We start from the raw sequence: 233056 nt of genomic DNA, 5'->3' as shown, positions 1-233056 counted from the left end.
TTACTTGAGTATAGGGTTCTAGATTAATCTTATGGAAATGAGCAAAAGCAAGGATTCCAGACCACTCAATAGAATCCAATAACATCGGGTTCCGAACCACTCAACGGGACCAAAATATCAAGTGGTTTCTCGTAATCTACCCATACCTATCATATGTATAATCAATGCCTACATCATGGAGATGATACGCTGGGCAAATCAGATACTCGGATAAGTTGTGAAGCTCCGTGGGAACCCCTGGAGTCCACCCATAGTCAACTTAAAGAAATTGAAATAGCGAGCTGTGTAGGTAATTGGTACGAAACTGAGTTTGCTATTTTCATGCTACTGAAGGTGCATGGTCTTGCGCAAATCGTTTCAACCCCTCCCGAAGGTACTATGTTGGAGGAGGGGAATGGTCGGAAGGTAGGGGTATCCTAGATCTCGATGCGCATCGTTATTGGCAAGAGTCAGGGACTGGAAATAGTCAGGAAAAGACCGAGGACAGGGGTGGTGCGAGTACAAAGCTTGTATTGCTTTGAGCCCAAGAGGCATGGTCAGTGAAGCACAAGTTGTGTGTTTGAGTTCAGAAAACTGCTGAATTAGGCCAGCAGCCAGCTCCTTTTTCTTTTAGGAAAATTATCCTCGTCTTTGTTCAAGTCTTGGGTATACTTTACTGTGTTTTGTTTGGCCGGATTCTCTTATTGTTGAATTTGTAGTATCATAAAACGGAGATCTTTCAAATTTCCGACCGTTTTGTTCACACGTTGCTATTTTGAAGTATCAGAAATTTCAGTTTGACCAATATTTGAACAATATTTGGTTACCCAAATTTTGTACCTCGAGAAAGTTGCCACCATTCTCCGGATAAATCTTGTAAACTAAAAACCACAAGCCGTTGTATTGGTACCAACTGTTTTGGAACAATCAGTTAGATCTCAAGTGCTCGCTCGTGAAAAATGATGTGGAGGAAGTTTTGTATTTGGGCTAGACATGAACCGAGTCCATCAGGCTTCTAACAAGTTGGGCCAGTCAATGAGAAGCGAGCCCATTTGTATTATGGTGGCCTGCTGCCGACTGTTTTTGGAGTAAACAAAAGAAATTGTGGTGGTGGTGGTGGTGGAAGCTTGGTAATAATGGAGGACGGAAGAAGATGAGGGAGGGCCATGTTAGTCAGCATGTTACCATGCCGTGTGTTGACATTCGAAATTTAATAGACAACGCCGGGCATGCCCATTGCCCATGTTGCCCCTATTTTCGGCAAAAATGTTTTAAAATACACCTTAATTTATACTACAAATACTTCCACTATCTTTATGTTTCAATTTGATTGCCCCTACCACATGTGAGTCCTCATAGGTCCCAGTGAAAGCATTCCAATCAGGAATCACTTACCAGAGTTGTGAATGGTCAACATGTTTGCGTACTTGAAACTGAGATTCTGAGAGGTGGTAATGAGCTGTGAAAGTTAAAACATGAGAGGGAATGAATTGGTATGAGAGAGATTGCACTCAATCAATCTAGCTAATTTTCAAATTTTTAGGCATTAAATTACGGATTGTAATGTGGAATCCAAATATTGGTTTATCACTTCGTGTGTATGGGTACATTTTAGACATGCAAAATCGAACCCAACTGTTTGCATGGAAGAAGAACATCCTAAAACCCAACTGTTGTTCTCTTGCTACATAAATTTGGTACAAGGAAAACTCCACTCCACTTCTACTGTACGCCACCATCTATGAAGATTGGAGATAACCCTTGACTAAGGGCAATAGGAGCTTTATAAACGCGTCGTTTCATGATGTAGTGTCTTGAGAATAAATGGCTGGTGAGAGTATGATTAAAGCTCTTTTAATTAGGTTGCATTGTAATTTGTAACTACAAGCTGCTTTCTTTAGTTTTAGAATAATGCTAGTTAAACTAAATTTTAGAAATTAAAAGACATGAAAGTTGATGGTTGATTTATTATTTAAGCGTTAATAAACGTGCTAATTCCTATTAGTGACACATAATTTAGATTGCAAATTTAATCTCCTTAGCATTATCCTTAGTTTTAATTATCTCTTGTATCAAATGAGTACATATCCCCCTATTTACAAAGCTCCAAATGTATCTTTAAGGTAGTCAATTAAGTAAATTATAATCAATCTAAGAAGAGGATGAGTTTTCTCCTCCTTGAAATCAAGTGTGAGACTTAGTCATGTTGAATCCATGATTAGCGACGTCGAACGAATTTGCTATCCTTGGTCAAGTGATTCCCAAGTTATCTCCCTGGTCCTTTGGTTCTCATTTGCGTCATTTCATGTGCACAAGCAAATGTTGTAGTTGCCTATTAGATCTAAAATCAAACTCGGAACTTCAGGTGTAAAGAATGAAAACTCTTTCCAACTCTTTTTTTTTTTTTTTTTTTGTTGATCCAAAGATATTATTTACTCTAAGGGAGAGAGTAATAACGTGACTCAAAGAAAATCAAACATAAAACAACTTATTTACAAATAAAAAAAGAAACTATTAGAATATAGTACTAAATGATTATTATTTTTTTTCCTTCGTATAAACGATATTGAAAAAAAGGAAATCAAAGTCAAAATTTCTGAGTGTGAATAAATTGTTTTTCACAACCGAATTGCAAATAATTAATCGCTAACCCTCTATTTAATCCAACCACAAGCTCACATTTTTGTCACAACCACCGCTTCTTTTCTGTCTGTTTCTCACACACAAACCCATCACTCAGCGACGCGTGCCTCGAGATCATGAAAAATGAAAATTAAAAATTCAATAAATAAAATTTCTACACAAAATACCAAGAAACCTGCACAAGATGATGAAAATCTCCCACCCAAATAAAAAGGAGACATAGAAGCACACAGAAGCTTTCTATTTCTGCCCTTCTTCTTCCTCTCCCCATTTTTCACCTTTCTTCCTCTCTCTCTCTCTCTCTCTCTCTCTCTCTCTCTAAACACTGTCAGCCATGTTTGAAGAATCTGTGACATCCCTGCCTTCTATTTGGGCTTCCATGAACAGCTGGTTCACTCCAACTGTCCTCTTCCTCCTCCTCAATGTCATGATTGGCACCATCGCCATTGCTTCAAACTTAGGCTCCACCCAGAAACACCAGGACCCGCAGCAGCACGAGAACCACCACCAAGGCGGAGGCCTCGCCAGATCTCCATCTATGCTGCAGAGGCTCAAATCCATCAACCTCTACCAGTACAGATCCCCGGAGCCACACGCCACCACTTTCGAGCAACACCCAGAAACTACCGAGGCCACACATTACGCTTTTAACCACACCCACGAGCTCGAACAGCCCCAATTGACCAGATCCCCTTCTCTGCTGCAGCGGCTCAAGTCCATCAATTTCTACCCATCTCAGCCCACCGCCGCCGCTGCCCCTCCGCACAAAACCCATGAGCCGGAATCCCACTTCGAGCAAGCTCCCGAGCACGACGAGTTCCCAGATGACGACCGTTTTGAAGAACACGAACACCCAGAACCAGAAACTCCAGATTTTTTAGAAGCAGGGGATAAACAGAGCAGTCTGGAGGAGGTTTTCAGTCAGCTGAAGCCGTTGCTGGACCACCATGTGAGCCGGACCAAGTCGGACACCAAGCCGGCGTCCGGCGAGGTGCCTGCCAAGCTCCCGAAGAAGATGAAGAAATCTGCGAGCTCCAAGTCTGCTTTCGCTCACTTTCCAGAGGATGATGTCGCCGAGATTCGCCGGCCGGCGACGATGAGGGAGAGGAAGGTGGCGAAGGCGGCGGAGGACGACGACGAGGTGGATGCGAAGGCGGATGATTTCATCAACAGGTTCAAGAACCAGCTGAAGTTGCAGCGGTTGGATTCGATCATAAGGTACAAGGACATGATTACTAGAGGGAGTGATAAGTGAAGGGAAAATTTTAATTATTTTCTCGGATTGGGTGGTTTTTTTAATTTTGGTTAATTTTGGGGGTCGAATGGATGCAATGTAGATCTGCTCACTTCTCTTCTGCTTTGTGTTTGTACTATTTGTTCAAATATTTGCCCTTTATGACGTCATCTGGTTCCACCGTAGCGTTACCATATAACATTGTGGGAAGACTTCATTTTCCGCGATTTGAGGGTATTTGGTAAAATCTTATTTGCAGCAGTGTAGAGCTTGTAAGGCTCAGATTAATTCGCAGTTGGTAACTGTGATTTATATGTAAGAAGAAATGACGGAGTCTAAAGTATTTTCCATTCAAATTTGGTGATGAAAATATTTGTTTTCGACAATCCAGCCTACCAAGTATTTTGAACAATCTTCAACCGTTTGATTTTTAAAATCAATGCTTAATCTTCGTTCATTTTCCAGACTGTTGACTAATTTGGCGTTATTTAAAAAAAAATTTGGTTGAAAATATCTGGTTAGTTTTCTAACCTTCTACTACGTTGTAGCCCATGTGGGTTTTGGGGCGTGGTGGAAGGAGAGGTAGCTGGCATTTGGTATGGTATTGACTATAAAAAAAATTCACAACTTGAACAGTTCTGATTGTTGTATGGAATATGTTGCTCGAGTTGTTAAGAACGTCACACAAAGCTTTGTGTTAATCATCTTTCCCTTACCAGATTGTATCATAAAATTAGTTTTGATAATTTTATTACACTTTATTCACTTCTCTTTACATTCAATAAGATATTTACTCACACTTTTAAAATAGTACAAGCAGTGCTACAATAAGGTGACATAACTGTGACGAGACTATCCATAATTACGTATTAAACTCATCGTAAATATATATCATCTTTGCTAACCTGGGGCAGCCTTCAACAATGTGGGGACAAACACCAATAAACTAGCAAAAATATTGCCTCTATTAAAAAATGACACAAATAATAGTACGAATGCATAGTAAATAAGTAATACATATCTTCGTCTTGGTTTTTCCAAAATTAAGATAATATGTGGATATATAATTTGCTAGGGTTTACTACCAAATTGAGGATTTTAATGATGATGTACCTTATACTTAATCACTTTTAGCGACAATAGGTCCAAATTATCGGAAGAGGATATTCTTCAAATTCACTTTATGGGATCTTAAGGATTTTCATATCCTAACCGTTTATCGTATATCGTGTGGTCAGTTTTCGTCAGATACTATTTATGTTTAATTTTAAATAAAAAAATAAATGATTTTTGACCACACGATGAATAGTTAAGATGTGGTAATCTCTAGGATCTCCACAAAATGGATCCGGATGGGATCTAATTCCCAAATTATCCTTTCTCATCTCCTTTTTTACTATTAATCTCTATTGTTAATCACTAGATTACTATTCGAGATGTGTTGAACTAATAACGCACTCACAACATAGCTACGATATGGTCAACAATAATTATGTATCAAATTCGAAAACGATATACATTTGTAATGATGATGCTATAATTTGTGTGGTCGAACTCGAGGCCTCTTCTCGTTAAATATCTACAACTACAGTGTAAAGTTTAATAGTTGTTGGGGGGATTGTGAGGAATTTGATACTTGGAAATTAAACAAAATAAAAGGAGGATGATGATGCTATAATTGCTGTGGAAGCAAAGCAATGTCACATGTAGATCTTGTAGCTCACTACAATAATTGAATAATTGTAATTTGGAACACATAGATGCCTTTGAGTCTTCAACTCAAACAACTTTTGCAAGTGGTTTTTATCGAGGTCTACTAAGATGCTCAACTTGATGATTAATTATTTGATTGAATAGCCAAATTGTTTAAATACTTAATCAAAACCATAAAATTAAAAATTAATATAAAAAAGTAAATATTTTATTTACCTAAAAGATGATAGCTTGTTTAGAAGTCCTATTAAAATGAGTGAAATTTTGTAAAAGTATTTTCGAAACTAATTCTTCGTAAAATACCAATAAATTTTTAAACACTTAAAATATTATTTTGTCAAAAAAAATATGATTAATCTTGGAAGGGCATTTCCGATTCTTAGTTATAAGTTGCTACCTTGTGTGAAACAAGGGCGTGGTATTTTTTCGAGTAAGCAAAAGCTGTGGGAATATTATATGCGTTGCTGCCTGATTGATTGCCTCTTCGTTGAAAATGAAAAGTTTCTGCCTTGAGTCAGTCTGATGGCAGTGTCGGATTCAATTTATCACTGCAGTATGTATGTGTTGTATGGAAAATGACATAACGCTTCCACAAGCATGCATCTTTCTCACACAGCATAATGTTAAATATTATTACCAAAGCAAATCATATGATGATATTTATTTTAAATCGCGCACGTAAAATTCCATGATTAATCTTAAACATAATCATTTCGATATTTATGTCGTTGATAATGTATATACATTTAACTTGAGTGTGTAACCGAAGATATTTTTTCTTAGACGCAAGGAACGTCTCTCAGAAATAAATATCTACAGAAGAGAACGGTTTAGGGATAATCCAAAGGGGATATTATTTGATAGGGTTTGACAAATGCACATTTTACGTTGAATAAACATCATGTCTACAAGAAAAAATGGATTAATATGGACCGTTCAATGTTCGTAACATGGTGATGTGAGGGGATTGGTGAAAGGTGAAGTGGTGTTGCTTTTTATGCCTTGTCCTGTTCTTGTGCTACGCATATGGAACCAAATGGTTGTGTTTTCTTGCGTGCATTTCAACCCTAGCTTAAGTCCTCGTTGCAGACTCGAAAACAAAGGATTCTTGTGGATGCGTTTCAACCGTAACTTATTCCTCGTGTGGACTTTTTAAGTCATGCGTGAAAAATATGGTTCATTTTTAGTAGTACAAATTATTAAGTGGTTAAAATTTTTATCTATTTAATTCGTAGTGAAAGGAAAAAAAATAATATTTCATCAACTGAATCGCAACATTTTATTTTTTGTGCTATTCAGTAGTCTAGACACAGACCATTGAAGAAAAATTGGAATAATAGAGTAATTACAGCATCTCCAACGGTGCTGTGAATAACCAACAGTTAAAACAAAATGTTGTAAAAGATTTTCTTCGTAACAAAATAAACAATTGCTCTCTAAATTTTAAAAAACAACTATTCACATGCTAAATAATAAAACTCCATGGTGAACCATTGAGTAAGAAGAAAATATTGTTTTAAAAACGAACAGGTCGAGTTTGAATAGTTAATAATAGAATAAATTTTAAAATAGAAAAGAAGATATTATTTTCAACCTGGGATAGAGCTCAGAAAAGCTGAGACACAGCTAAGGAAACAACAACCCTAGAGGGGGTTGGGAACCTAAAGAGAGGGGAGCGTGAATAGGGAAGAGGAAATGACATTGCGGCTAACCCCAAGCCAAAGCTAGGGATCGGCAGCTAGGGTTGGTTCTTCTGTTTATCGCACCACTTGGACACTGACCAGTATTTTTGCAAACAAATAATGTATTAACTTGATAGTTCAATATAGTCACAAAAACCCAAAAAAGACTTACGTAGAAATACTTTGCCTACATCTCTTCATCTAGAAAAGCTCCGATGCGTCTCTAATAAATGAATGTGACTTTTGTATTTTAGGACCGAATCTTAGTGAAAACCATCTGTTAGTGTCAATCATACCAAATTTTTTGTCGACAAAGGAGGTGATTTGTAAGATTTACTAACTAGATTTGGCCAATATTTTAAAGGTAGTTTTAACGAAACACTTTCAGTACTATTCATTTTTAACGAAAAATCACATTTTTACTTTTTCTATTACTATTCACTTACAGTTTTATTTGTCATTTTTTTTTAAAACTAAAATTTTTAATGATTTTTCGTTAGTTTAAAAAAAAAAAGAAAAAAGAAAAAAAATCATATGCCAAATTGTTACTCATCCCAAATGACCTTTTGTTCTAGTGTAGAGAGACCAAAATTCCCCTTTAAAAAACCAATTAAAACTTGGAATTGACAGGGGAAAAGTAAAACAAAAGTAAAGAAGCGCGACTGCGTTTGATTTTGTACAGTACATAACCGTCATTTATTGCTATATCACAGTCAATCATACACCATTGATTACCAACATCAGTCCTGCGTGGGGGCATTTACGATCCTGACACGTCTCACCTTTATAGCCAAACCACAACAAGATAAACAGAACAAACGACCCGACGATTCCATTTCAAAAGGGACTTTTTCCACCACCGCCGCCACCACCACATCCGCAATGGTCCCGCATTTACACATTTCACCAAACAGTCCGAAACATTCCGAAAAGAAAGTCAACATTTCGTCGAACACTTCGAATCATTAGCAGAAGAGGAAAGGCAGTGGGTGAGTGAACTTTAGAGAGAGAGGCAGAGAGAGAGAGAGATGGTGTGGATGGCAACTCAGCAGCTTGCAATCAGAGGGAAGAGACGGCGGATATGGGGTGGGGCGCTTCTGTGTTGGGTGTTGTTAATGCTGGTTACTCCCAAGATTTCTCACTCTCCCAAACACCATCTCTACGCTGACATGCGCAATTTTGTGGGTAAAATTTCTCATCGTGCTCTCATCTTCTTACTGAAATTTATGTTTTTGATGATTTTATGATCTGGGTTTTTTACAGGAGTGCCTAATACCTTGAATGTGATCACAAATTTCCCATTTTTGGTTGTTGGCGTTCTGGGTTTTGTGCTCTGCGTGCAAGGGGGGCTTTTTAACATCAGGTTTTTTGCACTCTCTGGATTATATAGTACTTCATGCACTGATTTTGTTTGCTGCATTGATTTCAATGGAGTTTTGATTTTTTGGTTGGTGTTGTTTGGAAACTGGTTTTAGTTTGCCGGGTGAGGTTTGGGGTTGGGCACTATTCTATGCTGGAATGGCAGGGCTGGCATTTGGGTCTGCTTATTATCATTTGAAGCCTGATGATAGTAGAGTAACTTGGGACACCTTGCCGGTTAGTATTTCAATCCGTCTCAAGAGCTCTTGGTTTTAGCCATTAATTAGTGACATTTTCCCTGGTTATTTGTTTGTTGAGACGATTGAGAGTTTCAGTAAACATAAGTTTTTATTTTGATGACTTAATTGTAAGTTTGTTACATTGTTCCCTGAAATGTACCCCGAGTTGAAGGTTTGTCCATGAATGTCGAAAATAGTGTATGTTGTCCTTAATCTTGAACCTGTGTTGCGCCATTGACCCCTTTCGTCAAAGACCGTGAAGGAAGGAAAGTAAAATCAATTATTAAGGTCCATGATTTTGTCGTTAACAAAGTGTCTGGATCCTAGTCATGCACAATCTGTTTCTCTTTGTTTATTTTAATTGTTGAAGACAGATTCTGAATTGCAGATGATGATTGCATACTCCTCTCTTTTCTCTAGTTTTATGGTGGAGAGAGTAGGAGAGCGGATTGGTTTGAGCTGTCTGTTTGCACTCCTTTTCATTGCTTTTCTTAGCATTGCATATGACAGGTTAGTGTTATGCTTCAAGTTTCGTGTTTTCCCCTCTATGTTCTTGTGCTAAACTCTTATAGTGGATATATGGATGAGTTTCTTTGCAGAACGTATAATGATATCAGGTTGTACATGATGTTCCAGTTGATTCCATGTATAGCAATTCCAGCAATGTCATTTGTGTTCCCACCTAAATATACTCACTCAAGATATTGGCTCTGGGCCGCTGGTACGCCATATTCATTAATCTTTATTTCTTGAGTAAAAATAGTATGATTTTTAATTAGTCTATTTACCCCCCTGCACAATTAAATACAGTACAAAGCAATGGTTTTTACTATTACGTTTTGAACCTTTTCTTTTGCGAAAGTAGCTTGTTAGAATATCGTAGCAAGCATGTACAGGGGGAAATATTTTTCTTTTCCCCCTTTTTTCTGGGTAAAGGAAATTTTCCACCTAGATATAAAAGTAACTTTCACAATGGATAGTCTGGATTTCAAATGTAAAAGTTTGACATTTAATGTATCGTTTAAGCATTCCACCAATGAACATTCCTATCTGCAAAGCATAAAAGCAATTCTTTACAGGGGTTTACCTTCTCGCCAAATTTGAATCAGTTGCCTGATGGCAAAATCTACCATGCAAATCGTTTCATTATCAGTGGACACTCGTTGGAGCATTTGTGTTTAGTGATGGTCCCTGTTCTGCTCAGTATCATGCTCATGAATAGAAACATTAAATGTCAAAGGTACTATAGTTTTTTGGATCTCAGTGAAATTTTCGTTATATTATGATCTGCGTGAAATGAAAGGTTAAATTGTTTGGCAAATTTTCCTGTTTTGAAGTGTTGATTTCTCGTTATAGTATGTTCTGGATCACATTTCTTTCTCTTACATATTAGTGGGCTTGATAACAGAATAGGCGCCTTTAAAGAATGTTCATGAAAGAGGCAAGGCAGAAGTGATGTCATTGTCTGTGCAGCGTCCGAGCAGATGCTCGAAAATTCTGTAAATGCGGAGTCATTAGAGGTAAAGAGTGATCTATTGTACTCCCAAGTTTCAGTAAAAACATGTCTCTGCCATTGAGCAATTAGATTAATCAATTTCAGTTGAATGAATTTATTCTCCGAGTGCAAACTAATAAGTATATTAGTCAATCGTGTGCCTTCCCCTTCCTTCTTCCCTTTAATGAACTTTTCACTCCTGGTGGCTGTGACGTGGTGACCGTCCATTGGCCGCCAGAATATAGGGAAAACCAAAAGAGGTTAAGAGGGCGTAGTTTAGCTGGACTTTGACTCACTTGATTACAGAAGTTAGAACCTCTTTTGTAACTGCACTGCGATGACAGCTTACCGGTTACTAATGATATAAACCCGACATTTTAGTACGGTTATTATCTGCAGGGCAGATATATTCGTCGTCTGGGTTAACTATAGACAGGCCAATGAAGATTACACCATGAATTTTGTTCGAGTTCGAGTTTTCTCTTCTATATTGCTGATAATGTGGGTTTATTTTCTTCAGTAAAGTATCAGAGGGAATAATTGAAGTTACAGATATCACCTTTATAGCACATGTATGGCACAAATTCCTTCACATGTATATTATGGTTCTTTTGGACAATTGTGCTTAGTCATATGCATACATGTGCATCAAAGAACAAATGCATGTTTTTCTATCATATGATCCTTGTTCTAGCATTCATATAATAACAACAACAAAGCCTCATCTCATTAATTTGGATCAATTATATGAATTCTAAAACGTCATTGCGCTCGGTTTTGCACCAACTCTTTTGTTAGCTCCATGTACTCCATGTCTTTTTCTCTGAGCCTTTGTCTCAAAATTGCATGTTAAAGCTTTCATATGAACATTTAGTTTTTAGAGAAACTGTAATATTTTTCATATTTTATAATTATTGTTTATGCACTGGATGAAAGCAGCCCAAACCAACGCATTCCCATTTCAACCCAAAAATCCAAAGTTGGTGGGCCCATCAGCATGAAACTTCGCCTTCCCTTGACAAAGCCCAAACTGAAAGAGAACGATTATACACCTCAAAACGAACTGATATTCTAATCTACTCTAATTTACGGGACAAAATTCAAACTAGGGAGCAAGTGAGCTGAGACAATGTCCTGGTTAACTACCCTAACCTGCATTTATCAACCATTTTGTTGCTTAATCAAAATAAAATTAGGGTTAAGTCAATTTCAACTTCAACTTCAACCATTTTTTAAATGGAAATCTTGCACGTGTGGTGGATGGTCTTGGGTTCAAAGTCCTCCCTCGTCTTCCGAACTTCTCTTTAGTATAACTTAAAGTAGTAAAATCGTTTGCATTTAAAAAATTGAGAATCTTAATGATCTAATCATCAATAAGAATTACATGGCTCTCGATATTGAATTTCCATCGACCCTCGACTACATACAACGTCACATTTAAATCCGGCAATGCTTAAAAAACGTAACCTCGAAAACTTCTTTTAGATAAGGCGGCTTTAGAAACGAGATCTCGATTTCCGGGAGGTGATACAACCGGTCGATCCGCAAACACAGCCGGGTTCAAAAAGCTATAAGAAACTTGACCATGGAAGTTTGGTGGGCACTAGGTTTATTGTCACACTCATATTAAGAAAAACATTAAGAGATAATGAATTTTTAATGAAAAAATGAGAGGATCTTGCAACCTCGAGAGCAGCAGCATTGTAAATTGACTGACTTAGAAGTCAAGTGAATGCAACCACTGAGCCACACTGACTCTGATTAGTTGACTAATTACCATCAAACTCATGATTAGATTAAAAATATTGTTAATCTCTTACCTAAAGTGGAGGTGCTTTAAATTTAATGAGCCTTGCTTTCCTTGTCTCACATACTTCCTAACATAAAAAACAAAATAAAAGTTCATTTTTCACCAACCAAGAAAAAAAAAATCTAATTTAATGTTGAAATACTATAATTTTCTGTTTATGCACACGTCTGATTTTTAGTGTGCGTTTAGATTGATATTGGTCGTTCATAGTTATGAGTAAAGATGGAACTTTAGTGTTTGAAGATTCTCAAGTTGCTGCTTAGCTTCTGCTTCGTGAGATGCTGAATCAAATGCTTCATCTAGAGTTCTCGTATAAGCATGAATAGTTATGATTATCCCACATGTAAATGTTGCTAATAATCCACCATTAAATATTCAAATTTGTTTTCTTTTCTTACTTTCAGATTACAAATCAATTCTGCGCGTAAGAAATATTCGGCGCTCATTAAAGCGTGATTTTGTGGTTTCTTACCACCTACCCTAAGTATGTTCATGAAAATATAGCAATTGCCTGCCATTATGTCACATTTTTAAGGAAGGTAAGGCCTCAAAAAATATGAAGGAAAAATAGAAACCTAACAATAAAATGGAAATTTAAAAGAAGGTTTGGAATTGGACTTGGACCCCACATTTCTCACAATTCACTCCATCACATGTGGACCATGCAAACTAGATCACATCTCAATCCAAATTAGTAAGCTTAATTTTGGAAATTAATTATTGGAGGCTTAACCAATACGGAGTGGCCACTTCGTAGTTGGAAACGAATTCTAAACTCATATTTCATACAGCATGTTTTGAATTTGATTCTTGATACTTGTGAATCACATGATAATGAACATGTGGTTCTCTTTTTAAAAAAGGAAAAAAGAAATTTGGAGGCTTTAGTTGGTAAGCTTTGTGGAAGTGATTAGTGATTACTAATATTTACAGGTGTAGAAATTTACAGGAAGGATCCATCTTGACATTGTGTGAGGTGGAAGCACCCCCCCACCTTTTTTTGGGTCCTCCATTTTCTTCCCGTTCTCATCCTTCTCACTCCTCCATCTTCTTCTCTCTCTAAAACCTCACAGTTTCCACAACAATCCAGGACCCTCTCTCTCAAATCCAAATCCAACCCATTTCTCACCATGACAGACCGAGTCTACCCATCTTCCAAACCCACCACCAACGGCGCCGCCGCCGTACCCGGCGCCGCAACAACCACGGGTACCGCAGCCAACCCACCAAGCACCAAACCCCAACTCAGACAACCCTACCGCCCGAAACCCCAGTACCAACACCGCCGCCACCGCCGGAGCAACCGCAATTTATGCTGTTGCTGCTGCTTCTGGTCATTCCTTATCCTCATAGCCCTCGCACTCCTCGCCGCAATAGCCGGCGCCGCGGTCTACATCCTCTACCGCCCCCACCGCCCCGAGTTCACCCTCACCTCCGTCCGCATTGCGAAGCTCAACCTCACCACCACCCCCGACTTTTCCACCTCGCACCTCGCCACCCTCTTCAACCTCACCCTCTCCTCCAAAAACCCCAACAACCACCTCACCTTCTCCTACCAGCCGTTCAATCTGTTCCTCTCCACCACCAGAGACGTCCAAATCGCAAACGGGTCGATCCCGGCGTTCACCAGCGGCACAAAGAACAGCACCTTCTTCCGCCCCGTCCTGTCGACGTCGCAGGATCTCGACGTCGAGTCGGTGAAGTCGCTGAGATCGGATCTGAAGAAGCAGAGCGGGGTGGCGCTGAAGCTGCAGATGGACACCAAAGTGAAGGTGTCGATGGGGAAGCTGAGTACCAAGAAGGTGGGGATTAGGGTTACGTGTCAAGGAATCAAAGGGGTTGTACCAAAAGGTAAGTCACCGTCGGTGGCTGCCGTTTCCAACTCCAAGTGCAAGGTTGATCTTCGGATCAGGATCTGGAAATGGACCTTTTAATTAATTTCCTTTCATATTTTTTATTGCATTTTTTTACTTTAATCATGGGTTTTTCGAGCGGGGATTTATAAACTTTTGAGAAGGAGGATTAAAATGATCAAAAAAATGGTGATCACAAGAAAAATTAAGTAGGATTTAAGTGCAAATTTGGGGGTTTAAATTTGAATCCTTCTCTTTATATATATATATATATATATATACTTTGGTGATTGTAAGTGATGAATTTTTTTTTTTTTTATGGCAATTAATTCTCCTATTACTTTCTATTTTCTGCTACGTTATTATTATTATTGTTGATTAATTTGTCTGTGTAATTTGTCTTCCAATTGTGGTGGCACTTGGCCGAGTGTAATAAGTCACTCCGCCCTGCATGGTTTTCAGAGAAGGCCAATGAACAGAGCATCACTAGAATGCCCTAATTAAAACAAAACACTGGTATTCAGCTCGGTTACACGGTAGAATTTCTCTCCGTTACACGGTGAAATTTCTCGTAATTAGGCGTAATTGGTTAAGTGCATCCAAGAAAAAAAGAACCGAAAATACAAGCTCTTTTATGATATAATGATTCTCCTTGTGCACTCTTCCTTTTGTTTTGGTGCCTTTGTTCGTCTTCGTTCCTCTCTCATGTTCTTTGATTTGGAATCCTAATGCCAGAAATAAAGAAATGAGTGCAGATGAAGAATGAGTGCGGAAATCACTTTCCCTGTTTTTGTGTATCCTATCATGTAATGTTGAGAACAAAATACCTAGAAAATGCTTTTTGTTGGGTAAAATTCTGAATTGTGTGTGCATTCGGGTAGAAAAAGTAGAAGTAGTGTTATTCACACGCTTCATACATTTTCTCAAACCGTTAAATCTAATAAATTGAAAAATAAATATGTAAACAACACCACTCAAAAGGAAAAACACAAAACTTTCATAAATGTCTAGTGATCCAATGAAAAAAGAGGGGTGGTGAATTTAGTGGCTGTCTTTACTAATTACGATGAACTTTAAACACAGAATCACACAGACATGTATATTTATATATATATATATATATGTATGTATGTATGTATGTATATATACACACACATAGGATTTGGATTCTCTCTTGAGCAAAGCACACGTGCCGTTGAATTTTGATCAAACGGCTATAATTATTATAACTTCTAGAAAATCTCCTGTTTGTAGTCGTTTGATCAAAATTCAACGATCCGTGTGTTTTGCTAAGAAGACTCAGCCTCCTAAGCTAAGAAGAGTATCCAAATCCACATACACACACATGTAAGTACATATTGAACTGTTTTGATTGAGTCCTTCACTTGAAAACTGTGAGTTTGGAGGTCCAGAGTTATTATATAATAAAACCCCTAGTTGTTAGGGTTTGGCATTCAATAAGCTCACGCCGCTCTCACCGAGTCGCTGGCTTTTGTGGTACTGCAAATCTAAGGGGCACCACATCTTTCGGTGAAAAAGATATTATTGTTTACCTGCAAATGTGTCTTTGTTTAATGAAGAAAAACTAACATGGCACATCGTGCTCTAGTGCTGCAAATCTAATGTACACCTTCTCTTCTACCTTCAAACAAATAAACACAGGGAAGGGAGTGGTAAGCGACCGCAGCACCCTCGGGTGGGAGCAGATTTTGATCGTTCATGTTTTATGAGTTTTACACAATGATAATTATCTTCTTGTTACGTTAGAGCACACAATGTAAGCAGTAAAATAAGTGAAACAAAAAAAGGGAAAAGAAATAGACATTAAAAATGGAACTTTAACAAAAAAATTCTGGTATTGTTCATTTTAGTCAATCATGATACTATTTATTTTACCCTTTATTTTATCGTTATCGTTAAAACTTAAAATTTTGAAATTCTTTTAATTAATTTTCTCGTTAAAAAAGTAAAATGCTAAAGTAAATTGTATATTAATTGCCCTATTGGGGGACTTGTAAGTGCAAGGCATGATGGCGATAGGCAATAGATGGGATTAAATTCGGGTGCACGTGGTTTGTGGTGTGTCTTTGTTGGTCTGGGTATGCAGGGGCAGTTGGAATATCAGTCAGAAGCTTTTTTACTCTTTAGGCTTAGTCCCCCTTTTCTTTTTACTAAACACACTGCTTGCCGTCGTTTTACGTTTGGCACCTTAACAAAACATCTAGGATACGGATGGCACGAGGCTTAGAAACACCTAGTAAATCGTCTTGTAAGAAAAAACCTAACACGAACACAAACGTCATGAAAGACGGTAAGCTTCAATTCGAGGTTGCGTACTAGAGTTCCATTGTTCGCTCGACTTTGAGTTAATAATGAAAATAATAATAGCATATGTTAGAAAGTTTGTTTCTCTAAACACATGACTGATCCTTTCGAATATGATCATGAAACAAGATATGATCACGAAAGGAGAAGTATCCACGCTTTTACTTTTTGTGGGTAATAATAAGAATAATAATATGATTACATTTTGGTGAGTATACTTGATCTGCAAGTGTAAACGTGATTACTACAATCATGGTGGGGTCTACTGAAAAAGATTAAACCGTAGCGGCCGGCGGAGTGCTAACCCCATTAAATTTCCTGAGATTACCTTGTAATTAGGATGCCTCAAAAGTGCCAACCCATTAAATATTCCCCTTCCAAAAAAATGGAAGGGATCCGGAATTCATCAAGTTTGAGAATTCGAGCTGTTGAAATTTGACTCAACGGTTACAAACAGATGCCTATTTTAAAAGTTATAATAACTTTAACCGTTTGATCAAATTTCAATGGTCTGAATCTCTGAATTTGGTAGATTAGGAGGAATGGATCCGGTAAGGATCCCTTTCCCCAAAAAATATTTAAAAACTGACAATTCTTTGACTGTCAGCTACTGGGGCTGGGCCACGCCAATACAAAGACGCCAAATTGGGCCGGGCAGGATCCCATGGGCATTTGATACTGGTGGGTCCATACTCCCGCGATTTGGATTTAGATCTTATTAAAAGGGATAACAGAAAATTTAGATCATATTTAATTAATTTTTTATTCCAGTTGGCAAAGGAGTGGACACGTACCTGTCATGTCATCATTTAACAAAAAAATTGATAGAAAATTTAACAGAGGTCTGACATTGCAACGAATTCATAAGTTAGGGTATGACATTGCAATGTTTGAAACATGAGGTATATGAGATTGTAGTTCGACACATAATTGAGATGGTTTTGTGTAATTTACCCTTGTTTATGTTGTAGATACGTTATCTAAGACATGAGCGATTATTTGTATTCAATAATGTATTAGCATGGTGGTTAATTTTATGTCTGATTAACGAGATATGTTACATTTAAAACAATTGAATCATAATGATTCAGGGTTTTTTCCTTTAAAGTGGATAAGATATTTACATGCCAAGTATGGCTCGTATTAGTCTATCTACGAGATCATAGACAAATATATTAGAGTAAACAAACAATTCCACTGTAAGTTTTTTAAGATTTAGAATCACGCAACATGGGTTGAAATCACTCAATTCAAAAGACTATTTATTTTTGAAATTTATTGAGACAAGAGATGACATATCCATGAATAATACTCATAATTAATTCCTTAATCAACAATACTCGTAAAGCAAAAGACACCCCCCACACTCATGGTTGTAATAAGTAGACTAGACACAATTATAGTATAACGAAAATGGAAACAAATTAAGTAGTCTCTTTCAATACTCACTGGCAGTGGCCACCAGCCTCCCTTGCAGCTCATAGTCATAGTCCACCTCCATAAACGTGTTATTGCAAAAACAAAAACAAAAAACCATCACCCACAAATTAACCCCTACTTATTATACATATTTTACCCCACTTACACGTTAGGAAAAAACTTGGGTAGTAGTGTTGATTACGTTATCTGGATGTTTCGCATTAGAATATAGAACTATCATGTACATCAATTTCACACAATGCTATATCAAATAGTTGTTCTGTTAGAACATGGGTATGATTGTGAATGTCATAAACTAATTATAATATTTCGAAATCTACGTAATAGACATAAATGTTAAAATTTAAACCTATACAACGATAATAAATATGATAATTAATATTACCACTACTTGAGAGCGTTGAGATAAATACGCTTGTATTGGAACAGTCTTTTTTGGGTGAACTTTGGAAGAGTCTTTTGAGGGAAGCAAAATCGACAAGGGGAGTCAACTACTTATCGTTTACCCAACGTCTTTTTAATCCCGTCTCAACGGCTAGTTACTGGCGGTAATTACCGATATTGTAAGTGCCCCTCTTCTGTTTCTCCCTTTCTTTTATTTCTTCTTCCGCAACTTTCTCCAGAATCTGAGGGAAAATAAACGGAAAATGTTGCAGACGCAGAAGAATTTTCATTTTCTCTCACCCTCCCTTTTCTCACTCTTCTTCTTCTTCTTCTTCTCTCTTTCTCTCTCTAACCCAGAAACCACCGCCCTGCTGGCATTCAAATCCTCCGCCGACACCTTCAATTCGCTCTCCTCCTGGGTCGCCTCCTCCGACCCCTGCTCCGGCTCTTGGTTTGGCGTCACTTGCGACCCGGCGAAACGCCGAGTCACCCGAATCGTTCTGGAGAACCTCAACCTGACCGGTTCGGCTCAGCAACTCACCCAACTCGCCCACCTCAAGCTCCTCAGCCTCAACCGCAACCGCCTCTCCTCCTCCCTCAACCTCTCCGCGTGGCACAACCTCAACCACCTGTACCTCTCGCGCAACCGCTTCGAAGGATCCCTTCCTGCCGGAATATCCCGCCTCCGCCACCTCAGGCGGCTCGACTTATCGCACAACCAATTCTCGGGCGAAATCCCACTGACCGAGTTGGCTCAGCTGCCTCACTTGCTAACTCTCCGCCTGGAGTCCAACTCGTTCACCGGCATCCTCGCCTCCGCGCACTCGATTTCTGCGTCGATTTCGGACTTCAATGTTTCGCACAACAACATCTCGGGGAAAATTCCAACGTTTCTGTCCAAATTCGGCGCGACGTCGTTCGCCGGAAACGAGCATCTCTGCGGCAACCCATTGCCATACAAATGCTCCGATCCAACGGCCGCTAACTTTTCCGTACAAACCCGGAACCGACACGATAGCGTTTTGAGTAACGCCTCGCTGCTCGCGATCAGTATCGTCGGCGCAGCTGTTACGCTGTTAGTGATAATAGTGGCCGCCACGTGGTATCGGCTCACCAAATGTCGCGGGACCCACAGCGAGACAGCCAACGGACACGGTTACGTGAGCAAGCATTACGGGCCCGGAGAGTTAACGAAGAAGAAAAGTACAACTGGAGTCCAATTGGCCCAGTGTGCCCAGTCTAATGTGAACGGGCCTGTAGGTGGGCCCAGAGAAAGCGAAGACATGGTTGTATTGGAAGGGTACCGGGGCTCCGACAAAGTGGGGGATCTGCTGAAGGCATCGGCGGAGATGCTGGGTAAGGGGAGCGTGGGTACCACTTTCAAAGTCGTGACGGACGGCGGACACAAGGTGGTGGTGAAGAGGGTGAGGGAGAGGAGAAATGGCGGGAAGGAAATCGATGGGTTTTTGAAGCAGATTGGCGGGCTGAGGCACCCCAACATCGCCGCCCTCAGAGCCTACCACAATTCCAACCACGAGCTGCTTTTGGTCTACGATTTATTCCCCGAGGGAAGCTTGCATTCCGCGCTGCATGGAAACCGAGGACCCGGAAGAACGCCGCTTGCTTGGGCCGCAAGATTGAAGCTTGCTGCGGGGTCTGCAGAGGGACTGGCCTTCCTCCACGGCTGCAGCAAATCCAAGCTCTTTCACGGAAACCTCACTTCGTCGAACATATTGGTGGATCGAACGGGAAACGCCTGCCTGGCAGACGTCGGCCTCCAGCAGCTCCTCCCTGCTCCGTTTTCATCATCAACAAGTGCATACAGAGCTCCTGAATTGATGGGGTCCCATAATAAAACTCCGAGAAAGTTCACGCAGAAATGCGATGTTTATAGCTTTGGGGTGGTTCTGTTGGAGATTTTGACGGGGAGGATGGCGGCGGAAGAAGGAGAGACGAATTTGGTGGAGTGGGTTAAGACCGCGGTGCAGAAAGAGTGCAATACTTGGGAAGTGTTGGATTTTGAGCTGTTGGGGGATAGAGCGATGGAGGGCGAAATGTGGGCTCTTTTGGAGGTGGGGTTGCTCTGTGTTACTCCGTTGCCTAAAGATCGCCCGACGATCGGTGTTGTGCATCGGATGATTGAAAATATTCGGAACAAGGCTGTTAGAGAAGATGGTGCCAAGTTTATTTTAGATGAGCTCACTTCTGATTCTTCTTCACCTTCACATTCACATTCTGCAAGCACTTAATGATTTCATTTCCAAAAGCTTCATTGTGCTTAATTTAATTCATACTGTGTTAAATGTTTTGTACTCTCATAAGCATTGCATTGAATCATTTGAATAAAAAGACGTTTGATTGTTTTAAATTTCTAACAAGAAGAGCCGAACTCAAGACCTGCTGACCTTTAATTAGTTGTATCACAAAGTCAACGAGTTACAAGATGACTGACATTACGACAATTAGATATGAAAATAAATTTCAAATCTTTGCAGGTGCAAAACGTAAAAGACAATATCTTCTCTGTGGATCCGTGTTAATTACATTTCTAAACATAAACCGGGTCGAAGAACTCTATAGAAAGGCATAAGATGCAAGGTCTTGCCGCTTCCTTTCCTTTTTCTATGGTGATGAACATATTGTCACTAGAGTTCTTTGAAGAAGAATGAGAGTAATGCTTGAGGAAATTTTATCGAATCCATGATTTACCAGAAGGAGATAAAAATGGTCTTAACCAAGACCTCACAAGCCGAGCCCCTTACTCCACCCATCCCCACCGATCCCCTTACTCCATCATGCTCACCGGAAAGAGGCTAACCACGATGTACTTGTTGATAGTATACTTGCCTCCGCATCAGATTGCTCCTCTAGCCATGCCAGCAGCACCTCAAGGTCAATAGAGTTTGTCAAATACTGTTCCGATTAGTTAGACTAATCAGTTGTATTAAGTTTAATTAAATTTGTTTAGCTTGTATACATAGAGCTGAGTCTAGCCAAAGTATGTATCGAACGAGCTCATTTGTTTCGATTCACAAAAGACAGTTCTTTATCAATGGAAGTCTTCGTCAATTCTTTCATGGTATTAGAGCACGTACTTGAAGGTTCTCCTTCGTTTTTAATTTTTTCTTCTTTCTGATGTACCAAAAACAGTTACACACAAATCTAAACTGAATTGTAGCAAAAATAACAGTGCAGGATAATCTCATTCCTCCTTTACAATTTCTAACTCCTTAATCCTGAATTGGGTTGTAATCTTGTTCTACCAAATCTTCATCCCTGAAAAAATTCAAACAAATGCCGATAATTAGCAAAACAAAATTAAAACTTAAAAATTCATCAATGGCGGTTAAGTTGGCAATTTTTACTTCAAGTGGGAATTTTCTTCCTAGAGGACAACCCCATTTCCCGGTTCTTGATATCAAACACATTGCTCTGTTCTTGATAAAAACGAGTTCTTCAACAACATTGCTGTGTTCTTTGAACAAATTACCAATCTTTGTTCAAGTGGGAATTTTTTATCCTACTTAAAAAAAATCAATGCCTCTGGTTTAAAACTTAAAAGTTTTGAAATTTTATCGAAAAGTTTCGGTCAGGGCTTAAAAACACATCGCTCAGTTCTTGATGAAACAAAGTTATTCAACAACATTGCTGTGTTCTTGAACGAATTGCCTAATTTTATTTAATTGGGTATTTATATTCCTACTTAACAAACCAATTTGAATGGCAAGAACTCAAAAGTTGCGAAATTTTATCGAAAAGTTTCAGTCAGACCTTATATCAAACACATTGCTCTGTTCTTCGTGAGGCTGCGGAACAACTCCTCCACCAACATGGCCTTGTTCTTCTTGTTCTTGAAAAACGTTCTTCTGCACCAGATGAAACTGCGTCTGATCGTACACATTTCCCGCACCCACATTGTACTTAAAGTCCCCCAGACACTGCGCCATCGGCATAACATTGCCGCCGCCGCGGCACAATTCGAGTTGGTAGCGCACGCGGTCGAGTTCAGCCTGGTGCTTGTTGATGGACCAGAGCAGCGAGCGGACGACGGCGTGGCAGCCGCCAACAGGGTCTTTGGCGCGGTGGTCGGCTTCGACGAAGATGGTGGACATGGCGGGGGTTCGGAGGTGGGGAGGGAGGTCGGTGACGAGTTTGGCGAGTCTACTGACGCCGAACAGTTTGAGTGCGTTGTGGAAGTTTGTGGGGTGGTTGGAGGGGAAGTAGGGGGCCAAGGGGCAGTCCTCTGGGCATTTTTTGCGCTGGTGTTTACAAGCGGCGCAACTTCTGGACTTCGTCATTGGGATTTTTTTAGGCTATTTTATCGGTTTGACAAGTGCTTGGAGAATTTTGAGGGAGGGAAGAGAAATTTCAGTAGAGAGAGAGAGAGAGAGAGAGAGAGAGAGAGTAGGGTTTGTTGGTGTTGGGATTTTGGGAGAAAATCCAGGGACGTGGAGTTAGTTATAGCCTACGTGGAGCGTGGTTGTGGCATTTTTTGAATTATGAGACCCCAAAAAACTAAAAGAAACTAATAAAAAAAGTTTGATAACTTTGAATTTTAATGATAAGGATAAAATAAAGGGTAAATGAATAGTACTAGAATTGATTTTTTAATGTAAAAATGTAGTTTTTTGTTAAAATGAACAGTACCGTGTTAAAACTCCCAAAAACTAATGAAGTTGGAGAATGGAAGTTCATTTCTTGAATTTTTGTTAGTGCATTTTTTAATTTTGTTTTTCGGGTAGGTCCAGAAAAGTTCTCTAAATTAAATTATGCATTTATTTATTTATGCTGATTGTTTGAACTTGATCTCACCAAATCGAGGTAAGACTAGTGTTATAAATACAGTCAGTCGTGAAATGAGAACACTAAATCATGATTCAGATTTACAGTTTGACAACATAAATATCTTATACCTTTGAAAAGGGTGCAAAATAACATTTTCGAACCAATATATAAACAAGAATTTTGGAAGCAATCCTTAAAGATGAGGATTATTTTGCTCCAACTGAAATCAAGGCTCTCACCACCCTCAAAGTGCCAATCAAAATTAAGTTACCATACCCCTCTAACAACACCACCAACATTATTGTCCTTGGGCACAAATAACCACACCATCAAAAACCTCAGGAAAAAGCATCACATTCACAACATCTTAATCTCATCTCAGCTCATCCAACAGAGTGTACAGCTTCCCAAACTAGGTTCTTCGGAACCGGTCTAGCTAGATCGCGAGCCTGCAACGCTGCCGTGCGCAGCGTCCTAACGGTGAGTTCATTGGCCTTGTAGAATGACACACTTGTGAAAGGCAGGTTGTGCTTCTCACAGAGTGCCTTGATAAGGGGGGCCACTTTCCTGACGTTGCCCCGAGTCAACCGCGGAAACATATGGTGCTCGATCTGAAACTGCAATCCGCCGTGGAACCAGTCCATCCACGACGGGCAGACTATATTGAGCGAACCATTCGTCTGGTTTTCACACCAATCGTTCGCCGTTGGCATACCAACGTATACCCTTGAAGAGAAATGGTTCAAGCAGAACTGAACATGTAGGATTCCAGTGACAGAAAAGCTTGCCACAACGAACATTACTCTCTCCCTCCAATTGTGCAGGTAAGAAATCAGCAGAGCATACCAAATCCAAAACACCAAAAGCCCCAAAATTTCTTCAATTCTATTATTTACCCTCAATCTTTTGGAAGATAACAGTAAAAATGACTGAGCAAAAAGGTTAATCCTAGCAAAACACATGACGGTAAAAAGTCCAGTACTGGTAACTAACCAAGAAGCTGGTACAAGCATCGAAACTCATCTTCCTGTCGTAGTAATAAGAGGTGAGGGAGGTGAACAGTTTTGAATTCACAGCGAAAAAGGGCATGTGCTGGAGATCCGGATCGAGTTCGAGGCTGTTGACAGCAATGTGATGGGCGTTGTGGTTGCGCTTCCACCACGCAATGCTGATGCCGGCAAGGCAGTTTCCGGTGAGGATCTGGGCGAATCTGTTGACCCTTTTGCTGCCGATGATCTGGTAGTGACCAGAATCGTGGCCGTGCCACCCGCTTTGAATCCAGAGAAAACCCATCAATCCACCGGAACCCAGATGAACCCAACAGCTATCAGAGCACAAGACGCTGTAGACGCTCAGAGTAAACAGCATTGCCACCAGAAACAGAGAGAAATGGACGCCGTGTCCCCTGTTTTCGAAAAGCCCCATTTTCGTAAACTCGTTGACGAGCTTCCTGTAATCTTTGGAAACTTCGGAAACAGAACTTCCTGTAATCTTTGGAAACTTCGGAAACAGAATAGCTTTCGAGCTGGAATCCGGTGGAGAACTGGTCGAGGTGCTGCCACGCCGACCCGGGGTGGTAAGCGACGAACGCGTCCGTGACGTCTTGGCCGGCGAGGCTGAGCAACGGGAGCTCGCCGCCGGGATGGTGGTTGGCCCAATCGGAGACGTTGTAGATCTTGCCCTGTATTGAGATCCATAGATCTCCAGGCTTTGTGGGTGCTGAGTTTATCCTGGGAAATGTACTTCTTTGACTCTGCCCCCATTGGAGTGATATGAGAGGAAAAAGCAGAGGTTTTTCGATTCGAATTCTTCACTTCCCCACTGAACTCTTCCTTTCGGGGTTTTCCCAAAGGAAGAGACTTTTCTATGGATCGATGATTTCTGCATGTTGGGGTTTAAATCTTTTGTTTATCAGATGAAACGGAAATGTCAAATTAACTACGTAACGTTACATAAGATAATCCAAATGTGTCGATCGTGCAACATTGACGTTCTGTTTCATGTAACTCAGAATTCAGTGGATTTTGTCCACAAAATATACGAGTGTATCTTATGAAGGTTGGATATAATATGCTACCTGGATATGCCAAAGTATGTGAGAAAACATCTTCATCCTCCATTGGTGCAAAATCTAGTCATAACAATAGAGGGATCTTGCAATCTCTCGGGCACACCATCATGTAATTTTACTCAGTGAATCATGTTCTAATACGGATATCATTTTATATATATTACTAATTCATAATATAAATAGCGGTGTTGAGTCCTATATAGGACTCGATTGTTTGACTGTAACATTGAAAAGAAATCTAAGATAATGCTTACATTCCTCCTTTGGGAATGAGCTTAGGAGCGGGTTCGATTCCAATTGGTTCGAATGCCAAGAGAGTCCAGAACCACTGCAAATAGACGGGAAAGGAAAGTGAGAGTCCAATCTCCTAGTGGGTAAAGTATGAGTTTTTGCTCATGCGTTCTAAGTTCAAACTCTTTAAATTATTGTAATAGTTTCGAAATCTTTTCACATCTCCTAATAACAGCAAACTTAAAAAAAAAAGAAAATAAAAAAAAAGAAAGAAAAACAGAGGGGAGAAATAAAAAGAAGAAAGAAGGGAAGATAAGGATCTTTGCCCTGGTTTTATGGAATCCAGTTTACCAAAAAAAGAAAAAAGAAAAAACTCAAAACCCATCAGAGAGGGTAAAAATCAAAAATAGACAAGGGATGTTCTCCAGTGCCTTTTGAGTTATTACTCCTACACTGACTCATTGCATTTTTTAACTCGTCTACATTCCCAGTTATTATAACTACGGAGATACACAAATTATAACTCAATGCAGCAGCATAATACGGTACCCGAACAAAAAGGCCGCTGAGAGTAAAATTTTAGGGTAAATTACACAAATCTACCTCAACTATGGGTTGAACCACAATCTCATACCTCATATTTTAAACACTGCAATGTCATACCCGAACAAAAAGGCTGCTGAGAGTAAAATTTTACTATATGAACATTGACACTAATAAATAGATGCCCGCGACTCATCAACCTGTCCCGTTCTAAGATCCAACAGGAGCAATACCTGTTGACTTGGCCGCAGCAGTTGCGGCAGCGGCAGCGGCGGATGCAGCCGCAGCGGCGGATGCAGCTGCGTTAGGGGTGGAGGGTGGCACTGCCTTAGACTGCGAGTTGCTCTTCGCTGCAACTACTTGCTGGTACGGTTGCTGCTGTTGCTGGGAGCTTACTTGTGCAAGCAAGGATTTGATCTGAGTTCCAGTGAGTGTTTCCTCCTCCAGTAAAGCATTAGCAAGGGCGTAATGTTCCTTGCTGTGTTCGGTGAGGATGGCTTTTGCATTGTCGTATGCCCTTTCCAATAAGTACTTCACTTCTTCTTCGATGAGCAGCCTGGTTTCTGTGCTCATGCTCTTACCATTGTCGTCGTAATTGTGACTGACGAGCCCAACTTGTTTGCTCATGCCGTACTTCGTAACCATTGCTCTAGCAAGCGAAGTTGCTTGCTGGAGATCATTTGATGCACCGGAAGTAACTTCACTTTCTCCAAAAATGAGCTCTTCTGCAACACGCCCCCCCATACAAACATCAAGCCGTGCTAGCATCTGTTTCCGGGAGACACTTGTCTGGTCCTTGTCGGGCAGCTGCATAACCATGCCAAGCGCCATACCCCTAGGAACTATTGTTGCCTTGTGAACTGGATGAGCACCATCAGTGTGGATTGCTACAAGTGCATGGCCACCCTCATGGAAAGCTGTTACCTTTCTTGACTCATCAGATATAACAGCTGACTTGCGTTCGCTTCCCATCATAATTTTGTCTTTTGCATATTCAAGATCAGCCATGTTCACTGCTTTAGCACCGTCCATGGCAGCTTTCAGAGCAGCAATGTTGATCAAGTTCGCAAGATCAGCTCCGGAGAACCCCGGAGTTCCTCTGGCAATAATACTCAAATCGACGTCACTGGCCTTCAGAACCTGTCAAAAGAACATCTTGATTAGTCTTGGAGTGACTTCTAGTTCTAAAGAATCTGCTGCATCAATCTAAAATACAACTTACAATGCAATTCTTGGTGGTGTCTAACAAAATCTATCATAAAAAGAATACCTTCGACATGTGGGCTTCCATAATCTGCCTTCGCCCTTCAACATCAGGATTAGGGACAACAATGTGCCGATCAAACCGTCCAGGTCTCACCAATGCCTTGTCCAGAGATTCTGGGAAATTAGTAGCAGCAATGACAATAATCCCTTCATTTTGTTTAAAACCATCAAGTTCGACAAGTAACTGATTGAGGGTCATCTTCATGTACTTCTGATCCATTGGGTTTCGGCTTCCTCCTATTACGTCTATCTCATCAATGAATATTATACAAGGTGACTGCTTCTTTGCAGCCGAGAAAAGATCCCTTACCCTTCGAGCCCCTACACCAACAAACATCTCTTCAAACTCACTGCCGCTGCATGAAAAGAAAGGTACCCCGGCTTCTCCGGCAATGGCTCTTGCTAACATGGTTTTCCCAGTGCCAGGTGGACCAACAAGCAAGACACCTTTTGGGAGCTTGCCACCTAGACGAGTGAAACGCTGCACCGAGGGAAATCGCATTAAGGCGCATGCCCCACAATTAGAATAAATTAAAAAAAGAAGATAAAAAGAGTGCAAGCATGGGAAACAAATGGCAACAATCACGATGGATTTGGAATATCAGCCCATCTCCAGCTAAACTATAGTTAGTACACCACAAGATCAAGGTAATCAAGATTGTACTCTCCAATTGATTTAAAGGAACACAATGCAACGAGGGGAAATTTTTTCGAGTGGACTGAGACCATTTCAAGCCCTTTGCGCTAAAAGTTTACTTCCAAAATCACCACCTTATGTTGGATGAAATAGCAATTATATTTCCCCCATTCCAGAAATCAGGGGGTATAGGGTGATGACTAAAAGGTCTTCATATTCCATATTCTTCTATACATAAGGTTGATGCATTTACCTTAGGATCTCGAAGATAGTGAACAATTTCCTCTAACTCAGATTTAGCCTCATCAACACCCTTTACATCACTAAATTTTGTGCTTGATTCTGTGATAGGTTGAACCTCCTCATTTAGTCCGAGTCCTGAAATGTGGAAATGGAAAATTAAAAGGACAAACTTTCATCATTTTTAGAAAGCATCTTAATCAATTGGCAGAAGAGTCTAAAGCACCAAGAGATAGTAATACCTTTGCTTATTCCTTTATCCTCAATGAGTGCTCCTATACCAGATATCAAAAGAAAGGCCAGTGCGATAGAGCGAATTGTACGCCACAGCTGCTCTTTAAACTGACCACCTTCTGTAGCCACCATATGAATAGGAGCATTTGCAGTTCCAAGAATACCTTCTTTCGTAGTTTTTCCAAAATTCTTGAGAACTGAGAAGCCGGCAATGCTTTCTTCTTCCCTTGCAGAGTTAGCAACACCTACAGAATTTGTAGAGGATAGCTCAAATTTATAAGCCAGGTCAAGGTGAAAAAAACTAAAAAAGTATTTACTAAGCGTAACATTGTTCGCAGAAAATTCAACAGAAGTTCAGGATCCCTATAACACAAGAAAAAGGGAATTTAATTATAAAAATGTAGGGTACTAAAAAACCGTCATCCAATTAAACTTTTATAAACCCTACTTCAACCATAAGCTTAGCACAAATTAGACATGTCTACAAGATAAAGATGAACTAGGGTGTAATTTTGTAGAAACAATTAAAAAAGAAACATAACCGTGTTCCGTTACCCACCTCTCTGCAATGTCTTGAGTAAACCACTGTCATCCAGCCTGCCAACTCTTACTAATGCTTTCACATATTCAGAAAGTGCTGAAGGGTTAGAATGTAATGAAGGTTGACTTTCAAATGCTCTTATCACTGCTTCATAGTCACTCCGATGGTAAAGTTCTTTTAGATAGGAAATTTCACTAGCTTCATCGGTATCGCGTACTCTACGGCTGAAATTGGCAACATAACTGGACTTGAATCTTTCTTGAGTACTTAAAAACTTATTCCCTGCATAAGGTTTAAAAGAAAGCAATCATTTCTATAAGTGAAGATAATGGAGAAGAGTATTCTGTCTTTCACTTAAAGCCTAAACAATGAAGTACCTAAAGGAACAAATTGACAAGATAATAAACAAGAAACATATTTCTTTGCAAGTTTGAAATGAAGAACAAAAGATATATAAAAATCAAATTTTGAATACGTCATACCTCCGGCACCTCCTCCTAACCTGTTGGTAGGATGATAAGTTCTGGTAACCACTTTTGTCAGTTGTCCCAACTCTGATCGATGCCTTGAAACCTGTTAAGAAAGAACATGGAGTTAAAAATAACCCAAAGAAACAACAGAAGTATGTCTAAGAACGCAATTAAAATTTAAATGGTTCCATCCTTTTGCTCGTTGAGATAGAAAACTAAAATGTAATTGGAAAACAACCTCGAGTACAGCATTCATTAAGGCATCGACTGCAAGTTCTCAACAGTGAAAAGGGAGGGACTTGGATTGTATACCCACTTTCCTCCTTCCAACAAAAACATCAAACTCCTTTCTTTTATGACCAAAAGAGGTGACCCAAGTTCCAACCCTTAAAATACAACTACACATGGTCCTATTGAAAAGAAACAACGCAACCTCGACCAATCATAATCGGCCTTTGGACCACCTAAAAGGAGCTTTCAACTAACTCTCCGTTCATTTGCGGATACAAGCAACAAACTAAGAGGAAACGAAAATTCAGATAACATCCGATTTTCCTAACGGGCTCAAAAGGTCCATCTCCAATTGGGTTCCCAATTGGTACGGATTTTAACATCTAAATTACAAATTTCCAAAGTCTTCGCAATGTAAGCATCATGTAAACCCATAAAACTCAAAGCGAAACAAACCCCTATACCGCAACACCGCAAATATGAACAACATGGTTACAGAAATTAACCTAACGACCAAATTCCTAAGCAATCAAAATACAGGAATTAAGGTTTTCGAGATCAAGTTAAAAGAAACATACTATTTCACTGGGAAAACAATTCTATCGCATATAAAAAGCTGAAAACTGCATAAATTCATAGACTTGGAACCCCAGCTGAGAGATTCAACCGACCTGAGTGATCAGGCGCCTCAAAGCCATCTCTTGCTGGAAGACCAACAATGTCTGATTGTTTCTCGCACTAAATCCACCGCGCCTTTCTCTCTCTAACTCAAAACTCCGGAGGCTTTGATGGGTCGGTCCGTAAGCTCGCGGTTGCGTTTGGATGGCGAGAAAATGAGAAGGAAAACGGGGGAAAGACCGGGGCTTTGGAAGATAGAGGTTTGAGGAGAGAGATTACTGGAGTCCTAGCCTCCTTGGAGCATGATTACAGGTGAAACGTCCATATTGCCCTCGGAGGGATGGATATCTACAGCCCCGTTTTACACTTGGAGGGGTGGATATTTGGGTGGAGGGATGGACTCATGGACATTTTGTGAGTTCCATGGAGGGACACCGAACCTTTCGCCTGAAATTCATAGTCCGTTCGTACTTGTCACCCGACAAGCACGTGATCACTCTCGCTCGTGGCTCACTTGCTAGCCCCATGGCAAAGATGAACAGAAAAATAAAAGAAATGTAGAAGGGCCTTATTACATAGAACTAGAAAAATGGTAGAAATGGTCCATTTTATACCTTGGTGAATCTTTGAAGCTTTATAATAGAATCTCTTTCAATGATTAATTATTTCTTTCGGACCTTATATGGGCTTGTATTTTTTTTTATGTAGTAATTTTTTTTTGTGTTAACTTTTCTTAAGTTAATTTTTGGATGTGTTATTTTAATTTTTTTATGAACCTGTTTGCATCCGATTTTACACTATCGGCCCGAACAATCGAGGCCGTTGAATGAGCAGAATTTTAGATCATTGAAGGACAAAATGGTTGAAATAATTTTTAATTATTATTGAGAAATAATATTGTGATTTTAATCATGATATTATCTCTTAGTAATATATTAAATTATTTAAACCTCATATTTGTCTAAATCCCAATTAATTTGAATGATGGTGGACTATTGGGATATGCACGGCGTCAGATAATGAAGCAGGCAGAACAATCCAATTTAATTTGGATTTGTTAGCAGTGTACCGTGTGGATTAGAGCAACTCGGCTTGGATTCTGATCACGTGGAATAGCATGGGATTTGCAAGGCTTGGATAATGGTGAGATAGGAGACCTAAGTAGGCTAGGTTGTTTATGGATGTTGTCAGATGAATTGGATTGATGATGGACTTGGCATGCATGCCGTGTGAAAGGCTATCAATTATATATATATATATATATATATAGATAATTGGTGGTTGCCGTATAAGCCTGCATGCCATGTGAAATAGTGAAAGGCAAACTATATATATATATATATATGTATATGTATATGTATATACATATATATAATTGGTGGTTGTTTAGATGAACGTTATTTGTTCAAATCCAAGCTTGCAGATTATTTTGGGATTCGATGTGATAAGACTAAACACAAAAATTGAATTTGGTTGCATTTTTTACTAAGTTCAGAGTCTTGGGTGTAGTAAGGCTTATCCAAGGATTAAGTCAGTGGAAGAGTTTTAATAGCTTGGGAGTCTTTATCAGCTTATCAACCAACGCATACTCATCCCTATAAATACAAGACGCCATGCAATATTTCAGGGGACCGCCAATTCAACACACAATTGCTCTGCGCAAAACCTCTCAAACATCTTGAGATTTTTTATTTTCTTTTTCCCGCCGACACATCTTCAGTTTGGATAAACAGCACTGTGAAGGCAACCGGCGAACACTTTCAATTTGGATAAACAGCATTGTCACCGTAGAATCAGCCGATTGATGAGCACCTTCAATTTGGATAAACAGCATTGCGTCGAGGCCGATTGGTTACCTATCCAAGTCTCAGTCGAGAAGGGTTTCCAAATCCTTATTGGCAGAGGTCATCTTATTAGCCTTCTCGTCGAAGTAAGGTGTTACGAGTTACGACATTCGGCGTATTGAACGCCGAGTGATTTTATGATTGGATACTCACAAGTGAGTTTCAGAGTTCGGCATTCTGACTGTCGAACCACATTTACCATCAAGACATACATCACCTTTGAATACTTGTGTCCATACAATCTGTTGTTGATTCGACGTGCTTATACTCTCACGAATATAATCACTGTGACCGAATCCGGCGCCGACGATTTATGAACTTCGCAGAACTAGCAGCCTTGTCTTCAAGCTCGAGAATCCAAAGGTCGAGATTTGTTCCTTCTTCGGCCGTAGTCGCAAGATAAAGAAGTCAGCAACACGTTCAACGCAACATCAATAAATTTTACTCATCGGCCGATGAGTTGGAACGCCCCGCATTCAACCGAATGACGTAGTTAGCTTATTAGAAGCTCGGCCTACGCGCCACGTAGGCTTTGTAATTTTTAGGGTCAACATTTTGGCACGCTCGGTAAGATCCAGTGCTAAAACTACGAAGTTCATATGATATATCAAGATTCCAATCTGGCTCCACGTAGCCGATTGTACGAGCTCTTAGAGGAATTGAAAAAACACAATGAGAAACGAAAAAGATCTTTGGAAGTGGGAAAAATTCTTCGTGGCCATACAGAGATGCAAAAGTCATTCACTTACATGTTGAGAATAAAAACTCCTATTACCCTGCAAAAGCAATGGGTAAATGAAGACAGGACTCAATTTAATACCTGGCTAGATGGAAAAACCTAGGCCACCTATTTTTTCGATCGAGATTGAAAGTGTGGTAGGCCTAGAAGAAAATGTTCAAATCTCTGAGCCAAAAATTGACTCAGAAAATGATTCGTCAGATGAGTGTTCCAATGACGAACAAGGCCTATACATAGCTTCAGACGAAAAAACCACATCAATTGATATGGTAATTAAAGACATGGTCTTAGGTGCCAAAACCATGACAATCGATATGGTTATTGGCAATAAAGCCGGTATGGAGCAATCTCGTTCGGCTCAGTTATTTGAGTTAAAGGCTGAAATTAACAAAGTAATTATGCCTGGGGGGCATAATGATTGTTCAACACATTCGGCGGTTGATAAAAAATCTTTCGTCAAGCCAAACACATTTGGAGGTGTTATTTTATTCGACCTTGAGAAAACTCAAAGTGAAATTTTTGATATAAAAAGATCCTGACTTGGGATAAAGCATCGTTGGCCTCCTCCTGATTATGGTATGGCCACTTTTATTTTCGTCTAAAAAATAATAATAATAAAAATAATAAGGAGAAAGGATCAATAAATTATTTTCTTAACCATCTAGCTATTTGAGCAGATGGTGCAAAAGAAAATAGGGGGCAACGATCGATCCATATTTCGTACCTCGTACAAAAATGTCATTGCCAAAGGAATGGAAGATGGAAGCTTTTGGGGGGAGAAAAAAAAAAAAAAAAAACCTTGGTGCAGTGTGCAGTCGGCCGTAGGCCGATGCATATGATTATGCATAAGGATTCGGCCAAGATAAACCATTAGGCCGAAGTCGAGGGTAGGTTGAGAAAGCGGAGAAAATTTTTAAAAAGTGGATGTCATGATTCCACTTTCCCTGGACGTCATGATTCCATTTTCCCTAACATGGTTCCACTTCCCCTTTATTTTATAATAGTTGAAAGGTGACCACTGGGTTGGTAAAGCAAAAAGATTTGATGTGACTCAAATATGGTACTATCATGACCTATATATATATAAGTCTTGGTTTTAACAAAGTCATTTGGAAAAGGCCACCTTTATTAGATGGTAGGCCTTCACGTGGTTCCAATATTTCCATAGGGTTTTATATATAGCTTGCTTCAGAGTGTGATGTGATTTCTGGACAAGAATGGCAGTAGGCTTCACCCTATGGCCATACGGTTGCAGGAAGGGAATCATGGTTTGCTTCCAAGTTATGTCAGAATACCATTGGGGAAGAGACAAAAGTTTTTATTAAAGGCTGAGCTCGGCCAACTCATCAAGGTATACTTTCCAAGTAATATATATGCCCATCAAACATATATAGCTAATTGCATGTTCCTCGGCCACTATAAGACCCCCTAATGTCCTTGGCCACAATGTTGTTCCTCAGCCACTTTTATTAGTTATGTCCGTACACATGCTAGCCAAGGTGGTTGGTCAATGACGATACTCAGCAAATTGCCGAGCTAGGCATGAGGCTTGTTTATTTTTAAGCCTTGCCAAGGAAGGATATTTGATGACTAATTTCCTTAACCATTCAGCTTACGAGTCGAAGCTCAAGGAATTTGGGGGGCAATGTTTGGACCCGATTTTACACTATCGGCCCGAACAATCGAGGTCGTTGAATGAGCAGAATTTTGGACCATTGAAGGACAAAATGGTTGAAATAATTTTTAATTATTATTGAGAAATAATATTGTGATTTTAATCATGATATTATCTCTTAGTAATATATTAAATTATTTAAACCTCATATTTGTCTAAATCCCAATTAATTTGAATGATGGTGGACTATTGGGATATGCACGGTGTCAGATAATGAAGCAGGCAGAACAGTCCAATTTAATTTGGATTTTTTAGCAGTGTTCCGTTTGGATTAGAGTAACTCGGCTTGGATTCTGATCACGTGGCATAGCATGGGATTTGCAAGGCTTGGATAATGGTGAGATAGGAGACCTAAGTAGGCTAGGTTGTTTATGGATGTTGTTAGATGAATTGGATTGATGATGGACTTGGCCTGCATGCCGTGTGAAAGGCTATCAATTATATATATATATAGATAATTAGTGGTTGCCGTATAAGTCTGCATGCCATGTGAAATAGTGAAAGGCAAACTATATATATATATATATATGTATGTATGTATGTATGTATGTATGTATGTATATACATACATATATATATATATATAATTCGTGGTTGTTTAGATGAACATTATTTGTTCAAATTCAAGCCTGCAGATTATTTTGGGATTCGATGTGATAAGACTAAACACAAGAATCGAATTTGGTTGCATTTTTGACTAAGTTCAGAGTCTTGGGTGTAGTAAAGCTTATCCGAGGATCAAGTCAGTGGAAGAGTTTTAATAGCTTAGGAGTCTTTATCAACTTATCAACCAGCGCGTACTCGTCCCTATAAATACAAGACATCGTGCAATATTTCAAGGGACCGCCAATTCAACACACAATTGCTCTGCGCAAAACCTCTTAAACATCTTGAGATTTTTTATTTTCTTTTTCCCGTCGACACATCTTTAGTTTGGATAAACAGCACTGTGAAGGCAATCAGCGAACACTTTCAGTTTGGATAAACAACACTGTCGCCATAGAATCAGCCGAACGAAGAGCACCTTCAGTTTGAATAAACAGCATTGCGTTGAGGTTTACTGGTTACCTATCCAAGTCTTGGTCGATAGGGTTTCCGAATCCTTATTGGCAGAGGTCATCTTATTAGCATTCTCGTCGAAGTAAGGTGTTACGAGTTACGACATTCGGCGTATTGAGTGCCGAGTGATTTTATGATTGGATACTTACAAGTGAGTTTCAGAGTTCAGCATTCTGACGGCCGAACCACATTTACCATCAAGACATACATCACCTTTGAATACTTATGTCCGTACAGTCTAGTGTTGATTTGACGTGCTTATACTTTCACGAATATAATCACTGTGACCGAATCCGGCGCCGACGATTTGTGAACTTAGCAGAACTAGCAGCCTTGTCTTCAGGCTTGAGAATCCAAAGGCCGAGATTTGTTCTTTCCTCGTCCGCAGTCGCAAGATAAAGAAGTCAGCAACGCGCTCAACGCAACATCAACAAATTTTACTCCTCGGCCGACGAGTTGACATGCCCCGCATTCAACCGAACGACGTAGTTAGGTTATTAGTTACTCGGCCTGCGCGCCACGTAGGCTTTGTAATTTTTAGGGTCAATAGAACCTTTTAACCTAAAAAGTTCAAATTTGGACAAATTAGATTTCATCACTTATGAACCTTTTGTTGGATTAGATTTTCTTATCTCAATCTCATATGTTGATAGATACAAACCCACACTCCGCACTCTAATTTTTTTTCCACGTACAACACAACAATTTACCTAACACAAATTGGTAAACTAGTATCATACAATTTTGAAAAAAAATTTATTTAAAATTTTCACCCACCAATACCCAAGAACGTTAAATCGATTTGAAATTTGAATTCTTATGAAATTTAAAACAATCATTAATTAACCAAATTGCAAGAAAAATATGTAAGAAAAAAGAATATAAAAATGACAAAAATAGAGTATAAGTGTATTTGTAAGTAGATAGAGAGTAATAGAATTTTGCTCACATGGGTTGCTACTTCTTTTTTTTATGGGACCCACTGTTTTTTGGGGCTAGATGTAGCCCAATTTTATTTTACCCAAAAAAGAAAAGGAATCTAGCCCTATTTTCTGACTTATTGGGGATGAAATTTTTCACTAAGCCTTGAAATGTAGTAGCCTCGAACATTGAGTAGGCTTTTCTGGTTATGGACTAGTTTGTATTTCGGGTCAGTCGAGCCCATTTTGGAGAATGGATAAGAGGGATATTCCTCCGCCTGCTGCTTTTGATTCTTCTCCTTCCTCCCCTAAATCCCCCAAGACACCAAAACACAGTCTTCACTCTTTCTTTCATCACTTATTTCCTGCACTCTCTGCTGATCCTGTTACAGTAAGAACTCACTCTAATATTTCTTCTTCTTTTTTTATTTATCTGCTGAATTAAGTCTTGTATTTAGTCTGTGTGTTTCCCTGAATTTTAAGCTGGTTTAATTTTGTTCTTTATCCGAAGAGAAAGCGTAAGAGTTTAAATTTTTTACAACTGTGTTGGGTGTCTAAAGAAATCTGCTTTCTGTGTGAATATTTTCTGCGAAAGATTATTGGGTGTTTGCTTCATTGGAAATATGTTCTTTGTTTTGCTGTTATGAAATCACTACATGAAACTTACTAAGGATTTAAATGGACGGACTTTTTAATGTCGCGGCATGCACCCAAGTTCGAATCCTTCTCCCGTAGATTAGAGGAGTTTAGAATATATATCATCTTGTCTGAAAAAAACAAACGAAGGATTTGAACATTTTGGATCGTTCTTTGCAGGTATTTGTGAGTAAGGGGAAGCAAAAATTGATGGCACATTTGCTTTCAACTTCCTGCTCTCTAAAATTCTCCTCTGGTGGTAAACCCTACACCAAACCATTGATCCAACACTCGATCGCATTTCCTTCCTCTTTAACTTTTCAGACTTCCAAAACCCCATTTGGGAGGATCATCCTGCAAGGGGAGAGGTCACAGAGTGGTACTTGCACGGTGCGTGCAACCACACTCTCTGCAAGTAGGGAAGCCCCAAATGAACCGAGCTACGGCGTTAATGAGAGTTCAGGCGGAGCTTCCAAACCACAGCGGGTGATGGTCGTCGGTGGAGATGGCTACTGTGGTTGGGCCACAGCCCTTCACCTATCCAAGAAAGGTTATGAGGTTGCCATTGTTGATAGCCTTGTGCGCCGTCTCTTTGACCACCAGCTCGGTCTTGGTTCCCTGACTCCAATCGCCTCTATCCATGATCGTATCCGTTGTTGGAAAGCTCTCACTGGAAAGTCCATTGAACTCTACATTGGTGATGTTTGTGATTTCGAGTTCTTGTCAGAAGCCTTCAAGTCGTTTGAGCCTGATTCTGTTGTTCATTTCGGGGAACAGCGGTCTGCCCCTTACTCCATGATTGATCGGTCAAGAGCAGTATTCACGCAGAATAACAACGTGATTGGAACTCTGAATGTTCTCTTTGCTATAAAAGAGTTCAGAGAAGAGTGTCATCTCGTGAAGCTCGGGACCATGGGAGAATATGGGACTCCAAACATTGACATTGAGGAGGGTTTCATTACAATTACTCATAACGGGAGAACAGATACTTTGCCCTACCCGAAGCAAGCGAGCTCTTTCTACCATTTGAGCAAGGTTCATGATTCGAATAATATAGCCTTCACTTGCAAGGCTTGGGGGATTAGAGCCACTGATCTAAATCAAGGAGTGGTATATGGAGTGAGAACCGATGAAACTGAGATGCATGAAGAACTCAATAACAGGTTTGATTATGATGGAGTTTTTGGAACTGCATTAAACCGGTTCTGCGTGCAGGCTGCTGTCGGTCATCCGCTTACCGTGTATGGCAAAGGGGGTCAGGTAAAATCCTTCAATACAAAGCTTTCTTTTCGAGTGCATCAAAGAAGTCGCATTGCATTACTTCCCAATTCCCATGTACTAATATGTATGAATTTTGATCTTCCAGACCAGGGGATATCTTGACATAAGAGACACAGTTCAGTGTGTTGAAATTGCCATCGCAAACCCAGCAAAGGCCGGGGAGTTTAGGGTCTTCAATCAATTTACTGAGCAGTTTTCCGTCAATCAACTTGCGGCACTTGTTACAAAAGCTGGAGAGAAGCTCGGAATTGATGTGCAAACCACCTCTGTCCCAAACCCTAGAGTTGAAGCTGAGGAGCACTACTACAATGCTAAACACACTAAACTTATTGAGTTGGGACTGAAACCGCACCTTCTTTCGGACTCTCTTTTGGATTCATTGCTCAATTTTGCTATTAAGTACAAGGATCGCGTCGACACAAAGCAGATAATGCCCAGTGTATCTTGGAGAAAAATCGGGGCTAAGCCGAAGACTGTCACAGCATAGTTGAGTGGTTTAGTGTATATGTGATTAGTAGTTGTATACGTACTGAGGACGTTATCGATCTGTATCACCTCTGTTGTTAGTTAGTAGGTTACTTTTGCTACTACTTGTCAATGATTGCTCGTTGCAGTCAGTTTCAATTCCTAACAAATAATAAAATTTTGATGTTTAAAATTTCGATGTTTAGAAAGATTTACAACTTACGACAATGAGGCTAAGATCACAATCGTGAATCGAGAGATTTATCGGCTCTTGTGCTAGATGGTGACTGCTTAGACAGATCCATGTCCTGGTGAAAATCTTCCCTGATGAAGTCCAACACGATCGAAACCAGCTCGTTTTGGTGTAAAGTGTATTCGTGATCAGCTCCTTCCACGATCGATACTTTGTGATTAGGTATAATCTTATCAAACTCAAAAGCATCTTCAAAAGGAACAATTTTGTCATGTGATCCATGAACTGTCAAAACCCTGCAGATAATGCAAAATGTAATCAACCGAATTTTTATGGATAATCATTAGCAGAAGATTGGAGAAGTAATCTATGAGGCAAATTGCAATCACTGACCTGCAATTTTGATTAATCGATTGGCAGGCTGCACGCATATCAGTTGTTAGACGCTCTATCAAACTTTCTTCGGTGACACGATACTGAAATGTACCTATTAACAAGTAGATACGCAGTTGCAAACTTTATATAGACAAATGGGTTTGTAAACGAAGGACTTGTAAATTCCACACTGTTGAAAGAACGACTATGATAAGACAGCTGTGTTTATGGAAAATAAGAATAACTGCATATGATAGCTTACCTCTTCTGTACTTAACGTCAATAAATCCATCTCGCTTGATTCTTTGTCGAAAATCTTTACCTAAGCGACCTTCCATGCCTCTTTCCAGATCAAATCGGCCAGAAATATTTACAACCGCACGAACATCACTGTATTTTGCAGCATACAAGATCACTGCATTCCCCCCTGCAAGAAACATGTCAGCAGTAACTTCAAACATCGTTCCGTTCCTCCTTTTGTTTCTCAAGTTACGCTTTGGTTCTAAAAGAGCAAAATTATAGACAGACCTTTACTGTGACCAACAACTGCAGTTACTACATAATCCTTCCCACGAAAGTATTGAACTACAGCGCGTATATCATCAGCTTCTCTTCGATAGTGACCATATCGAAACAAACCTTCACTTTCCCTAGGAGGTATGAATAAATATAAACTTCTTATAACTACCTATGTTGTCCCAACGAGGTATGGCATAACAATCAGCAAACAGCTTACCCGTTTCCAGCGAAGTCAAAGCGGAAAGCGCTTATACCACCGTTTTCTAACACAGCGGCAATGTTCACCATAGGAATGCGTTCCTAGAGATAACACAAAAAGACTGTAAATTCAATCATCTATCCCACCATCTTCGAACAGATGACATTTAGTGCACAAACAACATAATACACACGCTTACGCTCGCGAAGGTAACAAAAAACAGATAGATTCCGATTGGTTACAACCTGCTCTTAATCAAGTGACTAATGAATAAATGTTTCAAATTTCTGGATCTTTCAGTCATACAATTGACAAAGACATAGTTTGTTTGTCGTAGCCAATAACAACCTTTGATGAGTGGATGCCATGGCACACCACAACGAGATCCTTCGAACCCCTCTCATGTAATATCCCAACAAGCTTCTCCCCATGCTTGTTTTCTACAACAATCCTGCGCTGTTGAATAACTGCCGGACGGAATTCGAAAAGATTTTCTTCAAAATTTATGCAGTCAATACATGTTAAAGGAACACATTGAACCTGTTACGAACATAATTACGCTAGAACATATCGACAACCAGACAATAAAACCGAACATAAATTAGTATATTATGGAGATTAAAATGAAATTAGTTTCGAACCCAAGATCAAAAAACTTACAGAGACACCCTTTGATCACTCAAAAGACAATAAATTTGAGAATTTTATGAACTGGGTTTGCGAAAAGATTGGTTCCTTTTAGCATCTATGGCCAGGAAATTTTGGAAAATCTCTGCAAAGAGAAGGAACTAAAATTCTGGGAAGGAAAATTTATCAGATTTACCTGGTTGCTTCTGAGTCGGAGTCGGGCGAGTCACCGACATGGATTAGAGAGTTGGACTGAGGAAACTCTATGGCGCCAGGCGGAGGACGATTCAGATTTCGGACCGACTATCGAGAAGTGCGACGACAATCTTTATGCAAAGGGGACCTAACTCAGTGCAACTAAAAATAACGTTTTGATGATTAACAGAACTACCTAACTTTTAAATTGAAAGACTTTTTCTCAGCTTGGTAAAAAGTATAACTATTGTACGTTAAAATGATGTCAAGTAGAAACTTAGCAATACCATTTTTCTCAAAAAATATGAGACGACACTCACGATTTTTAATCGGTTTGCCAACTTCTTAGAATTAATAATGAAAAGTTGGAATAAAAATTGAGAAAAATTCAGGAATCCATTATTGTTTATTGTACAAACAACCATCAGAGAGGATGAAAAATCAAAAATAGGCAAAGGGATGTTCTCCCGTGCCTTCTAATTATTACTCCTACACTGACTCATCGCATTTCAGACTCTTCTAAATTCCCAGCCAATCTGACTACGGAGTGGCAGCAGCGTAATACGGTACCCGAACAGAGAGCCTGGTGACGGTAAAACTTTACTAACATTGACACGGATAAATACATGCCCGCGACTCATCAACCTGGCCCGTGCTAGGATCCGACGGGTGCAATACCTGTAGACTTGGCTGCGGCAGTTGCGGCAGCTGCAGCAGCGGATGCAGCGGCTGCGGCAGAAGCAGCCGCGTTGGGGGTGGAGGGCGGTACTGGCTTAGACTGTGAGTCGCTCTTCGCTGCAACTACTTGTTGGTGCGGTTGCTGCTGCTGCTGCTGCTGCTGTTGGGAGTTTACTTGTGCAAGCAAGGACTTTATCTGAGTTCCGGTGAGTGTTTCCTTCTCTATTAAAGCATTAGCAAGGGCATGGTGTTCCTTGCTGTGTTCGGTGAGGATGGTTTTTGCATTGTTGTATGCCCTTTCCAATAAGTACTTCACTTCTTCTTCGATGAGCAACCTAGTTTCTGTGCTCATGCTCCTACCGTTGTCATCGTAATCATGACTGACGAGCCCAACTTGTTTGCTCATACCGTACTTTGTAACCATTGCTCTAGCCACCGAAGTTGCTTTCCAGAGATCATTTGATGCACCAGAAGTAACTTCACTTTCTCCAAAGATGAGCTCTTCTGCAACACGCCCCCCCATACAAACATCGAGCTCTGCAAGCATCTGTTTCCGTGAGACACTTGTCTGGTCCATCTCGGGCAGCAGGGCAACCATGCCAAGCGCCATACCCCTAGGAACTATTGTTGCCTTGTGAACTGGAAGAGCACCATCGGTGTGGATTGCTACAAGTGCATGCCCACCCTCATGGAAAGCTGTTAGCTTTCTTGACTCATCAGATATAACAGCTGACTTGCGTTCGCTTCCCATCATAATCTTGTCTTTTGCATATTCAAGATCAGCCATATTCACTGCTTTAGAACCGTCCATGGCAGCCTTCAGAGCAGCAACGTTGATCAAGTTCGCAAGATCAGCTCCGGAGAACCCCGGAGTTCCTCTAGCAATAATACTCAAATCTACGTCATTGGCCTTCAGAACCTGTCAAAGAACATCTTGATTAGTCTTGGAGTGACTTCTAGTTCTAAAGAATCTGCTGCATCAATCTAAAATACAACTTACAAAACAAAGTCGTATAATCTAAAATACAACTTACAGAACAAAGTCATATCACGTAAGATATATAAAAGAAGAACAAAAACAACGACAGCCAAAATATGCCCATACACCATAAGGCCCAAACATATTATGTTCCGTTTGATGTGTAATGGAAGAAGCCATTGCAGAAGATGGTTGTGACCAAAGACCCTTCCAATTCAAGGTGGAGTTACAAAAAACCATCATAAAAGGATTACCTTCGACATGTGGGCTTCCATAATCTGCCTTCGCCCTTCAACATCAGGATTTGGAACAACAATATGCCGATCAAACCGTCCAGGTCTCACCAATGCCTTGTCCAGAGACTCTGGGAAATTAGTAGCAGCAATGACAATAATTCCTTCATTTTGTTTAAAACCATCAAGTTCAACAAGTAACTGATTAAGGGTCATTTTCATGTACTGCATATCCTTTGGGTTTCGGCTTCCTCCTATTGCGTCTATCTCATCAATGAATATTATACAAGGTGACCGCTTCTTTGCAGCCGAGAAAAGATCCCTCACCCTTCGAGCCCCAACACCAACATACATCTCTTCAAACTCACTGCCGCTGCATGAAAAGAAAGGAACCCCTGCTTCTCCAGCAATGGCTCTTGCTAACATGGTTTTTCCTGTGCCAGGTGGACCAACAAGCAAAACACCTTTTGGGAGCTTGCCACCTAGACGAGTAAAACGCTGCACCAAGGGAAATTGCATTAAGGGGCATGCCCTACAATTACAAAAAGATAAAGAGAGTGCAAGCATGGGACACAAATGGCACTGCTAAGGATGGATTTGGCATATCATCCATCTCCAGCTAAACCAAAGTTAGTTCTCCACAAGATCAAGGTACTCAAGATTGTATTCTTGGATTGATTTAAAGGAACACAATGCAAATGAGGGGAAATTTTGTTGAGTGAATCAAGACCTTTTCAAGCCCTTTGCGCTAATAGGTCACCTCCAAAATCATCACCTTATTTTGGATTAAATAGCAATGATATTGCCCCCATCCCAGAAATCAGGGGGCATAGGGTGATAGTAAAAGGTCTTCATATTACATATTCTTCTATACATAATGTTGATACAACCTTAGGATCCCGAAGATAGTGAACAATTTCCTCTAACTCGGATTTAGCCTCATCAACACCCTTAACATCGCTAAATTTTGTGTTTGATTCCATGCTAGGTTGAACCTCCTCATTTAGTCCGAGTCCTGAAATGTGGAAATGGAAAATTAGAAGGAAAACATTCATCATTTAGAATGCATGTTAATCAATGGGCAGGGGAGTCTAAAGCACCAGGAGATTGTAATACCTTTGCTTATTCCTTTATCCTCAATGAGTGCTCCAATGCCAGATATCATAAGAAAGGCCAGTGCAATTGTGCGAATTGTACGCCACAGCTGCTCTTTAAACTGACCTCCTTCTGTAGCCACCATATGAATAGGAGCACTTGCAGTTCCAAGAATACCTTCGTTTGTTGATTTTCCAAAATTCCTGAGAACTGAGAAGCCGGCAATGCTTTCTTCCTCCCTTGCAGAGTTAGCAACACCTACAAAACTTGTAGAATAGAGCTCAAATTTACAAGTCAGGTCAAGGTGAAAAAACTATAAAAAATATGTAGTAAGCATAACATTATTCGTACAGAAAATACAACAGAAGTTCAGGATCCCTATATCACAAAAAGAAAGGGAATTTAATTGTAATAAAGCAGGGTACTAAAACACAATCATCCAATTCACTTTTATAAACTCTACTTCATACATAAGCTTAGCACACTCTAGACAAGTCTACAAGATAAAGATGAAATATGGTATAATTTTGGTATAAACAATTACAAAGGAAACATAACCATGTTCCATTACCCACCTCTCTGCAATGTCTTGAGTAACTCACTCTCGTCCAGCCTGCCAACTCTTACCAATGCTTTCACATATTCAGAAAGTGCTGAAGGGTTAGGATGTAATGATGGTTGACTTTCAAATGCTCTTATCACTGCTTCATAATCACTCCGATTGTAAAGTTCTTTCAGATAGGAAATTTCACTAGCTTCATCGGTATCGCGTACTCTACGAGCGAAATTGCCAACATAGCTCGACTTGAACCTTTCTTGAGCACTTAAAAACTTGTTCCCTGCATAAGGTTTAAAAGTAAGCGATCATTTCTATAAGTGAAGATAATGGAGATGAGTATTCTGTCTTTCATTTAAAGCCTAAACAATGAGGTACCTAAAGGAACAAATTGACAAGATAATAAACAAGAAACATAATTCTTTGGGAGTTTGAAATGAACGAAAAAAATATATACAAATCAAAACATTTTTAATTTGTGATACCTCCGGCACCTCCTCCGAACCTGTTGGTCGGATGATAAGTTCTGGCAACCACTTTTGTCAGCTGTCCCAACTCTGATCGATGCCTTGAAACCTGTTGAAGAAATAACATGGAGTTAAAAAGAGCCCAAAGAAACAACAGTAAGTATGTCTAAGAAGGCAATTAAAATTTAAATTGGTTGCATCCTTTTGCTCATTGAGATAGGAAATTAAAACTTAATTGGAAAAACAAACTCGAGCACAGCATTCATTAAGGCATTGATTGCAAGTTCTCAACGATGGAAAGGGAGGGATTTTGATAATAGTATGTCTAAACCAACAAAAATATCACACTTCTTCATTCTTTTAAGACCAAAAGAGGTGACCCAACCCTTAAAATACGACTACACACACTCCTGTCGAAAAGAAACAACGCAACCTCGACCGCTCATAATCCGCCTTTGAACCGCCTAGAAGGACCTTTCAAATAACTCTCCGTTCATTTGCTGATACAAGAAACAAACTAAGACAAAACGAAAAATTCAGATAACACCAAATTTTCGTAATGAGCTCAAAAGGTCCATCTCACATTGGGTTCCCAATTGGTACATAGTTTAACATCTAAATTATTAGTTTCCAACGTCTTGACAATGTAAGCATCTCCTTGGTGTAAACCCATAAAACTCGAACCGAAACAAACCCGTATACCGCAACACCGCAAATATGAACAACATGGTTACAGAAACTAACCTAACGACCAAATTCCTAAGCAATCAAAATACAGGAATTAAGGTTTTCGAGATCAAGTTAAAGAAACATACTATTTCACTGGGAAAACAATTCTATCGCATATAAAAAGCTGAAAACTGCATAAATTCACAGACTTGGAACCCCAGCTGAGAGATTCAACCGACCTGAGTGATCAGGCGCCTCAAAGCCATCTCTTGCTCGAAGGCCAAAAATGTCTGATTGTTCCTCTCTCTAAATCCACCGCGCCTTTTTCTCTCTAACTCAAAACTCCGGAGGCGTTGCTGGGTCGGTCCGTAAGCACGCGGTGGTGTTTTGATGGCGAGAAAATGAGAAGGAAAACGGGGGAAAGCGCGGAGCTTTGGAAGATAGAGGTTTCCGGAGAGAGAGAGATTACGAAGGTCCCAGGAGCATGCTTAGAGATAGACTGTCCATCTTGTCCTCGGTGGGACGGATATCTAGATCCCCATTTTACCCTTGGAGGTATGGAAAGTATTCCTACAAAAAAAACATTGTCTACGAAGTATATCAGAATAGGGATTCCAGTTAAGTCACATAATGAGTTAATTATTATAATAATTCATTATTTATAATAGCCGAATATGAGGACTCTCAATTTAACAAACAAGAAGCTCAAGAAGTGCAACTGGGTTAAGTTGATCATTTTATTCTCACTTCACATACGCAAAACGAGCTTAGGACAAAGTATTTATAAGTAATTAAAAGTACTTGTCTTTTAACACTATACATTATGAGAGTCTAGAATCCAGAACGTCACAGGCCAATCTACATTAGGTTATTTTTGTGACTTGTGAATTGTAATTGTGATTGACAGTGACACTACATGTTATCTCATAGGGTGATTGAACTGACGGCCCAATATAAATGGGTCAATTGCGTCGACCCAACTCAAATCATCAGTCATCAAGTAACCAGCGGCCAAGGCCCAAGGGGAAGGAAAAGGAAGAAAAGTACCCACAACAGTGGCCTTGTGTATGTCTCGCTTGTTCTACGACATACTAATATCAAACTTTTAGGATTCGTTTGAAATTGTTCGTGTACCAAGCATTTTCAAAGTGCTTTTTCGAAGAAACACTTGAGAAGTACTTCATGAGTGGGTGCTTTTCCAAAAAGAACATATTTACCATGCATAAGTATTATCAAGCTTTTCTATTAAACTTAGTCGTAGCATGAACATGATCGAGGCTAACTAGGTGGGGTTTCTACGTTGCTTTTATTTTCTCAGTCACAGCCTCGGGATTGAAACGAACACGAGAGAGCTATGGAGCAGCTGCACTGCACATTGTGCACAAAGCATCTACTTTTTGCGTTGAACATCCACATATAATTCAGATATGGCATATTCAGAAAGAAAAAGCTTTGATATATATGATATGAACACATCAATGTTCAGTGATGCAGTACTGTACTCTCGAATCTTTCTCTCAGCGTCTTCATAGGCTTTAATTATTATCATTTCTGAGACATCAAATAGTTTGTCTGGTCACAAATTCTGAAACAAATTCGTGTGCATGTGTGCGTTCATTTATAGGTTGTGATTACGGATATATACAGTTAAAAGTTGAGTACTTAATCACTTAATGCAATCAGCTACGCGGGTTTTGTTAGTTGATAACATTTGCACTCAAGTTTGAATTTGCCTCTAATAAATTAAAGTAATTTGGAATAGAGTAATTCACCGATTTATTCTTGAAAATTTGTAACCCGTTTCAATTTTTACTTTGAACTTTTATTTTAACCAATTACTTCCAAAACGTTTTACCATTTACTTTGTACTATTAATTTTTCTACATCGTATCCATGTCTCTGTTAATTTTTGTCATGCGGCAAGCACGTGATCATCTTGTTAGTAGCTCACTTGCTAGCCCCCATGGCAAATATGGACGGAAAAATAAAAGAGATGTAAGGAAATTTAGGAGTAAGGAGAGATTTAGCTATTTATAAGTTCAATGAGGTATTGCTCAAAATAAAAAGTTCATAATAAAAATTGACATAGTTATACAAACGGTGAATCAGAGAAATACGCTTTAAAATATAAAAGTCTGTTTGAAAGTGATTCTTAAAACTTGATTTGTTAAAGAAAAAAAAAACTCAAAATCGAAAATCATTTTTAAAAAATGTGCATGTGCTTCTTGAACAAACACTCTAAGTGTTTTATTGAAGACAAACATAGAAGGTGTTTCCTTCGGAATGCATTTCAAAGTGTTTTTTTAATACAAAAACGATTTTAACTTTTTGTTTTCTCAAAGATGATCAAATACACTTTTGACGATCTTAAACACTTTTGCTTATTTTAAATGAGCTTTCAATCGTGATCAGAATCTTAAATCATCTTGAGCAAAAATAATCTCACGTATCATTGTAGACCACCACATCACACTAAAATCAATTATTTGCTCGAAGTTGGAATATATCATTGTCGGTGGCTTGTAACCATACTGATTGCAAAGTAAAATATAAAAAAGCAGAAAACTATTATAAAAAGACCAAATATTCAAAATAATAAAGCAAGAAAAAAGAATAGTGCAAGATTGGAGCACCATTCAAACAGCCTATTAACCAGAATATTCAAGAATTCCTCAGACATGGTAAGTTTGCAACTGCTGTCTTTCTCTCTCTACAGGGAAGGAAAATTAATGACTACATGCTGAAAATGACCAAACTAACCTTGCCACGATGTTTGGTTCTGATCATTCTGCTGTCCATTGTTATAAGCAGCTGGAGAAGAAGAAGAAGTACTCACATGGTGGTGATGGTCGAGCCCCACCATATTAATACTGAATAAATCACCATGGCCGCCATGTGATGCTGCTGCTGATGAAAATGGCGCTCTAAGTCCCAAGAAATCTCTCGTCAAACCCTCGTTGTTGTTGTTGTTGTTGTCAGTACCTCTCGGTTTATTATAATTATTTGGAGGATTATTATTATTAATCTCGACGAAATTACCGTCGACCATAATTCCATTGAAAGCCTGCTGCTGCTGCTGATGATGATGATCTCCAAACGACGACGACGAGACTTGATGATGATCATGACCAAAACCATGGGAGCTACTCATCATCATCATATCATGGAAGAGTGAAGATTTACTCTCATTGTTTCCAAATCCATCATCCAATAGTATTGCTTGGTCACGCGAAGTTTCGTTGGAAATGTGAGCTTGGTGAGCTTGGTGGGATTGGTGGGTGGGTGGTTTGAGTAAATATGGGGAAGGGGAGGATTTGCTGATGGTCGCACCCATTTCCGATGCCTTCTGAAGCAAGGCAGTGGCTGACATGTGAGGGGAAGCGGTGTTTTGTTGAAGTTGGAAGTTATCAGGGAGTAGGGCAGTAGAAGAGCTGCTAGGGTTAGGGTTTTGGCCAAAAGAATAATATTGCTGGAATGAAGAAGTGGAGAATAATGGCGAGGCGGAGAGGTTCATAGTAGGGAGGCTGGCCGCTTCGCCGCCTTCTGGCAAGAATGAAAGCCACGGAGGAAGGAGCTGCTGCTGATGCTGATCCTGTTCTCTCTTGACAGCTGATTGAGCTTGGAGGCCATGGCTATGGAGTTGGGGGAGTGAGGAGAGAAGTGGGTTTATTGAGGCTGGCATTACCGATCTGGCAGCTGCAGAGCTTGTATTGTTCTCTTGTGCTAAAGCATCACAAAAGGCTCTGTGTGTGATGAAACTGTCCCTCCTGTGTGCAGAGTTACCCCATCATAAAAATAAAAAAAAACCACAAGAAAACAAAAAGAGCAAGGAAAAACCAACCATAAAAAAGTAACCTAAACAGTGTTGTCCTCTTTCTCTCTCTCTCTCTCTCTCTCTCTCTCTCTCTCTCTCTCATATGGACCTTTTTGTATTTTCGTTCTTTTTGTTTTTTGAAGACAAAAGACAGTAGCAGATGTGTGTAAGCGTGAAACACATTAAAGGTTCTTACACTAATCGCTTTATATATGTAACCCAACACAACTCATCAAAAGCTAATTACCATATGATTTTCTCTCTCCTCATTTCACAAAGGTTGTGCAGGATCAAGGTTATGGATTGTTCGGTACTAACTATTAATCTACAGTATTTGGTACTCATGAACATGTGACTCATAATTCATATGACAATGTATATCAATTGATACCCGACCAATTAATAACTCACGTATGGATATTAATTCTAAAGTATATTAATCCTAAGTTGTTGATTCTTAAAAACTAGTTAATGTAGTTATAATCTTTCTCTGGTAGTGCTATATTAATAATTAATTACCTATAATGCTCTTACCTAGAGAAAAGGGTTCCACAATCACATCTATACTCCCTTGTGCCACAGACTTTGGAGTGAGCTTTCCAGTCCGACTGAACTGCATACCGCTTTGAGCATTTCTCACACTTCCACTTTTTCTCACCGTGCTTTCTAGAGAAGTGCTTCTTGATCCCAGTCAAGTCCCCAAGAGCCCTTGATGGGTCATGGTGGACACATGTTGGTTCCGGGCACAGATACACCTTCTTCCTCACCTCCTTGCCCGTCCTTTGCTTTAGCTTCCATGGCAGATTGTGCCCTCTTCTATGAAGCTGAAGGTTTTGCTCTCTTTGAAACCCTTTGTTGCAGATCTCACACACGAATCTATTCGTTGCCATCAGTGATTTTGGAGACAAGGCTATTACTTCAGCATCCGGGTCTGCTCAAAATTAAAATTTTAATATATAAAACCAAAATTAAACAAGAAAAACCAATTAAATTAACATGCATGATATGTAAGTATATAGAAGGATGTGATTTTCTCACACCCTTTAATCCTCTTGTACACTCATGTTTATTCATAGTTGGTATTTGAATTACACAAGTCTCAAGGGACATGAATAAACAGGATGTGCAGAAAGATGTGTAGAAGGGAGAAAATAGGTGTGCAGAAGTCATATCATTTCTCTGTGTCGATGTTGGTTATTAATTAATTTTGATTTGGTGAGACCTGGGTTGCCTGGGAGATTTCTCTTCTTCTTTGGCGGTGGCGGTGCTTGCTGCTGCTGAATTTGTGCTGCGGATGGGGGATGAGGGTAGACTGTGCCAGCAGATGATGACTCATTTCTGATGCTTGAGTTAGAAGCACTTAAATCACCAGAAGCACAAGTCAGATTTGACATATTCTCATCCAGCATCAAACCTTTATTCATCATTAAAACACCCTTTACTTTAAATTATAGGATAGGATGACACCAATTGTTTGTATACAGTTTCATGAACGAATTGAGCAACAGATCTCAACTTTCACATCTGTGACAGGATTTAGATCTGACTGCAAACCCTAGTTCAGAAAAGAATTATATATATGTAAAAGAATGTGTACAGATGAATTCAGCTTCACACAAATCCCACCAATATTCTGTTTTCCCTAGCTAGCCTTCATGATTTATCTTCTCTCTACCTTCAAACCCTTCAAGAAAATTCAACCAGTAATCAAAAGACAGAATTAATAAGAAAAAAAAGGAGCTACATATAAATTAAGTTTAAAGGAAAATAAGAATCATGAACTTTTCCAGTAGCTAGCTAGCATAGAATACTAGCACCAACCTTTCTCTTGATTAAATTTATGTCTGCAAGAGCCACTTCGGTTTGCTGGTGAGAGTGGAGTTGCAGACAAACACCAAGAAAAATTCAAGAAAAAACCCTATGATAATTTGGAACAAGTAATTTTGTGTCATAAACAGAAAGCTTAATTGTAAGACATGTGTATGTCTTGCATGAGAGAGAGAGAAAGAGAAGGAGAGAGAGAGAGAGAGAGAGAGAGGGAGGGATGAGAAGGGATTCCCTTTGGAGCTCTCCACCCATCCACCACCACAGCCCAACCACAGGCTTGTTCTGACGTGCACTTTCTGTCTTTTCCTTTGTTCTCTTCCCAGTCCCTCAAATTACTTGTTTAATAATTTAATTTTATCCATCTTTTTAAAATCAATATTTGAACATACAAAACTGACGCTTTAACAATACACATGTATGATTTCACCTATATATTCAAAATGTTTCAGGCTGCCAACTAGCTAACTAAGATGTCAATTTTGTGTGTACAAATAACGTCACCATTACAAATTAAATTGCATTTTGTAAGCTTTTTAAGTTTCTTTTTATTCAAATAACCCCACCTTTCCCTTCCCATGAAAAGTAGAAATAAAGCAACCAAGTGAAAAGAGAGCTAGATTTCACACAGCACACTAGAGAGAGAGAGAGAGAGAGAGAGAGAGAGAGAGAGAGATGATAAGAAGTTGATTATGCCCTTTAACATCATGGGTAAAAGAGAAAGGAAAAATAATGCAAAACCTTTATAACTTTGATTTGTGCATCTGCAGCCACATCATTTAAATATATTAGGATGATTGGCTATTCATTCGAGCAGAGACATGCTTGTGGGAAAACAGTCCTCATTCTTATACTATCCCCCTAACCTATTATTATTTTAGTAATCCAATTCCAATATTAAAATATTATTTATAGCTTATTGCTAGCTAGTTTTATTCTGACATTTTCTTGGCCTGCAAAATGAATAGGGCAACAAATTAAGAAGGGGTATATGTTGGCCGGTCCCAAGTGCTTGCACAACACAACCCACCAGTCGTTTAATAGTTTATTTTGTGTGTGCGCGCGCGCAGCTCAGTAATATACATGTAGATGGCTAGCTAGATAACTCGTACGTTGCTATTATGTTTTCTAATCTAATATTAGGAGTGATAGGAATAGGATGATTGTGCAAATAGATTTGGGCTGACTCTAGTCGTTCCTGCTTTGTTAGTTTCACAAACATAAATAACTGGTATGTTTGTATCATGATCTATAGTTAATAATACTATGAGTGTTAAGATTATCGTACACACAAATATGAACCGATTCTAGTTGTCCCTACTTTGTTGGTTCCATAAACATGAATGACTCGTATATTAAGATTCTACTTTATAATTTACAATGTTAAGAATTCTAAGATCTTACGTAGAATAGATACATGTAGATTAATTCGAATCCTGTTGCTTTGTTAGTTCCACAAACATGAATGTAGATACATGTAGATTAACAATTTTAAGGTCAGATAGTGTCGACGTCACATTTTCCTTGGACACAGAGTTAATATAAGAACACTTTATTAGAAAGAGGAAGAAGAACAAGCTTCAAACGAATAGATATTTCTTCATTTCATGTGGGAACATACAAATTTGGATTTACAGAGTAAATTAAGATAAGTTTGTTTGCATTCATTTGTCAGTTTCAACTTCACTGTCCACTTTTTGGTAGGGGTCTTCCTTCAAGATTCTCTACATGTAATCCTGTCCCTCCTGCAGCTCTGCTGGTTTCAATTCAGACAAATAACGCGCTTCAGTTTTTACTGTTTTTGTTGGGAAAAAATGGGAAAAATTCCGAATTGGGTTTTTATCACATGGGTCGGGTTGGAGGTCAGCCTAGTAAACTTGGTGCTAAGACTTAATGGCCCTCTTAGTTCATCCAAGTTAAAAGTCCATGAAGGAAACAAATTCAAATGGGCCTTATCAATCATGGGTTAGCTTATACTTGGGCTTTGATGCCTAAGTTATGTCATGTGTATGGATTAGTTTTTGAGAGAGCGTTATTGACTCCTACTGTTTATTATTCACGTGTTAGTAGGAATAATCGATATAGTTGATATGTCATGTACAACCGACATATGATGTTTAATGAACTTTACAGTATTAAATAGTCTATCAATGTGACATCTCACTGAGAAATTACTCATATCTACGTGCACAAGCTTTTTTTTCAAGAAAGAAAGGACCACAAGCTTTCGCAAAATGCACGGTTTGTGAATGGCCAACTTGCATTTTCTTTCACGCAAATGACACACAAATTTAAACAATCTTACAAAAGTGAAACACCATCTTGTGCCTCTTTTGACTAAAATCTTCTTCTTAACTGGAAATGTCAAAGTTTTAACCGAATTGATAAACTTGTCCTCCAATCCAATGTATCCAAGACATAACTTATATTAAATGAGTATGTCGTTCTAACAACGTTTTCGTTTCATGTAAGTCTTGTTCCGATTCAATCTCTCCTTTAGTTTTTGTTTCTCTTAATTATTAAACTCTGCAGCTCTGACTCGGCATGGGACTCTAACGATGAAAGATGGGCAGCAAATGATAATAAAAAAAGCATTGCTCATCAGAGGTCAGAGCATACGTGGCAAAACAAAATTCATACTTATCAATCAATCCTGGGGTGCATGCATCCCACCTCCAAAGCGCTCGTCGATACTTCCGGAAGGTGCAGCGCGTCTTCCGTTTTCTCCAGCATCTAATAAACAGAAACAAAGAAGCAATCTTTAATTAATCATCTGATTAATCTGTTTAATCAACAATAAAGCTTTGATCTTTTGGGGAAATTGGGATTTGGGTTTAATTTAATCTCTTTGATTCATTGATTAATATATGTATTAGATGGGTAACCGGCCCCCTCAATTTCCCACCATTTCCATCTTCTTCCATTTTCCGCAGGGATAGATAGAGGAGGGGTTTCCCGCAGAGAATGAGCAAAGATGACGACGACCCAGAAGCGAAAACGTCGAAGTCACAGCCGCCGGATTGGCTGACCAACTTCCACCGTGATCTGATGGCCGGGGCGGTGATGGGCAGCGTCGTGCACACGATTGTGGCCCCAATCGAGAGAGCCAAGCTTTTGCTGCAGACCCAGGAGAGCAACCTGGCCATTCTCGGCGGTGGACGGACGAAGTTCAAGGGGATGGTGGATTGCATCGCCCGGACGGTCAGGGAAGAAGGCATCCTGTCTCTTTGGAGAGGCAATGGGAGCAGCGTCCTCCGATACTACCCTTCGGTCGCTCTCAATTTCTCCCTCAAGGTAATGTTCTTTCAGTTCTTTGATTTCTTCTGCTTTCAATATTTGGATGATTGTGTTCTGGGTTTTGGTCCCTTTGGATTGTTCTCTTAAAGGGTTGGATTTTTCTCTTAATTAGTTGGGAACTGTTTGTTGCCAATGGGTTTGATTTATCGTTGGATTGGTTAGAATCTAACCCAGTTTTAGTATGAAAAAGCGAAAAGAACAGTAAAGATGAAAGAAATAGTGTTCTTATTGGAACATTTTAAAGTTCTGTATGCAAGATTACATTTGGATTCATTTACCTTTGGCTCCATTCACTAGTATGTTACGATGAAGTACTTCGGAAACCCGTTGATATTTCATGATGACCGGTAATGCAGCTTGTTTTCGGGCTGTATGAACTTGAATAGGCTTTGTTTGCAGTTATAGGGAACAAGATTTTATTCATGAAGTTCATTAGGTGAGTGATTGAGCTTGTTAGCAAATGCAGCGTTCAAATATCTGGTTTTTTCTCAAAAGAATCCATATTGTTGCAGCGCTTCCTTTGTATACTTTACTGCTAGTTATTAGGTGGAATTTTTAAGTGGAGAAAGAAAGGAGGAGCGAGAAAAGGGGAGAACCTGATTCCGTGATTGTTATAAGCGTGTGCCTGCTAAGCAACCACTAAACCATTGCCGAGGTACTTTTTGTTGGGTTTGGAATATTACACTATGGTTTCGTTTGTTTTATGAGATAATGTTTGGAGACATCTGATTGAGAGTAAGCAGAGTGTAGATGTGGGATTTTGTTCACTAAGCATGGATGCTTCCGTTGTCTTTCTGGTTCACCTACTATAAGGATGATCTTTAGGTCACTGTTTAGCATGGTTTAATTAGTTCTGGGATCAGAATCAGCATGTCAACATTGATAGTGAAAATAATAATGGTGGAATTTCATTCCAAGAACTGAACAGCTGGTTGAACTAGTAACTGACACTCTGCAGAGTGAGCTAGATGGAACTAAAATGCACGGACCTTACAAAACCATTTGAGCGACACAGTTAAAATATTTTGAGATGCTAACACATCCATATTGGATGATGAGCAGAATGTGGGTTGTTGACAAGGATTGTACCGGGCCTTTGTTGGTAGAAATTTAATCGTCAAAACAGGTTTAGAGGAAAAAGAAAGTAGATTTTGGTTGCATTAGTTTTCAAAAGAGGAAAGAAAAGTAGAATTTTAGGTTGCATTAGTTTATAAGGAAATTAGAGAGATTGACAATAACAGGGAGGTGAAGATAGCATTGAAGAAAGAGATATCAAGGCACTAGGCCTTTTGAAAAATGTTAAAAATCATATCATGTTGACCATGCAGCCAGTGTTTGTAAGCGTCTGAAAAGGGTTGTCAACAATAACCAAGATTTATAGCAGAAAGCCTAAAAATGTGGGATTCTCTTTGATGCAGTAAATAAGAATACAAGGAAGCTGACCCCCCCCCCCCCCAAAGAAGTGGTCTCAACTTATGACACTGTAAGTGCTGCGATCTTGGATTGGAGTTTGCCGTTCCTTGTTTAGCCTGAAAAGGGAAATTAGAAAAGGAAAGTATGTCTGAAATGTAACCCAAAGAAATCATGAAGTTTAGAAGCTTAACCACACTAAACCCATCTGTCTGGATTTCTTGACCCACGTCCCCAATGCCATAGTATCTGTCTTGGTAATATTATTGTCATATGTAAAGCGAGGAAAGCAGAAAGTTCTGACACAATTGATTATAGGAGAGTAACATAGATTAAGCATTATGCCCTGATCAGATGGTATAAGTAGCATAAGTAGATATGAAAGATGTGGTTATCTTTGGATTAGTCAGTCAAGTACCTACTTGTTAAAGATTATATTTTATCCAAATATTCATTTAAATGAGTTATTTTAAATCAAAGTCGATGAATAAAGCTGCCCAACAACATTTTGAATTTAACACAATAAAGTTGATGTCTGCCGTTCTAGTTGTTACTTGCTACGGCGGTTGATGGAATAGTTCTTAAGATTTCATTATGATATCCCAGTGCATTATCCATATAACTAATTTCTGTAACAGGACCTTTATAGGAACGTATTAAGAAGTGGACACTCTCAAGATGGTCATTTTTTGGCTGGTCCATCTGCAAATTTCATGGCTGGAGCTGCTGCTGGTTGTACAACATTGATCATAATATACCCGCTTGATATTGCACATACCCGCCTGGCTGCTGACATTGGAAGAACTGAAATCCGTCAATTTCGAGGAATATACCATTTCTTGTCTACCATTCGCCAAAAGGACGGGATTCAAGGGGTTTACAGAGGGCTTCCAGCCTCCTTACAGGGAATGGTCATTCACCGGGGGCTTTACTTTGGAGGCTTTGATACGATGAAGGAAATTTTATCAGAAGACTCTCAACGTGATTTGCCATTGTGGCAGCGTTGGGCAGTGGCTCAGGCAGTCACAACCTCAGCTGGGTTGTTGTCATATCCACTTGATACAGTTCGGAGGCGGATGATGATGCAGTCTGGACTGGAACAGCGGATGTACAATAACACTTTGGACTGCTGGAGGAAGATATATAGGAGAGAAGGGGTGACTTCATTTTATCGTGGTGCAGTTTCGAATGTGTTTAGGAGTACCGGCGCTGCTGCCATCTTGGTTTTGTACGATGAGGTCAAGAAGTTCATGAATTGGGGTGGTTTATAGCACGAAACCACTTTTCCCGTCGCTTCACTCTTAACAAAAGATTAGAGATTAGGACTAGAACGACAGCAAAATGGGAAACTACAGCAGGAAATATTTTGTAGAGTGCAGATGAGTTCGATATTGTCATTTTTTAACACGCAGTGATGACATTCATCTTTGCCACCTAAGCTTTTTGAGGCTCTGGCAATTTACTCACTGATTTTTTTTGTTTTTTTTTTTGTTGAAAAAATAGAAGGGTGGGAATGTTGGCAAACGTCTAGATCCGAAAGTATTTTGACATCATCAACTTTTCTTGTTGTTGCCTTCTCACATTTTTATTGCGAATATCCATAAAGACAATCAGCATATGCTCTACTTGATGCCTCATGGCCGTCGTACATGAGCGTTTAATCTCATATTGAGATTCCGACTCATTAACGGTTTTTGTACATGAGCGTTTAATCTCACAATGAGATCCAAACTCATTAACGATTTTCAATGACTAGCAGTTATTCATTAAGTAAAACTCACAAGCTCGAACTTTTTGTGCTCATTTCCTTGTGATTCCCTTGCAATGAGTGTACTTCCTTTTGATGTTTAATGAAATCAGATGAAAGATTTCGATAAATTATTAAAATGATAATTAAGAACTAATTAGTAGGTAATGCCTGATGTTGGCGTCACCACTCACTAAACTATCTGGTGGAGGCTTTACCTTTGGGTGAGTATACAGTATGAAGCTTGCTCAGTGGGCCTCTCCAAAACAGATTTTCTGTTTATTTTGATATTATTTGACTTTGAATCAGAATTTTATATCACCAATTCATTTATTTTATGCATCTTTAACTTCTTTTAAAAAATCGTCACTTATTACTACGGTCTAAATGTATTCTTCTTCATTTATGAGAAATCTTAAATTCGATTCTTGCCAAAGGCAAATTTGAACCACATTCATTGATAGCTCATTATGAGGCTTAACTCATCTCCTAGATAATATTGTTTGTTAAAAAAAAAAAAATTTAGTACATCGATATTTTTACACTAGATTGAGGGTTTAGGAAATGAAGTCGAAACATAAAGAAAAAAAACTTATATACAGGCACCCAATTGATTTCAAAGTAAACTTTAGAGTCACACTACCACATTTTGTTTAGGTTCATATATGATTATCGTTAATTATATTCAGTGTGAAAGTTATCATAGTTATAGAGACGCACCGAAGTTTTTTTGAGTGCAAGTATGACATCACAATTACAAAAAAATGAAAGGCAATTAGCATAAATTATCAATTTTGGACATTGGTTACATAAATGATCGGTGTTCATTATTTCGTCATTTTATCATCATTACGTGTTATTATATCATCGTTGAATCATCAATATACAATTAATATATCGTTATTGCTAAAAATAATTATTCAAGTAACTGGAATTTTAAAAATTAATCATTCCTGCTAATTGTCGAAAAATGAATCATAAAACTAAAGTGTTGCACTAAACTGGCTTTTGCCACTTTAAACTAGGGCAAAGTGTAACGTAATACCCTACCAACAAGGAACCATCAGTGTATGTTGCCCAATAATTCCATTAAAAACTTAGGAAAACTAACGAAATGTCCAAAAAAAAAATTCCTTTTAATGAAAAGCCTTTTTTAAAGATATAGTAATAGTACCATGAAAATGTTTAAATATGATTTTTCGTTAAAAGTAAATAGTACCGAAAATATTTTGTTAAAACTCTCTAAAAACTTATGTTTATAATTTTTTTTCTCTCATATATTTCAAGAAATGCTATGGAGAATTTTTTAAAAGTGAAATTCTACATACTAGCAACCTCTTTTTTTTTTTTCACAATATTTTTAAATTTTGACATAAAAATTGACGACAAAGAGTTGAGGGTTCCCTAGCGTTCAAATTTATAAAGGGAATCACAAGGGAGATTCTTGTGACGTGAGGCTCTAAGATTCTACACGGAGGGGGGTCCAGCCATGCCAATGGAGTCAATCAAACCCACTGCATGTCTGCCACGTAGTATCAACGATTAAAAGAAGGAATAAAAGGTGGACACGCACTCTTGGACTGTGGCAATTGTGGGTTTTGTGGTAGCTAATGGCGCTGCTCTCATCACCGTCACTAATACTACTTGTCTTTTCCAAGGACAAAGGAGAAACGGGGTCCCAGGTGGGTTGATGTGACGTGGAGTTGGGTTTCTAACCCTTAATTTATCAACCGTTCAACATCTCATCATTCTTTCCTAAATTTGGAAAAGATTGACGAGGCTCCCGTGGTAACCACAAGCTCATCATCAAATTAGAATCAATTATGTTGCTTAATTATGATAATCACACGCACTTTTTGGTAATATTTTCTTGTGTTGGTGTGTTGTTAATGATTCAGAGCATCTCTAATAGGGAGATGGAAGTTTTATATTTGCCATCTCATTTTATATTTCTGAGAGCTTTATATACAAGTGTTACTCTAATAGGAGTATGTAAATTTGATATTTTATTTTATTTTCTTTCTTTGGTTGGTGGATTCACCGTCAAGTAAAGGAAGATGTGAACTTAAATTTTTGTTTATATTTTCAGTCTAAGATGGAGATTTTACATTTCAAATTCTTTTGCATCCCTTATGGAGATGCTCTTAAAACAGGTATTGATGCATCTTTTACGTATTTTCAGAATGTGCTCTCATTATCGAAATGTGAATAATGGCAATTGAAGCGATATCTTAAGTCAATCATGTCTCATCATTGTTTTAGGGTGGTGCTATCTTACACACGCATGATTTTACTTTTTACACACCTTCTTGTTGATTTATGATATTTGATCTTCTTAAATTCATTCAATCTGATATTCAAAAATTATAAAAGATGTATATAAAGTAAAAACAAGTGAGTATATAGCATCATATTTATTTTAACATAGCAGTGCATGATTCATTTAGAGTATTATCATTAGTGATATTTATAGGGAATTGTTATTGACACTCCAAACTTTCTATATTTAGAAAGAAAAATACACTTATGAGGAGTGTAAAATGAGATTTTTAAAGTGCTAATAACACTTATCTATTTATATTGTATAAAAGTCTCTCTCTTTGCCTTGTAAGGAGAGAGAAAATATCATTTTGCCTTGGTTTTCACTATAAAGCAGTTCTACCCCTTCGAGCAATAATTGCTCAGGTAATTGGGCAATAGGCAATTATTGCTTTAGCGATAGTGATTGACTGAGTGCATCTTCATCCCTTTAAATGTATCGTCTAAGCAATTGGTATTAAAAAAAATTATTTTCTCTATTTGATTGACGATGACAAGTGGGAATCAATGGCAAGCTAGGGCGATGAGGAGTCCCTAGAAGAGGAACAATGGCGGGCTACGGCGAATTTGGATATTTATTGTGGCTGACGTCAACATGTCATCAGATCTAACTCGAGCACACGCGGTTGGGCAAGAATTGCCAAACTAGGTAGTCCGACACAATTGAGCTCACCAATTGCCTGACTTTTTCATCTAGGTTGTGATACTCTTTTTTTTTTTTTTTGGGGCAATAATTTGCAATTGGGTATTCGGAGGAACTGCTCTTAAAGAATTCTCAAAATAGCTCTAAATTCAATGTCGGTACAAAATCACATTGTAAAAGGGAATATTAAGAGAATACGCATTATAAACTAATGTAACAATATGCTAAGCAAAATACAAACAATTTTTTTTTCTTCTAATAATGTGTACTCTCTTTGTATGCAATCGTAGATGTAGCTGCTAGATTGACGAATTCACTCATCTTAATCTCTTACGATGCTTTCAAGAAGTTGGGTTCGTAACAAAATGTAAAAAAATCACGATTGTGTGATATCTACTTGCAACTATTATAATCTAAATTTAAATGCAATTTTATAGCATATAATTGCATGGTAACAAAGGATTCGGTACGTATGCTGAGCTAAATAGGTATTTATTATGATGTGTGCAGTGATGGTGAAATGGGTTGTCGGGTGGTTGAAGAAGCAACCACGCCATATGACACCGCCAAATTGAACACGGCCTCGTGCATGGTGACAAACTATCATTTGTCCTTGCCTTCGATCTCAGGTGAAATTTAGCTGTCTTTTTTTTCTTCTCTTTTCTCGAACAAGCGATATTTTAGAAGCGAAAGAATTGAACTAAAATACCAGTTTACGCTTCAATACTTTTAATGAACTGAACAACATGCGTTTTAATGTTACTTTTCCGGTTAAAGATATATTTCTTTTACTTGTTTTATCAAAATTAACATTAACTTTCCCAAGTATGTTTCATTTAGTCTTAATTAGAACAATATTTTCCCCTCTGGTTCGAGTTTGAATCTTCTTATTACAGTTTAGGTGAATCATCCAGTTACTCAAAAAGAAAAACACAAATTTCCCTAAAATTATAATTTAAAATACTGATTGCCAGAGCCTATTGTCACACTCTACAAGTAGTATAAAAATCTCTTGGTTAAGATCATGACATTGATGCCCAAAACAACAACAACTACTACGACCAGTCGTCTAGATCCTACAACTTTTCACTTGGGAACAAAAGAATATACTAAAATTCAACGGCCAGGATTGCTCAATAATCGCAAGTGAGGACCCATAAACCAAATATAAAATCTCTTGAATTAATTAACCTCCTTTTTTATCTTAAGTAAAAAAACGACAAAATTTACAATCTATAATGTTAAGAAACGACAACAATGATACAATCACATTCCATTGCCAGAGAACCCAGGACCTCAGAGTTCAGAGAGCTATGAGCTAGACAGAGATCGTGAGAGCTACATACCTAACCAGGAAGTCCACACATCGGACGGTCCTGATGCTCCAATAATTGCTAATTTATCATCAAAAGACCCCACACTGTGGGACCAGGCTACTGGCTAGAGAGAGACTGTTTAGAATCCAGATCGAAGTCGTTGAACGTGGATCAGAAGCGATCGATGTACGTAATTTAGTAAACATCTCCCGTATACGACACTGAAAGCGAGATTATATCAACTTCCTTCCGAAGGACATTATTATAACGTTATTTTAAACTAATCACGTTCGTCCATCATAACATATTTGCGTGAATACTGTCACATCGAGATCTTGTGCATCTTGTGCTGCATCCTACTACAAATCTTGAAAACAAGCTCTCTATTTCTCCTAATTTTGGAAAAATATTGACAATAATAATTAGCACATGTTCATGGCCAACAATTACAATAATAAAACTATAAAACAGAGACTGATAGAGATGGATATTTTAATTTTTGTTTTTGTTTTTTTTTTACGTAGTGGGAGGAGTAGTCATACCCAGAGGGCACCGACTTGGACGAGTTTAGGGACGAGGTGGCCGCTGAGGTGGAGGGCGACGAGGGACTCGAGGCCGCCGACGCACGTGCCTCCGATGAAGACGGCGGGCGGAGTATTACAAGCCTGTTGTTGTTCTTGGTCGTCGTGGGGGAGAGCAGCGATCTCGTCATCGTCCAATTCGATGACGGTGGGGTGGACGCCAAGAGTGGCGAGGAGCTTCTTCATGACATGGCACATGCAGCAGGAGTTTCGGCTGAAGATGATGACGGGGTGCTCGGAGATGAGGCGGCGGATGCGGGTCTCAGCGGACTCGGCGACGTCGATGGAGAGGGTGGAAGAAGAATGGTTTGGGGGAGGGGGAGGGGGTGGGGAGGGCGGGGTCGGGGCGGGGGATAGGCCGAGGTTGACGACGTCGTTGGAGCAACGCCGTAGGCCTTGCATCGCCGGGGAATCCAGAGGAATATGAGCGGTGGTGAATTGAGGGAGAAATGGAGAGAGGTGGTGAGGAAATATGATGTCAACGGGGGGCAAGGGGAAAATTGAGGTGGGAAGGGTAAGTGGTGGGTGTGAGAGAGGGGGGTTTTATAAATATAAAAGGAGAGATAGAGGGGTGGGGGAGGAGGTGTGCTTGCTTACATCACAAAGTACTGTGTTACATAGGTTCTTTGGGATCGAAGGTTGTGAACATTTTCACACCCACGCGCTCATCTACACTTCTATTATTTCTATTCCAATTCACTATTTCGTTTAAGTCTTAATTTTCATTTCATAATCTTAATTTATAAATAAAATATTTAAATGAAGAAGCATTTTAACGTTGTTTTGATATAGTTGCCATGATGATGTTCTCCTATTATTGATCATGACATTCGCATATTTATTTTGTTTTATTCATAACCAAGGGTAAGAAACAATCCTATCAATCCATCGGGTGGGCATCAAACTATAAGTTCTCAGATAGAAGGAGTGTCTCAAAACTCTAACAGCATGCTTGTTGAAAAATAACGATTCATAAAAGATACTGTATTATTAATTAAACGCACTACAAATGCAGCTAAACGATTTTTCATAAGCATAATTGTTACTACTTATGACCAAACCGAACTCCAAACCACCTCATGTTTAGTTGGGCTTGAAAGAGATTGAACATGACTCGAAAAATTAACCGAAAAGAGGAAGAGTGAATGAATGATTGGAAGGCTTTCGTGCACGAGGTTAGAAAGCGCGTGGGAATCTTTAAACGAAAAAATACGGTAGCTCGGAAATACTGGATATTTGCCGGTGGAATGCGTGGGAGCAGTCACATGGGGGGGGGGGGGTAATCAGATGGTCATCGTAGTAAATGACGGTGACGTCACATTGACTTCGACGTGGAACGGTAAAGATTGAACCTTGACGTAACAAAGAGCTAAAGCCCCTCCCTTCCCTTCCCGGCAGGGCCCTACCCTAGCGATAAAAGGGCCGGGTCAGCCGACGTGGACTAATGTGAGCGAGAGGGTAGTGGGGCGGGACCCGCTCCCCCCATGACATAATCATCGGATCCAGACCGCACTTTCCTCGTCATCGTGACGTTCCCCTGCGGACACGTGGCGTTGTCTTTTAATTTCCTTCGGGCATGGAGATTGTGGGCTTTGTTGAGATAGCCGGGCAGGGCCCATGCTACTTTTGGGTTGCATGGTCCCGGCCAATGGTGGGGATCCACGTGGTGTGTCCGTATGGTAAAGCTAATGCGGGGGTGGCTATGTTGTGGAACAGGGGACCCACCCATAAATGAATTGTGAGATCTTGGAGTTGTGAAAGGTGCACCGTTGATGGTGGTAACTATGGTGTCTGCCATATGGTCTTCAAGATTGAGTTAAGGGATGCATCCCAAGTTGCAAGGGCCCACTCTCTCTTTTCTTAATCCCTAAACGCAAGTTCGACCAAGAAGATCCGACTTTTCTAGGGCGGTTTGTGAAAAAATATAATACATTAAAGTTATTAGTTATATAAAGTATAAATTAAGTGTTTGAGAGATTCTTTATCACTTTAGTTTTAAGAGAGACATTTTGATATAGCCGTCTTGTTTTTAAATGTCATAGACTAAACATTTATTTCTTTTATAAATTTTATTTCATTAGAAGTCTATTCATGTTAGCATTCTTTTTTTTTTCTCCTATTTTTATGTATCTCTTATTATGATGATTTAAGATTTTTTTTATTTTTATTAAAATATTTATTTTAGTAAATTAAATAGAATGTAACAAAACTCATCTACGTTTGATTATAATGGTCTATTTAGCTTCTTGGTACATTTGAATTTTTGTTACGTTTGTTTTCAAAACATAAATTTTATTACTTTTTGTCCTAATAACGAGGAATTACTTTAATTAATTACTTTTTTTATTTAAGAGAAAGAGTCGTTAACAATGCAAAAGTTTATATTACTTTAATTAATCATTTTTTTATATAGAAAGAGTCATTAATCTACTGACAATAGCCTTTTTGTTAATTCAAAATTATATGATTTATCGTTATTATTTAGCATTATCTACAATAATAAAGATTTATCTCCGATCAACTAAAATTGTTCTAGAGACTTATCTACCAAAAAACAAGACTATCTAGAGCATTGTGTATGAATCAAACATATTTTTAAACATTCCAAAAAGATGAATATTCATTTTAATATAGTTTATAATTGGGTATGTTTTAATTCGGGGTTGGTACGTTTTCGTTTGACATTGGTACATTTTCATTTGGCGTGGGCATACATTTAGATTTGAAAATTTTAAAGTTTTAGACTTAAATATAGTTGAAATTATTTAAAATATATAGCAGATATTTAAATGTAAATTAATTTCAATTAATCTGAAGTAGTTCAATCTGAGTATCCTAATCAAATGTTTCAAAAGCTTAATCAAAAACTCAAAAAGTATAAATGTTTAGTCTACAAAAGTCTAAAATAAGGCATCCAATTCTAATTTTCTCGAAGTAGATTCCCCTCTCAACTAGGTGAGTAACAATGATTTTCTTTAATAAGGATTTGGATCCCATCCGAATTCAAATTGTAATGACTTTAAGAATCCTCACATCTTAATCGTTTATCGTGCATCTTGCGGCCATAAATCATTTTGAATTTTATTATTTAAAATTAAACACAAATAATATCTAACGAAAACTAACCACACAATGTACGATGAACGGACATGATGCGAAGATTTCTAGGTCCCTACAAATAGGATCCGGAGATGATCCTCATCCTTTCAATAAGTCAGATACAGAAAATGAACGGTTCAAAGAATTGAGTAAATAATATTTTTGCTTATTTGTCAATTGAATGGATATAAAACTAGACTACCCAATATTCTGAATTATTGAAGACTTAACCGAGTAGCAAATCACCTTAAAAGTCAAGTTATAACAAGGAATTCAGCTTCTCTCTTTTCATCTGTTGTAAGATTTTCTCTTAATAAAACAAAGGAGAATTCAACTCTTCTTGGGTTATTCGCAATGAAATTTTCTCCAAATAAAACAAGGGGCTCCATGTAATTAATTATATAAATAATGTCACATTGAAACCAAAATTACAAAGGATGGAAACCAACCATTGACTATTCTAATGGAGTTTTCCTATAGAGAAGTGTCATTGACATTCCAAAAATTTCATTCTACACTCTTCACAAGTGTATTTTTCTTTTCAAATATAGAAAGTTTGGAGTGCAGAATACGATTTTTGGAGTGCCAATAACAATTCACTTCCTATATATACCTTAAAAGATATATTTTGGTAAAAGATAATTAAGATTACAGGTTAATAAATATTTGGCCATGTGATTAAGAGGCTTGAAGAGAAATATATGTTCGGGTGTGGTTCACAAAATCTTTTACGGAATGATTCTTAATGATGCATGCATGGCAGCATGGGGTTCATCAACTAGACATAAATATTTAGGGATACGATTTTCACATTGTTATTCTATGACATGGTATGATATGTAGTCGAGGACATAAAAACAAATAAAAAAAATATAAATACGCAGACGAAAGCAACTACCAAACTTTTACACTAGGAGAAGGAGAAGTGAGAATAAAATTGTTGTAATGAATTATGGATGTTTACCTGTAATTGGAGAGATAAAAGTTAGTAAAAATATGTACTTTTAAACTGTTAATATTGAAATGATAGCGTTATTGGATTAAATTGTTAGTTATTAAATAAAAAAGAGATCGATGGAGATTGAACATTGACCAAAATTCTTAACTGAGAAGCAAATCACCTTAAAAGTCAAGTTATAACAAGTAATACAACTTCTCTCTTTTCATCTGTTGTAAGATTTTCTCTGAATAAGACAAAGGAGAATTCAACTCTTCTCGGTTATTCGCGATGAAATTTTCTCTGAATAAAACAAGGGGCTTCATGTAATTAATTATATAAATAATGTCACATTGAAACCAAAATTACAAAGGATGGAAACCAACCATTGACATAATTAAGATTACAGGTTAAGAAGTACTTGGCCATGTGATTAAGAGGCTTGAAGAGAAATAAATGTTCGGGTGTGGTTCACAAAATCTTTTATGGAATGATTCTTAATGATGCATGCATGGCAGCATGGGGTTCATCAACTAGACATAAATATTTAGGGATACGATTTTCACACTGTTATTCTATTATTGACATGGTATAATATATAGCCGAGTACATAAAAACAAACAAAAAAATATAAATACGTAAACCAATGCAACTACTGAACTTTTATACTAGGAGGAGGAGGAGGAGGAGAAGTGAGAATAAAATTGTTGTACTGAATTATGGATATTTACCTGTAACCGGAGAGAGAAAAGTTAGTAAAAATATGTACTTTTAAACTGTTCATATTGAAATGATAGCGTTATTGAATTAAATTGTTAATTATTAAATAAAAAAAGATCGATGAAGATTGAACATTGACCAAAATTCTTACATTTGATGAACTAACTTTCGGTAATTTATATACTCGCACTTAAAATCCAATTAATAATTAAGATGGAACATGTGTCAACTTGGGAGCTTAAAGAATCGATCGACACTGGGATAGATAACGTAAGATCCAAATAAAACTTTTCGTTGCTGGCAAAATGAACAGCCAACGAGTGAAAACTCTAACTCATGACGAAAATACAAGGGTAATTTTCTTGATGAGACTTGTGAGAAGGCATGCATTGGCAATAAGATGTTGAAACTTATTTAGTTTTCCCCCATTAATCGAGAGATTTTTTACTATGTTTAGAACAAGATTTGGTACATTACGTGTCTTTCTGTAAGTTGTAAGATACTTGTGTTAAAAATTAACAACTTAAAAAATAAAACTTTCCTCCACTTTTATAATGACACGTAATGTATCACTCATGTTCATAAAACAATAATTTCTCCCATTAATCAGTGTACTACTCCATTTGCATTGAAATATGAGACATCCATTTCTTACCCAAATTTGTTTTTAACTTCCTCAACACATATAGAGTGGTGTTATTAACACAACTTTTATTACTTTTTATATACCCTTCTCAATTTATGATCCTCAGATCGAATGAATTGAAGATGGTATAATAACAAAAATTAACAAAAACGTATAAAAGATAAAATTGAATGTATGGATAGTAGCACTGTACACATACGTTCCCATTTCATGAGTAGGCAGTTTGCCCTTTTCAAAGTCAAAACACATGCAACCTAATTAGCCTAATAAAACGTCTACAATATTATGTCAAGTTGAAAAATATCGCTTATATAGGAAAATATTTCTTTTGATCGTGACATAGAAGATCTTATATATGATTACAATATTTTGTAGTGGCGAGTGGAAAAGTGTCTAAACCTAACTTCATTTAATATGAAAATGAAGCTATATATATACATTATATATATATATTGGGTATCAAATTAATAAGGCATGCATGCTCCCATTGGCCTCGATATATATATCTTCTTTAGGGTGAAATTTTTTTATTGTGATCAGAATACGATTGGTATATCACGTGTTTTTATATAAGTGGTTGAAAATTATACTTTTTAACTTATAAACTTTTTTACACACATATCGCACAATTTGTACAGTGATACGTGATGTACCACCCCGTTTTCTGTTCACATTGAAAAATCTTTCCTTTAGGTAAAGTGTATGGTGTACTATATAGTGACAGATATATCTTTTTTTAGTCATGGCACGAGTGAGAAATTGAAAACGCAACTAACAACGTTAAATTCACTGTGTGGCTAGGATTGTGATAAACGAGATAGAGAAAGCAGTTGCAACAACAATTTCATGAAAGAATCTCCCATCTTCTAATCAAATTATACTCGTCTTGTTTACTAATTAAACTTTCACGGTTCATTGCTTGCCTGTTTGAAACCACAGAAGATTTCACAAAGAAAGCAATATTAATATTGGATTTTACAGTGCAATGGGAATTGCAGCGTACGTAGTGGACCAAAAGGAAAAAAAAGAATTAGGGTTTATTGCTTTTTTGGATATTGGAAGAAAGAGTGCTGGCACTCGTGGTGCCCATGCTTAGAAGAAGGTCAAATCTGAAAAGCCATGATCCATCGATCCATCATCATCCTCCCATTTACATTATATACAAGTTGAAGTCGTCATCGTTGCCATCAGCAATTCAGACAAGCTCATCAGATCAGAGGGATCGATCTGAAAATTTAATTGTCAAAATGGACCAAATCTTAAATCCATTTTCCAGTGAGAGATGCTTCGATTGGTCTCCAATGTGTCCAAGAAAAAGTAAAGTTTGTGGTACTAGTTGATGGTAACAGAACCGGCAAAAACTGGTAGGCATAGCAGAGGCTGACCTAAGGCAAAGGGTTCCTTGCCTCTCAGTTTTTCTCTTTAATAATTAGTCAATTCATTGCATGCATAATTTATTTATTTCTATAGAACCAAAAAAAAAAAAACACTAGTTGTGAATAATACATGAACTTCGAATTCGCGTGTGTGTGTGTTTTACCTTATCAACTAATGTTTTTCGCAGTGAATTATTGTACCTATAGTATGTTATATACAATAAATCATAAATTCATAAACAATATAAGATTGGTGAGCAGAAGGAGAAGACTAAAACTCGTTTGAGAAGTATTTTAAATTATTAAAAACGTTTTTTTTTTTAAAAAAATTTCTAATCAGAATTTTGGACACCTATGCATGCGGTTATCAAATGTTGATACGTTGTGAGATTCACTTTCAGATATGTATATAATTGTCAAATGTTAATATGTTGTGAAATTCCATTATTTAAGAATCCAAAGTAGTCATAGGAGGAAAAGGTGGAAAAACAAAGAAAAGCATTGTTGGAGACCCAGAAATCGTGTAGAATATTACTAATAGTGGACCACGTTCATTACCTCCGTGGTGTGGTATTAGAAAAGCCATGACGACACATCCCTCTCTCTCTCTCTCTCTCTCTCTCTCTCTCTCTCTCTCTCTCTGAGATGGAAGTGTTTAGTGTGCACAAGTTGACACAACATCGGTGTGGGCTCCTTCGAAAGCAGGGGAAAAGCTCGTCTTCTTAACCAATTAAATACGCAATGGTTGGTTTGCTTCATATTGCTAATGATGCTAACAATCACTATTAGTGGTATATAATTCATCATTCATTCTTGATGCAAATATATATATATATATATATATGTGTGTGTGTGTGTGTGTGTGTGTAGAGAGAGAGAGAGAGAGAGAGAGGGGGAGAGAGAGAGAGAGAGGTCCGCTCTTGTCAGCCTCAGTGTTTTACTTTACTCTTCGACCTTTGTTTACCATCCAAAGCCAAATTGCATATAATTCGAATCACGCTAACCACTAATAAATCGATTAATTAATTAATTAATTAAATTAGTTTATTAAAGAAGCAAAGGTTGGAACTTGAAATTGCAAGTTTCATATGGCAGCTCCGTTGATCCTTGTTAATTTAGTCCTTATGCGCACGTGATGTGTATTGTTTTTGGTCATTGTTTGGATTATTTCTTTTGGATTCTTCCTCTGGTCTTAAGTCTTCAACCATCTGTCATTAATTTTGTTTTAGAAGATACGAAACGGGATTGCAGTACAAGAACTATAAGAATGTGAAGTTAAAAGAGTTTCATATCGGTAAAAGATAAAATATTATAAGGGTTAATAAGAAGTCGGCTGCTTTTCGTATCTAATTGATTTTATAGTGAAATCTCAACTTTCTTTATGGTATCAGAGTAAGTTAGCCCACGTGTGAAATTCAACCGCTACACGTGCTTCACGTCACACAATTTGTGTTGTCCATGGTATGACTTGAAAATTCGCCACACGTGAGGGGCACGTGAGGATGTGAAAGTAACAAAGTCTCACATTGGTAAAAGAAAAAAACTTGCAAGGGCTTATAAAGCGTTGAATTACTCCTCATATTGCCCAGTGATTTTATGGTACAACCCTAAATTTCTTCAAGCACAATCATCACCTTATTCTTCATGTCGTCGACGCCGTATTTAAAAAAAATTATAGAGTCCAACGGTGCTACATAAATAACTTAGTCATCTAGATAGCTCCGTCCATGGGCCAAGGGGTCATCGGAGGCTTTCCCAAGCGTCATTTCCAGCTGCCTCGCCGTTGACCCATGGTGAATCTGCTGGTATTATACATATTGTTAATCACAGTTTGTCACATATACAAAAAGTCAATAAATCTATAGAAAAATAGTACCACAACATATGTTAAACTGCAATATATTTACCTCCTAAAACATTGTTACTGAATACAAAGAGCTAAGTATTTTTCTTGGCAATATTAACATATGGAGGTTTTTTTTTTAGCTCACGTGGATCATGCGCATGCATTGACGACGCATGACCCAAGCGAGCAATGTTGATGACATACACCACAATATAACAACAAAACATCAACACCTCTTTACAACGCTTTACTAAAGACCTGTGAATTCAGATACAGACCCAAAGCTCAAGACTGATAGAAGCCCAATTTTCAAGGGACATGGGACAAAGAATATGGTGATCCACTATCTATATGGTGGGCTAATCACATATGTTGCTATTTTGGGTGATACAGAACATATTCTAAAATCTCATCGAACTTTAGTGTTTTGGTCCATCCGGAGAACATGTGAAGTCTCCTCATTGTCCTCGCTCAGAGTTCTTAGTTGAAGTTTTCACATTAGATAATTAAGAAGTTGTATATAAGAAGTTGGACTACTTTCGTTTACTTTTGGGTTTTGATGTGTAACTTCACTTTTGTACTTGGTATCACATAAAATTTGCGCATGTGTCAAGTTCAATCACCACATATTCTCCACGTCAACCAATTAACACTATCTACATATTGGGCTTACATTTTTGCATACATGAGGAAGTTTAACATAAAAGAACTAAGAAATCTTGCCACGGCTTATTTGGAGATGGACAACTCTTATATTATCAATTAGTTTTAGGTAGGACTTTAACTTTATTTGTAACAAGATTTCTTAAATTTGGTTTAGGGGATGATGGTGTTGTGATTGTGTCCGAATGACAGTGTTTTGGTGTTTAAAAGTTATGCATGTTGAGTTTATAGTTATTGATTGATTAAGTTATAGGTTGAACACAAAAAACTACTTAATTTTATACACCAATCGTTGTATAAACAAGAAACATTGCCCTTGTCAATTAGCATAATCCAATAAGCTTTGAAATAGTTAGTTTGAGCACAAATGAACACATCAACATTATACAAGATAGGGATCCTCTCTAGATCCCTTCCATCTGGATTCTTTAATTTTGGACATGGAGAGAGATGAAGAAGAGAGAAGAAGATGAACATGAGAAGGTGAACATGAAAGAAGATGAACAAAAGAATGTTAACAGGAGAAGGTGAAAATGAAAGGTGAACACGAGAAGGTGAAGGTGAAAGTTAACATGGAATTAGTTCATGACTGTTCAAGTTTCGGTTAAACTGACAAAAATAAAAGATCCGAAAAATCTGGATGGAAGAAATCTGAAAAAAATCCTATTCCCATGATATACACCACAGCTATTGGGCCGTGTCCCTCAACACAACCCAAAACATAGAGAAGGTTCTAGAGCTTTGAGGTTTTGGGCATTTGTGAGAAACTTCTTACAAACTTGAGAGAAGATAACAAGCCCCACCTCTCTCTAGAACTTTCCTTTCCACCGCCTTAAAAGTAACATGTTCTCTCTCCTCCACATCGCAAAGAAGGAACACTCTCCAAAATATCCCGAAAAGCTCTCAAATTTCACTACAAAGCTCAAATTTAGCAACGCAAATTCCTGGAATCGCATCAAATCCAGAAATCCAATTCTCAAAATCCTCTTCCACATGTAAAAATCCAGTCTTTTGGTGCTGAGATTCCTGCTAATAGCTAATTTGGGGAAACCAATAACCATGGATGGAGTGTTGGTGAAAGAGGAGGAGGTTGTGACATGCACCGTCGGCTCATCGTCTTCGTCGTCCTCAAGCTTCTCGCCGCAGCCAATAGAGGGGCTGCACGAGGTGGGTCCGCCGCCGTTTCTCACGAAGACGTTTGAAATGGTGGAGGATCCTTCCACGGACGCCATTGTTTCCTGGAGCAAAGCTCGCAACAGCTTCGTTGTGTGGGACTATCACAAGTTCTCCGCCACTCTTCTTCCTCGATACTTCAAGCACAGTAACTTCTCCAGCTTCATTCGTCAGCTCAATACATATGTAAGTACTGAAAAAAAGCATGAGTTTTCTTGGATCGTTCTTCATGTTATGCTGAAATTGCAGACGGGTTCTTTGTGTTTTTGGAAAATTTTCTGTGTTTTTGCTTGCTTAGTACTGTAATTCTTTTGGGTTTAGTGTAGGAAATTAGGAATTAATCAGAATCGTATGTACGATTACTGTTTTTAACTTTGTTACGCAATTCCCTTTCTTCTGTTGGTCATGAATCATGGTTTCATTTTATTAAATCCTTAGTTGGGATTGCGGATTACATCCTTGTTCAGGAAATTTCAAGGCTTGCTCATCAACTGAATGCATGCAGGGTTTCAGAAAGGTTGATCCGGACCGATGGGAATTCGCAAACGAGGGTTTTCTAGGAGGGCAGAGGCATTTGCTGAAGACCATTAAGAGGAGGAGACATGTCTCGCAGAATATGCAACAAGAAGCCGGAGGAGGAGCTTGTGTTGAATTGGGGCAGTATGGAGTGGAAACCGAGCTTGAAAGACTGAAAAGAGACCGAAACATTTTGATGACGGAGATTGTGAAGTTGAGGCAGCAACAACAAATTTCAAGGGAGCAAGTCATGGCAATGGAGGGCCGGTTGCTGACCACGGAGAAAAAACAGCAGCAGATGATGACTTTCCTTGCTAAAGCACTCAATAATCCATCTTTTCTCCAAAACCTTGCTGAGAAGAATGCCAAGAATAGGGCACTGCACGGTATTGGTAGAAAGCGGAGACTGGCTGCTAGTCCCAGTCTGGAGAGTCTGCAAGAAGCGCCTAGAATCGACGTTGTGGACTACTCTGCAAGCCAGGATCAGGGAGAGTTGGCAACTATGGAACCAGATATTGAGAACTTTTTCTCAACTGCTGCATTGGACAATGAATCAAGCAGTGGTTTCAAAGACCCCAAACCGAGCTTAGTAACCACAAGTACTGGTGGAGGCAACTTGGATTCTGTTGATGAGACCATATGGGAGGAGCTGTGGAGTGATGACCTCATTGGTGGCAACCCGGAGGAGGAAGCTGCTGCGGTGGGCGAGGAATCAGAAGTCGACGTTGAGGTGGAGGATTTGGTTGCAGAGCCTGCAGATTGGGGTGAGGACTTGCAAGACCTTGTTGATCAAATGGGTTATCTAATCCGGCCCAAGCCGTGATGACGGTAACAAAAGTGTCTGATGATGATGAAGTGCAATGTGTGCTGAGTTGGTCCCCTGCAACTCCATTCCTATATCTATATATTGGTATATTGATTCAAGAACTCTGCTTTTCATTAGCTAATCGCTATGTATGTTTGTTAATTTGTTGCAAGTGATGAATAATGCAATGATTTGTGATTTGCAGAAGGGAGTGGTGAATGTTGCAAAGGGGCCAACTCAAATGCTGCTGTTTCTTTGTATCCTTTGATGATTGCGTTCAATGAATGCTACTTGTACTTTCTAAATGTGTGCGTCTTTGTATCCACTGGTCTTGATTTCCTGTTTCTTCTTTCGTGCATTGCAGGCGGAGGAGGAGCCGTCGGACACCTGTGAAGGGTTTCGGTACTTTTGATGTAGCTTCAGATCGACGTAGCCAGTGTAGATAGCAGTTAGCAGTTAAGTTAGTTAAGTCAGTTAGCTGTTGAGAGTGGCTGCTTGTGTATCTACTTATCACAAACACCAGTTATGCAGATGTAATAATAGTGTCTTGTTCTTGAAGCTCAATTTTGTAACTATAATTTTTATGAAATATAACTCCTTATTTATAAGTAAAGTTGATGACTTTATAGTCACAGATGTATTTGTTCAACCAAAGAGTTACAGAGAGGCTAAAACCCTGTGGTTTTGGCGAGTTCTCTCTTTATATTTTAGTTTTAAGAACACCATCCATAATGTGAAGGCTTTTATTGTCCGACACCAATTAAGAAATAGAATGTCAAACTGTGAATCTGGTTGCAAGGGGTTTATAGCTCATGTAGTTGCTAACGTTTATACCAGCATTTGAAGTTCTGTGTTTGAATTCTGCACCATTCGAAGTTCTTTGTTCTCAGTTTCAAACATGGTGCCAAGCTTAGAGTCGTTAAGCGGATATTATCATCCTTGCACTATAATTAGTCTTCCTAATCAAAATTTTTTCAGTCAATTTAGATTTTGGTAATGTAAAAATTTATGCTATATCTACTTTGGATGCTGAACTACATGCTGTTATTCATGCTGTATCTTTAGCTTGGGATAGGTTGGCCTTCCTTATGGATTGAATGTGACTTCTCACTGGTTATTCATCTTCTTTCTTCATCCTCACCTTCCTTGACATCTATTCCTTGGAGGTTTTTGGTCAATTGGCATAAGAGTTTTACTATCTTCCATGCATGTTCAGATTTCTCATATTTTTAGAGAGGGTAATCAAGTTGCTGATTGTTTGGCCAATTATGGTGTTCATCACCCTGGTGTCCATTGGTGGGATTCATGCTCTCCTTGTGCTGCAGCTGCTTATTCTCACAACCTTTCTAAGCTTCATTGTTATAGGTTTTGCTGAAAGAGATTTTGAATTGTTGTTATGAATTCTTTAATGGTCTGGATTTGGCCTCATGTCCCCCTTGACATATTGTATTTTTCTTGTTTATCAATAAATTCTCCTTAAAGTTGCTTCCCATGATAGCAATACTCGAACGGGACGGATTTTGTGGCCAAATTATATAAAAAAAAAATGTAAAAGTTTATGCAATGATTTTAAACTCAAATCATGAGTGCTTATTATGCAGAAAAGCTAATTAAGTATTAATCAATTCCATACTCTTTTGTTTTTACAAGTGAAGAGGATCAGATTCCTGGTTTACAATCACATGATCAAGCATACCTCCTCCTATATGCTTCAACTTACAATACAAATATACACGTAGAATTTTATATCTACTCATACTTGCTCAACAAAGACGTCTACTAGACAGCAAAAACAACAAACCCATACGCCAACCAAAACAACAGTACTCAGCAGAACAAAACTATAGTGAACAAAAACCACACAAACAGCTATTAGAACAAAAACCACACAAACAGCTTATATGTTTGGTTCCAAAATACAAGCCTTTAAAAACAGTGTTGGGGCCTTTGCCTTTTTGACCTAGAGACAGCATGATTGGAGATGTTACCATAAAAAAAAAAAAAAAAAAAAAAGAATGTTTATGCTTTTTGTCAACTTCAAAACAGTATAATTGCTATTTAGTACTATAGTTTAGTAGTATATATTTTTAGTTGTAAATGAGAGATCTTAGGTTCAATTCTCGTCAAAAGTTTATTTAAGCCACATTATTGTTAAGTTCACCCCTCCTCTTTAGTGTAGATAATATCGTTAGTTAAAAAAAAAGAAAAAACCATAATTTTTTTCGCCACCCTAAATACAAGAAATAAAAAGTACAAAAAGCATTGGCTGAGGATGATTGGCACCAACAATTCCACGATTGAAATCATTCATAGGAAGACCCCCCAACCCCCTCACTATTTTCCATCACCAATCTATTAAACCTAACCCAAAGCTCTGACATTTGATGATGAAGAGCTTGGAAGAAGAGGAGACCCTTCAGAAAATTGGCGGGGATGGAAGTGTTGTTTGCTACCAGTGTTTGGTTGATATCCACAATCTTCACAGGGTTGGCAATATTGGGAGGAATTTTGGGGTACTTGTATGGGCCCTACTGGGGGGTGAGAAGGGTACCTGGCCCACCAACTATCCCCTTGCTAGGACACCTTCCCTTGCTGGCAAAGTATGGTCCTGATGTATTCTCAGTTCTTGCCGAACAGTACGGCCCTATTTTCAGGTCAGTAGCATATTTGTGTGTACAAGTAACTCTCTTATCCGAGACCAAATGTTTAGGTTTTCTAGTTCTAGCTTTCTAGGGGACCGCCCGGGTGGGGCACTCAAACCTTGCATATATACATATATATATATGCCAAGCTGGTTCTTGGTTCGGTGTATATGGATTAGGACATATGGCTAGGGTAGCAAGCACGCCCCTTGAACACAAGTTCATTTATACCCTTGGTCCATTTTCGTAGATTAAAGTAGTTTAAAATATAGTTTTGTATACAAAAAAAAATGACAAATTGAGGCCATAGCTAGTTTAAGGGCTGATTTGGTATTGATGTGCTTTGAAAAAAAACTGCTTTCTGCTGTGCTGTGAAAATAAGCTCATTTTTAATGTTTCACGTTTTTAGTTTTTTTCCATCCAAAACTGTGAAAATAAGCTGTTTTTAAGTGTTTACTAAACATATTTTTGAGCTCAGCTTTTTTTTATATCCAATTTTTATAAAAGCACCTCAGTACCAAACCAGTACTAAGTCTCTTCTTGCATGGTTGAAGGGTGCTAAATAGAGTTTATTCTCATAACAAACTCTGCATTTCGGTAATGGCATTTGGTTTTTGGATTACAATTTGGACAGGTTTCATATGGGCAGGCAACCATTGATTATTGTAGCAGATGCTGAGCTTTGTAGAGAAGTTGGAATAAAGAAATTCAAAGACATTCCGAACAGAAGCATTCCAGCTCCCATCTCAGCCTCCCCTCTTCATCAAAAGGGTCTTTTTTTCACTAGGTATTATTGGAGAAAAACTTGCCTACATCCGTTTCACGAATCGGATCATGAATATAGCAAATTTGATACTCTTTAATGTAACGGTTGCATGAAAGTCTTTCCGGTTGTTAAGTGAAAGTCTAAGTGCACAATCTATCGGTTAAAAGTATTTTATAGCTCGTTTGATAACTATCTTGCTTTTAGTTTTTTTGTAAGGAATAGAGGAGAAATACAAGGAAGAAAAATGGGATGAGCAAATGTGGAGGAGGAGGCACCTAAATTTATTCAATTAATTATATCGAGTACATCAAATTGAACTTACCAAAAACAAAATACTCATCAAAGATGCCCAAAATTAATTGACTCTAATGGAATTTGAGCATCCTGCAGGGATGCAAGATGGTCGACAATGCGAAACACTATATTATCGGTGTATCAGCCATCACACCTCGCCAGCCTTGTGCCTACCATGCAGTCCTTCATTGAATCTGCAACTGAGAAACTGCACTCCTCCAAAGAAGAAGAGATTACGTTTTCTACCCTTTCCCTCGGATTAGCTACTGATGTACTAGGGCAAGCTGCATTTGGTGTCAACTTTGGCCTTTCTAATACACATTCGATCGGCAAATCAATCAAAAAGATTGACGGAGAAGACAACGACGATGAAGTCTCGGACTTTATCAACCAACATATTTATTCCACAACGCAGCTTAAGATGGACTTCTCAGGTTCCTTATCTATCATACTCGGTTTACTAGTCCCCATACTCCAGGAGCCATTTCGGCAGATTTTGAAGAGAATTCCGGGCACTATGGACTGGAAAGTTGAGCGTACTAACCGGAAGTTGAGTGGCCGGGTTGACGATATTGTGGCGAAGAGAATGAAAGACCGTGAGCGAGGCTCGAAGGACTTGTTGTCGGTAATTATGAATGCAATGGAATCAGAGGCGGTTTCGAAGAATTTCTTCACTCCTGACTACATTAGTGCAGTTACTTACGAGCATCTCCTTGCTGGATCAGCCACCACAGCATTCACATTGTCTTCAATTGTCTACTTGGTTGCTGGACATCCAGAAGTCGAAAAAAAGTTGCTGGCAGAGATTGATGGATTTGGACCGCCTGATCAGATGCCAACTGCTCATGATCTTCAACACAAGTTTCCTTACATTGATCAGGCAAGTCTTCTGAATTTTCAATGTTGACATGTGTAAAATCTTTGAAATTTCAAATGCCTAACCAAATGCTTCTATTTATCTGCTCTTGTTTACTTGTTAATCAATTATCCTCTTTTGGGAAGACCAATTTGCCAATGGATTTTGGTTTATCTGTCGGTTTTTCAAATGCAGGTGATTAAAGAGGCAATGAGGTTTTACATGGTTTCCCCATTAGTTGCGAGAGAAACATCTCGAGACGTCGAAATAGGCGGTTATCTTCTACCAAAGGTCATCTTCCCTTCTACTTCAACATACCTTAAATTTATAAGCTATCCAATCCAATACAATCTTAGGCTCCAAACGAGTCCTGACTTTTCGTGTGCAAACTCTAAATTTACGGTTTGTATACTTACGGGATTTATTTTTTGATTGGCAGGGGACTTGGGTGTGGTTAGCACTCGGGGTTTTAGCAAAAGATCCAAAGAACTTCTCGGAGCCAGACAAGTTCAGGCCAGAGAGGTTTGATCCAAATTGCCAAGAATTGAAACAAAGGCATCCTTACGCTTTTATACCATTTGGAATCGGACCTCGATCCTGCATTGGTCAGAAATTTGCCCTACAAGAACTAAAGCTCTCACTGATTCACTTATACCGGAAATATGTGTTCCGGCACTCTCCCGACATGGAGAAACCTCTTGAGCTTGAGTACGGCATTGTTCTCAACTTCAAGAATGGTGTCAAGCTTAGGGTCATAAGGAGGACATGATGATCATGCGCTGATTGAATCTACTGGAGATTGGTTGCATGAAAGGATTATGTGAAATCTTCAGTTCTGTAATGTTCTTGAAATCGATCATAAATTTCTGAGGCTGAATTTTTTTAGTTATGTTATGAAAATAATTAATGTGAACATCTCTACTGTAACGGAGTTTTTGAGAGCAGCTGATCCTCTCAAGACTAAATTTTAACTCGTAGTTAAAATATAAACAATAGCTTTGCAGCATGTTAACAACAAAGTTGGTAACATGTTAATTTATTAAGAAATATCATAGTAATATATTTTGTAATATATTTACTGAATATGGTTTAAGTCAAATCCTACTAAATGTGGGGTACTGTCTTCTAACCATTGTTGTAGGGTTAATTAGTTGACCTAGGCTTGTATGTATTGCACTGTATAGTTTGTCAATGGTAATAGACGAAAAGCATTCAATCTTATCACTTGTCATGGCCTTCCAATCTAGCCATTTGAATATTCAACTATTTTAACATGGTATCCAGAGCATGAACCAGGATCCTCGCCAGATCTGTTCCCTAGGATCACGCAATCGTGTCCGTTTATCGTATACCGTACGATCATAAATCATTTAAAATTTAAAATTTAAAATTCAAATATAAATAGTACTCAACGAAAACTGACCGTACGATATATGATAAACGGACAAGATTGCATGATCCCTAGGATCCCTAGAGAATCATAGGTCCTGGTGCCCGATAAATTTTTTTATTGTGATAGAAATACAGATGGTACATTACGTGTTTTTATGTAAGTGGTGAGATTTTTTTTTTAAGGTATTAATTTTTTAACACACATATTCTACTATTTGTGTAATGATACGTAGCGTACCACCTCATATGCTGATCACATTGAAAAAATCTCCCTTGATGCCCCACTGCCTACTTTTTCAACTTTGATTGTATTCTCAAACATCATGTCAGACACAGTACTTGAAACACCAACCATTTATCAAATCCAGAAGTCCATCGCATCTCACACAACAATAAATGTCATCGACGGAAAATTTTTCAATCGCTGCTGCTGTTCAAAGTCGACCAAACCATTCCTCCTACAATTCCAAGAATCTTCATTGTGAATTTTGTGATAACGACGGACATACAGTTGACAACTGTAGGACTCAAAAATATCACTACAAATTATGTGATAAAAGGGGCCACACTGAAGACAGATGCAAATTTAAAATGGAACAATGGTTCCTAATAATAGGGGAAAGCAAGGCAGCAACCATAGTAACAAATCACACCAGCACGGGTCCCAGCCTTCACCGAACCCATTGCACGGACTCTCAGCAGAGCAGCTTCAACGATTGACCCACTTTGTGTCCATAATGAATTTAAATCATACCTCTGGTAATAGGAGTAGGATTATCTTTCCTCCTAGCTATATCTTTTTTCTCTTTTCTCTCACACATTGTTTTTTATCTTATTATCTCTATAAAAAAAATCAATATAAAATGTTAATGTAGCTTAACCGTGATCGTTTAAATAGAAGGGAATGAAATGAGAGAGAGATCAGGAGAGAATCCTCCTCTTGGTAATAACAATATTTATGCAAATGCAGCAGGTTTGTCTTCATTTACTGTTGCCTCCGTTAAATCTGTATTTACTCAACCTTGGATTTTGGACAGTGGGGCTACCAATCACATCACTTTAGATTCTTCACTTTTCACCGAAACCAAATCTTAACAAATTTCCACCGTTAAATTACCCACCTCTTTGGCTACAATTACTTCCACTAACATCATACCATTCAATTCAGATATTACATTAGACAACGTTCTATGAGTTCCCTCTTTTCACTTAAATCTCATGTATGCTAGCCAAGTCACTGACTCTCTAAATTGTTGTGCCATTTTTTTTCCACTTTCTGTGTCTTGTAGGACTTGGCTACAGGGAAAATAATTGGATCAGGTAAACAACGTGGTGGTCTTTATTACATGTCGCCGTTGCAACGAACACATCTCTTCTGTCAAGTTTCCCATCCCTCAAATTTATGGCATATGCGACTTGGACATCCTTTATCAACTCGTCTCAAATTAGTACTTCCCTCGTTGTCTCAAATAATGTTTCTTTTGATAATAATTGTACTATTTGTCCCATAGCCAAACAAACCAAACTTCCATTTCCTTTAAGTTCTATATCAACTCATGCACCATTTGATTTGTTATACTGTGATATTTGGGATCCTCATAAAGTTCCTACACATTCAGTGTCTCGTTTTTTTCTCACCATTGTCTATGATTTTACTAGGTGCACAAGGGTTTTTTTGATGCAACATAAATTCGAAACTCAATACCTTTTAAAATCGTTTGTTACTTTTGTTGATAACTCAATTTCATGCGAAAATCAAAACAATAAGGGTTGATAATGGGTCTAAATTTTTATCCATGAAAGATTTTTTCCAAAGCAAAGGCATTGAATATCAACACACAAGTGTCTACACTCCACAACAAAATGGAGTTGTCGAACGTAAGCATTGTCGCATTCTCACTGTTGCATGTAGCATACATTTCCAATCTCAGGTACCCCTTTCATTATGTGGCGATTGTGTCTTCATTGTTGTCTATCTCATTAACCGATTACCATCTCCTTTGTTATCCAACAAATCCCCTTTTGAGTTGTTATATAACTGTCCGTCCTCTTTTTATTTTTGTAGGAAATTGTCCCAAGGTTTAGTTGACAGTGACCGTTAGATCGATATTTCTTTTGTATGAAGGCAGAGTCTAGAACAAAGAATAATTAACAAATTGTAGTTGGTTTCGGTTTTAGAGGGATTAGGTTTTCATGTCCCCCTTTTTTTTCACACATATATATATATTATCATTTTTCTTGTATTTTTTATCTTTTTATCTTTTATTTTTTCACACATATATATATATATTATCATTTTTCTTGTATTTTTTATCTTTTTTTCTTGTATTATGAGAGGTTAGGTTTATGTTCTGACTAAGAGTACCATTTTTTCGATATCAATAAAATTTCTCTCGTACCGTCGAAATTTTCTAAAACATAAAAATAAAAAAATAACAAAAGACATAACAAATAATAGCAATTCCAAATCTCACACGTGTCCCCCTGCGGCAAGAAAACCAGCAGCATGATTTGCCTTCCTGAAGATAACTTGGAATGTATATAAAAATTTCTGAAAATATAACTTTAGCCCCTGAAACTCAAGTTTCTTTACAAAAAACCCGGCATAGTCTTTTTACCTGAATAAAACCCAATGACTAGGCTCCACATAAGCAAATTCATTAATTATGTTTGCCTTTACACATTTTTCATTTTTAGATGCCTAAAATACCCCTAATTACGGTTTTAATGTATACATTTAATTCTATGCAAATTTGAAGGAAGGGATTAATGAAAAAAAATGCATTAATGTTTAAAATCATTGCATATTAATATATCATAACAAATTGTATATTATTCCTTCTGGCAAAAAAAAAAAAAAAAAAAAAAAACACCACTAATGTTATACTTTCCTTAAGATTTCGTAATTGTTTTTCAAATTTGCTTAAAATTAGACAATTTTAATTTAATCTTGTTATTTTCTTACCAAATGAAAATATGAAAGGGCACTATAAAATCTGCCCAGTAATAATACATGCAAAATAATTTACTTATAAAATAAAAGAAATGTTATTTGATTCAAAATAATTTTATCTATATTTTATATAATAATATAGGTGAATCATTGCACACATATATTAGTAGTAAAATGTGCCCAATATATATGTAATAATGCATGCAAATAATTCACCTACAAATAAAGGAAATTTGGTTAAAAATAATATATCTACTACCTTCAATTTTCCCTTTTTTTTTTTTTTTTTTTTTTTTTTTTGAATTTTTACAAACATAATGTACCTACAACATAATTTACCTATTGTTTATTCTTATAAAAAAAAATTAATGTATCTACTGTTTTATTTTAATGGTGATAATTTGTCTTGGTTTGGTTTTTACGAAATAATTTAGGCACTGTTAACTTGACCAAAACAATCTAACTACTATTTTAATTTACCTACAAAATAAATTCTATTTGATTCAAAATTAATTTACTTATATTTTACATATAAATATAGATGAATTATTTTTAACACACATATATAATAACAAATAAAAAATGTCTAATGTATGTAATAATCTATGTAAAATAATTTACCTACAACATAAAATATTAATTGGTTTGTTATTTTATCAAACAATTTATTTGATGCAAAATAACTAATTGTACAAAGGATTTTCTTTTTTCATACGAAAAAATGTGCCATAATTGTTTATGAATATGGATAAATTAATATTATATATATATATATGTTTCTAATATTTATGATACAAGAAAGGTAAAATTTCCATATGGGGTTAATTGCTAATCATAATTAGGGTGAGTAATAATATTTATTGACATAATTAGGGTTTTGTGGCATAAGTTGTAAATATGTTGTAATAATTGGTTATATATTTGTCTACATGGTATTCTATTTGAATTTCGGGTTTTATTTAAATGTTTAATATTATGTGGGTTTTTGTTTGGAAAATAGAAGTTTCAAGGGTCTTTCTCTAAAGAACCCTATAAATTTTGAGGGATGTATTTGGTTGCATTGAAAATAATTTTAAGTATCAAATATCTTAATGGATAAAGTGTTGAATTTTATTAATGCCGGATTTGAAATTTTCATTCTCCTAAATTATACATAGTTTCAAATCATTTCCCTTCTTCTTAAATTAAAAAATAAAAAATAAATAAATTGAAGACAATATTAAGAGAGAAGAATCTCATCACTGCTGGTATAAGGATTTCAAGACAAATGAGTTATGGACAATAATTTCTGCACTCATAAATTTTTGAATTTTTAATATATGTGAAACAGTAATGTGATATTACTATTTCACTTAAATTATATCACGTAAAACAAGAGTTTTGTACCATATTTTATGGCGGATCTTTTAAAAAAAATTAAGACATCAACTTTGTCGTCTGCCAAACATCCATACACCGAACCAGATGACCAACTTACTCTAATACCAAGAAAAAAAATTAAGTGCTTTTATATTGTTTGGACTTGGGGCCATGGATGCATTAATTGGTGGAAATAATATTCTTTACAAGTAAGAAAACTCATACTAATTAACATGGAGAACCTCTATTTCTTGATTATGGCATTGTTCTTAAATTACAAAAAATGGTGTCAAGCTTAGATCGTAGAGCAGGCTTTCACTCAATTAAAAAAAAAAATAGTAATAATAATCTGAAAATTGTGTTCGGCAGCTCACCGCTGTCATCCTTCGCAATATACCGATGGACAGCCACCGAAAACTCTCAATTTGTTCAGCCACCCAATACCGAATGGCTCGCAAACGGACTTCTTTCCTTCCAAATTTTCATGCTAATATTATACGACTTTCGACGTTTCAATTCTCCACGTTATTCTGGGTGGGAATCTTCAATCCTTTCGGTTTTTCCATCTCAAACTTTGGGTGGTGGACAATAGACGAAGGATGGTTGCTTATGTCAGTGGAGACGCCTGTCATGTTTTCGGTTTAGTAGGGTGTGGCCCTGTGGGTGAACATGAATTTCTGCCGTTGATTACATAGTGGAACTTTTGAGATCACCATCCACCATGAATTTTTTTATGACATGACAGCAACAATGTCTGTGGAGAGAATAAACAAATATTGCTGGTTCTATGAAGACGAATTAGAGAGAGGAATCTCAACGCCGCCGGTGGTATTGCGAATAGAGATGCGGAATATCTTCCAACATTGAAAGGAGAAATATTAGTAAACTAATCGCTTGTTTACTTAAAAATCACTCATTACGAGTACACGACAATTGGATTCCCAATTTTCAGGAATGTAATAATTTGTAAAGCACAACAGAAAAAACAATCATCTAGACAGCAACATGGATCAACCAATGACTGCTCAGCAGGTTGCTTCCGGTGAGCAGTGGGACACCCCAAAATATTCCACCACCAGTCTATATATTAAATCCTGAGCTCCTTCGAAGAATTAGATTCAATAGACTGAGAGAAAATGATAGGCAGCACTGAACTGTTGTTTACCATCTTCATGGTGTTGATAGTACTGGGAGGACTTTTGGGGTATTTATATGGGCCCTACTGGGGAGTAAGAAGGGTACCTGGCCCTCCAACTCTCCCTCTGGTAGGACACATTCCCTTGATGGCAAAGTATGGTCCTGATATATTCTCAGTTCTTGCTAAAGAGTATGGCCCTGTTTTCAGGTTAGTAGCTATTATGCATGTGGATATTTGATTATGCGTAATTTGTCTTTTTTTTTATCCTAATTTTCTCAAAGAAATTTGACAACAAGCGCAGGACTACGTACATGGTTAGGTCAGTTAGACATGACAGTGTATTAAGGGATGGTTTGGTATTGTTGTGCTTTGAAAAAAAACTGATTCTGCTGTGCTGTGAGAATAAACAGCTGTGAAATAAAGCAGCAGAGTGTTTGTTAAAACTTTTTTGTACAGTCTTTTTGAAAAAAAAAACAGTAATAGATAGTGTTTTTTGGTAAACTTTTTGTAACACAGATGTGAAAAAAAGCCGTTTTTCAAAGCTGGGTTTTGCAGCTTTCTTGTTGTTGGCCTTTTTTTTTCACCCAAAATTGGGGTGAAAAAAAGCTTGAAGCTGATGTTTTACCAAACACAAAAACAGCTCCCAGCTTTTTTTGATACCAGCTTTTTTCAGAATCACCTCAGTACCAAACCAGGTCTAATTCTCTTGTACCCAAGTTTGAATCTCCACTCTTCATACATTAATAAAGTAATTTAGGATATCGCTTTGTTAAAGAAAAACGATTACTCTGAGACTTCAAATTAGTGCCATTTAGGTCAAGTGATCCACCGTTTTCTGAGTTATCTGCATGCTAGGTGTGAAAGGCAAGCTTAGCAACTGTTTGTGACTTCTTTTGATGTGGACTTTAGATCGTGCAAAAGTTACTCTTGTCGCTTCCTTTTTCGCTTCCCCTTTAGTATGGTTGGAACTTGGAATGAAGGATGTTAGTTAAACATTAGATCTCGTGATAAATCAAACGTTTCAGTTATGTAACTTTAATTTAAAATACGCTAAGATAAATCGTCCACGCATGCGCATAACATAGCTCTTAAGTTTTTGGTTGCACATATCCTGGCAGGTTTCATATCGGTAGACAACCACTCATAATTGTAGCAGATGCAGAGCTTTGTAGGGAAGTTGGAATAAAGAAATTCAAAGACATTAAAAACAGAAGCATTCCACCTCCTCTTGCAGCTTCCCCTCTTCATCAGAAGGGTCTCTTTTTAACCAGGTATATATTTTATATGTTATATAGGTATAAAGAGGCATAGGATATCTACCGTTTTAAAGTTATTGTAGATGTAGATTAGGTCAATTGATGAGGATATTGTGTTCACCTATCTTGCACTCAAGTTCGAATCACTCCTTATGTTGATTAGAGTAACGTAGAATATCTGATGGAATTTGAGCATCCTGCAGGGATACGAGATGGGTGACGATGCGAAACACTATATTATCAGTGTATCAACCTTCACACTTAGCCAACCTTGTGCCTACAATGCAGTCATTTGTTGAATGTGCAACTGAAAAACTTGGCTCCATGGCGAAAGTAGAAGAAGATATTACCTTTTCCGCCATCTCCCTTCGATTGGCCACAGATGTAATAGGACAAGCTGCATTTGGTGTCAACTTTGGCCTTTCTAAACCACAATCCTTCGGCGAATCAGTCAAAAAGATTGATGGCAAAGACAATAATGACGATGAAATCTCAGACTTTATCAACCAACACATATATTCCACAACACAGGTTAAGATGGATTTTTCGGGTTCCTTATCCATCATACTAGGACTACTTGTCCCCATACTTCAGTGGCCATTTTGGCAGATGTTGAAGAGAATTCCTGGCACTATGGACGGGAAAATAGAACATAATAACAGGCATTTGACTAGCCGGCTTGGTGCAGTTGTGGAAAAGAGAATGAAAGACAGCAGACAAGGTTCAAAGGACTTCTTGTCAGTTATACTGAATGCAAGGGAGTCAGGGAGGCTTTCGAAGAATGTTTTCACAACAGATTACATTAGTGCACTTGCTTATGAGCATCTCCTTGCCGGGTCGGCCACCACGGCATTCACTTTGTCTTCAGCTGTCTACTTGGTTGCTGGACATCCAGAAGTAGAAAAAAAGTTGCTGGCAGAGATCGATGGATTTGGACCGCCTGATCAGATGCCAACTGCAAGTGATCTTCAACACAAATTTCCTTATCTTGATCAGGCAAGGCTTCTCAAATTTCGATGTTGCATTTGAGGAATCTTCCTCATTAGTTGGCTTATCTGTTGCTTTTTCGAATGCAGGTTATTAAAGAGGCAATGAGGTTTTACATGGTTTCCCCATTAGTTGCTAGAGAAACATCTCGAGAAGTCGAAATAGGCGGTTATCTTTTACCAAAGGTATTGCTCTACTTCTGCTAGGATCTCTTTGCAGAAATGTCTTTTTGTCTGGACTGAAAGTGGTTTGTATATATTATAAACCTTATGGGATTAGTTCCTTTTTGTTTTTGAGATGCAGGGGACTTGGGTTTGGTTAGCCCTCGGAGTTTTAGCGAAAGATCAAAAGAACTTCCCAGAGCCAGAAAAGTTCAGGCCAGAGAGGTTTGATCCAAGCTGCAAAGAAGAGAAACAAAGGCATCCTTATGCTTTTATACCGTTTGGACTTGGGCCTCGATCCTGCATCGGTCAGAAATTTGCCATACAAGAAATAAAGCTTGCACTGATTCACTTATACCGGAAGTATGTGTTCCGGCACTCTCCATATATGGAGTCACCTCTGGAGCTTGAGTTTGGCATTGTTCTCAAGTTCAAGAATGGTATCAAGCTTCAGGTCATAAAGCGGAAATGATGCAACATGTCCTTCCACGTGCCTGATCAGACCTTACTCATCATTTGCTTAAGAAGGCAACTGAAGATTAGTAACTTTTAACTTATATGAAAATGTATTAGACGTCTTCGCTGTAGATTTTGTGAAATAAATCATCAAGTTGAAGCTAAATTTGCTAGTGATCAATGCATTGCAAGAAAGCTGGCAATGAGTTCAATGACCCATCTCATTCAAAATAAGCAAATATTCGACTCCACATGTTCATAAATTAACTATGTTACAAATGAAGACTGAACTCTTCTATTCCTCGCACACACTTAAATTACACATTCTAAATAGCAGGGAGCAACTAGATGTTGATCTTCTAAATCAAAATGAACTTAATTCACCTGATTGTATGAACAAGGCGCCCCCTTCACCTCAGTTTCACAGAGTTCTTTTCCAATCGCATTGGCATGCAAAGCGGCTTAGAGAAGTTGGCTGAAGATAGCTCAGAACCAGCACTACTTTTTGAATCCCCATTAGAGAATACCCCAGACCTCTTGAGAAATTGAAACTCGTCCATGGATTGCCTTTGAGTTCTTTGAGACAGATAACTATGTGGTTTCTGCTTCGCCTTAGTTGACTCAGTCAGGTTCATGTAACTAGGCTTATAGTTGCAGCTGTCATCTGTTCTGTCCGATGCCAATCCGGTGTTCCCAGAAACCGGCGTTGTGGATGTGCACAGTGAAGACGAGGCAGAGCTCTCATCATACCATAATTCTGAACTGGGGCTTGAAGACGAGCGAGTGGCTTGCCCAACGTGAGGAGGCTTTGCAGAAATCCTAGTGGTGACATTGTTCTTCCTGACTTTGACTGAGCATGGTTCTGAAGATTTCGAATGTTGTTTGCCCACCAAAGGGTCTGCTCTACTCTTTGGAGGTGGTGTGATCTCAGAAGAGTCGTCATGTGACTCTTCCATCAGCCTAGTCTCCCACGGCTTCGCTGACATCCAACGCTCTAACCAACTCCATCCCCAACTATTCTTTTCAAATTCATTGTTCTTATTGAGAGAGTACACTGAGGATCTGGTACGAGAATTTGAATTCAAATCTGGGGCTGATTTCCATTGCTGAGAAGAGAAAAAAGAAACACAATCTTGCTCATATCAGTAATGTGAAGAGAAAGGTACTTAATTTAACAGACAAACTACAAGGAGGCTCCCGATGAAGCCAAGTTCTGTGTTTTATTACCTTCTGAGCAAGAGCATAAGCAATTGCTCTCTCCCTCTTGAATGCTCCTTCCTGCCTCATTTGAATCTTTGCTTTAACATCATCTATTGTTCCCTTGCTATCACACCACCCCTCCTGCAATTTTTTTTTCTATCTATTTTCAGTAATTATAACAAAAACATAAGTTCGAAAAAGCCGATTCAAACCAAGAACACTTTCTTCTGTCACTTATCAAATGAAAGCAAAGATCATTAAGAGCTTAAAGTACCTCAGCATCTTTTAATAGATCAGCCTGGGTGCGGCGTTCATTGATCATGTTCTGCACAGCTTGTCCCTCCATAGACATTCGCACACGACGAGCTCTCACACGAGCCTGAACTCGAACGAGAGCTTGCATGCACCTCAGTGTCACTGCAGCCTGCTTCCTCACTTGTCGGCCTCGAACCAGAGCTTGCAGCCTCACTATTCCTCTCAAGGCCTTCAAAGCCCTTCTCGCCTGCACATAAGTTTGCCCAGAATAAAACAACAACAACAAAAGCTTCAAACTTTCATCAATAGAAGCCAAATCCTTGAAATTAAGCTCAATGGGCAGCTAGGCATGTTATCAAACAGATTAAGACAGAAGGATTGAGCAACTTCAACACTAACTATGTGCTTATTTCAAAAGCTCTACTAGTCAAAAGCTACAACTTTAACAGAAAAGCACTTTCTGACATCAACAAGTAGGTTGTTCAAATCCAAACACAAAGATCTATGGCCAACGATTCCATCAAATAAAATTGAAAAGTCATTTATTTTTTTCTTACCAAGAATCCTCGGAAAGCAGTTTGGATTCTGATAGCAGCCCATTCCTGCCTCACAACCCTGAAATCCTTCGGCGGAGCTCGAACCACCGCAGCCACCGCGGCATTATACGCATCGGCCCCTCTCGGCGAATCCGACCCCTCCGAACCCGTCCCGTAATTCCCTTTGAAACCCTTCCACGAAGACCCCAAATCCCCTGAAGAACTCCTCCACAGTTTCCACTTCTTGCTCTTCCCACTCACCTTCTCCTATCAAACCCAGATAAAAAAAAGTTCAGAAAGTTCAGAACAAAAAAATAAAAAACAAAAGCTCGAAGTTTTGATAAAGATCGAAGCTTTACCGGGTCTTTCTTGTCTGGTTTTTTCATCCCGATCAGCGCTTTGACCCATTTTCCAGAAGCACCCATTTGAGCAAAATATTTTGCTTCAGCAGAAACACAAGCAAAAACAGAGGTTTGCAGTGGATTTATGAAACTTTCGAGTGGATTAATGAAACTTCCAGGTGCATTAATGAAACTTCCGGGTGGAATTATCAAACTCAAAGCTTTTGGGACGTGGGTGATTTGCTTTGTTTCGTGGGAGAATGGGGAGGGTTTTGTTTTGTGGTTCCAAAAACCACACAGAGCCGTTCGATATTTGAAATTCAAAACACCACGGGACAAACTGGGAAGAAAATGCGCTCGATTCTCTGGGGTCAGGTGCAGTTTTTACCCCTGTTGTGGGAGAAAATTACGAAGTTGCACCCCCACTAGGGCCTCTGCTTTCTCTGGGGAAATATGATCGGAGGCCACGACGGCACGACTCAGATGGTTAACTGTGTTTGTGGGACCACCTGTAGCTAATGAGATTGGGCCACGTGGGAGTGGGCCCATGTGCTGATGAATTATATTTGGTTTTGTGGTTTTCACCAACCAACTTATTAATCCAAGAACTAAAAATGGACGAGCAAAGTGAAGTTTGAATGATTTACTACTAAAAATAGGAGAACAGAGCTTTGCTGGCGTCATTTGAAAATGTTCTTAAGTTCTTTGCAAGGGGGTGGTTTCAAAAAATGATTTTAGAAATATTATCCCAGACTCCTAATTATTTGTTATCAATAATTCGAATTCAAAATAACATATAGTCGTGAACGATTGTTTGATTTGATGGCATTTGATTGGGCACATTACTTGTCTTTGAAAATGATTTGAATTAAAAAAATGACATGTCACAGTACGTTTTGGCTGCATCAGAAGCTAAAGTCATCATATGAAATGACTTGGCTTTGAAGCTTGAAATTATACGATGTAGGGAGGGGTATTTGGTTTACTAACTCTATTAAAATGTATAATGTTGATTATGTTGAAGTATTTAGATTAACCATTAAAAAAAAAAGGCTTTTTTAGCTACGAAAAAACTCATTTATCCTTGAGAAATGCTAAAGGACGTCTTTCAAAAGCGAAATTCTTTATTAACTCTTTGACATCTCACTGTCTAACGTCAATTTTTTCTATGAACTATATGACACATTATAATTTAACGTTAATTCTTATACCAACATTATAAAATATTGTACAAAAACATGAGACGTTGCTCAGACGCAATACCAAACAGATCGCAATTGTTATTGATGGCCATCAACCGTTTATGAAACTCGGCAAGTGCAATGAAGAGCATTCGGGAAAAAAAGAAGCATTAGTTTAAAGAAAGAGTAATGTTAGAGAGATTAAATTTACAAACTAAATGATGCGTCATTAATAATTAATATACACGTATATCAACTATTTAAATAATAATACAATGATCAACTTGCACGTAATTTAGTTGATAAAACTAATTTTCCTAGCTTACTATTAAAGAAAAGTGCTTTTTGATATTCATTTGACTGTACAACTTCAATTTCGAGATTACCAAACAAATACCAACCGAACCTGACTGGACCGGGACCGGACCATTTATGTTTTTGTCAGAGGTTGACATCGAGGTTCGACACCTTTGTCTCTGCTTCCTTCGTACCAAGATTTCGCATTTCCAAATCTTTTCCTAATTTTCTGAATAAATTAATCATCTTTCAGGAAAAAGGTTCTTCCTTGTTCTTCAACAAGAAATTCCACATTGGATTCCTTCTTTTCTGTTTTAATTTTTTAAACAATTCCTTCTATTTTTTGGGAATTAATTTCTGATTTTTGTGTTTTGGAATAAATACATGGAGATGGAGTTAGTATGATCATCTACCTAATTTTGTGTCTTCTGCGTCCAAATAAATAAGCGGGTAGCTGAGTCTGTCATTGAATCATCATGTCTTCTGCATAAAACTCAGAGAAAGAGAGATGAGGAATCTGATTTCACAATGTTCATAAATATATAATGACACGAAACATCGTTATCGCGTGGCATTATTGGTTTCTAATGTCAAAGTGAAGTGTTGTATCGACTTTCTATATCTACTTGTCATAATATAAGTAAACATGATATATTCTTAAGTGTTTTTTTGCTTATATTATAACACATATGTATCGGCTCGTGTTTCGGATACTAAAAAATCTCTCTTTAAGGACAAGAAATGTAGACAAGTGAGTATAGTTACAGCTGCTTATACATAACACCACCTTAGTGAAAAAGAAAAAAAAAAAAAAAAGCCTAGTGATATTGGGATTCAAAATGCGTAAAAGAAAAAACAATGAAAGAATAACAAACTTAGGTTCATGTGGGAATTGGGATAGGAATTCAAAATGCGATATTGGTCTCGAATGTCACCGTAGCATCTGATTCACCACTTTTTTTCCTAAGCCGTAGTCTCAGCCAAATTCAACTTGTAGACGAGCCGGATAGTTACGTGTTTAAGGTTGAACTTCATGCCATGTGATCGGTACATACGCGAGTATGGAGTTGTTTGACTTGAGAAATTTTTTTGAGTAACTGATTGTATACAACCAATTACACCTTAACTCACATGGCGGAATTAGCGCGAACCAATACCGTCGGGATAGGGAGTCCCATGTAGGCAAGTCTAGGGAGACCCGGATCTTTGGGCTTGGTCTGGGTGAAGGGATTGGAGCACAGCTTCCACGCCGGCTCAGTGTGACTTTTGGTGAAAGGTTGACTTGTTCAAGTGCTTTGAACTGTAGGTTCACTGGATAGTCCTTCACACACCCAATACGTGCCCCAAGCCCACTTGCCCACTTGCAAGACAGACGCCTGGAGAGGTCAAATACTGGTCCTTCTGCATTGGCTATGTTGGGTCCCACACTCTCTTGTTGATGATCTGTGGGAATGGAGCCATTGGAGCCGTTGATTTTAGGCCCATCAGGATTGTCAGCATTAATCTCTGGACTGGATTCCTCATAAGGAACTTTGAATGATGCTTTGTCATCATCTGTTGCACACATCTTTAAAATACCACCACAAGGAAAAGAGGGAACAAATTAGCCATTTTTATATAGGAAATTCTTCATACATGACGTTTATTTTCTGTTCATGAATATTTTTTAGAACGTATCGACAACATTATCGTTATGTTTGACAAAGACACTTACACTTTATCAATTTGTTCTATAATAAAGAATGAATGTCGATTCGGTATTTTTACCTTGACGGTGGTTAAGTCCACTTGGTGCTCCTTTAGGAAGATAATGAATTCCTTGAAATTGTCCTCAGTTGGGAGGTAGTGACCACTGTATGGCCAAATAGCCTTGAACAAGTTAAAAGACAAGCAGATTTTAGCTGTGTCAAACATTATATTTTAAAGGAATTAAAGAGTTGTATGATAATCATTTTAGTTATATAAAATAAAAATTGAAAACCAAATTTTAAAAACTTAACTTTTCATTTTGATTTTGAGGTTTTAATTTTTTGTTGAAAACAATACCAAACGAAATAGTTATTAAACGATCATAAATATGTACCTCAAGAACCCCATTGTGAGCCACTAATCTTCCTGCTGCAGTTGTGGCCCCTCCAGAAAGAAAGCTTGAGTGCTGAAAAGTTCCTTTCTTCTTTTGCCCTACATATAACGCTCTTGATGTGCTGAGAACAAAAATCCACTTTGACCCTTCAACTGTGTCAACAAGCATTCCGCTTTGCCTGTGCACAAGCTTTCCATTCTCCACAATCACTTCATATGCCACCCTTTCTTTCTGCGATACAAAATAAATAAATAAAAACGCCGCTGACGAATTTTGTTGGTGTACTGATTGTATAGATATATTTTGCTATTGACAAGATATTTGTCAATTATCAACACAATATTGACAATCCGTTCTTTTTTAAAGAATAAACGTCGTGTTCAAAGAAGAACTAATGCTTTAATTTGTAGTAATCACAGTATATGAGTATGCAAATGTAAGTCCTTACAGGCCCAAGATATTGGATGCACTGGCGTTGCAAAGGACTTCTTGGGCACTTGTTGAGGTTGGTGTCTTTGCCATCACCAACATCCAGCCTTCATGTTGCAGGGGAGAAGGTAAAAAGAAACGGTTAGTCGGATAGAGTTAGTGGTAAATGACTAAATGGTGGTAAAAGTAAAAGGTGATCTTATATAAAACTGTGTCATGGGAAAAGGTTTTCCTCAGATGAGGCAAACTTACCAGTAGAAGAAAGGTTGGGTACTCTTGCTATTAGACCACACATCGTGGTAAAACTGCAGATTGTGTCCGTACCGATGGCGGGGATCAATCTGAGAAAAGAATGAAGCATGGTGAGTTCATTGATTTTTAGTTTCTCGATTCTAACGAAAAATCCATCACGGTTAGCCTGAGTGTGATCGGATAAATGAGAGGAAATGAGTTTGGAGTATTAGGTCAAACGTTCGATTCCCTTTTCAAACGTAACCAAAAATAAATAAATATTTTCCAGTGAATGACTATTATGTCCCACACAACAGACCCGTGATCCCGGTCATGTGTGTCGGTAGCCACCTGCTTCCTACCCAATATCTTATGTATCTCATTTACACTGTGCAATGTACGCATGTTTGCTTAAGTTAGGGGTGGGCACCAAACCGGCCGAATTGCATGATTAACCAGTTGATTCAAATCATATTGGGCGGTTTGGTTTGGTTTTGATCGTAAAAAAGTCAACAGCCTGACTATTATAAGTTTGGATTCTTGGAACAGTGCTGATGAACAAAGTTGAATGAGAAGTAGATAGATAGGCTCACAGCTTCAAGCCAGTGCTGCAGAGCTAGTTTCTGAGCCTTTTCGTCCTTGCACAAACCCTTCCCTACCTACAAACATTTTCTGTTAATTTTTATTTCTCCATAAAACACATTTCATCAGTAATCTGATTCATATATATCACCAAAATTTGTACCTTGGCAGCCCTTGTCCTAGCCCGTGACCACCGCGATTCGGCACTTTCGTGTTTCTCAATGTTGTAGAAGGAAACTGAGCTTCGTTTCAGAGCTGCAAAATCCAAAGCCTGCCACCTTCAAAAATTAAACAAACACATGAAAGAAGAAAAAGAAGATTGATTGGAGCACCAAGCAACAAAAGTGTAACAAAAGAAAAAAATACAACACAGTATATTAAGGTATAGTGGTAGTGTTGCGAACCATAGTTCCTCAACCAAAACAGCACAATCTGCAAGGTTTCTTCTAGTCCTGTAACTCTTGTACACTTTCTGGACCTTGGTTGCCGCGGCATCGAGCTCGCTCGGCAGCGGAGTGGAGTCAGTAGACAACGTAACGGGTTCAGGAAGCAAAATAGTAGGTTTCTTTATCTTCAATGTCTCATGATTGCTACCTTTTGAATGATCAGATGCTTCAAGTTTTGATTGTGTAAATTCCCAATAATTGAAGCTTATTGACCTTTCTAACCCTTTTCCCAAGTCTTCTAACTCCCCTTGTTTGGTGCCCATTTGAACCAAAAAACTTGTGGTTAATATTAGTATCTCATTCCAAGCTGATAAGACTAGAGAAATAGAGAGAACCATCAATTTTAATACTCAAAAGTTATTGAACCTGCACAAAAACCCAACTGGAAAAAGCACTTAAATAGAAAGCATGCATATCCAAAATTGGAAGCACAACCCCAATGAAGCATAATGAAAAGGGAAGTGATTTTCGCTCTCTATTTTCTCCCTCCGTTTCTTTTATGAAATGAGCAAATAAAAGAAAATTAACAGACAGAAACAAGGGGAGAGATACAGAAGCAGGAAGCCGAAGTGCGAAAAATGAAATACAGGAAGATACTCAAGACGAAGCTGTTTCTTACATGCAAACCCAAAAACCAAAGGCCGTCCAGAAATCTTACTCTCTGCTTATATATACTAAGCAGAGCCGCTTGCTGCATAACTGTTTTGAAATATCAAAGTTGGTTGTATTTGTAAGGAGGCTTCAAAGAGAAAGATTGTACAAGAACATATATTATAGAAAGGTGGGGTTGCATTTGCATGTGGTTGATAATGTTTCCACTAGTAGACTGTACTATTTTATCAGGATATTTTCACCTTTGGTTTTTAATTCCCAGAATGTTACATTAGTTAAAATAAATATGCTTTATTCTATACACTCGAGTTTAAATATCTCGCATTAGTCTAATAAAAAAAAACTAGTATACTCCTCCTTTCTAGCTATCTCAAGAAAGACAACCGGGCCAAGCCAAAAAACAACGGTGGTAGAAATATTATTTTAAGAAAACAACTTCCATTTACAGGTCTTCGAGTATTCTTTTAAGAAAAAAGACATGTCTTTCATGAAGGGAGCAAATAGAAGATTCAAAACAAAATAAAGAACATGACCTTCCAATCAAGACTAATATTCTCTTTCCTTCTATTCTTATTTCTTTCCCTCCCCTTCTCTCACATTATATTTTTTGTTTTATTGTCTCTATATAAAAATTAATATAAAATATTGACGTTGTTTAATCGTAACCGTTCAAATAGGAAGGAATAAAAGATGTGAGAAATTAGGAGAGAAGAAAATCCTCCTTTCCCAATAAAGATCAAAACTACACAGTAACAATTTCAGATACAACAAAAAACTCAAAGAGACGAAGAATTAAAAATCAATAATTTTGCAGTGCAGTACTGCAAAATCATAATCCCAATCTCAACGTCTTGGAGCGAGACCAAAGAATTAAAACTAAGGCAAATTGGATGAGCACGGTTGTCATTTCTGTGACCACACATGTTTCCGTTAAAGAAAAAGAAAAAGGACTTGGATTTAGCTCATTCTCTGCTGGTTTACATGCCCTGTAGATATGAATATTTTGGCGTTTCTTTGCAGTCAAGCCAACCACCCGCCTTTATAAAAGTTGTTGGTCCTTTATATGGTATGAACAATTCTATTTTTAGTACGAACAATTCGACACCTCGATCAGCAAAGAAGAAATTTTCAGGATATATAAGAGAGACTCTTATTAATTTGTACCAATCATAAGCTAAGGAGATGCCATTGTTATTGTACATTGAATGGATATGAGATTTAGGGGTGTAAGTCAAATGAAATGAAAGAAGTTGATATTTCATTATAAAATTAATTGACAATATAAGAAGTAACTTAACTTAATTATAAGCTCATGTAAGATCCATTCTTCCGTCAATATGAGATTCATTCTCAAAGTCAAAGAATTGGATTGGAATACATTTTTGTAATCTGAAGCAGTGATATCCACAAACTCATTTTTTCTTTTACCACACTAGTTAATTACTGTCATTTAATCTTCTTCAATTTTTTTTAATCTGACGATTAAAAATTAAGAAGGATGTGTGAGAGATAAAAAGAAGTATGTGGTAAGGTTCTAAAAGGCGATAGACTCTAGTCAGACGATAGGGTTGGGGTCTAGCGGCTAGGCGGCTAATCGGGGCTTAGGCAGGGGCCTAGGTAGATTTAAGTAATTTTATTATATGCCATATAAATAAGTCACTTAAACTTAAAGAATACATAATTTTATTGTGATACATAAACTGTAAAATAGAATGACATATAGATTATAAAACATTAGAATATAATGAAAACATAAGGAATAAGCCTATAATATGTGTTCATCTAAGTATTTAACAAGTCTCTTACAATTTATTAAAATAAATAAAATGAAAAAGATGAATGTTATCTATTTTCTGTTTAAGTGAAAGTAACGATCTATGCGGGTGCCTAGGCGGGATTTGGAAGGGTTAGACGTGCACCTAGATGTTTTTTTTTCTTTTAATTTTTAAATATCTAACAATTAATCCGAGTAATGATCACTCGCTTACCCTGTAGACGCAGCCTAAGCAGCACTAGACGGAATATGGGCTACACTAGACGAAATTTTTAGTACAACGGTGTACGGGGTAACGGGGAGCGGCGCCCTGATTCTATTGTGGTCCTGCGGTGCATGAGGAGAGCTTGCCAGAGTCGTGAATAGCTGTCGGTATAGTATAAAGGCCTAGGCCTTTAGCCCCATGAAGTGATTGGCATATGCCACAACAAGTGGATAACTCTCCCGTAATGTATGACTTTCTGCCCTTACTGTATGACTTTATGTCAATTTGTGGCTCGAACCTCAATTTGGTTTAGAGTCGTCTCAATTTTCTAAAGCTTTACAACCTGTCAAACTAATCACATTCTATGTTAGGACAAAACGAACTCTCACATATTTAACATTAGACAATAAGTGGATAATTTTTAAAAAATATTAAGAAGGCTCGTAATCAAATTAAAAGTACGAGATGCACATATAATATTGAATTATTTAGTCCATACGGTGTTCCTACATATTTTTCCCTCAAAAGAATTTCTACTTTATTTAATTATAAATAATTTTATATACTAATTTATGTTAAAAAAATGAGAATTTAAACTTAAAACACATTAATTTTTAAGAAAAGTGACATGCAAGCTTTAAGAAAAGTGTGCAGATTTTCCCTTGTTTTCACGAGGATGGAAAAAGTAGTTCGGGCAGCCTAGGTGAGAACCGACAGTTTGAGCCTGGACTTTGTGAAGGGATTTGACTTGGTGCAATACTTTCCTGGAGCTTGTTCTAGGGTCGCGATTGTAGCCTTGATGGGTAGTCCCTCACACTCTCAATACGTGGGCCAATCCTGCTTGTCCACTTATAAGAGTTCGGAGGTAGGATTTAACTCTCTTTCACCAGTTGAGCTACAACTTTATTCCGTTGAACTGTCGATTTTAGTTTAATTTTTGACGAATGCTAACATTGGATATGTGTAACGGGATTGAATGTAAACTTGAGTTACTTACCTTGACATTGGTTAGGTCTTCTTGGTGATCCTGCAAGAAGCTAGTGAATTATTTGAAATTGTCTTTCGTTGGGAGTTACAATTAGCATCTCGAGTATATAATGTAAAAATTTACTACATCCCTTTCCGAATACGGGGAAAATTCTTCTTCAACCAGTGAGGAGGAATGCCTTTCAAGACTTGGAATGCTTTCCTGTAAATTATCCACCAGTAATGTCTGTGTCTCAACACTTGCCTCGACCAGCTTCTCTGATTGCATGGCCCTCAGCTCCATGTCTACAACAGTATCAGACTCAGCATCTATCTCAACTCTCTCTCTCTCTCTCTCTCTCTTTCTCTCTCTCTCTCTCTCAGAGCATCAGCTCTTGCTCTGAAGATCAACGTATCTTTCTTCCTCAAACCGATGATTTATGAATATCTCCATCAACAAGAGGCTGTAGAACGGCCAATGGGGCAAGTATTTCACTGTGGATAGTCAAAAGCCTTCACTAAAACAAAGAAGCCATGTGCATTTGGAGGTTAAAGAATGATACAGAAATACAAATTTCTTATTAATTCTTGTTTCTGTCTGGATATTCTTGAGGTTACCTATCCTTATTTGCTCAATAACACAACATGTTACACAAGTGATGAATTTGATATATATACTTCTGATTTGATCAACGTCGTCCTTGCTTAATCTACTTGACTTTGTCATCTAATCTTTGTGTCCATGGGTCTCATTTCGTTTCTCGACTAATTTTTTTGCACCCAAGCATACAAGAAAGATGGCAGGCCAAAGGGATACTTTGATGGGATTGTCAGCATGATGAGAGAAACAAACATATTGAACCGCCGAGCAAATACACTGCGAAGTGCTACCAATTAATCCATAAAAGTCCGGAAGAGTTCCAAAAGTCTGGGCGGAACGTGGATAATAAAACCACCACAACTTTCCCCACCGCCGCAACACAACTCCTTCCTTTTTACCCTTGTAAATGAGCTCCCATATGCAAATGAGTAGAACTGCAATAGCCAATGTCATACCAAATAGTGCATATCGAGGCTTACTTGGGGAGGCAGCCTGATCAAAAGCAATCGACAAAATCTCTAGGCAGAGGCCAATGACTAGAAATGTCCACTCTGCTGAAATAGTCTGCAAAACAAATTAGTATTAAATTCTAAAGATATCTAACAAGAAATATACACAAAAACATAAACTCAATGCACTAGAAAAAGGCCTTACTGGTACAAGATATCTGCTGTGCTGACGTTGTCCAAGATTGCTGATGCACTGGCGTTGTAGATCGGTCCTCGGACACTTACTGAGATTTATGTTTTTACCATCACCAATATCCAACCTTCAGTTCCAGGGAGGGCAACAAAGTGAGCGCTAATGTTCGAGAAATAACAGTATCCTGGAAGAAGATTTTTCTCGGCCATACTTACCAGTAGAAGAAAGGTTGCTTGCTGTCGCAATCACACCAGACACCGTAGTAGAACTCTAAATTGTGCCCGTACCGATGGCGTGGATCAATCTGGGAAAAGATCAAGCGATGAAGCATGGTAAGTTCATTGATTTCAGTTTTCCAAAGTAACATCATCCAGTTTGCAATATGGGAATCGTCCAACGAATGTCTATCGAGTAACAACTTAAAATGCATGAACTGCTTATGTATATTTCTTTGTTTGCATTGTATTACAGCTTTCGATTTTGTAGTCTGCATTTCTAGTAAAATGATTCTTGGATAAAAACAACGAAAGTGCGAATCAGAGAACTAAACGGAATTGAATTGGAGGAAAATAGACTCACGGATTCAAGCCAGTGCTGCAGCTCTAGTTTGTCAGCCTACACACAAAAGTTTAATGTAAATTTGAAGTTTTGCATATGTAAAATGCTTCTCAGTACTCTGAATCTTATCACCCAAGTACCTGGCTAGAAGCCCTTGCCCTAGTTCGTGCCCGCAGTGACTCAATAGTTTCGTGTTTCTCAATGTCCAAGGCCTCTGAGCTTCGTTTCCGTGCTCCGAGGTCCAAGGCCTTCAACCTACAAGTACAACCATTGAATAATCATAAAAACATAAAGATCAATCAAACAGCAAAGAACAAAAGTGTAACAAAAATCTAACATAGTATTTTAAGGTACAAAGTTACAAACCATAGTTCCTCAACTACAACAGCGCAATCTGCAAAGTTTCGTCTAGTCCTGTAACTCTTATAAACCTTCTGAATCCTAGTTGCCGCAGCATTGGTACGTCTAGTCCTGTACGTCCTGTAAACTTTCTGAATCTTAGTAGCCGCCGCATTGCGCTCAAGAAACAAAATTGTAGGCTTGTTTATCTGCACTACTTCACCATTTCTACCGATCGAAGAGGTTAAATCAGGACTCTCAAATATTGAATCAGATGCTTCAATTTTCGGTTCTGTGGATACCCAATTTTTGAAGTTTGTTGACCTTTCTATGTAAACTTTATCAGAGCCATTGGAGCTGCTATTAGTTTCTGAATGGTCTCTTCCTTCTTTTCTTTCAAAGCTCGTGGAATTCGCCATAACTGTTTCTGTGATGCCCATTCAATCAAAAAGGTTGTGTCTTCAGTATCTCAATCCATAACTTTTGCAATCATTGAAGCATTTTGGCCTGTGACTCAATAATGATTGAACCTGCTCTTATCAGTCCAGCACCACACATTTCAGTTCATGCTTGCTAGGTATCAAGGCAACACGTAGACGTGAATTAGGACAATTGATCAGTAGACTAAATCCCCGTCTCCTTGCATTCAGGTTCGAATCCTCCTGCCCTTAAGATTAGAGCAATTTAAAATATTCCCTTGTCAAAATAAGGCATCACAGAAACACTTGAATCAACTACAACCCATCAAGCATAATGGACCACATAGCTACAAGAGAATTAGAGATTGAGATAAGGTAACTAAATGGTAATTAATGTTACGATCAAGGTTAAGATCAATCTTACATGCAAATCAATAACCCAAAATACCTTCAGAATCCCCGCTCCATTGACCACTGGCTTCAAGGAAGTTGAAGAGAAATATCGAAGAAATTGGACAAGATTTACCAGTCAAATTATGTCGATTGCATGATTGATAATTATATTGTTTACGCGTTTATAACTTGGTTCACTCGTCTTGAGCTTGACTGATTGACTTTGGGCAGCACGTGGAAAGAATCCAAGAACACTTTAATTCTGCCAAACGCGACATGACGAAACAACTTTTGATAATCAGAATATATAATCTAAACCCTTTGAGAAATTGGTTGTGAGACTGCAAGGTCAACATCCAAACTTTCCATGATAATTTAAGTCCCTTTTTATAGAATATATAATCTACAACCCCAATCAGTGTTTTAAAAACCCGCCTTGAGGTGTGCCTGTGTGACTTCAAAGGCGAGACGAGGTTAACTGCCTTTGCCTAGTGGGAGTAGGTGAAAACTTGCCTAGACGTGGTCGAGGCACGCCAAGGCGACTGAGGCGTGCCTAAGACGTTTGATTAGGCTTTTTTTGTTTGTTTAAAAGTTGTCAGAATCTGGAATTTTTTCAGTTAAAATCTGGAAGTTTTAGTTGCAGAGCACTTTGAAAAGATGATGAAGTCTTGAAGAAGACTGCGTCTTTTGGAGTGTTTTCTTTTGCTGATTTTTCGTTTTCTTTATTATTTTTTTGGTGGATTTTTCGTTTTTTTTCCTTTCTAAACTGACACAATTATTCACTAGTTGTCCAACATATTTCCCAAGTATTCAGCTTATTCTCCAATATATTCTCCCATCATATTCTTTTTTATTAGATTTTCCTCAAAATATTATTTTATAAATTTCAAGAGACTAAAAATAAAACATCTTTGTAATAGGAGTGCAGAGTGAGATTTTTTAGATGTTAATAACATTTCTTTTTTATAAAAGGGAAAATTTTGAAATGTCATATGAACTTGTACACAATTTTCAATTTGTCATATAAACTAAAATTTTAAGCAATTTGTCATACCAACTTTCTAAAATCATTAATTTGTTATCTTACCTTAACTCTGTTAAGTTTTCTATCCAATACAAATCACGCACGACATAGGGATGGGCACGGGTTGGGCCGAGCCCAAATTTGAAGGAATCAAACTGGAACTAGTTCAAAATGAAACAGGTGGGCCGAGTCGAGTTCAGAGATTTCTAAATTCGGAATCAAACCTAACCCGGCCTATTTCAAACAGGCCGATTCGAGCCTGTTCCACGGGTCCAAGTACATTTTTTTTTTGTCAAGCACATGTGGGAGCCATAAGATGACCCTCGTTGAGGTCGTCTTCCACAACGTCTGAAGGCCAACTCTCCATCCTTTGCAATCAAGAGAGAGATGAAGATCTGCGAGCTTTGCCGACTTTCCACTAGGATCTTCTGCAAATCAGACCAAGTGATATCGTGTTGGAACTGCAATACCAAGGTCCACAACTCCAATATCTGGTGGCTCGCCACTTCCGGAGCCTCTCTGCCAGAGGTGCCAATGACCCAGTCTCTTCTTCAACCACACGGTTGAAGATATTATCAAGTTATTAACCACTTTTCTTCAACCAATGGTTCTTTTGGAGAGATTAACTTTCTCTCTTCCCAACTCAAGCTAGCAGATGTGAAAAGACATTAACTCTCTCACTTTCCAACGAAAAATAGCAGATGTCGCTTTTTATACACCAAGCATATGTCTTGGTGATTTCATATAATATTAATATTATAACTTTACAAGTTCAGCTACACTTTTCGATGTGCAAGAGTTGTGCATTGTTCAAGATGGATTTAGAAGAAACAAGTGAGGACTTAGGAAACGGTCCGGGCCGGGGGCCCGTTTCCTCAAAATCTATTACCCGCCTTGCCCCGGTAATTATATGGACCCGCCCTGCCTCGGCCCATTTTATGTTTTGATTTTTTGGACTCGTCCCGTACCCAACTCGAACTGCATAAACCCGCCCCGACCCGCAAGTCCAGGTGACATGCCTCGATCCCTGTGTCCGAATGACAACGAGATGGCCACGTGCTGGCCGACACCCAAGGATGATGCAAGCTATTTAATGAATACATATGCTGAGAACATGTAAAACATGCACATAATTTTCGCACGTAACCACGCGATATAATATCCAAATACAAACCTTAACAAAAAATAATAGTAATAAGGTACAAATCACTGGACCAAAGGAGAATATTCAACTGCCAACAATTTAAAAGTGATAATGCATGACCTGTTCAGAGCATACTACTAATTCGAAGTACAAGCGGAAGGAATATTAGAAAGTGTTATTACAAGAGATGTCCTACGCAAAGAGGATGACACAAATTCACTGATATGTGAATGCCTCGTAGCTTGGGTTGTATGCCTTGTTCTTAGGTCTTGAGGGGGAGCAAAACAAAACATGAGTGGACCAAGTTTATACATATGTAATGCTAAAACAGTTATTCTTCAACATACTAACCCTTAGTTTAGAAAACTCATATCGCATAAGTAGTAATAGGTTTTTCCGAAAACCCTAGCATACCATAAAACCTTTCATAAAACATATATCATATGAAGTGTGCTTAGTAGTGGTATCACAATTGCCTTGAATGCCCTACATTGCCCACCTGAAGGCATATATAAATCTTCCGCCCGTAGGCCCTACATCGCCCGCACGAAGGCATATATAAATATCATTCGCCCGGAGGCCCTACATCGCTGCCCGAAGGCATATATAAATATCTTCCGTCCGAAGGCACATATGTATGAATATCCACTAAGTAAGCACATAAAATTGTGAACATAATCATTCCAAAATATATCTCATCGGAGCTCAATAGCTCAAACATCATATCATAAATCATATTCATAAATATCTTAATAAGCGTAAATTTGATAAAGCATGATATTTCATAAAGTGTAAATCCGATAACTCATAAACTTTCATAAAATGTAGTCATAAAATCATGTTTTTCATGTATGCATTTCTAGTAGTTAAAACAAGCATTTTGGAAATGGTCCACTCACAGATACTCTGTTGCCGAAGAGCTGTTTGAACTAGGTAGGACGGAAATGCCACTAACAAACGCACCTAAGCACATAAAGGGACCAATTAATAAACTCTACTAAAATGATTGAATTTGGGAAAACGGAGCGCGGATTTGGAATCAGGACGTCGTAATTAGTCTAGAAGAAGTCCTCGGCGAAACCTGAAAAAGTTAACGTTGACTGGTCAATGGGTTGGGTCAGCGGTCAGCGGGTTGGGTCATGATCAACGGGTCAGGTCACGATCAACGGGTTAGGTCAACCCGGTCGCCGGAAATGAGGTTTTTGGCCGAAAATTTGGGCAATTTTCAAAGTTTCGTAACTTCTTCGTTTCTTAACCAAATTCAACCCATAATATATCAAAACGAAGCTAGTAAAGTGTAGAATAAGATTGTACCTATTTGGAAGCCCAATGGTTGTTAGAGATGGCCGAAAAATGGCTTGAAAGGTGACTGATCAGCAGAAAAACTGGGGAACTCGTCGGATTTCTGGGTAAACTTTAAACGTTCATATCTTTGTCAATACTCAACGAAATTGAGTGATTCAAAAACGAAAATCATACTTCTCAATGAGATGAAGAGAATGGTACCTTTATCGATGGCTAACTCTCCATGGTTTGCCCGAAAAATGGCCTGAAAGGTTGCGGCCCGACTTGAATTTGAATCCCGACGATCCGGAAGGAAGTTCGAGGTGAGTTTGGGTGCTCTGGGCTAGTGAGGATGAGACGAAGCTCGTGGTGCTCTTGGTTTGGACGGTGGTGGGAGTGTTGTTGTTGTTTGTGTGTTGCCTTCCCGGAGAGAGAAGGTTAGAGAGAGAGAGAGAGAGAGAGAGAGAGAGAGAGAAGAGAAATGAAAGAGAGCTTAGAGGGAGAGGGGGAGATATTTTCAGAAATAATAGAGGGAAGGGGGACTAATGGGTAGGGGGAAGGAAAAGGGGACAAAGATCCAAAGTGGGTCCCACTGGCTCACAAATTAAGGTCACTAAAGACGAAACACGAAATATTCGAAAAACGTTCGACGTTTTGTAACATAAAATCTTCGTTATAACTCCAAATTCAAATCTGTTCGCGCCCATGCGTTCGTGTTGATGAGTACGATAAGAATAAACTAAGAAAATTAGTCAAGCGCATTTTGACGAAGTGGTCAACAAAAGTTAACATTCTTGCCACAAGGGCATTTTGGTAAAATCACACCATTTAATACTACAAAAAAGTTAAATTAAGGATGGGGTATCACACCAGGACCCGTTTACCCACCCCTAGTGCGACATGTGTCTCGCACATGACTTGTGTTTAGGGTATTTGGGTCATTCTAACACTTTACTTCCCTTTTATTAAGTTGTATTCCACAAAAAACTCTAGGTTTTCTAAAGCCACAGAAGGGGCTGCTACTACGCTGTACTTGTTCTCAGAGATTTTGTTCACACTGATCCCTGTGAATACCCACTAAAACAAAATTTAAGTGTTTGTACTAAGGAAAAGCAAAAAAAAACTTGTAAAAAATGCTAAAATGACTGAAATAACCCTGCACATGATTTATATTGGATGAAAAACATAACGGAGTTAGGGTGAGATGACAAATTAATGATTTGGGAAAGTTGATATGACAAATTGCTTAAAATTTTAGTTTATATGACAAATTGAAAATGTATACAAGTTCATATGACATTTCAAAAATTTTCCCTTTATAAAAACATCTTGTAACCTTATATTATTTTTTACTTAAAAATGTGATTGGTCAACAAGAAAAAGTAATTATATACAATATATACTAAAAATCTTAAGTCCTGTGAGGCACCTGACGCCTCGAGGCTTTCGTCTAGATGAGGCTATTCATGAAACGCCTCATTTACGCCTTTGCCTTCTAAAACATCAATCCCAATGATGCAAAAGAGTCATTGTTTTGGTCAGCATTCTTTGATTGGACAAGTAGAAATTTGATTGAATACACACGCGCACACACTCTCAGTCCAGAATTGACAAAAAACAAGCCCGTTATAACTCCGGTGGAATAAATTTGTCCTTCCAGTGTGCTACTGTACCTAACAGTACAACAACAAGGTTTAACCAGAAAATCTAAATGTTACAATCAAAGAAAGTCTCGAGATCCCGGAATGTTTTGCAGATTAAATTATCAGCAAAGATTAATCACGTCAAATCTATGTATAAGGTAAAAGCTGCAACATAAGCTTGTATAATTACAGACCGCTATCATCATTTTGCCGTAAATTTGAAGCAAAACTAATTATACTACAAACTAAAAGTAGCACGCATAAGAATCAACATACAAGCCATCACATAACTGAGACGAATTGGCGTTAAAACTTGAATGCCCATGTTTACTCGTAGAGTCATAGGTTCAACCATCACGAACCTTTTTAATCTGCTCGCTCAATCACAATTAGTCCTTGTCTAATCTCTGCGTCCATTGCTCTCATTTTGATTCTCAGCTAACCTTTTGGCACCCAAGCATACAAGAAATATTGCAGGCCAAAGGGAAACTTTGATGGGATTGTCAGCATGATGAGAGAACCAAACATATTGAATCGTCGAGCAAAAACACTGCACAGTGCTACCAATTAATCCATAAAAATCGGGAAGAGTTCCAAAAAGCTGGGTGGAATGCGGATAATAAAACCACCACAAGTACCTTCCCCACCTCCGCAATACAACTCCTTCCTTTTTACCCTTGTAAACGAGCTCCCAGATGCAAATGAGTAGAGCTGCAATAGCCAATATCATACCAAATAGTGCATATTGGGGCTTACTTGGGGAGGCAGCTTGATCAAAAGAAATCGACAAAATCTCTAGGCAGAGGCCGGTGATTAAAAAGGTCCACTCTCCTGATATAACCTACAAAAGAGAATAGAAATACATCAAGTATAATATAAACTTGATGCACGAAAAAGGCCAGATCTTTGGGCTTGTTCGTGGCGAAGGGACTGGTAGACAACTTACATGGCTGTCTGGTGTGAGCTTTGGTGATTCAATAATGGTTCGGTTGTATAATTGGTGCGGCTGATCCCCGTAGCTAATGAGGTCTGATGATTTGACATTGGTTAGGTCTACTTGGTGGTCCCTCAAGAAGCTAAGGAATTCTTTTCTATCTTCAGACAGGCGATAGTAAGTAGTGTGTGGCCATATAGCCTGTATAACCAAAATGATGTCTAGACATAGCTCAAAAAAATGAACTGAAAAAGGAATTAAAACCAGTGTTTGAGTAAACTAATGCATAATGCATACCTCAAGAACCCCGTTGTGGGCAACTAGTCTTCCAGCTGCTGTTACAGCCCCTCCGGATAGGAAACTTGAGTGCTTAAAAATACCCTTCTTTTTCTTCCCCACGTATAAACTTCTTGATGGGCTGAAAACAAAAATCCACTTTGACCCTTCACTTGTGCTAACAAGCATCCCAGTTTGCTTGTGCACTAGTTTCCCATCCTCCACAATCACTTCAAACGCCTCCCGCTCTTTCTGCAATCGAAAATGAATCTGATTCTTACCCAAGGCAGGCCTCCTTTAACTTGCAATTATGTTTGTGTAGGAAATTTAACATGATCATTGAGGTAATGCGTCCAGTGTCCTTACTGGTCCAAGATATATGATGCACTCCCGTCGTAGAAGATCCCTCGGGCACTGCTTCAGATCTATGTCTTTACCATCACCAACATCCAACCTTCAGTTCGGGTGACGAAATAATAAAGTTAATATAAGAATAAGCTAATGTAACTAAAAACGTATCATGGAAAAAGATTTTCCTCAAGCACACTACACGCACACTTACCAGTAGAAGAAAGGCTCGGTGCTGCTGGTCCCAAACCAGTGGTCGTAGTAGCAGTGCAAATTGCGTCCATACCGATGACGTGGATCAATCTGTTAATAAAATGGAGTAATGAAGTACGGCATGTTCATTAATTTTCAGTTTCTTAAGTAACTCTAACCAGGTTTGCACAATACAAGAACCAAACCGACGAATTTAATAGATGAGCTAAAGAGATTTGAATTAGAAGCACACAGACTCACAGCTTCAAGCCAGTGCTGCCGAGCTAGTTTCTGAGCCCTGTCATCCTTGCTCAAACCCTTCCCTATCTACAAACACAACAAAAGTTTTGCTCTTAAATTGGAATTCTCCGTAAAGCACATCTCAGAAATCTTGTTCATATCAACAAAGTACCTTGGCAGCCCTTGTCCGAGCCCGCTGGCACCGTGACACAGCAGTTTCCTGCTTCTCAATATTTAAGGACTCTGAGCTTTGTTCCGGAGCTGCAACGCCTAAGTCATTGCACCTACCACTGTTGCCCAAATACAATAAAATAACAAACGATTAATTAATTGTGCACCACGGAAAAAATTCCAACTTTTATGGTACAAACCAACCATAGTTCCTCAACCAGATCCACAGAATCCGAAAGGTTACGTCTGATCCGGTGACTCCTATAGACTTACTGAATCTTATTTGCTGCAGCATCGAGCTCACTAATCCGCACTGTTTCGCGATTTCTATCCATCAAAGTGGTTGAGCCTGAATTTTCAAATGAATGATCAAATGCTTCAAAGTTTGGCTCTGCAAAGTCCCAAGTTTATGAAGCTTATCGACCTAGCAATTATTAAACTCATTTTATCAGACCCATCAAGCATAATAATGGACCACATAGCAACATGAACCATTACAGAATGAATAAATCAGCTAGTTAAATGTTAATTACTGTAAATAATAGTTGTACAAGAATCGATTAAGCTCTCTACCTTACATGAACGGAGACACAAACAACTTCAATCAAAATCCGAGGACTAATGCAGACCACTTTGCATCAAAGTTTGAATCTCTCTTCCCGTAGTTTAGATGAATTTAGAGTGGATTATCGCTTGTAAAAAAAAAAAAAAACCCTTCAATTAACTACAACCATCAAGCATAATGATTCATGCGGTCAAGATTAAGCTCAGATCCTACATGCAAAAGTAAAAGTTGGTCGTACTGAGATGCAAGGAAATAGCCTTTGAGATTCACTGACTGACTTTTCCAATCATTAATCAACCTATTTTCTCTTCGTACTGAGATACAAGGAAATAACCTTTGAGCCTCACTGATTGATTTTTGCAATCACTTATTCAACCTATTTTCATTTATGAAAAATGCTAAGGAGACTTTATTAAGTAGGACTCTCTATGATCTCTCTGACATCTCATGTTTTTTGCACAATAAAATTTATAAAGAGTCCCAATTTGAGAGTCCCCTTAGTATTTAATTTCTTTTCATTTAATCGAGATATATACAATCAATTTTAGTTGATGGAAAGTCAACCTTGATGAAGAGAGAGTCGAACACGGGACAAGGGATGGAAAGTTGACCAAGAAGAAGAAGAAGAAATCAAGCATCTAATTAAACGTGTAGAAAAAAATACTCTTAACATACTGAATTACATATAATTTTACACCATAAAGTTTGGTGCCCCTAAAATTCCTCATGTGACATTTCAAGTTTTCAACACATCTATTGTGAAGTTTATTTTTTATTTTAACATCGGTAAAACAAACACAAGGAGACACACAAGTTGAGTGGTGTGGGTTCGTCCCTCTCCCTATCCTGCTAAGTAGGTGTTGTACGATGCTTTTTGTATTGGTAGCCCTCGAGGTTTTGTTCTTTAATTTAGCTTATTTCCTTTGAAAAAAAGGGGTGGGTTTTGTGGCCCAATTCATACCTATCAACCAGATTTAAAAAGATATTCCCAGTTCCTGTCCATCAACCAGAAACAAAAAAAATTAAAAATATAATGAATGGATTCGTAATACTATTTTTTTATATAATTTTTGACATGTTTTTGTAAAACTCATTTTGTAATATATTTCAATGATCCAAATCGTCTATTTTTTAATCTTACTTCAAAAATCATGTCTAGCAAAAATCACCAAAATCTAGAACCATATGACCATTATATTAAGGGTTTAGGATTTCTTTGCAAAAACGTATGTCCATTTTTTTTTACTACAAATGAATGTCTTAATTGTTTTGGATTTATCTAATTTTTTGCAAGGATAATTTATTAATGCTATTCTAAAAGATAAAACGGTTCAGATCGTGAAAATACATTGTAGAGTAGGCTCTACCAAAAGATGTGTCAAAAGTTACATGAAAAAAAATTGTATCACGGATTTATCCCAAAATTAAATAAATAAAAGAGTGAAAGAAAAGCATATGCAGAAACTTAATTTTCAATAACGATGGCACAATCATCTCTTGTTATTAAGAGAGATACAATGTATGTATTAGCATCAAATTCTAACTATTGGGTGGAATTTGTAAGTTAACACATTCTGAATTTCCAGTCATGCAGCAGCAGTTATTGACTGGACTTCCGATGGGGCGGAATGTGGAGCCAAACCTTCATCGTGTCGTATGCAGTGAAACCGATTGCCACAGAAGGAACGATCTGAGAACACAGTAAAAATCTTTCGTTAGCAAGACGATCATGGCCAAAACTCTGTAGACTCGACCTTTAAGAAATGCGTAAAGAAGGAACCTACTCGAAGTATCAGCAGGGCCCCAGAAACACGAGCTTATCCTTGCAAATACAGACACTCAATCGTGTCTGAAATTCAGTCTATTAATTTGACACAGAGAATGAGAAATTACCTTGATATAATTAATGCTTAGGCCTGAAAACAACTTTTTCCATCCTTGGTTTCGGATGATATATTTAAGACCCGCCATTGTGTTTCTGTACCTAACACCGCCATGATCTGAAGACCGCAAATTCTCAACCTGTAATCCAAATTATAATGTCATATAACCTTGACCCCATGCTTTTTATTGCAACAAATTTCAGTTCCAAGTAAACATCTAACATAAAAAGCAGAATACAGCAACACGAACCAACGCTTAACGAAATTATGATAATATTGACAAAGCAATACCTGCATTTGCCTCCTAACGACATCCAAGGGGTATGTCAGAGTTTGCCCAAATAACCCGGCCAAAGCTCCACAGGAAAGACGCATCACAATGGACTTTTCATACTCTTCAGGAACATGGAGTTTAAGTTCCTCATATATATAGAACTTTAAACCAGCATAAGGGAGTATTCCAGTGAGTGTTGGGCCTGATCAAGCAAAAGTGGCTCCAGGTTAACATTAGCTTGACCATATATTGCATAACGTAACGACACTATTAGTAAAAGTCTTAGCAGAACACTCGGCTATGAGATACATACCTACACCTCGATAAAGCCCACGCAAGCCCCCCTCCTTGTAAACACTTGAAAGCACGTCCTTTATGCCCTTATAAGCAACTTGAGCATGTGCGCCTTTCATACCATAATCAAAGTTGCCTCTAGTATTAACAACCTAAACAAATCATAACAATGCGATTAAACAACGAATCAATGAACAATTACAAAAATTGATTTGATATAAAAGGTACCGACAAGATATATGCAAGATACTGACCTGATAAGCAAGTTTGGTGCGAGCAAGGTCCAAGGGGTACGTGCATAAAACGGCTGTCCCTCCAGCTGCTGCACCGGCTAAAAGATCAATATGAGGCCCTGAACCTAAAGCAGAATAATTGTTCAAGATCCAACACCTGTACTGCTCATATGTCATGTAATGTAAGGCTGCATAGGGAATAATTCGAACGACACTAGCTCCATTTCCTCTGAAAAAAAACAGACAAGAAAGTTCAAGAATAATTGTTATGGCGACATGTATAAAGTTTGATAACGAAACTTAAAAATTTACTGTTAACATCCAACTTACTTGTAGAATCCTCGAACACCTTCATGCTGAAATAACTTCTTCAGAGATTGACACACTCCGAGAGAACGGAACTCTGTTCTTGTCTATAAGTACATGAAAACAAATGCAGAAACTGAGCACATAACAACGAGCTGCCTAGCGCAATGAAAATGGCAATAGAAACATATCCGAGCAGAATCATTCACAATGAAAATATTCCTCAAACATTCATTCACTATATACAACTAATTAGCCTAGAAAAATGGAGCTTGTTAAATGCCTCACCTGCAAGAGTATCTTGGTCCTTTCCAGCGGCGCAACCGCAGTCTTCGCGAATCCTCCAGCAGCGCCTCCGGCAATCAACTCCCTAACATAAACCGGCATACTACCAATGTACGAAACCTCTTGGCGGGCTGATTGCGAAGCATCAACCAATTCCGCCACATTTGTTGACAAGGTCGATCTCTGCGTCGAACCCATCTCAAATTTCTCGAAACAAAACGACCACCAAAGCCAAAAATGTCGTAAATTCGACAAGTAATTTATTATCCGCTCTGCAACTTGAAGAACTCCTTATCCCATCTATCTCTCGGAAAACAAAAATTGACGGCCTTTTGCTCAATGGGCAGGTAAAATGGCCTGAGAACACCCAGATTCGAGTCGGGCACACTCAGAAGCCGATCCTCCACCGCACTGATAGCAAGATACATTCAAGGATACCAATCTGACCGAGCAACCACACCACGGAAACACTCAAATTCTCCAATTATTACAGCAATGCTCAAGTAAATCAATCACAAACCCATCAAACACCCATATAAAACCGACCCGAAAACTATCGAAAACTCCTAAAATCAAACACTCACAAAACATGAACGAAATCGAAAATCACACACAACCCATCAAAGGTTTCTCCTCTGGTAACCGACCCAAAATTCCCTCCAATCGAAAGCTGCAGCCTTTGGTTGTAAAAAAGGAATCAGATTTGTGGGTTTTGTTTGAACCGGAAGTGGAGGAAAAGGAATCGAAGAGGAAATTGAAAACCCCACCAGGAATTGGAATTGGATTTGGGTCAGAGAGGAGAACGGGCACCAAAGATTTGGAATTTAGCCAAAACATATGATGTTTTTTTATGGTCAAATGACGTTCCAAATGAATGAATGAAGTGCCCGTTCTCCTCTCGGAAGAAGGAAGGAGACGGAGAGGTTTCCTCGGACTTTCTCTGAATCTTCTTTCGACAGTTACGTACCTCTCTCTCCTCTGTTTCTTTCTCTCTCTTTCTGTCCAACGCGGGTATGGTGGGAGTGCGTGATTGGGTGGAATTGGGTACACTGACTACACTGATCCACAACTAGCGTTTGTCCACGTGGATTTTTAGGTGTACCTTCTGGTGATATCCGTATACAATAGAGTTTTTCTTGTTTGAGGATCAAAAAAGAGAAATGCTAAGGAAACTCTTTCGATATCGTGTCTACTTGTATAATGACTTATATGGAATTGGCTTTTTAACGAAGCCAATTTTTGAGTCGTTTCGTTTCAATAAAATAATGATATGTGTAAGTTTTTTAACATATACTATATTTAGTGGCTGAGTCAGGATTCTATGTGAGACCTTTCATATACGTATCGAATAAAAGGTTGAACTCATAATATGAGAAATTAAAGTAATCTTCAAAAACTTGAAAGACCTATTAAATTTAATAGAAAGAATCAAATAATCATTTCATTAAACTATAAAGATAAAATAACAAAATGTTAGAATCAGAAGACGACGATGTGTGATTTAACTCAATTTCTTCACAATGAACAATTCATCTTCCTCATGTTCCTTAGTGGCTTTGACCCTGATTATATTATTAGATTACAATATTACATGACCCGTTTCATATAAATTGCTCATTTACTTTGAGGATTTTATGGGAGATGCAGATTGAGGCTTGAGCTGTTTTGCACGTCCACAGGTGTTTACATGTTTGCTGCTGAGGCAACATGATTATTGAGACTTGGCATGATACAAACATCAAACATCTCAATCCCACTATGCGGGATCAAATCTAATAGAAAATTAGATGACACCATTGCTTTTAATTTCAAACCTTCAATAAGACTTTTAGTTAACTTTTGAGATCAATTCTAAATCTTACTTCTTAATTCATTGTTAACAGGGGTTGGGAAATTCAACTATGTAAGTTCATATTCGTACCATCTATCTAAAATCTTAACATGGTATCAGGTTGACTAATCATATGTTGTTTTAAATCATGTTCAAATCTTATTGAAACCCTAATTTTATATTCAATTTAGAAATTCTCAAATATCTTAGAAATAGTATTAAGATAATAATTATGATTATCCAGTCATGTTCACAATTAATCCATCAGAAGACCAACAAGCTTTCATCTGTTTAGCAGCACCAAAAAGAAGAAGTTTCTCATTCTCTTCATCATCACAAAAAAAAAAAAAAAAAAAACTCAGCCGCATAGCAAATTGAAAACGAAACAAACCAATGAAACTATACACTCCAAGATAAACAAATAATTAAGATACAAAATCTACATGTGACCTTAATTATCGTCATGATTATTTTCTTGATCACTTTCTTGATTTTTGTTTTCTTGTTTGTGCTCTGTCTCTTGATTAATTTTGTTTTCTAATTCTACTCTCTTCATATTTTGGTCCAGTAATGCGTTCGGATCAATGAAGGAGGATTGCCGACTTCTCGGGTGATAAGCCGGAATCCTCCTCCCCTTGGCATCATAAATCACAGCTTCATCCTCATCAGGCACTTTACATTTCTCACCTAGTATGATCGTCTTCATCCAGACTGAGTCTTCCGGCTTCAACTTTCCGTTCTTTCGCTTGTTGTACTCTTCCTTAACCTTGTCTTTTCGTGCCATCGACAGGCTTCGCGGCAATTTAAGGCTCAAATTCGACAGTAGCCTTCGCTCGGAAGCGGACTTTTTCATCTGAGTTTTCGTGTCAAGGTTGCCGGAATAAAGCTGTCCCGAGTTCTTCATCCTTGGAGGCAAGGGCAGCTCTTTACTCATTCTCGAATCATCATTTCCTCCATCTGTTTCCGTGTCTTGTTGAGATGTTTTGTTCCCTGTTTCCCCCAATGCTGCTTCCGATGTTTGCGCCTTGCCAACATCGGATTCCTCTGCTTCCTTGTGAGCAGGGGACTCAGAAGAGGACGAAGAAGATTTTCTCCGAAAACTACAAAGAGACGTGATTATGGCAATGGTGGCGGCCATGGCAGCGGCAAAGAAGGACAAAGATAGCAACGGATGGATTAGCAGATTCGTCTCATCCGTGGGAATTATTCTTCCCATGAGGAGGACTCACATCAAAAACACTATTGGGAAACAGGATTGCAAATTTGCAAGATGTTAACTTGTTTCCATGGTTTTCTGTGGTTTTTCTTCTTCTTTTAGGCCCCTTTTGGCTTGAACTCGAAAGGGGTTCCCTTTTTTCCCCACAACGTTATTTGGTTTTGATGTTTCTTTCCTAAGAAAACAACAATGGAGTTTTCGAAGGAAGTCGTTCGAAGGATGCGAAACAAAATGCTTGAGTTTAGGAAATTGAGAGGAAAGGTTGGTTAAGGTTTAATCCTAAAAATATCATAGAGAGAGACAACTTGGGATAGAGTCAACTAATTAATGTTCATAAGATGTAATTATCCTCAAGTCCTAGCTACACAAACATCACGAAGGGACTTTTTAGGGGGGAGGACGGGAAATGTTCGCTCCCGTGTTCGGAAATGCTGAGATTATACTTTTCAAACAGCCATAAGTCCAATGTAATTGTAGAAAATACAAAATTACACATTTTCATCTTCCTCACAATCCGTTCAAATTTAAACAACATAAATAAAAATTATGATTTTATTCTGTTTTTACGTTCCGGTCGCCACCTGAGTTAATCCTATAGAGAGAAGGCCGAACCCATTTTAATATGGCTCAAAGCACGAAATCCAAGGACGGTAGCCAATCGACTTAAATAAATTGATTGTGCTGCTTTTGACTCGTAATTCATGTCCGTTGTCCACATACATTCATCCATGACAAAGCAAAAGACAAATCGGAAATGGTGCATCCGTGCCACTATTATTGCATGAGTATGGACGGTGAGACGGAACTTACGTGTGCAATTTTGTTTTTGCGATTGTAATGAATTATTTTTTTATATGCGAAATTTTTATTTTCAGATACGTAAAGATTATTGTTTAAACGAGACAAGTCAACCATTATTTTTGGAAAATTATAATTTTTTTGTATATATGATATTTAAATGATAAATAAAATAAAAGATTCTAATTATGATGTTTGGATAATAAAAATTTAAATGAAAGAACAAGTTCATTCATTGTTATGATTACATTTTATTTCACGTCGCACAAAGTTATTGGTATGCAACAAACACAAAACACATTGTCAAAATCGATCTCCATTAAAAAAAGGATTTAATTCAATAAACAATCATTGAGTTTGGGAAAAAAATAAACAATCATTGTTCAACCAAAAAGGCCACCAATAGTGGGAGTATTAATATTAATTAACAATGAGTCTGGACTAATCGCCTTCCCAAATCTTTACCAATATTAATTCTAATTATTTTATTTGATTTGACAGACAAAAACAAAGATTTTATTTCTTTTTTTTATTTTAAATTCAACTCTTCTACACTAAACTACTCACAAAAGTGACGTAGATGATTTGAATTCGAGACTTAAAAAAAAAAAAAAAAAATACCCCTCTATCTACTATGATAATTTTCTACTTACGAGATTATTTCATTTTTGTTAAATTTTTTAATTAAGCCACAAATATGAAAGCAATTTAAGCAGGATGACTTTACTGTCAATTAACGTTTAGGTTTGTTAAGATAATAACATGAGTTGAGGACGACTAGTGCTGCATTAGAGATCAAGCATCGTTTTAGCCCTCCTCACCCGAATTCGAGGCACCTCAACTCTCTTTTCTCCATGTAATTATTTTATTATTATCAATTGTTACTTGATAATAATAAATTCATTCCATGTAAATAATTCTCAAAAAAAAAAAAAAAAACAGTCGGATTAGAAAGGAAATGGAGCATGTGGGTCTCCTCTTCCTTGCTACACTCACCGGACATATAAAAGCCATCAAGCTCTAGAATTTGATTGATTTTATACCAATTTTAGGGTCAACCCATTTGTCCTTTGAAAGAGCCCATCTCGTATGCTCTTTCTCTCGTCCTCCATCGATTCTGCATAAAATTCTGTGCTTTTGCCGTTAAAATAACATATAATCTACATAAAACTTACCCATTTGTCTTGGTTTTTCTTGGGTTCAGTTCTTTTTTTCACAAGTGATGCTGAATTGACCACAAAAAGTATAAAAAAGTTGCAGACTTTGTGAATGGAAGAGAGCAAACGCAGCAAGTTCAGGAGGATTTGTGTGTTCTGTGGAAGCAACCCTGGCCGCAGGAAAGTGTTCAGTGACGCTACTCTGGAGTTGGGCAATGAACTGGTATGACTGCTTTTGTTCTATTTTTACACTCTCTTTGCTTATCTTTATTTGATCGTGTTTATTGTTGTTTGAGTGCTGGTTTTTTGGTTTAAAGATGTAATATTTGATGAGTTTGAATCCACCTTGAGTTGTATTTTGATGGGTTTTTGTGTTTTATTTATGGTAATGGGATTGTTTTGGGTTCTTGTATTTTAGAGTTGTCAAATGGCTACGTAACGTCTCCAAACGGAGAAAAACTTACCCATCATGTGTTGTTCGATACCCCTTTCTCTCTATATCTCTCTTCTGATGGGGAAGAGAGAGGATGGGTTGGGGTATTGGGGTATGTTTCGTGGAAGTTTTTTCTCCTCGAACCAGGTTTGCTCTGTTTGCTAATAGGCCATTCACCACTGGGACTACTCTTGTTCTGTGATTTCTGGTCAGGAATATTAAGCACTTTTGCACAGTGTATATCCTTATGCAGATACATTGAATAAGGAATTTATACGCTTTTGTTTACAATGCTTTATTTTCCCCTAAAGGATGATCTGGGAATTACTTGTTTACTTTGTTGGTGGATATTGCAGGTGAAAAGGAAGATAGATTTGGTGTATGGCGGGGGAAGTGTCGGGTTGATGGGTTTGATATCGCAGACGGTGTATGATGGAGGTTGCCATGTTCTTGGGTATATATAAACGAAACTTTTTCTTTGAATTTTAGTATGATTTGGTCTTTTACATCATAATATCAATGCATACAATGCCTTTGTTGAACAAAAAAATGTCACTTAAGTAAAATCTAACCTGCTTTTTACTTGCAGGGTCATTCCGAAAGCTCTCATGCCTCTTGAGGTATCTCTATATATCCATATACTGATCTCATCCTCGCCTTCTCTCGTCATTTGCAAATACGACCATTCATGATTGATTTCATGCTGTTTTTTCCCCTTAATTCTTGAAAAATAGTTAATGTGATGTTTTCGCATTTTAAATGGGTCATCGTGCACATTCTTAGTGGATCCAGGAAAGAAATTTGCTCGTGGTCTTTTATTATCTCAGTTTTAGTTCTCTGTTTTAAAAGATAAGTTCAAATGGTTATGTGGTAGACTTTTATGGATTACTTTGACAGATATCTGGTCCATCCGTTGGAGAAGTAAGAACAGTTACAGACATGCATGAACGCAAAGCTTTGATGGCTCAAGAGGCTGATGCCTTCATTGCTCTTCCTGGTAATTACATTTCAAATTCTCACTAAAAACTTTACAAATTACAGTTCTTATGCTTAGTACATTGTTAATTTTGGTTTTAGGAGGATACGGAACTATGGAAGAGCTGTTGGAGATAATAACATGGGCGCAACTTGGGATTCATAGGAAGCCGGTAATGCATCAGTTTCCGTTATTGAAAATGTTATGATCAGCTTCCTACTAATTAAATTTGAAACTTGAATATTACTCCATACAGGTTGGTTTGCTTAATGTAGATGGGTACTATAATGCCTTGCTTGCGCTATTTGACAATGGTGTCGAAGAAGGATTCATCAAGCCAGGTGCTCGGCATATAGTTCTCTCTGCTCCAACCGCCAAAGAACTTGTTGAGAAGATGGAGGTATAGTTATAACCTGACTTTTCTTCCCTGTCGATGAGTGAGCTTACTCGTTTCTTCATGGAAGATATGTTTCTGGGTTCCAAAACAAAGCAGAAGACTTAATAAATCTTCAATGTTTACTTTGGCAGCAATACACTCCTTCCCATGAACATATTGCTTCTCATGAAAGCTGGCAAATGGAACAACTTGGTAAACTCGGAGCCATGAAAGCACAAGGTGCAACTGTTATCGACGATAATTCTTTCACCTAGATTAATTCCTGCTGTGATTCATCAATACTTGAGTTGTGTGGAAGAAATCATTTCTATGAGGCCATGGACCTCTCCATTCCATGTACTTTTTCGTAGTGGTAGTTCGATTTCAAGTGAATTCATCCAGTCTTTCGTTGCATACTTTTGTTCTTGGTCGATTGAAATGGAAGGAAATTATTTACAGTTCTAAATAGTGCAGAACTTAGGCATCCTAAAACTTCTATTCTGTAGCTTGCGTTCTCCCATTAGGAGCAATAATTAATACAAAAATTTCTATTAATGATATGAAATGATAGTTAAGTTGAGAATCATAGCTTCTGTCTTAAGTCGTTGAATTCTGCGAGGTCCCACAAAGTGGCTCTTGCTAGAATTAATTGGTCTACAAGTCATAATTTGAAGACTGAAAGTCTCCCAGAGTTTCTGTCTTGTCAATTTCGAAGATGCGGGAAAAATGTGTCTGCTCCCTTCCATCTATGTTATAATTTTTTTCCTGTAAATCATAGTGCTTTAGAACATATATCGTCTTGATAGAAAATAATTGTACCTTAAAATTATTAACTGCTTTTGGGAGAGAGGTATCCATTCTTTCGGGCCCCTTCTCTCTCTCTCTCTCTCTCTCTCTCTTCCCTGTGTTTGGCTATTTTGGTTACTGAACTCTGCCCTGTAGAGAATAAAAACAGAGTAGTACAATCATGGAGGCAAAACCATATGCTATGTCACTTAAATACTCTAGAAGATCCCTTTCATGTTTTTAACTTTTTGGGTAAAGGTTGGCATTTGCATGTATGGAAGTGCCAAACTACAACTCACATGCAATGCTCAGGAAATAGCCAACTGAGGGAGAACGACTTATCTACATCTTTGACGCATTAAGACATTATTGTGATAGTATCTCAAACTAAAAATGTCACGTTATAGGATAAAATTAACAATAGGAAAATGACTTTTGTACACTCATTTTCTCCTTATGCACTGTCACATCCTGGCCCGGGCGGCACCACTTCCCGAGCCCGATCCACCACCATAGCACGATATTGTCCGCTTTGGGCCCCGACCACGCCCTCACGGTTTTGTTTTTGGGAACTCACACGAGAACTTCCCGATGGGTCACCCATCCTGGGAATGCTCTCGCGCGCTACTCGCTTAACTTCGGAGTTCCCATGGAACTCGAAGCCAGTGAGCTCCCAAAAGGCCTCGTACTAGGTAGAGATGGGAATATACATTTAAGGATCACACCCTTGGGTGATGTGGGATGTCACAATCCACCCCCCTTAGGGGTCCGACGTCCTCGTCGGCACACCACGGCCAGGGTTAGGCTCTGATACCAAATTGTCACATCCCGGCCCGGGCGGCACCACTTCCCGGGCCCAATCCACCAGCATAGCACGATATTGTCCGCTTTGGGCCCCGACCACGCCCTCACGGTTTTGTTTTTGGGAACTCACACGAGAACTTCCCGATGGGTCACCCATCCTGGGAATGCTCTCGCGCGCTACTCGCTTAACTTCGGAGTTCCCATGGAACCCGAAGCCAGTGAGCTCCCAAAAGACCTCGTACTAGGTAGAGATGAGAATATACATTTAAGGATCACACCCTTGGGTGATGTGGGATGTCACATGCACACTGTTGTTTTTTTTTTTTTTCTTGTGATTCTTTTTTTATTTATTTAATCCAAATGCCAGAAATAAAGAAGGTTAGACCGAAAGAGAGAGAGAGAGAGAGAGAGAGAGAGAGAGAGAGTGAGAAGATGATGTATTATCGATCTAAAATACTGCACAATGACATTCCCGCATGTAAGTATGAATGTGATTAGTTTTCCTACAAATAGGAAAATAAGGCAACTACGACTAGTGGGTGACATGACACTTGATGCCCTAGCAGAGCACACAATGTGTCCGATCCTAGTTGTGTTGGTTTTTTTTGTTTATTTATAATGCATTCTCATCAATAGTGGTTGATTGCTCAAGTCCCAAGTAATGGTGGACCTCAAGAGATGGTAGTGTTATGTCATGAATAACAAGAAAGGCCTAAACCCTAGAGAATGGGCGTGTGTTGGTGTGAAATGGGGGTAAAGGGGGTGGGTCGTCCCACGAAGTGAATGCAGAGGCAACTATCTATTTACTTGGGTCCTACGGCAACTATTTCTCTCTGCTTAGTTTTCATGTCTTGTTTTTGGCATTATTGTCCTTATCATCATCATTTTGATTGCCTGTACTACAGGAAATATCACAATAATGTTCTTACAGAAACAAAAAGAAGAGGGAGAGCTCTCAAATAATGTAGCAAATTGCCCGAATTGGGGACAAACATCGACAAGATTTGGGTGCTATTTGATGTACACCATTTTCGTGAAAACGAACGAGTAATAAACAATGAGATGTACGACTACCAAATCGAATAATAAAGTTACAGACATCAAATGTTCAGAAAATACGGTGTAAAGTTTTTTCCTGAGAGGAATGATGTCAAAAACTCATGCCCTCTGATACAGTAAGCATACCCTATTATACACCAGCTTTACCTAAACCAAAGGGAGTTGCTTCCCGTAACTTGCAAGTCCACCGGTATGAGATATTTTTTGCATATACAACCTCTCCGTGATCAAGCCTTCTCTTTTGAAGCAGTTGGTATCAAATGATGCAGAGTTGCTGCCTGAATAACAGTGCTCGGGCTTCCATCCCTAACACGGATAGACCCGGATTTCCTCTGATCAACACCACTCTGTAAAAGTTGTCGTAATGGTTGAGGAAGGCGTCGCATCAGTCGTGTTGAGCTCACGAGTAAAATCACACCAATAATTATGAGTAACCTGTGGTAGAAAATAATTTGGAGTAAACTTCACAGCAAAAATCCTTATTTGAGCCCTTCAAACAATGAGAACAGAGTTTTTGCAATTTGAGAATGAGAATGAGGAGAACAAAACAATAACTTTGAAAACTGTATAGGGATGCAATCAAAACAAAAAAGAGAAGTCTCGAGAAGTGACAGTCAGGTTTCCTAAATGCGTTTTCATCTCACCTTAGTGCTATCAGGTTTCCTAAATGAAGCATGGTAGCTGATGAATTGTACCACATACACCATACGTTTAGGAAGTTTTAATAAAAACAAGTCGAGAAAAAAAAAATAGTCAGTATAGTTATCGTAATTTACCATCCAAGCATCAGTGAAAGACGAGCTGTTGGTGCTGAAGGCAATCTTTCACCCAAAGCAAGCATTCCAGCTAGTACACCAGTCACAATTGATGCCACAGCAGCACATGTAGACACTACTATTGCCCTCCCATGCTTTAAGCCCCAAGTCTATCAAAAGAAATAACTCATTAACAACGACAATAACCAACTTATGAAACTACAAATTTATTTCATGGGACCGACATTCAATTTACGTGAGCACATGGATATGAAACTAGGAACTTGGTAAAGTGCTTAACATGCCTGGTAATAAAACCCTGTACCACTACAACATATGCTGATTATCACACATATCGGGACCAGCATGCTGTGGAAACCCTGCTCCAAGAACACAAATCCCATCTTTGATATCACAGATGCCATCCTGAAATAAGATGTGTGATAATTGCATTATAATTTTAAACATGGCTTGACAACAACAGCAGCTTCATGATTTAAATCAACAAGACTTAAAACTTTCTATCGTTTGTAATATAAAGTACACACAACTGACATGCTCAACACATCATTGACATCTACTAGCATGCACACTATAACTCATTATATGCTTTTTAATAATTTCCCTCCTAGAACTGAAAGATGAGAGAGATGAATCTATGTGAATCGTGATAAGAAACATGCTGGACAGAATCATACCCGAACAAAATGCCAGATTCCAAGCCATATATAATTTCTTCAACAACTTCATATTCCATCTGTACCATGAGCAGGTATCAGTGAACTGGTAGTGGGCACCATACTCAAACACTAAAGATAGATGAAAAGAAGTAATCAGATTACCAACTCCTGTTCTTTGCGTTGACGTCTGTAGATGCGTAGCCACCCATTAAGGAGGACCTATGTAAAGAGGTCTTGCAGGGGTTAGAATCATTACACTGCATAAACCCAAGTGTCCAACTATAAACATCAGATGGTGCACGGTATAAGGTACCTACAAACAAGAAGGCGACTACAATTGCCAACCATGGTAGGTGAAACACCGATATTGCGGAAGCCTTTTGCTCCTCACCTCCAGCACCAACCCCTGCAAATACAAAATCTCACACAAATTATTCTTAAAACAAAACACACAATCAAAAGTAATGCAACAGTTCCCAGCGAAGACAATTGAATTTTTAAGCATTGTGAAGAACTTACATTACCTATAGTGCCAATGCCTGCTAATGTAATCCCCATCCAGTCAACAGCATTCATCATTTCCTTCAGATAAAAATGGGAAAAGATTGAAAGAATCGCAAGTCCACACCCGGAGACCGGTTGTATGACAGATACCTGAAAAATACATCATCCAACATTCACCAAAATGTAGCACAACATTAAATTCCAATCACCAAATACGTAAACAAATTGCAGAAAAAAAACAATACCCCAAAAATCGAAACAATAAACAATGAAAAATCCTCGCTTCGGAGTTGAAGCACTTACAGGAGCTAAAGACAATGCTCTCAACATTAACAAAGCTCCGAATATATCGATCAGAAATCCTATCAGCCATGCTTTGTTCAAAGCATACGCCCTGATCACCTGCAAACATATACAACATTCAAAAATTTGAAATTTTGTTGTAAATCCTGAAAATTTGGGAATTTTATAGGAAACCCAATTCCCAGTTGGAAACGAAATACCGGAATCCAAATCCAAAATTACAAATTGGGATTCGAACAGCAATCACAGAATCAAAAAGGGCAAAATGGGCAGACCAAAAAGATATGAGGGAGTACCTACCTTGAGCTTGAAAGAGAGAGGAGGAAGAATGACGGTGCCCTTCTTCTGGAGAATTTTGCCGATGTTGTTTCCGGCCGTCGCCGCCAGCGTTAGGAAGATCGACTCCCACATCCCTCTCTCCCTCTCTCTCTCTAAAACTCTCTCTCTAAAAACAGTAAAAATTGAATCTTTGGTTTTGGTTTTGCAGTTACTGTTTTGGTTTTGGGTTTAGATTTAAAAAGATGATTTGTTCGGGACATAACAGCAAAACCGTTCTGGCAAACGTCGAGGGATTAAAGAATTAAAAGAATTTAATTACAGAACATGCGCGTTGAAAGAGGGAGATTAGATTTATCCAACTATCTCTCCTTAAAATTCAATTTAGGGTTAAATATTTGTATTTGTGAGTCTGCGACCCTATTATTCCGGTATATTCTTAATTTCAGTAGTGAACATAAAAGCTACATGTCGTATGAAGGAAACCCAAGCCCCAAGTTAAATAGTTCCTTTTTGGTTTTTTAAGGAAAGTGATACGCACACATTATTTTCATCTCGCACACATTATTATTATTATTTTTAAATTATAAAAAGGAGACAGCAGTCACTGCAGTCCACCCTTTACAAGGTTGGAGGCCATCATCGTGCAATTCATAGCGTCAGGGATCGAATCCAGGCGTGTCGTATGGAATGCGGACATATAATTTGTCCACAACCATTGGACAATCCCATGATGATTCATACACATTACTAAATAAACATTATTATTGAATTTTTTATTAACTTCAATTCTCGGCCCAAGTCTCAAATAAGATTTTTCGTCAAAGATCGTTCGATGTTGAACGAATCCTTTGCTTGTATAAATAGTTTACTTAATGCGTGATGTTAGTGTTTTACGTCAGTTGATCAAGATGTGATAGCATTTTTGCAGCCAAATTCGAATTTCTCATCATAAATTAGAATAGTTCATAATAAAATATCGCAATGTCGAAGAAATCCCGTGAATAAAAAATTACTGTAAAGAAAATCACTGTAAGGTGAAAAAAATTAACAAATGAGAAACTGGAGAATCGAAGTTTGTGACTTGTTCATGGTTAGTTGAAGTGTCAAAAACCAAACTCTTGTTGCTGACAATGACATTATATTGTTGTGATTAGTTCAGGTTGACAATTTTGTCCCAAGTAACACCACCTAATACCATACCAGAGGTTCAATCTCAACAAGACCATGCTATGGCAAGAAAGTGCCTAAAATTAGGTGCTGCTTTTATGAAAGTCTCAAATATTCTACTTAATTCGCAAAGTGCTTGTAGCCACTTGAGGTTCCGCATTCGATTCGTTACGTTTACATAAAAAATTTTAGCTTAATGTTGCAAGTCGAATTCAAAACATGTTAGACCTTTGGTTATATAGCGCAAGTAACAAATTATAAAGGAATTGACACATTAATGTAAAGTAAATTTGAACGGAATGTAATGTTTTTCCATTCCAACTAGTGAATGAAATCTCAAGTTTGAACTCCTCATTATTATTAGCTTTAAAGTAAATTAATCAAAGTAAATTAATCAAACAAAAACAACGTAATTGAATAATAATGCGTATAAGGCGAAAATAAAATTGTAACGGATTCGTGTAAGTGTAACCTTTGCTGATCTCTCTGTTGTTTTGTTGGTTCTAGAAGGCAGGCATTGGTCTCTGCTGCATTTTCTTAATTAAACAGAGAATCTTTAAAGTACTATACGCCTCATATTTCATTTGATCCGTCAGTGTCAATTTCTTCTTCAAGCATTCTATATCTCTTTCAATGGCCTTCAATTCCTTCTCAACTTTCTTAACTTTTGGCCGCACCGCCAATAGTGAATTCGTTACTTCATCAACCTTCTTGCCGCTTACCTGCAATATTGTGTAAAGAAATTAAATCAGAAAGTCAGTAGGAAACAAATTTCAAAGCTTTAACTTTACTCTATTTCATGAGTTAGAATTATGTTTATATGTTACTTTGACTTGTTCTTGTAACTCTTTTTTCGAACTCAAAGAATCCCAAATCGTTCCCTTGGAATTGGCAATAGCATTTGCATTAGCCTAATCGGCAATGGCTTCATCATCCCATTACCTTTGATGTCTCAATTGACATGACAAGCATTGCCGACATCTAAGTTATTCCGAAATAGTAGGCAAAGTGTTGGCAAACGCTTGTGTGCCACATTTGTACAAATTATTTTTGTACATCTTTCAAATTTGATGGTGTCTGCAAGGATTGGCACTCAACTGCTTCAATCCAGAAGTAGAGTCAGTTGATCAAATGTTAGTGATATTTTGGCGTGTTGAGACAAGCTTGGCATGCATTTTTCTAACACTTTGACACCCTAATTCTTGCATCGTGGCACACCAAAATATGTATGTTGGCATGCAATGATGTCATGGCATACACTTTGCCAACGTTTTGTGTGCTTGGTATGCGATGAGAATGTCATGACATGCATTTATGAGATTAGGATGCCATGACATGCATTGCCGACATCTAAATTACTCCGAAATAGTAGGCAAAGTGTTGGCAAAATGTTGGCGTGCCACAATGCGAGTGTTAGGGTTAGCGTGTCAAGACATGTCATGTCATGCATTATCCTGACAACTCGCGAGACTTGTTATGACATGCATTTTTCTCACACTTTCACACACTAACCATTGCATTGTGGCACGCCAAAACATCGTTGTTGGCATATGATGACATGTCATGGCATACATTTTGCTGACATTTTGTGCACTTGGCATGTGATGGGAATATTATGGGATTAGGATGCCATGACATGCATTGCTGACATCTAAAATACTCTGAAATAGTAGGCAAAGTATCTCAATTGACACAACATGCATTGTCGACATCTAAGTTATTTCAAAATAGGTGGCAAAGTGTTGGCAAAATGTTGACGTGCCACAATTGTACAAATTATTTTTGCACATCTTTCAGACTTGATGGTGTTCGCAAGGATTGACACTCAGCTGCTTCATTCCAGAAGTAGAATCAGTTGATCGAATGTCAGCTTGTTCTGGCATGCCACGATGTGAGGGTTACCGTATCAAGACAAGCCATGAAATAATGACGTTGTTGGCTTCTCCGATAAACGGGCTCTGTCACTCACCGATTACGTATGTAAGCCTCTCTTTCTCTCCTCTCCAAATTCTTAGTTTCAATGTCCTAAATTTTCTGAGAAACCAAGCAGAGCATTAGGGTTTAGAGAGAATGCATGGCGTGTCTTGACATGCATTCATACGACAATTCACTATGCTTGTCATGTTGTGGCCAACAGTGATGTTTTGGCGTGCCCTGATACAAGAGTTACCGTGTCAAGGCAAGCCACGCCAAGTGCGCAATGTTGGCAAAATGCATCCCTTGACATGTCATTGTATGCCAAAAACGATGCTTTGGCGTGCCATGATACGAGGGTTAGCGTGTCAAGACAAGTCATGACATAAATTTTTATTTGCATAACTTCTTACCGGTAAGAAGACGTTCAATATCTGAGTTGAATATAAGAAGACGGTCAATATCTGAGCTGAATATTTACACAACTTCTTACCGGTAAGAACACATTCACTATCTCAACTGAATATTTACGAAGTTATTACCGATAAGAACGCTTCATATAGTTGAGTAACTCTAAGAGAACTTAAAACTTCTTGTTTAATCTTACATCTAAATAAGGCGGAAGATAACAATTTTTTTCAAAGGTGGAAATGAACCAACAACCTCCTACGGTCTCTCATCAATCTCTTTCAAAAGCAGCTTTTCCTCCGCCAAACTGTTTGTTTCATGTACCATCCGGAAATTCTTTTTCTACAGAATCCATGATCACATTTCCAACAAACTCAAAAGGCTATATAATCAAGAAACATTTACATACCGACGCTGGTACCTAATAAGTAGAACTCTTAAATGCTTAGAGATCTCTTCTCGCGGCAAGAAGGGCTTCATTGGTTTTCCTTGATGAACTTTGTTTGCAAAACGAAGCAGAAACAGTGCAGTATATTCATTTCCTCCCTCTCCATGGCCAAACTGAATTCGAGTCTCCATTCATGGTTATTTGGTTCTTTCAACCGATTCCTATCACACTGTTAATACATAAATTTCAATAAAATATCACATACTTAATTCGTGATCGTATTTGATGATTGAATTAGGAAATGCAGTCAAATAACTTCATGCAGACTGCACACGTAGAGTCTTTTTCGTTAAAGCTATATTCAGCTCAGTTGTATCTCGACCAATCTCTTCCTTCAGCTTCTGAGCCTCTTTAATTCTGGCTTTTAACTCTTTTGAGTCCTGATTCCGATTTTTCATACAAAAAATTGCCTCTCCTTCGCTTTCAAGTACCGGCGCTATTTGTGTAGAATTCGCTTCCCGTTGTGCCGTAGTGTTGGCTTTTCCGGATGTTGAGATATTCAGGCACTGCAAATGATTGAGACAATTTGACTGGGAATTTTGAGTACTCTGACTTAGCAAGGAGACGCTATGCTGTCCTATTAATATTTAGCTAAAAGCACTTGCATCCCACGCAAAGTAATTTAGTCAACTGATTCCAAAACCTTATTAGACAGTTCCTAATGAATAGTAATATTTCTTTTCCTTGGGGTGGCATTGAAAATTAGGAGCAAAATACGGTCAGGGTCTCTGAGATTTGTTCAAGTGAAAGTATTACATTCTCTTGGTTCCAAGTTCAAAACAGGCGCATGTTAGAACCAATCAAACGTTAAGTATATATTATAAAACAATTTGCACAGTTTTATTTCAAATGGTAAAACTCAACAACAAATACAATATATTAAAACATAAACACTTAGTGTAATTATATATAAAATCACAAATCACTGACTTGTTCTTTGACGATAGAGGCTTGCAGAGCAATCTCCTAAGACAGAAATTCGTCCCTACACTAGTGCAGCAGTTCGATGGACGTCTATCTTGCAGGATACAACTATCTAATCCAAGTTCTTGCACTCGAACTTGGATTCTTGGCGAATTGGTTGTGTGGTTCTCAGCGAAATATGGTGGAATGAATTTGGAAAAACTTGATTATTGTTTCTGATTTTATTGCCCTATATATAATGGCATGATGTGAACTTCTCCAACCATTCATGCTTATCAGTTTTTTTAAAAAGAAAACCGAATGCAACTGTTAGAAAACTGAACGTAACTGTTCAGACAGTTTTTATCCTTTCGGAAAAAACTGAATCCAAAAAATCAAAAACGTAACTTGTGTTTTTCGCCCATCTTTGACATTAAATATATACACCCAAACTCTCCAATTCTAAGGCCCAAAGTCCATAGCTTTGGCTCAATTCTTTTCAAACTATAAGTGAGTGAAATCACTTATAAAGACTTAGAGTGTAAAGGGTTTGGGCGATGTGGGACTGGCAGTCCCACATAACACAAGTTTCCAACAGCGCATTCAGCCATTCAGGCGTCGAATCCCGTTCTGCGTGATCAGAGACCAGCTGATCGACCGGCACACACTATCGATTTGATCCTGTTTTGTGGATCGAAGAGCTGTATCTAATCCCGCAAAACAAATTTGCGCTTCTGAAAGATTTTCATGGAGCCCTACCACGGAGTTTAGATTATTTCTTCTTCAACCTATGGTGCTCCAACACTGTGAATCATTGTACATAAATGCCAGCCGATGGTCTAGTTGTTCCAATTGCAGGAGTATTAGCCATTTCCAAAAGATAAAAACAGGAAACACTGAAAATAATTGAGGGAGATGATTTATCTTTTCATCAATTCAAGCCGGCGAGGAGAAATCAAACACGAGATTTCGAGTGTAATGATATTCTTAACTACTCGGGCTACAAGTCTTTTGCAGAGAAAATGGAGATCATGGAAACAGTTGCAATGGCATTATGCACACGGGTTGTCAGAAATTCCAAGGCCAAAACCTCATAGGTTGGTCTTGCTCCTAAAATCATCTCAACCACAAAAATACTTGGTCTTGTAAGGAGTCAACCAACTCAATGGCTAAAAATCATTCGCAATAGATATTGGTGAGAATCTTGCATACAACCGGAGATATAACCTCATATTCATATTACACTCATGTGGCAGTCACGTCTTTCTCTAGAAACACTGAAACAGCCATGGATGACACTTAGAGCCCTTTGGAGTTGCTTCTCTATAAAACACTTCTGCTAATAAGTGCTTATACTAAAAGTACTTTTGATTATTAACAAATTATGTGAGACATAAGCACTTCTAAGTTTTCTGCCAAATAAAATCAAAAGCGTTTTTGCCTATCAAAAAGCGTTTTTCGACACTGGTCAAGAAAGTGAACAATGATTTTTTAGCACCTATCAGATTGCAGGTTGCAAAGTAAAGCACACAACAAAAAGGCTAAATATGAAAGGTAAGGGAAAAAATTAGAACATCCAGATTTACATGGTACATAAAACCTCACACCAGAACAGAGAATCAAACTCGTGAACCAATTTGAAGGTGAGAAATATCAATATCTCCAAACAAGTTGTCCACAAAGTACGCTCATCGGACCTCAAAGCGTATAACTTTTAACGAGAACAATACGGATATTTATAAAAGGTGACAAATTGATTCAAAACCAGAAACAAGACCATCCAATTTACGATTCAGTTCAGTATATTAACTTGCACCAAACCCAAATCATGATTTTTTTTTTTATATGATCACAACCATAAACTCAATTCAAGACTTAGAAATAGAACAAAAGCTAAATATTACCCACCAAAAAGCACTTATTGATCACTTTCAATCACCACCAGCCATAAAGCACTTGGGTGTACTTATCTTTAAGCCACCTGAAGCTTTTCCTGAACGAGCCCTTCATCTTCCCCTCCACAGAATACATCTTGTAGCTCGCAACCCTCTTCTTCCTCTGCAACTCCGGATCAGCCAGGATCCCCCAACTGGAAGACGACCCAGAAATGCTTTTCCCTTTTTTCAGTTTAATCTCCCTGTTATTGTAGTTATAATTATGATTAGCCATCTGGGTTTGTGCATATGAAGTACTGTAGCTCCTCAGCTCATAGGAGGAAGTGGTGGGTGGCGGCCTCGTTGGGCGTCCATAGTAGGTTCCCACCTGCATATTATTCCCTCCGCCGCCGCCGTACGAAGACCTTGATCTGCTGTAGTCTTCTTCCATGGTGGCAGAGAGCTTTCCAACCGTTTGATGGGTTTGGATTTGTGGCAGAGGAAGAAGAAAAGTAAGAGAAAAAGACTACAGAGAGATGTTTTGTTTGGATTTCTTTTTTTTCAAACTTTTTTATTGGGTAAAAGCTGACCTTATGAGTGATTCTAGATGGCGTGTTTCGCGGGGAATCATGTTGTCTGTCCACGACAATGTTCGTTAATATTATTTTTTTAAAATTAATAAAAAAAGTTTAAAAATCTTGAATTTTAATAAAAAAAATAAAAAATTATTGTAAATGAATACTACTATAAGTTACTTTTTAAATTTTTTAAAGTAAAAATATCTTTAACGTTAAAAATGAACAGTATCCAAAATATTTCATTAAGATTCTATTTTTTATCCGTTGACCAAGAAAAAGATGAATTTTATGCATAAAAGAATAAAGGCTTATTTTTTGAAATCTGCCTTACAACTCAATTTTATGCTATGAAGAAACTAATTTTGTTCTTATTTGTGGTTATCTGATCGAATGAATTTATATATTGTGCTCGTTGGACTAAATGAATTGAAAATAATTAAATAATATAATTAACAGAAATGTATAAAAAGTAAAAATGAGTATGTGTAAAACACCACTTTTTATGAATCCAAAAGTTATTTCAAATTTGAATATGTTTCAACATGAAGTAATTTCCAAGGAAATATACACAAATAAAATAGTTGTTAATTTTTAATCAAAAACAGAATTTTGAGGAACGCTATACACACAATAATAGAATGGATGAAATCATAAAATAATTGATGCGCAAGAGAAGGAAGAAATAGGTGTGGGGTCAAGTTGCCTTCTTTAGTTGATTTCATTCCTGATTCTTCAAATAATCGGTTACACATTTGAATGTACAGCCCATATTTTATTTAAAATTTCATGTGTTTGTAATATACGGATGAATTAGAATACTTATCATACTCATCATTCATCCGTAAACCTACAATATTTAAGACACTAAACTTTCAATTCCCGATTTCCATTTTCACATATTTCATGTAATATGAGTTTGAAGTAAACCATTTTGTTAGTGCAAGGCCCCAGTTCACCTAGGAAGATGATCATCAAAGTGGTCACTAAAAACATTTATACAAATAGCCACATTATTTGTTGTAAGAGTTGTCAACAATTATTTGTTATGAGGGAACCTCATCAAACCTTTCTCCCTTTTATTCTTTTCCTCCTTCTAATTCACATCCATCCCCAAGTTTTCTTTTCCACAATGACTTCAACCAAAAAACAAAGAACCTTATTCTTCTTTTGTCTTTAATTATGTTGACGAGTTCAACCCTTTTGCGTTTGGGTCATTTTGCTTGAGCAGTATCTGTATTTTCGTCGTTGTAAATGCACGAGGATATATATCCGGTTGTAGATAAAGATCTCTCGTCGTTGTCGGGCAAGGTCTCTGTTACGTTACAGCTTTCCTATTCACCCTTCACAACACAAACAAACAAATCTCAAAAGTCAAAACTGCATCAATCTGTCGAGAAGTTTCTATGACTCCAACGGAATATTCCATCTCAAGAACCAGACAAAACAGTTTAATGCTGCAAAACCGTCTTACATACTAAAATTACAAAAAACACGCAACAAAACCTTCGACCAAAAACTTTCAAGTCGTTTTTTCCACACCTGAAACGGGAATACCCCAGTTCCAAGTAAACCATGCTAAAGAATCGCCCCTACACCAACAAGAAAATAAATACGGCTTTAAATTTCAAAGCCAATTTACCAAAACCAATGCAAAACCTTATTTAGAGCAGATCAGCAACATTTGCCTGCAGCTCCTCAATGATAACATTATAAAACTTCTGGATATCAAACAACATCCTGTCGTCGTCCTTGGTGACGAAATTGATGGCAACACCCTTCCTCCCAAACCTCCCACTACGACCAATATGATGGAGGTTTCTCCGCTTGTGTTGGAAGGTCGTAATTAATCACAAGGGAGACCGGCTGGACGTCAATACCACAGGCCAAGAGATCAGTGGTTATGAGCACACGAGAAGAACCACACCGAAACTCTCTCATGATAATATCTCTTGGGTTTTGGTCCATGTCCCCGTGGGTGGCAGAAACTGTGTGATCACGGCTGCGCGTCTTGTCTGTTAACCAATCAACTTTGCGCCATGGTGTTCACAAAGATGACACTCTGGGTAATTGCCAAGGTCTGATAAAGATCACAAAGTGTCTCCAGTTTCCAATCCTCTTTCTCAACATTGACATGAAACTACTTGATACCTCGTCACGTTTCACCAAAATCCTTACAGGTTTGTTCAAGAACTTCCTAGTGATATCAAGGGCCTCTGGTGGCATTGTGGCAGAGAAAACCCCCACCTGGATTTTCGGTGGTAGCAGCTGGAAAATGTCATAGATCTGAAAACATGAAATGGGATTGTTAGTACAATCACCACTTAACCAAAATAGCACGCAAACTAAACGTAAATTTAATATTGAAAGATCACCAAACTCATGTTTTTGTAGCAAGAAGTATCGGCACACAGAAGAAACAGAGAATACAAATGAAAAAGAAACTAAGGACCTGATCCTTGAAACCTCGTGAAAGCATTTCATCTGCTTCATCTAACACAAACATCTTAATGTAAGCAGGACGAAGAGACTGCCTTCGTTGCATGTCAAATACACGACCAGGAGTGCCAACAACGACATGGACCCCACTGGAGAGAATGCGTTGATCTTCACGAACACTGGTCCCACCAACCCAAGCATGAACCTTGACACCAAGTTAGTCACCCAGTGCTCTCATAAACTTTTCAATCTGTTGAGCAAGTTCGCGTGTGGGTGCAAGAACCAATGCCTGGCAATCAAGTAAGCCATAATCAAGCTGCTGCAAAATCCCAGAGCAGAATGTCGCTGTTTTTCCAGTTCCAGTTGTGCCTGTTGAATCACATCAAGTCCCTTGCAGAAAGGAACAATACCCCCTTGCTGAATTGCAGAGGGGTTCTCAAAACCTTAAGAAAAAGTTTGGACCATCTATCAGCTATCCATTCTACTACAAGGATGACTTGCATTCGTAGTATACACATACCAACCAACAACAAGCATATGAATATGTGTGTGTGTGAATAGAGAAGAGGCAGTGGTAAATGGTATAGCATTTTACTTCAAGCAAAGGTAACACCATTCACTTCTCGCGTAAACAATCTTACAAGTCACAACCTAAAATATTAGACCAACTCTTCATTTTCCATATAAAAAAAATACTCGTACAATTACACACACGGCGACAATCTCAATTGATGCAAAATGGAGTTATAAACTTGTATCTCCCTAACACGCTGAAAAACTAATATCACCTGATCAGGCAAGTCTAGCCAAAAATTTCCCAACAGGTTTTGAAAAGTACCATACTCGGAAACTCTTAATTTCCCAAGAAAACAAATGTAGCGTTGTTTGATTTACCATATGCATAGATGCCTCGAAGAAGGTTCTCCTGCAATCCCATAGCGCCAAAGCCGTCATGAACCTCATCATACGATGTGAAAAACTCTTGCCAGTCACCTCCAAGTCTGGCCCCATCAGTTCAACAAAACAAGAATAAATCTTTATCATTGGCAACACAAAATATGTACCGTCACTAGTAGGAAAAACACTTTGCGCGACGTAGGTACCTTCGTCGCGCAAAGTAAAAATTCGTTGCCTAAGGGTTTGCGCGACGAAACTTCGTCGCGCGATAACCGTCGCGCCAAGGCAGTGACAGTAGGGTTTGCGCGACGACGAAGTAACGTGCGTCGCGCAAAGACACTTTGCGCGACGCACATCCTCTGTCGTGCAAAGTGAATTAAAGTGACTTTGTGCGACGCGGTCCTAGGTCGCGCAAAGTGGCTTTGCGCGACAGAGGATGTGCGTCGCGCAAAGTGGCTTTGCGCGACCTAGGACTGCGTCGCGCAAAGTGGCATAGGTGCCTTTGCACGACATAGGATATTCGTCGAGCAAAGTGGCTTAGTGTCTTTGTGCGACGTGGGCATACGTCGCGCAAACCCTTTTTCTTTGTTTTCGTCAAAAATATTTTTTTAAAATTTTTAATAAATATTGTAATTAAATTCTAAACAATAATGAATTAACCGAGCAAAAGTATTTAATTATAAAATATATAAAATGTACATACAAGATGTTCGAACAAAAAAGAAAAAACTACAAGTAGTCTTCTAGGTTTAATACATCAAGCTACTGAGTATCGGCAAGGTGAGGTGGCTCTGAGGTCGATGGTGGAGCAAGATTAAGTGCTAGTAGCGAGATTTGGAGGTTGGACATGACTCGTACAAGGTCTCTCACTGTCCCCGTATAGGTCCTCATCCCTTCGCCGTGGGCCTTCATCTGCTCACCCTGGAACTACATAGTCAAATAAATACAACAGTCTAGGAGATGAAGAATCATCAAATTCATAACATAGTCAACTAAATTCGGTCCAGTCGCAGACGTGATAGAAACAAGAGGCGCAGCAACATCTTTTATGACTTCACTTTGTAATATCGTCGCTTGAGGGACCCTGTAAAATAACAGAGGCTTTCAAGAATTTAAAAAGCAACGTGATCAAAAATCTCCAACCTTAACAGTATTGAAATGAATCTATACATGGTGGAGTTCATGTAGGACTTGACCACATTTAGCCCAGGAAATGAGAGAACTAGAGAAAAAGTTTTGTTCATAAAATTAACAAAAATTATCCCAACTGCCCCAGATCTGTAAGCCCCAGGAATTCCAGTGTTCTTCTCACATACAACTATCTTTCCCTTAACTAAATCAGGGTCCAGGAAACCTTCCCAACATATACTAAAATGCAACAAGAAGTCAGTACTATAGTTTCATTTTTATTCCTTTATATTGTATGCAGTAAAAGTGAAACGGGGACAAGAATTACCTAGCTAGCATTTGAGAGCAATTTGTTCTTGAAGCATCTTTTCCATATATGAGAGGAAATTTGTTCCATTTAATGTGAACGTGTTCGTAGAGTGCCCCTGTTTGTGAGAAGAACATTAAAAAGTATTGAAATGAAAACAATCTGAGCCACAGTATGTACAAGTATTCATAAAATATTTTTATTTTGTTGAAAAAGGAAGCAGATGAGACATACGACTAGTTTCTTTCCGTTTGCAAGAACAATGCTGTCAATCCGGCGATATGTGGTACTAGCTGCAACTGTGAATATCCATGGTACTACACTTGACACAGAACCAACCTTATAACTATTAAATATGGTTAAGTAATATCGAGCACCAACAATCTTTCTGCAAAACAAACATTTCTTGATGTTAACTAAATGTTGCAAAGTACAAAGGCAAAACCATTACAAAAGTAGTTTAATTATGAAATTTTGAAATGAATAAACTCAACCAAAAGTTTTAATTCGTATAATTGATAACTTTATGCATGTAAATATTGAGAGACATACTTGTTGCAGGTGAAATTTTTGCCGCATTCACAAACACCTTTCCACTTCTTAGGAGGAGGACCAAAACCTTCATCTTTAAAGCTCTCGGCTTCAGGTCAAATTCGAGTGTCCATCACACCAACAATGATATCACTTTCAGTTGTGGCATTTCGACTGACTTTCACACCAACAATGATATCACTTTCAGTTGCAGCATATAAAGCAGATTCAGAACTAGCAATCATCAAATTCAATCAATTATCCACTACACGACCTACATAGTCATATGAATACAACAGTCTAGGAGATGAAGAATCAAGAGCATTCACTAACATGGAAAAACAATATAGAACTTGCTGAGGTCCTGAAATTCCCAGTAGCATTATAACTACCTTTACTATTTGACCAACGGTAGGCAACAACTAGTTTAAAATGCCTTTGGTTATGGAAATCTCAACTCGGTTCAAAAGTCATAGGATATAGTTAACTATGATTTACAGCTACTAAGTCAAGTTCATTAGTTTTGACCTTAAATATTTCTTAGATTCATACAAATCATAACTCAAATGCAGAAAAATGAAACGGTGGTTGGACGGTATCAACCGTATCATTTCATTTTATATAGCAGCAAAGAAAAGAAAAGGGTCAGATGGAAATTGTGGAATTGAAATCATGATGTTGACAAATGAAATTGGGCCAAACGACAAATGGAAAAATGATTTTTTCCCTAAAACATTATCACAGTCGCATGAAATTTAAACCAATCATCTATAAACATACATAACACCAGCCATCAATCATCAATCACTAATCTACAAATGCAATTCAAATTTTAGGAAAACCCAAAATCAAAATTACCTAAATTTTAGAGGGATGACAGCGGGGGTGATGGCCTGGGTTCTCTGGGATGTCATTGAGAAAGATGATGGGTGGTGCCGTTGTGTTGGTCGACGGCGGTGATGGCTCGTGAGCACTATGAGGAGGAGGACGATTGAGAGTTGGAGAGTCGAGGGAAGGGTGTCGAGGAGGATAGTCGGCTGGAGTTAGGAGAAGGATTTGGGTTTGGTTTGGGAAGAGAGACTGAGTGCGAGAGAGATAAAGAGCGGAAGGCTTTTGGTTGGAAAATTTGGTAAATTTTTTGAAATTTTTTTACTATTGCCCCGCCAAAATTATCACACATGGCGCGACACAGGTATACATTTCGACGTCGCGCAAAGTGCTTTTGCGCAACGACCATATTGTGACGTCGCGCAAGGTTTTTTTTTTAAAAAAAATTGTAAATTTTACTCAAAATTTACTTAATAAATATATATACCTTTGAACGTGATGGGATACACATTGTATTCAACTAATTTCAACGATCCAACCGTCAAACTTGTTTGTATATATTTCGAGATCGCATACGCCAAAAATTGGAAAAAAAAAACATCCAGAGATTAAGTAACGGGACAAAACCTTTTGACGGTTATAAACGAAAAGTCACAATTTAATGGTTATTTTAACTCCGATTATGATGATTTTTTACAGCTACACTCCTTGAGCCTATATGAATACAACGAACTAATTCGATCGTCAATTAAAAATATTTACACAAGTGGATACCACAAAATGTTATATTAAACTTAATGATAGGAAACATTAAAAATAGGAAACATATTGTACGAAATTAGTTTTCACAATCAAACCGTCAAACTTGTTTGGATATACTTCGAGATCGTACACGCCAAAAATCACAAAAAAAAAAACATTCAAAGATCAAGTAACGGGACAAACCTTTTCGACGGGTATAAACGAAACATCACGATTTAATGGTTATTTTAACTCCGATTTTGATGATTTTTTACAACTACACTCCTTGACCCTATATGAATACAATAAATGAATTCGATCGTCAATTTAAAATATTTACACAAGTGGATACTACAAAATCTTATGTTATACTTAATGAAAGTATAAATAAACTCTTAAGTGTTAGTGAATCTATCGTTTTGATGGGAAACGCATTGTACGAAACTAGTTTCAACGATCTAACCGTCAAACTTGTTTGTATATGTTTCGAGATCGCATACGCCAAAAATCGCAAAAAACAAATATTCAGAGATTATGTAACGGGACAAACATTTTTGACGGGTATAAACGAAAAATCACGATTTAACGGTCATTTTAACTTTGATTTTGATGATTTTTTACAGCTACACTCTTTAAACCTATATGAATACAATGAACTAATTCGATCGTCAATTTAAAACATTTACACAAGTGGATACCACAAAAGAAAAATGCAATGAAAGAAACCCAAAAGAAAAGCAAAAGGCCAAAAAAAAAAAAAAAAAAACACAACTTTGCGCGACGTAGGTACAATTGCGTCGCGCAAAGATGTTTTGCGCGACGCAATTGTACCTACGTCGCGCAAAGTTGTGTTTTTTTTTCCTGCCATTTTGCTTATGAGTACAAAATAAATAAATTAAAAATAGGAAACATATTGTACGAAATTAGTTTTCACAATCCAACCGTCAAACTTGTTTGGATATACTTCGAGATCGTACACGCCAAAAATCACAAAAAAAAAAAAAAACATTCAAAGATCAAGTGACGGGACAAACCTTTTCGACGGGTATAAACGAAACATCACGATTTAACGGTTATTTTAACTCCGATTTTGATGATTTTTTACAACTACACTCCTTGACCCTATATGAATACAATGAATGAATTCTATCGTCAATTTAAAATATTTACACAAGTGGATACTACAAAATCTTATGTTATACTTAATGAAAGTATAAATAAACTCTAAGTGTTAGTGAATCTATCGTTTTGATGGGAAACGCATTGTACGAAACTAGTTTCAACGATCTAACCGTTAAACTTGTTTGCTTATGAGTACAAAATAAATAAATTAAAAATAGGAAAAAAGTGGTAAAGCACTCATGTTTTGCCGCCAAAATCTTGCGTGACGCATAAAACGTCGCGCAAAACACCTTTGCGCGACGGCACTTTGCGCGACGAAATATGGCGTCGCTCAAAGATGTTTTGAGCGACCCAAATGTATCTGCGTCGCGCAAAGATATTTTGCGCGACGCCAGCCTTCGTCGCGCAAAGTGTCGTCGCGCAAAGGTCTTTTGCGCGACGTTTTGTGTTTTGCGTCGCGCAAACATACTTTGCGCGACAAAATTTGCTTCGTCGCGCAAACATGTTTTTCTACTAGTGCGTGTGAAAACACCGAATATAGGAATCAGAGAAGGGTACGAGAGAGGGGGGAAGGAAGCTTACAACTCACTCCTTTTAGCATCATACTGACGAGCATCAAATTGGGATCCTTCCGTTGCCACAGCAGCCATAACTGAAAATATCAACCACGAGACATCACGCTTCAATCGTAACGCACATTTCAGATTTAATCTCACTCAAATTATTCAGTAATCGCATTTAAGTGTTCCCATCATCTTAAAACTGAAAGCTGCATCCTTTCACCAAATCAAACTTTTTATACAGGAACCTTCATTTCTTATGATTATTTTTCCTGGGAATCTTGAAAAATCAAATTCAGTACCAACAATAGAATGAGATCCCTTAATTAATCTGAAACCGCAATGTAAAGCAGTTCATACAATTTCTGCAAAAGTTTCCATCTTTTGGCGCAAAAGAAAAACGCAAATCAATAACAATCACATATGAATATACATCCAATCTATCCACTACGAATAAAAAAATGATATGCAAAAAGGTTGAGAAATTCAGCGAGAGCATGACTAAATTAGCTTATAAAAAGGAATTAAATACATAAAAACAGAGGGAACATGATAGCAGTTGGAAGTTGGACGAAGTGATGCGTTTTGATGACGGGGGTGTGCGATTGATTTAAGATTAAGGTTTTCCCAAACTCCTCGGATTTGTGTGTAATTCTGGTTTGGAGGAGTTGATGAGGAACGCACCAATGCAGAAAGAAGAAGATGAAGACTAGAGAAGGTGAAATAGCTGTACGTGAAGATTATTATGTGAGGGATCTTCGATGTATTAATATTTTTAATTTTCCGGTTTGGCCTTGTAGTTTCGTTCTTGTCACTATTCTAAAAATCCCCGTCTAGCGCCACTTAGGCCACCGCTTTGATTAATGCCTAGGCATTTGAAAATTAAGAAAGGGCCCCTAGACACGCTGAAGCACCCACCTCGACCGCCTAGGCACCCACCTAGCCCACCCCGACCCACCTAGATACCTGCCTAGGTTGCAACTCACTTGGATAGAAAATAGATAACTTTCCTTTTGCATTTTATTGTTTCCAATAAATTGTAAGAGACTTATTGAACACTTAAATAAACACACATTATATATTTGCTCCTCATGTTTTCATTGTGTTCCAATACTTCATAATATATATATGTCATTCTATTTTCTAGTTTACGATGAAATTATATATATTTTAAATATAAACACACACTTATTTACACGAAATACAATAGATTTACTTAAATCTATCTAGTCTGCCTAGCCACCTAGGCGCTAGGCCTTAGCCCGCCGCTCCACTAAAGCCTAGCGTCTTTTAGAACATTGCTTATTGTTGTCCAATTATGCAGGTTATGATGATGTCCATGGTTGGCTGCCGTGTCTAATCCTCGCTTTATTATTTTCTTTCTTTAACTTCTTTTTATCTTTTTATTTTTTTAATACAAACACTATTCTACTTTAAATTAATTTAAAATTTCCAAAGAAATTTTGACTTAGATGCATGAGAAGCACATTTTAATCTAACTAGTGTAGTTGCACTCAAGTATGTTACATAATTAGAAAGACTTAAAATAGTGCAATTACGATATGTCACTCATTCTCTGGACTCCCCGTCATTTGAATACTCTTACCCCCTCTATCTTTTTCATCTTTTCATCTTTTTCGGGGGAGTCGAGAGTTCTTGGACACCAAATCCAATGTTTTGTGGCCATGTATGAAGTCGTGCATTTTTCTTGCAAAGAAAGGAGGTGGTACTAAGTCTATCGTATTTGTGAGTATTGGGCTCGAATTTGATAGTTGTTGAGTATTGGGCTGAAGATAAGTGCAAGAAAAAGCGCAAATGGGTTGATTTCCTGATTATTTCTTTTTGGCCCAAAGCTCCTACAATTATTTTTTGTTTTGTTTTTAGGTAACACTTGTGTGATACAACGGTATTCTAATGAATGTGGGACTTGTACGCTACTAACACCATATAATTAAGTATCAAACTCGTTTAAATGAGTTGAACATGAGACTTTCCATTTGTAGATGAAGAAGATAATTACTAGACCATAGGACTAGTAGTTGTTTGAACAATACAAGAATCACATATTGAAGAATTGATAAACCTACTGACAACAAAAAAAAATTGATAAACCTAAATGTGACTCATATTAAATAGTTCCCCTTACGTCTGAGATCACCGAAACCTTTTGTGATAAACCTCTCACTTGTTGTGTTGTGCAGGTCATTAGATGCAAATTGAACGACAATATCAGTAGGGTTAGTAGAGGACGATGGCCGAGTATATGAAATCTTGACTTATGTAGTATTAGAGTGAATTGATTGATCAATTGAGCCAGTTGGATCTTTACCTTGGCTTGCCTAGATTACCATTTTTAATGCTTTGTTTTGCTTTCGTCCATAAAAAATTGATGTGAAACTAGCTACATGTGTGGTCCACAATGTAGTGGTTCCACATTAAGGGGTGTGATAGAAACAAGAATCTCATAATATAATAGAATTGAAAATTTTGGCTAATTCAAGTGGTTCCACTTTGAATACCACTGAGATTTTTTTGATAAAATCTCACGCCTACTGTTGTGTATGAGGTAAGATGCAAGTTGACAGATAGTGAGTGTATGACAAAAAGATTATATTCCACTTAATGGATCTTGACTAATACTATTGTTCTTTATTCTATTGAGCGTGGGGTTTAAACTAGGACTAAATATAATTAGGTATGAAACTCTCGATCGTCCTTATAAATCGAAACTAAGACTCGGTGCCGTTGTACTAGTAGCAGTGTGCCATAAACATCTAAACTGTCTTTGATTTATATCGCCAGTCTTCCTATCTAAAAGAAAAGATGATTTGAGTTCGGCAAAGAAACAAATTCAGAAAAGGCCTTCATGTCATCGTCTTCTTCTCACACGCAGTCCTCGATGTATTCTGCCAAAAAACAGACAAATGCAGTTTTTTTTTTTTTTTAAAAAAGACGAAGAAAAATGAAATATATGTGCAGCTTTTAATTCTGCTGTGCTGTTCATAACCGTTGTGGATCCGACAAGTGATCAATCAGTGATCAGCGTATATATACGACCACCAAGAGCAAGTGGAAATGCTGCCACTAGCCGCCTCCCTCGACCAATGCCTGCATATTGCTGGGGTAGGAGAGGACGTGATCATGCACATGCCTCTCTGATGCAATGCACTGTTCACATGGTTGCCTTATTGGCAGAAAGCTCCACTGGTAAATCCATTGGTGTGAACTGATCGAGGATATTGCGGTGTATACTGAGAGGAAATTAACTAATTTAAACTACTCTTTTGTAGAGGGAAATAGGGTTTTCATGTGGTCTATTTTATAAGAGTTTGGACCTTTTTTAACCGAGATAAAAGTTTGATGCATATATGACGTTTGTTAATTTTGATGCATGAGATAAGTGACTAAGTGAATATTTTTATTATCATTTTGTGTATATACATATAAATAAGTCTTCAATATAGCATTAGATTTTCGTGCTTAAAAGAGTGGACCTTCTTAAAAGTGAGATTTTACAAAAATTATCTCACTTTATGTTTTTGACACAATATTTTGTAACGTTGACGACATAAATTAACGTTAAACTATGAGGTGACAGAGAATTCATAAAGAATTTCACTTTTGAGAGATTATCTTTAGCATTTCTCTTATTTGATTGATAGATAGAGCATAGAATAGATGTTTATATATTCTTCAACTTGTTTGGAATGGATGGGACATCGTCGGCCCAGAATTAGCTTGAATTCAAAAACGGCAACACCAAAAAAAAAAAAAAAAGCAAGTGATATTGTTCAAACACAACTAAGAAAGCCAAAAGTTGGGTTGTCTTATGGTTGATAATCCACCCCAACCACACATTATTGACACGTACATTGGACCACAAAGATTCTCATATAGTCCAACACAATCTAACTAAAAATTAATTGACCGCACAAGGACAGAAGCACTAATAACATTATCATATAGATGCACCCTTGTAGAACTTAAACTAAGTCATTAGAAGGCACAATTGGGCATATAATGTTAGGCAGTTGCTATTTTATTTGAAACCAATGACATTCAAATTAATTTATCTGAATTATAAGAAAAGTCGTCGAATTTAAGTGCAAATATGAAAACATATTATTTTAATCAGCTTTATTAAATTCTCAACTCAGAACATACTATTGCTATTCAAATTATTTTGTAAAATGTTTCATTTATTCACGCATTTTATATTGTATATATGAAATGACCTTATCATGCTTTATTGGAGAATAAATTTTGGTTGGTGGCCTTTGACGGAACCGGATCCCATCCTGATCTAAGGAAACTAAGCTCACTAATTAATGAATTTGGACAGTTAAAATTTAATCAAATGACTATAATTATTATAATTTTTAGAGGAATCCCTTATTTGTAGTCGTTGGATCAAATTTTAACAGTCCGAATTCATTGATTAATGGGCTCAGTTTATTGGAATCCAAAAGGAATCCGGTTCGTATAGCTAAACCCTAGCATGCCACATGTCAGTGGCCTGCACCCTGATAAAAGGTCGAGATGAGCTCCTCACCCGTTTTGGAAAGGGATAAAATGAAAGCATGGTGCTGATCCAAAGGCTCCAAGGGTCTCTCGCCTGCCATTAGGGGTTACCACCCCACCCCAAAAAAGTGTTCCATGGACCATGGACTATAGTACATAAACCACCAACAAGATCCTCTTCGGATTCTTTTGGTGAGGATTATGGGGATTCGTAAATTGTGTTTGTTCATTGTACATTGTACGGTTAGTTTTTGTCAGATACTGATTGTGTTTAATTTTAAATAAAAATATTTAAAATAATTTCTAACCGCACAATGTATAATGAACATACACGATTTACAGATCTTCGGGATCATCACAAAGGAGATCCGGCAAGGATCCAAATTCCATAAACCACGATGGCAAGAGAAGATGCTTTATTATACAATAATGATAACATTAAATATTCCAATTAATGCCACGTTGCCTTAGCTAGGGCTGTTGAAACATGTATGTATGGTAATGCTAAGGAGATTAAATTTGTAGATAAAATATACAAACTAAATGATGTATCGTAAATAAAAACTGAGCACGTTTATCAACACTTAAGTAAACTAATTTAATCTCTCTAACATTATTCGTATGCAATATGTATGTAAGCACATCCCTCACTTCCCACTCCAAAAAAGGTAAGTCTTAGGCCATACAAAAGGCATGCCCACTTCCATAATGGGTATATTTTCTTCCTACCCTACCATATCATCATTCACTGGTACAGTGGTACTTCTTGGTAAGCTACATAGTAATACATCATCCATTCACATGTAGATAGACTTGTGATGGGTCGAATTTGGATATCGTTCCCGTCTTAATTTATATGCGAATTCATTTGTAATAAGATCATTAAAGTTGGATTGTATTCCGATTATTAGAATTTGACTTGTCAATTTATATTAAATCTAAATCAAATGGGGTATTATTAATTATCGGATCTAATTTGGCAAACAATAATAATAACTAAGCCTTATTCTATTAAGTGAGGTTGGCTATATGAATCCTAGAATATCATTGCGTCCGGTTTTGTACCAAATCTTCCATTAGCTTCAAGTACTCCATATCTTTTCTTAAAATCTCTTCCAAAGTCTTTGGCATGAGCTCTGTCTCATAGTTGCACCTTCTAACCATAATATCGTAGGTCTTTAGTTCATGTGCCCAAACCACCTTAACCGATTTTCTCTCATCTTAGCTTCAATTGCGATCACTCCTACTTACCTCGAATCCTCGTTCTTAATCAGATCATTTCTCATATGCCCACACGACTAACTAAGCATTCTCATCTCCACGACACTCATTTTTTTCACTCATTGCTTTTTGACCGCCCAGCATTCCGAGCCATAAAGCATTGTTGGCCTTATCGTCATCCTATAAAAAAATTTCTTGAGCTTTAGTGGCTTACCGTTCGCATAATACACTTGATATACTCTTCCACTTCAACCATCCAAATTGTATTTTATGGTTGAGATCTCCATCTAATTATTCGTTCTTTTGCAAGATAGATTCAAGATAATAAAAGCATTCACTCTTTGATACTTCATGATCTCCAATTCTCAACCTTTTAATTTATCTATTATTCATTAGACAATTCGATAGTCCAAATGAGGTTACTCACAAGTGTAATACCTAACAAATAATGTAGAGAAAATATAACATGTTATAATAAGTTGAATCAAATTATTATGGAATTCAGATCAATCTTAATACATTTCAAGACCCATTTTGTAATAGGATTATTGGAATATCAGATTAGAAATCTCAATCTATTAAAATTTAGTCAATTGACAAATCTAAATTAGCACTAAAGAAAATCACTACACACTCCTGTCTTAAAAGAGCATAAGAGAAAGATGACATTCACAATCCTTACACACTCATGTCATGCAGTGATGGGGACATGAGTGTGTAGATAAAGTGGATTTTTTTTTCATGAACAAATGATATTATCAACACTAAGGGGAAGGAGTGGCGTTAGGCTCAAAATAAGCTAGTAATAATGTGGTTCAAACTTACCTTTGACGAGAATCAAAGATAGAGGAACACGACTACACCGTAGTATTAAGTGACAGATAAAATGGATGTTATTGTTGGGCCATTTCTTTGTTGTAGAAAGCACAAAATCATCATGGAGTACAAGCGAAATCGTAGCTTTACCCTTATCTATATAATTATAGCTTTACTTTTTCTTTTTTTTTTCAATAAAACGATAGCATTAGTGGTTATTTGTAGTAGAAAGCATAAAACCATCATGGAGTAAAAGTGAAATCATGGCTTTACTTTTTCTTCTTTTTTTGGATAAAAATTAATTGATTAATATTTGTTCAAAATCAGATTGGAAAATAAAAGTTTCCCAACCCACTTGAAAAATGTTAAATGTAATCTTGTTATTACTTTGTCGAATATGATGACATATCTAGTTAGTTAGGAGGTTGAGAAAGAAGAAACAAGAAAGCTTTGTCTAAAACAGAACTCATGGTTATGAAAAGTTTCAACTTTCAACTATTAAAAAATTCCGACAGTACCTTGTAATAAGTTTGTCTCTCACAAATCCTTAAAAAAAATCCTTAGGTGGGCATGACTACATTTCAAGAAGCGTTGAATATCTCTTAAATCTAGTTTTACTTTCTAGATTATAACGACTCTAATTATAAATGGGCTGCTGCATAAAACTTTTAGTTACTAATACACATTTTACTTTGTGGAGTATCAAATCTAATCAAATACTATAAGACAATGTTAGGAAGATTAAATTTTTAAATTAAATTTGCAAATAAAATGTTGTGATTGTTGATGATTAGATTATTACTTAAGCGTTGATTAATATGTTTATTTTTTATTGATGATTTATCATTTGGTTTGCAAATTTAATTTAAAATTTTTATCTCCCTAATATTACCCCATATTATATAATTTATCACGGAATGTAACAAAGGCATGACGTCCCACAAACCGCGCATTTTTGCACTGATAGGTCGACGAGAGAGACTTGTGACATTGCCTGTGATATATTCTTTCTTTTGCATTTTTTTGAGTTAATTATTATTCCAACAATAAAAATGAATTATTATAAAGCATATATACTTTAAACTGCTTTACCGATTTTCTATCTTATTTTTGGGCCGGCTTGTGGAGTATAGTCTGGAACAATGTGTTTGTTGACCTCTCATAGGCCAATTTGTGCAAAAGCAATTCTTCTTTGTTCTTGTTCTTTTTCCAAAGAAACTGACCCTGCCACATTGCTTTGTTAATTTAAGCTTGATTATGATTTTCATTTAATTAGTTTATGATTTGATTAAGAGGGCATGGTGCTTTAGCATGTTCGACTTAGCAGATGCATATTGTATCCCCCTGTTTTGTTTGTGTCATGGAGATTCAAGGCATTGTGCCCAGTCGGCCAATCTAGCTAGCAAATGGGGATCGATACTGCTGATATCTGCATGTGATTTCAATGACAACAATGATTTAAGTATCATGTTTTAGTTACTAAAGATCGTAACAGCTTGATCACTTTTTCAATTTCCTAATTAAGTTTCCTTCTTTTAAATATCTTATGTGTTCATTGGGTTTCTTATTAGAGAAATGCCATCGGTTGAATTAATTTATGCAGATCTTACATCTAAACTAGTGGTCGAAACTAATTCTGCTAGATTGCTAAATTATTGCGCAAGTGTTAAAGTCTATTTGGAAATGAATTGCGTGGTTGTAATCTTTCAAACATTCTAAATGCAAGAATTTGATTTTGATACGGAATACACTCAACATGATATAACAATGCATAATCATTGTTATGCAAATGTCACTCATCATTATAGATTTACCAATAATGTTGTACAATCATGTTAATTAGTATGATCAATGAGGCGATTTGTTTTGACACTTGGTGCATGCAATAATTTTGGGATTTTTTAAGTATAGCATCCCATACTTGACAAGAAATCATCTATATTTTGTGTGAATGCATGTGAACATAAAACTACTCACACATGCATGGACAATCATCTTTGGCACTCCTTCACAATTATAGATGGCTATAAATTACTCATTCACAAATACGACTAAGAATTAATCACTTGCAATTTATTGGTGCTAATCTTTATTGACTCTGAAAAAACATATGCCATCATCTCACAATTAATGCAATTTCTTGTAAATAAACTTAAAATTTATGCATATATTTGAAGCTAGGTTGGGAAACAAAACAACATGTCCAAATTAAGTCCATACTAGGGGTGGTTTCGAAACGTTACTGTACCAAAAATTTTGTACCAATTATCATACTAAACTTTTAATATGGTAAAATTTAGTAACATTATCATTCTGAATCTTCATTATCTCAAAATTCGGTATGCCATACAATTCGATTGCCATTGTATAGTAATAGTATTGTACCAATTTAATATTGGGCTAGTTTTTTGGGAACCAAACCTGATTTTTAGCCCCAAACGTTTTTTGCTTCATTGTTTTTGTTAAGCACGTAGCCAACATATTAAGATGAAACTTATTATCATTTTTAATTTTTAAAATATTCTATCTTACAACCAAGATTCATCATTCATCATTATTTCACACATTTATATTTAGTTTGTCAAACCATGCATCAAGGTTTAAATATAAAAGGGTTGCAAACCAAATCAAATAGAAGTTAAATAAAAGTTACAAACTAATGAAATATATTAAAAATAAAAATTAGTACTTAGTATTATATAATTTTAAAAATATACATTTAAATAATTAAATATATTCATTACAACAATATGGTTGATATTGGTTTTGGTTACCAAGATTCATCATTCATCAATATTTCGGTACAATTACCGTACCATTACAATTTGGCAAAAAAAAAAAAAAAAAAAAATTGGTACAAAATCGTATGGTAATAGTATGATAGAATGAAAAAAAAAAAAAAATTCACCCCAGTCCGTACAATATATTATTGGCAATTTTAATGAAAAGCTCATGTACTAATCACTTTAACGAAAAACCATATTTTTACACTAAAAAGTCAATTATGGTACCATTCACTTTACCCTTTATTTTGTCCTTACCGTTAAAACTCAAAGTTTTCAGGTCATTTTCATTAGTTTTCCTTATATTATTTACTATGGAGGACAAGGCCAGAGCAGGAAAAGAGAAAGGGCTTCATCCTTGAAAGGAAAGTGCATTTTCCCTCACCACTTCAAGTTGTGGTAATGTTCACCATCTTATTTATTGCTATTGGATGAGTTTAAATTTTAAGATGTGTTTCTATTCACTATAAACATATGTTAAAATTTAAGGGGGTGTAGCCAAACTAAGATTTTAAAGGATTTTATAAGTGATAGATTTGATAGGATTTAAGAGGATTAAAGACTCCTACAAAATTCATATGGATTTTAAAGAATTTGAATGGATTGTAGGGGAAGGATTTGAAATCCTAGAGGTTGAGGTTGGATTCTTTTTAGTTTTGGTTATATATACTTTTTGCTTTCAAATCCCATAAAATCCACAACTTATTGAAATTCTCCAAAATCTTAATTTTTTTAATACATTTAGATTTGGATGGATTCTAAAATCCTTTAAAATCTTTTAATTGACTACAACTAGATTTGAATGGATTCTAAATCTTTTACTTGACTACACCTAGATTTGAATGAATTCTAAAATCCTTTAAAATCTTTTAATTGAGTGCACAAGATTTTTAAAGTCTTTTAAAATCCTCTCAAATCTGAGTTTGACTACACTAATTCCACAATAGTAAATAATATCGTAAGCATCGTTATTACTCGAGGATAGTGAGTGAGTGAAAATATTCCCTTGAAAGAAAAGGAAGGGATGATCACTGTCAAAATAAAGAAGAAGAGCAAAGGATCGGAAGATTTAAAATTACAAGATGCATCGGTGACAGTAACTGAATAAATGTATGTATGGGATCATGGGAAAAGATATATAAAGCGATAAAGTTCTAGATAACATTTTTTCCGTTCTCTTCGATCTGTGATTAAGAATTAAAATGGCATTAAAATATTTAAAATAACGGACGATGACCAATAGAAGATAAACGCACATTTATTCCATACGTGATGCAACTCCTCCCTTTTCTCTCTTTTTCCTTCTATATAAAGCCCCAACAGGCCTTGCAATTTCTCATATCAAAGCAAAGCTATTAGGGTTCCCTCAACGGTGAGGGACCGAGGTTGAGTAGAGTGATAGATAGGGGTTCCCTTCCCGGCGAGGTCGAATAGAGGGATGGATAGGAGTAGCAAGATGTAGGGTTCGAAACCCTCTCCCAAAAAGCAAATAAATGTTCCAATCTCATATATAGAGCATTTGGGGATTAAACAGCTAGGGTTTTGGGAGGCATCTTTCCCTCTGGTGCAATATCGAAGGAGGTTCAAATAATTAAAGGGTAAAGGGCGGTGACAGAAGAGAGTGAGCACACATGGTATTTTCTTGCATGCTGGGTTCATGCTTGAAGCTTTGCGTGCTTACTCTCTATCTGTCACCACCACCTTCCTCTCTGAATCATGTTTGCTTTATATATTTGTGTTTACAATTTTTCGTGATTTTTTTGCATATAAATTAACACCTAGGAAATTGTTGAAAATAAGTCTCACATTAATGGGAGGAGAGACCTTGCATGGGCTTATAAGAGGTTGAGCTACTTCCCATATGGTGGAACCCTTACTTTCTTCATGGTATTAGAGCAAGTTGTCCCACGTGTGAAGCCAAACGGCCACACGCGCTCCACGTCACCTGTTGTGTTGTTCACGTGTTAGGCTTGAAAATTCGCCACATGTGAGGGGGTGTGTTGGGAATGAGTCTCACATTGATGAGAGGAGGGACTGAGGTTATAAGAGATTGGACTACTTCTCATATTATCAATTAGTTTTATGATGCAACTCCAACTTTCTTAATTGGTTTTATGATGAAACTCCAATGTTCTTAAAAAATTACTACCGATCAGTCGTAATCGATGGGGATCTAGACTGGAGCATTGCATGTTGTTCTCGTGGTCATAGAGATTTATTCGATTTTGACATGTCGATCTCAAACTATGTATGGATTAGGGTTTCTGAGGGTTTTTATTTATTTATTTTGCTAACGAAAATCCCTTAATTTTAGGCATTAAATTTGTCATTAGTTTGCTGACTTCAAGGCCGTTTTCTAAAAAAGTTCTATATTTGATAGTCAGGTGAATTTTGGTCTTGTGCCATAATTGGTTCACCATAAAGTTGAAAGTTGAAAATTTCTCTATGGACACGAGCTCTGCAGTCTGATCTGAGTTCTATTAATGAATTATGAACTGTATTCATCGTATTAGGCTTCTTTTTACATGGGTCAGAACAAATTTTGGTAGTTTTTTTAAACAAGCAATATTATCTACACTAACGGAGTGGGAGGTGAGCTAAGTTTTACAATAAACTAACAATAATGTGGTTCAAATTCGTCTTTGGCGATAATCGAACCTAAAACTTCTCACTTATAAATGAAGAAGAATACTACTAAACCGTAGTGCTAAGTGGCAACAAATTTTGGTAGCTAAGACGCAACATTGACATTTCATTATGGGGTAAGTTTTTTTTCTTGATGTAGTAAATATTGCAATGGTAGTATTTGCTGGCCTAATTTGCAGCTAAATCTGGAATATTCTGGTGAAGTGAATAGCCCCTCGTTGGGAGAAGAATTTCCCTACTGTGGCGTTGCATGAAGAACCCTTCAGCATGTAACCCTTCTTCCTTTAGGCAGATCTTGTTGCTTGAAGTTGAAGCCATAGCTGTTTACTAACAGGCCCTGGAGATTTGAAAACCTAGCAGTTTCTTGATTCATGTTGTAATGCTACTGTGACAAATAAACTGCATTGATACAAACTGTTTTTGAAGTTTGCTTCCACTGATTACGTTGATTAGCATCTAGAAAGATAATTTGTATATAACAAAGGCTTATTTTTAGCTACGCCACCTGAAACTCACTTTTAATAATTCTGCTTTATTTGAAATATATTTAGTATTTGATTGATCCAGGTTGTTTTTAATTCACTGTAACTTGAAAATCACTACTTTCCTCCTTGAAACTTCAAATTTGTTCCATTTGACATGTAGACTCTCTCTTCTCTCTTAAACTTAACAATCTACTATTGTAGAGGTGAAAAAGAAAGAAGAAATTAACTAGCCCCACATTACGAAATTAACAGAATTAAGACAATGTGGAGCTACTTTTGAGTTTTATAGAGTAAAATGACGACTTTTGAGTTTTGAGTTTCAGGTGGCAAAATAGAATCAAATTGAGTTTCAAGGGCAAAGTTAATTTGTTTGATCTTTTACTCGCCGGCACTAGTTTCAAACCTAAGATCCTCCTCACTTATAAGAAGAAAAAAATATCATGCCATGAAAAATTATATATTTGTTATATATTAGTCCCATTTAAATGTGGATACTAGTCCATTTAGGGTGTTGGGTTTCTAGTTTCTACCATGCATCCCGGTTTCAAAATTACCTCTCTCCCATATATAATAGTGAAATTAAAAAAAAAAAATCATAGATTGAAAAACCAATTTCTCGTTTGCTTTCAATGATATGAGTGGAGAAATTGAATACAAGATCTTGATACACTAGTAAATTTAGAATATTGTGACATCCCACATCGCCCAGGGGTGATCCTTAAATGTATATTCCCATATCTAACTAGCACGAGGCCTTTTGGGAGCTCACTGGCTTCGGGTTCCATGGGAACTCCGAAGTTAAGTGAGTAGCGCGCGAGAGCATTCCCAGGATGGGTGACCCATTGGGAAGTTCTCGTGTGAGTTCCCAAAAACAAAACCGTGAGGGCGTGGTTGGGGCCCAAAGCGGACAATATCGTGCTACGGTGGTGGATCGGGCCCGGGAAGTGGTGCCCCCCGGGCCGGGATGTGACAAATATAATAAGGGAACAAGTAAAATATGACATATTGTTTACAAAATCAAGACCTCTTATTAAAACTTATGAACAAAATTTAAACAAAATTTACTCTTAATGTATCAGCCACTAACACTTCAAATTTTAACATAAGGTATTCTCTTATTCCCACTGATTAATAGAGACAAAATTATATAGATAAATTATTATTACTCCCATTGATTAAGAGAGTAAAACAAAACTTTGTAAAAGTCTACAAAAAGAAACAGATACGTTTCAAATACTCCCATTAGCAAAACATTATTAGTCATGGGATCTAGAACATAAAATTTGTGAGCTCAACATCTTTATTCAAGATATATGCAGGGAAGTGACTCTTGTGACTGAAAAAACTATACAAAATCATTTGGTCAATTTTGTTCTTCTAACATTTGACAGAAATAGAAAACTTTAACTAAATGTTTTCTTATTGCATCAAAAACATATAATTCCAAAATCATCTTTGGACAAAAACTAATTATATTAGGATTGCATAGCTAAAATATAAAAGACAAGGGCAAACGTATATAGCTTCAACACCTTTGAGCAGATGAAGTATATACAATCTTATCAATTCCATGCTTCACTAGACATTGATTTATAGTTGTTTTGAATAAGAAAACACTTTTGAGCAGATTATTAGCCATCAATAACATATAAATTACAAGTCTAATTTCTTGAACAACAAACAAGAATTAATAAGCAAAATAGTTTTGAGCAGAATATACTCATTAATCGTTCTTGAATTTCCTGCAAGATTAGTTGCATATATAAAATATAAACAAGTATGATAATGCATGTTTTATCTACCAAAACTATGACCACTAAAAGTATGCAAAATTGATGAGTGTGAAACCCATAATACATTATTTCTCCCACTTGGGCAAACACCCAAAATTGCAAGATTAAACACTAGAGAAAGTGGTTTTCATATAACAAAATATAGGCTAGTTGAATCAATAAAGATCAAATACATAATTTTTTTTTAAAGTAGGTTAGAATTAAAAAGTTACATAAATAAAAACTTATGCAATGACTACAAGTTTTATTTTATTTTAGTGTATGAGAGAAGACTCACAAATGTTTTAAAGATTAGGTCATCAATTAAAATGAAACCTAATAATAGAATCCAAACTCAAAATTTATGTTTTAATTCTAAAACAAAGTAGATTAAAATAAACACTTAGATATCTCAATAACATCAATTTTTCAACAATAATTTTAACCCAATTTAGAACTTAGAGAAAATTAAGGAAAAAGATCGGCAAATTTACCTACTCATTTTCAATTCTGCAAGATTCATCATGGAAGTAGTAGAGTTGTGGAGGATCGAACCAACTGCAAATTGCATGATTGTTACACCTTTGGGCAAAAACTAATCATGCAAAGAAAATACCTGCATAGCTAGCCAAAACATAAAATACACAAAATATATATAACTTCAACAGCTTTGGTCAGATGAAAATATGTTAGAAGTACTTTATGTTGCTATAATATTAATTTATAGTTGGTAAATGATTTCCTGAAATTCCCTTCGGGACAAAAGTATTCACCATATAAATTAGAATTCTGATTTTTCAAAATAATCCTTTAGAACAGTATTAAATAACCGTTTTGTTGGATATTCAATGATTCTCAAAAGATTAATCAGACACAAAAGTATGTCGTTATTAACATTGAACAATAGAGTTCTCAAAAGAGGAAACATGGTTATTCAGTTATTTGATGGAGACCAGATCAATTAGTAAACTAATGCCACTTTCCAATTTTTGTCTCAAAAGACAATGATCATCATAATCAAAATCGATGACCAAACAAAACATTGGTTTGAGAAAAATAAACCAATACACTTTTCAACCAAAATTTAATCAGTGTTGACTAATAAAGGTCATTAGAATTGAGAATTTGCATTGAAAACCATGACATAATAGAGCAAACAAACATGTCAAACAATTGGTACTATTGGATATGCACAAGTTAGTGAAAACAATATTGCATAACATAACTAGTTTTTGAAAGAACCAAAAATTCAGCAATATTACCACTTTAGTTTGCAAATTCATTAAAAACTCAATTCTCTTTAGATTGTCATGAATTCTTTTTTAGGTATGAACTAGTCATATATGACTACTGCTTTGCAAAATTTCATGATTTTTAAAATTTTATAAGCGAGCCAAAAATGAATTCGAAAAGAGAGGTGCTACAGAAACTGCAGAAAATGTTAGACATGAGATTACAAATTCACCAAATATTCATTGTTCATCCGATATGCATGAAAATTTTCAGACAATAAGTAAACATACAAATCTGTTAATTCCCAAAATTTCATAATTTTTGAGACTTTACAAGTGTACTAAACGAAAATTCGAAATGGGAGTGCTGCAGAAACGACAAAAATTCTGCAGTACATACTGAAGACTAAATAATTCACCAAAAAATTCAATTTTTCTCCAATGTGCATCAAAATTTCCAGAAATTAAGTAGACATGTTAATTTACTGTCGGCCAAAGTTCCATAATTTTTGCAATGTTAAAAGTGGGCTAAAATAAAATCGAAATGGAATGTACTGCAGCAACTGTGTAAATTCTGCAGTACAGTCCCGATATTAAAAATTCACCAATAATTCATTTTCAAACCAATGCGCATGAAAATTTCCAGACTTGAAATAAACATCTCAACATATATCACACTAAAAGGTCACGAATTTATGAGTTACATAGATATATCAAAATAATGTCACAAATTATCACAAATAGACTATGGTGCAGAATTCCAGCAACATAGTGTCACACTTAAAATTTAACCATAAATCAATTTCTTCTGTGAAAGACTGAAAATTTTTCCATGTATAGAATTCATTATATAACATAACATGACATGATATCATCAAAATTGGATTTAGGAAAATTTATCAAATTATTGTTCTGGAGCGGTGAGTGAAATTTACAAAATCTTCTAATTAGAGATCACAATAAAATGAGATCACTATGCATTGATGAGAATTTGGCTAAACAATAACCACTCACTATATGCTTGCTAAACAAAATGCAAATAGGTAACAAAAATTTCATTCTTTTGGTGATTACAACAAGCAAGGCATCCCTTTTCATCATAAAAGAAAAAGATTTAGTCATTTAGACAACTTCGCTTAAAGTCTACATCAACAAAATATTCAAATTTGTTAAGAAATTTCAATGCAAAAGCCATACTACTATTGTAACATCCCACATCGCCAAGGGGAGTGAATCATGTAAGCCTTATATGTATATTTTCATCTCTACCTAACACGAGGCCTTTTGGGAACTCATTGGCTTCGGGGTTCCTTAGGAACTCCGAAGTTAAGCGAGTTCACACGAGAGCAATTTCAGGATGGGTGACCCACTGGGAAGTTCTTGTGTGAGTTCCCAGAAACAAAACCGTGAGGGCGTGGTCGGGGCCCAAAGCGGACAATATCGTGCTACGGTGGAGTTGAGCCTGGGATGTGATGAGGGCCCGGGCCGGGATGTGACAGTTTGGTAGGAACCCCGAAGTTAAGCAAGCTCCCAAAAGGTGTCGTGCTAGGTAGAGATGGGAATATACATATATAGCTTACATGATTCACTCCCCTGAACGATGTGGGATGTTACAACTATCCTTTAATTCATCATTCCAAAAAATTATGGACCGGACTACAATGTTAAATCATGCAATAAATAAGCCAATGTAGTTAAAATATAAGTTAATATAGGCAAAAAATCTCAACGCTACCACTGCAATTCTTCTCTTCCATATAATGGTAATAGATTCATGAATAATAATAGAATAAGAGTGAACGGAAGTATGAAAATCCCAAAAAAAACATGTGAACAAGATATATATAACTCAAGCTTCTCAAGATCGAGAGATTTAGGACTTGAAAAGTTTCCTAAACCTTCTAAATTTCTGTAGAATTAGTTCATACATTCAACTAAGTTATGAAATTGTGTGCCTACATACGACATGTTAATGCCATGGTATAATCCAAAATTTAAAGTATGAAATCATATACAATGGCTCACCCAGGAAACTAGTATCCATAAGGTTAATTTCCATCAACTCAAAATAATATCACAAGATTGTAATAAGAGAACTTACCAATTTTAAATTTTAAATTTTAAAACATAAACAGAAGCATGAACTTTTAACGATGTTACAACCATCCTTTAATTCATCATTCCAAAAAATTATGGATCGGACTACAATGTTAAATCATGCAATAAATAAGCCAACGTAGTTAAAATATAAGTTAATATAGGCAGAAAATCTCAACACTACCACTGCATTCTTATCTTCCATATAAGTGTAATAGATTCATGAATAATAATAGAATAAGAGTGAACAGAAGTATGAAAATCCCAAAAAAACATGTGAACAAGATATATATAACTCAAGCTTCTCAAGATCGAGAGATTTGGGACTTGAAAAGTTTCCTAAACCTTCTAAATTTCTATAGAATTAGTTCATATATTCAACTAAGATATGAAATTGTGTGCCTACATACGACATGCTAATGCCATGGTATAATCCAAAATTTAAAGTATGAAATCATATACAATGGCTCACCCAGGAAACTAGTATCCATAAGGTTAATTTCCATCAACTCAAAATAATATCACAAGATTGTAATAGAGAACTTACCAATTTTAAAATTTAAATTTTAAAACATAAACAGAAGCATGAACTTTTAACGACGTGGGATGTTACAACTATCCTTTAATTCATCATTCCAAAAAATTATGGATCGGACTACAATGTTAAATCATGCAATAAATAAGCCAATGTAGTTAAAATATAAGTTAATATAGGCATAAAATCTCAACACTACCACTGCAATTCTTATCTTCCATAAAAGTGTAATAGATTCATGAATAATAATAGAATAAGAGTGAATAGAAGTATGAAAATCCCAAAAAAACATGTGAACAAGATATATATAACTCAAGCTTCTCAAGATCGAGAGATTTGGGCTTTGAAAAGTTTCCTAAACCTTCTAAATTTCTGTAGAATTAGTTCATACATTCAACTAAGATATGAAATTGTGTGCCTGCATATGACATGTTAATGCCATGGTATAATCCAAAATTTAAAGTATGAAATCATATACAATGGCTCACTCAGGAAACTAGTATCCATAAGGTTAATTTCCATCAACTCAAAATAATATCACAAGATTGTAATAGAGAACTTACCAATTTTAAATTTTAAATTTTAAAACATAAACAGAAGCATGAACTCTTAACGATGTGGGATGTTACAACTATCCTTTAATTCATCATTCCAAAAAATTATGGACCGGACTACAATGTTAAATCATGCAATAAATAAGCCAATGTAGTTAAAATATAAGTTAATATAGGCAGAAAATCTCAACACTACCACTGCAATTCTTCTCTTCCATATAAGGGTAAAAGATTCATGAATAATAATAGAATAAGAGTGAACAGAAGTATGAAAATCCCAAAAAAAAACATGTGAACAAGCTTCTCAAGATCGAGAGATTTGGGAGTTTCCTAAACCTTCTAAATTTTCTGTAGAATTACTTCATACATTCAACTAAGATATGAAATTGTGTGCCTGCATACGACATGTTAATGCCATGGTATAATCCAAAATTTAAAGTATGAAATCATATACAATGGCTCACCCAGGAAACTAGTATCCATAAGGTTAATTTTCATCAACTCAAAATAATATCACAAGATTGTAATAGAGAACTTACCAAATTTAAATTTTAAAAGATAAATAGAAGCATGAACTCTTAAAGATGTGGGATGTTACAACTATCCTTTAATTCATCATTCCAAAAAATTATGGACTGGACTACAATGTTAAATCATGCAATAAATAAGCCAATGTAGTTAAAATATAAGTTAATATAGGCAGAAAATCTCAACACTACCACTGCAATTCTTATCTTCCATATACGGGTAATAGATTCATGAATAATAATAGAATAAGAGTGAACAGAAGTATGAAAATCCCAAAAAAAACATGTGAACAAGATATATATAACTCAAGCTTCTCAAGATCAAGAGATTTGGGACTTGAAAAGTTTCCTAAACCTTCTAAATTTCTGTAGAATTAGTTCATACATTCAACTAAGGATATGAAATTGTGTGCCTGCATACAACATGTTAATGCCATGGTATAATCCAAAATTTAAAGTATGAAATCATATACAATGGCTCACCCAGGAAACTAATATCCATAAGGTTAATTTCCATCAACTCAAAATAATATCACAAGATTGTAATAGAGAACTTACCAATTTTAAATTTTAAATTTTAAAACTTAAACTAGAAGCATGAACTCTTAACGATGTGGGATGTTACAACTATCCTTTAATTCATCATTCCAAAAAATTATGGACTGGACAACAATGTTAAATCATGCAATAAATAAGCCAATGTAGTTAAAATATAAGTTAATATAGGCAGAAAATCTCAACACTACCACTACAATTCTTCTCTTCCATATAAGGGTAATAGATTCATGAATAATAATAGAATAAGAGTGAACAGAAGTATGAAAATCCTAAAAAAAAACATGTGAACAAGCTTCTCAAGATCGAGAGATTTGGGACTTGAAAAGTTTCCTAAACCTTCTAAATTTTCTATAGAATTACTTCATACATTCAACTAAGATATGAAATTGTGTGCCTGCATACGACATGTTAATGCCATGGTATAATCCAAAATTTAAAGTATGAAATCATATACAATGGCTCACCCAGGAAACTAGTATCCATAAGGTTAATTTCCATCAACTCAATATAATATCACAACATTGTAATAGAGAACTTACCAATTTAAATTTTAAATTTTAAAACATAAACAGAAGCATGAAATCTTAACTTAATCGATTTAATTGGAACCAAAAGCTTAATTTTAATTCAACCAAATTAGGTAGAGATTAAATTGCGAGGAACAATTTCATACCTTTCTGGAGAGAATTTATAATGAAAAAACGCCGAATAGAGCCAAAAGCCGCCGGAAAAATATTTGCGTCTCAAGCTTATGTTAATCAGTTGAACCTCTAACCACGAACCATTGAGCAAACACTCACATGGTTCATCCAAAATAAAATCAATCATCAATTTATCTGTTAAGTCGTTTAGTGATAGATAAATGATATTGATTCCTAAAGTTTTACTTCATTTGTTGAAGTCTGATACTCCTTTTATTTGATGCCATTCTGCAAGCATTTGTACAAGCATGTATATGTATGTATACGTTAGTTAATTAGGGATGGAAGCAATTAGCCAATAGGCAAAGTACCAGTTTTGATGCGTGCGAAATATGTAGCAAGTTTACTACAAACTCATTCAGGATTGCGGAAGCATTTACCAGGATCATCCAACTGTTTTCATTACTATGAATGGATGTACTTCTCTGCATAAATGTATCAAACACAACTCGAAGAATACCATGTACTTATTCATCATGCAATTGATTTTAAAAGAAATTGCAGATGAATTGGTTAGAGTATAGCGGAAGCATTAATTTAACCAGAATCAAATATATACCTCAGTTCCTTTAGTAAAAATAAAGAACCCTAGCCACGTTGGGTGGCTCTGATACCACATGTAAGAATTACATAAGAATTAATTAAGCTAACAATATTACCAACGTAGTGTTAGGATTACCAACATGAACAAACAGATAAGTAACAACCAAATCATAGCATCACATTAGTCGCAAGGATGACTTACCTGATGGAGTCGCCATTGAATGAATAACAGAAGTAGTATACTTCCAGCACACAGCAACGATCTCTACTATTGAAAAGGGTTTAGTTTTAGGATCTAATTGTGTGGAAGCATGGACTTCTTCAACTGATATATATATATATATATGTATATATCCTCATCATATTAGAGTTTCACTCAAAAATCTCTATCTCTTCAATAAGATTAAGTCCCATCATGACTCTCATTCCTTGTATTTACTTAATAAAGGCCCTTAATTGTTTGCATGTAATTGGGACTCCAATATGTTTATTTCCTTAAGGCACCGAGAGTCTAGAGATTTTATTAACTTGTATGCCAAGTCAACTATTCTCTCAATAATTCTCGGCATATTTCATTGCCATTCACAAAATTTTACAGTTTACCGATTCATAACCAACTCCCTTGACCGGTTCTCAACTTGTTTGCGGCACAAATCAAGTTCTTCAACATCGAAAATGAGCTCGTTAAGAACTCATTAGAAAAGTAGAAAGCACACTGGAAATAACAAGGGATCACAACCAAGCTTGTGCACTGAGAAAAAGTAAAAAGTAGCTCAATGTACAAGCACATGCCAGAAAAACTTACAGTGCCGTCACCCCTAGACATAAAAGTTTTCACTTATCTTTTGGTCCTTGCAATTCAATGTTTCCTGTCAATTACCAATACAATAACAAAGAAGCAAACTTCCATATCTTATAACCATGCATCTTTCAAAGGGGAAAAAAATCAATCGATAATAAGGATGAACTTCAAAATACACGCATATTGAAGATCAACCTGAGAAAGGTCGCCAATAGAATAGTTACGAAACAGCACTCGACCATTTGGGCAAGAGGCCAATCCACAAATTTCATTACATATGAAGAGGCGTGAACTAGTTAAATAAAAATAGCTGCTTGAAATTGAAGTTTATCAGTTACCTTGAGAATTTTCCTAATACTCTTCAATAATAGAGGCATCTTCTCTGGAGAAACTGCAGATAACAGAAAATTCTACTTAACAAGTCAGCAACTTCTACGTAAAATAGATCACTCGTCAAATTTAACCACTGGGGAAAGTTGCTCAATATGTTCAATTTATATGCCATGGTTACAATATCCACATAAGATGAAGAAATCTGCTTGCTTAGATCATCAATGGTAGATCACAAACAAATGCGCTAACATGCGTATCTGTGAAGTCTGTATGTGTCTGGGATAACGACATAAAACCCGTTGTGCATCACTTGTCACGGCTATTCCGTACCAACTACGAACCTAAACTGAACTTACTATTTTTTTACTACGTGTATTTTATTGGTCAAACATGAGCAACGTCCTCGAACATATTAATATCCTTGCCATGGAACTAGCAAGTAAATGTACAAGAAAACCACACCTTAACCAAGTTAACAGCCTTTTTGAAAAATTGCATGCATGGATAAAAACATCTGCATACATCGCAACCAGTGGGAAAATGATGTTTCCAGCTCCACAGCCAACCTGTATAGTGAGAACAGTAATCAATAATCCAATACATAACATCCTGACAGGAAAACTGTCAGAGATCCTCTATAGAGAAACATACAATAGATCACCAACTTTAAACAAACCAAGATAAATACTTTGCCACAAGAGTGTACAAAATTTACGGGAAAGGCAAAACTGGAAACAAGATTCTGGTTCCTCAAGACAGGAAAAAAAAATAAAGGCATTTTCTGTTTTGCTTCGAGTAATTATTCCACAAACGAGAAGTAAATTATACTTCTTCCAATTTGCGCTGACACGAGATATAGTGCCACATGATCTCGACTGATACAACAACAGTAACACGCACGACTGGCACACAAGTTTACCTCTAAAAAAACTTTCCGCCCAGCGCCCTGATAGTCAAAACGATGAAAAACACAAAAACAAAAGTTAAAATCCTACTGAATTGTTGGATGAATATGAAATGACAAAACTAAAACCTCCATATATATCTCCAACATAATTCTTCACTCACCGAGAAATATTTGCCCCACTCGTTGTCGAGGTAGTGCCGATCTTTAAAGAACTGATTCAAGAAATTTGCAGTTAGATTTATTTAGCACCGGCAAAATCAAAACTCGGACACAGGCATACATAAAAATGCAACATAAGTAAATAGCTACAGTGAAATTTACTAACCGAATAAGCAAGTAAAATCATACCTTCTTGATGCCGCTTGTAAACCACATCCCAGTACATCCTGGCATCCTTTTCATACTTTTCTGCAAAAAAGGGGTTAATGATCAAAAGTAAGATAAATAGATATCTATAGGAAGCCTCTAGGAGAAGGGACCTCCACTTTTTTTTTATTTTTTTAAATAGAGATTAGTTGTGAGACCAATACCACGTCGAACTTTAACGATTTATTTTTCAAGTTGCACCTCTTAGATCATTGTTGCAAAATATTAGCCAAATTAAAAATATTTGAAGCATTTAATTGAGTTCAAAAAACTTGACGAACTATTTGTTCGGTAAGAAATATTGAAATTTCGTCATAATTAAATCGGCAAATAGTTTCAAATTAAATTGAATTTTAATAAAAAATAACTGAATCAAGACTTACAAAATAGATGGTTCGGATCGTTGAAGTTTGATGTGAGATGGGTTCCATAGCTAATCCCTCTCTTTTTTCTTTTTTTTTAATAAAATGGGATCTCTTCTCTTAAAGGGTGTGTGTATTATATATATAGATGATATATATAAGCCGCATTATTGTCAAATGTGAAATATATAGATGATCAAATATATGATATGTGTGTGTGTGTGTAGAGAGAGAGAGAGAGCACCTCTCCAGAAAGTTGAGATAGTATCAGAGGTGGAGTAAATCTGCAATCGTGGTGCTGCTTGCTCTTGCTCCGAAGCTTCTTTGACAGTGGTGGACGCCATAACCTCCAAAGCTTCTTCCCGAACAAAAGGATATATATAAACATCTAAACTATCTTTGATTTATATCGCCGGTCTTCCTATCTAAAAGAAAAGATGATGTGAGCTCGGGAAAGAAACAAATTCAGAAAAGGCCTTCATGTTTTCATCTTCTTCTCACACGCAGTCCTCGGTGCGCTCTGCCAAAAACAGACAAATGCAGTTTAAAAAGGACGAAGAAAAATGAAATATATATGCAGCTTTTAATTCTGGTGTGCTGTTCATAACCGTTGTGGATCAGATAAGTTATCAATCAGTGATCAGTGCATTATACGACCAAGTGCAAGTGGAAATACTGCCACGCGCCGCCTCCCTTGTCGACCAATGCATGCATATTGCTATTGCTGGGGTGGGAGAGCACGTGATCATGCACATGCCTCTCTGTTGCAGTTCACTGTTCACATGGTTGCCTTTATTGGCAGAAAGCTCCACTGGCAAATCCGTTGGTGTGAACTGATCGAGGATAATGCGGTCTGTACTGAGAGGAAATTAATTAATTTACACTACTCTCTTTTGCGGTTTTCGCATGGTCTTATAAGTTTATTGCATATATGACATGTAAGTGATTTATTTATTTATTTTGTGCATCAACATATAAATAAGTCTTCTGTATAGCATTAGATTTCCGTACTGGAATTGATTTGTTTGATTGACAGATAGAGAATAGACGTTTATATATTCTTCAACCTGTTTGGAATGGATGGGACATCGTCGGGCCAGAATTAGCTTGAATTCAAATACGGCAACACCAAAAAAAAGCAAGTGATTTTGTGTTCTTCTTGTTCAAGCACAGCTAATAAAGCCAAAAGTTGGGTTATCTTATGGTTGATAATCCACCCCAACCACACATTATTGACACGTACATTGGACCAGAAAGATTCTCATATAATCTAACACTATCTAACTATATTGATTGATCGCGGAAGAAAAAAAAAAAGCACTAGTAGCATGTTTACTAACTTGATTAAGATATCATATAATGTTAGGCAATTACTATTTTTATTTGATACTAACGATATTCTGAATTAATTTATCCATATTATAAGAAAATGATTCAAATTTGAGTGAAATTATGAGAACATATTATTTTAGCCAACTTTTTAAATTTAATTATACGTTGGTAGACACTTAATACTATCACTTAACTCCCAAAATTATATTATTGTTATTCAAATTAATGTGTCCTTGTGTTTATTCACGTATCTAATGTTATTTATGACGATATTTTTTGATATGTTATTGAGATATCAACATATATTTATCTGACGTTATTTATTGTATAAATTTGATGACCCCATCATACATTATTGGAGGATAAAATATCGTTGGTGGCCTTTGACCAACAAGATTTTAAAACCTAGCATGCCACGTCCGTGGCAAATGGCAATGGTGGACGATTCCAAATTCGAATTTCAGGGGATCACAATATACTAAAATACAAATTTTTTAGATAGAAACAAAGAATGAAGCGCACTAAAAAAATCAATTAATTCATTGAAGCATTTCATCAAATACTAGGGTGGGCTTGTTATTGTCTACCAAACTATGTTACGCACATGTCAATAGATACGACACTATCAAACATTTGAGATAATTTGTCTTGTGTTATCAATGCAACCTGTCGAAATATGTCTAACAAACATTACATCAAATACTTAGTAAGCACAAAAAGGACACTATCAAATATTCAAAGGTCCTTAGAAGACCTTCATATATATATTTTCTAGACTTTTAGTAGTCCTAGAGCCATCTTGATCCCAAAATGCATCTGCCCCCGAGTGGCATGCACCCTGATAAATGTCCAGATGGACTCCTCACTCCTTTTGGTTGCCGCCGAAAGTGGAAAAGGATAAAATGAAAGCATGCTGCTGGTCCAAAGGCTCCAAGGGTCTCTCGCATGCCATTAGGGTTACCACTTGCCCCAAAAAGTGTTCCATAGACCATGGACCATGGACCGTGGACTATAGTATAAACCACGATGGCAAGAGAAGATGCTTTATCGTCATGATTGGCAATGCAAGTGGTGTCTTCTGACAAATATTAAAGCATTGTTGCCCTAGCTAGGGCTGTCGAAACATGTATGCAATATGTATGCAAGCACCTCTTTCATTTCCCACTCCAAAAAGGGTAAGTCTTAGGCCATACAAAAGGCATGCCCAGTTGCCCACTTCCATAATGGGTATTTTTCTTCCTACCCTACCATTTATCATCATTCACTGGTACAGTGATACTTCTTGGTAAGCTACATAGCCAGTAATACATCCTCGATGCACATGTAGTCTCGTTTAAGATAGACTTGTAAATGGATCGAATTTGGATCGGGTCAGTCCTAATTCATATGTGAATTCGTTTATAATAGAATATTAAATTTGAATCTTATTCAGATTATTAGATTTGACTTGTCAATTTATATTTGATTCAAATTGGATTGGAGCAAGAGTGGATCTAATTTTAAAAAAAAAAAAAAAGTAAAAGTAACATGCATTCTTGTATTTATCTATTACTCATTAGATAATCCGATAGTCTGACCAAGGTTACTCATAAGTGTAATACTTAACAAATAATATAGAAAATAGATAGTATGTTATATTAAGTTGAATCAAATTATTATTGAATCGGATCAACCTTAATACATATCTAGACCAATTTTGCAATAGGATTATTTCCAAATCAAATTTGAGTCAATTGTGGAGTTTAAATTAGCACTCCAAAGAAATCACTACACACTCCTCTCTTATAAAAAAATGACATCTACAATCACTACACACTCATGTCTTGCAGTGATGCTAATAGGAGTGAGTAGATAAAGTGAGTGTTAAATGTTGAGCCATTTCTTTGCTGTAGAAAGCACAAATCGATCAGGGAGTAAAAGTGAAATGATGGCTTTACTTTTTTTATGAAAATTGTGGCTTTACTTAATTTGATTAACATTGTTCAAAATCAGATTGCATTCCTTAGAGGACCTAAGATGCCATCTTGGAGTGATTGAATCTTTGAACATCTTGGAGTTGTCTAATCAAAGTTTCAGTACATTTTATGGGTTTTTATACTTTAGTTTTCAGGGTTTCATGGTTTAGTCCTCCTGATTGTTTGCAAAATCCCTCCAAAGAAAGAAAAAGTTTCCCAACCCACATGTAAAATGTAATCTTGTTATTACTCTGTCGAAGATGATGACATATCTAGTTTGTTAGCAGGTTGGGAAAGAAGAAACGAGAAAGCCTTGTCATGAAATAGAATTCAGGCTTATGGGTTTGTTGTTTATAATCGGGTGTGTTGCGTTATAATAAGTTATTAAGAATTTTAACCATTAAATTATCGTATAGTATTCTAATAAGTTTGTCCCTCACATGTCCTAAAAAAATATTTGGGTGACTGCATTTCAAGAAGTGTTAAATATCTCTTGAACCTAGTTTACTCTGCTAGATTATCACGAGTCTAATCTAAATGGGCTGCATAGGCTTTTAGTTACCGTATACACAATTTAGTGTCTGCAAGTATGAATGATCAGATCACATACTATATATTTCATCACGGAATGTAACAAAATCTGACGTCCCACAACACAAACCACGCATTTTTGCACTGACTGATGGTCGATGAGAGGGGATTGTGACACTGCCCGTGATATATTCCTTCGTTTGCATTTTTTTAGTTAATTATTATTCCAACAATAAAAATGAATCAATTATTGTAAAGCATATATACTTTAAACTACTTTACCCTTTTTTTATCGTTTTTTTTTTTTTTTTTTTTTTTGCGCCGGCTTGTGTATAGTATTAACTAGAATAATGGGTCTGTTGACCTCTCATTGGCCAATCTGTGTGAAAGCAATTCTTGTTCTTTTTCTTTTTTCCAATGAACTGACCCTGCCACATTGCTTTGCTATTATGATTTGCACTTAATTAGTTTATGATTTGATTAAGAGGGCATAGTGCTTTACCATGTTTGACCTAGCTAGCAGATATATTTTGTATGGTAATGCTAACGTGACTAACTATTTAGATTAATGTAAATCATATGACGTAGTTATTAATGATTAAATTATTATTTAAGTATTGAATGATTGAATTATTAATGTAAATCATATAACATGATTTACAAATTTGATCTAAAAAATTTGTCTACCTAGCATTGCTCATATTTGTATTCTCCCTGTTTTATTGTGTTATGGAGATTCAAGGCATTGTGCCCATTCGGCCAATCTAGCTAGTAAATGGGGATACTGCTTATATCTGCATGTGATTTCAATGACAACAATGATTTACTAAAGATCGTAACAGCTTGATCACTTTTTCAATTTCCTCCTTCTTTTGAATATCTTATGTGTTTTCTTCTTTAATTTGAATATTTTATGCGGCACAGGTTGTATTAATTTATGCAGACCTTACATACACACTAGTGGTCGAAATTGATTCTGCTAGATTGCTAAATTATACTTGCAAGTGTTAAAATCTATTTAAAATGAATTGAGAGGTTGTAATCTTATAAATATTCTAAATGCAAGAATTTGATTTCAATATGCAACACTATCAAGACGAGAAAACAAAACATAATCATCGTTATGCAAATTAATGTCACTCATCGTTATAGATTCACCAACAATGATGGTGCAATCATGTTAGTATGATCAATGAGGTGTTTTGTTTTGACACTTGATGCATACAATCATTTAGGGATTTTTCTGGGTATAGCCTCCCCCATTTGACTCAAAATCATTTACATTTTGTGAGAATGCATGTGAATATATATAGGAACTACTCACACATACATGGACAATCATCTTTGGCACTCCTTCACAATTATAGATGGCTATGAATTACTCACTCACAAGAACAGATAAGAATAACTTGCAAATTATTGGTGCAAATCTATATTGACTCTTAAAAATTTCATATCGCACAATTAATGCAATTTCTTGTAAATAAACTCTTAAAATTTATGCATACATTTGGAGCTACGTTGGAAAAACAACATGTCCAAATTAAGTCCATACTTGGGATGGTTTCGATATTACTGTACCAAAATTTCCTTACCAATTATCATTTAAAATTTTTGGTGTGACAAAATTTAGTACCATTATCACATAAATTTTTTTGGTATATCAATTTTCGGTATGCTATCAAATTCGGTTGGCATGTAATAGTAATAGTATTGTACCAATTTAATATTTGGCTATTTTTTGGGAACCAAATCTGAATTTTAGCTTAAAATGTTTTTTGCTTCAATTTTTGTTGCTAAGCAAGTAGCCAAGGTATTAAGGTGAAACTTATTATCATCTTTAATTTTTAAATAATCTAAAATACCTATAACTTACAACCAAGGTTCATAATTCATCATTATTTCACACATATTTAGATTTAGTTAGCCAAACCATGCATAAAGTATTAAATATAAAAGTTAGGGTCCAAATCAAATACAAGTTAAAGACTTCAAGTTGCAAACTAAGTGAAATATATTAACGATAAAAGTTAGTAATTAGTATTATATAATTTAACATATATATATATATATAATTAAATTCATACTACAAATATTCGTTATGGTACAACCTATGGTCGGTATTGGTTTTGGATACCCAATACCATACTAAATACCTTCCGTTAGGATCAATTATTGTACCATTACCATTTGGCAAAAAAAAATGACCGAAAATCGGTAAAATACAGTATAGTAATGGTATAATACGATTAAACGACAAAAAATTCCAACCGTGTCCATACAATATATTATATAATAATATGGAGGACAAGCCATAGCATGAAAAGATAGGATAGGGCTCATCCTTGAAAGGAGGGTGCATTTTTGCTCACAACCTTTAAGTGGTGGTAATACTCATCACCTTATTTATTATCATTGGATAAGTTTAAATTCTAAGTTTTAATCTATCTAGTAAGTATAGCTCGAACTCATCCAAAATAAGCATCACCATCAATTGAGGATATAAGTAAAAATATTCCCTTGAAAGGAAAGGAAGGGATGATCACAGATCAAAATAAAGGAGAATAGCAAAGGATTGGAAGATTTAAAATTACAAGATGCATAGGTGATAGTAACTGAATAAATGTATGTGGGTGGGGTTTCAACATATGGGATGGGAAGAGATAAGGTTCTAGACGACCCTTTTTTTTTCCATTCTCTTCGATGTGTGATTAAGAATTACAATGGCATTAAATAATCGACGATGACCAATAGAAGATAAACCCACATTTATTCCATACGTGATGCAATCCTCTCTTCTCTCCTTTTCCTTCTATATAAAGCCCCAACAGGCCTTGCAGTTTCTCATATCAAAGAAAATCAAAGTTAAGCTATTAGGGTTCCCTCACCGGTGAGGGACCGAGCTAGGGTGAGTAGAGTGATAGATAGGTGTTCCCTTCCCGGTGAGGTCGAATAGAGCGATAGATAGGAGTAGCTAGATCTAGGGTTCGAAATCCTCCGCAAAAAGCGAATAAATGTTCCAATCTCATAAAGCATTTGGGGGTTAACAGCTAGGGTTTTGGGATGCCCCTCTCTCTCTCTCTGGTGCAATATCGATGAAGGAGTTCAAATAATTAAAGGGTAAAGGACGGTGACAGAAGAGAGTGAGCACACATGGTATTTTCTTGCATGCTGGGTTCATGCTTGAAGCTTTGTGTGCTTACTCTCTATCTGTCACCCACCTCTCTCTCTCTCTCTGAATCATGTTTGTTTTGTATATTTGCCCGTTTACAATTTTTCATGAATTTTCTGCATATAAATTTACACCCAGGAAATTACCACTGATCAGTCCTAATCGATTGGGGAATCTGGACTGGATCATTGCATGTTGTTGTCGTGGTCACAGAGATTTATTTGATTTTGACATGTCGGTCTCAAACTATGTACGGATTAGTAATTAGGGTTTCTCAGGGTTCTTATTTTTATTTTTAGTTTTTTGCTGTCGAAAATCCTTTAATTTTAGGCATTAAATTTGTCATTAATTTGCTGACTTCAAGGCCGTTTTCCAAAAAGTATTTATCTATATTTGGTAGGCAGGTGAACCTTGCTTTCTCGCCCTAATTGGTGCAATATATACCATAGGCTGAAGTTGAAAATTTCTCTCTGTGGACACAAAAGCTCCCTAGTCTGATCTGACTTCTGTTAATGACTTATGAACTGTATATGTGGCAGCAGTCTTTCTTTGGCGTAAGTTCTACCTTCGTGTTGGTAATCATGAAGAACCCTTCAGCATGTAGGGCAGATCTTGTTGCTTGAAGCAATAGCTGTTCTTGCTAACAGGCCCTGGATATTTTTAAACCTAGCAGTTTTCAAGATTTATGTTGTAATGCTACCATGTATTTGATTATAAATTTTCAGTGATATTTAACAATAATTTTTTTGGGTTGTTGGGCTTGAGTTGCAGAGATGAAAATATATAAAAAAGAAATTGATTAGCTTGGTATACCTAAATTAAACCCACAAATTATCAGAATTAAGGTGTGAAGCGGGATTTTGAGTTTTATAAAATAAAATGAAGACTTTTGAGTTACATGAGATAAAATGGAATGTGAAAATTGAGTTTCATGGTCAAGATTGAGAGAATTTTGAGTTTTAAGGAATAAGATAATGACTTTAAACACGAACAAAGTAAAATTAATTTTGAGTTACATGAGGCATAATTAAAAATAAGTCTAAACCAAAAACTCGGAAACGATCCGTCCCTTTCTAATTGATAAAATATATGGAATAGTTCCATGGACTATTTTGCAATGGACATCCATATCGACATAACTTATTATCGATATTTTATGTCATTTTGGATTTATTTTAAGGTGTGCCAATAAGCAGTTAAGTGATTTTGTTGTTAATAAGTACTAATATATGCCCAGACATGAAGTGTGTGAAATTTTTTATTTTTTATTTTTAAATTGAAGAAGTGAGGAAGAGAGTAAGAGAGAACGTGGGAGTGGGAAGAGATGGAGAGAGATCTACTTTTAATTTTTTTTTTAAATTAGAGATATTAAATCACTTGTAAAAAAAATTCATTTTGTGAAATTACATTATTGCGCTCACTTGTAAAAAAATTTCATTTTGTGAAATTACGTTACTGCTCTTAACCTTTTTATTGTGATAAAAGATTAATAGTTTTTTCATTCTGTTGTGGTTAACAAAGAGAGTTCTATTAATATGTAATTTAAATAATATTGATAATTGATTTGTAAAATCTATTTTACCGTCTAGTGATATTTGTCCTTGTTTGTTTTCAGCCACCTAAATCAAGGTTGCATGCATTCTTGTTCAAGTGAGGATCCTGCGTTTGATTCCTTGATGTTTTATGTTTACTGCAATATAAGCATAAACAAGAGACAAATTCGATACTTTTATTTAAGAGTTTTTTTATGCAACAAATGGGAAACAATGTCTTTTTCTTCATTATTTGATATCTATTATTTATGTTATATATTAGTTCAATTTCAAGTGGATTTTATTATAAAAAGTTAACCTTATTTACCTCGCTCTAATTATTTTGTTTTATTAACAAACCTTTTTTTCCGGTTGCAAAACAAAGTTTTATATGCCCAACAAAAAGAAAAAAAATACTTAATTTAAGGTGAAAGCTCCCCTTTCATCCAATGCTCTCGACGGCAACTCAAACAAATTACAAGAAAATTACAGATCTTCGTTCAAAGGATAAAGAATGCTTTACAATTACAATTGATAATGTTGCCAAATAGAATTTAAGGGGGAAAAAACATACGTGAAGGCAAATGCTGCAATGTGACAACAACAAAAAAATGTCTGGAATGTTGAACCTTGACTGTATTTCTTGATATAATTCGTCGTAACAGAAGAAAAAAAATATAACTATTGAGTCGAAAAATTCCGCTCCATGTGGAAGTACAGGATATGGTAATGCTCCCCTTTCGCCATGCTCCGAACCATGAACCAAGATTTGATGATGCTTTGTGATGAAGTAGGAATTTCTATAGGCCACTTACCGACTAGCTTAAACCCGAATTTGGATGCAGCTGAAAGTATGGAATGCTAGTCTACAGGAAGGAAAATATGACAAAGATTAGGGCCGGTTCGGAGTCCTCAGCAGTGTGTTTCTATCAGATGAAATCAACTCTTTTGCAGTTTTAAATAAGGGAAAGATAGCTTCAGCTACATAAGTGACATCTGTGCCGAGGATGATATCAAAACCTTGAGAATTAGCTTCCTTGATGGCTTCTATATGATCTCTATTCCCCACTCTAATCTTTTTGTAATCAGTTTGTCCAGAAATGTCGGTCTAAGATTTGAGTTGACATTACGCTTCAGTAGGTCAAGCGCTTTTGAGTCACCATCAGTCGCGAACACAAGGTCAGCAGATTTAGTGGCGACCATAGAGCAAATACCCCCGGAGTTGGATTTCTGGTTAAACGGAAGCCATGAACCGAGCTGATTCCCACAACATTAAAACAGTTGATTTGCAAGTGTGTTGATCCACTTTGGATAACACTTCTATCTTGAAAGTCAAATCACCTAGCTCTAGCTCAATTACCCATGTGCAAGAATGTCTTCAAAAAATGAGTTGAGTCAACCTAATAAAAGCTCTAGTTCTGCAAACAATTATAAAAATTTAAGCATATTTCTGGAAGGAAAAAAGACGAAACTTTACCTCGTTGTCATTGGAAGGTAAGACACCAGACATTTCCATCACTACACCGTCAGAAATGTCAACCTCCAAATCATTCACAGGTTTCTTCAAGATCTTCTCATTGACCTCTAGCACGATTTTCTCTTGACCAAGATGATCTACTTCGGTTGCTGCTTCTGTTTTGGTAGAGGGGTTTGTATCATCTGAAAGGCGGAATACGGCTTGAACCCAACGCCTGGAATAAAAAACAAGAATTACATTTTGATCAGGGAAGATGAATTAGAAGAAGAAAAAAAAAACCCTAAGGAAGAGCAGGATTTAATCAAAGTGACAACCCTCATCCACATACAGAACACAACCTACAACCCTAGTGAAAATAGGATCGTTTACTGATTCATTACCAACTCCGTTGACTGATTCTCAACTTGTTTGCAGCACAAGTCAAGTTCTTCAACATCGAAACCATTTTCTTCAAATAAGCTCGTCAATAAGGGATCACAACCAAGCTTGTCAACCAAGAAAAAAGTAAAAAGTAGCTCAATGTACGAGCGCGTGCTAGTAAAACTTTCAGTGCCATCACCCCTGACATAAAAGTTTTCACTTATCTTTTGGTCCTTGCAATTCAATCTTTCCTGTCAATTACCATTACATTAACTAAGAAGTAAACTTCAATATCTTGTAACCATCTTTCAAATGAGGAACAAATCAATCGATAATAAGGATGAACTTCAAAATACACACATATATATATGAACCTGAGCAAGGTCACCAGTAGCATAGTCACGAAACAGCACACAACCATTTGGCTGGGGAAGAGGAATCCACAAATTTCTTCAGATATGAAGAGGCATACACTGCTTGAAATAAAAGTTTATAAGAATTATCAGTTACCTTGAGAACGTTCCTATTATTCTTCATAACATAGACATCTTCTCTGGAGACACTGCAGATAACACAAATATCTACTTAACAAGTCAGCAACCTTACTAAGTAAAAAAGATCACTCGTCAAATTGAACCACTGGGAAAGTTGCTCAATATGTTCAATTCATATACCATGGTTATAATATCCACGGACGAAGAAGAAATCTGCTTGCTTAGGTCATCAATGGTAAGATCACAAACAAATGCAGCTAACACGGGTATCTACTAAGTCTTTACGTGTCTGCGATAACAACATAAAACTCGTCATGCATCACTTGTCACGGCTATTCAGTACCAACTACCAACCTAAATTGAACTTACTATTTTTTGTCTACTTGTATTTTATTGGTCAAACATGAGCAACGTCCCTTGAACATATTCAATCAAATATCCCTTGCCATGGAATGAGCAAGTAGATGTAGAAGAAAACCACACCTTAACCAAGTTAACAGCTGTTGTTGAAAAATCGCATGCATGGACAAAAACATCTGCATACATCGCAACCAGTGGGAAAACAGTTTCCAGCTCCACAGCCAACCTGTATAGTGAGAACAGTAATCAATAATCCAATACATAACATCCTGACAGGAAAACGGTCAGAGATCCTCTATAGAGAAACATACAATAGATCACCAACTTTAAACAAACCAAGATAAATACTTTGCCACAAGAGTGTACAAAATTTACGGGAAAAGTAAAACTGGAAACAAGATTCTGGTTCATCAAGACAAGACAGAAAAAAAAAAGACAGGCATTTTCCGTTTTGATTCGAGTAATTTAGTCAACAAAAAAGAAGTAAATTATGCTTCTTCCAAATCAATTTGCGCAGAAACGTGAATGATCTCAACTGATAGAGAGATATCTAGACAACAAAAGTAACATGGACGACTGGCACACAAATTTACCTCTAATATAACTTCCGCCCAGCGCCCTGAAGTCAAAAAGATGAAAACAAAAACAAAAGTTAACATCTTACTGAATTGTTGGATGAATATGAAACAACAAAACTAAAACCGCCATATGTATCTCCAACATAATTCTTCACTCACCAAGAAATATTTGCCCCACTCCTTGTCCAGGTAGTGCCGAGATTTAAAGAACTGATTCAAGAATTCGCAGTTAGTTTTATACAGCACCGGCCAAAATCAAAACTCGGATCCAAGCAACTGACATTAAGCATACAGAACAATGCAGCAGTGCCTAAAGTCACCATTTTTCGAGCCCGGAAGCCGCAGAAGTAAATAGCTACGCTGAAATTTACTAACCGAATAAATAAGCAACAAACATACCTTGTCTTGATGCCGCTTGTAAAACACATCCCAGTACTTCCTGGCATCTTTTTCATACTTTTCTGCAAAAAAGGGGTTAATGATCAAATGTAAGATATATATATATATATGTGTGTGTGTGTGTGTGTGTGTGTGTGTGTGTGTTGTGTGTGTGTAGCGAGAGGGAGAGAGAGTACCTCTCCAGAAAGTTGATAGAGTATCAGAGGTGGAGTAAATCTGCAATCTTGGGGCTGCTTGCTCTTGCTCTTGCTCCGAAGCTTCTTTGACAGTGGACGCCATAACCTCCAAAGCTTCTTGCCGAACAAAAGATGATACATATAAGCCGAATTCGAAAACGAAAATAGGAAAAAAACAAATTACAATCGATTTATGAAATTAAGCTCAATTTTGAAACAGAGTGATCCTGCTACTGAATTATCAGCTTCAATTAATCGATTTATGAACTATTTTGTTCAAAATTTCAGTTAACTTTGAATCGGATTTTTCGTTTGGAAACGAAGGAAATGTGCACCTGTTGAAATTGGAGGTGCAGGAGACGACTGGAAGTGAGAGAGATTTGACAGCTGCGGGAGCAGTTTAGTGCCATTTGTAACTGCAATACGCGGCAGGCCAACAATTTTGTAAATTATATAACGTGATTATTTATAATTGAATTATTATTTAAGGGTATATCAGTAAAAATAGGTGTATGAACATTATTAAAAAAAAGCGTTAATTAACACTTAAAACAGTTAAAGTAATAGTATCATTTTTATTCTAAACTATGTCCGGTCAAAAGGAGTTCGAACTTTTGAGTATAAAAGAGCAAACTCGGACTAACAATAATTTCTTTTGATCTCATAGAAAGAAAAATGTATGCAAAAATTTAGCGGTACAGAGGATGGTACAACAAATCAGTATGAAAGTGTTGTTAATTTTCTGATGTTTTTCTACAATCAAATTGTTTCTCTTCTCTATCATATAACATATGAAATTCCGATATAACATCTTTGAGCCAAATAATTACAAGCAAAATATTAGAGCCAATATTCAAAATTACAAAACATGGGAGCTACAAGGAGTGTTCTATTTGCTTCACAAGTCCGTGATCAGTGCGTCCCTTCCTCTGTTTGCAAAGTGGGGCTTTTCTGTTCCCTCTCATCAGAGTTGGTATTATCGGTTTCTTCAACAACCGGCGAGACCCTATTTTCTACCGCAGACACGTCACCGTTCTCAGTTACGTTCTTTTCATTTTCATCTCCGTCTCCATCACCAACAGGTTTCGTGAGTCCTCTTGATGGGGTGGCGACTGTCAATAGGCGGCCAATCCCGTCATACAAACTCTTTGCATCCATGATTAAAGCAGCTCCACCAGGGTAACAGCGGCCAAAGCATGTGGCACAGTGCGGGTAAGTAACCTACGAATGCATTTGTAAAGTACAGAGGATGTCAATGTAGATGAAGAAAATATCAGACAATATGTAGCCCGAGTTTGTTTATATTATACCTCAATAAATGCTCGACAAAGTGAGAGGAAAAGTCCAGACTCGTGTTCTTTCAGCATCCGATTTGTATTGTACCGCAGTAAAGAATCAGAAACAGCCTGCAATCCCTTGATCAACTCTTGAGCAAGCACGTGCTTTAAACTTATTGGGGCACAGGGGCGGAGGTCGTTCATAGCTGCAGACACGCCTAAACAAGAAAGAGATATGCATAAATGCCTGAAAAAAAGCAGAAATTGGGCCATTCCTCTGGAGTATTATGATATAGGTGGACCTACTGACACACGATTTTTAAGAGCAACCATGATATATATTTCCCACATTACAATTCAGTTTTGCAGATCATACAAGTAACCATTGGAAACCTACTTTCTTTCTTCCAAAAAGTCACATACAACAGAAAGAAACTTATCCATTATCCACATTCCACATCAATGATATTGGACCATCGATCATTATTTGGTTTACTAAAGTAGGCAACTAAAAAGGAACAATAAGCACACAAGATGAGAGTTCTGTGGGGAAAAGGGCAATTCCTCAGTAAACAACTAAGCATAGAAGATTTTAGCTGAGAAGCTTATATAACACTTACCATTAACAAAAACAGCAAGAGGTGGATGTTCCATAAGATAAGATGGCGGGGTTACATCATCCTGATTTTCATCACCATGACTGTTCGATGAAAAGCCAACTGCTGGTAGTGGGACCCAACGATGTGAATCCAAGACCACCTGAATTTAAGCACAATGTCAACTTAAATCTCTCAGTCTACAGCAATTACTTGCACTTTTAATTATAGAAACACTGAATTCAAGTCATGAATTATTCATTCACCTCAAAATTCTCAACTGCTGTGCTCATGTTTTTTGAGAACAAGTTGAGAACTGCCCTGGAAAAGTAACCAAGGTCAACATTCACAATGAGGAAAACAATTTAAGGTATATGGTAGTCAAGAAAAATGGGGGAATAAGATCTGTACTCTTCAAATAGTGATGGCAGCAAGCCCCGGAAATCTAGCCCAACCCAACCAAGTCCCATAGCACAATACTGTCAACCAAAAAAAAGGAACAAGATCAGATAAACAAACAGAGCTTCTATTACTCTTAAATTTCAATGATAATAGGACTAGCATGACCAATTTACGAGATTTTATTCCTGGGTGTAAAAAGTTAAAATCATATGGCGAATTTATATCATTTAAATTGTAGACTCCTCTGCAGCATAAACATGTTTATTTGATGCCATTACCATGTCTCATATAGTCCTGATGATACACACCCCAGCAATAATACTCTGAAGTGAAGCGTTGGTGCTTTATAATATGTTAAAAAGTGACGAGTAAATGAAAAATTCAATGAATGGTGATATATCTTGCAAATCATGGACATTAAAGAAACAACTATATTCAAGCATGTATCTCCGTTTATAGCTTGATGCGAGCATGTGCAAAATGATAATAAATATAACAGAGAACGCTCACCATGCATTGATCCAAGATATTTGATAAAGATCCGCCTTCAGTTATCTTTGGAAGCAGAATTTTGAGAGTCTTAAGGTGTGAAGTAATTATATGCATAGCCCAACTGAAAAGAAGACCACCATCATAATTTTCTTCACTGCCTGATGTATCATCAGCAAATATTGCTCTATATTGGTTAACAACATCAAAAAGATGCATTCTATGACAATTTATCATCCCCTTCAGGTACTCATAAGCATTTCTCTGGTCCAGATCCTCCAGAATTCCAGTAAGCCATGCCTCCCGACATCTCAAAAACTAAAACACAGAAAAAATAAGGTCAGATACAAGAAAGCCTGAATGTCCACACATGTCATTTGAAGCGTTCTACATTGCAAAATACATAAATGTAAAGAATGCGCAAAATACACTAATCCCTTACCTGTAAACGCATTTCGTACTCACTAAAAACTCCTATTCTACGTAAATATCCAATAATACGGAGACATTCAGGTAACTGCAATGCACAAACACACATCCAGAAAGAAAAAAAATTAAAATTTTGTAATCAATGTGAACGAAAGATCAAAAGTGCACTAGCTGATGTTCAAGGAATTACACAATACCTGAATATTTGAACGAAGTTTCTGAAGAAGTTGAGAAAGAAGAGATTGAGTGGTCTGCCTGACTTCTGCAGTCAAAGCTTGAATAACGGGCAATCTTACAGAGGCAGAAAAGGAAATAAGCAAAACAACAAAGACAGCCTACAGTACACAATCTTTCACAAAGTTGAAAATTATTATTGGTTAATGAGGGGAATAAGGGGGCAGCAACACTCACTTGGGGTGCATGGTTGAAAGCTTGCTAACAAATGCTTCTAAGTCAAGAGCTTCATCGTAATTTCCATTCCTCACACATCTGTGTAAGAACGGGAATGAATTAAGCAGACAAGAATTATCCTATGGCACAATCAGCTTCCGTAAGAAACACAACATTCCAAATAGTCATGCTCAGCTACCATCAAACAATCCCATTCAGAAAAACGGCATTTTTCTATCCATATAATGCATTGTTCGGGTTCTTGGGTAACTTAAGAATGCTGTGTTTCGGGTTTTGGGGTTCAAAAACTAAATCCAAATCGAACTTATGGGTGATGTAGCATGGATCTACACTACCTACAGTAGTGCTACAATTCAAAACAATGATTTAAAACATTTTTTCAAACACATACGTCTCCATAAGCTGAGGGATTTCAAGTAAGTCGAGCAATGTACTGTGATTGGCTAGCAACGTCTGGTTCAATTTCCTCTTTTCCAAAATCTGCTCCGCAGATTCAACAAACTCAGTGCACCCATTCATCAACTTCGGCGTCTCCTCCAGCTAACAAAACCCAAAATTTCAAGTCAGCATTACAAAAATGCATCATAGATTCAAATTAATTAATTGATTAACCATAAATTAGAGTTAATTAATTACTACCAGAGACTCGAGATGTTTGTCAATGGAAGACACTTCGTTTCGAATTGCGACCAACGCGTCGGAAGCAGCAATGAAAGCTCGGTAATTGGCCACGGCCACCTCCTGCATTTGCCGCTGTATTCGCTCCGCATCGACCCGAAGAAGCTCCGGTTCCTAAAAACCAGACCCGAGAAAAATGAATCAATTTCAAGTCCAATTAACCAAACGAACAAGGGGAGAGAGAGGGGGGAGGGGGAAGGAGGGAGGACCTTGTGGAGGCGATCGAGGGTGAAGGAGAGGAGCTCGGAGACGTAGGGTTGCTGGGAGGCGGAGGCCAACTGGAGGAGGCTGGCCACCGAGGAGGAGTCGTCGGTAGCATTTTCGGACTCCATCATCGGATGCTGGAGCTCCGAGGGAGGTTTCGGATCTCGGACCCTCCGGTTAGGGGTTTGGACGTATCGGAGGGAAATGCAGATTTTCAGATCTGCTGCTGCTGCTATGGAGTTCGTTGCTCAGTTTCGATTTGATTTGCCGCGATTGGGATCTGGATCGAACTCTTTGCTGGGCTTATTGGGCCTCTATGGGCCCACTTTAAGAGGTAATTTTTCTTTTGATTTTCCAGTTTTATTAAAAATTGAAAACAGATAAAAATAAAATAAAATGCCTTTTTTTTCATTTTCATGTTAAAGTGATACAGAGTATGACTGAGTTTCATTTTATCTTATTTCTGCTTGAGAAATTTGTAATTGTAATGGTTACACAGTTCTGAGCGTTATTAATTCACGTGTTATAACATGAGTGAATTAATAATAAAGCAACTGTATAAATCACGAGAAAACTTATATTAATTTCTAGATAGATTTTCAAATCGATTTATACATAGTTATTGTTTGTTTAGGACGACCTACACTAAGTTCGGATCCTCATTTCTGTCGCTCGAAGTGAAACTAGATCACAAATTAAATCACCTTCAAAATTTACATAAAAAAGAATAATTAACAAATAAAATTTTAAATACAAGTAGGAGTCTGTATACATCACCCAAGATTTGGTCAATGCCTCTATGGCAATACATATTCAAAAACTGAAATTTATGGCAGAGTAACAGTCTAATTCTATACTTCTCACCAAAAAGAAAACACAAGATGATGAGCTAACAAGATGAACAAAAGCATGACACGAACAGAAGAAGGAGAAGAAGCCATGGAGGTGTAAAAGTAGTTAGGAAGTGGATTGTTGTTCACCACTCCAGTTCCTGTTGCTGCTGTTGGCACTGGACCGGCAGGAGGCATGTCGTAGAAGTAGACAAACCGAGGAGGAGGAGGAGGAGGAGGTGCGCCTTTCGAAGAATATGATGGGGGTGACGGGGATTGTTTTGGCGGTGAGGAAGGTGGTGATGGTGATTGTTTCGGTGGTGAGGGCGGCGGAGAAATGTAGTAATATTGAGGTGGAGAGTGGTGCACTGGTGGCGGTGATTGTGGTGGTGATGGCAGCGGACCTGAAGGCTCCAGTTCAGGAGAAGGAGGTGGTGAACATAGGACTGGACATGTACCGCATTCACTGATGCATAGTAAACCAGTCTCAGGATCCACCGTTTGATCTTCATATGTCAACCCGGCAAACATGATCAGCCCGAAAACCGCCGCCTTGAAGGACCGGGGAATCCATTTCCTTGTCATGGATAGTAGATCTTTGGAGTTACTCATCTGACAAAGGCATAACCTTTGACAACTGACCAAGTTATGGTGTGGCCTTGAGAAAACTTTGTTCTACTTATCCGCCCTTTATACAAGCGTGTGTATGGCACCTCAAAAGGTTTGATTTACATACTTCTCTTATTAAATATGTAGAACGAGGATTAATTACTCAAGGAAAATACGCACCAATAAAATCGGTTACAAATTTTTAATTAAGAAAAACTAAAGTGACACTAAACATACGGTAAAATGACACTAAATTGTGACTTACATACGGTTCACTTTTTTTTTTTTTTTTTCATGCACACCCATATTGCATTGGTATTATCTGTTTAGTGTACCCAGTTATATTTCAATTAGGAGTTTGTACCAATTTTATTTGCGCTAATTTTGCTAGCTACTTTCATGTCATTTGGAGCCTGTATTTTTGCATTCTTTCAATTTCATGGGAAAAGGAATCCTAAGAAAGGCTTCAATGACAATCTAATCCTCTACCTCTAGTTTCTACTGTTTTTCTGATGCCTTTCTGCAAACATAATCCACCTTTGGAATCACTTTGTGCTCCTTCTTCTTTAGACTTTAGTTATACCTTTCTTTGTAAGATGGACTTCTCTTATTTGGAATAAGGATATCTCACAACTATTTCACTAACTTTTTGCTCTTCTAATCCACCTATCTCAACTCGTAGACTCAGTGGTAAAGCCAAAATTTTAGTTTAGGAGGGACCCAAATGTTTCAATCTAAAACGCTCTCCTGATCTTCCATAAATTACTATGTCGTGTGGTGAATAACAGACCAACGTCTTTTAGGTCTAGTATGGTGTCGTCCTCATCATTCTCTTCATTAAATCTAAACCCCAAACCTATATGACTTTCTCCCTCTCTCTCCCTCCACTGATCCCAAAACCAAGTCCTCCTCAAAGTACAAGCAACGAATTGCCCAAACTCCATAGGAGCCACCAACCTCAAATCAAACCCAATTAAATAAACTAAAGTAAAAACGTCGGATTGGAGCCCTAAGCCTATGAAAAACCTTGAAAATTATAAATACGAAATCTTTTTGCGTGAAAAAAAAAATGTTAGGATGGGTCCGGGACCATTCTGGTCTTTTCATGGCTCCGCCTTTGCGCAGACTTATGCATAGCCAAGTTGATTAAAGTAGTATGTTTCTCGGTCCATTTGCACCCAAGTTCAAATTCCACTCCCATTTAGATTAGATTTGATTAGATTATTGCTCAAATAAATAAAATTTACCGACTTCTTTTAGGCTTCCAGTTTTCAGCTAAGTACATATATTCTTCCAGGTTTCCTTTTGAGTCACCACGCTTTAATCTTCTCAAACTTCAACTGCAGAGGGCAGTGATCGTCTTATAATCCAAAAGGAAAAGATTATGGACAGGCACAGCATGAACACAAAGTACAAAGAAGTTAAAGAACAATGATTACTAATCACAAACCCACCAAAGATTAGCTTAAACCAATCAGTGAAAGAAGCCTAAGAATATCAACTTTTTCTTTTTTTCTGGTATCAGTTTCCTATTATCTACAAACACTCCTTCAGCTTCTTCAATTGTAACTAGCTTTCCGGCCTTTCGTTCCTCGCGTCATCGGGTGCTTTTGAATTGTCTTCGTCTTCTTTGTACTTCGGCACTATATGTCAACTCCGCCCCCGGAGCTACTCTTATTCAGTGGCTCCTGGTTTTCAACAATGTAGCATAATTAAGACGGTAGCAGATAAAAACTATAATAGAAAATACGAATGAGAATTGTTATTAGCACTCTAAAATAGTTATTATGCACCCATGTTTCCCTCTCTTATTTTCTTCAATAGCAGCGTCCAAACGAGTCTACCAGTTAATGTTACAAACCTGACTATTTGTAGTTGATGTTCTTGATGTGGAAGGACGCGACGTGGAGCTTGGACTATAACTGAACCCAGGAGGAGTAGTGTCACTAGTCCTTCCAAAGTCTCTTAACCGTATAAGTTCTGGCACTACAACTGTGCCAAGGTCGGGCCTGTCCTTCTTCCTTAGCTCTGTGCATTGTAATGCCAAGTTAGCGAACGCTAGAGCCTCTTCAATTGGCCAGTCGGTCACTGCTGGATCAAGCATCTCTGAAAATATTCCCTTCTCGATGGACCTCCTAACATGGTGAGCAAGTCCCATGGCAGGCTTGGCTGTGATGATTTGGAGTAGTACTATCCCCAACGAGTATATATCCGATTTTGTTGTTAACATGCCAGTTTGTTGGTACTCAGGATCGATGTAACAAAATGTTCCAGCGGCTGCAGTCATGTGGTATTGGGTCACCTCGTCTGCTACAGATGCTGGAACTAAGCGTGCTAGCCCTACATCACTGATCTTGCTCACAAAGTTCCGGTCTAATAGGATGTTTGCTGGCTTTAGGTCACGGTGTACAAGGGGTTCCGGCTTTGCTTGGTGAAGGAAATGAAGTGTTGTTGAAATTTCAGCAGCTATCTTGAACCGTCTCCTCCACGAAATTGAGGGGGTGTTACCTCTTCTAAATAACCGATCTTCTAAGCTTCCGTATTCCATGTATTCGTATACTAGGCATCCGAATTCAGGGCAGGCACCAAGGAGGAGAACCATGTTAGGATATCTAATGCAGCTCAGGACCTCAACCTGCATGTCAACACAAAATATGATCCCATTTGATAACCATTTCGTTTTTTGTTTATTTTCTGATAGTACAATGTTTATGTAATGTTTCAAATCTCAAAATTTTATCAATAGCATACTTCCTGTTGGAATTGCTTCCTCCCTTGAGCAGCATCAGGTCTCAAAACTTTGATGGCAACCAGCGTGTGATCGAGTTTGCCTTTGTATACGGGTCCATATCCACCCTCACCAATTTTATTCGCTGGTTCAAAATTTTCCGTAGCTTCTTCAATTTCTTCAATGGTGTACTTCCTATACCGGAGATCATTATGTGCCAAAGCATTCAACGCCCGGTTCTTCTCTTCTGCCTCTTTCTTTGCCTTCATCTCTGCCTGTCTTCTTCTCTGAGCTTCCATCTCCGCCAACTTCTGTGACGCCTCAGCTGCTTCTATAGCTGCTTTGCACTTAGCCTTCTCCATTTCCACAATGGCAAGGGCCGTCTGTTCAGCAAGCTTCACTTCCTCGAACTTTCGCGCCTCCTGCATCCACTGACTAAGCTCGTTAGCCTTATTTTTCGCCGAGATTGCTTCTTTGCAGGCCGAGCTGTACATGTCCATTGTTTGCTTCAATTCGAGCTTTAATCTTCGCATTTCAGCCTCCATATCCCGCTGTAATCAATCAAACAGTTAACAGCCAGATTATTCTTTTATCTAGGCCTTGATTTATAAATTTTTATGCTACCAAATTAATATAAACGTACTGCAGATTGTCTGGATGAGTCCTTGGGAGAATTTAATGTACTAGAGAAATCGAAACATTGGTTTGTCATATCCACTGATCCAAATAATGGCATTGAAAAGTCACTTTCATCAGCATTCGAAGTGCGGTTGCTAAGCGAAGACCGTGCTGCAGTATGGTTAGCCATGTCAACATTAATATCCAACAAGAGATTGTTCGGAGCACTCCTTGTCCTCTCGCGCACTGCAGGCATTTTGACTGATCCTGGAACCTTCCACCCTCCCCTTGATGCAGGCTGTCCTCTGCTTCCACCAACAGCATTACAAAAACCACAACTTGTTAGCGTAAGAGAAATTCTCACTGCACGATGTTTTGTCTTACTTAAAGACATGACGCTTTGCAAAAACCTCAACCGTGCAATTAAAAGAGATCAGAGTTGAAGAAAACTGAGAAGAAGTGAGAGTTTCTTAACACGTTGCCCTGAAGAGAAGCAATTAAAATACGTACCTAACTCCGTTTTCAAATTCATTATTATCTGCTGGGATATGATATGGAAGTCCCTGGGAGGATGGCTGTTTGGGTGGAACTGCAGTATTAACCACTGGCCTCTTTGCAGTTCTTGCTGACAACTTCTTCCCTTTCTGAATTACGTATACAGAACAGAATTCCGGCGCTAATTTTACAATGCTGCTGGGCACATCATTCCCACTTTTAAACTTCCTGTGAAGAACCACAGCATCAGAACGTAGCTAGAGAGAGAGGGAGAGGGAGAGGGAGAGATCTTTAAACCTTGTAAGAGCATTCCTTGCTGATGCACCAACTACAATATTATTGAGGTAGTTGCAATTGACATACTCCAAAAGTGCTTTTGCAACATCACTGTCATCAAGGATAACCTCTTTCACTTGTGCCTAAAATTTGAAAAAGTAAAATCAAATCAAACCTTTTAGACCCTTTAAGCGATATTACGCGTAACACATCACATCTGTGATAGGAAAGATGCACGTACGTACCCCTTTACGAGCGCAATATGCACGGTAAGGAACGAAAACACCACGTCCATTATTATCACCCGAATCAGCAGCATCACTCTCTGCGTAACTCCGAAAAGAAACAAAGAAATCACGTTGACAAGGCCAAACAATGTGTTTCGAAAATGAAGCAGAGAAAATAGAGGGTACCTACGATTGTTTTTGTGCTTGACATGGATGAGGATGATGTACGGATTGGTGCTGGCGGTTACAAGATGATCAATAGCCCACCGGACAGCGTAGTTGCTGTTCTTATTGTCCTTGTCGACAGCCACGGCAGTTGCATTGATGGGTGGAACGGCGTCGTCCGAGGAGTAATGGGAGGCCATTTTGCGTGACGCCACCAGCGCAGCACTAGCACAAACACGCACCAATGCCGCTGCCAATGGCACCACCCTCCACGTCCACCGCTCCGGGAAAGCTTGAGACGCAAGAAAAGAGGAAAGGGGAAAGAAGAAAGGAAGAAGGTTAGCTGATTAGGGCTTTCTGTTGGTGTGGTTGTGGAACTGTGGAATCACATGCTTGGCTAAACATGGAAAATGTAACGTAACTAACTTTTAACTGACTCTCGTCCGTTGGCTTGATTTAGGCAAGTTTTGACCTGGCCATGACCAAATAAAAGGACTTCTACTTAGGTTTGGATTTTTGTTGAAGCTTTAAGACAAGTCAAACAAACAAAGAGGGAAATGGGACTTTGAGAGGAACAAAAATGTCTTTGTTGAACAAAATTTGTTCAAGGATTGGTAGTTGTTTGATATCTATGTTGTAGAGAGGTTACCAATTACAAGTATTCGGCTATCAAGTTACAAACTATGTTTACAATTTTTCATAGGGAGACAAGTGGCTTAATAAAACAATGTATAGTAGGAGAAAATTTTCAGTCTGTCAGAAACACCACTAGGTACACTAAGTGTCATATTACAATTGATTGAATTAAAAAAAAAAAATCAAATAATTGTATTATTACACTGAGTGTACCGACCATGTTCCCGGCATACTGAAAAATCTTTGGTATGATAGTATTCAATTACAGTTAATAACGACTAGTTCTTAGTTTAGTTGTATTTTTTTTTTTTAAATTTTAAAAGAGATCTCTAATTCAAATTCACTGCAACTTGATTAAAGAAAAGATTACCTATTCAAAATTAGGGTGTGATATTCATCTTCATTTGTAAGGGAGAGATCTTAGGTTCGATTCTCACAAAATGCGAATTTGAACCACATTATTGATAGCTCATTGCGAGGCTAAGCTCACCTCCTCTCCTTAATGTAGATAATATCATTTGTTAAAAAAATGTAATTAGGGTGTCTTTGTTACTATGTGCACTTAAAATGTTATGACTCATCCCTACTTTGCTTACTTATATTTCTTAAAACTCTCTTGAACCGGCACACTATGAAAATAACTTACTGAATATTGTGTATGCAAAGTAATAGTACTGAAAATAGAACAATTCAATAGATGATATGTGTTATCGAGAAATAATTAGAATTTGTGAAAAACCTTGAACACGTGATATCCTTCTTTTTTTTTTATCAAACGTTTCCAATTGGACGAACGCATGATATTTTTTTCGATTTACTTTTTTTATCACATTGCCAAATGACAACCTCAGTTTCATATAAATTTTTCTTCTACACTAAAGCTTAATGACATATTAACACTTGAATGAGTAAATTAATTTTTCGAAATACCAACTTCTCCAAAGGCTACCAAGTCTCATGCCCGCGGATACGCGGAATCCAAAAGCCAAAATAGCACCAAAACGACGTCGTCACCAACCGGCGGAATCGAAAATGAAAAACCCCTCTCCCCCAATTCGCCAACCAGAAATACTCAGATAACAATCGAATTCCCAAATCCCCAGTGGACTCAAATCTCCTGCAGCGCCTTGGTCCGTGAGCAATGTCGTCGATATACGTGTTGGAGCCGCCGACGAAGGGGAAGGTGGTGCTGCAAACGACGCACGGGCCGCTGGACGTGGAGCTCTGGCCCAAAGAGGCCCCGAAGGCTGTCAGGAACTTCGTCCAGCTCTGCCTCGAAGGATACTACGACAACACCATCTTCCATCGCATCATCAAAGGCTTTCTGGTTCAGGGTGGCGACCCCACCGGCACCGGCACAGGTAATTTAAAAAAAGATTGAGAATTTCGATTCGTGGACTTGTATTGTTCTCTAGGTTACTTCAGTTTTGGATTTTGAACTTAAGTTGGGTAATTGCTAAAAAGAATGAGAATTTCGGTTCAGGAATTAGTATAGTGATCTGGGTTACTTTGGATTTAGGATTTTGAAATTTTGAACTTGAATTGTTGGGTGCATTTTTGCAGGGGGTGAGAGTATTTACGGTGGTGTGTTTCCTGATGAGTTTCATTCGCGTTTGAGATTCAAGCATAGGGGTTTAGTTGCTTGTGCAAATGCCGGTACACCCAATTCGAATGGGAGCCAGTTTTTCATGAACTTGGATCGGAGTGATTGGCTTGACAAGAAGCATACCATCTTCGGAAAGGTGATGATTAACTTCAATTCCGGCACTGGCAGTTTAGCTTTATAGAAGACCAAGGAACCGAACTCATTCTTTTGTTGTTTGTATTGTTTGTCAGGTGACTGGGGATTCAATCTATAATCTTGTGCGGTTGGGTGAACTCGAAACTGACAAGGAGGATAGGCCTTTGGATCCACCCCCAAGGATACTATCAGTAGAGGTAGCTAAACCTGGTCCTTGAGTAACCTTAAGCTTTCCTCTTTCTATATGCTTATGTGATTTTTTTTCCTGTTCTATTTTATGTTTGCTGTCAAAATCTGTGTTTTAGGTGTTATGGAATCCCTTTGATGATATTGTTCCAAGGGTACGTGCAAAGCCTTCGAAGGAATCCATAAATGATACTGACAACAAAGACACAAAGAAGAAAGCTGTAAAGTAAGCTTCTTCCTTGCCTGAAGGAATGTGTACGTGTGCGTTTGTGTGAATGTTAATTTGTTTTTGTACACCTGTGTCTGAAAAGAAAATGTATTTGCCATGATATATATTATCTAAACTGTCACTACGCTTCTTCGGTATCTTATGCGCATGGTTTGTTTAAAAAATGCAGAAAGCTGAACTTGCTTTCATTTGGAGAAGAAGCTGAAGAAGAGGAGAGAGAGTTGGCAGCTGTAAAGACCAAAATCAAGAGCAGCCACGATGTATTGGATGATCCTCGTCTTCTGAAGGACGAAGTTCCATTTAATGAATCGGTAATTATCAGGCGTCCTTTTTGTGATGCCTTGTTTATATAAAACTGTTGTAATTTTGCTAATTTAGGTCCATTTGTTTTCATTTTGAATGTGATTGGTAATCTACATATGCATGGTCCGGTCTTTCTCACTTAGAAATTGATAATCCAAAGGACTTATCTTTGACAAATGTTTTTGTACGCAGAACATTGATACCAAAACAAGGCATGTACAGTTATCTGTCAGAGAAGCTCTAAGCTCCAAGAAAGAAGAGCCCAAGAAAGACTCAGAGTCCAAATTTTATAATACCCTTGATCATAGCGATGATGATGATGATGATGATGAGGCCAACTTTGATGCAAGAATGCGCCAGCAAATACTCAAGAAACGAACGGATTTGGGAGATCTCCCACCAAAGCCAAAGCTGAAAAATGGTATCTAATTCTCCTTGGTATATTATATTTTCTCCTGATTGGATAATTAATGCATGATTGGTTGCCGTATAATTTGACAATGCTTTGTACTGCCTTAATAAAATTATGTCCATTTTCTTAACTTGTCACATCCATATGCAGGGAGATCTAGCCCAAAGCGGCATGAAATACCTACATCAAGGTAAACATTTTGAATTCAGACACTGTCACAGAGACAAAACATCTGAAATATCTTCACAATAATCTCTTCATCTCCTTTTTGCCAGGTCCAATGTGGAAAGCATTGATGATGATCAACAAAAGCTGGATAAGCTGTCCTTGAAGAAAAAAGGGATAGGATCCGAGGCAAGAGCTGAGCGCATGGCAAATGCTGATGCAGACTTACAGTTGCTGGGTGAAGCTGAAAGAGGAAGACAATTGCAGAAACAGAGGAAGCGTAGAAATCAAGGACGAGAAGATGAAGTATGTGTTATTGGGCCTTTTTATGTATTGTTTTCTCGATTTACCTCTTTACTCTCCTGCCTTCCCTTCAGCCCTGGGAGTAGGCCAAGTGATTCACTTTTTTATTCTATTTAGACATGGTAAAGTAGTTAGTAAAAAAAGTCGAAACCCCGTTTATTTTGTGGTTTTTTTTTAGAAGATACTTTGTGTGAATTTATAACCATGTTTTTATGAATTGGATACTTTCAGGTTCTCGCAAAACTTGAGAAGTTTAAGAAGGGAATATTTGAAAAGGGCACAGCCCCAGGTATTGAATCTGGAGGTGGCAAAGATGAAGACTTATCCAATTGGAAATCAGTTCCATTAAAATTTGCTCCTGAGAAAGGAAGGTAAGATTCATAGGTTCATATGTATTTATGCCATTTCATTGGAGTAATATAACAGTAACTAGCTACTATTGCCCCTTCTCATGTAAATATTCTTCGAACAACTATCAGTTTGCTATTTATCTAATTTGTGCTTCTCCATGGCTTAAATTTTCCCGTAAATCATTGCAGGATCACATGTCTCGCAGTGAGGACCTAAATGACTACGTCGTGCATGACCCTCTTTTGGAGAAGGGAAAAGAGAAGTTTAACCGATTGCAAGCCAAGCAAAAGCGACGAGAGCTAGAATGGGCTGGCAAATCCCTTACTTGATCTCATCTATGCCATGCCCTAATATTTGAGACCAAATCGAAGCTATGAGAATTCATCCCGTTGTCTTTGCTACGCTGCATGCCAGCTTAAATCTTGAGCTACATTGTTCGACAGCAGTTCATCTCACACCTGTATGGGTCATCTGACCTACCAGGGCAGCCGAAGGCATGATTCTGCATATGTATTCCTCTGTATCGTAGCTGGTGCTTTCGCTGCCGTCACCTACTGTAATCTTTTCTGCTCAACATTAGGTTAGGCGGTTTTGATGTATTTCTGTTTGTATATACCTCAAACAAGTCTTAAATTCTTAACGAGGCAGTTCTATGAAAATCAAATGCACAAGTTTCTTGTTAAGCTGGGTCAAATTTGTTTCTCTCATCTATTTGCCTGCATTCGGAATGCCATTGTGGTGGTTTTTCAAATCAATTAACGCATTGTCACGTGGCTGCTATTGTGGTGGGTTTTTAAATCAAATAACGCATTGTCACGTGGCAGTTGGTTATTGGCTTAAAAACCGACACGGTGGTGTCCTAGTAAGTCATTTCCAATTTTGCAGGCTTAACATTTTCAAAGGTTCTAGACGCAGACGTAAATGCATGTATGATATATCAAACATCTGACACTTGCTTTGGCAACAAGACTCCAAGAAATATCAGCGATGTTTGACCAGGTAAACATTGTTAGACCTACCGACTTGCAAAAGCCATGTCTTGTTTCTTTGCATATGCAACAATGCACCAACTGTAATGTCATATAATTGATTGGAAACTTAAAATAATATATTCTAACTGGATTATGACTACTTGGTTTACTGGATTAGTGTTTTTAGCACACTAAAAAATTCTCGTAATTTGGATAAAGTTTCATTTCGATGCTTGGGAGTTTGATTATTGTGATTTGAACCTTTGTAATTTACTAATTGTTGTAATTGAAGGACAACAATTTAGATTGGTTGATTTATAGGTATAAGAATGTCACGCACGTCTTTCAATTTCTATTTTGTATATAAGTTGTCACACCATTATTCTTAAGCCGAGGCAATTATTAAACCACATAAACTAGTTGCGACAATTAAAACTAAAAAATTAAAGTGAAATTTCGCTTAAACTTCAAAGACAAGGTCGTTACTTTGAACAAGAAAAGAAAATTGGTTAAGGCAATGGTCGCCAACGCAATTACCGATCCATTGTTGGACGTTGAATGTGAACAAGAATCTTAGAAGAGTACAATGTTGGAACATGTCCTCCCTCAATGTCCCTCAGTTGGACCGCCTTTTTCTTACAACTTACAATCTTTTTCATTTTTTTCTTTTTGGGTCAAATACAACTTGCAATCTGTTGTTTATAATTTTTGTGTCAAATTTTGTTTCCTCGGGAAATTTAGCAATTTCATGCTACCTTACTATCCATGAAAAAAGATTTAAATTGTAACCAAATTTAATTTAATTTATTTATTTATTATTATTATTATTTTTTTATTTTTATTTTTTTTGTTTTTGTAATGTTAGATGCTTTGGTCGTTGCTAGTCTACCACGCATATGGTCAAAAGTTAGTGTATATTGAATTTAGATCCTCTTTGAATCTTTGTGTTTAGGAGTTTATGGACCAAGATATGCAGACCATTCACTTCAAATCTTACGACTTCCATTAGCTTATCTCATTAGTACACTTAACATAAACTAAAGGTTTGAATCTCTCTCCCTCTTTTGAACAGTTTAAATTTCTAAACTGCGAGATTTAGAAAAGATCTAAATTTCGTGTATATTGTTGAATTTGCTAGCTTTTGGGGCCCTAGCCAACTGTATATATCTGTACTATGCGTACAATGTTCCAAAAATTAAAATTATTAAATACAAGAGAAAAAAATATACGTAAAGAACTTGGTAGCTAATCCAAAAGAGTAAAGAAGAGTTTGTAAAACTTACACCGTTTTTTCTAATCTTGCAGGACAAGCCATAACTCTAAAGGAAAACTAATGAAAATAGCTGGAAAACTTTGAGTTTTAACGAAAATGATAAAAAGATGTTGTAAGTAAATAGTATCAGAATTAATTTTTTAGAAGCAAAATATGATTTTTGGTTAAAGTGAATAATGCATGAGTTTTTCGTTAAAGTTCTCTAACTCTAGTCCAAACCAATCATTGTATTATATGATGTATAACTTTGCTTTTCTTGGAAATTCATATTCGTGGAAAATGTAACTAATAACTAAACGATAGGATATTAGGATATGACATAAACACTGTTTTACTTATTTATTAAATGTAACGCTTCAGTTTGATTATCTGACAACTCCCAATCATTCATGCAACTGAATTCCCCAATTAACCATGCACATCTAATTAGCACGACATGACTCTTATAGAAGCCTGACCACATAACGAATAAGATCAACCTCACAAAAGCACGAGACATATTTTGTAGTTTAGTCGCATTCAAATTACGTATGTCATGACTTAATGTGAAAACTGTTTTAATCAATCAGCTGTACATTTTGTGTACACCTTAAGAGTAATATCAGGAAAACTATATATTTAAATTATATTTTGTAAATCAAAAAATGCTAAGGATATTCTCAAAATATGACTCTTCATAAACTCTCTTCCCATCATATTTTTGACACAATATTTTTTAATGTTAGCACAAAATATCACGTTAAAAAATAAGATGACAGAGAGCCCCACTTTAGGAAAATCTTCTTAACATTTCTCAATAAGACTCCATGAAATTTCTTGCACCTCATTTTTTTTGCACAATATTTTATAATGTTGACAAGAGAATTAACTTGAAACAATAAGGTGACAGATAGTTCATCAAAAGTCTCATTTAAGAGGGTCTCCTTACATTTCTCTTCTCTTGCAAACCGCATGACGTGACTGTTGATGATTAAATTATTACTTAAATATCGATTAACGTATTTATTTTTTATTAGTATACAAAACATAATTTCTAAATTATATTTAAAAAATTAATTTACCTAACATTACTCCGTAATATCAGGTTGGCCCACGAAATTTATGATCCCATTTATCATGCCCAACACACGCATTTTCCAAAAGATTGTTGAAAATTGTGAAAAAGGCACGAGTTTGGTGTTCTTTTAGTCCAACAAAGTAACATTCCAATCACACCCCTTTAAACCCAAAACTGAAAGAGAAAATAAATAATATAAAAAAAAGGTCGGCAGGTAATCCCAATGTCACCGTCATAGACCTACCGACCACCGCCACAATCCTTAAGCCCGCGTTCACACCTGCGACCTTTATGCCCCCTCGCATTTTCTTGTACACGTTTCACACACAACTTCCCCCCAAGTCAACGTTTTTCGTACACGCCGTGTAACCATGTTATTTCGAGCAATATTATTCAAATCAAGTTTTTGTATCATATTTTTATATCATTTTAGGTGATATTTAATGTGAATAACCATATCATTTGAATTAATTAGATTTTTAAATTTAATTCATTATTTAATAAACTAAAAATTAAGAAAAACTTGTTAATTAAATGATTATTGTAGTATATGAAAAGTTTTTCTTCTTCATTTCCTTAGGTTTTGCAAATTTTTCAAAGTAATGTGGTCTACATCATATGCCACCTAAGGTGGTATAGAAATGTAGTATAAAAACATTGTATGAATATCATTACTTTGTTCTTTCAGTCCTTCCCCATTAATTAATTATTTTGTAATCCACTTTCTAGGCATTTTACAAGTCTTTCTACTCATCTTTAATTAACATTTAATTAAAAGATTACTCCTTGGTTTTTGTTTTTTTTTTGTCAAACAATAAATTTATTATATTAGATTTTACATTAGAAAGCTAATGAAATTCGAACTCATGTTATAATAAAAAAACAACTCTCATCAGGGCCACTTAGAAAATATGATTCAATAATATATTGATACGTTAAAATACACAACAGATGTCTTATTTCAACGAAACTCTTGAATATATAGAATTTATTTTTTTAAATCCTAATTGTTCATTTATATTACACTGAATACAACCTGATCTTGTAAATTTTCTACATGTAAAGATCAAAGTATTACTCATAGTTAACGAGAAAGAAATACCATTTAGGTAGTATTTCCAAAAAAGTTACAAAAGGATCCATGGGTTCATCCATCACTGATGGTTCTAGAACTGCTAAACCCACCACGAAGTAGTCTAGTAGTTGGTTAAGATGAATTTTAAACCTATAGTACACACGGTATGTCATGAATTCGATCTTTGGCACTGTAGAACACATAACATTAGTTAAGGTGAAACTAAGATGTATTTGTAAGTCTTTCTAACTTTAAAAAATATAAATTATTGTGACGAAACTACTGTTTAATCCCCTTTTGAAAAAACGTATTCCTCGTAATTAAATATTACTTAACTTCTTAATCATTACAATGACAGATGATCCATCCCTCCGTCTCTCTCATCTGTATGTATCAGCGTTGGACTTATATTCTTATGGTAATGGGAACAGGTAGTGACGTGTAAGTCGTAATTATACAAATAATAGAGATCCTCTTCCTTCCTCCCCACATTTTCTCAACTTGTCAATCTACGCGTTCACACTTGCATATTTCATAATTTCAAAAAAGCCAAACACATTTTCTCCTTTTTTAACTATTTTGCTGCTGCTTCTTCCTTAATTTCCTTGTGATGGTTGTTGTCTGCAAATCTCACCTTATATGAAACTCGACCTCCAAACAGACCCAGCAGCTGAAGACCTCGCCACCGTCTACACCTTCCTCCAGAACTCTCTACACACGCAAATGAACGAGAACGGAAGCGCCAAGAAGCGGCGTCGTAGAGACTCCGGCGGCAGCGAGAAGAAGAAGAAGGACCTCAAGGGAATAATCGCCTCCTTGTCGTTGCTCCAAGAGCAGGAGAAGCAGGACGAGCGCGACCACGACAGGGCATCGAATGACGACGCGTCGTTAATAGAAGAGACGCACAAGGAGCGGAACAAGGCCATGCTGGAGTACTACTCCGATTTGCAGGAGTGCTACTCGGAGGTGGAAGAATCCGAAACGATGAAGCGGAGAAAATCAAGCAGCGCAGCCTGTGCGGCGGTGGTGACGGCGGCGGTGTCGGCGAAAGCTGAAGGAGTCGATCAAGTTAAGCCGGGAGTCGGGTCGGGTCACCATCGGCGGCTGTGGGTCAAGGACAGGTCGAAAGCGTGGTGGGACGAATGCAACCAACCGGATTTTCCGGAATCGGAATTCAAAAAGGCGTTTCGGATGGGGAAATCCACGTTCGATTTAATATGCGAGGAGCTCAACTCCGCCATCGCGAAGGAGGACACGACGCTGCGGAACGCGATTCCGGTGCGACAGAGAGTGGCAGTGTGCCTTTGGCGGCTGGCCACCGGCGACCCGCTCCGCCTCGTGTCGAAACGATTCGGACTCGGCATCTCGACCTGCCACAAGCTCGTCCTTGAGGTCTGCTCCGCGATCCGGACGGTGCTGATGCCCAAGTACCTGCAGTGGCCGGAGGAGAGCGCGGCGAGGAAAATTAAAGACGAGTTCGAGGGTATTTCGGGAATTCCGAACGTTGCTGGGTCCATGTACACGACGCATATACCCATCATCGCACCCAAAGTCAGCGTTGCTGCGTATTTCAATAAACGGCACACGGAGAGGAACCAGAAGACTTCGTACTCCATTACTGTGCAGGGTGTGGTGGATCCCTAGGGGCGTTTTTACCGATGTGTGCATCGGATGGCCAGGATCAATGCCGGATGATCAGGTGCTGGAGAAATCAGCGTTAAATCAGAGGGCCAATAATGGTTTGCTGAAGAACGTGTGGATTGTTGGGGGTGCTGGGTACCCTTTGATGGACTGGGTGCTGGTGCCTTACACCCAGCAGAACCTAACGTGGACCCAGCACGCTTTCAACGAGAAGATTGGGGAGATTCAGAGTGTGGCCAGAGATGCGTTTGCTAGGTTGAAAGGAAGGTGGTTTTGCTTGCAGAAGAGGACGGAGGTGAAGCTGCAGGACTTGCCGGTGGTTCTCGGGGCGTGCTGTGTTTTGCACAACATTTGTGAGTTGAGGAATGAGGAGATGGAGCCCGAGCTCCGGTTCGAGCTCATCGACGACGAAATGGTCCCGGAGGTTCCTCTTAGGTCGACGAGCTCGATGAAGGCTAGGGATGCCATTGCTCATAATCTATTGCACCATGGCCTTGCGGGCCCTAGTTTCCTTTAGGTCACACCGCTTGGCTCGTTACATTTGCAAATTACCGTCTGACACGTGCAATGCAAAAAGCCGAGCGTCTCAAAATTATTATTCTTTTGGTTATTGGTTGTAATTTGTGTGTAAGGGCTCTCTGTAAAAGGCATACTTTGCCCCTCTACACAAATGGATGAATTGTATTTTGTAGTAGTCTTTTTATAGGCTAAGTTATATACATCAAGAACACAGAATTGTAGCATGAGATTACACTCCCAAATAGGAGAACATAAATTATTTATTTTGCGTGATTTTCCATCCTTGTATCTTGCATCATGAGTTCAGTATACTCTCTTTTCGTATTTGGTGGCCGAAAACGGCCGTAATGTGAACTCTTTTCACTGGATGACCTGTCTCACAAGAAAAAACTTTAGTAAGGTTGTCTGACCACTCTATTCGTTCGAGACCTGTCACAAAAGTGTGAGAACATCTATATTTTAGTACTTTCCGACCTCACTGATTCCCAGCCTTGAGAACTGCCCTAGTTCAATAGCCCCACACCGCGGTTTATCTCATGTCTCGTTCCAGGGAGAATTCCTATAATGCATCGTCGCATCCCTGGCTGTATGCAAGATTCTCCCCCGCTTCGCACCAACTTTGTAGGTTGTTTTCTCCTAATCAATTTGTAATAGTCTATTTAGTTTAATCATCTTTAATAGTTAAATCGGGGGCAAAACGACGTTTAATTTTTTTATGATATCAAGTCATTGTCATTAAGACCAGCTATCAGTTCCCCAAAGTAGGAGGCATTTTCATGCTTAACACTTACCTTTCTAACAGTATAATAGCTCAATGACGTCACTGAAAGCATCACAATATACAAATAGTAAGTTGAGACGTACCGAAAACATCACGAAACAGGCTCCAGCAAGCCGCAGACTTCATCTCAGCCATTTTTCGTCACCTGCGGGATTCCATTTCTATGTTCATTGCCGTCACCTGGAAGACTGAATGGAAAATGTGCAAAATGGATCTTCAAGGCAGGGGACTCTGGTTTCTTGTTATCAAACTTGTAACCTGCATGCATCCACATTGCATAGGTTGATAAGTGATGAGTTTCCTTAAATTACTAGACACGATGAAGCTTTATCAATTAACTCATTACGTTAAACGGGATTATAAACCATAATAGGTTATTTACATAATCGGTTTCTGAATATAACGTACAATTTCCTTAAAAAATTTGGTTATAGAGGTTTATGGTACATTGATAACTGGAATATTGATTTCACATTTATGCCGTACATGGATAGGTCATGGTTAATTGCTCATGTAATACCTTGAAGAGCTTCCATAGCAGTCAGAGCACACTTCGCATCAGCGAACTCTACAAAGCACAGAACCATAGCCTTATCTCCACTCTGCAGCTCATGTAAAGGTCTAGCAAACACAGAGAGAAGCTCAAACAAAAGTAAAGTACGAGGACGTTGATAGAAATAACAACAAATAACTGTGTGCCCCTCAATGAAAAAAGTAGCTGCTAGATCACACATATCCTGTCAGCAATGAGGTCTATGAAGGTTACTCAACAGAAGTAGAAAGATAAGAAGGCTTACACGTCTAGGCTCCTTGTGAATGACTTTGATTTCTTTAAAGCCAATAAATGGACGGAATATATCTTCGTTGCAAGTCAAGGTTTTTAAATGACAGAACAAAGCAGTATAATAAGCATATTTCAGCGACGATCATTTCCATTTCAATAAACTCTGAATCTAGGGTTAGGAGTAAAAGGATACGGCCTACTTCTCTTCGGGTAGAGTCAGTGGGAAGTCCATCGACAAACAAAACATTTGATTCCCCTTTCACAGGAAGAACATCAGCATTTCTCGAAGAGCCAGCTGGCTTTTCTAAACTTATGTCTGCAGGAAGATTTGGACTAATGCTTACTGCAGCAACTTCCAGTCTCTTGCTTATCAAACTCAGAACTTCTAAAAGCAATGAATAACCCTTTGTGCTAGCTCTTGCTGTTGCACCAAGAACCGGTTCAGGACAAGACCGAAGACCCATAGCATCATCTACAGCATATGCTCCAGTGGTCATTGATCTTATCTGCAAGCAGATCAAGTACCACAATTCCTTCATAATAATTCATATACATTAACACATGAACATTATCATATACTTGAGGCTTGTCTGGGACTGTTTCCGGAAGGGCTAAGCTCGCTTTTTGACAACCAAAACCGCTTCTGAATGCCTTTGGCAGATTAAACTTAAAAGCATTTATGGGTCATAAAGCACTTCTACTGAAAGTTCTTTTGCCAAGAAGCACTTGGATTTTGATAAAAAATTTGACGTGTTTCTAATAAAAGCACTTCTAGCAAAAGCGCTTACAAGCGCATGTGATTCCTACCGAAGCAGTCACAAACAAGTCCCTATAGCAACTCATAAAAGTTAGTGTCGAACAAATTCTTAGTGTCTTACATCTCTGTGCAGAAAATCGGAAGCATAACTCCGCTGCGTATCGGTAGAAGGAATCGTTGGGTTGAATAGCAATGAGGGTGTTTCCGACGACAAGTAGCCAGGAAAGCTTGGCCTTGCAACACTGTCTGTCACAATACAATACAATCCACCCATCAATCATTCACCAATTTCCTTAATCTTGTATTTAACAGTTAAACCGTATAATTAAGAAACACACAAACTTTCCAATCAACCATAAATTACAAACCACTGAAGTGATGAAAAAGTAATAAAATTTCTGTTTGGATGCTGAGAAAATGCGGGAAAGTGAGTGAAAATTGAATGCAAATGTTCAGGAAAATTGAAAATTTCGGGATTGTTGAATTAGGGTTAGGGAAAAAGAGAGAACCTAATTGGGGCGGGGTGAAGTATATACGGTACGGATCGCGCATGTCTTCTTCTTCTACCACCTGGTACCCCCCTTTGCGTTTGGTTTGGTTTGGTTTGTACTTCGCAAGTTTGCAGTACCGAATTGGAGCATTCCAGGTCGAAACGCCGTAGTTTTGGCTTGTAATGGTCGGGATGCCCGTCAGTGGGCCTCTAGACCGATCAGTTTGGACCGGATTACACTATCCCGACGGCAAGGTGGTGAGTACATTTTTATTGGATTAAATCTGATTATCAGATACAAAAAACTACCTCAACTATGGTTAGTTGAGTTAAACGACACTTTCATACCTTATTTTTAAAAATGACAATATTATACCTCATTTTACGAATTTGTGCCAATATCAAACCTCCGTTAGTTTTTCTGTTAATTTCTTTGTTAAGTACTGAAGTGGCTAGAGACGGGGTCCACTCACTAATTCAATTGGATTAAAAAATAATTAAATATTAAAAATTAAAAATTAAAATATTTTTTTATATAAAATTGTGGGACCTCTCTCTCCTCTCTCTCTCATCCCTCTCTGCACACCTACATCCCCAAAACCCAGAAACCTTCCCACCCGCCCCTCCCCCCCAACCTTCCCCACCACCCTCTCTCTCTCCTCTTCTCTTCTCAGGCGGCGAGGATGATACTGGAGCCGAAATCGGCCCTCGACTTGAGCAGAAAAGTGTAACAAAAAAAAAAAAAAAAAAAACAAGTTCGTCTTCCCCACTCAAGCCTACTCCCAAATTGGACACACCCCGTCTCCCCCACCCGTCAATCCTTCGTGCCGAGCCCCACCAAATCAAGCCCTGCATCCTCGTCGCCTCGCCGATCTTGTCTCAGACCCGACAAACCACTGCAAAAAAAAAAAAAAAAAACAAACAAAATCTGGATTTTTTTGGTCCAAATTTTTTTTAAATAAAAAGGTGAAGAATAGACGAAGGAAGAAGGTGAAGAATGGATGAAGGTGAAGGTGAGGTGAGAGAGATAAGAGAGAGATTGGATGTGAGAGATAGGAGAGAGAGATGGAACGCATGGGAGAATGGGAAGAAAGGGAGAGATGGGTACGGATCAGGAAGAAAAAGGAGAGAAAGGGAGAGAATTACGGGAGGTGGGTCCCACATGTTTTAAAATAAAAATATTAAAATAATTTATTTGATACTTAATTAAAATATTAATATTTTTATCCACTTGGCTAAGAAGTGGGTCCCGTCTCAAGTCACGTCAGCATTTAACAGAAAAATTGACGGAGGTCTGACATTGTCACAGATTCGTAAGATGAGGTATGACATTGTCACTTTTAAAAAATAAGGTATGAAAGTGTCATTAGACAAATAATTGAGGTAATTTTTTGTCATTTACCCATGATTATATTATTTCACTCTAGTATTGAATCGAAATATCATTCTTTTGCTCATGTGTGTGCCGAGACCGAGATATATGGATTTGTTACATTCTACAAGAGCTTGGGGTTCAGGTGTCATTTATTGTCTTACTTCATCGTGACAACATTACTGTTACTTATCTTTCTTCCAATCTTGTTTACCATACTCGTACTTAGTGCATATTGAACTTAATTATTATTTTGTTCGCGAAAAAGGCACTTGGCAGTCATCGTATTTATTATATTTCTTCCCTTTATCACTTGCTGACCTGCTTACCAAAGCTCTCTATCAGCCTCGTCATTGTGTTCGTTGCTCCAAACTCGTTCGATCAAGCTCGTTCAGTTTGAGAGGGAGTGTTAGATTGTATTTATTTAATTTAGAATCTTCTCCGTTATTATACGAATGCAACTTTCTATTTTATTGTTTTAGAGTATTTTAGGATTCTTCCACATACGGATATATTATAAATATTGTATCATCTTAATTTAAGAAGTCATATATCTATAATTATGTTATTAAACTAAAACATCATTCATATTTGGTTTATTACCGTTTATTCGAACCAAAATCCGATTCATTGAGATACCTATATGTACGGTTGTTACTCCTGACCCAAACTTGTCAATTTGAACCTTTCCTTTGGCCTTGGACCACTTTGTTCATCAAAAAGATGAGTTGAAAATGCTCGTAACTCACTGCAAATATATGGTCGTATACGTGTGAGTGAGTCAAACTTGAGACATTCTCCAATCATACAAAATTTATCGCTAAATTATCCTATCATGTGCAAATCACTACATTTCATTAGCGTCTGTGTTGTTTTTTTGATGTGATAATAATATGTCTATGTACATCGTAATATTTGTTTACTTTAGTTAAAAAAACTTCAAATCTCAATTTAAACATAGATTCTTATTTATGGAATTATTTACCCAGGTGTCATATGGTACAATTATTCATGCTAAATTATTACGGTCAAATGACTTGACCAAATTGCCCATAAAGACAAAAGAGTTAAAAACAGTGGTTCTCTGACTCTAGACCTGTCCGCAGGGGATTGCATCTCCCCGGTAATTACAATACGAGGTCCAGGGTGTTTAAGTAGAGCCACTACATCACTGACCTGGGCGTCCAACAAATCCACGTCCCTTTACTCGCAAGTGCACATCACACCCCAATCACAACCAAATATGTGAGCCGTCATTGTGGAGGTACAACTCCCGTACAGAGATGTTTTTGTCTAAACCGTGTATACCGATACGTGATTTTATTTATTCAAAAATTTGCATGTTTATTTAAATTTTACTAACATACTTTAAATCAAAGAAGCGAGGTGTAATGGAAAAATTAGTCATTTGTGACTAAAAATTAAACAATTTTAACGAAAAGTTCTCGGTACTTGTTAACTTTAACAAAAAACTACATTTTTTCATTAAAAAATCAATCATAGTACTATTCGCTTTACACTTTATTTTGTTCTTATCGTTAAAACTCAAAGTTATCAAGCATTTTTCATTAGTTTTTCATAAAAATGATTGGTTTTAGACTTTTAGTCTTAGAAACAGCTTCTTGCAAAATAAAAGTAAAGCTGTGTATGATAAATGTTCCTCTCCAACTCTCATAAAACAGAGAGTCTTATTAATTTAGAATCATCCTTTTATTGTAAAAGTGAAATATATAAATATTGTTGTCAACCTATATCATTACGGACTAAAATTCTCTCCCATTCTCTTTCCATCTCATTCCATCCCTTCCTTTCATATTCTCTATTTTGTTATTCTTCTTCTATAAAATATTAATATAAGATGTTGACGTGATTTAACCGTGACTATTTAAATAGAAGAAAAGGGAAGGGAAAATAACAAAAGAGAGGAAATAATCATATTCCATATCATTACACGTATAACATAAAATTTTCTCCCGTCATCCTTCTCTGATTAAATGCGTTGTAGTGTCGTTAAATATGACAACTACACTTCACCGCAAGGTGGAGTGCGTCACACTCCCACTCCCTAGCGCGTGAATGCGCCGCTCATCCTGCAGCAGCAATCTGGAAATTATTGATAAAGAAATCAAAGAGCTGCCCTCCTCTGCCTCAAAACCACGTGAGCTCGCCATCAACTTCCAATCGATCTCCGCCACGTCATCCTGAGTCATAGCCAAAAGTCGCGCCCGTACACGTGGCGTGCGATGGCCGTTGGGGTGTAAAAAGGGGAGAGGCATATTTTTTGAGGGGTTCTTTTTCGTCGTCTACTCGTCGTTGCAATAAAAACGAAGCTCTCACAGAGGAGGGAGTCTGTAGAGAGCGAGAGTACCGTTACTCTGTGTTTCTAGAGAGAGAGAGAAAGAGAGATACCGTGAGGGTGAAGAGAGAGAAAGAATGGAGGATCGGGAGGAGCAGGAGGAGGAGGAGGTGCTGGGGTCGAGCTTGACGATGGAGAAGGTGGCGGCGGCCAAGCAGTTCATAGAGAACCACTACAGAGCTCAGATGAAGAACATTCAGGAGCGGAAGGAGAGGTAATCTGCAATCTGTAGCTTTGATTGCTTCTGGATTTTCTTACTTAGGCTCTGTTTGGATTGCTGAATAATGTAGTTTGGGTAGTAATCCGAACTCTGAATCGTGAAACTATTCGGTATTTGAATTGGGTGTTGGCATTTCATGAATTGGTTTCGATTTCTGCTGTTTGGTTGCTGAGAAAATGTGGGAAGAACGAAATGTGTGGTGTTATTGTGTTTTGGTTAGTTGAAAGATATTCTGTAATGTTTTGGGTTGAGGAAATGTCGGGGTGAGTAAAGAAGTCAGATTTTGTTAAGATGGAAACAAACAATCATGGGGAAATGAGGGTCAAATAGGGTAGTGTTTCCGTTTGGAAACGAATTGAGGTTTGCGGAATCTGACCCGTGTGGGTTCGGAACTTGTTATCGTGTTTAGTTGGTAATCTAGATTGTCTTTGTTTGATTTGGGCTGTACAGCTATTAGACTACTACCCTTAGTCTGGATCAATAATAGTCATATGTTTGATACAATCCAATCTATCTAGCAAGGGCAGTTCTTCTCTCCCGAAATCTCCCAAATGAGAAGAGGCCGCGTAAAATTTGAGGTTAATGATAGGGTTATTACATTTGCTTTTGATAGAGCTTCACGCTAAAGTTCTAGAAGTTAGGTAATGGAAAGTAAGAAACTTCTCCTCCCACATACTGCAATTTTCCGCGAACATGGTATTCATTTTCTGAAATTTGCTTTTCTTTTCCATGTTTTAATTTCAAGACTCAGATATTCTAGAGAAATCTTTCAAGGCTACCGCTTTAATGTTTAAGTTCAAAGATACAATGAGCTGACGTTATATTTCTTATTGCTGCAGACGCTGGGTGTTGGAAAGGAAATTAGCTTCGTCAGATGTGCCAAAGGAGGTACAAATCAACCTGATCAAAGACTTAGAGCGAAAAGAGACAGAATTTATGCGACTTAAAAGGCACAAGATATGCGTTGATGATTTTGAGCCTTTGACCATCATTGGTAGGGGGGCCTTTAGTGAGGTCAGTATTAAACATAGTATTCTAAAGAATGTATTAAACTTTTCATTGGTCACTGGACTCATGTTAGCTAGAAGTTTCATTTTATGCTTTAGCCATGGTTGCTAATTATTCACTCTCAAACATAGGTCCGATTGTGTCGGGAGAAAAAATCTGGCAATATCTACGCCATGAAAAAGTTGAAGAAATCTGAAATGCTTAAGAGAGGACAGGTAAGATCACATAAGCGACTTTGTTCCAAACCCATCACTGGAACTTGTCCAAGATTTTCATCATGGAAATATTGCTGTTGATGTATTTTCATTTTGCCTTGTAGGTGGAACATGTTAGAGCTGAAAGAAACTTGCTGGCAGAAGTTGCCAGCCATTGCATAGTTAAACTATACTACTCCTTCCAAGATGCAGAGTACTTATACTTAATCATGGAATATCTGCCTGGGGGTGACATGATGACTCTGCTGATTAGGGAAGACACCTTAACTGAAAGTGTGGCTAAATTTTACATTGCACAGAGCGTACTGGCCATAGAATCTATTCAGAAACACAACTACATCCACAGGTTGAAGAAATCTACTAATATCATGTTGTTAAATATTTTATTTTGTTACCAGAATATTTGTTAGGTGATATATTAAGTTGCAATCTTGTCTCACCACTTCATTTTTGCTGCCTTTGCAGAGACATTAAGCCAGACAACCTGCTTCTGGACAAAAATGGTCACATGAAACTCTCAGATTTTGGCCTCTGTAAGCCTCTTGACTGTACAACTTTACCTGCACTGCATGAAAATAGAACTATGGATGATGAAAATATGACAGAACCAATGGACATCGACACATGTGTTCCTGATGCGGATAATCGGAGTAGTTGGAAAAGCCCTGCTGAACAGCTGCAACATTGGCAGATGAACAGGAGAAAGTTGGTATGTTATCATCTTTATGGACTGGTTTTTGCAGTACATCTTTAGCCTTAGCCCTTAGAAGTTTTCCCCGCACTCTATTGTTTTCTTTCCTTCTTCTAAAGGCATTTTCAACTGTGGGGACACCCGACTACATTGCACCTGAAGTGTTATTGAAGAAAGGATATGGGATGGAATGCGACTGGTAAGTTTATACTGCTATTTTTTTTTGTTTTCTCTCATCTTCTCTCATCTTTGTGTTTGTGATATGCATTGTTTGATTTATTTAGGTGGTCATTGGGAGCAATAATGTACGAAATGCTTGTTGGTTACCCTCCATTTTATTCAGATGATCCAATAACTACATGCAGAAAGGTAATATGCTTAGCGCTCATGTAACTCTGAGTGCAAAGTTTCTGTGGTGAGTCGTAGGTTTGAGCTAAGGTCACTTCAGTTTCACATACAAAGTCACTCACTCTATTTGTCAATTTATGTCAGATTGTTCATTGGAGAAACCACTTAAAGTTTCCAGAAGACGCAAGGTTGACAGCTGAGGCTAAGGATCTTATTTGCAGGTTGCTGTGTGATGTTGAACATAGGCTAGGTACTGGTGGGGCACATCAAATCAAAGTAAGGCTCTCCTATTTGAATAAGTTGTTCCTCTGATGGGATATTTTCATTGTCTTAAGTTTCTAAAAACTATGTTGTATCAGTCTCATCCTTGGTTCAAGGACGTTGTGTGGGACAAACTCTATGAAATGGACGCAGCATTCAAGCCAGAAGTGAATGGGGAGCTTGATACCCAGAACTTTATGAAGTTTGATGAGGTATCTTACAAGATCGTCCTTATATTTCTTGTATCATTGTTTTTCATGTTCTGCAGCAACTCACAAACATTATTGTTTTTTTTTTTTTTAAACTTCTGCTATCACTTCTATAATTAACAATTTAACAGTTCCACTGAACTCTACGTTTTTAGCTCCTGTACGCTTTCATTCATATGACATGTAGAAGCATCATTACATTACTGGCAAACGTATTCAAATATTGACTTCCGTACATATTTTGCATTTGTGCTTAGTTGGACCCACCACCAGTCAGCAAGAACTGGATCTTCACGAAAGGTTTGTAACTGTGATGTTGTCTATTTACTCATGATATGCAATACATGTTCTATAAGACATGATATTGAATATTTACGTAATCAATTGGCATTATGATCATCAGTTCTTTTGAAGAGAAAGCCCAATTCTCAATACTGGGTTCCCTTTGTTAAAAAGGCACCAGCGCTAAGAGAACTACCGTAGGAAAAATAAAACATCATAGCGTAGACCTTTTCATCTATGTTTGTCTTCGAGATGATGTAATGTCAAATTAAAACTGTTGTTTCTAGCCAGAGCTAAGAGAACTACAGTAGGAAAAATAAAACATCATAGCGTAGACTTTTTCATCTATGTTTTTCCTCGAGATGACGTAATTTCAAATCAAAACTGTTGTTTCTAGCCAGCCACCATGAAATCCGCATTAGTGCCGTTCGATGCCAATGATTCTGTTTCTAATATTCTGAGAGGGGAATTTGCTTGCAAAATCAATCCCAGTTGGCTTTTGCTTATATGTCATCTTGTGTAACATTATTTTCAGAACTTAGAAGGATTCTGCATTATTAGGCAACACGTCCTTGCTCTCTTGTTATCTATAGTGTTCTCATGTCTATTTTCCAGAGCATCCACGAAAATCTGCAATAAACTGTTCATGAGAACTCATGCGACATTTTTAGGGGATTTATAATTTAGTATAAATGTACAATGTGTATTCCTTATCACCTTATAATTTCATGCAGTTACAAATGACTCCCAAAGATTTAAGCTTTGTTGGCTACACATACAAGAACTTTGATGCTGTGAAAGGGCTTCGCCAAGCTCTTGGTACGCAATGTTACTCCAATGTCAACTCTCGTTTCCGAATCATTTCACTTTACTGGAATTACCTGATGTTATTCTGTTATGAACCTAAGTGGATGAAAAGCTTATTTATTAGCTAATATATGCAGGGGAAGCTAGAGTAGATTTTACTGCTGAAAGGGCAGCCAAGGAAGCTGAGTTACAGATGCTTGCATCAGCTGGTGATCCCATGTTACCATAACACCAAATCCCTAGGGATAAAAAGTGACAAGCTGAGCGTGCAGATGTATGCTCATGTCCTTATTCGGGTTCATATTCAAAAGAAACTCGGCATATCTTTTGAAGTGGCTGCCGCGCAGTTAGCCAGATTACCATTAAGTGTACAGTAAGTAACTATTGAAGACGACCATGAAAGCCCGGAAAAAGGGCGAGTGAGAGACTTCAGTAATTAGGTTTTGTGAATTAGCATTTTAGAATTAAGGTAGGCTGAGAATTCTGGGAACTGGTTGTCCTGTCTGCCCAGGTTGGCGGTATTTTGTGCAATGCCTTCTCTAGTGGCAGTTTCTGGTCAAAAGTATTAAGTATTTCATGGCCAAATTACCAAGAAACTCAGTAGCCATTTTACAAGTAACTATTTCTCTGTTGCGGTTGTGTAAGCTTTTAAGGGATGGACTTGAAATTTGCTATGAAAAGAAATACTGTAAAATTATGTTGCTTCAATTTTCATGCTTCCATATTACATCATATGCCTCTTATTCTGGACCAAAATGGAATATGACAAATATATGTACGAGGTCAATTTTTTTGTTTGTTTAATGTCTATTGAACTTAGAGTTCATTAATATATTGGTATTACACTCATATTTTTCGGTATACTGTAAGAGTAATTCCTGTAGAGTTTAATATATCAGTATCAGACTCATTTTTTCCGTTTACAGTGGAAGGTCTTGGTATGTTTGTTTATGGAGTTTGGACATATGTTCTAGCCGTTGGGATGGGCTCTAAGTGCGATTGCAAGTGGCTCTGCTGCCTGTTTTTGATCGGCTCACTCTCCTTCTACACTTGAAAGCCACGCGCCTAACAGAAAAAAATTAAAATCATGGCTCGTCAAGATGACGTCAACGTGATTTTAGATCACCTTAGTGGGTTTAGCTATTATAGCCCGTGTGGTCTTCTGCTGGGTAGGGCCGGAGTGGTTTTGGGGAGCTTGAGGGACCAGATAGCCTAATAGCTCAAACAATTTTTTTGGGGTGTAGTTGCTCTAAATGGTAGGGTCAATGAAATGCCTATGTGGTAGGGTCAGATTTGTAGCTAAAAAAGGGCTTACCCTTATGAATCTTTTCATCCCAAAAAAAGGTGGATAAACGTAGCATGATTCTTTTTTATTACTTTTTACTCATAATTACTCTAAAGAATATGACAACACATTACTATGCACTTTACTTCAATTGCTTTCTGACGGTGACGTGGTACAGGGACAGGATGGTCATTTTGTTAGTCAATGAGAATCATCTTTGTTGGGTCAGGATCCATTACTTTATTTCTGTCATTTTGTTTGGCAAACAATAAATTTATTAGATTAGAGCTGACATTGTATGAAATCACATCATGGTGTAAGGATAACATTCCTCTTCATCAGGCCACTTGCCTTTAGTTGGAGTTGGCCTCCACAGAATATGACAGCACAACTACCATTCACTCAATTCGATCGGCAAATGCCGCAAAACCATCTCGAACCTTTTTACTAAGTTATTATAATTTTGCCTCATCAGTCAAATGTTGTCTTTTGTATTGTGCTAGTTTTCCTAAAGATTATATTATAGTATGAAAATGTCATTACAGAAAAAGAAACCACATTGACAGACATGCTTAATGTGATCGACTAAATAAGAATTTATGCAAATTTGACAAACTGTTGAAGCAACATACATGTATTCACCACATCAAATAGCATTCGCAGCTCCTTTTCTGTCTTCCTCGGCCTCCTCTCCCTCTCCTTCCAACTCTCGTACGCATGATCATCCGTCTGCAGCTCATGCCGGCATATTGGACTCGAATTGTGCTCCTCCTGCCACAATCAAAACAACCCAAAACCCCCAGTCGGTCAGTCACTCGAAAATCGAATTGAATGCAACCAATGAGATACAGTAGCAATATAACAAACGTTCAAAAATTCGAATTCCCAGCCATGGCTTTAGGCATGGAGGGTGAAAGTGCCTGCAGGGCAATTCCTGCATTTTGTCACCGACAACCAAGTCCTCCTTACAAATGTAGCAGTCGGCGTCCTCTCGGAGCTTCTTCAACGCTTCCTCCGTGATCGTGATCACCGGGAGATTGGCAATTCCTGTTTGCTCGCATGCTGAACCCTTGGAGCCACCCTCACGTAATCCAAAACCCCCGGAGACAAGATTAATGACAGGTGGCACTACATGGTTGAGAATCTTAACAAAAATATAAGCGGATATTACTAATACATAATGACATGTGGCGCGATTAAAGTAATTGAAAATCTAATTTAAAATTTATGACGATAATGACATATGGATGATAAGACTAATACAAAAATAAAAAATATATTTTTGAATAGTAATACTATTGCATTTACCTTTCCTCTTTCCAAACAAGTGAATTTGCAAAAACAATTACTATTCAAAACTAATAGTAAAGCCCATTACATTGCCCTTATCCTTACCTTCATAAAACAAATGTAGTTGCTCTAATGCTCCAGATGAAAATTTACATAAAAAGAGACTGCCATGATCAAGGTAAAAAGTAAAAACAGAGCTAGAGTTTGAATGCAAAATTACCACATAATAATTGAATGCTTGTCTTTTATAAATGGTAGGGTCAACGAAGGCTTTATTTTTTCTCCTTTTTACACTAATCACTTTATTTATGTCGAGTGAGTTGCAATTAGCCTCTACAAGATATGACACCACACTACCAATCAATTTACTTTACTTGCGACTTGATTAACTTGGAATCATCATATAAACTTTAGTTCTGTCGAGTGAGTTTTAGTCGGCCTCTACAAAATATGACACCACACCACCACTCACTTGACTTGAGTTGATCCACTTGGAATCATATAAGCTTAGCTTTACTTTATTTTTATATAGAACGAGATATTTACATTATATGATGAAGAAATAAATTAGTATCGAACACATCATCTAAAAAATTTGAATTTAAAACTTCTCATTTACAAATGAAGATATTAATAAGTTGGAATTGGCATGCACAAACTAATAATACAAATTACTTTATTTCTGTGGGGTTCATTGAAGTTGGCCTCCACAGAACATGACAGCGCACTACCACTTTGCTTTGCTTGACTTGATTGACTTGGAATCATCATGTAAGCTAGATAGAAGAGAGGCATTGTCACAAACCATCCTGCATTTCTCGTTCATCATTTCTTTTTCCACTGTCAACAGACCTCTGAGGCTGAAAAAATGGTTGATGGAATCATTTCCATGCTACTAGATCGGTTGGCTTCAACAGCTTATGAGTTCGTGGATGGGGAGGTGAAACTTGTTTTGAACGCCAAGAAAGATGTTGAAGATTTTGCTGGCCATCTCAGAGCTATTCAAGCCGTTCTCGAAGATGCAGAGCAAAAGCAAGTCAAGGACGTCAGCGTGAGGAACTGGTTGGATCAGCTCAAAGACATATCCTTCCGGATGGTGGATGTGCTGGACGAGTGGAACACCGAGATGCTGAGACAACAGGTTGAGAAGCAAGAACAGGAAGGAGAAAATGCTGATGTTCTTGTTCCTAACAAGAAGAAGAAGGTAACTCTCTCTGTTTCCCCTAGTTGCTTTTGTTTTCGCAAAGCCAAAGACGTAGCTTTTCGCCATGACATTGCGAGTAAGATAAAAGATCTGAATGGTAGGCTAAGAGCAATTGATGATCAAAGAAAAATGTATGAGTTTCAACGCATAGAAAGAGGCATTCAGCAATTACCTAAACGACGTAAGACTTCGTCTATTGTCGTCATGTCAGAGGTATTTGGTCGAGAAAAGGAAAAAGACATTTTGATCACAAACTTGTTGAGTGATCGGAGGGGCTTCATATCATCCCTATTCTAGGGATGGAAGGAATGGGCAAGACAACTTTGGCCCAACTAGTTTATAATGATGGCAAGGTTAAAGCTTATTTTGAAAAAAGAGTGTGGGTTTGTGTCTCAGACCCTTTTGATGAGGTTAAGATTGCCAAATCCATAATTGGTGATGGTGTCCCAAGTTCAGATGAGTTGGACTGTGTCTTGCAGTGCATGTTAAAATCTATCGAGGGCAAAAGGTTTCTCCTTGTTCTAGATGATGTGTGGAGCCACGACAGTTAAAAGTGGGAGTGCTTAAGGGCACCACTAATCCAAAGTGGTGTTCATGGTAGTAGAATATTGGTGACCACAAAAAAGCACGAGGTTGTTGATATGATGAGAACAACAAGTGACATGATTAATTTGGAAAAGTTGAGTGAACAATATTGTTTATCAATCTTTAATCACATGGCATTTTCTTATGGTGAAGTAGACGAGTCTAAGGCGTTTGAAGATATTAGTAAGAAAATTGTAGAGAAATGTAAGGGTTTGCCTCTTGCCGCAAAAGCTTTAGGCAGTCTCATGCGCAATAAGAGAACAAGGAGAGAATGATTAGGTGTTTTGAACAGTAAGATATGGGATCGAGAAGAGGTGGAGCAAAAAGTTTTCCAACCCCTGTTACTAAGTTATAATGATTTGGCCCCATCAGTCAAATGTTGCCTTTTGTATTGTGCTCATTTTCTAAAAGATTACAAGTTTAAGAGAGACTGAATTGATTAATCTTTGGATGGCGCAAGATTATCTTAATTTAGAAGGGAATGAGGGTAAGGGAGACATTGGTGAAGCAGTTTTTGATAACTTAGTAGCTCGATCTTTTTTCCAAGATTTGCAGAAAGATAGTCTCAGTGGTAAAATTATAGAATGCAAAATGCATGATATTGTTCATGACTTTGTGCAATCTCTCACCAAGAATGAATGTTTGACTATCGATGATGAGGGTGTTGGCAATGAAACAAAAGTTTTGGGTGAAAAGGTTCGCCATTTGACATAAGTTTGAAACATGGTGGGCCACTCCCACTTTTAATGCATATTACAATTGCAAAAATCTGCGTACTCTCACAATTCTTTGGTCATACAATCCTAATCCTACAACGATGGATTTCAATTTTATTTTACAATTGAAATGTCTAAGGTCATTAAATTTGAATTGCAGTAGCATAAGTGAAGTCCCAAAAGAAATTGGTGAATTGATACATTTGAGGCATATTGATTTGTCATGGAATCATGATCTAAAGACATTACCTGATAGTATCTGTGAGTTGTACAATTTGTATACCTTGCGTCTTTTTGGCTGTCAGCGATTTGAAAAACTACCTGATAAGATGGGAAAGTTGATTAGCTTAAAGCACCTTTATGTTTTAGGGTGTTTTAAGCTTAAGTACTTACCAAAAGGGATTCGTAGATTAAAGAATTTGAAAACAATTGATTGGTATGTTGTGGATTGTGGCGAGGATGAGGGTACAACAGCATTACAATTGGGAGATCTGAAAGTCTTGAACTGGAGGGCTGTCTCCACATAAAATTGAAGGGGAATGTGAAAGATGAGAGTGAGCTTGAGAAAGCACAGTTGTGGGACATGAACCAACTCTTTTATCTCATAATTGATTGTAGTGATGTCCAGTACAAGCAGCAAGCAAGAAGCACTGTTGAAATACTAAATGTCTTACGACCGCATGAAAATCTGGAATCTTTACACATTTCTCATCATTCGGGCACCACCTGCCCCAATTGGATGATGTCTTTGCGAAACTTAAGAAGCATCATTCTAGTTGATTGGTATAATTGTGAGTTTTTGCCTCCTCTTGGGAAATTGCCATACCTTGAAGAACTATCTCTATGGGTAATGCAAAAGGTGAAAAAGATTGGTGGTGAGTTTTTGGGAATAGTCGACCAAGATTACGCAATGTCATTGAAATTATCATCATCATCATCATCATTTTTCCCAAAGTTGAAACAACTAGGGATCTACAGCATGTCAGCGTTGGAAGAGTGGGAAGTAGGCGTGGAAGGGTGGAACAAAGAGGATTCTGAAATTTCAATCATGCCATGCCTTTCCTCCTTAGAAATCAGTTGCTGCAAAAACTTAACAACACTGCCAGACTTCCTCTGCAAAACACCGGTGCAAGAGCTTATCATTTGGGGTTGTCTGAATCTTTCAGAGCGTTGTCAACAAGGCAGTGGAGAGGAGTGGCCCAAGATTTCTCACATCCCAAACATCAAAATCTCATCATAAATCTGGTAACTAAGCTCTACTTATCTTATTTACGCATTTATTTATGTATCAATAACAAATGCTATTATCATATTTGATTAATTTGCTTATTTTTCTTCTTCAAAGGAGAAGGAGAGATGAGTAATGTGGATCAAGTGGTGACCCACGAGCTAGGCGTATAGATTAATCTTCTTTGGAAAGGTGATTCTCTGATTTTATATATATATATCAAATTCGTAATGATTATTTAACTTCTTGCCCACATCTTACTAATTTATGACATACTTTTAGGTAATTATTCATCTGTACGTACCAAATTCGATATCAAATTTTCCCAAGCATGGATTTGCTTATCTTAGTTGCGCAAGTTTTTGCACAACATACGAAAGACTGAGCAGATGTGAGCCAAATTAAGGAGCGTCAGTTGAACTCACCTTCAAGTTTCCAGTGAGGTTTGTTGTTTGGATTTAATCTACATATAATCTAGGTGTCTTGTAGAAAATTTAATTCTAGGACAATGTCTTCTAGATGTTGCTAAATCGAGAATCCATCTATCGTTTCAGGGATTCTGCCGAATCAAAAGGCGTGATGTTGACCAGTCAACGTCCCCTCCTAAAGTTTCAACTGAACTTTTGTTCATCTTCACCAATGCCGTGAGAACTTGTAGGCATTGGAAAGTGATTCGTCAAAGCATTCCTCTGTTGACTCCTCATTACTTGAACCTGCGCTTAATGATCCTTCACTGGCTTTTTTCAACATGTCAAATACAATTATGTGGATAGGGAAGCTAACTGCATTGCACATAGACATAGTTTGGTTTGAGGAGCGTTGTAAAGAGTAGTTATACTATGTAAATTTGGTGTGTGGCGTTTTTTTCTCTTTTGACCGGGTTAAAATTCCCGACAAGGATTTTATTGTGGCCCTTTTCAGTGGTGTACCCTATTCTCTCTTGTACATGTTCTTCTATAATGCTAATGAATATTGTACTTGTCTCCAAAAAGCAGAAAAATATTGTTCCAAAATACACGAATTAACCAGTATTAAGACAAAATATGGTGTATAGTATAGTTGGGCGCCTTGGAATAAACGCCCTGGACCTGGAAGATATGGTGATCTCTCTGTCACCTGTGGCCTTAACTCTCGATCACCTGTGGCCTGGTCTAAAGAAGGCCTCTTTGCATACGAGATGGCCAAAATTTTCGAAATGGACACTCAAAATTCACAAAACCAAGTATTTCAAGGGACATGTAGCATCCAAGTCTTCATTTCCAAGTGAAAAAAAAAAAAAAAAAACTCCAAAAAATAGTTCACAACTCCTAACCGACGACGCACTTAAGACTTTTGTTGTCTGAAAACACTTTTAGCTATTCTAGAAGCACTTAAACATAAACAGAATGAGAACAATACAATGCAAGACAAATGCTAAAACAATAAGAAGCAAAAAATAAATAAATCCAATAACACAATTTGCAAATCGCACAAAAGCCTCAATCCTTGGCTCAAATGAGAAGGCAGACAAGAACTTGATGGATTCACCATCCACAAAACATTTGGGCATTTCAACCCAATCATTAGCAGCCAAGTCACACAAAACACAGCTTAAACCCTCGGCAGAGGTGACTATTCTAACTAAATTTACATTACAGAAAAATGATTCGAATTAAGATGCATTATAGAAAAACATTAAGCAAATTAACTTGGCTACACCTAGGTCTGCTACTTTTGTTTTTTTTTGTTTAAAATTGGAGATTTTCACCCACATAAAAACAAAAAACCTTGTGTTGGATTTTTAAATATTCTTCTAAATCGAACATGTTCAATTGTAATAAGAAAAAGATAAATAAGAACAAATTTTCAGTACCAAGAAAAATAAATAAATAAAAACAATTTGGGCTCAGCAGTCCATAGCCCTCTGACCCACACAAATCCGAGACCCAAGAATAATCCACGAAACCGAGTCCACCAAGTGGGCCGTAATTTTAATTTTATGTAATTCGCGTCAGTGAGTGACGTCGTTTTATGACACCGGCAGCAGTAGTCCGGACTTGGACATCTTCCCTTTCGGTTTCAGGATGTTTTCAAAATATAATTAAAATTAATGAACACTAGACATTATTCTAATTTTCCATCTGTTTTCAGATCAATATTTATGTACAAACATTTTCAAAATCAATATATTTTTTAATCAACTGAACCGCTTCTTCTTCTTCCGCGAAAATTCAAAAACCGAGCTTAGATGAAACTGAATAAGATTTGGCAATTTAAATAGAACTGATTGTCCGTCACTTTGACGTCTCAGTTCGATTTAAGTCTCTCTCTATAAGGTTGAACAATCATTAACATAATTTTCTTGTAATTTCTGAAAAGCACAGGTGAGCCCTTAGAGAGAAATCATTCAAAAAATTAGAAAAAACTAATAAATATCACTTAATTATGTGCTTGTTAATTTGTATCTGTTTACCTAATCTGTAGTTAAACCTTAATATAAGCTTGTTACTATTAATTAATTATTTGCTAAAGTCAACTAGATGCAGCAAACTGAATAATTAAGCTTAAAGTTGTCAGCCTCCTCCCAACCTAATAATACGATTAGTAAGTTGAAAGGGAAAGATAATGAATTAGTGGGTCAAACCTTCTAACTACATTCTATACCAAATAGTTCATCTCATATGTTGCATTTGATACGCGGAAATAAGTTTATTAATTGTTAATGGGAGCACACTAGTTGTTAAGACTGTAATTAACGCTTCTCTTGAGTTTCTAATGAAAATAAAAATAAAATCTAAGTTTGAAAAGACAGTTTCGCTTTTCATAAGACATGAATTTTTTTTTATTAATCTGGACTTATCAATCACGAGAAATGAAGTGATTTCTCATTGTTAAATTCACTTTCTTAGTAACTAAGTACAAATATTAGTACAAATATTATGAGAAGTTTTGAATTCGAATATCTCATTATTATTAATCAACACTATATCAACTCTTACACTAGATAAGACTCTCTACGACATTCTCTCTTTCTTTTTTTTTTTTTTTTTGTGGGTTTTAGCAAAGGTAACATACATTACCAACAAACACTACAACACAGAAGCCCAAAATTTACAACACAAATGCCAAAGAACGAAAACACAAACAACCAATAGAGGCCCAACCAAAAATTGAGCCCAAAACACAAAACACACAGAAACAACCACAGCCACTGCAACATCCGCCAAAATCGCCGTTGCAACCACCATAATAGCAACCGTGTATGTCGATCAAGTCAAATTTGATCCCCAAACAAAGCCACGCCTCACCAACACCAGCACCCAAGTCCAAGCTTCACGCCCAACACAACTACATACCCCAAAGAACCTGTAGGCAAGTGAAAGAAGGTCATGGCAGTCCACGAGCAACACTGCCAACAACAGCAGACACCAAAGCGAAGATATTAACAAAAAATTATAGATGTATAAAGATAACAATAAAAATCACTTTTAAGCAATTTCCTTTTGATAATAATTTAGGATTAGAGAATTAAAAAGGCAGGGATCATGGGATGGGTGGAGATGCTTTAATATGCTCTTCTAGATTTGACACGTGTTACCTTTTTCTCACTCTTCAAATACACTCCCGTCTGTCCTGTCTCTTTCTTGTCCTTTTCTTCCTCCATTATTTTTCCTTTTTTTATTTACTTTTTTTTGGTATATTTCTCTTCTCTTCCACGCCCTTTCTTGCGCTCTCTCAACTCTCTGCAGGTACATTTATTAATAAAAAGGCAGTCATCTTTGAGCTGGGATTTTTAATTGGTAAGCTTCCCATATCTTGTTTTCTTGATTTCTTTGATCCTTTTCATGGAGTTCAGCTGTTTGAGTAAAGTTTAAGAGAGAGAGGATGAGAGAGAGGAAGGAGGTAGGGAAGGAAAGACTATACAATTGACAAATTAGGTAGTGATTCTTCTTGTTTTTCCTTCTTAATAATTGTCATAATTATTTGGAGAGAGAGTGAGAAGAGAGAGAGTTGAATTACAAGAGGCAGAGATAGGTTGCCTCAGATCCAGGGAAGTCTTTAAGTTAATATGTTGGAAAAAGCTGCTTTCTTTGGTAGAGTTGGTTTTTCCTGTGATTCTTGGTGCTTTGCCTTTGTTGGGTTTCTTTCTCATGACCTCCTCTTTCATTTTTTTTATTTCTTGTGTTTAGATAAGGGGTTGGTTCTAAATTTAATCTGATTTTTGTACTTCTTCTAATTTTGCAGTTTGTTTTTTGTTTTTTTTCTTTCCATTTGTGCATTTAAAGATTGTTTCTTTCTGGGCTTGGTTGATGAGAAGAGGCCAGAGAAGAAGTTGGAAAGGGCTCAAAACGTGTCAATTTAGTCTATAGGGTTCAATTTCCTAAAGTGGAAGTGTGGATCCATTGTTGTTGACCAGATCTGGGTACCCATTTCCTTTTCCACCACCTTTTTGAGCTCATTTGTACATTCACATCTCCTGAGTTTTGCACCGTCTTTTCGCCTTTATTCGGGTGCCCTCAGGCATGGAAAATGGCCTGTTAGAACCCACCGTTGACATTCCGGAATCATTCTCAATAGGGGGAGAAAGTCAGAGATTAATTGAGAAATGACAGCTTGTGTGATGTTGGAGGGTAACTTTTTGTACTGCCCAGATAAGGATTTTGATGGAGGAAATGTCTCCGCCAGTCGCGGTGCCATTTAGAGTAGGTAACTCAGTCTGTGATAACCCAACCATAGCTGTCCACATGGATATCACAAGACTTAAGCTAATGACAAACACGGCGGGATTGCTATCTGATTCTGTCACCATGGGTTCCAGTGAGACGGTTGCAGCTGGTGAAGAGGATTGTAATTGTAATTGTTCGGGGAATGATAGTTTTGGAGCAGTTTCAGCGCCAAAAGAGGACAAGGGGGGAGGAGCTCCTTTGTTGGATATGATATCTCAAGACGAAAGTAATTGGGTTTCATTCTGCTGATGCGATAGGCTGTGAGAGTGAGGACGATGATTCTTTATCATTGGAAGGCGATCAGGTTCTTGATAGCTCTTGTTCACTCTCAGTGGCGAGTGAGTCAAGTAGCTTGTGTTTAGAGGACTTACTCGTTTATGAGATTGGTCCTGATGCAGGCACGTTGAGTTCTGTAGACAAGGAGAAGAGCATTTGCTGTGTAGAAGTTGTCGATAAGGCTACGGATTTAGGTGATTCAAATGTTGAGACAGAGATCACAAGTGATCCCCTTCCTGTGACGGGGAGCCTTGAGGAAGTAATTGGTGATGGGTCTGACCCAAAGCCATCTGCAGTTGTTGATCAATTACCTGTGGAAACGGGGGCCAAAGAAACAGTTAGCCGCAGTGTTTTTGAGGTAGACTATGTACCGCTTTGGGGGTTTACGTCTGTGATTGGAAGAAGGCCAGAGATGGAAGATGCGCTTGCCGCTATACCACAACTGTTTAAGATTCCAATTCAAATGCTGATTGGTGACCGCATACTTGATGGCTTGAGCAAGTGTTTGCACCAAACTGTTCATTTCTTTGGAGTCTATGATGGTCATGGAGGGTCTCAGGTACCATTTCATAACCTTATGTGTTCCGTGGGCAACTTTTTGCTGCTGCATAAAATGCACATAATGTCTTTCTACCGGTAATTGTATTTCATGGAATCTGCTTTAATTTTCTTTAGGTTGCAAACTATTGTCATGACCGCGTTCATTTGGCTTTAGCTGAAGAGATAGAATCTGTTAAGGAAGGCCTAATTCATGAAAGTATCAAAGATAATGCCAAGCACAGTGGACAAAGGCATTTACAAATTGTTTTCTTAAGGTTGATACTGAGGTTGGAGGGAAGGCTGGTCTTGAGCCTGTTGCCCCAGAAACTGTTGGTTCCACTGCTGTCGTTGCCCTTATTTGCTCGTCTCATATCATAGTAGCAAACTGTGGAGATTCCAGAGCAGTTCTCTGTCGGGGTAAAGAACCCATGGCTTTGTCGGTGGATCATAAAGTAAGACATTCTCTGACTGAGGTCTTGCATCTTATAGTTTATGACTGTTTATGGAAACTGATCTGCATTTATTGTATTTTGTCATAAAATAACTGTGTATGGAAAATCGATTGTAGCCAAATCGGGAAGACGAATATGCAAGGATTGAAGCAGCTGGAGGCAAGGTCATACAATGGAATGGCCATCGTGTTTGTGGCGTTCTTGCTATGTCAAGGTCTATAGGTATGTGCTTCACCATGGGTTTTTTTCTTTCTCAACCGGATGCTGTTCTTGTAGAAACCTTTGTGGTAGCTCACCGAATGCTATATATTCAGTAAATTTGTAGCTAAACTCTGTCCAAAGAATCATATCGTCATGTAGATTTGATGCTAGGTCATGGTACTTTTAGACGCACAAAGACATTTCATGACCAAAGTGCATAGAAAAGTTATGGCCTACTCAAAAGCTCGAGCAGTTCAACAGTTAGTAAAGTTGAATTTCAACTTTGGTTTTGGGTTTGCAGGCGACAGATATTTAAAGCCATGCATCATTCCAGAACCAGAAGTGATGTTTATTCCCCGAACAAAAGACGACGAATGCCTAATATTAGCGAGTGATGGTTTATGGGACGTTATGTCAAATGAAGAAGTGTGTGACCTTGCTCGGAGACGAATACTCCTCTGGCACAAGAAGAATGGTGCTGATGGACTTCCGCTGGAAAGAGGCGAAGGAATTGATCCCGCTGCCCAGGCAGCTGCGGAGTTTCTTTCGAACCGTGCTCTTCTCAAAGGAAGTAAGGACAACATAACTGTGATTGTGGTGGATCTGAAAGCTCAAAGGAAGTTTAAAAGCAAAACGTGATCAGTTCCTTCATCTCCCATTTGATCCGTAGCTGTATGATATAAAAACTTTCGTATGATCTGATATATCATGTTGCCCGTATGTTTTTCACCCGGGCTTCATTGCTTAATCCGAACCGCAAGCAGTCTGTATGTACCATAGAACAATTGCTATACACTGCCGAGCGCTCTGGCTCTGTAAATCTTGGCTGCTTTGTACTAGGAAAATGGTGGCAGTGTGATGCTTTTGACATTGTATTCATTATGCCTCCGAGTTCCAAAAAAATTGCTCAGCGAGGTATTTGCTTAATATATTGTTTCAATCTTAGTGCTTATGGATTACTAAATCTGGAATTTGCTTGCCACTTGTAATGATTTTGCTTGAACAAAAATGGATTTTCACGAGTTAAATCTCAAACGTTCACTTGTGGAAGGCTTTGAATTTACCTGCCAATAAAGCTCAAGTTTTCTCCTGATGAAAGTTGTATGTCCTGCACTTTTTTTTTTTTTTTTTTATACGATTACAATCTCAAACGTTCACTTGTGAGGAAAATAAAAAAATACGGGTGGGCAAAGTTCCCTCTTTTTCCATTCATTTCCCAGTTTGATTTTTTCGAGGAGAAGGTAGTGCGAAAATCACCTTTTAAACAAAAATAGAAGCAGAAAGGAACGTAATAACTCAATGTGATCGTAACATATATTAAAGAAAAACTTGGTACTTTTATTATTTGTCTCTTCATTCTTTGTCTTGGCAAATTCAAGAAACATTAACTTTGGAAATCCAGTCTTCTTTCAAAACAGAAGCCAAACATGGAACCCTAGTATTTCCTGTATGCCAACTCCGTCACAACGTCGGCAAGGTTTTTCTCGCTCTGGATGCTCTGAACCCACTTGGCGTTAATCTGTACCCGCTCAATGCTCTGCTTCAAAGTTCTGGTTATCGCCGGGTTGGGGTGGGCTTTGAAGAACTCCTCTATTTCCTTAACCTTGTCAAACGAAGCAAACTGCAGAGGAAGGTACAAGGAAATGACAAGGCATTAGAAACATTGCTCATGTAATTTCAAATCTACGATACGCAACAAAAAATCTCGAGGATAAGAACGAAAGTTTCTAGAGTACGAAAAAACGAACCGGAGAAACAACTGCCTTGACAAAGCTAGTAATTAGAAATCCAGACCGCCAGGTCTTTGAGATGTGCTCCCAGTTCTCCTGTGTTTCGGGACAATCCAAATAGCAACTGAATCATGGTAACAAAAGTGGGAAAAGAAAAATAAAATGCACGAATGTGTGCATTTTGTAGTATGCTGATTAAAAACCTGTGCTTGAGAGTTACCTTCAACCACGTCCAAGCTGTTTCCCGTCCTTTACTGCTAACAGCAAGTCCAAAGACAGCATCCTGACTGCGAACCTACGTACACGGGTAGTAAAGTCAGTATATCATTTAGCTTTGAGACACCCTAAATTATTACTGGTTTGTAAAACTCCAACCTCTAATTAAGAGACAAAAAATCAAAATACCTCAGGAGTCAATATAAAGTTGAGAACTTCCAATGTAATATTGGGATCAGGACAAGATGCTAAAGAACCTACAGGCACATAAACATCGATTAGCGCAACAATCCAACAGGCTAACATTTCAGAATTATTTTACTAATTACATATATTAACTTAGAATGCGGGTTTTCTCCTGGCTTAAATCACTCTCTCTGTAGAGTCTAAGAAGAGATTCATAGCTTGATCGGTTAGATACGCTTGCCCTTTGCATTACAGCCACATATACTGCCTGCAACAATAGTCCATGATGAACATCAATGAAGAAACGAAAAGGTTAAATATGTATGTGTAATTAATGATTTACATCAAAGCAACCTTTCTAATGTCAGGGGGAAGGAGGGGCGTGTTTCTGTCTTCTAAAAAGGCATGAAAACGCCTAGTTGCTTCATCTAATGTTAGGTCGTGTCCAAACACAGCAAGCGCATTCAAAATATCTCCTCTCAACATTGCATCTAAATGGCTTTCGCCGGGTTTAGGCTGCCAACCAAGCTTCCTGCAAAGAAATTCCAACATAAATAATAAAACTAGACAAAATTAAAGAAAAAGAAAATAGCAAATCTAGCTCCGCACTTCAGTTGTTTAAAAGAGAACAATCTTACTCAGCAGAATACTGGAAAAGGCCAATAAAGAATTGATTAATGTGATCCAGTAGTCCGGGTACAGCATCAGCTGCAATTCTTGCGAGCTTACAACTTACCTGTAAAAAGTGAGGACCAGAATCAGGCCAAGGTCACAAATGCAGTAACATAAACGCAAAGTATAAACACAATGCAGGGGTGATTGTTACAGTAATCAAATTTGACAGCACAATATAGTCAAGTTCCTCTCTGTAAGCGCTCAACAAGGTAAGCAATGAAGCAAAAGACTGCTTGCGAGCCATTGATAGGGCAAACGAATCATCCAAAATGCCTGTGAAAGCAAAAATATTAACGAAAGCTTTCACTATCAAAGAGATAAACAAGCACGTGTATGAAATGATGATTACCAAATCTGTCAGTTTCAGACAATTGTTTCTTTTCTATAGCGTTTTTAAGTGCAACTGCAAGTTCGTCCTCATATTTCACTCTGTAAAAACCAGTCTGATCTACATTCACTTTTATCCAACTGCATATTGCATTGTCCTTGTTGCCTCCACATCCAGCCTTTCCTACTGAGCAACCCAGAAATTCCTTTATGTCAAGAGTTTCAGACTTCGCTTGCAGTAGGAAATTCTTGCGTACATCATATGAGCCACAGGATAATGTGATCGGCACAATCCATTGCCCATCGCCTTGGGAACTGCTTGAGTAGAATTGTGTCTGCCACAGATTAATTTATTTATTAGATCATTGATTAGGTCATTGTTCATGCCATAGATAATCAAACAACTTTGAAAGAAGCAAACATAAGAAAACCTGATCAAACTCCAATTTCTGATCTTTGACTTTGACAGAAATAACCGGGTAACCTTTTTGCTGTGTCCATGAATTCATTAGCTTGTTTACAGGTTCACCAGATCCCTCCTCAAGGGCAGCCCACAAATCTTCTGTCTTTGCATTTGAGTAAGCATGTTTTTTTATATATGAAGCAAGTGACCGCTGGATGCATTAAAAAGTAGCAGGAAATTAACTCTGTAATCTTTTTATATCATAGAAAATAAGATAGTTGATCCTTCAACCCTCAAGCACACTCGCTGACAAATCAAAGGACTTACCTGGAAAACTTCAGCACCTAGATAGCTTTGTAGCATCCGAATAACAGAAGCACCTTTTTTATAACTTATCGCATCAAATATTTCATCAACCTCAGCAGCATGATTGATCTCCACCTGGCCAAAAGGAAAAACATTAAAGCATAATATACCAGAAATACATATTTATATATACTAATACCCTCCAATGAGTAACGCCTTGAAAACTATAGTGGTGATATTACTATTTAAAGCCTTCTATGCAGATGATCCAGATTTGATGACAGGGATACAGCAAAATTTAGGACAGAATTAAAATGAAACCCATGAAAGACCAAGTCCCCAAAGAAGTACCTCAATGGGGTGAGATTCTTCAAGCCCATCCAGCTTAAGACCATCAGTAAGTTCATCAAGAAACTGAGTCCATATTTTCCACTCTGGGAACAAGCTATCAGTAGCCAAATAGCTCACCTAATGACATTAAAATACTTATAAGTACAACGGCATGGAAAATAACAAGTATAACAATGACAAGAACTACGATGTGATACCCATGTTGCAAATCCCTCATTCAGCCATAAATGTGTCCACCATTCCATTGTTACAAGATTGCCAAACCACTGGTGTGCCAATTCATGTGCCACGACCGTCGCAACCTTTTACCAAAACCAAATAAAGTGATTAAACATATAATTGGGTGCAAAAATTATACATCCCTACCATATCAAACCAAGATAACTCTGAAAGCTAAGGTGACATTCAGGATGCGCATGTTACCCATTGCTTGTTGACAGCTGCAGAATGTTGTTCATCAAAAAGCAAAGCTGTTTCTCGGTATGTAACTAAACCATAGTTCTCCATGGCACCAGCAGAGAAATCAGGTATTGCGACCATATCCAATTTGGGCAAAGGGTATGGCACAGCAAAGTAGCTGCAGAACTTGTTGTCAATGATTATATATTGAATAATGCAGCATCAGTGCGGAAGGGGGAAATCTAGAGAAACTGCCAATTTTTGTTGATAACATGCATCAAGTGTATATGCCAATTTGAATATGAATGATCAGTAACTTTGAACATACTCTTTGTACAATTCAAGTGTCTTGACAGCAACGTGCAAAGCAAATTTCCCTTGGTCTGCCTTACCAACTTGACAATATACCCGCACCTTGACCCCTGCAACGACATTAAAATGTGACATCATTAAGAAAAGGGTTGTACAGTTGTACTGACATACACATGAAAACTAGGGATATTGTATAGGAGTTTACCATCAGAAGTATGATCTTCAACATAATCAAACAATCCGACAACAACGGCCACCAAATATGTAGACATAATTGGTGTTTCCACATATGAAACTGTCTTCAGATGTCCGTTAACTTTTTCTTCTTCAATCGGCATGTTGGAAAGGGCTACTAGTTCCGACGGAACACCATCAAGTGTAATCTTGAATGTAGCCTGCCAACCAAATAGCCAGTAAGCCATAAACTCTAGATTTGAAAATTTTAACCAGAACGGGAAGATTGATTTCTCATCTATACTACCATCATAAACAACAGATCTCTTTTTATCTAGTTTCAAAAATACATTCAGAACTACGCATATCCAGAATGATGTGAACAAAATCACTTGATAATGATGAAAATCAACTGTGTGCGAGAGAGAGAGAGAGAGTAACCTTGCAAGCAGGTTCATCCCAACATGGAAAGCACCGCCTGGCATCAACCGGTTCAAACTGTGTAACTGCCATATTTTTCTTCTCACCGTTCTGCTCATATGTACTTCACAAAACAAATCAAATTTTAGACATATCTATACCATTGATATCTTATAATATCGAAAAAACAAACGACGATGGACTGCCTAAAAATTTTGGCATTCCAAAATTACCTTCTATAGAACCCCTTCATCTTGTCATTCAAAATTCCCTCAAACTCAATAGCCAAAACTCCATACCCAATCCGAAGCATCTCTCCAAACTCCAAAACCACAATCCCATCCTCTTCGAACGTCTCAGCTTTCGAAGGCTTGAACACCTGCTCAAACGTTCATTGACTCATTCAGTAAATATCTGACCAGCCAAACAAGGCAGTAAAGTTGACAATTTTACAATCATTCTATGAATTGCAATCTGTTCACTTGCTCACAATTCACAAATCAGAAACAGAGCAGTAATTAAACCATTAAAACTATTTAACGATTGATTAAGTCGCTTTAGATTTACTAAACGAGTAAAAATGAACAGATCAACCTAAAAACAATGAAATTTCATCAGCCAAACTCCTCAACTCTACTTTTTTGTAGTTCTACAATTTTTGAAAAGAAAATGCGCATCGATCAGAGATTACCTTGGACGAGCCTCCGTGAGTGAAAGAGACGGAACCGGCGTTGACGGTGAGCTCGGCGGCATTGAGGACGACGAATTTGGTATCAGCGACGATATCGAGGTCGATGGCGACGGAGCCGCCGAATTTGCAGGCGGCGAGGTCAGGCTTCAGCTTCACGTCGTACCGTTTCGGGACGGCGAATTTCGGAAGCCGGGGCTGGCCTTTGAACTGCTCCATAGCAAGCGACAACGAGTGTGGCTTTTTTTGTACGTGTTCTACCTAATTAACGAATACCATACTTATTTTAGAATAATAAGAAATGGTTGAGCTACATTAAATAGTGGCATGGAACACCATTGACTATGGATAATTGATTTCAAAAGAATTGAATATAGATGATTGGATATTGTATTGGTAATTCTATTTTGAGCTTAATAAATTTAGTCTTCCTACACTTCAGGTTTGAAAATGACAACTTTTACCAACCAAATAAAAAGAGTAATGTTATTATATCACATTTCTATACCACCTTAGGTAGGTGGCATCTGATGTGGACAGCCACATCATTTGAAAAATTTGCAAAAGCCAAGGAAATGAAGGAGAAAGACTTCTCGTATACCACAATCATCATTTAATTAACTAGTTTTTCTTAGGTCACCTCCAACCGAAGGGTCCAAAGGGTAAGAAGACCTAAAATAGCTCGAAAACCGTCTTTAACTAAGGGCTAGGCCAGAGGGCTCTGGAATCTGAGAGGACCCCACGGAATCGGAGAGGGCTAGAGGGCTGGAGGGCTGGCCATATTTTTTTTGCTTATGTTGGATTTCCTGTCAGTTATAATCGACAAGAATTCTTTGAATATTTTTTTTTAACAGTTTTATTATTATTTTTTTTATTTACAAAAATTTTCCTATAACTTCTATTTTTCATTTTATTTTAATTCTATTTTTTTCCTATAACTTTTATTTTACAAATTTGTTTCATATTTTTTTTTAAATTTCATTTTTCTTATAACTTCTATTTCACAAAATTTGTTTCATTTTATTTTAAATTCTATTTTTTTTTTCCTTTAACCTCTATTTCACAAAATTTGTTTCATATTTTTTTAATTCTATTTTTTTTTCTATAACCTCCTAAGCCATTATACAACATTAAATTAAATTAAGTAACATGAAACAACATTAAATAATATTAATAACATTAACCAACATAAAAATTATACAACATAAAAAAAAAACATTTAACAACATGAAACTTAAACAACATTTAAGTTGTAGTTTTTAAATAATAAATTATGTTTGGCCTTATGGCCATTTGGCCCTCGGTTGGAGACGGTTTTTTGTGATAGAGCTAAAACGAGCCCTCTGACTCTCGGTTGGAGATGGAGACAAATATGGCCCTGTACTGTTCATTAAAATATTAATATCTTGAAGAATCTTGGAGGTCCAAAGGGCTAAAACGAGTCATCTGGCCAGCCATCGGTTTGAGATGGCCTTGATTATTAGTTTATTAAATAATGAACTAAATTTAAAATTTGATTAATTTAAATGATGTGGCTGTTCACATCAAATGCCACCTAAGGTGGTATGAAAATGTGGTACAAAACATGATATGAATAATATTACTCAAATAAAAAAGAAAAATTTGTTACTGACTTTAAAATTTTAATTGTGCACAAAACTTTTCATTATGTTGGGTACACAATTAAATTTGAAATTGGGTAGTGTTTATTAGTGTTTGATTTATGGATTGAGTTTCTTCAATGAAAATAATGAATGCAGAAATATACAGAGAGAAGAAGATTAGAAAACCATGAAAGCTTCAAGGTTCATTGGATTCCATTCTCACCGAGCAAGGAATTTGGAGAGTGTATATTTTCTGTTAGAGAAGTGAACAACACACTCACTTTCTCACATCATTACAAATCAATCACAACCATCCATTCTTAAGTCATCATATAAGATGCTTACACATGTCATGAGCTATGACTCATTACAATCTAATCTAGATGCCATATGAAATATGATCCAAAGGCTCACATTACATCTTACAACTTGCATATAATAAAACCAATATAGCAAATACATTTATACACCAATACTCCATTCTAAATGTTTTGCTGATTTCACTCCGAGTGTAGCTCTTAAATATTCAAACCGATCCTTAGGAAGAGCCTTGGTAAAAATGTCTGCCAATTGTTCCTCTGTTCTACAGTAGTTCAACTCAATGGTGCCATCTTGAATAACATCCCTTATGAAGTGATATCTCCCATTGATATGCCTTGTTTTCTGATGGAACATTGGGTTCTTAGACATGGCTATGGCAGAAGTGTTGTCACATAGCAAAGGTGTAGCCTTTACTTGTTCCTCTCCAAAATCAGATAACACAAACCTCAGCTATATTGCTTGTGTTGTAGCTTCTATAGCACTTACATATTCAGCTTCTGTAGTGGATAGAGCTACACTGCATTGCTTGACTGAAGCCCAAGAAAATATCCCTGAGCCAAAACTGAATGCATAGCCTGAGGTACTCTTCATATCATCCAAGCTTCATGTCCAGTCACTATCACAGTAGCCTATCAACAGAGCAGCTTTACTAAATCCCAAAATCCAATGTCCCTTGTACATATCTCAAGACCCTTTTAGCTGTCCCCATGTGTTTTCCAGTAGGCTTATGCATAAATCTTGCTAATAAACATGATGCATACATCAAATCTGGTCTAGTAGCTGTTAGATATAATAGACTACCAACTATTTTTCTATATAAGCCTTCATCAGCATCCTCACTTCCATCAACCTTGGATAACTTCTCATTGATTGCAAGTGGAGTCTTCACAGCTTTACAGTCTTTTAAACCAAACTTCTCAAGTAAGGACTTGGCATATTTCTTCTAATGGATGAATATGCCCTTATCCGTTTGAATTATGCCTAAACCAAGGAAATGGTGCAGCATTCCTAAGTCTGACATCTCATATTGTTTCATCATATCCATCTTAAACTCTTGAATCATTTCATCAGAGCTTCCTGTGTAGATAATGTCATCTACATACAGAGACACAATAAGCACACCTGCATCACTGAATTTAGTATACAAAGTAGCTTCACTTTGACTTTTCTTGAACCCAGACTTGTTGAAGTATCTATCTATCTCATCATACCAAGCTCTGGGAGCTTGTTTCAGACCATAAAAAGCCTTTTTCAACTTGTAAACTTTGTCTTCTTATCCTTGACTTCAAATCCCTGTGATTGATCAACATATATTTCCCCATGCAGTGTACCATTTAAAAATGCAGATTTGACATCCAATTGGAACAATTTCCATTCTTTTTGAGCTGCCAATGCAATTAAGGTTCTAATGGTATCAAGCCTTGCCACAAGTGCAAATGTCTCATTGAAATCAACCTCAGTCTTCTGAGAGTAGCCCTTTGCCACTAATCTTGCCTTGTTTTTCTGCACTGAGCCATCCAAATTAAGCTTTGTCTTATAGACCCATTTGACACCAATTACTGGTTTATCAAATGGCCTATTGACTAACTCTCATGTGTCATTCTTCTCTATCATTTCAATCTTTGTGAACATAGCTTTTCTCCAAGCTTCATCCCCTGATGCCTCTTCAAAGCACTCAGGTTCTATTACACAGAAATTGCATCTTTCATACACTTCATTCAAGCTCCTGAACCTGAGAGGTGTATGATCATACTCTTATGGTCCAGTGTGACTCACTTGTTCCACTTGACTTGGACGAGAAACAATAACTTGGTCTTGTTGCTCCTGTAATGGTTCTGTGCAATCCAATTCTTCATCATTCTCTGTAATTTCAACATCACTCCCTTCATCTTCATATACTTCATTTGAGACCGAAATAGGCAAATTCTTCTTAGCACACAATTTCCAATCCCAGCAAGAGTTTTCATCAAATATTACATCTCTGGAGATAACAATCTTATTAGTTTTAGGATTGAACAACCTGTAACCCTTCTCACAGGTTCCATAACCAAGAAAAATGCATTTGACACTTGTTGCATCCAGTTTCTGTCTCATCTGTGATGGAACTTGTGCATAGCATAGAGATCCAAACACTCTTAAGTGTTTCACTCCAGGCTTCCTTCCACTGTAAGCTTAAAAAAGAGTCTTCTTATTCAAGGCTTTGGTAGGACATCTATTGAAAATATAGACTGCAGTGTTAACTGCTTCTGCCCAAAACTCAAATGGAATACCTTTCTCTAACAACATACATTTAGCCATTTCTACAATGGTCATATTTCTCCTCTCTGCAACACCATTCTGTTGAGGAGAATATGTCACTGTGAGCTGTCTTTCCACACCAAGATCTTCACAAAACTAAGAAAATTCAAGTGAAGTGTACTCTCCTCCCCTATCACTTCTTAATTTTTTCAGTTTGTACCCACTTTGTAATTCAACAGTTGCTTTGAACTTCTTGAACACACTAAATGCTTCATATTTGCTTCTCAGAAAATAGACTCATCCCATTCTGATACAATCATCTGTGAAGGTGAGAAAATACTTGTTTCCAGGTTTGGTAGATGTTTGCATTGGTCCATATATGTCAGTGTGAATCAATTCCAGTGGTAAGGTAGCTCTCCATTTTGTTTCTTTAGAAAAAACATCTCTGGAATGCTTACCAAGTGCACATCCCTCACATACTGTGGTATTCTCTTTTAGCTCAGGTAGTCCAGTTACCATTTCATGTGCTTATAGCTGCATTAGAGCATTCATGTTTAAATGCCCGAGTCTTCTATGCCATATCTCAGCAGCTTGCTCAACACTAGCTCTCATGGCAATTTGGATTCCTGGTTGCAATTTCAAGGGAAAACTTCGATTTCCTTTCATAAGGATCTTGACAACAAGGTTAGAGCATGTGAAATCATCATAGATTCTGACTTCAATTCCCCCAAATACAAGGTAGTACCCATGCTCCATCATCTGTCCCACACTTAACAAATTCTATTTCAAACGAGGTACCAACATTATCTCCCTTA

At 37.4% G+C, this 233056-nt stretch overlaps 33 protein-coding genes, 1 long non-coding RNA gene, 1 other non-coding gene and 4 pseudogenes across 51 annotated transcripts; 16 read left to right on the top strand and 23 right to left on the bottom strand.

Moving 5' to 3' along the window:
- The first annotated feature begins 2713 nt into the window (after positions 1-2713).
- LOC103952122 (pathogen-associated molecular patterns-induced protein A70) lies at positions 2714-4026 on the top strand. Its single transcript, XM_048579623.1, has one exon. The coding sequence runs from the start codon at positions 2957-2959 to the stop codon at positions 3875-3877; it is 921 nt and encodes a 306-aa protein (XP_048435580.1). The 5' UTR covers positions 2714-2956; the 3' UTR covers positions 3878-4026.
- Positions 4027-8078: 4052 nt separating this feature from the next.
- LOC103952133 lies at positions 8079-10497 on the top strand. The gene is made up of 7 exons (XM_009363662.3): positions 8079-8436; positions 8515-8614; positions 8727-8847; positions 9238-9359; positions 9449-9570; positions 9929-10089; positions 10258-10497. Exons 1-6 carry the CDS (start codon positions 8280-8282, stop codon positions 9964-9966), a joined length of 660 nt encoding a protein of 219 aa, XP_009361937.2. The 5' UTR covers positions 8079-8279; the 3' UTR covers positions 9967-10089; positions 10258-10497.
- A 2522-nt stretch (positions 10498-13019) lies between these two features.
- LOC108867579 (NDR1/HIN1-like protein 13) lies at positions 13020-14354 on the top strand. The gene has a single exon (XM_018648639.2). It carries the CDS (start codon positions 13285-13287, stop codon positions 14086-14088), a length of 804 nt encoding a protein of 267 aa, XP_018504155.2. The 5' UTR covers positions 13020-13284; the 3' UTR covers positions 14089-14354.
- Positions 14355-18146: 3792 nt separating this feature from the next.
- LOC103952136 (probable leucine-rich repeat receptor-like protein kinase At1g68400) lies at positions 18147-20524 on the top strand. The gene has a single exon (XM_009363678.3). It carries the CDS (start codon positions 18420-18422, stop codon positions 20403-20405), a length of 1986 nt encoding a protein of 661 aa, XP_009361953.2. The 5' UTR covers positions 18147-18419; the 3' UTR covers positions 20406-20524.
- Positions 20525-20544: 20 nt separating this feature from the next.
- On the bottom strand, positions 20545-22567 carry LOC103955358 (LOB domain-containing protein 25-like). The gene is made up of 2 exons (XM_048579601.1): positions 21928-22567; positions 20545-21432 (listed from the first exon to the last, which is right to left on the bottom strand). Exons 1-2 carry the CDS (start codon positions 22452-22454, stop codon positions 21387-21389), a joined length of 573 nt encoding a protein of 190 aa, XP_048435558.1. The 5' UTR covers positions 22455-22567; the 3' UTR covers positions 20545-21386.
- Positions 22568-23088: 521 nt separating this feature from the next.
- LOC125475182 (acyl-lipid (9-3)-desaturase-like) lies at positions 23089-25008 on the bottom strand. The gene is given in 4 exon segments (XM_048579586.1): positions 23089-23907; positions 23909-24391; positions 24423-24653; positions 24655-25008. Coding segments are annotated over 4 exon segments (1347 nt in total). The 5' UTR covers positions 24705-25008; the 3' UTR covers positions 23089-23324.
- Positions 25009-25142: 134 nt separating this feature from the next.
- LOC103952190 (ATP-dependent zinc metalloprotease FTSH 4, mitochondrial-like) lies at positions 25143-30553 on the bottom strand. 2 transcript variants are annotated; one of them, XM_048579570.1, is made up of 8 exons: positions 30077-30553; positions 29187-29277; positions 28723-28986; positions 28172-28408; positions 27943-28067; positions 27057-27533; positions 26020-26926; positions 25143-25340 (listed from the first exon to the last, which is right to left on the bottom strand). In XM_048579570.1, exons 1-8 carry the CDS (start codon positions 30101-30103, stop codon positions 25288-25290), a joined length of 2181 nt encoding a protein of 726 aa, XP_048435527.1. In that variant the 5' UTR covers positions 30104-30553; the 3' UTR covers positions 25143-25287. The 2 variants fall into 2 exon arrangements, with proteins under 2 accessions (XP_048435527.1, XP_009362014.2); XM_009363739.3 differs by lacking the exon at positions 25143-25340 and having other exon boundaries at positions 25610-26926; positions 30077-30552.
- A 5943-nt stretch (positions 30554-36496) lies between these two features.
- LOC103952180 (UDP-sulfoquinovose synthase, chloroplastic) lies at positions 36497-38835 on the top strand. The gene is made up of 3 exons (XM_009363728.3): positions 36497-36651; positions 37077-38156; positions 38263-38835. Exons 1-3 carry the CDS (start codon positions 36514-36516, stop codon positions 38662-38664), a joined length of 1620 nt encoding a protein of 539 aa, XP_009362003.2. The 5' UTR covers positions 36497-36513; the 3' UTR covers positions 38665-38835.
- Positions 38813-40934, bottom strand: LOC103952169. Of its 2 annotated transcripts, none has more exons than XM_048579563.1 (7): positions 40752-40934; positions 40277-40422; positions 39947-40029; positions 39739-39860; positions 39473-39637; positions 39229-39322; positions 38813-39131 (listed from the first exon to the last, which is right to left on the bottom strand). In XM_048579563.1, the coding sequence occupies exons 1-7, from the start codon at positions 40789-40791 to the stop codon at positions 38882-38884; spliced, it is 900 nt and encodes a 299-aa protein (XP_048435520.1). In that variant the 5' UTR covers positions 40792-40934; the 3' UTR covers positions 38813-38881. The 2 variants fall into 2 exon arrangements, with proteins under 2 accessions (XP_048435520.1, XP_009361995.2); XM_009363720.3 differs by having other exon boundaries at positions 40277-40395; positions 40752-40933.
- Positions 40935-41127: 193 nt separating this feature from the next.
- LOC125475171 (ATP-dependent zinc metalloprotease FTSH 4, mitochondrial-like) lies at positions 41128-45929 on the bottom strand. The gene is made up of 7 exons (XM_048579559.1): positions 45667-45929; positions 44777-44867; positions 44311-44574; positions 43757-43993; positions 43531-43655; positions 42662-43138; positions 41128-42347 (listed from the first exon to the last, which is right to left on the bottom strand). Exons 1-7 carry the CDS (start codon positions 45691-45693, stop codon positions 41406-41408), a joined length of 2163 nt encoding a protein of 720 aa, XP_048435516.1. The 5' UTR covers positions 45694-45929; the 3' UTR covers positions 41128-41405.
- A 2048-nt stretch (positions 45930-47977) lies between these two features.
- On the bottom strand, positions 47978-51452 carry LOC125475170 (protein indeterminate-domain 7-like). Its single transcript, XM_048579553.1, has 4 exons — positions 51063-51452; positions 50464-50925; positions 49776-50172; positions 47978-49194 (listed from the first exon to the last, which is right to left on the bottom strand). Exons 2-4 carry the CDS (start codon positions 50666-50668, stop codon positions 48183-48185), a joined length of 1614 nt encoding a protein of 537 aa, XP_048435510.1. The 5' UTR covers positions 50669-50925; positions 51063-51452; the 3' UTR covers positions 47978-48182.
- Positions 51453-53448: 1996 nt separating this feature from the next.
- LOC103952205 (probable ADP,ATP carrier protein At5g56450) lies at positions 53449-57382 on the top strand. Of its 2 annotated transcripts, XM_009363766.3 has the most exons (3): positions 53449-53768; positions 53999-54359; positions 56411-57382. In XM_009363766.3, the coding sequence occupies exons 2-3, from the start codon at positions 54030-54032 to the stop codon at positions 57041-57043; spliced, it is 963 nt and encodes a 320-aa protein (XP_009362041.1). In that variant the 5' UTR covers positions 53449-53768; positions 53999-54029; the 3' UTR covers positions 57044-57382. The 2 variants fall into 2 exon arrangements, with proteins under 2 accessions (XP_009362041.1, XP_009362033.1); XM_009363758.3 differs by having other exon boundaries at positions 53449-54359.
- A 4263-nt stretch (positions 57383-61645) lies between these two features.
- LOC125478766 (glutaredoxin-C6-like) lies at positions 61646-62890 on the bottom strand. Of its 2 annotated transcripts, none has more exons than XM_048587374.1 (2): positions 62340-62890; positions 61646-62189 (listed from the first exon to the last, which is right to left on the bottom strand). In XM_048587374.1, exons 1-2 carry the CDS (start codon positions 62778-62780, stop codon positions 62181-62183), a joined length of 450 nt encoding a protein of 149 aa, XP_048443331.1. In that variant the 5' UTR covers positions 62781-62890; the 3' UTR covers positions 61646-62180. The 2 variants fall into 2 exon arrangements, with proteins under 2 accessions (XP_048443331.1, XP_048443293.1); XM_048587336.1 differs by having other exon boundaries at positions 61646-62180.
- A 9571-nt stretch (positions 62891-72461) lies between these two features.
- On the top strand, positions 72462-74772 carry LOC103952243 (heat shock factor protein HSF30). Of its 2 annotated transcripts, none has more exons than XM_009363803.3 (3): positions 72462-73024; positions 73344-74118; positions 74524-74772. In XM_009363803.3, the coding sequence occupies exons 1-3, from the start codon at positions 72725-72727 to the stop codon at positions 74550-74552; spliced, it is 1104 nt and encodes a 367-aa protein (XP_009362078.1). In that variant the 5' UTR covers positions 72462-72724; the 3' UTR covers positions 74553-74772. The 2 variants fall into 2 exon arrangements, 1 of the variants encoding a protein (XP_009362078.1); XR_667882.3 differs by having other exon boundaries at positions 72463-73024; positions 73344-74264; positions 74365-74772.
- Positions 74773-76543: 1771 nt separating this feature from the next.
- LOC103952289 (cytochrome P450 711A1) lies at positions 76544-79903 on the top strand. Its single transcript, XM_009363863.3, is given in 6 exon segments — positions 76544-76588; positions 76590-76813; positions 77436-77588; positions 77958-78741; positions 78913-79008; positions 79157-79903. Coding segments are annotated over 6 exon segments (1632 nt in total). The 3' UTR covers positions 79487-79903.
- Positions 79904-85557: 5654 nt separating this feature from the next.
- On the top strand, positions 85558-88568 carry LOC125475166 (cytochrome P450 711A1-like). The gene is made up of 5 exons (XM_048579539.1): positions 85558-85766; positions 86678-86830; positions 87019-87811; positions 87892-87987; positions 88106-88568. Exons 1-5 carry the CDS (start codon positions 85558-85560, stop codon positions 88433-88435), a joined length of 1581 nt encoding a protein of 526 aa, XP_048435496.1. The 3' UTR covers positions 88436-88568.
- Positions 88569-88604: 36 nt separating this feature from the next.
- LOC103952271 (protein IQ-DOMAIN 6) lies at positions 88605-91175 on the bottom strand. The gene is made up of 5 exons (XM_009363840.3): positions 90770-91175; positions 90432-90677; positions 89894-90121; positions 89647-89760; positions 88605-89525 (listed from the first exon to the last, which is right to left on the bottom strand). Exons 1-5 carry the CDS (start codon positions 90833-90835, stop codon positions 88830-88832), a joined length of 1350 nt encoding a protein of 449 aa, XP_009362115.2. The 5' UTR covers positions 90836-91175; the 3' UTR covers positions 88605-88829.
- Positions 91176-92938: 1763 nt separating this feature from the next.
- On the bottom strand, positions 92939-96861 carry LOC103955365 (annotated as a pseudogene).
- Positions 96862-100076: 3215 nt separating this feature from the next.
- On the bottom strand, positions 100077-104264 carry LOC103952255 (IQ domain-containing protein IQM4). 6 transcript variants are annotated; one of them, XM_048579514.1, is made up of 7 exons: positions 102541-104264; positions 101725-102393; positions 101499-101613; positions 101380-101415; positions 101016-101104; positions 100813-100927; positions 100077-100722 (listed from the first exon to the last, which is right to left on the bottom strand). In XM_048579514.1, the coding sequence occupies exons 2-7, from the start codon at positions 102135-102137 to the stop codon at positions 100285-100287; spliced, it is 1206 nt and encodes a 401-aa protein (XP_048435471.1). In that variant the 5' UTR covers positions 102138-102393; positions 102541-104264; the 3' UTR covers positions 100077-100284. The 6 variants fall into 6 exon arrangements, with proteins under 6 accessions (XP_048435471.1, XP_018504218.2, XP_009362086.2 ...); XM_018648702.2 differs by having other exon boundaries at positions 101725-102364; XM_009363811.3 differs by having other exon boundaries at positions 101725-102463; positions 102565-104264.
- Positions 104265-107740: 3476 nt separating this feature from the next.
- Positions 107741-110785, bottom strand: LOC103952299 (IQ domain-containing protein IQM1). Its single transcript, XM_009363871.3, has 9 exons — positions 110339-110785; positions 110039-110189; positions 109767-109884; positions 109616-109681; positions 109377-109465; positions 109181-109268; positions 108836-109066; positions 108551-108739; positions 107741-108445 (listed from the first exon to the last, which is right to left on the bottom strand). Exons 2-9 carry the CDS (start codon positions 110098-110100, stop codon positions 108005-108007), a joined length of 1284 nt encoding a protein of 427 aa, XP_009362146.2. The 5' UTR covers positions 110101-110189; positions 110339-110785; the 3' UTR covers positions 107741-108004.
- Positions 110786-111786: 1001 nt separating this feature from the next.
- LOC103952313 (mitochondrial carrier protein CoAc1) lies at positions 111787-114581 on the bottom strand. 2 transcript variants are annotated; one of them, XR_007256521.1, is made up of 7 exons: positions 113609-114581; positions 113345-113427; positions 113036-113243; positions 112801-112933; positions 112505-112689; positions 112115-112352; positions 111787-112020 (listed from the first exon to the last, which is right to left on the bottom strand). XR_007256521.1 is itself a non-coding variant. In XM_009363885.3 (7 exons), exons 1-7 carry the CDS (start codon positions 113801-113803, stop codon positions 111931-111933), a joined length of 1023 nt encoding a protein of 340 aa, XP_009362160.2. In that variant the 5' UTR covers positions 113804-114579; the 3' UTR covers positions 111787-111930. The 2 variants fall into 2 exon arrangements, 1 of the variants encoding a protein (XP_009362160.2); XM_009363885.3 differs by having other exon boundaries at positions 112224-112352; positions 113609-114579.
- A 3755-nt stretch (positions 114582-118336) lies between these two features.
- Positions 118337-120858, top strand: LOC103952322 (cytokinin riboside 5'-monophosphate phosphoribohydrolase LOG8). The gene is made up of 8 exons (XM_009363903.3): positions 118337-118537; positions 118655-118830; positions 119397-119494; positions 119630-119660; positions 119938-120037; positions 120118-120188; positions 120273-120416; positions 120545-120858. Exons 2-8 carry the CDS (start codon positions 118720-118722, stop codon positions 120665-120667), a joined length of 678 nt encoding a protein of 225 aa, XP_009362178.1. The 5' UTR covers positions 118337-118537; positions 118655-118719; the 3' UTR covers positions 120668-120858.
- Positions 120859-122912: 2054 nt separating this feature from the next.
- LOC103952346 (probable magnesium transporter NIPA9) lies at positions 122913-125944 on the bottom strand. Its single transcript, XM_009363919.3, has 9 exons — positions 125584-125944; positions 125284-125382; positions 125001-125130; positions 124794-124882; positions 124639-124695; positions 124495-124553; positions 124102-124222; positions 123818-123966; positions 122913-123476 (listed from the first exon to the last, which is right to left on the bottom strand). The coding sequence occupies exons 1-9, from the start codon at positions 125692-125694 to the stop codon at positions 123269-123271; spliced, it is 1023 nt and encodes a 340-aa protein (XP_009362194.1). The 5' UTR covers positions 125695-125944; the 3' UTR covers positions 122913-123268.
- Positions 125945-132159: 6215 nt separating this feature from the next.
- LOC103952357 lies at positions 132160-132752 on the bottom strand. Its single transcript, XM_009363930.3, has one exon. It carries the CDS (start codon positions 132725-132727, stop codon positions 132338-132340), a length of 390 nt encoding a protein of 129 aa, XP_009362205.1. The 5' UTR covers positions 132728-132752; the 3' UTR covers positions 132160-132337.
- A 1763-nt stretch (positions 132753-134515) lies between these two features.
- On the bottom strand, positions 134516-141494 carry LOC103952364 (annotated as a pseudogene).
- On the bottom strand, positions 136856-138001 carry LOC125478760. Its single transcript, XR_007259529.1, has 3 exons — positions 137857-138001; positions 137644-137740; positions 136856-137271 (listed from the first exon to the last, which is right to left on the bottom strand). It is a non-coding gene; the product is annotated as an uncharacterized LOC125478760 (long non-coding RNA).
- A 21500-nt stretch (positions 141495-162994) lies between the features above and the next one.
- LOC103955374 lies at positions 162995-164616 on the bottom strand (annotated as a pseudogene).
- Positions 164617-174129: 9513 nt separating this feature from the next.
- Positions 174130-177859, bottom strand: LOC103955384. The gene is made up of 8 exons (XM_048579478.1): positions 177532-177859; positions 177356-177417; positions 177116-177166; positions 176972-176997; positions 176502-176604; positions 175899-175997; positions 175165-175378; positions 174130-174553 (listed from the first exon to the last, which is right to left on the bottom strand). Exons 1-8 carry the CDS (start codon positions 177670-177672, stop codon positions 174506-174508), a joined length of 744 nt encoding a protein of 247 aa, XP_048435435.1. The 5' UTR covers positions 177673-177859; the 3' UTR covers positions 174130-174505.
- A 377-nt stretch (positions 177860-178236) lies between these two features.
- On the bottom strand, positions 178237-182276 carry LOC103952372 (conserved oligomeric Golgi complex subunit 8). The gene is made up of 12 exons (XM_009363955.3): positions 182023-182276; positions 181775-181927; positions 181527-181675; positions 181136-181213; positions 180922-181015; positions 180738-180812; positions 180317-180613; positions 179816-179883; positions 179671-179725; positions 179429-179567; positions 178842-179026; positions 178237-178752 (listed from the first exon to the last, which is right to left on the bottom strand). Exons 1-12 carry the CDS (start codon positions 182146-182148, stop codon positions 178444-178446), a joined length of 1728 nt encoding a protein of 575 aa, XP_009362230.2. The 5' UTR covers positions 182149-182276; the 3' UTR covers positions 178237-178443.
- Positions 182277-182717: 441 nt separating this feature from the next.
- On the bottom strand, positions 182718-183432 carry LOC103955402 (leucine-rich repeat extensin-like protein 3). Its single transcript, XM_009367288.2, has 2 exons — positions 182882-183432; positions 182718-182721 (listed from the first exon to the last, which is right to left on the bottom strand). Exons 1-2 carry the CDS (start codon positions 183430-183432, stop codon positions 182718-182720), a joined length of 555 nt encoding a protein of 184 aa, XP_009365563.2.
- A 1388-nt stretch (positions 183433-184820) lies between these two features.
- On the bottom strand, positions 184821-188306 carry LOC103955410 (U-box domain-containing protein 35). Its single transcript, XM_009367301.3, has 8 exons — positions 187991-188306; positions 187819-187898; positions 187595-187716; positions 187313-187525; positions 186828-187107; positions 186208-186735; positions 185318-186091; positions 184821-185144 (listed from the first exon to the last, which is right to left on the bottom strand). The coding sequence occupies exons 1-8, from the start codon at positions 188163-188165 to the stop codon at positions 185100-185102; spliced, it is 2217 nt and encodes a 738-aa protein (XP_009365576.1). The 5' UTR covers positions 188166-188306; the 3' UTR covers positions 184821-185099.
- A 1357-nt stretch (positions 188307-189663) lies between these two features.
- On the top strand, positions 189664-192974 carry LOC103952379 (peptidyl-prolyl cis-trans isomerase CYP57). Its single transcript, XM_048579469.1, has 10 exons — positions 189664-189962; positions 190165-190343; positions 190438-190539; positions 190648-190754; positions 190927-191068; positions 191253-191481; positions 191623-191662; positions 191748-191943; positions 192172-192310; positions 192478-192974. The coding sequence occupies exons 1-10, from the start codon at positions 189743-189745 to the stop codon at positions 192618-192620; spliced, it is 1497 nt and encodes a 498-aa protein (XP_048435426.1). The 5' UTR covers positions 189664-189742; the 3' UTR covers positions 192621-192974.
- Positions 192975-197235: 4261 nt separating this feature from the next.
- On the top strand, positions 197236-199054 carry LOC103952390. The gene has a single exon (XR_007256400.1). It is a non-coding gene; the product is annotated as a protein ANTAGONIST OF LIKE HETEROCHROMATIN PROTEIN 1 (transcript).
- LOC103952411 lies at positions 198924-202238 on the bottom strand. Of its 4 annotated transcripts, XM_048579445.1 has the most exons (7): positions 201659-202238; positions 201271-201395; positions 200586-200925; positions 200406-200467; positions 200129-200229; positions 199692-199866; positions 198924-199463 (listed from the first exon to the last, which is right to left on the bottom strand). In XM_048579445.1, exons 1-5 carry the CDS (start codon positions 201699-201701, stop codon positions 200218-200220), a joined length of 582 nt encoding a protein of 193 aa, XP_048435402.1. In that variant the 5' UTR covers positions 201702-202238; the 3' UTR covers positions 198924-199463; positions 199692-199866; positions 200129-200217. The 4 variants fall into 4 exon arrangements, with proteins under 4 accessions (XP_048435402.1, XP_048435391.1, XP_048435395.1 ...); XM_048579434.1 differs by having other exon boundaries at positions 200129-200467; XM_048579438.1 differs by having other exon boundaries at positions 198924-199199; positions 200129-200467.
- A 3078-nt stretch (positions 202239-205316) lies between these two features.
- On the top strand, positions 205317-210116 carry LOC103952426 (serine/threonine-protein kinase tricornered-like). 3 transcript variants are annotated; one of them, XM_048579410.1, is made up of 12 exons: positions 205317-205581; positions 206427-206601; positions 206727-206810; positions 206915-207156; positions 207276-207519; positions 207621-207700; positions 207786-207870; positions 207994-208125; positions 208209-208337; positions 208593-208619; positions 209336-209420; positions 209546-210116. In XM_048579410.1, the coding sequence occupies exons 1-12, from the start codon at positions 205445-205447 to the stop codon at positions 209635-209637; spliced, it is 1512 nt and encodes a 503-aa protein (XP_048435367.1). In that variant the 5' UTR covers positions 205317-205444; the 3' UTR covers positions 209638-210116. The 3 variants fall into 3 exon arrangements, with proteins under 3 accessions (XP_048435367.1, XP_018504247.1, XP_009362297.2); XM_009364022.3 differs by having other exon boundaries at positions 205319-205581; positions 208209-208322; positions 208577-208619; XM_018648731.2 differs by lacking the exon at positions 208593-208619 and having other exon boundaries at positions 208209-208322.
- Positions 210117-212851: 2735 nt separating this feature from the next.
- LOC125480113 lies at positions 212852-214231 on the top strand (annotated as a pseudogene).
- A 148-nt stretch (positions 214232-214379) lies between these two features.
- Positions 214380-216707, top strand: LOC103952485 (disease resistance protein RGA2-like). Its single transcript, XM_048579429.1, has 4 exons — positions 214380-215733; positions 215834-215908; positions 215999-216159; positions 216271-216707. Exon 1 carries the CDS (start codon positions 215072-215074, stop codon positions 215726-215728), a length of 657 nt encoding a protein of 218 aa, XP_048435386.1. The 5' UTR covers positions 214380-215071; the 3' UTR covers positions 215729-215733; positions 215834-215908; positions 215999-216159; positions 216271-216707.
- A 2845-nt stretch (positions 216708-219552) lies between these two features.
- Positions 219553-222836, top strand: LOC103952470 (protein phosphatase 2C 50). The gene is given in 6 exon segments (XM_048579382.1): positions 219553-220662; positions 220664-221257; positions 221374-221464; positions 221467-221690; positions 221807-221912; positions 222193-222836. Coding segments are annotated over 6 exon segments (1656 nt in total). The 5' UTR covers positions 219553-220359; the 3' UTR covers positions 222531-222836.
- A 370-nt stretch (positions 222837-223206) lies between these two features.
- LOC103955429 (aminopeptidase M1) lies at positions 223207-228351 on the bottom strand. The gene is made up of 19 exons (XM_048579378.1): positions 228082-228351; positions 227624-227769; positions 227412-227514; positions 227002-227191; positions 226813-226906; positions 226509-226662; positions 226283-226387; positions 226086-226202; positions 225756-225869; positions 225457-225639; positions 225048-225360; positions 224850-224971; positions 224662-224759; positions 224378-224555; positions 224177-224291; positions 224027-224094; positions 223842-223916; positions 223640-223717; positions 223207-223512 (listed from the first exon to the last, which is right to left on the bottom strand). Exons 1-19 carry the CDS (start codon positions 228295-228297, stop codon positions 223327-223329), a joined length of 2655 nt encoding a protein of 884 aa, XP_048435335.1. The 5' UTR covers positions 228298-228351; the 3' UTR covers positions 223207-223326.
- Between the last annotated feature and the right edge of the window lie 4705 nt (positions 228352-233056).

This window comes from the organism of the source record quoted next, unplaced genomic scaffold (assembly GCF_019419815.1).
Source record: "Pyrus x bretschneideri cultivar Hongxiangsu unplaced genomic scaffold, Pyrus_bretschneideri_v1 Contig1, whole genome shotgun sequence".
Classification (NCBI taxonomy): domain Eukaryota; kingdom Viridiplantae; phylum Streptophyta; class Magnoliopsida; order Rosales; family Rosaceae; genus Pyrus; species Pyrus x bretschneideri.
The sequence above is the reverse complement of the archived record's forward strand: the minus strand, read 5'-3'. Positions and strand labels throughout refer to the sequence as shown.

What these genes read in the sequence shown, in the direction of transcription:
- LOC103952190 (XM_048579570.1), bottom strand. Translation starts at nt 30,103, where the DNA reads ATGGCTTTGAGGCGCCTGATCACTCAG. An exon ending in GTTAGGAGGAGGTGCCGGAG is followed by an intron (nt 28,987 to 29,186) that starts GTATGACGTATT and finishes AACCTTATGCAG; the next exon opens with GGAATAAGTTTTTAAGTACT. An exon ending in GGATAAAGGAATAAGCAAAG is followed by an intron (nt 28,068 to 28,171) that starts GTATTACTATCT and finishes TCCACATTTCAG; the next exon opens with GACTCGGACTAAATGAGGAG.
- LOC103952426 (XM_048579410.1), top strand. Translation starts at nt 205,445, where the DNA reads ATGGAGGATCGGGAGGAGCAGGAGGAGGAGGAGGTGCTGGGGTCGAGC. An exon ending in AGATGAACAGGAGAAAGTTG is followed by an intron (nt 207,520 to 207,620) that starts GTATGTTATCAT and finishes CTTCTTCTAAAG; the next exon opens with GCATTTTCAACTGTGGGGAC. An exon ending in GTGGGGCACATCAAATCAAA is followed by an intron (nt 208,126 to 208,208) that starts GTAAGGCTCTCC and finishes ATGTTGTATCAG; the next exon opens with TCTCATCCTTGGTTCAAGGA.
- LOC103952169 (XM_048579563.1), bottom strand. Translation starts at nt 40,791, where the DNA reads ATGTCGGTGACTCGCCCGACTCCGACTCAGAAGCAACCAG. An exon ending in ATGGCATCCACTCATCAAAG is followed by an intron (nt 40,030 to 40,276) that starts GTTGTTATTGGC and finishes TGTTATCTCTAG; the next exon opens with GAACGCATTCCTATGGTGAA. An exon ending in AGTTGTTGGTCACAGTAAAG is followed by an intron (nt 39,638 to 39,738) that starts GTCTGTCTATAA and finishes TGTTTCTTGCAG; the next exon opens with GGGGGAATGCAGTGATCTTG.
- LOC103955402 (XM_009367288.2), bottom strand. Translation starts at nt 183,432, where the DNA reads ATGACAAGGAAATGGATTCCCCGGTCCTTCAAGGCGGCGGTTTTCGGG.
- LOC103952379 (XM_048579469.1), top strand. Translation starts at nt 189,743, where the DNA reads ATGTCGTCGATATACGTGTTGGAGCCGCCGACGAAGGGGAAGGTGGTG. An exon ending in CCCCACCGGCACCGGCACAG is followed by an intron (nt 189,963 to 190,164) that starts GTAATTTAAAAA and finishes GCATTTTTGCAG; the next exon opens with GGGGTGAGAGTATTTACGGT. An exon ending in CATGAAATACCTACATCAAG is followed by an intron (nt 191,663 to 191,747) that starts GTAAACATTTTG and finishes CCTTTTTGCCAG; the next exon opens with GTCCAATGTGGAAAGCATTG.
- LOC103952411 (XM_048579434.1), bottom strand. Translation starts at nt 201,701, where the DNA reads ATGCGCGATCCGTACCGTATATACTTCACCCCGCCCCAATTAG. An exon ending in CCGATTTTCTGCACAGAGAT is followed by an intron (nt 200,926 to 201,270) that starts GTAAGACACTAA and finishes ATTATTATGAAG; the next exon opens with GAATTGTGGTACTTGATCTG. An exon ending in TACCCGAAGAGAAGTAGGCC is followed by an intron (nt 200,468 to 200,585) that starts GTATCCTTTTAC and finishes CTTGCAACGAAG; the next exon opens with ATATATTCCGTCCATTTATT.
- LOC103952255 (XM_048579514.1), bottom strand. Translation starts at nt 102,137, where the DNA reads ATGGGCATCACAGAAACAGTTATGGCGAATTCCACGAGCTTTGAAAGA. An exon ending in AAGCAACCTTTCTTCTACTG is followed by an intron (nt 100,928 to 101,015) that starts GTAAGTATGGCC and finishes CTGGAACTGAAG; the next exon opens with GTTGGATATTGGTGATGGTA. An exon ending in ACAGCAGATATCTTGTACCA is followed by an intron (nt 100,723 to 100,812) that starts GTAAGGCCTTTT and finishes TTTGTTTTGCAG; the next exon opens with ACTATTTCAGCAGAGTGGAC.
- LOC108867579 (XM_018648639.2), top strand. Translation starts at nt 13,285, where the DNA reads ATGACAGACCGAGTCTACCCATCTTCCAAACCCACCACCAACGGCGCC.
- LOC103952346 (XM_009363919.3), bottom strand. Translation starts at nt 125,694, where the DNA reads ATGTGGGAGTCGATCTTCCTAACGCTGGCGGCGACGGCCGGAAACAAC. An exon ending in CTCTCTCTTTCAAGCTCAAG is followed by an intron (nt 125,383 to 125,583) that starts GTAGGTACTCCC and finishes ATATGTTTGCAG; the next exon opens with GTGATCAGGGCGTATGCTTT. An exon ending in CTTTCACTGATGCTTGGATG is followed by an intron (nt 123,477 to 123,817) that starts GTAAATTACGAT and finishes TTTCTACCACAG; the next exon opens with GTTACTCATAATTATTGGTG.
- LOC103952322 (XM_009363903.3), top strand. Translation starts at nt 118,720, where the DNA reads ATGGAAGAGAGCAAACGCAGCAAGTTCAGGAGGATTTGTGTGTTCTGT. An exon ending in GGAGGTTGCCATGTTCTTGG is followed by an intron (nt 119,495 to 119,629) that starts GTATATATAAAC and finishes TTTTACTTGCAG; the next exon opens with GGTCATTCCGAAAGCTCTCA. An exon ending in AAGCTCTCATGCCTCTTGAG is followed by an intron (nt 119,661 to 119,937) that starts GTATCTCTATAT and finishes TTACTTTGACAG; the next exon opens with ATATCTGGTCCATCCGTTGG.
- LOC103952136 (XM_009363678.3), top strand. Translation starts at nt 18,420, where the DNA reads ATGTTGCAGACGCAGAAGAATTTTCATTTTCTCTCACCCTCCCTTTTC.
- LOC103955358 (XM_048579601.1), bottom strand. Translation starts at nt 22,454, where the DNA reads ATGACGAAGTCCAGAAGTTGCGCCGCTTGTAAACACCAGCGCAAAAAA. An exon ending in AGCAATGTGTTTGATATAAG is followed by an intron (nt 21,433 to 21,927) that starts GTCTGACTGAAA and finishes GAATTTTTTCAG; the next exon opens with GGATGAAGATTTGGTAGAAC.
- LOC103952372 (XM_009363955.3), bottom strand. Translation starts at nt 182,148, where the DNA reads ATGATGGAGTCCGAAAATGCTACCGACGACTCCTCCTCGGTGGCCAGC. An exon ending in ACAAACATCTCGAGTCTCTG is followed by an intron (nt 181,676 to 181,774) that starts GTAGTAATTAAT and finishes GGGTTTTGTTAG; the next exon opens with CTGGAGGAGACGCCGAAGTT. An exon ending in TTTGTCGAGCATTTATTGAG is followed by an intron (nt 178,753 to 178,841) that starts GTATAATATAAA and finishes ATGCATTCGTAG; the next exon opens with GTTACTTACCCGCACTGTGC.
- LOC103952357 (XM_009363930.3), bottom strand. Translation starts at nt 132,727, where the DNA reads ATGGAAGAAGACTACAGCAGATCAAGGTCTTCGTACGGCGGCGGCGGA.
- LOC125475171 (XM_048579559.1), bottom strand. Translation starts at nt 45,693, where the DNA reads ATGGCTTTGAGGCGCCTGATCACTCAG. An exon ending in TGAGGCGCCTGATCACTCAG is followed by an intron (nt 44,868 to 45,666) that starts GTCGGTTGAATC and finishes TTTCTTCAACAG; the next exon opens with GTTTCAAGGCATCGATCAGA. An exon ending in GGATAAAGGAATAAGCAAAG is followed by an intron (nt 43,656 to 43,756) that starts GTATTACAATCT and finishes TCCACATTTCAG; the next exon opens with GACTCGGACTAAATGAGGAG.
- LOC125475166 (XM_048579539.1), top strand. Translation starts at nt 85,558, where the DNA reads ATGATAGGCAGCACTGAACTGTTGTTTACCATCTTCATGGTGTTGATA. An exon ending in AAGGGTCTCTTTTTAACCAG is followed by an intron (nt 86,831 to 87,018) that starts GTATATATTTTA and finishes AGCATCCTGCAG; the next exon opens with GGATACGAGATGGGTGACGA. An exon ending in GCGGTTATCTTTTACCAAAG is followed by an intron (nt 87,988 to 88,105) that starts GTATTGCTCTAC and finishes TTTGAGATGCAG; the next exon opens with GGGACTTGGGTTTGGTTAGC.
- LOC103952122 (XM_048579623.1), top strand. Translation starts at nt 2,957, where the DNA reads ATGTTTGAAGAATCTGTGACATCCCTGCCTTCTATTTGGGCTTCCATG.
- LOC103952180 (XM_009363728.3), top strand. Translation starts at nt 36,514, where the DNA reads ATGGATAAGAGGGATATTCCTCCGCCTGCTGCTTTTGATTCTTCTCCT. An exon ending in TCTCTGCTGATCCTGTTACA is followed by an intron (nt 36,652 to 37,076) that starts GTAAGAACTCAC and finishes CGTTCTTTGCAG; the next exon opens with GTATTTGTGAGTAAGGGGAA. An exon ending in TGTATGGCAAAGGGGGTCAG is followed by an intron (nt 38,157 to 38,262) that starts GTAAAATCCTTC and finishes TTGATCTTCCAG; the next exon opens with ACCAGGGGATATCTTGACAT.
- LOC103955429 (XM_048579378.1), bottom strand. Translation starts at nt 228,297, where the DNA reads ATGGAGCAGTTCAAAGGCCAGCCCCGGCTTCCGAAATTCGCCGTCCCG. An exon ending in AAGAATCTCACCCCATTGAG is followed by an intron (nt 225,870 to 226,085) that starts GTACTTCTTTGG and finishes CCTTTTGGCCAG; the next exon opens with GTGGAGATCAATCATGCTGC. An exon ending in TCAAGGCAGTTGTTTCTCCG is followed by an intron (nt 223,513 to 223,639) that starts GTTCGTTTTTTC and finishes CTTCCTCTGCAG; the next exon opens with TTTGCTTCGTTTGACAAGGT.
- LOC103952485 (XM_048579429.1), top strand. Translation starts at nt 215,072, where the DNA reads ATGAACCAACTCTTTTATCTCATAATTGATTGTAGTGATGTCCAGTAC.
- LOC103952271 (XM_009363840.3), bottom strand. Translation starts at nt 90,835, where the DNA reads ATGGGTGCTTCTGGAAAATGGGTCAAAGCGCTGATCGGGATGAAAAAA. An exon ending in AACCAGACAAGAAAGACCCG is followed by an intron (nt 90,678 to 90,769) that starts GTAAAGCTTCGA and finishes TGGGTTTGATAG; the next exon opens with GAGAAGGTGAGTGGGAAGAG. An exon ending in CTTATGCTCTTGCTCAGAAG is followed by an intron (nt 89,526 to 89,646) that starts GTAATAAAACAC and finishes TTCTCTTCTCAG; the next exon opens with CAATGGAAATCAGCCCCAGA.
- LOC103952133 (XM_009363662.3), top strand. Translation starts at nt 8,280, where the DNA reads ATGGTGTGGATGGCAACTCAGCAGCTTGCAATCAGAGGGAAGAGACGG. An exon ending in TGACATGCGCAATTTTGTGG is followed by an intron (nt 8,437 to 8,514) that starts GTAAAATTTCTC and finishes GGTTTTTTACAG; the next exon opens with GAGTGCCTAATACCTTGAAT. An exon ending in TAACTTGGGACACCTTGCCG is followed by an intron (nt 8,848 to 9,237) that starts GTTAGTATTTCA and finishes TCTGAATTGCAG; the next exon opens with ATGATGATTGCATACTCCTC.
- LOC103955384 (XM_048579478.1), bottom strand. Translation starts at nt 177,672, where the DNA reads ATGTATCATCTTTTGTTCGGCAAGAAGCTTTGGAGGTTATGGCGTCCA. An exon ending in TCTATCAACTTTCTGGAGAG is followed by an intron (nt 177,418 to 177,531) that starts GTACTCTCTCTC and finishes CCTTTTTTGCAG; the next exon opens with AAAAGTATGAAAAAGATGCC. An exon ending in CTACTGGTGACCTTGCTCAG is followed by an intron (nt 175,379 to 175,898) that starts GTTCATATATAT and finishes TTTTTATTCCAG; the next exon opens with GCGTTGGGTTCAAGCCGTAT.
- LOC103955410 (XM_009367301.3), bottom strand. Translation starts at nt 188,165, where the DNA reads ATGGCCTCCCATTACTCCTCGGACGACGCCGTTCCACCCATCAATGCA. An exon ending in TGTCAAGCACAAAAACAATC is followed by an intron (nt 187,899 to 187,990) that starts GTAGGTACCCTC and finishes GGAGTTACGCAG; the next exon opens with AGAGTGATGCTGCTGATTCG. An exon ending in GGAAGCAATTCCAACAGGAA is followed by an intron (nt 186,092 to 186,207) that starts GTATGCTATTGA and finishes GTTGACATGCAG; the next exon opens with GTTGAGGTCCTGAGCTGCAT.
- LOC103952243 (XM_009363803.3), top strand. Translation starts at nt 72,725, where the DNA reads ATGGATGGAGTGTTGGTGAAAGAGGAGGAGGTTGTGACATGCACCGTC. An exon ending in TTCGTCAGCTCAATACATAT is followed by an intron (nt 73,025 to 73,343) that starts GTAAGTACTGAA and finishes GAATGCATGCAG; the next exon opens with GGTTTCAGAAAGGTTGATCC. An exon ending in TGCAGAGCCTGCAGATTGGG is followed by an intron (nt 74,119 to 74,523) that starts GTGAGGACTTGC and finishes CGTGCATTGCAG; the next exon opens with GCGGAGGAGGAGCCGTCGGA.
- LOC103952313 (XM_009363885.3), bottom strand. Translation starts at nt 113,803, where the DNA reads ATGGGTTCGACGCAGAGATCGACCTTGTCAACAAATGTGGCGGAATTG. An exon ending in TGGGCTTTATCGAGGTGTAG is followed by an intron (nt 112,690 to 112,800) that starts GTATGTATCTCA and finishes TTGCTTGATCAG; the next exon opens with GCCCAACACTCACTGGAATA. An exon ending in TCGTTAGGAGGCAAATGCAG is followed by an intron (nt 112,353 to 112,504) that starts GTATTGCTTTGT and finishes TTTGGATTACAG; the next exon opens with GTTGAGAATTTGCGGTCTTC.
- LOC125475170 (XM_048579553.1), bottom strand. Translation starts at nt 50,668, where the DNA reads ATGATGAATAAAGGTTTGATGCTGGATGAGAATATGTCAAATCTGACT. An exon ending in AAATCTCCCAGGCAACCCAG is followed by an intron (nt 50,173 to 50,463) that starts GTCTCACCAAAT and finishes AATTTTGAGCAG; the next exon opens with ACCCGGATGCTGAAGTAATA. An exon ending in TGTGGAACCCTTTTCTCTAG is followed by an intron (nt 49,195 to 49,775) that starts GTAAGAGCATTA and finishes CTCTGCACACAG; the next exon opens with GAGGGACAGTTTCATCACAC.
- LOC103952299 (XM_009363871.3), bottom strand. Translation starts at nt 110,100, where the DNA reads ATGGATAGAAATCGCGAAACAGTGCGGATTAGTGAGCTCGATGCTGCA. An exon ending in GCTGCAGCAAATAAGATTCA is followed by an intron (nt 109,885 to 110,038) that starts GTAAGTCTATAG and finishes TTTGGGCAACAG; the next exon opens with TGGTAGGTGCAATGACTTAG. An exon ending in GCATCATATATCTTGGACCA is followed by an intron (nt 109,067 to 109,180) that starts GTAAGGACACTG and finishes TTTCGATTGCAG; the next exon opens with AAAGAGCGGGAGGCGTTTGA.
- LOC103952205 (XM_009363766.3), top strand. Translation starts at nt 54,030, where the DNA reads ATGAGCAAAGATGACGACGACCCAGAAGCGAAAACGTCGAAGTCACAG. An exon ending in CTCTCAATTTCTCCCTCAAG is followed by an intron (nt 54,360 to 56,410) that starts GTAATGTTCTTT and finishes TTTCTGTAACAG; the next exon opens with GACCTTTATAGGAACGTATT.
- LOC125478766 (XM_048587336.1), bottom strand. Translation starts at nt 62,780, where the DNA reads ATGCAAGGCCTACGGCGTTGCTCCAACGACGTCGTCAACCTCGGCCTA. An exon ending in TCCAAGTCGGTGCCCTCTGG is followed by an intron (nt 62,181 to 62,339) that starts GTATGACTACTC and finishes TAGGAGAAATAG; the next exon opens with AGAGCTTGTTTTCAAGATTT.